The 283,204-nt window shown below is 47.6% G+C and overlaps 11 protein-coding genes and 4 long non-coding RNA genes across 53 annotated transcripts; 3 read left to right on the top strand and 12 right to left on the bottom strand.

Annotated features, from left to right (window-relative positions):
- Positions 1–3,117: 3,117 nt before the first annotated feature.
- AIRIM (AFG2 interacting ribosome maturation factor) lies at positions 3,118–33,603 on the bottom strand. Of its 19 annotated transcripts, XR_014935315.1 has the most exons (7): positions 33,326–33,603; positions 32,828–33,007; positions 32,635–32,753; positions 9,229–9,451; positions 8,688–8,974; positions 4,975–8,591; positions 3,118–4,388 (listed from the first exon to the last, which is right to left on the bottom strand). XR_014935315.1 is itself a non-coding variant. In XM_085518503.1 (5 exons), the coding sequence occupies exons 1-4, from the start codon at positions 33,586–33,588 to the stop codon at positions 31,423–31,425; spliced, it is 600 nt and encodes a 199-aa protein (XP_085374629.1). In that variant the 5' UTR covers positions 33,589–33,603; the 3' UTR covers positions 22,554–28,928; positions 31,387–31,422. The 19 variants fall into 19 exon arrangements, 8 of the variants coding, with proteins under 8 accessions (XP_085374629.1, XP_085374630.1, XP_085374625.1 ...); XR_014935316.1 differs by adding an exon at positions 31,387–31,460 and having other exon boundaries at positions 3,118–8,591; positions 8,688–9,451; XR_014935317.1 differs by lacking the exon at positions 8,688–8,974 and adding an exon at positions 31,387–31,460 and having other exon boundaries at positions 3,118–8,591.
- LOC107324018 (uncharacterized) lies at positions 19,200–30,578 on the top strand. 4 transcript variants are annotated; one of them, XR_014935325.1, is made up of 3 exons: positions 19,200–19,253; positions 19,340–19,506; positions 20,440–30,578. It is a non-coding gene; the product is annotated as an uncharacterized LOC107324018 (long non-coding RNA). The 4 variants fall into 4 exon arrangements; XR_014935326.1 differs by having other exon boundaries at positions 19,340–21,320; positions 21,550–30,578; XR_014935324.1 differs by having other exon boundaries at positions 19,918–22,035.
- On the bottom strand, positions 24,639–26,926 carry LOC116654347 (uncharacterized). The gene is made up of 3 exons (XR_014935321.1): positions 26,797–26,926; positions 25,833–25,923; positions 24,639–25,479 (listed from the first exon to the last, which is right to left on the bottom strand). It is a non-coding gene; the product is annotated as an uncharacterized LOC116654347 (long non-coding RNA).
- Positions 33,604–49,159: 15,556 nt separating the features above from the next.
- EPHA10 (EPH receptor A10) lies at positions 49,160–88,140 on the bottom strand. 6 transcript variants are annotated; one of them, XM_085518494.1, is made up of 18 exons: positions 79,444–83,606; positions 78,953–79,017; positions 77,488–78,157; positions 67,888–68,043; positions 67,155–67,493; positions 62,082–62,203; positions 60,397–60,559; positions 59,277–59,385; positions 59,083–59,138; positions 58,845–58,970; positions 57,213–57,398; positions 55,944–56,005; positions 55,620–55,823; positions 54,450–54,599; positions 54,157–54,335; positions 53,922–54,083; positions 53,397–53,542; positions 49,160–52,692 (listed from the first exon to the last, which is right to left on the bottom strand). In XM_085518494.1, the coding sequence occupies exons 1-17, from the start codon at positions 79,730–79,732 to the stop codon at positions 53,428–53,430; spliced, it is 3,153 nt and encodes a 1,050-aa protein (XP_085374620.1). In that variant the 5' UTR covers positions 79,733–83,606; the 3' UTR covers positions 49,160–52,692; positions 53,397–53,427. The 6 variants fall into 6 exon arrangements, 4 of the variants coding, with proteins under 4 accessions (XP_085374620.1, XP_015739215.2, XP_085374622.1 ...); XM_015883729.3 differs by having other exon boundaries at positions 49,160–53,542; positions 79,444–83,605; XR_014935310.1 differs by lacking the exons at positions 49,160–52,692; positions 53,397–53,542 and having other exon boundaries at positions 53,948–54,083; positions 54,485–54,599; positions 79,444–83,610.
- A 12,108-nt stretch (positions 88,141–100,248) lies between these two features.
- MANEAL (mannosidase endo-alpha like) lies at positions 100,249–103,799 on the top strand. Its single transcript, XM_015883600.3, has 4 exons — positions 100,249–101,032; positions 101,324–101,433; positions 101,865–101,941; positions 102,383–103,799. Exons 1-4 carry the CDS (start codon positions 100,606–100,608, stop codon positions 103,017–103,019), a joined length of 1,251 nt encoding a protein of 416 aa, XP_015739086.2. The 5' UTR covers positions 100,249–100,605; the 3' UTR covers positions 103,020–103,799.
- A 621-nt stretch (positions 103,800–104,420) lies between these two features.
- YRDC (yrdC N6-threonylcarbamoyltransferase domain containing) lies at positions 104,421–107,273 on the bottom strand. 3 transcript variants are annotated; one of them, XM_085518492.1, is made up of 7 exons: positions 107,202–107,273; positions 107,013–107,171; positions 106,731–106,926; positions 106,099–106,213; positions 105,700–105,819; positions 104,889–105,031; positions 104,421–104,755 (listed from the first exon to the last, which is right to left on the bottom strand). In XM_085518492.1, the coding sequence occupies exons 1-7, from the start codon at positions 107,263–107,265 to the stop codon at positions 104,692–104,694; spliced, it is 861 nt and encodes a 286-aa protein (XP_085374618.1). In that variant the 5' UTR covers positions 107,266–107,273; the 3' UTR covers positions 104,421–104,691. The 3 variants fall into 3 exon arrangements, with proteins under 3 accessions (XP_085374618.1, XP_085374619.1, XP_015739087.2); XM_085518493.1 differs by having other exon boundaries at positions 107,013–107,167; positions 107,228–107,273; XM_015883601.3 differs by having other exon boundaries at positions 107,013–107,273.
- Positions 107,274–107,496: 223 nt separating this feature from the next.
- MTF1 (metal regulatory transcription factor 1) lies at positions 107,497–125,619 on the bottom strand. Of its 4 annotated transcripts, XR_014935309.1 has the most exons (12): positions 125,534–125,598; positions 124,521–124,982; positions 120,281–120,519; positions 119,881–120,012; positions 119,542–119,615; positions 118,396–118,529; positions 117,902–117,979; positions 117,207–117,312; positions 116,304–116,406; positions 115,181–115,737; positions 114,716–114,782; positions 113,784–114,342 (listed from the first exon to the last, which is right to left on the bottom strand). XR_014935309.1 is itself a non-coding variant. In XM_085518490.1 (11 exons), exons 2-11 carry the CDS (start codon positions 124,929–124,931, stop codon positions 113,948–113,950), a joined length of 2,190 nt encoding a protein of 729 aa, XP_085374616.1. In that variant the 5' UTR covers positions 124,932–124,982; positions 125,601–125,619; the 3' UTR covers positions 107,497–113,947. The 4 variants fall into 4 exon arrangements, 3 of the variants coding, with proteins under 3 accessions (XP_085374616.1, XP_015739085.1, XP_085374617.1); XM_085518490.1 differs by lacking the exons at positions 117,207–117,312; positions 125,534–125,598 and adding an exon at positions 125,601–125,619 and having other exon boundaries at positions 107,497–114,342; XM_015883599.3 differs by lacking the exon at positions 117,207–117,312 and having other exon boundaries at positions 107,497–114,342.
- Positions 125,620–126,456: 837 nt separating this feature from the next.
- On the bottom strand, positions 126,457–139,986 carry INPP5B (inositol polyphosphate-5-phosphatase B). Of its 5 annotated transcripts, none has more exons than XR_014935307.1 (22): positions 139,702–139,893; positions 139,511–139,591; positions 139,303–139,400; positions 138,945–138,974; positions 138,297–138,407; positions 135,657–135,744; positions 133,913–134,083; positions 133,437–133,538; positions 132,953–133,067; positions 132,220–132,336; positions 131,252–131,439; positions 130,649–130,760; positions 130,388–130,497; positions 130,070–130,205; positions 129,714–129,824; positions 128,902–129,064; positions 128,513–128,748; positions 128,219–128,361; positions 127,773–127,857; positions 127,534–127,661; positions 127,193–127,304; positions 126,457–126,867 (listed from the first exon to the last, which is right to left on the bottom strand). XR_014935307.1 is itself a non-coding variant. In XM_085518487.1 (22 exons), the coding sequence occupies exons 1-22, from the start codon at positions 139,755–139,757 to the stop codon at positions 126,743–126,745; spliced, it is 2,589 nt and encodes an 862-aa protein (XP_085374613.1). In that variant the 5' UTR covers positions 139,758–139,986; the 3' UTR covers positions 126,457–126,742. The 5 variants fall into 5 exon arrangements, 3 of the variants coding, with proteins under 3 accessions (XP_085374613.1, XP_085374612.1, XP_015739136.2); XM_085518487.1 differs by having other exon boundaries at positions 128,248–128,361; positions 139,702–139,986; XR_014935308.1 differs by lacking the exons at positions 138,297–138,407; positions 138,945–138,974; positions 139,303–139,400; positions 139,511–139,591; positions 139,702–139,893 and adding an exon at positions 137,799–137,868.
- Positions 139,987–140,692: 706 nt separating this feature from the next.
- Positions 140,693–145,167, bottom strand: LOC107324007 (uncharacterized). Its single transcript, XM_085518488.1, has 11 exons — positions 145,066–145,167; positions 144,901–144,936; positions 143,971–144,032; positions 143,778–143,837; positions 142,944–143,419; positions 142,768–142,866; positions 142,470–142,623; positions 142,256–142,323; positions 141,691–141,786; positions 141,324–141,580; positions 140,693–141,239 (listed from the first exon to the last, which is right to left on the bottom strand). Exons 3-11 carry the CDS (start codon positions 144,005–144,007, stop codon positions 141,215–141,217), a joined length of 1,272 nt encoding a protein of 423 aa, XP_085374614.1. The 5' UTR covers positions 144,008–144,032; positions 144,901–144,936; positions 145,066–145,167; the 3' UTR covers positions 140,693–141,214.
- A 478-nt stretch (positions 145,168–145,645) lies between these two features.
- On the bottom strand, positions 145,646–152,650 carry SF3A3 (splicing factor 3a subunit 3). The gene is made up of 17 exons (XM_015883652.3): positions 152,547–152,650; positions 152,379–152,426; positions 152,200–152,252; positions 151,298–151,403; positions 150,820–150,892; positions 150,336–150,427; positions 149,968–150,050; positions 149,517–149,655; positions 149,180–149,248; positions 148,814–148,881; positions 148,363–148,470; positions 148,006–148,075; positions 147,549–147,713; positions 147,312–147,422; positions 146,902–146,992; positions 146,269–146,324; positions 145,646–145,944 (listed from the first exon to the last, which is right to left on the bottom strand). The coding sequence occupies exons 1-17, from the start codon at positions 152,640–152,642 to the stop codon at positions 145,867–145,869; spliced, it is 1,506 nt and encodes a 501-aa protein (XP_015739138.1). The 5' UTR covers positions 152,643–152,650; the 3' UTR covers positions 145,646–145,866.
- A 2,504-nt stretch (positions 152,651–155,154) lies between these two features.
- Positions 155,155–179,332, bottom strand: FHL3 (four and a half LIM domains 3). 4 transcript variants are annotated; one of them, XM_015883660.3, is made up of 6 exons: positions 179,266–179,332; positions 158,071–158,255; positions 157,827–158,001; positions 157,076–157,245; positions 156,612–156,798; positions 155,155–156,470 (listed from the first exon to the last, which is right to left on the bottom strand). In XM_015883660.3, exons 2-6 carry the CDS (start codon positions 158,224–158,226, stop codon positions 156,319–156,321), a joined length of 840 nt encoding a protein of 279 aa, XP_015739146.1. In that variant the 5' UTR covers positions 158,227–158,255; positions 179,266–179,332; the 3' UTR covers positions 155,155–156,318. The 4 variants fall into 4 exon arrangements, with proteins under 4 accessions (XP_015739146.1, XP_015739147.1, XP_015739145.1 ...); XM_015883661.3 differs by having other exon boundaries at positions 158,071–158,252; XM_015883659.3 differs by lacking the exon at positions 179,266–179,332 and adding an exon at positions 166,988–167,139.
- Positions 179,333–179,486: 154 nt separating this feature from the next.
- Positions 179,487–184,265, top strand: UTP11 (UTP11 small subunit processome component). The gene is made up of 8 exons (XM_015883662.3): positions 179,487–179,599; positions 179,699–179,760; positions 180,542–180,644; positions 180,891–181,004; positions 181,436–181,529; positions 181,819–181,949; positions 183,298–183,408; positions 183,986–184,265. The coding sequence occupies exons 1-8, from the start codon at positions 179,537–179,539 to the stop codon at positions 184,067–184,069; spliced, it is 762 nt and encodes a 253-aa protein (XP_015739148.2). The 5' UTR covers positions 179,487–179,536; the 3' UTR covers positions 184,070–184,265.
- A 17,901-nt stretch (positions 184,266–202,166) lies between these two features.
- On the bottom strand, positions 202,167–203,851 carry POU3F1 (POU class 3 homeobox 1). The gene has a single exon (XM_015883283.3). It carries the CDS (start codon positions 203,794–203,796, stop codon positions 202,672–202,674), a length of 1,125 nt encoding a protein of 374 aa, XP_015738769.1. The 5' UTR covers positions 203,797–203,851; the 3' UTR covers positions 202,167–202,671.
- Positions 203,852–206,080: 2,229 nt separating this feature from the next.
- On the bottom strand, positions 206,081–245,931 carry LOC107324084 (uncharacterized). The gene is made up of 4 exons (XR_001559400.3): positions 245,588–245,931; positions 216,298–216,415; positions 210,200–215,072; positions 206,081–209,423 (listed from the first exon to the last, which is right to left on the bottom strand). It is a non-coding gene; the product is annotated as an uncharacterized LOC107324084 (long non-coding RNA).
- An 11,337-nt stretch (positions 245,932–257,268) lies between these two features.
- LOC107323952 (uncharacterized) lies at positions 257,269–274,313 on the bottom strand. Its single transcript, XR_001559375.3, has 4 exons — positions 274,174–274,313; positions 263,036–263,201; positions 260,151–260,265; positions 257,269–258,464 (listed from the first exon to the last, which is right to left on the bottom strand). It is a non-coding gene; the product is annotated as an uncharacterized LOC107323952 (long non-coding RNA).
- Between the last annotated feature and the right edge of the window lie 8,891 nt (positions 274,314–283,204).

Genomic DNA, 283,204 nt, shown 5'->3' with positions numbered 1-283,204 from the left:
TGGAAAAAATCTATTTAATTTTGTGGTCTGTTAGCAATTGAAGTTGAAGAAGTGGTGTTTGGTTCTATTGTTCTCAGCCTGAGACGTTCGTGTGAAAGATTTCTTTGATTCGGGATGCTGCAATATACAGAGGAAACTGTACACACTATACAGTAACAGCACATTTGTGACAGTGCAGATAATTGACCAGGAGATGATTGGAAGCGAGATACCAGTGTTGTTGTTTGCTTAAAGGGATGTTATTGACTTGTAAGTCACTTCACATGCTAAGATTGGCAAGACCTTGGAGCAGTCCTCCAGTGACTAAACGAATGAGGTCAGAAATTGCTCTTTTCCTCTATTTCACCAACTTCTGTTGGGTTTTTGGTGTCTTGCCCATCCCCTGCATTCCCCCTTGCTGCAAGCTTGCACACATAGAGCAAAGCCTGGCTGTAGTGAAACCAAACTCATGTGTACAGCCTGACCAGAGTGGAGCTGTGTGATCAAAGAAGTTCTCCCTCACCTCCAACCCTGCACCTGAGGCAGAAGATGCTCACTTGCCATGGGGCTCCCACCCTTCCCAGGGGCTCCCACCCCCCCTAGGAGGCTCCAGCAGGGCTCACGGTTTAATCCCATCCCTGCCTCCTATTTGTTCAGCTCCGAATCTGGTTTGCATTAATCAGCCCCATTGTTTTAATTAGAATATCTCAAAGATGAGCAGCAGTCCTTGCAGTGATTTCTTCCGAGCTGCTCTCTCTGTGTGGGAAGATGTAGATGTAGGGAGGAGGTTGCTGTGCCCATCTTCCTGTGATGGCACAACAAATGTGGGGCTGTGGGGGGGCTGTGGGGAAGCAGTGGGTAGCACCAGGGAGGCAGGAGGGGCTGTGAGATGGCAGGTGGAAGGAGGAAGCACCCCAAGGGTTGGGGTTCTTATCCTCTGCACCATGATCCCACTGCATTTAACTGGGGATGCCACATTTCCATCCTCTCTGCAGTCGTGTATTTGAGGGCTCCCATTGTGTCTGTGCAGCCCCAGACTGAACATGGGCAGTTCTGCTGAGCCCTCAGGGTGGTTTCCAGACCCTGTCAACCCCCCAGCAGAGTCCATCTCAAGCCCCTGAGCAGTGCAGGGTGGGACCTGTGGGTTTGAGCAAGGCAGCGGGCAGCTGAGCCTGATTCCCAGGCTGCAATTGTGGCCGCAGCAATGAGCTCTGCTCCGTGCTCTGCTTTTATGAATTTGATTGAAGCAGAGAAAGATCTCACTTCATTCAGCCCCCAGCTGAATTACGAGCAGCAGTCCTGGGGCTCTGCTCTCATAAATGAAATACATGCTGCGATGACTGCTCCACTTGCCAAGAGCTGTTAATCGGTGACCAAGCGCCTTGCTCGTAATCTGGCATTTTCCTGATTTCACCAACATCTTCCGGCAGTTTATGAGCACTGAGCTGTATCAGAAGAGCACAGAGACAGGGATAACCTCACCGCTTCCATGGGGTAAGGCAGAAAGAGGCTTCTTTATGTGGGCAAGTCCCACCGAGCCAGCCAAGGAGGCAGAGAATCCTGAACAAGCAGGAAATGGCCAAAAAGTAGAAATGGGATTAGGCCAAATCAACCTGGCTGCAATGTTACCTGCTCTAACAGCATCACATCTGCTGCATTCAGTACCACTGGTGATTATTGTGCTTTAAGTATCAGCATAGATGCTGATCTAGCACATAAGTCAATCCAAACTTGGCTTACTAACTCCACAGTGACATTAAGCAAATCTGCTTTCTATTATTATTTATTTTATCCGTTTAATGAAGCAGCAGGGACGGCTCCGTAATTAAGATCAAACTGGATTTTACACTCAAAGTAAAACTCTCATTGCAAAGAATGCTGCTGCTATGGTTTTACAGGCACATCTCCCAGGTCAGTCATTGCAGTGGGAATGTCTCTGAAGGAGAAGATCCCCCAGGTGGGGATGTCTCATGCACCCAGTGCTCAGGGCCACTGTCTCCACAAGGTCCCTATGCTGCTCCTGTCAGCATGTAGCAATGAAGCAAGGCCCCCATAAAAGCAGCACTTCTGCTGCTTCTTGGAATTCAGATGAGCTGTACTCGGTAGAGACGATGAGGCTCAACACAATGTAGTTTTGTAATTTTAGTGAACTACAAAGATCTACAAAGAGTCTGGAAATGGATACCCAGAAAGCAAGGCTCCCTGCAGACGCCAGCCCCCACTGTGCCACCCGGCTCCCAGGCAGGCAGCAGTGCCAGCAAACAAATTGCACTGTGGCTTCAGATGGGATTCATCCTCATCTGCTTGCATTGGCCTTAAGTTCTTTGGGGAAGCTGTAGCTGAAAATGCAAGGCATCAGCCCAAAACCTGGCTCCAAATTTAGGTCATGGCACTTGGCAGCTATTGGATAATGCCAATCATGAGAGCAGAGGGACAGATAAAGGTGATGCTGAATGATCCTGATCGAGCCTGGGGTTATTGCATTTCTCTATGCTGTGTTCTTTTTAGGATTTAATGTTGCCAAAGCCAGGCCGTGCAAACCCTTCCAGATGAAATCCCACTCTTACTTGGGGAAAGCAGCTTCATTCACCAAAGGACAATGGAAGATGTTTCCCATTAACACCTCTAACACCCCCATCAGAACATTCCTGGTTGTGCTGAAGTGCTAATGAGATTTCACTCTTATACTATAGGAGGAGAGACATAATTGGGGCACATTTCATTTTCACAGCTGGAGAGGCTGTCTTAATTGACTGAGATTAACCCTTCTGCTTGAGACAGCAGCTCTCCTGGATGGTAGCAAGGAAGAAATGGGCGAACACCAGAGCAATGATCGGATGAAGGATGGCAGGTGCAAAAGCAGGTGAAAATGAGCAGTGTGTCCATCCCCAAGTGGGTGCAGAGCTGTGTGCAGACATGTAAAAACGATTTAATTTCATGCTTTAATTCTCCAAAGCTTCTACATTCCCTGTGCCATACAGGCAATGGGATCTGCACCCTCAGCTCTTGTGATGCACCCTATGGATTGAACCCCATGCCCCTGCTTAGGGCTGCACTGTGAAGCTCCCCCACTTGGATGCAGCTATACATAGAGATGTCCCAGCAAATGAGTAAAGGGAGAAATAAGGTGAGCAAACGTTTCATGTAACGGATGGTTTAATTGCTGACATCTGTGATAAAAGTTCTGATGTTGTTGGTTTGGGTTGTTTTTTCTTCTTTCCAAACTTATCTCAGGATGAAGCAGAGATGTAAGGGCAAATTCTTCCTGCAGTCCCTTTGAGTCTCATCCAAGGAGGATAGGGAATAAAATGTGGCGCATGTTAAACATGTAAATGAGGTACTGATTTATCTGTTTCTTGCATGAGATCTTCTTTGGCTGCATCGGAATTACTGTGTTATTTATAAGCCTTAAACATTTAAAATTAGATGTGCGGTTTGAAAACAAAGCATCAAAACCTTCGTACAAACCACATTGTTTCAATAGTAAATTAGCTTTTTGTTTGTTTGTTTGTTTGTTTAATAAAAGAGCAAATTCAGAATGTTTCTGTGCAGGATCAGACCTGCACTTCATGTGGTTCGCATCCACATCGGATCCACTCTGCAGGACTGGGTTCTTCTTGCAATGATTTGCAACGGTGAAGTCAAAATAAACAGATCTGGTTTCGTTCAGGACTATTTCCTTGTTATTGAAAAGCATCATTTTCTACACCGTCCCTTGATGTACTGTGGGGAAATACTGCATGGATGCTCATACGCACAAGCAGGCAGCTGGACATCTACATCATGGCTGAAATGATACCCACATAGCAAGTCTGCCCTGGAAGGAGGAACTGCATGCTGGAACGTAAACGTGCAACCTCCTGGCCTCTTTGTAAGCTGTAGGTCCAGGGAAGACAGGTGGATGCCTGCACTCCAGCTCAATCCTCATCACAGACCCAGCATTCACCCCTCCCTTTCCAAACACAAGACAAAGTAGGACTACCACAGGCACCCTGATGCTTTGATCTCTTTTAAAGGATGGATAATTGCATACATTTCTGAAGCCAGGATGGAGATGCACCTCGGTGATCAGAGGAAGAGGTCTGGGGCTGCCATGGCCTCAGACCTTTGTGTGAGGCTGTGAGAATCGCGCCTTGGAGCATTGCAGGCTCCTGCATTCAGTCATACCACAACTTTCAGCTTCTGGCTATTCTTGCAACTTGTGCGTTCTTCAAACAGGGGGAAGAAATGCTGATGTCTCTCGTTTACCATCACAGGCCGTCGCCCCACCATCATCACCCCATAAACATGTCAACAGCGAAACGCAAACCAAATTGCAGCGAAGAAGCTCAACCATAAGTCGGTCCCATTAGCGTGTAATTGAGATGGCAACGAGAAGATGGCTGAGAGTCGATGAAGGGCTCCATGTGCTGGGGTGAGACATAACCATGGGGAGTGTCAAGGCTGTGCTGCAGCTCTATACGTGTTTGGGTCCCATCACAGTGGTTAACATCCCCAAAATTGGTGGTTTTCTCCCAAAAGAAATGACCAACATCCCCAACCGCGAGGCCAAACTGCCTGACACAGGCACGGGACCGGCCCCGTAGGCAGTTAGAAACAGCAAGATGAATTACCCATCCAGAAAACACAAATCAGAGAGCATGGCTGCTCTCCAGGCCGTGCGTGTCACTGCCTATTGTTGTCTTGGGGTCTCCTGTCATCCTTTCCACACTGACCCTGATGTATCTCTTTCACCCCAAGCCGTGCATTGGCAGCAGTGTGAGTCAGCACTGCCCCCCAGGTCCCCTCCATCCCACTCAGCACCCACTGCATGCTAGGAAAACCAGAAATCTTACTGGAGGACAGGAAGCTTTTGCTAATACCCCATTTAATGCACTTTTCTTTCTTCCTTCTTTTTTTTTTTCCTAATAGCAACAGAGGAGTCGAGGGGGGAAAAGCAAGAATTGCAGGAATTGCTCATTCCATTTCCTGTGGTTTCATAATTTTGCTGCTTACCAATGTTGAATTTCACGAAGCTTGTGGTTTCCCAACAGCCTTCATCTGTGGGGAGGATACATTTCAGTAGCGAACTGAACTGACACAGAATTCCCAACGAAAATAATGTGACAGCAATTGGCATTCTGAACTATGTGAGAAAGAAACACAAATACCCCCACTGACTGAGCGGCCCAGGAGAAGAAGCAAAGCACAACATCCCCATTATCAGCAGGTCGCTTCCGAGCTGTCACAAACAGAGATCACTGCAGATCTTCCATCTCCATCCATGTGCAAAGTGCAGCCAAGTGTGGGCTGGGGGCTGCACGACTGAACTCTGGCTCTTGTGAATGGAAAACGCCCAATTGCGTGTTGGAAAACCATGGTGTGTTCCTCCTGTCTGCGGGTACTGGCAAGCAGGCAGGTTGCAGTGGGTGGCAGGAAGGAAGCGGAGGGGGCTTTGGTGGGGTTTTTGACTGGAAAAATCAGAGGTTTTGCATGTGGCCCCCTCTGGCTGCGTTCCTGTGCCCCCAAGCCTGGTGCATCACCACGTTGCTCTACATGCTGGTCTGCTTTACATCACAGGGGTAAAAAGGAGAGTGGGAAAGAGAAGAACATCCTGCTGGTTGAGCAGTTGAGCAGAAGCACACTGTGATGGTGTTTTGCATCTGCATGAACACGGGCAGGGACACTGCTGATGTACCTGGTTGGGGATGCTCTGTGCTGGGAGCATGATGGTGGGTGGTGCTGCAGTGGGGGTCATCCTGGGACCCTCCTGAGAGCTCAGTAGAGCCACCAGAGGGAGTCCCACTGCCCTCAATGGGTCAGGTCTGCAATTTACAGGCCCCATTGTGATGCCCCCCGCCCTTTAAGGCACACAGCACTGGGCCAGCACTAGGCTCTGCTTCTGAGCATCTTCTGGTGCACTTCATGGGTCTCTATTGATTAGATACAGTAATAGCTGCTAACATCCTCCTCTGCAAACTGCTGGGGGTTTCACTTGTGTTTATTGAGAATAAACTCTCAGAGGTGAAGAGGAGCCTGTTAGTGACACGGACTCACAGCACAGAAAATACATTTGTAAGCTCAGAATTTATAGCCTGCCTCCATAAAGCTGTCCAGAATCTGCGGATCTTTGCTTTAGATACTCATGTTAAAATAATTTTCATTCTGTTAAATGAAAAGTGCTTTAAGTTTGGCAGGCCTGCGCTGCTCATGCTCTCACCACTTCATAAATAATACTTCATAATAACAGCTCAGAATAAAACAAAAAAAAAAAGAAAGAAAAAGGAGAGGGGGCTGAGGTCCACCCCAAGCCCTCCGTGTTGGCTGTAAATACCTCTTGCTATGATGTCAGCGTCGCTCTGACAGCATATCTGCTCAAATCACTACCACATGTGCAGCCAGGGGATGTGCTTTACCTGGACTTTCCACTGATTGAGTAATGCAGCTCAGAGTCCTGGCAGAGCCCTGGCCTGGCTCATGGGTTCAGTCCCCTCTGTGTTTTCCTGTTCATCAGTTCCTAACGTTGGCCAACGCCATCCCATTGAATTGTCCTCTTTCTGCTCTCCCAACACTTTCATCCTCTAAATAAATATTGCTTCACACTTTCCTGAGTGCCTTAGATATGATTTAATTCAAAACACGCTGTCGCAGGAATGGGAAGAGGATGAACTCTTTGTTTGGACAGAAACCAGATCCCACGTAAGGACAGAGAGTAAAACAGTCCCACCTCTATGAGCTCCAAGAAACAAACTCCTCCTTGCTGCAAGAGATGCATCCAAAATTAGGAGGCTTTGCCACAATCTCATGTGGCCTGAACCACCTCGTTCATGCCCCACGGGCTGCAGCTTGGGAAGGCTGGGGATACTTGTTCCTTGTACCTATGGGCCAGCATCCTCCCATCTTCCTGAAATGCTCCAGGAGGTGCAAAAAGACACAAAGGAAGCTGCAGCCTCTCTCTGTATTCCCCCCATGTCCCGCCCTGCCACGTGCCCTGGCTCCTACTGGCAGCAGCTTGTTGCTCCTACAGCAGCACAGGGGTTTTAGGTCCAATAACGCTTCTAATGACCCTTGAAAATTGTTTACCAGCCCTCGAAGGGGCTGAATTAATGAAATCTGCCTGGATTTCAAATGGGTGTGACTGAGAGGAGGGAGGAACCCACCGGTCACCCTGCAGAGGAGCCTGTGGGCTGAACGTGATCCCCTCACTCTTTGGATCCCTTCAAGAGGGTTTTTTCTCCCTGCATGGCTTTGTACCCATGATTTTAATTAGTCCGCTCTGTGAAGTGGTTTGGGGATGCAGTTCGTATGAAAGGCACAGTAAAAAAAAAGAGCACAGTCTGGTACTAAATAGCAGGAGGACGTGTCCACATGTGGCAGCTGTTAGTCACATTGCTGAGCCATTGTCTGGGAGGGCTCGGTCGCACTGCCTGGCTCTGAGAACAGGAGAGGGCAGGGTATGGCTTGGAAATGGAGCAGGAGCTGAGAAATACGTGCATAAAAACCCTCTGCTAACGTGTAAATGCAGCAAAGCATTTCTAGCACATACTTGCCTGGAAGCTCTATGTTGTCCCTTCCCATCCCAGCAGAGAAGATGCTCCAGGCCTGCAAACTCCAGCTGGGTTTCTGCAGCAATATTATGGGTGTTTCCCAGGGCAGGGGTACTGGGGGGATGCTCAGGGCAGTCTGACCCCAACCACGGCTGCGTTATCCTGCCCAGCCACGTCCTTTGTGTTAGCAGGAGGGAGATCTCTGAGGATTTGGCTCAGAGCAGACAATGATGCCATGAGCACAGAGTTCTTCTCTGTGCCAATTCGTCTAACCTAATAAAAGGGGGAAATTTCCACTGACCCCAGGGGAGCTGGATGGTTGAGACAGAAAAAAGAGGTGGAAAATTATTTATGACAGTGTAATTGCATTTGAGACAACTTGTGTCCAGCCAAGATTCCACAAGAAATTTAGGAAAGAACAACTTTAGGTCAAGCTGATTTGTTGTCCTGTGTGTGGAGGGGCAGATTTCCCCTGTGAAAATTGGGCTTTGTAACCATGTAAGGACTCATAATCAAAATTAATGTGGAAAATAAATCGCTGGCTGCCATCCCTGACAGCAACGGACACTCACTTAACTCTGCTGTCCTGAGACTGCTACATGTCCCAGCCTACCCGGCCCCGCAGAGATGACATTCTCCTTTGGTCCCTTTAAAATCTTGTTTTATTGTCCCTGGGGCAGGAGGGAGGAACAAAAGGATGCCAGCACTCAGGGCAGGGTGGCAGGAGCTGTGTAATCCTGGCTGGGACAGGAGGGGATGGCTTGCAGCCCTGTCTGACGGCAAAGCATCAGTGCTCTGGGCTGTCTACATGGCACTGTGGTGAGTGATGTGAGCGCAATGTGGGTGCACAGAGCCTCCAGGCACAGCTGATCCCAACCCCTTTTACCTGACCATGCTGCAGTGCTGCTTGGTTTCTTCATAATGGTGCTCCCCATGCAATGCTCAGAAGTCCAGGTTTAACACACTGATGGAGATGTGCTCCTCCTTAGTTTCAGCTGTATTCTCAGTCTTTAAGAGTGGCACATTTTCAAGCATTTTTCTTCCTTTTCCAAGGAATCTGGATGCCTTCTCTTTTCTCAGATAAAGCTGTGCAATCAATAAGTAAACAGAGGTTAAACAGCTGTTTGGTTCAGTAAAATTATTGTGATGGAGAGGTAATCAATGATAAATGGAAACGCTCACTGATGTTAAAGGCTCACAGTAAAACACCACAAAGGAGCAGTCTCCAGAAAGAGATGTTTCTTCAGTGGCAGTCAGTTCTTAAGTGGGGTCTAGGAGAGGTGCAGCCAAGCTCCATCCCTTCTGGTAGCACAGGTGAATTGCCTTTGCCTGCTCTCCCATGACTGACTCATTGCTTGCCTCAGGTGGTCAGTCAGAGGTACAGACTAGTTCCCATACAAAAGGTGAGAGTCTCCCTCTCTCTGATGCTTTCAATTAAGTCCGAAATTTGGAGCTTTAGGGAAAAAAATCTATGCAAAGAAACAGAATCATAGAATTACAAGTGCTGGAAAAGATCCCTAAGGCTGAACCCAACCACCAACCCATCCCCACCATGCCACTAAATTGCATCTTCATAAGGACAAAGGCTGTTTGCTCTCCCACCCAACCCAAGAGTGATAATGCAGGGAGAGGCCCAGTCCATGCACAGGGATGCGATTCACAAGCCCTGAAGATGCAGAACCTGCAGAAAGAGGTCATGAGGATGTGACCCAAGGATCTTAACCTGTCTCCATTAAAGAATGCGCTGCTAATTCCAGTGGTTAACTTGATGATGTGTCATTTCCCTCCGTTGTTTGGTTCAAAAGATGAAGACTGAACGTCGATCTTAACGTTGCCCAGCTTTCAGATATCGCCCTTGGGAAAGCTTCAATCTCATCTTTTGTTTTCGTTTCTTTTTCTTTCTTTCTTTTTGCAGGTCCACAAATGTGTTTGTTTTAATAACGCAGCTGCAGGACAGATTAAAAAAAGCAAGTATCACTGGCATTTAATATCTCTAATCCAGCAGTAAGACAAGCCTGCCGACTGTTTGCTTAATGTTCAACATCCCTTTCTGATTAAGCAAAAGGTTTGAAGTGATTATAGTTTATTTACAACAAAAGTGGGCTTAAATGAGAGTTAATTCCTCCCCCTCCTCCCTCATCGGGCCCTTTGCCAGTTGCCATGTGTCTGCTCAGCTCCCTTTAGCAGAGCACCCGCAGAAGCCAGGGCAGGTGTTCCCATTGGGAAGGGCTTCTCCCCAAGTGATGCCCATCTGGGGGTCCCAGTTCTGACTCTCCCCCCCACCCCCAAGTACCTGCATGTACAAAAGGAAATGCTGCAGCTGAATAAAAACAAAACAGTAAAAATCCAGAGGAGCAGCATTTAGGGGCTGATTTCCCATCCCACACCTGGGACTGCCTGACATTGCCTGGATCTGGAGGAACAGCAGCTCCCTCCCAGGGGTGAAATAAGAGAATTATCCCGATCTGTAATGGCACACAGGTCTTTGCAGCCTCCAGCCAGCTCGGTGTGAGCAGGTGATGCTGTGAGGAAGAGGAGGCAGGGAAGCAGCACAGGGGACCTTGATGCTTTCCTCCCCAAGGGGCAGGTTGGGAATCTGTTGCTTTGGGGACAATCTGCAGAGCAGAGGGGTCAGGGCAGAGGACAGCAGTGCTGCCCATGGACTGCAGCTCTGCACAAGAGCAGCTGGAGACCTTTGCTGTCCCAATCAGATAACTCATCATTCCGGGTGCCAAGAGCCATCTGTGCCACTTGCAAGGCATCATCTCTCTGTTAATTGGAAGTAATTTTCCTATAAAAATATAAAATTGCTTCTGCAAACAAAACGTTAGGCACGCGCTGCACGCTGAAGTGGTGAAATACTGTGAGGGGTCGGGAGCTGGAGGCAGAGCTCTGCTCTGGACAGGGATTCACTTCCCAGCAGTGTGGGCAGCTCAGTGCACACAATGCAGCTGGCGGGAGCCCGAGGGGAAGCTCGCCGACATTGCCCATATTACTACCTACGGGATCAATGGAGGCCCCAGCTCTCACCGGCAGGGAGTGCAAGAAAGAAAGGCACAAAAGCTGTGGAGAGTGAATAAACTCAATTAGATCGCTGTAATTGCAACAAGAATTAGTGTGGGGGTCGGGCACATGTGCCGTCTCGGAGCAGTAATTAAAAGTGCAGTGTTTGCCATGCTGGGGAGGTGGCCTGCTGGGTCCCAGCAGTGCCCTTTGAAAAGCTCCACGATGGAGCTTCGGGGCTGGATAAATACAAATGTCAGTGCCTCGCAGCCCATGGGGGGACTCTCAATCCACAGCCCAGTGGGAGAATCCCCTGCTTTACATTCCCAACAGTTGGGCTAATTTCAGAGTCAGGCTTTGATGTGCTTTGGGGAGCCCTGTGTGCTACACACTTTCCCAGCGAGGCACCCCCTCCCTTTCTCAAATGCTTTATTAATTTTCTCCTGTGGTTTTTTTTATCCTCCCTTTCTCTTGGGCCTGCCTGCAACTTCTCTTTTGTGCTCAAACAGCGGGGCTCGTAGCCGAGAATTTATATCATTCTGAAATATATATAAAGAGGGGATAAAAGAGAAGATGTAGGAACCTGCGGAGATTTCTGCAATTATCCACCCTGGGAGCCGGGGTCTTCTTCCTCCTGCAGCTCACTGTGCAGCCTTCCCTTGTCCTCCCTCATCTCCCCCATCAGCAGGGAACTGGGGCTGGCTGGTACCCAGGAGACAGCAATGGTAACATAGGGTTGTTAGAGCCTCATGAAGGGCTGGTGACCACCCCTAAGGGGAGCAGAGCCAACAAGGTGGGTGCAGCATCCTTAGGCTGCTGACAGTGCAGGTAGTGGGCATTTAGGGAGCAGCACAGCTGATGCACCAAGGCATTGCATGCCCAACACTGCACCCTGCCCACATCAGTCCACTGTGGTCCTCTTCCCACAGCTGGTGCTCCCCAGGAGCAGCTCATGCATACAAGATGCTACAGCTGTAAGGAGCATTGCTGCAGCCTCACGATGCTCAACAGACTTGGGGCTGAAGCTCCCCAGGATGCCCCAGCCTTCTTCTCTCTTTCCCCCACATCCCACCCCGCTGCTGGGCAATGGCGACATCCACATGCCGCAGCGAACAGCCCAATGCTGCTCGGCTTTTGCTAAGCTGGCATTCAGCTCCTTTCCTGTTTCTTATTATCAACTGAATTTGGCATGGAGGGGATTCTCTCCCCACATCCCGTTGGCACACAAAAGGCTCAAAAACCAGCAAAACCATTGTTTGTACTTGAAGGGCGGGGACCAGGGTGAAAAGAACAGCATGTTTTAGAGCCCAGAGCTAGGAACCATTAGAGCATCTGGAACAGTTAGTGGGACAGGGGCGTTACAATTAAATAAAAATGGGTGATTACAGAGCTGTTCCCTCGTTCTGACATACACAAGGGAAGCAGCGGCACATGCCTGAGCATGCAGTTAAGGGGATTCCTCTCCTACAGACCCGGAATAAATGGGGTTTTCATCAGGGAAGTTTGAGGTCGGTATGAGAGCCTTATGAGGGATTGAGGACCGCTGCTGCTTATTGCCAGGACACCATGTAGAGGCGTTTCTCACTGCAGGAGATGAGCGGGTGCAGAGAAAGGAGCCACATTCCTCACAGCCGGGGCCCCCAGCAGCACGTGGGAGCTTTGCTTTGTGGCTGCCGGGTTCCCCAACCCCTCAGAGAGCACAGGGTGCTCAGCCTGGTTGTCAGCTTGCAGCTGGGATGGAGCTTCCCCACCAGAACTTTAGCTTTCTCTTTTAACAAGTCCCTTAGGAGCTCTCATGCCCCATCCCTCCAGTTCCTGCTATTCAGAGGATTGGACAGCTCAGCTTTCACAAAGATATACATGTCCTGCAGAAAGAAATCCTACTGTTTGAGGACCTCAGTCCCGTCCCTTAAAATGTGCTGTTTTCATTAAAGCGGTGAAATCGGATTTCAAAAACAAAACAACAAAAAAACAACCAACCAACACACACAAAAAAAAGCCAGGATTTGGATAGCGGCCCTTGATTTGGGCCTGATGAACAAGATCCAGAAGCAAAACAAAGGCTGTTTCCACAATGGTTGGAGGGAAAGGGAATCGGTCCAATTGCAAAACTTGGATCCTGGCACCGAGGGAGTCTTTGTGTGCAAGACCTGTGGCAATGGATGGCAATGACTTCGGGAAATTCAATACTCACCCAGCTCATAAACAGAAAACAAGGAAAATAAACTTGGGCAGATGGGAGGAAGCGGAGAGCCAAAGCCATGGATTTCTGCTAGATTGGATATGGGCCACTCCATCCTGGTCAGTGGGATGGGGCTGTAGAACACTGAATGGGGCCGCAGTCACAGTGAGCTGTTATGGGGGGTCACGGCCATCCCCCATCTATAGAGTGCCTGCAGGTGGAAGGTTGGTCCTCTTTATGTTCAGTTCCTCACCGTATTCACTGCATGGGGGAAGACCTGCCATCACAGCACACACTGAACGTAGGTGATGGCTGAGGATGTGACGTGAGCTGCGATGAGATGGAGGCAGCAATGAAAGGTTCAGTGAACAGAATGACTTTGGAAAGGAAGGTTTTGAGAAACAGAAAGGATGACTCCATAAAGCCTCAAAGCCACTGCCTGATGGCGCTGCCTCACTCTGAAACATAAGAACTGACTGTTCTCTTCTGGCCACAGACAAGAGGAATCAGTATTTAGACCATTTATGGGCCAGAGCGGGTCAGCGGAGATATGAAATCTGTGGGATCATTGAATTCCCTCATTGCCACAGCCCTACATTTGCAATAGCAGAATGATGAAACTCCGCACATCCCACCAGCCGCTGGGCACTGCCTGCAAGCACGTGGCAAGGGCAGAACTACCCACCTTCCTGAGCCACACCAGGCATTGGGACACCAGGAACCAACCCAGATCCGGGGCTGGAAGCCACAATCATTGCAGAGCCTGAATGTGCACCTCCCCCCAGTGAGCTGCCACAGAAGCATTTTGCGTGTAGGGAAAGCCTATGGTATTTTTATGTCCTGACAGATTTTCATTCTTTTGGCACAGAAAGAGAAACAGCGTCCTCCCCTCAAATTAGGCAACTATCATTGTTTATTTCAAAGTTTAGAACTACTGGCTCATAAAAACAAAGCAATTGAGAGCGGGGAGTGCTGCGAGATGACATGGTTGCTGCTGGTAGCAGTAAGGAGCTGGGACTGATGCCATCCAGTGCCCATCATGGGGTCCCTCCACTCATGAATGTCCCAAACTGGGGTCTGCATGGCCACCTCCTGCATGGCAGCAAGGACTGCTGCCATGTCCATGACCAAGGATGTAATATGGACTTCCTTCTCCATTGCAATAAGCAAAGCTCACCCCAGCTCAGCTTCCTTGGTGTTCTGCTCACCCTTAGCCATCTGGATAGGACCCCCAGAGCTCTGCCCTCCAGCAGCCACACAGGAGATGCCCAATTTCTGTTCATGATCACCGTGAGTGTGCAACCCCACCATCTTCAGCACTTGGCTGGCCCTAGAATGAAGGCATGATGCCACGATGAAGCCTTTGCCTGTTCGAACCAGGCAAATTAGACTAAAGAAATCCAAGCCAGCCACCTACTGCTCCTCCTAGGAAATTCATAGAAGCATCTTTGGTCTGACCTTCATTTCTGACCAAAAGAAAAAAAGAAAAAGGCATAAGAAATACTAGTAATAAAATACAGTGGATACTTTGTTGGAGGAAAAATCATCAATCAGCATGAGAAGCACACTCGAAGCGGTATTTTAGAAGAATATGTCAGATACACTGGCCAACCATTAAATTTCACAGGTTCAGTTTAAGAACTTCAGGAGATTGCTGGCATTGCCTGAAAGGGAGAGGAAAATTACAAACACATGCTTGGGGCTCCGAGCGAGATGCAGAAATCTGGAGGATAATCCTTATTGCTATTTGAGATAGAGCCCACGAGCCACAATAAAGAATTCCATTCACCTGCCTGCAGAGCGGCTAACTAGAATCCTTAATGCCAGCCAGATTAAAAACATTTCTTTCGGGTGAGCAGACCTGATGGTTTATGAGGACTGTGGGTTTCTCCGACCTCAGCTGGCCTTCTGCAGCCCGCCAGCCGCTCTCCTCTTGCACCACTAGTCTGCAATGTTGCATTATCGATCCGAGGGATGGCTGTGGGGAGAGGTGTGCTGAGGGCGGACATCTCCCACTGCTGGGGAGGGGGATGCTCGGGGGGAACAGCAGTGATGCTCTGTGCTGTGGGATGAGGAGATGGAAGCGTGGTGCTTTTGGAAAACAATGGGCAGAGGGATGTGGGACCCTGTGTGGATGGGGGCATGCAGACAACACAGCTCCCACCCACCACAATAGTGGGGTTGCAGGGTCAAAATCTGCCTCCAAAACCCTCTGAGTGCCCAGGCTGTGATGCACAGCCACAATGCGCTCAGAGCCCAGCGGGGCTGTGTAGACACAGTGGAAAAGCCAAGGAGCTCCGTCTGCACGGGCTGCAGAGCTGGGAGCCTGAGGATCCAAAAAGATTGTTACTATACTTCAGATTATATAAATAACTCCCTGAATAAAACCACATGTGACCACATTCTGTTCTCCATCCCTCAGTGCTCTGCCGACAGCGCACAGACTTTTGCAACACTTGTTTACTAGGGAGACTGTATATAAAGTGAAAATAATTTGCTCGGTCTTATGTTTCCACTTTAATTCTCAGTGTATAAAAAAAACCTGTGAATTTGCTAATGGGCTTTGAAAATGTATTTTTAAAGCTAGGGCAGCTCGAGTCGGTGAGTTGTTACGAAGGATTACAGAAGGAACAAGGTTTCTAGAGAAATGATTCCCTTGAGGCAATCCGTAGCAGCTGAAGGGCCTGATTCTTTCCAAGAAAATAAACACACTTCTGCATCCAAAACGAAGCCCTGTTTCAGGTATGAAGCAAGCTTGTTTGTTCTCTAGCATTTATGTGCTCCCCATCGGCGCTGGTGTTTAGTTTAATGTGTTTGGAGGCCAAACACACACTCACAAACTCACTCTACAAAGGAAGATTCCTTTTGCATCTTTAAAGCACACTTTTGGACGGAGATAAATGGTTGTGAGCTTCGGGAACGTTAGAGCCAGATGGTCAATTGAGATCGCTTTGTGCATTTCTGTATTTCACTCCAGAGCTGATCTCGCATAAAAAATATTTTGGTAGCTTTTGCTATGAGTTGCAGACCTGGGAGAACCTCCTGGAGCAGAAGGATTGGTGAACATACCACGCTGAGGGGTCACAAATGCCCCTATTCCCTTTACCTGGTCATTAAAGTCAATGTGTTTTGGGGTTTCTCCAACTTGGAGGTAACTCAGAGCTTTGGATTTGGGGTATTTTTAGTTAAACTCCGCAGAGTTTATCTCTATTTTGTGTTGATGAACGCAGGCTGAAAATCTCTGCAAACGTTTGGGATCTTTTCACCCAGCAAACAGGAACAAGGGTTTGGGAGGCAATGAATGATGATCCGAATCGTACTTTTACAAGTTGCTTTTACAAGGTCTGCTGGGGAAATACCACTTCTGCCTTCTGCCCCGTGCAGCTATGTGGGATCACGTCGGAGGGATTCCCCCCAGATGTTTCCCTTTCCCAACACTTCCTCTGGTCTGTGAAAGGCTGAGTCCTTCCCTTGGATGGCACTGCCTGAGGCCAAACACAAGGCAGACTCCCAGCTCAGGAAGTGAGCACTGCTGTTTCTACACTGGCTTTCCTCTTTCAGTGGTCACTTCTGTTCTGATGTAGGGAAGGTGCATGATTTTCTGTCGTTGCTTTGATGAGAAAAGGTGATTTGCCTATCCATTCACCTTGAGTGAATGGGAAAAAAGGATTTCACTGGTTCTATGGGAGGGAGGCTGTGGCTGGGACCAATCATGCCAATGGTTAATGGGTTTTAAAGACTGCTGACTGAATGGATGCAGTGAAGAACCAGCAACCAGCCCTGACTTCTAATAACCAGCAGCCGATGGTGGGAGGACATATGGAGTCAGTGTGGCTCAGCTGGATATAAACCCCGGAGGTGTCAGGGCAGAGGGATAAGGAATTGTGCTGGCAGAGGGAAGGTGGAAAAGATGAAATTCTGGATGCTGGAGAAACAAACAATGCTGCCAGCCTGGACGTGCGTGTGAGCTTCGCGTCTCTGTTCCAGCCTAAGGACCCTAAAACACTGCATGCTCGTTGACTCACAGCTGCTGGCGTGTTTTGAAAAGGCTGTCCTGTATTGCTGCAAAACAGCTGCTGGCTGCATGGCTCCCAGGAGGGGCGCAGCTCCAGCAGGGAGCCAGGCTCTGAACCTTGCTTCAGGAGTGAGGGTGAGAAACAGAGGACACCAGAAACACAGAATTTGGCTCCCATTGGACTACGGCATCCTTTGGGATCCTGAAGGAGGGGAGAGACCCTGAGGGATGTTCCGGGCAGTGCAAATTTCCCAGGGAACATGGTTTATAAAACACATCCCACAAGGCTGCGTGGTGTCCTGGCCAGACCCAGGCTGCTCCTATGGCTGTGCCTCCTCCTGTCCCATTTGCAATAGATGGTTTCCCCCCACCTCCATATCCTCTGCACCACCGCCTTGTCCCCACCAGCTCCTGTGGCACAGGAGACACGTGGCAGCTCCACCTCTGGGCAAATTTTGGCCACCTGAGCAGCAGTGGGCACATATAAACCATGGGAAATTACATTGCAAATGGTTCCACTGAGCATAGGCAGTGGCTCTCGTATGGAGGAGCAATGGAGAAGTTTAAACATCTGGTTCTGTGAATTCCTATATTGTAATAAAATAAGTCTTCCCACAGCTTTCACGTCATCCTTGTCTGGGCATCACTGAACTGTGAAGGGAGAAACTCTTTTTTTTGTGTGTGTGGTTTTCAGAGGAACAAAGAGACAATATGCATCTGGTGAGGTGTCTTGGCAGCCTCCTGCACCCAGCCTGAATCTTGTGCTGGCAGCGTGGCCCCATGTCATGGGATGGTAACTGCTGACCCACAGCACCAAAACAGCAGAGCCTGGAGGGGACATGGGGTCTGTGAGGGCTGGGGAGAGCCGGGCTGCAGCCTATGGATACTGGGAGCAGCAGCACAGTGCAGTGCATCAAGGCAATGCCTGCAGCCCAATTTTTGCCCTTGTTCAAATGCAAGGGCAACAGGTCCAGAAAGAACCATCGGCTCCTGCTCGCCCCTGCCTATGTCTGCCTGGCTGTGCCCCGTCTGCAGGCATTTCTGCCTTATCAGTATTACTGATTTTTCACCCAAATGCTCTCCAGGTTTGCTCTTTGGCACCAGAGCAGCTTGGAGCATCTTTCAGAGGAGGGGTGGATGGGCTGATTCAGATGTGATGCTCAGCCCCATCACCAATTCTTTCTTTCACGTGTGGGAGGACAGCTGCTGATTCTCCCCTAAGCTGCCATGCAGCAGCTGCCCACAGGCTTTGTCCAGATGTTTGCCTTGTTTGAAGAGCTTTCCTACAAGATGGGAATCTCCTGGAAAAGGTGGCTCAGCAGAAGAGGGCACAGAAACCTGCTGGGAAATGGGCAGCACAGAGCTCAAGCAAGCAGGATAGCACCAGCTTTCCATTGAGCCCAGGGCTGCTGTCCTTCCATGGGAGCAGACCTTGAGCTGTGCAGTGCCAGACCTGGGCTCAGCTCACACACGCTCTGGGCTGTTCCCTGTACTGATCCAATGCTGTTTGCCTTCAGTTATCACCTTGAGACCTTCCATGCTGTCTGAGCAAGCTGGCTGGTGGCAGCCTGTCCTCCTTTGCCGACAGGTGACTTTCCAGCACCAACAAAATGCACAGAGTCCCCCCTTGCTCCTCAGCTGGACAGTTTGCAGCAGTACAGCCTGTAACACATCATACTGCTTTGTTTATTCAGAGGCAGGCGTGTTTAAGAGGCCCTGGGCTTATTTTAAGTCTACCACTTACAAGCAGAAGGAAGGCCCCAATCTGCTGAAGGCCAGCAGGGATGTTTGGCTGCAGCTACCCCTCGCAGGTGATTAATGCCGATAGGGGAACATGATTATAAATGCAATGAACTCAGCATTTTGAGGAGGGGAATGTGACCCCATTCCTCAGCCTCACCCTTCCCAAAGCCCCCCTGCTCCCTTAGCCTGGTAAATGCCACTGATGAGAGCAGAGAGATCATAACCATCCATCTCCAGAAGCCATTTTTCAGTGGGACTAGATTCCACTTAGTCCTTGGACTTACCAGTCTGTCTGGCAAAAGGGATTTCATTCCTTTGCTTCTTTTTGTCAGGATGGATTTACTGATCCCAAACACGTTCCTCACACTTTATTTAGGGCTTAAAACGCATCGTTTACATTGCGGAGCTGTCACCAGCCTGTCTGAGCTGCAGAGGCAGACAGGCAATGCTTTTCTCTCACCCCACTGTTCTCCCTGCCAGATGTGAGGATAACACATCAAGGAGATCTCTCAATAGACACAATTTGCCCTTTGGGGAACTGTTGCCTGTTCCCCACCATGTTGGGGCAGCGGGCTCAGAGTGGATGGATGTTGTATGGGAAACTGGTAATCACAGCCTGAACCTCTGATTAATCAGCTGAGGCAAGTGTCGGGTCAGCTGTGGGAGCACAGGTGAGGGTAATTCAGGTGGAGCTTGACTCCACCTCTTCTAGGCCTCATTTAAGGGCTGACCACCACTAAAGCAGCATGTCTTGGAGATTGCTCCTCTGTGGAGGTTGCCTCAGCAGTTTCCAGCCAGATTGAAGGTGAGTTTTTCCTATAGTTAACCTTTTGGATATTTATCGCTATCCTTCCTGTATTATTACATCTTTGTATTATTTTCACCTTACAGTGTTCTCCTCCAGCTGCATTCCCGTGTATGAATGAACCTGCAGAGAATTCCATGCTCTCACTAAGTGACACCAGGCAATGACTGCTGAGTATACCAGAAGCCCCCCTCACCTTTACCACCAGGACCTGCTCTTCTGTCTCTCCAGAGCTGGATGAAGGAGGCAGATGGTAAAGTGCTCCATGGCCATGCATTTCTATGCAGGTGCTTGACACCTGTTTTGCTTTATGAAAAAAGCAATCTGTTTTCTAACCTGATCTCAATTGGATTTCTAATTTTAGCCAAGCAGCTGAAGGGACTCTAACTTTGGAGCTGATTGCAATTGGTTTGAGGCATGGCAGCAAAGCCAGCTGCTCGTTGTTAGCTGGCCTGCACCTCACCCCCTAATGGTATAGATCTGCCAATGAGACAGATGCAGGGCAGCACCCTGCTGCTGGCACAGCCACCTCCCCAGGGCTGGCAGAAGAAACACAACTTGTTGGTTGTTTCCTTCTTCAGGATTCAGGTCCTGCTCAGGACTTCTCTGCTCTTGCCCACTGTCCCTATAGCAGCCACTTCAGGTTAAGTTTCTCTCTTTGCAGCCACAAGCCATGCTCTGCACTTTACATCCCTGGTCCATGGTTACACACCCTATGCACAGCATGGTGAAAGGAGCTCCCAACCTCTCCATCCTTACGGAACCTGAAGCTTCTCACAGGCCTTCCAAATGGAGCTGTGACCTCTGGAAGCACAAGGAACTAGCAGTGTTAGCATGATCGATCCCTGATGATAGCACAGAAGGGAGAACAGGCAGGATTTACATTCTGTCCCTTACGAATGGTTTGGCTGACATATTAAAAGCCGGATGGAACATAAAAATGGAATTTATTCCAATTAAATGGTTGCAAATGTCATCTTACATTGAGCCAGAAAGCCTTCCTACACGCAACAAACCAAATCCATGCTTCTAGAAAGCATGCAATTTTACCTGCTTCTTCCTCCAAACAATGTCCTCATCTTGGTTTTCTGATTCAAACCCAAAGAATGAACAGCCAGGATCTATCCAGAAAGCCACCATATACTACTCTGATTAATTGAACGAGCTCTGTTTTGTTTCTTTCCAGGTGAACAGCAAAACGATCTGCAGATGTGACTTTACCAGCAGTTGTTAACATTTAACATTTGCCCTGCAAATCCAAATCACTAACTCGTGAAGCAAAAGGGAAGCCATGCAGGCTTGGAAGGGCTGTGGGTGCTGACACTGGCATCCCTCAGCAGGAGCAGATTAAAACATGGGGGATCTCCTTACTTGTGTATGGTCCTCGAGTAAGAGAAACCTCTGGGTGTGCAGAAGAGGCACTGTGCCCTCTGTTACCATCAGCCCTCCTGGTCTAAGGATGCTCTGTGCATTCTCCTTCCATTTGAATGATTCAAATTGCTTCAGAGTGCACCAGAGCTGTGAATTATGTGTTCATAGGGCAGGTGTGAGCTGCAAATTGCCACTAGATGACAAAACCACAAAGATCAAACAAGCAAGACCTGAGGATGCCGTTACACATCCACGTGGCAATGACAGGATGGAACACAACCCCTGGCACTCTCTTGCCTGCTTCTTCAGACAGCATCACACAGACATGGAGCTGCTCAGCAGCAGCCAGCTCGTATTTCTAGGGATTTCCAGTGCAAAAAGCAGAGCTTAGCACCCAAGCCCTGCTCAGGCCCTGCTGGGGTGATGGCTCCTCTCCAAGATGGACTTATTTTAAGCACATGACTGTTCTGACTTGAGAGAACCGGCTTTGCTTTTTGCCTGCTGCTCAATGTGTGTTTACCATTTGGCTTCTGGGGTCAGAGCTCAGTGCTCAGCACCTTGCGGTGCTGCTGGGGTTCAGGGGGACAGTGCACCTTGCCTTGATGCTCAGCCTGCTTCCATCAGTGCTTTGTAAATACAAAGCTCCAGCTCTCATTACCGCTCCTCTGAGTCAGACCGTCCCCCTCTCTACATGAGGTATGTTTTGAATGATAGCATTTGTCTTTAATAAATGGTCACTCCATAAACCGCCTCCTATGGGAAACCTGGGCTTTGTAAGTAAAACCTGATGTTTCCATTTTGTTATAATGCATTTGCTATTAGGGATGAATACCAACTCATCCCCTGTTTAATATCAACCTAAGGTGTGCACTGGTTTAGTATTACTATTTATGAAATTCATATAGCTGGCCTTAATCTGTTTCAGATCCCACAGCTGCACCCCTATCAGCATCAACTTGACCTGAAATTGGGACATTCACCTTTGCTGGAGTCCACGACATCAGTAACATTCCAAGATAAGGAGCAAAGCCCACTACAACCCCACAGAAAGTCCAACTGTAGGATTAAAGACCTTTATCTGGTAGCCAGCATATCCACATACTTCTTTGGCTTAAACAAATGTAAAGTCTGTGCAGAGCTATCCTTTGGATCCATGCTTCATATTTCACAGCCATCCATCACCTCCCTGCGCTGCATCCCTCAGATACTTCCAGCAAAAGCAATGAGATAATCTCAGTCCCATGGGAACAGCCTTGCTGGTATCTCTTGCAACTTAAAAGGGGAAGCAGGACCTGGCTTAATCCCCTGCCTGTCTGTACAGAGATGGCTTTTCTGACTCAGTCTCACCGGGGTCCAAAGATCCCTCAAATAATCCTGAAAGGTTGAGAAATGAGGTTCAGGATACGCTGCAGATCCGTGTCGCTGCTGGAGAAAGAAGAGAAGGTATTACCTGAAGTTGTACAGAGCTGTAAACAAGTGGATGAGAAGAGACGTATATTTTAGCTGGATTGATTTGCTTCCCTTTTTCCAGGGCTGTACAGACAAGTGTCACCACGGCAGAGCAAATGAATGAAACCACAGAGCCATTAGCTGAATTTTCCAGCCCGGTTGATGTCCAGCTTGGGCTCAGGCCAGATGTAACCAGACCTCAGATCCAGCAGCAGACTGGTGGCTCTGGGGCTGACCCTGCTGTGCTGAGCCCCCAGCACTGGGCTCCCATCCCCATAGCAGCACTGGGCAGAGCTGCTGCCAGCAGGTGAAGGTGCTGCACTGCATTTCCTCAGCAAGGAAGGTTGTTTGAAGTGACCGCTCTGATGTGTTTACTCATAGAACTGGCTTGTTCACAAAGCTGTGATTGGAACCTATAGTTTATAAGTTCATAGCAAATGCCCTCTGGGGATGGAAAAAAAAAAGACTGACCCATTCGAGTTCCATCTGTTGGGGTTTATAACTGTTCTCCTTATAATTGTCAACAGACAATGTGAATTGCAATTAGCTAATTGCTTGCTAACTTTCCGTTCTAATAATAGTCATGTTCCAGAGTTATACAAGCTTGGAGGCTGCTGCTGTTCCCTTGCAACTGGCAATAATAAATAATACCGTATTCCCTCAGCATTGCCCTCTCTTCCAAGTTTCATCCCCATGCAAATTGCTCCAGCATGTACTAATCCCTGACGGGATGGCAAAGGCATCAACAGCATTTATTTGTAGTTTGCTGTGCTGGGAGCGTTCTGCACTTGTACGATGATGTGGCACCGGGACACAGCCGCTCCCTTGCTCCACTTGTCCCTTCCTTGCAGTGACTGCAGCAGGTTGGGGAGCTGCCACCCCGTGTCCCTGGAAACCCACTTTGCTTGTCAATACGTGTTTGCTTTCCATTTTTGGTTGGTTCCTTTTGTTTTGTTTTCCTTTTACAGGATCAGATGTGGCTCTGGCCCCTGTATTGACATGTTTTATTACCAGTAGCTTCAATAATGTCAGCACAGACCTAAACTGGAGCTTTGGAGATCACACGCTCCCCAGCAACAGACTAAGCTGTGCAATGTCACTGCTGTGTGCTGCAGCGATAAGGAGGGGCTGGAATCCCCATAGGGCTTCAGACAGTGACAGCGTCAGGTTGGGTGCAGAGCCTGAACCTTCCTGGGGGGGGTTGATGCAAGGAACTCCCTTCTGAGTGGCAGAACTATTTTGCACCCTTCTCCAGGCTTTCTGCTCTCCAGCCTGTTACTGCTGTGCAGATGCGACTAATTGGGAAGCGAAGCAACAGGCTGATCCAGTGAAATCAAGGCAAGCCAATGAAATGAGCAATAACATTCCCTGGCGCTCGAGAAACTACTGAACGCGAACCTGCCAGCGAGCTGACATCTCCAGAGCTTACAGCCTAATCTTATTAAACTCGACCAAAAAGCCTTTTAGAGTTGGGGGAGCAGTGTCCAGCAAAAGCTGGTCTGGATTATTCCTCAGGCGCCTCAGGGCTTTGTGTTCACTGTTGGATCCCCACACCTGCAGTGGGGCACGCAGGACGCCCCGTGCCCACGTGGAAATGGGCACCCAAAGGCAGGGGGCTCTGCCCACTCAAGGCTGCGAGTGATGCAGAGCAATGGGTGCATGGCAGCAGGTTGAGAATCCCCCTCAGCACAACAGCTCCATCTCCATCTTCAATGGTTTCCCAGCCTCTGGCTCCAGGCAGAGCAGGAACTGGAGGTTCCTCAGTTTCGGAGCTGCTCCAGATTCCTCATCCTTCATGCACAGTTTTTCCACCCCTTCCTTCTCTCCTCCCCTGCTTCTGACATTTGACTCATGGATAGATTTATTAAGTTTAAAAGCACTCCTTGTACAAGCCTCAAGAGCATGTTCCCCACTCCACAGCCTCATCCGCTTCTTTTCCACTTGCACAACCTGCTTTAACCCTCTTTCCCAGGGTTTTGGTGGGGAGGTATCAAAATCGTGCCATAAAGCAGAATTCTCCTAGCAAAACCACGCCAGGAGATATCCCCTTTCTTTTGCATAACAACTCAGTGATCTCTTGAGGAAGGAGAGCTCTGTGTCCTGGCCTGGACAACCCAAGAATCTTCTTTCAACCACGTTCCACTTTCTCAGCAGCTTCATGGGCTTTCCCAGGTTCCCTGCATGCCGTACCTGCAGACACACAGCCATATGTATCCTTCATCTCCCACACCTTCACTCCTTTTCTCAATGATAAAACCCTTCTGTCCCCCATACCCGAGACCTCTGAGAATCACTACTAAGCAGAAGCTGATTTAAAATACCCCCTGATTACCAAAAACCTCCATATTCCTTAATCAGGAAACATCACAGAAAAGCCAACTACCTGTTTCAGTATGGCAGAGGGATAACCAAACAAGCTGATGCCAATCAATGAGGCCTGAACAAGTCCTGATGGGCTGGTCCCCAAATCTGTTTTCTTTTCATCTCAGCATAAATTCCTTTGTCATTTCAGCTTCTCCATGAGAAGAGGAAGTCAGGTAGTACATAAGGAAAGGAAATCAATGGTGTGTTATCTCTCAGGCACCAAAAAGAACAAAAATCATAGGATTTATTCCAGAATTCCAATCCCTCCTGCACTGTGATGGATCCCAAAATAGAGATGCAGCATTCTCTGCCAATGGCAGCGAGGAAGAGCACTGTTGCCATCTCTGCCTTCCCCCTACATTCAGGTGCACAAAGCAGAAGTGCCTGTTGTGACTCAATCTGAATAGCGGGACACAACGAGCCGGAGGAATTCAGCCAACAGAACAGCTTTGCTTACTTCTGCTTTGGCTTCCCCTTCGTATGTTTTTTCTCAACGCTGGTTGATGGATTTCAGACCTAGGGAACATTAAGAAATGAAATGGAGAAGGCTGTGACACGCTCTGCATGGTGCCAAGGAATGGCGGTGACGCACAGCAGCTGGCGGCTCAGAGTGCACCTCACCCTGGGACCCTGAACTGCCCCGAGCCACCCCTGGGTGCAGCTCATGGAGCACAGCACCAGCAGAATGGCCACCTGCTGCTTCACACCTCCTGCAGACATCAAGAAGGCTCCAGCAGAGCTTGGGGCATCTTCAGCAATCTCCCCCTTGGAAGTCATGAGAGGGGAATCAACAGGAAGACGGCCGGGACCTTGCTGCTGCACAGCACAGTTTGTTCCCAGAGCTGGCTGTGCTTCGTGGAGCAGCACTGCTTTTGGAGCACAGAGTCAGGAAAGAATGGGGCGTTTTATCGGAGCACGCCGAGGTCTTGCAGACTGCATCCGTTCCACTGTGCCATGACTGCCACATGGGTTACTCCCAACAATCGCTGCCAGGCACTCTTAGAAACGAGACCATAAGGTCTGACCAGCTTGAATTCATCTCCTAAGCTCAGGAGAGAAAAGGTCCTATTAAGCTTGGTGCAAAGCTGACTCTGGTCTCTGGCTGACAAGTGGCTATGGACTATACACAAAAATGCTCTAAAGCTGACTGCACCAAATGTTTCTTCTCCACCTAACGCAGTTGTTTGGGATTCGGTTAGAAACAAAACTGCATCTTGTAGTTTTTAATAAAGCTCTTGGCGAGCAGTTCAAACACTGGAGAGGGGGAGCGGGAGAGAGAGGTTGAATTTATGGGAGCGGGAGGAGATCATTTGCTTTCTTAGGACTGAAAAGATTAATCGTCTGCAAAGGCTCTTGGATTCATTCCTCACATAGCAGAATGGTTAGGAGACTTACCGGCTTGATATTCTTCATTCTCCTTCCCCAGGTGGCCCAGAGACTGTCTGGACTGCAGGAAAAAGGACTGGGAGCCGTCCTGTGTCAGCTCCTGGGGAGGAAGGTGCAGTGGTGCAGCAGGAGGAGGAGCACCAAACCCCACATAGCTCACTGTGCTGTCAGATTAAAGATCTATGTACTATCCTGTAGGATTCTGTAAGCTCTGATTGCATGGAAAGGTGATGGTGAATGCAGGAAGCACAGAACAAAACAGGTTCATCCTACCAGCTCTTACCCTTTTTTTGCTGGATCACCAATGGCACCAACCACCTCATAGCAAGTCTGCAGGTCAATGGAAACCCTCTCTCCTAACACCAGTATTCTGCAGTCAGCTCATAACACGCCATGATGAACCCCAAAGTAAGGACAAACGGAAGGAAAAAGACAGCAATTTCCCAAGGCGGCCAAACAGCCCAAAGGTTTCTAATATCCCAAGCAAGGTGAACAGCACGAAGAACAGATGAAAAGCAGAGTGGAAAAGGGAGGAGAACCAAGGGATGTCCAAGGGGAAGCATGGGACACATCTCCAAGGCAAGCCAGGGGTTGAGCTGATGGATGGCAAACTGACCCATTCATTACTTCCAGCCTCACAGACCTCATCATGCCCTGGGACAACAGACTGTCCTTTCCCTTCAGAAGCTCATGCTGAACAGTACAGGCAAAGAGGCTGCATGCAGCTTGAAAATAGGAGATGCGAGCAAAGGGAGCCATCAGGACTATCCCAGTCTGAAGGAACAGCTGCTTCCCCAAAACCAAACTCATTCAGGGAACAGGATGAGAGGATAAGCCAGGAAACATGGTTTCCACTCTTGTCCAATGATATCTTAACAGATCTCCTAATGCTGATGCTACCGGGAGGTTGCAAGCCAACAGCCCTGCCCCTGAGTTGAGTGGAAGTGCAACACTGAGTGCTTTTAGAACTTACCAGCCAGACATGGAGCAGAGTCATACGTGGAAAAAATAAGCTCACAGCACTATTTAGGGATGCTCACCGTGCTCCAGTTTGAGTGCAGAGGGCTGCAGCAGTGCTCATAATATGCCATATTTTGAAGTTGTTTCGCAGAAGGCCAAGATCAGCCTTATTTTTCAAATAATTTTAGGAAATATAATGTTTGCTCCATCTGAGAATGAATGAGGAACTCGAGCAGAACTGCTAAACATAAAAGTTCCTGGACATCTGGAAAGGATTAGTCAGGAAGGTGCTTGGGACAAGGAGTTCAGGCAAGTTCAAGAGACACCTACTGTACATTTGTTCCCACAGAAAGAGGGAGGAGGAGAGAAAGGGTTGAGGGGAAAAGCAGGAAGGGAGGATTGAAATAAAAGCTACGCAGGAATGGCAGATAAGGTGGGAGAGATGAGAGCAGTCTGCACTCTGCCGACTGCCACAGAGGGTCTGCTAAGCAGAGAGGGCAGGGTGCAGCATCAGGGGATGGAGCACAGAGGCAAAGAACAGACCAAAGAGATTTTTGTGTCCATCTTTGCAAAGCCAGACAATGGGCCCTGAGCTGAGCACTTCCTCACCACAGGAAAGCACTTCCTTGCTTTGTAGCCAGATGCGTTCCCATTCAACTCACGTCTATAGGATTAGCAGATTCTGTTCCCCTTGGAGCTCACCAGGGCAAATGCTGTGATAAAGTCAAGAGCACTCGAGAAACATTAAAGCGTAGACAGCTGAGTGCTAGGAATGAGAGCTGTGCATTCAATTAATGTAGGTGGGAGAATGTTTGTTTTATTTCTGAGTGGATAAGCACTTGAGCAGGCCCTGCAAAATCACAAAGGAGAGTTGCTCCAGGCCAAGATGAAAGTCTCAAAGAATAAGCGTGGAAACCGCAGGGACTTGTGAAACTCATGCTTTGGTTTATTAAATGACTCACAAGGCTTTTTGTCACATATTTCTGCCTCCAACTAAACTTAAACTTGGGTGCCAAATTCTATACCTTTTTTTCCTTGTTATGGAAATTTGATTCTGAAATCTGCTTTTGGAAGGAAAGCTTTTGTTGTTTCCTATGGAGGTCTGGATCCGACTCTCCAAATCCATGGATTCCCAGATGGACACTGGGCAAAGATGTTGAGACAGTGGTATATATCCACATGCATGAGATGCTACCACTGCCTGGAGAATTGGGAGGGATATGATGCATAAGAACATGTATGTTTTCAATACAATGGCAGGAGGGTCAGAAAGCACACCTATACTCTATTGTACAGTGGGAGAATAGAGGATAGAGTGGGAGAATAGAGGGGAGGTGATACAACTGTGTCTAAAATAAGATTACCCATAGACGGCCCCATTTCCAAAGCAGAACTGTGTACAGAAGCTAACTTTCACCCTACACAGAGAAACAAACCAACCAGATAGAAGTCAGATGCTCCCTATAAATGTTTGTGGGTATTTAAATTTAGTAACTGATCTTAGTTTGGGCTTTCCCCATAAGTGAAGAATAACTATTTTCAAATTAAGTTAGTAGGAGGCAAAGCTGAAAATCAAAGCATGAGCTCTGCGTTTCCTGAAAACTTCATTTTAACAAGGTAGCTCCAGCTGCTAACTTGGTTTTATTGCATTCCTAAGAGACAGGTCTTCATGCAAGAACACTTTAAGAGCTCTGTTCCAAAAATAAAGGCACTCAGAGTTATTTTTACGGCTAGGTGTGTTATATCAGTCTCAGAACAAGCAATGCCTTCAGTGCTGCTGTTACCTCCTGACCTCACTGGGCTGGAGCCCCTGTCCCCACACATCTATCTGTTCTTGCTTCCTGGAGCTGCGTGCTGGGGCAGCACTGAAACAACAGCCTCCAGTCTGCCTGGCTGCAGGTATCTGGCTCAGCAGTGCAGACTCCAAGGGATGGAAAGAGGAGGAGTGGCCTTCTCACCTGAGTGCTCTGAAGTTCAGCCCGTGGAGGCTAAACGCCCACCCTGTCTGTCTCCACTGTGGGATGCTTTGAACCTGCAGATTCTCCAGCAAACACAGGCTGAAGGGAGTCTCGCATCTACGAGGAATGACATCCTTGTTAACAACTGGGGATCTTGGCAGCCTTCCTGAGCTGCAACATACAGATCCTGAAACCAAACAAAACCCACAGTTGTATCCAATTAGAGCCCTCTGATGCAGAGGTTCATTTGTGCCATTCCAGAAGAGTGCAGACAAATGCAACTGATGACATGGCCTATCAGCCATAAGCCATTCCTGGAAATAAATTGCACCAAAACTCCAACGAGAACTTCTTTCACCCCATTTCAGTAAGAGCCAGAGCTGGATCATGGCTTCCATCAGTTCAGAAACCCCTCTCAGCACTCCCACTGCACTGTCATTAACCCAAAATACAGATAATAGAGAGCCGGGCTTTCAGGAGAGGCAGAAAGGCCACCACTGAACTGTTCTGAAGACCTTCCAAAATTTAAACCCATTTGTTCCTTATGCAGCTGTAAGACAGGCTGCCAGAGGACTACAGAAGGGCTGTATAACATCTGCACGTGTAAACACAATTTTGCAGCCACAAACACTGTGATTTACTGTTTTCTAATGGTAAGATGAAACCTCAAGGCCCAAGCAAAGATGGCACCCCAAGAAACACCTTACAGTCATCTTGTCTTTACTCACTTTGTGCCATATGTGACGAGCATAAGATCATACAGCTGTTCCCTATCAGGTTGTCTGCCCTCCCCTCTGGCTTTACGCTGCCATTTTATAGCAGAGAGGTTTCTTGTACCCTCTACATTGAAGTATAGCAGCTCAGGATCTAGCTCAAGCCATGGCAAAGGGACTGAATTCAGATTATGTCACTGTGCTTCAGAAGTGACAGTAACAAAGACTTGAGCACACATTCATTGAGAGGTCAGAACATTTTGGCCCATTCTTGTGTCACTGAAAGACTCAAGATGTTCATGGGAAGCAGTCATAAGCTCAGAGCACCCTCAGACAGCAAACCAAAGACAGACTATCAAGAGTGGTGACAATTACAGTACACACCAGCCAGCTGTGCGTGCAGTCAGGCAGTAAGCAGAAGCAAGCAGAAAAATGCAGCAGCTCACACTGAAGGAATGTCAACAGACATAAAAACTGAAGTCTCTTCCCTCCCATCAAAATGCTTCCTATAAAGCTGCAAGTCAAACAGCTTGGCAGCACACTCCGAACACAAGCAATACATCTTCACTTCTGCCACAGGCTCTTAGCTATCAGAAAAGGGACAGGTAGATGGATGAGAGCTTGCTATTATCTTTGTTCTTTGCTGCATCCCAACATACAACCTTGTTTGTCAGATGGATTTAGAGCTACAGCCTCCCCAGACACCAACAGTCAGCTGTCACAAAAGAGCTGGGAGGTAATCCAAGTAAATCTATCTAGACTCTGTCATCCCACAGCAGACACTCATCCTTTCCTTCAAATCAGAACTCAGTTATGCCTCTAGGGAAGGTGCAAGGGCTGAACACTCAGAGCAGGTGATAGCTAATAAAGTTCATCTAGGGTATTTCACTGGCCAGAACCTAAATACTGGGGATGTTTGAATTTAAATAAGCCAAATGTAAAAAGCAAATCTGGAGCTGAAAGAGGAGTTTATGGACTAGAAACAAAGTTTTGGAATTCAGATGAAATTTTGCACTGTGCTGTGCAAAGGAAAATAGACGCCTTATTCTGAAACAATACTGTGATGCAACCAACTGCACCAGAAGCACACTGACAAAACAAGCCAGTGACAGGTCATGGTGAGACAGAGCTGCTCGAGGATGGGAAATACTTTGCACGCAGAAGCATCTGTATCGAGACTGCTACTCAACCATTAGCTAAATAGACTTCATTCCTGGCTAGTCTGCCAAACCAGTATCTTCACTGCATCATCTGCTTTATCTTAAGCTGAAGCAGTTGGAGGAGGAGCCCTTTTCTCACTTTCCTGGGAATGAGATGGCCAAGCAAAAAGCTCCCCAGCAGCAGAAATTTGACTCAGCAGTTAAACTGCACTCTTGCACAAGGTCTATAGGGGATGCACAGAGCAGAAGCCACAAGAGCTCCTTTCAGAGCAGGCTGGAAGACAGGATCAGCACCAGCAAGCATTCCAGGGCCCTGAAGCAACGTTGGGCTTACAGACACAAAGAAGAATTGCCTCCCAGTCCCCACGGCCAGCAGATGCCTGAAACACCTGCCCTGTATGTGCTCAGAGCAGAAACTGCCTTGCTTTTCATTTGACAAACACTGATTTCATCAGTCACGACGCCCTGAAGCCATACCAAAGCCAAGTGGGTGACGTTATTTTTCATTTCAATTAAAACTGCATATTAAGTACCATTCCACAAAGAACTGCCAGCTGATGGGGAAGCACTGGCAGCAGCAGCAGCCCTGCACAATCAGCAGTCTTCAAAGGCTGCCGAACAGAGCTCTCTGCAGGTCGAGCAGTGCCCTCAGGTGGTCGAATGCATTCCTCGGGTTTGAAGCTTATTTTGTGCCCTCATCCTCCCCTCCAAGAAAAAAAGGGGGGGGGGGGGGAGAGAAAGACAGAGACAGCAAACCACAGCTGTAACTTACTGCTGGAGTCACATATCCCATCACTTCTTTGGAGCATTACAGAGCATCATTTTCACTGCCAACATAAGATGAACCTAAAACAGACAGTAGATGCTGGTGTAGAACAGGAGGTTTAACACACAATCTTAAAATACACCCTTATAGAAAGATTTCTTTTCGGCAACTGATTTTAACTTACACAGACACGTCTTTCTTATAAAGATACAATGCACTTCAAACTGTCCACATCAGAACTCAAGTATTTATGTACTTATTTAGGTACATATAACCTTCATAACCACACTTGCAAGCCAAATTTGTTCCTTGTTCCAGGAGGGATGAAAGCAAACACATTGCTAAGAAGGACAACATACAAACTACGTTTAATTCCTGATTGGACATCTTTTATTTAAAGGATGTTATCTAAAAATCTTTCCTATCAACCTGTTGTGCCTCACGTTACATTTATTTGCAGTGCACTTCACCATTTGTTTGCAAGTCAGTCAGTTACAACATTCCTCTCAGCATACAAAACATCAGTGGGGGGGGAAAAGGAATGACAGCTCCCATAGTTAAAGACAGTTTCTTTCTATTGTCATGACCTGCTGAGCTCAACCTCCTCCTCAAACACTGTCCACCTCCACTTGAAAATGGAACGGTCCAAGCACTTCCTATAGAGGTCACCTCATCCAGCCTCTAAACGCTGCCTCAAGTAATGTTCCTCTTAGTGGTTATCTCAGGATACACCACACGTTCATAGAAGCTGGTCAACATCAGTCCTGCCTGTTCTCCATTTGAAGCCTTGCCAGCAGTGCAGCTGTCACTAGTTGCCCAAAAACAGTGAGATCTTAAGAAAAGCATCTGAGTTGGGGGGGAAAAAAAACAAGAAACTATTAATACATTTTATCTGTAATCTGTCTCAGCAATAAATTATTTCTAAAATCACATGTATATAAGCATATATAAAATTAACTTCATAGACCAAGTGAAGCAGACTATCAAGTCCCTTATAAAACAGCAAGAAAGAAAGCTGCTCCCAGCTGATACTGGAGTGCAACAGCTGGCATTTACCACCAAACTATGTACAAGATCTGTGAGCAGGTTGGTTGCAAAGAGCAAAGGCAGAGAGCATGGTCAGCCATTGCTACTGAGCCCAACAGAACAAGCAACACGGGATGTAGGTGATAGGCAGAGGTTTTGTTTCCAGGGACGAGATATCAGCACAGGGTTCAAAGATACATTCTCTAGGTTCAACATGTGGAGATTTACCTTGAATAGTGTCTTCCCCATAACGCTCCAAAATCCCCTCCCATGTCTGTGGGAGAGCTTCCATATCTGCCAGGCTATCACAGCTGATGAGCAGGAGGAACTGTTTGATCTCCAGGTACCTTCAAACCTCATAAGGACAACACAGACAAAAAGAGCAGCCAACAGGAGGAAGGATATCCACGAGGAAGGATACATATACCGATAGTAACGCTCCACATCCTGCAGTCCCTCCAGAACATCAGCCAACGATGGGCGGCTCGGTTCACGTCTCAGCACCTCGGTTAGGCCCAGCTTCGCCGCCTGCTCTTCGTACAACCGCATCACAGCAGCTAAGCCGGCCCCAACCGCGTCCCTCACAGCGTGCAGCTCCTCCCTGCATGGCAGAACTCAGCTACACCCCACATCTCACACAGCAGCATGTCCAGCAGGTCGAAGGAGGTGATTTTCCCCCTCTACTCTGCCCTGGTGAGGCCTCATCTGGAATATTGTGTCCAGTTCTGGGCTCCCCAGTATAAAAAAGGCAGGGATCTCTTGGAAAGAGTCCAGCACTAAGATGGTGAAGGGCCTGGGGCATCTCCCCTATGAGGAGAGACTTAGGGAACCGGGTCTGTTTAGCAGATCCAGACCCTTATAACCCCTATAATTCTGTGATTCCTCATCTCCACACCCGGCCCGGCCGCCCCCCCCTCACCTCCTCTCGTTCATCTCCTCCATCAGCGCCTCGGCCGCTCCGCGTTGTTTCCTCCACAGCCTCTCCTTCAGCTCACTGTAGGCCCCTAACGGCGTTCCTCCCCACTCTAAACGCTGCGTCGCCCTCATCTGAGCCGCCAGCCCGGCCAGCGAGGCCAACAGCGGATTAAAAGCGGCTATAGAAGCCCTCCAGGCCGCGTCCCATCGCCGAGCTGAGGCCGCCCACTCCCGCAGCTCAGCCGCCATTGCTACCATGGCCGCCATGTTGGCCGCTAAGCCGGAAGCTGTCGCTGTTTTATGCGTCATCACAACGCGCCGCGCTCTGATTGGCCTCATTGCTCTCATCTATCTATATATTCAATATATATCTATATATTCTGCCTTATATAATAATTCAAAGGCATCTTCCAGCCTTAACTGCAAGGGCAGCTTCCAGGTCTTAACTGCAGGTGGCAATAGTGTGAACTACTGAGCTGCCAGGACACCTGCTTTGCTATCTAAGATCCCCTGCTTTGCTATCTAAGATCCCCAGCTTTGCTATCTAAGATCCCCTGCTTTGCTATCTAAGATCCCCAGCTTTGCTATCTAAGATCCCCTGCTTTGCTATCTAAGATCACCTGCTTTGCTATCTAAGATCACCTGCTTTGCTATCTAAGATCACCTGTTTTGCTATCTGCTGAATTCAGTGAGCATTCATTCATTTATTCAATCAAACAAACAGTTTAGCTGTAAATAAAGCCATGAAACACTTGGGTACAGATACACAACCCTACATTCTGCTTTAAACATCGACTGGATTTAGATACAAATGCTTGGCTTGCCAAGAGAATTCTTCTCTTAATACCATTTTCTTTTAAAGGTTCCAATTATGATCCTTATGGCCAAGAATTAAATACTTGTCAGCCAATTCATCCTTCTATTTAATACCAAGATTTAACATAGTTACTAAGTAAATCCATGCATTAATGTTTTTCCTACTAAGAGTGGTAGTACTCTAGATTAGCATAGGATTTGTTCTGAACAATAAGGAGGCTTAATTGCTTCCTGAGATGTGAAGGTCTTGCACCTCTGCAAACTGACTGCCCAGCTCCTTGCCAGCAGATGGATACCTTTGGTTCCATGCTAAATACACGCTGTAATTTCAGTTACTGTGAATGCCACCCAGGGCTGAGAGCTGTGACTTTCTTGTAGGAGGAGTGGTTTGGGGAGTAATGGCCATGGTTTGCTTTTTAGCAAACTGAATGCTGCTGAATGCTGGTGTTCTTTAGATCAAGCCCATTGGCACGAACTAGAGTTCTTTCAGAAATAAGTCTTCTCTGTGACAAAGCAAGCTGAAGAAAGATGAGCTTGTGGTACTTCCAGCAGCACAGACCCTGCGGGGAGCAAGCAAGTAGCAGGGTGTGCCTGTTTCACCAGGCTGAAGTAGTGAATTACTACAGTCCTGCAGGGGAAATAACATTTGTTTTCCCTGGCTGGCTGAGCTCATGGAGTCTTCCAGCCAGGAGTTCCTGCATGCACCAAGTGGGTGCAGCAGCAAGCTGTGTGTGTGAGTCTGCCCGTGAGCCTCTGCTCGCACTGGGCATGAGAACTCCAAAGTTGAGCCTAAATTCATAATGAAAATGTGAAACTATTAATCTAGCGAAATAATGAGCAGAATAGGTGCCCAGCAAGGCACCTTCTCTGGGATGTGCTGACATTGAACTCCCTGTTCAATGGGACTGTGTTTGATAATGATCCTAATAGGTGGCTCTTCCAGGCAATTTGATAGATGTGCACTATCGAGCATTGTCAGAAATAGCTCCGTATACAAAGCAAGCATTTATCATCACGGACACCTTGCAGGTGGTCACTGATTCAATGACATTGTAAGAAATAAATAGATAACAATTCCCTGCTTGCCGATGGGAGAGATAATAGTTTAGAACAAATTAGAGTTGTCTCTAGGCAATGTTTTCATGGAGGAGTGTTTAGATTTCAAGGTGCAGGACAGCACGTGCAGCTCCTCCAGCCAACCTGTACGATGCCACTAAAACCCCCATGTTTGCTTTGGCATTGCTAAAAGAACAGAGGGGCCTTTATTACCTTTATTATTATGACCCTTTATTAGGGTGTCCATGTGGTGATGGGTTTGCTTTCCTCTCCCACCCCAGTGTGCTTTCCTATGCAGCTGACTTGCAGCGGGGATGTTACACCAGCTCTGATCTAACTTCCAGCAGAGTTCACAGCAGTTTTTAATGAGGCACAAAGATCTTTTCCATTAAGATGTCTAGTCCATGGGCTGTCCTGACAGTTGTTCCTGGATCCCAGGCCCTGTGCTGCAACCCTGCTGCAGCAGGCTCCAGCCGGCACCGCTTGTCTGCTCATTGTGTTTGCTCTCTGCCTGCTTCCAGCCAAAGCTCTCTTCACTTTGGGCAGAGCCCTCCTGGAAGGGCCCAGCTGGTGTCCAGGGTCAGCTTCCAGCAGCTCACTGGGACTACTGAAATGCTCACATATTCAATTGTGTTGGATTGCTTTACAGTGCAAAGTGGTGGTAGTCCAAGGATGAAGCATTAATCCAGATGTTCCCCCTTGATAAGGGGGCTGGCTGCTGAGTCTTAAGTTTGGCATTTAGTGTTAAGATGTGGGTGGTGGAGGGTGGGAGGTGAAAACAATTACTCAAATTAACAGGCTTGTAAGTGTTTTGCAATATAAGCTTCTGTAACTTTGCTCCTTTTTCTTTTTCTTTTTTCTACTTAACTGGGAAAGATTTAACATTTAATTAACCTGACTGATATCATTTAGCAGTTGGGCACTCAATTAGGTAAAATATATTAATTAGAAGACTTAACTGATGGTGGCTTTCCCAGGCTGGCATCTGGCTGCATGGAAGCTGTGCTGTTCAATGATGAGCTGTGTCCCCTCTGCTCCGGACAGCATCTGCTGCAACGTGACATTCCCAGTGGGACCTTACAGCCTTTTATCTGATCCTGTGTCATGTGCCACAGGATACAGGGACTCAAAACAAATCAAACAACGTTGTTTGTCATGGATTTAACAGCAGCTTTCTTTTTCTCTAATTGATTTTACCGCAGGGTTCTGGATGAATGTTGGAGGTATCTGCAGAGAAGAGCTTTGCTGTAATGCCTGCTCATCTCCTGTATGTGTGTGTGCTCAGGGGCAGGGTTGTTGCTCATGTACAGGAGCCCCTTTGCAGAAGCATGTTCAGGAGAGATGCCTATTTCCCTCTTAACTGATGGCAAAGCCATGTTCCTCCTGTAGGTTCCTCTTATGGGTGACCAAAAGTGGCTTGGCAGGTGCTTCTTCTCCACCTGCGATTACAGAAACCAACAGCCTGATGGTACAGATGCACCTCTAGAATGCTGCATTGCTCTGTGTGAGGTCCTGAGGTGTGCTGCACTCTGTCCCATCACTGTTATACTCCCACACAAGGAGGATGGCAGCTGGTCATAGCCCATCTCTCTGGGTGATGCTGCCTGCAGCTGGCTGGCAGAACAACAAGAGCTTCGCCCTGCCTGGCTCCAAAGTGTCAAAACACTTCAAAGGAGAAAGGGAGAGGCCAACTGCCCAAATAGACTAAGTTCTCTGAAAAGGGAATTGTGAGCATAGATTCTCTCCAGCTTCAAAACTGTCCTTGTGGGGCAAGGAGAGAGCTGGGTGCTCGAGCTGGGTGTGCTGAGCCCCCTCCAGCAAGACACACACTTGTGATGCTATATTGCAAATCCATTCTTGGAACATAAATCAAGTATTTCCTTCTGTGTAGGAAGAGAGGCAATCATGAGACAGGCTGGGTTTGTGCTTTTATAACCTCACAACAGCAAGTTTGAGCTGTCAAGAGTTCCAAATAAGTATATCCAATTTATTCATAGATGGTAGCCTTCTTAAAGGCAGGACTTCTTTCACAGCTGTGCTGCAAATCAGATCCACATTGTCCAGTGAATCTCATTTACTGTAAGATAATACGAAAAGCTGATGTGGCTGGACCTCACTGTGGAATTGCAGGGTGCCACTGCTCTGCTGTCACATCTGAGCTGGGGGAAAGCATTAATGTCCTCTTAAAATACAGTGGTGGAAAAGAGAGCTTACGGGGTGCGGACTTCAGTGCAATTTTGTTCCTGGCTCTGATGAGAGTGGGGATGAAATTCTCTCTATACCAGAAAGCCGGTGCCCATAAGCCATGTAGCTTCACCCATCCCTCGCCCAGAAGCATTATTACACTGAAAAATGGGATTAGGCAGAATCACTAATTTGAACATCACACAAAGGCACCAAAATCTCAGGCACCCTCCCCGCCTCTCCAGGGAAAGATTTACTGCCTGCAACAGTGTAATTCATCTAATTTCCATTAATAAGGATGAGACGGTTAATAGGAAAGTCATGTCCTCAAAGTTGGTTGCCGCCTGTAAGCCTGGCTGGACCCAGGAAAGCAGCCAGGACAGAGCTGTGCCCATCTGCATGGATGGAGAAGATGCTCTCACAGCGTCGTTGTCTGTTGTATTGCCTGTGTTGTACTGCCTCGCAGCAACTGGCTGAGAGCAGCTTTCCAGGGAAAAATCAATATTTACTAGTTATGGGTCAATCTTCCTTATAAAGTACAAAGCCTGCTGATTTTGCACAGTTCAGGGCTGCACTGAGCTGGGAAGCTGGCGTTTTTTTGTACACAATTTGAACTTAATTCCTTTGCTGTGAAGTAGCAAGTGGAAACGTTAATAAGATCTCAGCTGCTGTTGTAGCCCTGCTCTGCCTGTGGGCTCAGTGCTATGAACACAGCTGTGTCCCAGCACTGGTCGTGGGAGGTGGGGGGGATGCAGTTGTGTCCAGGCACAAGGATGATGGAAAAGGATAATTTGTCCTTGTCCTGCATCACTCCTGTAAATAGCATCCGGGGGTTTGTGCCTCTCCTGCCCACCATCCCTCTGTTGTCTCTGCCTCCCCTCTGCATCCAGCTCCCGTGTCATTCAGCCACTGCAGGGCTGTCCCCTTCTGCAAGGGGCCTCAATTCACCTTCGACAAGAACACTAAGAGAGTTTCAGTGTGATGAACATCAGCTAATGATAACGTCTGCGAGCAGCGAGTGGATTTCTTCCCATTGCTACAGCACACATTAAAGCTGGAGGCGTACCTCATTCTGTTCCATCATCCTCAGTGTGCAAACAACCAGGGAAGATCTGGTTTGCTACCATCCCTTTTTGCCTCTCCCTGCTGTCAGGTGGCTTTGACTCATCTGTGCACTGAAGGCTGGAGCTGGAACTAGAGTAGGGTTCGTGTTTCCTGAGTGCTGGGGCTCTCTGAGAAAGCACATGGCTTATGGGAAACAGAATGGGAGAATGGCTGAAGCAGGAGATGAGAAGCTGCTGGGCACTGGGAAGGACTTAATTTAGCTGTCCTGCTTTTTCCTTTGCTCTATACATGTAGGAAAAGCTGGTGGATGTCCCTGTGTGCTACGGCACAATGTCCTGACAAAACATCATGAGTTTTCTTCCCAGTTCCCCACAGATTGTTCCATGTAAGAACCCAGCAGCGGGATGTGGGGGACAGTGAGTGATGACTGTCAGTGTGCAGCTCAGTCTCCCTCTGCTGCCACGCACCGCAGTGAGTGGACTGTGGGAGAAAGGCATGGGGAGGGCTCTGCTTCAGAAGGAAAGCTTATTTCCCACTGAGGGTGACCTTGTGGCCCAGGAGCCTGGGAAGCCGAATCCTGATGGCACTTGATTGATGGGATCTGAGGAGTCGTTCTCCCTCAATGTCAGTCAGCCTGCCTCTGCTGACTGCAAATGAAGGCACGAGAAATTGGACGGTAATCAATGCCAGATGGAAAGTGCAATTGAAAATGCCTTCTGTCTGGAGCTTGTGGCCCTGGAGGAGAGCTCGGCCAGGGCAGCGCTCAGCACTCAGCTCATGTACACTCAAAAAAGCTCCTGCTTTCCCTTTCCCTTTTTGTTGTTCAATTATCACACACGAAGACGACAAGAGATGCATCTCCATAGGAACCCACTGGGCCAAGAAACTGCTTGCCCAGCACTGCCAGCCCTGAGTCCTGCCAGCTCCGAGCAGCTCTTGCAGATAAGGAAGGAGATGCTGTTATCCCACCAGGCAGCACAGGGCTGAAAAGCAATAGCTTTGCACTTTGCAGAGAACAGAGAGAAACCCTCCCAGGAGCAATCAGTGACCACAGGGAGCAGAGCTGCTCAGGGAAGCACCTGAGTGCTGAGCGTCCCAAGGGGACAGGACAGAGGAAGGGATTTCTGTGCAATGAATTGCAACAGAACATCACCTGCATGTGGTATGGGATTGTGCTTCTTTCTGGGATCAGGGCTTCAGACATGGGGGAAAACCCATGGAAAGCTGTTGCTCTTAAAGAAACCCACAGGAATCTGTGTTTCCTAGGGAAAACAGGGCATTTTTTCAGAGGAATTTAGCGATTTAACTTGTCTCAGAGAGAAAGAGACAGGGGTGTAGCCTGTGTCAGCAGAAAAATAGGGCTGTAAGTGATGCTATTCAAGCACTGCATTTGAAATGCTTGTTAAAATTAAAGGCCCACATTAGTTTGTTATAGGGAATTGCCTCGGGCACGTTCAAATGCATTAGCTCCTGGAGCTCTGCTGATGGAAAAGGCCATCAGAGAGTGTCAGCACCATGAAATGCATTAGAGGTGCCTGATGGGATGGGGACTGGGGCTGTCAGGAGCAGGGCTCCTCCCAGAGAGCCCTTTGCATGGCAGGGATGTAAGAAGCTTCCAGAGAAGGAAAACCTGCAAGATAACAGGAGCACAACCCCTCCATCATGGCCAGCATATGGTAAAGCCAAAAAATACACTAAGGGAATATCGGGTAGGAAGGAGAAGCCAAGAAGAGGCAGCAAAATGGGGCTGCAGGAGGATTATCCCATAGATGAGTGGAGCCATTTGGCTGCAGCTGGGTTCTTCCAGTTCAGCATTTCATCATTAGAAGAGCTGAACCATAAATTGCTTTGGAATATATGAGTTTCCTTTCCCAGCATGTGGATTAGTTCGATCCCAGGGGCAGAGGCAGCTCAGTCCATACAGGGCAGTGCTGGCAGTCACAGGGTCTACTTGCACCAATGAACCCATGTACCAGTCGGGCAGCAAACCTCTTGTAGGGTGGAATTAATGCTGAAAAGCAGCAAGAGGGGTTCTGGTATGTGGTAAACAAAGTTGTTTAATGGTGTGATTAGGAAATAGTGTGATTAACAGGAACACAACACCCACCAGTGCTGGGAATACCCCATGTATGTGCAGCCCTGCTCAGGAGCAGCAAGAGCAGAAGGGAGGATGGAGGATGCTTCCCACTGGGGCCACCTCATTGCCCCTGGAAGGACACATCCCAGCCCCACACCAGCACACAGCAACAAGGCTCTGCTTATTTGCTATAAATAAAAGCCCTTGCAAGATAGAACCAATTTCCTTTTCCCCTTGGGACAATGCCAACCGATAGCAATCCCATTATTTTTGGCAAATAACACCCCTGGCGGTTTCTTGCATGTTTGAGGAAGCAGGCGTCTTGCTGAGAATGAATTACAGGTTCACTTTCTCATCAGATATCCTGCTCACCTTAGAAACAAGGAGACCAATGGCAAAGGGAGGAAACTTCGGAGACAAAGTGCTTTGCTAATGGCCCACGTTAATTGCCGATTCTTTGGAGCCGGGCTCATTGGAGCCTACAGCTCGCTCCACATAATAACATCTCCCTCCTTCGTCCTCACCCATCTGGCACTTGCCATCTGCTCTCCACAACACTCCCTGCCTTAACCAAAGCCTTGCATGGAGGAAGTTTCTTAGTGCAGAATGTTGGAGCCTCAGGCAGGGCACTGCTGGCTGCAGGGGTAGGGCAGCATGGGCAGGACAAGCACTGCAATCAGTGCAGGAGGTGCTGTGGCCCCAGCTGAGGGTTTCATGAACTGATTGTTGTAAGGCTACAGGGAAGGTCTCAGCTTCTCTCCCCCAGCTCCATTTGCTAATGACCTGGCTTTACCTTCTCACCCCTTCTTCTGGCTGAGCCTTGATACTGGAGTCAGAATGTTCTTGCTCTTTGTATCTATTATGGCCCTAAAAAAATAAACAACAGTTTTCTTCGGTTACAAGTAGAAATACTGTTTCAAACACAGAACCACTGCATTTCTTCTGCTTCCCAAAACCTCCTCACGCAGACAATATTCTCTCCCTCTTTGGAGGCTGAAATTATTTGCTACAGTCATAATTTCCTTTCAGCTCCAGAGATTACATATGACTATTTCTCTGTGGGTATTCAGTAGCAACACTCCCGTGACCACAGCAGAGCTTTGAGGTGTTTCCTTTCCTGGTGGAGCAGCTATAATCCATTCTGGGCCAACTCCTGCGTGACCGTGGGCTGTGGCAGGGCTCCCTCCTTGTGGCTTAAAGCAGTGCCCGAAGGCACAGCTCTGCAGCTCAGCAGCAATGAGATGCTCAGTGGAGAACCACTGGGGCTTGGGACACGGCCACGCACAGAAGGGAAGGGATGTGAATGCAAACAGCAGGGACGGACCCAGCCCTGCCATCCAGCCCTACCCCTCCACGGGAGCCCTCCGAGCCCCAACAAGCAGAGAAGCGGCTCGTGATGGTTTTAATCAGCCCGTGCAGTAAAAGGAAATCAGTCATGTTAAAGGAGAATCGTAAAACAGCTTTGAAAACCACAGAGCCGTGCAGAAGTGTTCAGCTTTGTTTGTTTAGGGCCCAGCCATTTTACAGTGCAATAAACCTCCCCGCACATAGGCTGGGAGCATAAATCCTGCTCCAGCTCTCCTTGGTGTGCTGCCTAAAGGCATGGCAATGGAGCTGACACCAGGAGCTGGGGCACTGTGTCTTTATGTCCTTGGGTTCTCCCAGCCAGCCTGCCTGGATTTATTTTAGCCCAGCAGACAACTCCACGCTCCTGGGACGTGACAGATGTTACGAGCGTCACACTCCCTGCAACACTCATTTTAATGCTCAGCTTCTCCAGCTTTGGTGATTTTCCACTTTGTCACCATTCTCCAGGTTATGTAGCTTCCTTTTCTTGCTCTCAACTCAGGCCTAAAAAGAGCATCGTGGCTCCTCAGCTGCTCTGATGATCATCCACTGCTTCCAGCAAGGCTTCCTGCACTGCTGTAAGCTCTGCACCCATGGGTCCTTGCCCTGAGCTGAGGGCTCAGAGCTCTCCATCTCCTCATGGTGGATGACAAATGGCACGTGAGGATGTTGTGGGGAACGTGTTCACGCAGTGATAGAGATGTAGTGAATTAAAGGCTGGCAAAATGGATGTGGGGCTGCTGTAATGAATGCGTGCGTGTTGTGAGGATTAGGACACGGGTGTGATGAATGTTGTCTATCAGCTGTGATAAAAAGCCCATCATCCTCAATACGTATTTTGGAAAACTAATTTAAGGCTGAGAGAGATTATTAAAAATGAGGAGAGGAAATTGTCTAGGATAAATTTCGAGTCCCTTGGTGGGTGTGAAGTGAAAATAGTGCCTGTGGGGTGAAGGGGATGGCTGTGGGCTGCACCATGCACTATAAGAGGATGGGGCTGAGTGGGGCAGAGGGTCCTGGCATTACATGCAGGGACTGTGCCCACCACCAACCTGCCCAACACTGACCTCAGCATCCCAAAGTTCCCATCCTGAATCTTGGAATGTTTTGTAGCTGAACAAAGCAGATGTGAAGTGCTGTGAATATTGTTCCCTTTGGAGAAGTCTCCTGCAAAGGGAGGGCTATGCTAGAGGCACTGAGGAGTGGAGCCCCCACTGGGTTTCTGAAGCCAGGGCTGTCCCACATACCCCTTGGTAGGAGCTCCTGCCCCATTGAGCAGCACCAACCTGCGGTTCCGTCCATCTGAAGGGCTGAGTTTTGCTCTTGACTCTTCCCGGTCTTTCATTTAATCTCGCTGTGGTGTTCACTATGACAAGATCATTAGAAACCAAGTTAATGTTGCAGAGCTCTTCCTCCCGAGCAGTGTGTAACCACGCAGACGATGCCTGCAAGACAAGAGACTTAATTGTGTTCTGTCGGTATCCAGGGGGATGTCAGCCCGTCGAATTTAAAGCCAGGCAGGATGGGGGTGGGAAACACACCTCCATTACTCACCCAGGTTGAATGAGGTTTCAGTTTTATTATCTCCTGAAATAGCCAGTGCCTGGGAGGTGCTGATTGAAGCCATTTGAAAACATGACAACATCCTTGGGACAATAGGTGTCTAATCTAATGAAGCCAGAATGCATTAGCTAAGAGCTGCGTAAAGCGAAGAAAATGCAATTAAAGCATTCCTGAGGACAGATGTCGACCTACGTAGGGGACACTGATATGAGGACGTCGGCAGAAGTCTAATGAAAATAAATGATCTGTTTGAAGCATTCCTCAAATCAATAATGGAGCCTGAGGCACCATCGCTCTGCCCCATTCCCCTCCGGTGATGCCTGCCCTGGTTGAGGTCGGGTTGGGGACAGTGCACTGGGTGACAGGGGCTGTGGGCAGGGCTCCCCAGTACCCTGTTCCCCTCCTCCCCCCTCTCCCCACCTGAACCTTTCCATCAAAACATCCATTTGTTTCCCAGCTCTGCCTGCAGGATCCCCCCTTAAGGACCAAACCAGAGAGGAGCACACAGCCATCTCCCAGTGCAGACGTCCATGCACCAAGCTGCAGTTCCACCATCAGTAGCATCGACTTCTTGTTGTGCTTTGTATTTTAGGCTCCCAGACTGTCTCTGACTGATTTCCTTTCAGCCTCAGCTCTTCGCTGACAAGGGAACCCTGACAACATTTTGATGTGAGCCCATCCATCTCACTGTCTGTCTCCGTACCGGTGTAAAACCACCATGCACCTGCTGCAGTCTCTCCCATGTTGTCTGCTGCCAGCAGAGCCCAGCAGTGCCTCACACCCACTGTGATCCTGCACCCCTCCACCAAGTGGGACTCTTGAATGAAGGTTTGTTTTCTCCTTTTCTCATCACTCATGTTGAGCTTTGGGCAAAAGAAAATAGGCAGAAAGCAGGAGTAGAGACTGCCAGGCTTTGCAGCATTTCTACAACAGGATTCCAGGCTCTGTGCAGGAGCAGACTGTGGAAGGACCATCTGCTGTCACCTCCTAATCCCACCATCCGGCACCCTGCCCGCTCCCTGCCTGCACCCTAACCCTAGCCCTGCCTGCTCCCTTCTGCTCTGGGGCTGCAGGGGACGATGCTCAGTGCCTGAAGAGGCACAGGGAGTGCTGCTACCACCACCCCGAGTGTTTCAATAAATGGGAAGGGAGGAAATGTTCCTTCCCCCCATTATTCAACATGGGTTGTGTTTCACTCCCTCTCTCTCTGCTATACTGGAGCTGTGTCAAGGATGTGGGTTTTCCCGTTGTACTTCTATCACGCACTTAGATAGAGACACCTTCCTCTCCAGACTCCTACCCCTGTTATAAATAGTAATTAAAAACACCCACTTCTGTAGCTCTCATCAAATCACGATCCCTTGGCAAGAGTTTTAACTGACAGCCACGAGTTTATTTCGAGGCCCAAGTTGTATTTTTGGGAGCTTGATTCATTGTGCCACACCACCTCTGGCTGCAGTGCTGTGCTCCCTTACACTCATGTTCCCTGCAGGATGAACTGATGGGAGGACTATAAGGAACCACATTGCACAGCACTGGGGGGCAACATGCAAGGAGATGTGTCTGCCTGAAGAGAGCAAAGCCAGAATGGCTGCATCAGGACCCCTGGTTATGAAGTGATGGAGATGGAATAACCCCGAGATGCTGTTCCAATCACAAGAACCACTGTAATAATTCTGTTTCTCCTGCAAAGCTGCCTTACGTCTTCACTTCATTTGACTTTGCCCAGAAGCAGTTTGAGACCCCAAGTCTGCTCCTCCCCACAGACACACAGCATCACCCATTTCCATACCACTCACCCAGGGAGCTCCTATTTACAGTCTCAAACAGCATCCAATTGCCATCACCCCAGAGCACCTACCTCTCACAAAAAGCATTTTCATTGCCCTGTTCCTCTTTTCCTCTCCTGTTGGTTAATAGAATTCACTTTAAAATATTTAACAGCATAAACCCCCACTGCTGAATGCCATTCCTGTGGCTGCCGCGTCTCAGTGTGTGTTCCCATAGCTCTGCCCTGGCTCCTGGCTGCACACTTTTGCTTTGTTGCAGGCCAGCATTGCCCTGGGGTGGTGCTCAATGCCCTGCAAATGCAAAAGCCCCAGTGATGCCCCAGCACTGCCCTGTACACCCAGCCCACAGACACAGCATTCCCCCAGGGAGAGCATCAACCAGAACAGACCTCATTACAGAGAACATGCTCACAGAATAACCTGAATTGCACAGTTCTAAATCCTTACCCAAATGCGCGAGGTTTCTCCGAAGCAGGTCTTTGTAACAGATGATCTAGGGCTCTAGAGGGGATAAGATGCTGCTGCTTTATTTCAGCTCCATTATGGAATTTAAATACTGTGCAAGTTAATGGAGATGTTTATGCCTGCACATAAAGCAGCGAGCTGTGCTCCATCCTGCTGTGCAGTGACAGCAGCTCACTCCCTGCTGCCAGGGCTGGGGGGAGCAGAGCCATGCAGCCCCAGGCACGGGGGGGTGAGTTGGGGGCCTCTCCTTGCAAAGCTCCATGTCTGGGGGAAAATATTAAATTCACCATTTGCAAAGTATGAATTAATGACCATCCGTGCTTAGCAGCACCCGCAAGCCTCGGGTGGAAGCATCACTAATGAATGCCTTTGCTCAGCTGTCACCAATTCCTCGCTCTTCGTGCAGCTTCCCTCGTCTAATGAACATTTGATTCGGTGTGATACACACATGCATGCACCCACAAGGGTCCCTCCAGGATGGCTCAGTTCTTCTGCAGATAGGTTTGAAACAGGAACTCCCTGGGCTGTCCCAGGAGGTGCCAGCACTGGTGCCCTTCGTGGTCCCAGTTGGTCCCTTGCCCTCAGAGGACGGCTGTGTCTGAGAGAGCCAGTGATGCTGTGGCACCACTGCTGGCATAGGGAGCTGCTGTAAAGATACTGCAAACCTCCCTGAGCCCATGCAGAGCAACCAGGTGCACCCACCTCGATGGCATTTAATTTCCACAGAAGCAACCGAGCCCTCCTTACCCCACATTTTGTTCCTCTTCTTCCTCTATTTACCATCTGATATGTCCCCCCAGCTTGCAGCAAGCAGTTGGAGGAGGACATATGTCCTGTGTAGCCCCCACCGCACATGTGCTGTGCTTCCAAACACTGCACCAAGCTGAAAGGCCACGCTGGGGACACGACTGCTGGCATCCCATGGGCTCCTGTTTTCAGGGCTCGTTGAGTGGCAGATAGTTGGAACGCAGCAAAGAGCAAGGCAGGCAAAGGGCCAGTGCTGATCCCTGAGGTGCAGCCATGCAGCAGAGCCCAGGGATGGAGCTGCACCCCCTGACCCCGTTCTGCTGCTTTTGTTTGTGCCCATCAGCTGTGGGACCCGCAACCCCTGCGCCGAGCGATAACGGCTTCGCTTTGTCTGATGCTGAAGGTGCTTGTCAACCTCAGCGAGATAAAAAGGCCAAACACATTTATAATTGTGTAATTAAATGGCTCCTGTGCCTTCCAGGCGTCTCGCGCAGCTGGGCAGATGGTTCAGCGCCAGCACTGACAGGCTGATGGCAATTCACTGGGATGCATGGCCAGCTCCTGCTGTGGCTCAGCCGGGTGGCACCACTGTCCCCATGGGGTCACATCTCTTTGCTGTGTCCCTGATCAAGCCCCAAAATGAGGGAGAGGAGCTGTGGGTCCCTGCAGGTTCTGATCTATGCTGTGTGGCTCAAGCACTGTGCTTTCATCCCATGGCTTCAGTCAGTGTCACTAAGTGGGCTTTGCTAGGAAACAGGGAGGAAAAGGCTGGGGCTGATGCTAAACGAAGTCCTGAGCAGCTGAACAGAACATTAACAGTTCTCTCTTAGACTTGCTTAACAAGACTCCACCAACTGTGAGGTTAATACATTAACAGTGCATTTTCTATGTTTGCAATTAGCAGAACAGAGCACGGGAGCTGGAAGTGCTGCAGGGAGGAGGTGGGCACAGGGAGCTCCTGCTTAAAGCAAACCCCAGAGCTGTGGGATATGCATCCCATGTTCAGGCAATGCCCAGAGCTGCTCCCTTGTTCTCAAGGCCCAGGCTCCAGCCATGGCACACAGCAGCCCCAGAGCCTAGGAGTTATCACAAGGAGGGATGGTGCATCCGTTCCTGAGACACTTCAAGTGACAGATCACTGATTATGATGATAGATGGCACCGGTTCTTCCTGATAATTAGCAGTTGTTCATATTTAAATTAAACTCTCCCTCCAGAGCCAGGTCTTTTCAAATGTCACCTAGGCATGGCTCTCCCCTGCCTTCCCCAGCCCCTTTCTAAGGCTGCTTTGCCACCCTCAGGAGGGAGCAGAAGGTAATGGTGGTCCAAAGGGAGGCAGGACACAAGGCAGACAGCAAGGTGACAGATGCTGCTGTCCTTGGAGAGCAGGGACATGATGTTCCAGATGTTTTCCAGAGCTTCCTCAAAGACACTGTGTGTGTCAGAGGCTGATACATGCATTGCTGGATACACAGACACATGCACAGCTGCAGCCCAGGCTGGAAACTCCCCCTCAAACCTCCAAGGACTGGGATTAGATCATGAGACGTTTGCTTGGGTCTGTAGTGCAGAAAATATTCAGCCCACTCAGCTCCACCAGCAGAGAATGGGGGGAGGAGAGGGGAAGAAAGGAGCAGAAGCTTCAATGTCAGCCTGTGCAATCCATCATTGCAGCAGGGCAGGCATAAAGCAGGTAGCAATAAGTCATGCAGACAGAGCTTCCAGCTCAGAGCAGGACATGCTGACACCACGCACTGCAAATGTGTGACCCAATAAGCCCAGAAGTCTGCCTCCTTCCATAGGCAACACATAGACCTGGCACTGGAGGTGCCTCAGGGGGTGATGAAGTCCCCTAGCCCTGCTGTACATCCCTACTGGAAGCATCCTACCCCACCCCAGCAGCATGATGGCACCCAAACCCCATCCCTACCAGGAAAGTCACCAATAAAAGGGGAAAACAACACACACGGAGCCCCAAGGAGGCAGCACTACAGGTAAAGCCTGAGCAAAAAGCACCTCTGATGGCTGCGTTGTGATCCACTCTTCATAGCCCTGCTTCAGAGCTCTAATTATTTCTTTATAGTGCCAATATAGCCCTGGCCGGGCTCCTAGTGAAGACTGGCTGAATTAATTGATCGACAGAAGGCAAATAGACTTCACCCGGTTTAAGCACCCATTCAGTTCCCTTTTTGGAGCAGCTGTCACTGCTGTCAGCGCACTGCAACGAGGCTTTGTACACACTCCTCAGCATTAAGCAGCCTAAGAAAAAGAGAAGGAATGGGAACTGCAGAATTAGACACACTGAATTATTTCACAATGTTACTATTTGTGCAGTGTTTGCATTTAACACGCTGGCCATACACTGCTTGCCTTTCCCTAATTAAACAATTTATCACATGCCTTGAGTGCAGGAACTCAGTGGTGCTTTCCCTTTGCTCCCTGGGGTGTGTGGAGGGGGGATCCCTACCAGCCCTAAGGCCTCTCCCTCCTCAAAACACACCAGCTGCACTCATGAAACATGATTTTTCCCCTTATGGAAATAGAAAAAGCAAGAAAGCACCAATGCACTTCTTCACCCCCTGCAGAACAAGCAGGAGCTCACTTGCTATTTAATAAAACAGGGCATCATTTTACACTTGGCTATTGCTTAAGCTCTGCATGACCTGGCACCCCTGCTGGCACTACCTTTAACATCAGGATACCTGAAATAACCCACACAGACAAACCAGGACAGAATTAGTATTGTTTTTACTTCAGTATTTAGGCATCTCATTATTGCAATCTTCAAACATAGTTCAATAAATACAAAATTAACAAAAAATGTCAATAGATCTTTATTACCATCTATTATTGTTATTATTATTCCAAACCAACAGTGATTCCCTGGAGATGTCTGACTATAGCTCAAACATTGAATGTACACAGTGTCCCTTATGATCTTATATATCACATTTGTTTCAAGCTTATAAAAATATATATCGACTTCTCAAGTATGTATTTACAGTATATAACACGTGGTTAATGACTATCAAAAAGCAGCTGGAGGTGAACCAACGTGATCTGGACTGACTCTGAGTCCCATAGGGGAGCACTGCTGGGAGCTGCCCTTATGCCCAGGGGGAAGGCAGAGCTCAGCATGGGAGGGGAGAATTTGGAAAGAGGAATTTCTCCATGATGTGAAGAGAACTCCCAAGGAGAGGCTGTGCTGTGCCTCTTCTCCCTGGCCAAGAGGAACATCTAGTGGAGACACCCTCCTTAGGAGTACAGGGAACAGTGCAGCAATAGGAGGCTGCATGAGAACAGAACGTGCTGGGAACAAGGAAGGGAACACAACCCCAAGAGCCATGAGTGCATGTGGGGCTGATGCTGCTCAGGGTCCAGGGATGCCAAACCTGGTGACCTGCTGTATGAGTTCAGCAGAAACATAAAGATACAAACCCAAAACACGCATCAGCTCAGGCAGGTCACCAAGTGCTGCTTTCTAACCCTTCTCCAGCCCAGTCACCTGGTGCAAATGGTGGGCTGAGCTCTGCCCTGTGCCCTCCTGAGCACCAGCATGATGTGTTAGGGCAGCTCTGCCCACTCTGCATGGATGGGCTGAGAGCATCTCCTCCCGAAGCATTTCCCTTGGTTGAGCAGCTGCACAACAGCATTGCTAATTAATTTAATTATAAGGCATTGAATGCTTCCCCAAAGAGGAGGTAGGGAGAGGGCACGAGTTAATTTTAAAATCGTAGCAACAATTTATAACTTAATCTGCTCAACTGATTATCTTCAGGGCTGAGAGAGCTTAGTCCCAGGTGTGTGCCATGAAGCACACTAGGGACCACAATGGCAAGCACCTGCCCTGGCCACAGCATGATGCTGTCAGGGAGAAACAGCTCCAAAACACCACATCCCTCAACCACAGGAAGCCAGGACAGTAATTAAACATGGAATTTCTATGGGGAACAGTCAGAGAATGCAGCACAGGAGCTGGATTCTGCAGGGGAAATGCTCAAGAAGTGATTGAAAAATGGTCTCATTTTTAATTGGAGTACTCCAGCACAGAGCCAGAATGCAAGTGCTCAGCCATGTGGATTAAGGGGCTTTGTGAACTCACTGCTGGGGAAGGACGAGGACAAGGACTTCCACTTCCTCACCCCAACATCCCCCTCTGCCTCTGCAGGGAATTCAGTCAGTGCACCGGAGCTCACTAAGTCTGACTGTCGCTTTTGTCAGCATTGCCTTTGGTTGTAGGTTCTTAAACGACAAATAAAACCCAGGAGCATTCCCAAGGAATCACATTTAATCTGTCAGAAAGGGAACTTCGCTCTCTCATCCACTTTTTGCCAAGAATTCATCGCTCTCAGGCACTTCTGTGCATGCATCCCTATACCTGACCTTGCTCACCAGGCACACAGGGACCTACGATGTCATTGCACAGACATGGGGACACTTGTGCAGGAGCACCCAGCTGCTCCAAGGAGATGTGAGCACCCATAGACTCCATGCACAGCTGTGGGCAGAACCTTCAGCTCCTCAGCCTCCATCAGTGGGTCAAATGGGTGTTAAAACAATCAGGGCACCTCTCCACTCACTTCTCTGGTTGCTGATTGCTGTTCATATTGCCATAGTTCCATTCCTTTTTGCTAGCCTCACTTCCTCACCATTGCACTTGAGATGCTCAAAGCCCTCAGCACCTTCATAGAATCATACAATTGTTAAGGGTCAAAAAGACCACTAAGATCATGTCAGTCTTCCTGCACATCACTGACTGCAGATAAAACCTTCTGTGTGCTCATAGCCAGCAGTTTTCCAGACCATGGTGCCCACCATAGCACCCCCATCACCCTGCAGCCACCCCCCCACACAGGAGAGACAGGAGAGGGAGATGCAGGATCAGAAATCACGTTGGTTCAGCTCCCTGCCCGGAGAACCCTTAATATACTTTCTCTATAGATAAAATGTAAACATAACGAGCATACAAATTGCACTTGATCCTCGGGATCTGGCATTTCTACCAAATGAAGGTTTCGGTTCACAATTATTACTCTCCTGGGTGTGACAATGCAGGATGCTGGACCCAACAACGGCAAAACCTAAAGGCAAATTAATACAGTAAACAAAAACAAACCGGACCAAATGATATCAAGGAATGCTGTCCAAACTGCAGGAGGAGAGCACGGAGAGCTGGTGGCAGCTCACTGCAGCTCTGCCTGCAAATGGCAAGGCAATAAAAAAAGAAGTATACTTAGGCAGCACCTTCTTGACTCTGCTTGTTGGTGTTCAGCCAAAGAGCTTTGATCTTCAATGCAATCACATTGAAACAGCTGAACAATGTTAAATGTAGTCCTGAGCACTCACAGCCCTGGTCTGAGCAGCCAGGCCAGAAGGCTCTGAGGGCACAGCACTGAAGGAACCCACCAGGAATGGGGCTTTGCTGGATCCTTAGATCAACTGTGAAGCCTGTGGGGCCAGAACAGATGTGACCACATCCTGGGCAGGTAGATGCCCTGCAGTTTACTGCCTTTTAAATGCACCCCCTCAACACAGGTTAGCTGCAGAAGATCTGAATCCTATGCATACAGATTCCCAACTGCACTGTGAACACCTTCCATGGCATGTATTCCTTTTGTAAATCTTTGTCTTTCATCATTAATAATTCACTCGCAATACGTACAGATGATAATAAAAGGCCTACAAAGCTCTGTGTGAGGCTACAAAGACCCATTTAATTAACTAACTTCAAAGAAACCTCGTATTGTTAAGCAGATGCTATTTATGCCTTCTGTCACAGATCGGGCCTGTAGCAGAAATGCCAGTGCTCTGTTTCTATCTGCAGGATGGGTACCACATCCAGCTGTACCCATCCTCTTTCCCAATGGTTATTTCCATACCACTGCCCTGAGCCATTGTAACAGCACTGGGACTGCAAAGCAAGTGTAGCTGCTGGCAGACCTCACAGGGTCTGTGTTAGTGCTGGGAGTGATCAGACCCCTCCACTTTTTCAGACTCCTAAAGGTGTTTCCTACCTGCAACCATGGGCACACCTCGCTCCCATTACCCTCCTGGATCTCCCAGTGCCATCATGCTCCCCCACTTCCAGCAAGGATACAGGATACCTGCAAGACTTTGTGCAGGGCGAGATGCAGGGAAAAGGGGCTAAAGGAGCACCAGCTGATTTACCATCAGCCCTACAAGGAGCAACAGGTTCCTGCCCACTGCTGCTCTGCAATTCCATCCCTTGGTGGACTCATAAGGAGAAACGATGGACCAGGACCTGCACAAAAGGCAGCAAAGGGTGAAAGCATCAGCAAGGCAACCCAAGGCTTCTCCGCTTGCCCCCTCTTGGCTGTAGCTCTCTTCATCAAAGCCTTCCATTCTCTCCTCTGAAACTGCCTTGTCAAGAGCACCTTCCAAACACTCAGCACTGCACTTTGGCGGGGAACATTTGTTTCCATTCACTGACAGTGGTGTCAGGATTCAGCAAGGTGACTCTGAGCGGAAGGGACGTGGCTGGGACAGAGCTTCCCTTCCAGCGTGCCAGATGGGCAAAGTCACCTTCCTGAAGCTGGGCGTGAGCCTCTAAAAATAAAAGCAATAAAAGCTCCTGGTGGGGTTGGTAGAAAGATGTCAGCCTGTATAAAAATACATGTGGATTTCATCAGTAGGATGCTAGATAGGAAAAATGCTGTCAGCTCTGGATGAAGACAGCACAGAAATGGTCATCCACCCTGTTAACCTAGTTACCATGTGAAATGGTGTCGTTGCAGTTTGACTCAACTTACAGAGCAGCAATAGGGAGAACCACAGCCACCCAAGCACAATCTGCCTGGGAACGTGACTTCCCCAGCACAGGGGATGGCACACCCTGCCCTCTTGCCATGTGGAATGACCCATCTGGCAGCACAGCAGCCCACCAGACCCCATATCCCACCCAAAAACTGCAAGGCTTCTGAGATTTGGTCCAACATGGGCCAGCACCTCCTTCTGCTCCGCTGGTTCATGCTCCACATCACACCTGCACACCCCGGCCATGCATCTGGATCACCTGGGCCCGTAGGGTCTGGATGCCACTCAGGATGGTCTTCTGGTGCTCCACCTGAGTGATCCCCAGGCTCAGGACGTCTCTGTAAAATACACCCCATGTTCAGGGGAACGACCTTAACCTCAGCCTCCTGTCCTGGCTGCTCTCCATCAATTGGCAGAATGAATTTCATTGTATTTTTTCATTTCATTTCATTGAATTTCATTGAATGTGTATGGACCAGGTAACACGCTACTCCTGCCAGAAATTATGGGTTAAAATCCCAAACCACAGCTCCAAAATGTAGCAGCTGAACTGCACACCACAAGCAACCAAAGCCATACCAGTGAGTTTTCTGCAGACACACTTGGAAAGATCTACCTCCTCCATTCACCCCACGTGGCTGTAACTCAGAAACCCTACAAAGCTCTGCTTAAACTGAACCCAGTAACACCAGGCTGCAGCCTGACCCTCTCACTTACTGTGCTGTCATCCTGGCCACGGACTCCAGGTAGCAGCAGCCTGCAGCAGTGAAGTTATCCCGGTATCTGCCCATCCCTATGGCTTCCAGCCACTCTCCCACGGAGCTGAATGACGGGAAAGCTGTGAAGGAGCGCTCAGTGAGGGGCACAGTGCTGCGGGACCTGCGGGCAGAAGGGAGGTAAGGAGCAGTGGGGACTACGGTAGGGGCCCAGCCCCATAGGAACAGGCAGGCACCTGGTGCATGGAGGCGGCTCTGGGCTCTGCAGCATCTTGCTGAGGACATCATGAATATGGGAGAATTTGGGGCGCTGGCTACGCTCCTTCTGCCAGCAGTCCAGCATCAGTTGGTGCAGTGGTGGCTGGCAGTGAGCTGGGGCAGGCAGGCGGAAGCCATCCTCCACTGCCTTCATCACCTGCACAAAGAGGCAGAGAGGTGAGGGGATGGTGAATACAGACTGCACCAAACACTGTGAGCCACCGTGAAGGCAAACTGCCCACTGACCCTACAGTGACATCAGGGCACTCACATCCTGGTGGGACATGTCCCAGTAGGGTCTCTCACCGTAGGACATCACCTCCCACATAACGATGCCAAAGCTCCACACGTCACTGGCTGGGCTGAAGTGGTGGTACTGGATGGCTTCGGGGGCTGACCACAGCACCAGGCTCTTCCCATGCTGCCAGGCAGAAAAAGGGGGTAAATAAGGTTGTCACATAGGACAGGGCATGACATAGTGATGCCCGTGGCCATCCTGTGCATCCTCTACCCCTACATACAACATGCAGCTCTAATACTGACAACTCGTGCCTCCATTTATTTTAAAGTGGTCGTGCAATGGTATGCTGCATGGGAAGGCGAGTCCTGAAATATTAATGGCAGGGAGAATGGCCCTAGGAAGAGCTGATGGCATTTTATACATTAATATTTAATGAAAGCCATCTCAGAGCTGCACAAACACACAGTTCCTCCACCCCGGCTGCTCTCCTGTAATTAGCAACCCTGTCCTCCACCTCTGCACAACCCTCTGGATGCACCAGGGGAAGCAGGTGACAGACACCACAGCTAATTGTAATTAGCAGCATTGAGACCTCAACCCCCAAGCTACCAGCTGGGCTCCCCGTGCCATTAAAAGGCTTCTCCTGAGCTCCACGTGTTGCCCAGTGCTCGGTCCCATTTCCCCACGTTCTCTCTGGGATGGGGATGCTTTCCCCAATGTCTCCTTAGACCTCATGATAAAGGCTGAAAAAACTACTTCTCTAAGACTCTCATTGCTATCAGCCAGCTCAGAGCTGGCAGCAAATTGCAGCTCCTGACAGAAGGTGGGCTGAACCCCACACCCAGGTCTATCTCTCCCTGGGACAGCAGTGCCCAGCATTGGGACACAGCACTGCAGCCACACACACCTTGGCACTGCCTGCACACTCCCTGCAAACAATAAGGGCTCAGCTGAGTGCACAATCAGGGCTTTTTAAAACCCTCTGTGCCTGGTTAATGGGATGCACTAGTAGGTTCAGCTGCGACAGGGTGAGCTGATGAGGTGTGAGCACAAAGCAAGCAGGACTTACTTTCTTAATTGAAAACAATGAACTTCATTATGAATGACAAATTAGATCTAATGAAGCCCAAGGCTGCTCGCCATGCAGATCCTCAGCCAAACACATTCCATGTCCAAATCCCATTGTGAAAGACATCTTACCATGGTGGAGAAGATGGTCTCCATCTTATCTTCCTGCAGCCGTCTGAAGCCTGTGATTTTGCAAGCCAGGCTGCTGTTCACCAGGACTTTGTGGGCAGCCAGATTTTTATGTATGTAACCCATCTCTGCCAGGTACTTCATGCCAGCAGCGATCCCCTGCAACATGCTGAGGAGCTGGCTGGCTGTGAGCTGGCCCTCGTGTTTCTGCAAATAAAAGCAAAAAGGAGGCAAGAAAAAAAGAGAGGAAGAGGAAAAGCTGGAGCTGAGCTATGCCTGCTGAAGCTGGAGCAGGTGATGGAGCCCAGCAGTTATCACAGCACTCACCCTAAGGAAAGAGTCCAGCACTCCGTTCCCCATGTACTCCATCACTATCATCATGGTGTTCCCTGCACAGATAGAAAAGGAGAGCCAAATGAATGCTGCTGCAGGGGGAATGGAAACGCAGAGCACAACTCCCAACCCCCCAAGCCTCCCCCACCTGCAAATAAAGGTTGTATGATAGATTTTCCACATGGGATTTTTGGTTATTAACTCCACCAGTGAGGTGATGTATGCGACCAATACAGATAGGTGAGTGAAGCTTGCTGATGGAAAGCAACAGTGCTTTGGCACTGCTGAACTAGGACTTGTGCAGCATCACTGAAGGAGGAGCTCACACTGGAAGGTGCTTCACAGCAAAGATGTGATTTTCTCATTCTGAATTATCATAACCAAGAGATACACAAAGCTCCAGCACAGCAATGGGCTTCCTGCACCCCAACAGCATGGCTACAGAATAAGCCCTGCCAGCATTAATGAAACTCAAAGGGAAGAGCTGGCTAAAAGGGCTGGAAACACAACTGCCAAGAGGAAATTCTCATTAGCTGAAGGGTTTGTTCTCATTTCTCCAGCTATTCTGGAAAGTATGATAGAAAGTCAAGCATTTTCTTTAAAGATTGTGACACAGGCACAGACTCACATATCACAGGCTTATCCAAGAGCAGGACGAGATGCTCCTGTGGAGTCTGTGCCTCTTGACAAGATGACATCATTTCAAATAAATATGTTACTTACAGAATTACACAAAAGCAGCCAGTTCAGCCCCAGACTCAGGGCAGAGATACTTCTTCACGTAGTGAAGGGCTCCTTCAAGTCACCACATGTGCTCACATGCCTTTAGATTTACACCAATACCCACTTAACACAGCACTGCAGAGCAGCTCAGTACACAGTCCCATGAGGGCTGGGAGCAGTTGGCCTCATCTGTTTCACCAACACCACCTCCCTCCAATTTGCTTTTATTAAAAGCACTCTGTTGTGCTGCTAAGCCAATCCTACTCCTCGGATTTATTAATCTAGCTGTAAGTGTTTTATTAATCATCAGAGTGCTAAAATAACTAACGCTTGATTTCCAGAGAACAACAGCATCGTGCTCACAGCACCAGGGCATCACTCTGCAAAGCATCAGCTTTAGCACACTGCCCAAAATCTGAGGTGCATCACCAACATCAGCATCCTTGCACTTTGTCAGAGGGCAATCAGGCTTCCATTGCCCCCCTGATACAACAGTGCTGCTGTGAAAGGTTCCACCACCACCCCACGCAGCCCCTTTACCTCTGGTGATGACCCCCTCCAGCCGGATGACGTTGGCATGGTCAAACTGGCCCATGGTACAAGCCTTGGCCAGGAAGCAGCGCTGCTGCTTGGCAGAACAGCCAGCCCGCAGTGTCTGAATGGCCACTGGCAGCTCTCGCTTGCTTGGCAGCTTCAGCCAACCTCGACAGATCTCACCAAACTCTCCTGTAAGGCACAAAGAGAGGGTAAGCAGGATCCCCACTGGGACATCCCCACGCTCCCAGAGGGCCCCTTGCTATAGCTTGCACATCGCTGCACCAGACCTCTGTTATTTGCTGACTGTGAAGGAAGGAGCAGCGCTGCAAAAGGGCAATGCTGTCACAGCGTGCTCTAAGGACAGTCTACAACACCCACTGCAAAACAGGCAGCAGTTCTGAAGGATTTCCCTGCAGGAGTTGCCTCTTTTGTTTCAGTTACACACAGTGCAGCTCTCCAGCACAAGCCAGGAGTCTCACTGTGTACACAAAACAGACCTTCCCATCATTAACAAGAGGATTTGCCAGACCTCAACCATGCATGGAGCCCCTGCCTGGACACAGCTTTACCCCCACCGTCCTCTGTGCTGCCTTCCCTGACCCAACATCAGTTCTGCATCATCATATCACACTAAAACACAAACACAACGCCTCTTCTTTCTCAGTCTCCAAGCTTTGTTCTCTGCTCAAGGGCATATTGGACATTTCTCCATGAGAAGATCAACCCTCAGCCACCACACTCAAGCTCTCTTGGTCCATCCCCTTCTGTTTCCAAGCACAGCTCTGCTTTGCACAGCAGGACCTGAAGCATCCGAGCAGCACCTGGGGCTGAGCACCCTGCTCCTCACAGCCACGTGCTCAGTAACAGGAGCAACACAACTCATAGCAAAAGGCCAATATTGGCTTTACAGCAAAAAAAAAGGCATAGGTCTCAACAGCTTTATTGATCTGAAAGCCAGGTGCTTGTTAGGTCAGCAGCGAGACTAATGCACTCTTAAATTCTCTATATTTAAACATCTCCAAGACTAATTTCTTTCATCATCTCTCCAACACTGACCTGCTTCTGGGTCTGCAGGTCCAGCAGCACCCCAGTTACTTCTCCCACCCCATCCACCACTACCAGAGGGCAACCCCCCCACCTCACCCCTCACCCTCCCCACCAGCTCTTCTTCTTTCTACAGCTGAATTTATCTTTAGGAAAACAAAATGACAAAGAATAATCGTGTTTCCCGTGTTCTGGTGCACATTAGTGGTTAAAGCTCTAGGGCCCAGCGTGTGGATTTTAATTTGCTTTTAAGTTTTAGGCGCTGAGGTTGATGAAAATCAATAAATCATTAAGTTCACATATTTATAAATAGCTCCTGTGCTGCTGTCAGCCTGCCCAGATGCAGATCGCTGCTGATGCCTCTGGTGCACGCCTCACTCTGTTGGCTGTGCACATTGCCATGGTAAAACAAAGCAGAAGGGTAAATCCAACTGCAGGACAATGTGCCAACCCCATGCCCAGAGCTGTAAGAAGGGATGATGGGGAGATGGGGATAGAGAGTGAGGAGCTGCCCAGGGCAGCATTGGCAGGCAGTGGCTGAGCAGGGGATGATGCACACAGACAGTGCTGGAGGTCATGGGGGAAACCTGCCTGTCCCGATGATCCTCTCAATTTTAATACTGGCGTTATCCAGCTCTTTGGCAAAGAGGTGCACAGCCTGCATGGGATCTTCACAAGTGTCTGGGTCAATGTATGTCCTCCTGGTCGGTATTTTAACTGCAGTAAAAGAGGCAAATTCACAGTGGCTCACAAAACAGAATGACACCGTGCTCCCCTGGCTCTGCTCAGAACCACCCCCACAGGCAGCATCAACTTATCATCCACTTACAGTGGAAGTAGAGCTCCTCATCTCCATCCTGGCTGGCCTTGCTATATCCACATTGCCTGCAATGAGAATTAGGATACGTGTCATTGCCTCCCATAGGGCACAAAAGCCAACGGAGCTCAGTGCCCATGCTTAGAGCCACTCTATGAATCTGTGGTTCAAGGAATAACTTTGGACAGCCTCCACAACCTTCTCACCTCCTCCAGACCATCATGCCGACCACCATGGACACCAGCACCGTCAGCCCTGCGATGGCCACCACTATGATGATAAGGACAGGATTCTGCTCATTTGAGGCCACTGTCACTGTCAGGAGGGAAGCAGAACCATCACCATCATGCTTGGGGCACATCCCATGACCCACACCTCTCCATGCCAAGCTGTGTCCTCCAGCAAGGCTGGGAATGACCCACCTGCAATGCCAGCCTGCTTCTCCCCATCTTCAATTCACACTCTGGGTTAGTCTGTGACACCACTTAACCCTGAGCAAAGGATCCAGCTTATTGGGGGGGAGGGGATGATTTAAAATTGATGACTAAGCCACTGTTTTCCATTCATCCTTCCCCCTTCCTGCTTTTGCAAGCAGGGGTATTAGAAAGCTACACTCTATATAAAATTTTCATTGGCTTCAATTCATTCCAAAAATGTCTTCTGTGTGGTAAATGGATGCAATTTAAAGCCCTGTTAAACACAATCTGTGCGAGTCGTACTGAGCCAGCCATCTCAGGGCTTTCATTTCCAGCCAGGGTGGGTTATTAAACTGAAACCCTACCATCTCTCCAAGCCCTCTTTTAGTCAGTGAAATAAGATGCTTCTGGACTATAGTTATGAATGGAAACTGTGAAAAGTAAAACCCAGCAAATAACACTGATGCTGGCTGACTCGATCCAGCCACAGGATGAAGAAGTGCCTGAGAGTCATGGGGCAGCAGGTGGAGGCAGCTGCCCCATGTGTTGGGCAGGCACCCAGGGTCTGAGCTGTCTCTGAGCTGTTCCTGACCCCTGAGACAGCTGTCCCTATGGATCATTGTCCCCTCTGCCACTACACCATGCTCCCTTCCAGTGCCTTAAAAATAAGCCTGGAAGAGGCTGCCCAGAGAGACTGTGGATGCCCTGTCCCTAGAGGTGTTCAAGGCCATATTGGATGGGCATCTGGGCAGCCCGGTCCAGTATTAAATGTGGAAGTTGGCAGCCCTGCATGCAGCAGGGGGTTGGAGCTTCGTAATCCTTGTGGTCCCTTCCAACCCAAGCCACTCCATGATTCTAAAGTCCTGGAAAGAACCTGCTCTGAGATACAGCCTTCACATGCAAGACTCACACTCAGCCAATGTCTCCACTTCAATGCTGGGGCTGTAGTTGCCGTAGTCCTGCGAGGAAGATGTTCGGATTTGGAAAATATAGAGGGTGCCAGGCTTCAGGTTATTGACTGTCACAGTTGTTGAGGTGGTTTTCACAGTTGAGTAACTTCGATCTCTTTGATCCTGTGAAATAAAGAGTTGCTTGAAGTCAAAAGGGACCAATGGCTGCACCACAGAGTCCCACCATCACAGCTGTGTCTCCACCCTCCCACCAGCTCAACCCTACAAACACATGGCCTTCAAGAAAGGAAACACTTACCCGATCTTGTGGTCATGGGTCACATGAAATGGCAGCCAGAACAAGACAATGAAGACAAGCAGAGGGCAGAGTGATGGGGAAGACCCCAGAGTGGCTCCTCAGGATTCTATCCACCTGACCAACAACCTACAGATACCTCTATGTGACAAAGGGAGGTGGCATCAAGCACAGCACCCACAGCTCAGCGTGCATTCAGGTCTGTGGATGTCACCAGCAAAAGGATTTGCTGTTGGATGCACTCCTCCCCTTAAATCTCCATAGGTAAAGTATGGCTTTAAAAGTGCAGATTAGGAACCAAGTTGATTTTCCTGTCAGCATCAAGAGCCTCATTCCAGTGAGTAATTGCTAAACTGTAGTTTAAATTCTCCACCCAAGCAGGATGTCTCCTCGTTGCACGTACCCTGAGTATCTTGTTGCTGCAGCCCATTTGCAAAGGAATTACCGTATTACTCTCAGCATTCGCCCTCCCCCACAGTTTCCTCCTTTCAAATCTATCAGATGCTGAAAATCACATTAATATGAATCAGCTTCAAGGTAGCTTGTTTCTAAATACAGAATGCCAACGTGTCACCTGCACAGTTTGCTTGACATGCAATCAGTTTCATAACGAGCCTGAGCACACGCAGATAAGGTAATTTGCGGAACTGTGTCATAAAATGCATTTATTTTGATTTAGAGCTTTGTCTCTGCTCTCTGCCCACTGGTATCTCTTCTAAAATTCACATCCTGCTGTGTCTGTCAAATCACAGCTATTTTTTGAATTAAGAGGCTGTCACAGAAATGTTTGCTGGTGGGTCCTCCAGTGTGTGAGGCCACTCACAGCTCACTGAAGTCTGGGGCTGGTAGCACTTGGTCCTATAGCAAAGACCACTGGTCTAAAACTTCCCAAAAGAACAGGCTATGAATGTAGGTGTCACCTCATCACAGCTCAGGAAGCATTACATGGTTTACAGTTCCTGTCTGGCTGGGTGATGGCAAGCACCCAAACCTCAGATTTCTACTATTCTTGAAAAAAAAATTCATCTAAAGAATGAATGAATGGAAATTACTGGCTTTACTCTTCCTCCCAGGGAGATGTCAACGTTAGGACTGGAAGAAATCTCGCTGAACAGATGGGAACAGAAAAAAATAAACACCCAAACCCTAATTAAAATAAATCCTCCAAACAACCCAAATTTCCCAAAACTTACATAAGCAGATTTCATAAGGCTGGTGGAGAGGAATAGCCTTTACCAGCACCCACTGGAAGCCCTTCTGCCACTCTCAGGTGCCAATAAAACCCTCACTGAGCCACTGTGTATTCACATCCCTTATTTTCCACTACGGAGCCATGGGGTGATGAGGAACAGAGCCTCATATGTGCTAGTTCCATCCCCAGAGCCATACCTTCTCGTAGTACTTGACCTCGTATTCGGTGCTGTTGGTTGGGAATCCTGGCTCCTGCCATGACAAGGAGATGCTCTTCTGCTCCACTTTATCAGTGCGGATGTCGGTGACAGGAGTTGGCACTGGAAGGGTAGAAGGGAAAGCAGGGGGTGATGGCTGAGGCAAAGCATCTCTCTAAGCCCCCAGCAGCCACCCCACAGCAGAGCCTGCCCATCTGGGGACCCTGCCAGCAAGCCTGGGGCACTGCAGTTACACACAGCCACATTAATAGCTAAGAGAGCGTGAGTTAGAGGGGATTTTACCACTGTCCTCACATTCGTGGTCACTCTGTTTCTGCTTTTGTCCTCTGATGCCAAAGTAAAAGCTTTTAATAATCTGAATGGCTGAAGAGCATTCATCTTGTGCTGTTTGTGGTTTCCTCTCTTTGAATCAGGACTGAAACAGGACAAACTCCAAGCTGGTGATCATCCAAAATACAACTGCTTTGTGATCTGGTCAGCTAGCAAGGCTCTGTCCTAAAAGAAGCAAAAAGCCCTGATCGCACCCTTTGCCACAGGGGTCAGGTGTTCCACACCTGCTGCTAATGGCACATGGGAGTTGCAGGACACATTGAGCCCCCCAGTGCTGTTTTCACCATGCCCAGAACAGCTGCAGTTCATTTGAATGCCCAGACTAACAAATGCACTGCAGGTGCTCCAGCTGCATCACAGGAGCTCACCAAGAAAGCAATGCTCCCCTTGAGCCAGGAGCAGCACTGCTGCGATGCTCAGCCCACAGGCAGCACCCATCACTCGCTGGGCAGAAGCAGGGAGGAGGTGGGAGATGCTATGCCAGCAGTAGCTCTGATGCTCTTTAAGACAGATAAGAAATATTTGAGTTGGGAAAATAGAATGTGAAAAATGCTTCTGCTGGATCATTTTGGATTGATCAGAAAGCCCAACTTCCCCAGACCAAGGAATACAGCATAGCAAAGGGTCTGCAGTGACCAATTCAACACCTGCACTTGGCAGCACAGGGAAAGCTGTGCAGGGAATTGGCTGTTCCCAGCCCGTGCTGCTCCTCCATCAAACCAGGACAGGCACTGAGCCCTGACTGCTCCACCAGGACTCCTGCAGAGAGGAACAAGTCCCTGGAAAGTAAACTTAAGTATCTGTGAAATTCTGTATTTATGACTTAGCTCATTAATCTCCACTGCAGAAAAACGTCCTGCTGATGTTTTATTCATGATGATTTGCTCCTTGATTCCAAGTCCTCTCAGCTTCTTCTGAGAGCAAGACGATGCAGAATACAGCTGGGCACTCCGAGGGCATCAGGCTCAGCCCCTGCCCACACCACAGTGCCTAAATGTGGGTTCACATTTTAAAGAATAACCCTCTGAATCCACACACACTGACCCCAGAGCTGACCTTTAAGGGCATATGGAATTGTTCATGAGTAAAGGAGGAGCACAAAGCAAGACAAGAAGGTTGGCAGCAGCCCTGCCAGTGCATGCTCCCAAAGCCAGCCTGGGTTTTGCTCCTGTAAATGGAGCTAAGCGCTCCTTGCTGTGTTATATGATTCCCATCAATAAGATATCACACAGATGTCTCCCTGCATCTCCGAATACAGCAAACAGGCTGAGAAAACACGAACAAGCTCTCCTGACTGTTAACAAAGCCATCAGGAGAAATCATGCCCGCTGAGTGCCTCGCTGGAGAGCAGCACACATAGAGCATGCCAGCAAAGCGAGCACCAGCCTTCACCATGCTTAAAAGGGATTAAAGGAAATCACACAGACTATAAAGCATTTCACACTGTGGGAAAAGAAGAAGAAGAAAAAAGGAACACAGCTATGTCTCCCATCAATATTTTAAGCTTCCTTAACGTCGTCTCTATTTTGAAAAAGCAAACTTTAAATTATTCAGTGCTCTGCCTGGTTTTATAACTCCACTTCATTGCACGTGGGTGAGCTCCTCTCTATTAACTAGTGGGGCAGCAATGATGGCACAAAGGCGCTGTGCCCTGAGCAGCCCTGGTTGTCCAAGCATCCAGAAGGGAGAAGGATGCTTTAAGGACAGATGGACTATGGGTTTGCAGCCCATTGACTGATCTTAGCACTAAAAAATGAGCTTGAATTCCTCGGTTTAAGCATCCATTCCGTACCAATTACACAGTAATTCAGCATCACTCCCTGCGAGCAGATTGGGCTCAGGAGATGAGTGCTGCCAAACCCACAGCTGCAGCACAGGTGAAGGTGATGCCCAGAGTCAGAGCCAGTGAGGAGAGATGGAGTCAGAGCACAGCAGTGGGAGATATCTACCTGGGCAGAGCTCGAGGCACAGAGAGATGCTACAGCTGATGGGGAGCAGCTCTGCTGCAAGCCACTTCTCTCCTCCACTCCACAGTGCAATCATTCACCCCAGGGCCCTGATTAGCACAATCAGCTGCTGTGATAGAGCCAAGGCAAAGCCCAACCGACTGCAGGGTCACTCAGCAGAGCAGAAGCAGCAATTTGCACCTGTTAATTCCTGTGAACTGGCAGCAAAGAGCTGCTGGCTGCACCATGAGCTGCAGATCCAGCATCTGAGGTGCCTGGGCAGCTCAAGCACATGGTGAAGCACAGAGAATCTAAGGGAGCAGAGAGCTTCCAAAGCAGCCCATACTAAAGCTGCTGCATGGCTCCAATGCCACCACTGCAAGCAGCAAAGTGGGGGAAAGCCAAGGGAGCAGCAGCAATGTGCACACAGAGCAGCTGCTTCAAAGCACCTCATTCAGCAAAAAGCACTTCCCAGCCTCAGAGAGCAGAATGCATTCCAGCACCGGCTGCATTATTAATCTGCAACAGATTTAAAAGCCCTTTAAGACAGGAGCTGATCCCTGCCGGGAATATAAATGTCATTGTCCCACACTGTACATTTACATAGCTGATGCTGATCTGCTCCTGCAGGTAAACAGCTCCGTTCACTCCTCAAACACTTTTGTTTAGTCTCATGCTGGGGCCAGATTAGAAAAAAACACGGTATTAATTTTGCCCCCTGCAGACTAAACAGCATCTTCTCTTTTTCCCTCACAAACACAATGAGCAACTGTTAATTCCCTCTTGTGAATGCTGAAGGGGAAGGATAGTGTGAAAGATGTACTTAGAGCTATATTTAGAGGAGCTGGAATCTGACAGCTAAATAGGGTCTTGTTTCTTTGTTTAATTTTGCCTCTGAATCTGCATATCTCCAGCCAGAGCTTTCCTGATGCTGCCAAAGACATCCCCAAGACCATCATATCGCAGCCACGAAAGGAGCTGCCTCTGCTCCAGGCATCCCTGAGGCCTCACTCTCTGCTTATCTCTGGCCCCACTCAGCACTTGGGTGATGGATTTGAACAAAGGAGCCCCGGGACATGGGGAGCAGCTCCAGCCCATGCAGGGACACCTTCAGAAACAAAACACTCGAGGGTTTCAAGCAGCTTCCTGAACCTCAGCTGTTCAGCTAAATCTGTGCCACCATCTGCATCCGGAGGCTTGACAGCTCGACAAAAGACATTGATTTTGAGCAGATTACAAGATTAATTATGCCATATTCTTTATGCATACTTCAATTCCTTCAAGAGTATACAGTGTGGAGTAAGGGGGTGAGACTCCCACTTAGCCAGATGAAAACTTACATTGAACAGACTTAAGATTTGGCACAGGCTGGCACCACAGACTTGTTGCTGTGTTCCCTATGGAGCACAGGGACCTCCTGCCTCAGGCTCTGCCCCACCACCCACATAGGAACCTCAGCAGCAACCTCTCATTATCAGATATCATTAAACTCCCACCCTCCCCAGCACATGTGCCACTGGCTCAGGACTAACCTGAGCTCTAGAATGGCTCTTTTCAGCACTAAATTCCTCCTTGAATGGCCACTGCCCTAATGAGGAGTGACACCTCTGCTGAGGGTGGTCTGTGGCACAGCATCCACTGAGCTGATCCACAGAAATTAGGATAGGAAAGAGAGCACCAACACAGGCAAAACCATTTGATCAAGTGGTGGGGAAATTATTCATAACAAGATCAAAGTTTAATCCCTTCAGATGAAATTGTTGGCCAATTCCTGCCAAGAGGTACACGAGGATCATCTGTCTCCATTAACCGTGGCTTGGCAAAGGGCTTTTATACAAATTAATAACATAGCCACAAAGGAGCAGACAAGGACACAACAAGGCAGTGCTGAACGGCCAACAGCTGAGCATAGAATGGCCCCAGGACAAGGAACAGCAGCTTCCTCTCGTGCTAAGGGAACTCAAACTCAAAGCAGAGCTGCTGTAGTGGGTCCAGAGGAGACCATGAGGATGCACAGAGTGTCAAGAGTTGTGAAGCCCCATCCCTGGAGGCACCTGTAATGGGATGGTGATAACAGGGTGGCAAAGTCTTTGGCTACAGTGAATGAGAACAAGCCCAAATGCAGCAGCCACAGATACAGAAATGAAAGAAAAGAGCTGCTTACCTTTGGAAGACCTCAAGCAGGCAGGGATCTCCAACAAGAGACACCCTCACCTCCACTGCCAACCCTTAAATGAGGTCTCCCAGTCACTCAGGTACATTGCATGCACCTGAGCTCCCCTGGGCTGGCTCAGCCTTCCCACCAGGTGCTCCATCACTGTTTCAGGTCGTGACTTAGCATTTCAACTACAGTGCTCAAGGCCACAGATGGGACCCTGAGGGGGCAGCCAGCCCAGGACAGCACTTGGAACTAGATAGCCTTTATGGTCCCTTCCAATACAAGCCATTCTGTGAATGCATTCTATGATTCTATTCTATGATAAAGTAGATGCTTACAGACAAAAATGTTTCTGTGGACCAGCACAGAAAAGAGATAAAATAATTTTTGCTTCCAAAGGATGACCAATATTTGAAGAGTCCTTTTATAAGTGGCTTCAATAAGTACATCCCTTTGAATATGCTTTCCATGAGCTGCAAACACAACCTATAGCTGCTCAAAGGACTCCCAGCCCAGGTTGTCCCCAGCCACTGAGTGGCTTTGGGATCAAGGAGAGCAGCAGGTGCCACAAATGAGCAAGGAACCCAGAGCACACATCACATCCCCACCCCACCTGTACCTGCGAGCCCAGTGGAGACGTTGACCTCAGCATAGGGCTGTCCTGCCAGCGGGCTGCCAGCCGAGACGCCATTGAGGGCCACCACGCGGATGGTGTAGTTGGCATGGGGCAGGAGGTTGATCAGCGTGACAGTGCGCTCCACCAGTCCCGTCTGCTGTGGCACGAAGCCCACACCATTGCCACACTGCTCACAGCCACCCCGTGGCGCCGGGCATCGACTGCACCATAAGCTGTAGGTCAGATCATTGCGGCCACCCGCATCGGCAGGAGCACTCCAGCGTAGCACCAAGGAGGAACGACGCAGGCTGTACACCAGGTCCCTTGGGGCAGATGGTGGGCCTAGGAGGAGAAGGGTAGCCATGTGCCTGAGGTTGCTCAGGGCTCCCATTGGTAGGGCTTGGGGATGTTGGTAGGGATGGAGGTGGTGGCGGAACAAGGGCTGTGCTCAGGCAGCAGCCCCATGGCAGCTCATAGGATGGGAATGCAGGACATGCAGGTACTTCTACCCCATCCATCACTGAAGGAGCTGAGGTCCAATCCAATTAACTAGAGGCCAACTAATTAAAATCTGCAAACTACATTGAACAACTAACTGCCACCAGTGAGTGCCTGCATGCATGACCGCATATGGATATACTGAACTTCACACCCCCATGGAACAAGGAGAGCCCATCTCCTTCCCCAGGCCCAGCCCTCTTTGGTGCTAGAAAGCTGCTGTTCCAATGAGACATACGCGTGCAGGAGGCAGACAGAGGGTCCGACGAGGACCTGGAGTAGTTCTTCTGGCAGGAGCAGAAGGTGGAGGCTTCCTCATGCGTGAAGCTGTGCTCAGGGCAAGGAGAGCAGAGAGGGAGGCGGAGGGAGAGCTTGTAAAATCCTGGAAGGCATGCTGGAAAGAGAGAAAGGGAGTTATTGAAAGAACAGCACAAGCTGAACAGGGCCATAGCTGGTGATTGCAGAATCCTGCTCCCTCGGCATCCTTTGCCTGCTGCTGGCCAGAGGACATCACCCTCCAAGCTCATTGCTGGGATCCTGGCACCAAGAGAGATTTCCATTTGATCTGACCTAGAATGGACAAGCTGTCGCTTGGTGCAGGCCCCCAGGGCTGCAGGACCCTTTCAGTGGGCTATAGAGGCACTGAAAGAATGATGGCTGTTGGCAGGACATCAGCCGGAGTGATGCTGGAAGCTACAGAGGGATTTGGAGGAAGAGGTGGCTGCAGAAAGATGTGGGATACAGAAAACACGCAGCTTAGTGGCCAGAGCCAGGTGAGCAGAGCAAAAGGACATAGGAACCACAGCAAAACTGAGTACCAACCCGAAAAGGGCAGATTGAGAAGCTGGAGAACTCACTGGCCACCAGAGCTTCCTGCACTAAGCTGAGCACAAGGCTGTGTGCTGGCAGCCATGGTGCCATCACTGCAGATTGACAGCAGTCACCGCAGGCAGTGGGGTATGTACTGAAGTCAAACAGCAGCAGCAGCAATTTGCTTTTACAGGCCACACACAGGCTGCCTTTACCCTTTGGAAAGCATCTTTGATATTCAAACAAGAAAGTGGTTCATCCTCTGGTCGAGGAATTGCTTGATCCTGACCAGAGTCAGCACAGTGTACAAACTTACCCCCCCCAGCAGGACACCTAGGAGCTACTTCTGCATGAAAGACACATTACTTCACACACAAAACAACAAAAACCAGGCTGTAAAACCCCACAGAGCAGTTCGCAACAGCTTCACTTTGGCCCTCAAACAACATCTGAAAAAGGAGCAGCCTGCAAACAAATGCATTCCGCTCAGCTTCGCCTTCTTGATGTGGGGCTGCTGCCCCTCCATCAGCTCCCTGAGCTTGCAGCCTTGTGAAGTCCCCACACAAGCAGCTCCCTGAGCGCAGCCCCCTCTCTCATCACTTTTAAGGAGTTGGCTGCTGAGACTGTTCCTTTTAATGAAGATTATTCCAGTGCATTCCGGTTCATTAGTTTTTTGTATGACACAAAACTGGCAGCTCTGGCTGTGATCTGAGGACAAAGCACCAGGCAAGGCACCGGGGCAGAGAAAACTTGCATGGGATGCTGAAAATGGGTGAGTGTTTAAAGGGGGCATTAAATAAATCCATCTTTGCTGTGGTTGTGGGTAGGTGGGATGGTTTTGTCCTGGCACATGGACAGCCAGGCAGAGCAGCAGCACAGGGAGATTTCTGCTTTTTATGTCATAGAAGCAGCCTTTCATGAGTCACCTGAAAGCTTTGCTCCTTTTAACACAGTGCAAGCAGATAGAAAAAGCAAGCACACGCAAAGCAAGTCTACTGTTACATCGATACATGTGGCAATGCATCCAGCTTGCATTTCCCTTAGTACTGCCTGTAGTGCAGGGCAGCAGGACTGCCATTGGCACCCAGTGCTTGTAGGCACACCCTGAGCTCCTATGGGCTCCTCTCCTGTTCAGCCACCCCAGCCCAGTGCACATCCTGCTCTGCAGGGGGAAGCTTCTCATTATGGCATCAAAGCCCCAACGCTGGCACCAGGTTCCTGCTCGTAGCCTCTGTCAGGCAGAACAGAAAAATCAATCTTGTTTACAAACTTGATGGGACTCGAGCAGTAAAACTAGGGAATATACTGCTGTCATCCCCCGGAGCTAAAGGCGAGCCCAACAGTCACATAAATTTGACATCTCATGGTAGGAAATTGAGCGTTTTCAATTAGAAGCATCTTTCAGGCGTTTCCTCCCCGTTTCTAATAGCCAGGAGAAGGAAGTTGACAAAACAACATTTAGACGTTGCCTAATTCTTCACTGAAATCACAGCCAATAACAGCAGTGCTGCGGCCTCCTTGTTTTCTACATGTTGGGACAGCTTTAATTCCCCTTCCTCAGCAGCATCCACCTTGCAGCACCACAATGCTGCCACTGCTCCTCCTGCTGCAGCCCAGGGGCTGCAGAAGCCTCTCTGTCACCAACAGAGATCTCAGCATTCCCCAGGCAGTACCAAGCTGGACATTGAGGTTTCACCTTAAAAAATAGCAAGGGATCCCTGGCTGAAACCTTGATTTATCAGCAGCAGAGCACCAACATCCGAGCAGCTTTATCTTGTTAATTGATGAGCAGTGATTAGAGGCGACTCGCTAAGTGCACCGAGCAGGACAACTGACTGCAGCTCTGCAGCTTTGGAGTTGATTGCATCTCTTTTCAAGTGAAGCATGGCCAGGATTTTGCATGCAGCAGTAAAATGAAGTTATTAATCACCCCGGCTCTATTTACCAGCTGGCCAGTAGCCTGTGTGATGTTGACATCCATCGCTGCAACAGCTGATTACCTCAAACAATTCACTTAACCTTTGTTTTCTTTTGGAAGCATGGAAACATTGACCACACTCAAGCAGGGAAGATGGGACGGGTGGGTTCGAACAGACAAATCCAAGTAAGGAGATGTTCCCTAACATTGCCCCAGCCACTCAGCAGGGCCTGAGGAATCCAAAAATCCATTTCCTGCAGCTTATCGGTGCCTAATTAAACAGAGCTCATCATTTTGCAGAGAGGATGGGGCTGAGACCTCAGCAAATACTGAAGCTTAGCATAAAATATTGAGGGGATGAGCACAGATAGAAGATTAAATACGAGGTGGAAATTGCACTGTATCACAGATTTAGGACTAAAGCTACTTAACCCACACAGCTTCCAGGTAGCATCAGTACCGAAATCAAACACCTCCACCACTAGGAAACACATGGGCACCCCTGTGCCTGTGGCTTCACCTCTCCAATCACACTGAGCTGTGCCAGACCACAAGGAAAGTTCCTTTGCACTCCAGCAGCATCTCTGTCCCCTACTTGGAAGCCTCTGCTGAGTTCTACCTTATGGTTTTCCATAAGTCTCACACCAGCTTGGTGACCCACACACCTCATGGATCACTGAGAACAAAGGGAAAACAGAGAGGACGTTGTGTGCACGAGCACTGCCGAACTTATTCATGCTGCTGAATTCCTGCAGACGGCGGAAGAGCCGAGTGCTTGCCAGCAGGAATCAATAACGCCTGCAGATTCACCCAAAACGCCTATACAGTCATTTGTAATTAACACTACAACTCGGTTGTCTTCCAAAATCAATTCCTTTTTTTTTTTTTTTGGTTATAAAATTGTATTTGACAAAGTCCATTCTCTTTTAATGCGCGTTAATTTTCTCTGCTGGAACTGCCAAATGGATGGGCTGTGCGTGGATCACAGTGTTGGGCTCCAGAGCCTCTCTGCATCCTCTATTCCCTGCAGACCTTCACCAGGATACACACTTAGACCATTTCCAGGAGCACCAAGAAGAAGCACATTCATCCCTATGGCTAATGCAATCTGAGGTATGAAGGAGCCCTTCTGAGCACAGCCACCAGCTCAACACATGCCCAGCCTGCACCATATCAGCCCCTGCTGCCTCACTTTCTATGTCTGCACTGTTCCCATCCCTGGGGCTGACCTCAGGCTCTCACACCATCCTCCCAGTTCCAAAGAAGAGGCACAGAGAACCTTCTCCAGGAGGGTAAAGGGACAGCAAGCAGCAGCCTGAGCTCAGCCTGCACAGAGCTGGGTTTTCTGCTCATGTAAGCACATCATTTCTCCTGTTTTTCTTTATCAGATGATCTATCTGTGTGGGCGGGTGGGATGATGCCTGCCTGCACCCTGCCTGCCCCAGGGAGCCTCTGGGCAGCAGACCTCCAAAAAGAGAACCCTAAAACCCTCATGTTTTGCCAGAAGAAGGGAATGGGGCCCCAACAGAGCAGGGCTGCTCAGCTTGGAAGAGATTCCCGAAAAGACACAGCACTGAACTCCATCCCATCACTAAAAGCATGGAGAAGAGAGCATTGTTACTTGCTATTTCACAACACACAAGGCTGCGGGTGCAGCTAATGAAATTATCAAGCAGCAGGCTTAAAGCAAACAAACAAAAATATTCTCTTCATATAGCATGTAATTAAATTAAAGCCCAGACACAGACTTCAGAGCTTCTCCTAGCTCAGACCCAGCTTCTCCAAGCGCTGCATCATTCCCCAGAGCTCTGCAATTGCTTTTTTTTCCCATCAGAAAGCTCAGCATCGTGCCAGTGCCCTGGAAGGACAGCTGCCACCAAACAAAAACAGATGAGGACAGGTAGCCCCAAACCAGACAGGGCACCTTGTGCAAAACACAGTATCAGAGTAAAGTTCCAGGAGTATATTGAGCTGGTGAAAGAGCCTTGTCAACAAATGTCCTCGGGTAATAGAGAGGCTCCTGCCTTCCCGTGCACGCTGGGTTTGCAATCTTGCCTTGTCTTATTGCAAAAGCTGTAATCAATACCTTGCAGGCAGCGAGCGATACCGTCACTGAGCCCTGCTGGGAGGAAGGGAAAGAGACCTTCTGCAATCTCTGTGCCCGTGCAGGAGGGACAAAGTCAGCAGGAGGGAGAGATCAATGCAGCACTGGATCAGGTCTCCTCTCCTCTGGGCTCAGTGCTGCACACCAGGTTGGGCATCTTAGACCATGTCAGCTCAAGGAAAACTCAAAGGCAGTTTTTCTCCTGAAAACTTCTTTTTTTAATCACCATTTTTGCAGTAATACTTTCCAACAGCCCACAGTCGTTTCCAGCATCCTTGAAACCTTCAGGACAACGCTACTCAATGATTTCAGTCCTTGCTAAATAATTGGAGAAGTACTGAAATGAAAACCTGTGTCCAGAGGGGAGATCTTTGTGCATCTCCAACAATGAGCTCTTAATAGCTGAAATTAAATTCTGTGCTTTAGTCTAGAGGAAAATTAAATACCCCAGTATATTTAGTAAGGCAGTCCTGAAATATCAAAATCCATTCAGCACCAAGAATACATTCACTTGAATTCAGTGCTACAGAACTGAGCAGAAACTCGTTGCTGTTCATGCAGGAATTTTCCTCAAGGACACTCTAATGCAGGCACATCCATAGAGCCAACTGCCACTCACTGCTGTCCCTTACAGTTCCCTAATACAGCCAGCCAATTCCTCCCATGCTCAGAGCTCCACACCTCCAGCTCACCCTGCTTAAGGCTTTGTAATGCCCCCTGAGCTGGGGGCAACGTGGGTTTCCCTTCGTATTTCAACAGCATAACCACCACGTCCATCTATAACCTTAGGCCTGACGAGAACACTGCAAGCCAACTGTGATGCTTGCAATTTTCTGAGTAGTTTGGTCTAAAATTAAGTGTCATAGAGTAATTTGTGTCTGGCTCTGCCACAATTTCCACAGCCATAATTATTTCAGACACACTATAATACAGCAATATAACATGCAATCCAGAATAATAAATATCTCCGAGCTTGATCATTACTCTAAAAAGAGACCAAAGAGAAAGCATATTTTATATGGGTGGTCTGTCTGCAGGACTTAAGGAGAGCAGCATCTACCAGAAGTCACTGCGGGTTCCCCAGGGGCTGCTGATGGGCAGATATCCAGAATTCATTCAGTGCCACATTCCCCAATGCCTTTAAAACAGCCGCTTTGCTCAGGTCAAAAAGGTGCTCCAGCCATGCAAGAGCACAATCCCCAGGAGGAAAAAGCCAATAATTCAGAGAGGAGACCCAAATCTAAAGTTCCTCACCAACAACTCCTCCAAAGGCAGCACTGATTGACTCCCTCAGCCCCTCTCAGTGTGTTGTCCTCGTTTCACACCACTAAGGCATGCCCAGCTCCAGCCAAAAAGCTGAGCATCCCCCAGGCAGCATAGGATGCTCTGAGGATGAAAGGAAAGCCTGGCTCTCGGTGCAGAGTCCCAGGAGAAAAAACAGATTTATTATGCATAATTCCCTGGCATCAGTCAGGAGATAAAATAAACTCCAGGAGTGCACACAGGTTTGTAAGCTAATGTATAAAAGATGAAACAAATCAGGAGCCCCGAGCGCTGTGCATTTGGATCCATCTTCTTTGTACTTAAATGGAAAAGCAGACCTTAGGCTCCAGGGGGTATCTTCGTAATAACCCACAGAATATTGCAACTTCTTATTTGAGGTTCTTTTAATTCCCACTCAAAGTCTTTATTTCTCAACTACGGTAGGGATACGACATTCTGATGGGGGCAGGAGCCACAGAGGAAGGGATCTTCCCTCCGCCTCCAGTCACACATAAGCACTGCACCACATCTGAGGGGGGGTTCAGAACGCATAAGCCAGCCAAGAAAAGGATGCACTGACACCACAGCTTGCAGAGAATGGCAGTGAACAGCTGAGCAGTGGCAACATTCCAGTGCACTGCCATCACAAGATGCTGCAGTGGCTCTCAGGGTCACTAACTTTGATTTTTACCTTCAGCACAGCCCCTATCTCAGCATCTCCATCCTGCATTGGACACAGGGACTGGATGGTTTCATTCCCTTCTCCCAGAGAAGAGGAGAGATGAGTGCTGCCATCCAGCGCGAGCAGCTGGCCAACAAAAAGCTCTTTGTGGCAGTCCCAGGAGATGCGTGCACAGCAAACAGGGCTGAGGGCAGAGCTGGCATCTCTCCACCCTCAGCACTCAGCAGCACAAGGAGCAGAGGGGAGGTCTGGTGGGACAAGAGGGGGAAGGCTGCTATTCTAGAACATCAAACACTTCCTCTACTGCAGCGCTCCCCTTTGGAAAACCAAAATCAAGGACTATTTCTGCAATCTTGCTTTTTGCAAGGTAAGTTTGGTTCTCATCAAAACTGGCTCAAAAAGGACCTGTCTTGGGGTAGAGGCAATGCTTTGCTGGTGGATCCAGGAGGAGACCCCGATGGGCAGATCCTGATGGATCCAAGAAGAGATCACTTATTGCTGACCGCACAGCATCCAACATGAGTTAGGTTTTGTAGCACTAGTATCTGCCATCAAATTCGCTTGAGAATGGATTCTAAGAACCCAGACAAAGCACTAGAAACTGTTTTCTCCCTAAAATCAGCATCAGCAATATACGACCCCCGCACAGAAGGGACACAACCACCCGACCTGATTGTCACACCCACTGAGCCCCATGCAGGTGACAGCAGCACTGCTGTCCCAGCAGCTCCACGCCAGCTCCCAGCACTCCTGTCAAAACCAGAGGGAAACAAATGGATGAGACTTAACTACAGCACAAATATACAGTTCTGTCAAAGAAGAGTGGCTGACAGCTATTTTTGGAAGCGGATCTCCGTCATATTAATTCAACGCCTGCTTGAAGTTGTCTCATTTGCAACAAAACTGGCTGGTAAATATTAACCTTGGGCTTTGTGGAAATTCTCCTTGCGGGTATTACAAGGAATTGGATGGGAAAGATGAAGCACAAAAGACAACCTCACTGCAAACATTAGGCAGATCCCTTGCATCGCTGTTTCATTTGCACCCAAGCTGTTGCATTACGCTGCAAAGCGAATGGTGTGGAGGGGCTGCAGCTCACACCCAGCAAAATTAAGGGCAAAAAGACATCAGAGCTAAGATGCCAACTGAAAACAAGATAGGGATGGACAGGAGATGGCCCACAGCGCTGCAGCACCTTCCACCTGCCCACCGTGCATCTGCTGGAAATAGGTTTTATGATCAGGGTAAGCACAGGCCAGCAGCTGGCTGGAGGTGTATATTAGACAAGAAAAGCAGTTTAAATGTATTTACGGTGACAGAACCTCTCCTCTTGTTTGCAGGATGATGTTAAGCAGATGCTAAAGCTGCTCACTTCCACCCCAGAGATGGCTGCGTTTCAATGATCACCAAAATGATTCATCAGAAATGTGCAAACCCAGGAAAGCTGTCGGGTGCTCTGGGATTTCTTCAGAGGAACGGTGCGATGTGGGAAGATGGACAGCAAAAAGGCTTTATCGCAGCACTAATTAGCAGCGCTGTAAATCCTATTAGTCTTTTCTCATCTCTACTAATTTCAGTGTGAGGATACAAATGTTCTCGCAGCAGCAGGGTGATTTCAGCACCTAAATCACCAGAGCAAGGAGGGCTTTGTGATTCAACTCAAACCCACATTCAGGAGGAAATAAAGCTAATTTCCCTAAGCAGAGACACCCTGCCTTTCCCTCACCTCTAAGCTCTGCCCTGCATCACTTCTGCCATCCCATTGCCACTATATGGGCATATGGGACAGGGGCAGCACCAAGCTGGTGTCCAGCAACCTGGCTGCACCACTAAGCATGGAGCATCCTCACACAGCCCTTCCCTTTATCCACTTCCAATTCAAAAGGCTCCTGTCCTTGCACAGCAGTTTCTGCAGCCTGGAAAGGCTTTCATTAGAAACCTTCTAAAGTTATTCACAGAGCTTAAAAAGAAAAAGAAAGGAAGAAGAAAATAAGACACAAACACACCAAAACTTTCAACTCTTAAAGCTACTTTCTGATATTTGACCAGACATAAGATGCTGCTCCGCTGAGAGTGACTAATGACCTGCTTTCTGTGCGAGGAGGGAAAAACTTAATTACGTCCATTAAATTACTTGAGATATTTTTCCTTAGAGAACATGAATTATTTAAACTCAACACAGAGAAACCTGAAACATTAGCAAAAGCCTTCTGGGACTCGCTATGTAAATTCCCACTCCAAACAGATGGGGAAAGCATGGCGAGCTGCCACGCAGCCACTGAAGCAGTCAACAATGCTGAGATTTCAACCCCATAGTTATAATAAGGTCTTCTAGAGGAGGGAAGCGCATGAAGGGTCACTGCTGGGGCACCACAAAAACCCCTCTGGGTTCAGGAGAAAGTAATAACCATTAACATCCATAAAGCTTCAAGCGGTCCCATAGAAGCAGACCTGCTCCCACTGGAAAACCTAACTCTCCTACTGCAGAGCTGAAGCACTCAGGACCTGGCAACCACCTGGACTTGGTGCTTCTTTGCCTGCTTTCCAGCAACCCCAGGCTGTGCTGCTCTGAAGGCTGCAGGCTCCATGCTGCAGACCGAGCACTGATGCTACCCAACACATGACAACAAGAGCTTTTTCACACCAAAACCCATTCACAACAGGACAGCTCAAGCTGCTCCACTCACACAAGCCCATGACACTCCCCAGGGATGTGCAGATAGATGCCCACATTGGCCTCCTACAGGCTGCCAGTCATCCCCTGTACCCACAGCCATCTCTGCTCCTGCTCCGAAATGGTCCCAGCGCTGGGTTCATTAAGGAGACCCCAGGGAAGGTCGGGGTTATATCCATTTTTACAGCTGTCATTAAAAGCAACCTTGAGAGCTGTAAAGTCACCAAATTATTAACTTGCATCTAAAGCACGGCGGTGGGGATATTAATGGCAGAGGGTAATTTTACAGCTCCAAATAAAGCTGGGGGGAAATGCTGGCAGTATTCAGAGCTCCGGCACATCCACCCAGCACTCCCACAGCCAAAAGGATGCAAACAGCCCCATTACCTCTGCACCTCCCGTCCCTCTCTTCGAAGCCGGGGCTGCAGAGGCACTTCCCGACGGGCACCAACCACTCTCCCTCAGCACTGCAGTGCATCCGGGGGGGGTTATCCACATCCACCCTGGCGTGCTCGACACACGTGCCTTTCACCTCCACCAAGGTGGCAAAAGCCGTCTCTGCCACCGTGTCCGGAAAAACAGCCAAGTTCTGTACAGTGCTGAGGCACTTCTTGTAATAAACCCTCACGGAGACCAAGGCCACGCAGGCACCCACGTCCTGGAAGCCCAGGTGGAAGCCTCGCTTGCTCAGATGCCCAATCTCCCGCAGCTCTGTGTTCAGCTTCATCTTCCTCTCACCCAGGTCCCCCTGAGTGAAGCTCTCATCAGCAGCAATGGTGTCAATCTTGGTGTGCTTGCTCTCGCGGATGCTGTGGCCCAGATCGGCATCGGACTCAGCATAGTAGAGGTTGAAGGTCTCCTTGCAGGTGCCCGTCACACCTGGGATGCTGTTGCAGTCCCTCAGGGTGAATTTCAGCTCGATGAAGATCCGCTGACCATCACGCCGGGCGATCCAACCCGTCTGCAGCCAATTGTTCTGGTTGGGCTCCATGACGTTGCACACCTGGTAGGTGCGGATGGGTTTGTACTCCTCGTCCACGCCGCTGATTTCCTCCCACTGTGGAAAGAACACAGAGGCTGAGAGAGCTCAGGAACTGTGGGCAGCTGGAGCCAGAGCCTGAGCAGAACAAGCCACTGCTATAAATGCCTCCCCCAGCTGCCTCTCCACCTACAGACCTGCACAGCACAGACCCTGAGCATCCCTCAACCACATGCTGTGGAACCACTCCACACCAGAGCTCCCAGAGCCACCAGTAGAAGGCACAGATGGCTCAGGACACACAAAGCCATCGTACAGTGACAACATCTCAACCATCTCAACATCTCTGCTTGGAGGAGTTAGAGCTGGGACAGGATGAGTCCTCCACCTGCAAGTGCAATGGTTTCCCCCAAAGTCACCAGCACAGATTCTGAGCAAGCTGATGATTCAAGCCTTAAGGATGACCTGACACTTCCCAAAGCAATTCTTTTTTGGGGGTATATTTACGCCAGCTTGCCAAATGCACCCAAAACACCGTTCCTTCTGCAGACTGACAGCTGGGAAAGGTAGACAACTGTAGGATGCTTCATTTCCCCCCCTAAACACTCTGTTTGCCTTCTGGGAAACAAACCTGAAGCAGCGAGGAACACAAACTTTGACTTTGCTGCCATACTCAGACAACAGCAGCCCCTGCAGCTGGGAAGGGACCAGAGCTCACCCCTGTAACACTCAGACTGCTGACATTTCGCTCTATAGGAGCACAAGGTGCATTTGGGGGAAGTGTCCTCCTTTGCCACGCCACCCCCACGGCCATGCCCGGCTCTTTCAGCCCCACACAACCGGGGGTTCCCACACAAAGGGGCCGTCCCTTACCCCGTTGGTCGGGTGTGAGGTCCAGCCCAGCTCCGCTTGGGATTCTTTCGAGTCCAGCAGGACGACTGCGGGGAGGAACACACGTTAACGAGCCCACTGCCTCCCGATGGACCCCGCAAAGATCTCATCCCGAATTCCCTTTAATTAACACATCCCAGCTTTCTAAGTCACTCTTTTCGCACAGAACAGCCCGTTTCTTTAGGCAGGACGGGATATTTCCCCACGTTCCCAGTTCCAGGAGTCAAATAGAGCCGAGCCGTGCCCGCACTGCGCCCCGCACCACCACCCGTTCCGCCCGTACCCTCATCCCAGCCCTCTCCTCCCTGCAGCACAGCGGTGCCCCGCGCCCTCCCACCCCATCCCACTCCTTCTAACGGGCTCACGGCGGATCCCCGCGGGTTGCACCGGGAGGAAAAGGGGAAACCAACGGAGCTGCACCGCACCGGAGGCGAAGCGCTCAACCCGACATGCGGTGCCGGGGAATCGCTCACCCTGCTCGGCGGCGGCGCGGGGCAGCACCGGTAGCACCGGTAGCATCAGCAGCAGCAGCGGCAGCACCCGGGGGAACCCACCGCCGCCGCTCGCCGTCTCCATGACGCCGCCGACTCCGTGCGCCCCGCACCGCCGCCGCGCTCCGACCGCCGCGCACCGCCCCGCTCCTTCCACCTCCAACCAACCCCCGCCGAGGGGGAGGGGATTAGAGAGGCTAAGAGCCAATGGGGAGAAGGGGCAGGGAGAGCTGTGTTCACTCTGAAGCGGACTGACGGCTTGGTTGTGCATTGAGGGGTTCGAATGGGACGGGGGTACATGAATATGCTGCAGGCTTTCCCGTTAGGTGATGTTCGCCTCCTGCTGTCGTGCTCCCATTATTCAGGAGGGCTGAGGGGTCAGCTTCAGTCTGCACCATGCAATGGGCAGCCCCAGAGCTGTACAACAAAGAGAGTAGAGGGCCTCAGTGGGCAGCAATGCACCCTCCTGCAGCCTAACTGGACAGATAGGGAATGAATGGGGTTCCTGTCCCAACACTGCCACTGTTCTGCCATGCTGGGGTGGCTGCACAGCCTTCTGCCCCTGCAAACTGCAGGAGAAATGAGAGGTGTCTGGCAGACCCCTCTGTGATGACCTCCTGCCCCAGCACCACAGTCCCATGTTGCTCCTGAATGTGCAAAGTCTGTGCTCTGCACAAACACCTGCAGGTCTCGTTACTTCATCACCTAAGAGTCATGTCTGGTTGTGCCGAGTTCACATCAAACCTCAAGCTCTGCCTCTCCAGGTTGGAATTGGATTCTCAGCTGCATTTCATGGTCCTGTAGATGCCATACATTTCAGATTGGCCAAAAGGAAATACCAGGAAAGCACAGCCATGCATGTACAGATGCCTGTGCCAAGGAGGAAGGCAGCGTGCTTCAGTTCCTGCTAGCTGTAGGTGTTGCAGGTCCCTGCAAAATCTCAACAGGCTGAACACCCGTCAGCCTCCCATCTGATGGCTGTACAACCCATTGCTGAAGTCTGCTTATGTAGCAACACTTATTCCTGTGGGTTGTTCCCCACGCCGTAATTATGTGCTGTCAAATGTAAAACATTGAAAGTCTGGAATAAAAACATTGAGTCTGCAGCTACAGCAGCCAGCACTGGGGGCTGGGTTGGGCATGAAGTGAGAGGTGTGGGGATGTCTGTTGGAGCAGGAACACAGCAATGATGCCTGTAGGAAAGGGGGCAGAGTGCTGCAGGAAGAGCAGTGGTTTGTACCCACACACACTGCACTGAGACATCTCCAAATGCAAGATGCCAAAACATCAGTTCTGCAGTGCTTCATACACACATAAGTTTACTGGAGCAAGTATCCCACTGAAGCCTGCTGCCAATCAGATTTGCACGCTGCTTAATTAGATTAATTGGATATGGTGATTGTGGTTCATTTGCCTTGTGCTCCAGCTTCCAAGTATGCCCTTCCTGAAGTCAATAAGACCACCTATGTGAGTAACTTCAAGCAATCCCTGCAGGATTGGGAATCCTCAGCAACCCCAAGGACCAGCCCAAAACCCTGAGGGCAACGTTTCTTTCATCTCATCTTTCTGAGCATTTTATTTGAAACACCTAAGGCACAATTGCTCCAGACCCAGGGATGGGGATTTGAACTGCTACAGACACCCCCCACTGAGTGCTCAAAGCATTTCCAGCCCTCCCCATTTCTCAGCCCACACCAGGAACACATCCACTGCCTTTCCTCAGTCCTGCAGTCAGGTTACAAGTTCACCTGATTAAAATAACCCCCCCTCCATCACTTTACAAGGCAGGGAAGCAAAGGACAGGGTTTATTTCTAATCTTCCTCGAGTAGAAACCAGAAGAACCGTCCCATTATTACTAGAGGTTTTGCCAGCCGCTCAGGAAGGAAAGTGATATTTAGTTGTCGTTAAAGACTCATAACTGCATAACAATTTCATGCTATGTTAACTTCTAGGTTTTCTTTCGCATATAAATTTTTAAGGAGGAAAATAGAAAAACCCAAGCACTTGACCTTTAATCACAGTTATTTGTGTGATCAGTCAAGTGTGAGAAAAAGCTAGTTTGTGCCTGAAAGATGCCCTTTAAAACTAGATTGCTCTAATATGACACACGACTCACATGGTGTAATGTATGGGATCTTGCTTACCCATCTCTAGGGAGCAGCAGCCGCCCGCTTAGCATTCATGGCCCGGATCTTGCTGCTGGTACATTGGAAGGTATTAATGTCATCTACTGAATCAATATGGACCCTTGGGACAGCTCTATTCACCACTGAGAGCCCCAGGGAGGTGTAGGCTCTCCCTTCATAGAGGAAGCCAACAGCGAAGGGTATTCTCCACATATACAGAGGATTTGATGCTCGAGATATTTCACTGGGAGAAGGGCATGTCATGTTAATAGAGTACAAAACTCTCCCATTTCCCTGAAATGTTATTCCAAGCACTTATAAAAGCTTCATATTAGAACAGCCAGAGGTATTTTAATTATGGGTTTGAAGCATCATGTTGTTGTAGGGGAATGATCTCATGAATTTCTCTTTGGCAAGACAGGATGACTGAAAAGCATCGTCGGGGTGAGGAGATGGAACAGCTTCTTTGAATCCAGACTGGGATTTATTCATTATTGGGCACAGACACGGAATGGGGAGAGTTCCCTGAGCCCTCATGGGCTGCACTGAGGGGACACAGCCCCACAAGGCACAGGGATGAGCCCCAATGATAATATGGGGACAGCAGACCCGGCTTCAGGCCGCCCCAGGAGCTTCTGCAAAGAGCTGGGACCAACACAGCCCAGCAAACAGGTAATTCTCTGAGCTGAGCTATTACCAACTGTAAGTGGAGACAGAAGGATGGCTCTGAAACCACGGTGAAAATAACACTCCTGGAAAAAAAAAAAAATCAATACAAACACCAAGGAAAGAGGATCAGAACCCGAGACCATCAATTCCTGAGATAAAGAGTTGAAAGTCTCAGTGGGAGGACAGCCAGATCCAGACTGAAAAACAAAACTTTGCTTCTTTTGCTGACAAATGACTTTCTATTCTAAAGGACAAAGGAGCAGGAGGACGCCGGCCTCCATGTGCGGCTGCCGGAGCTGCCCTTGAAGGAAGAAGGAGCAGCAAAAAGCTCACTGATGTTTTTCTACACCTTCTCTTCCTCTTCCATACTTGAAAGGATTTTCCTACAGCTGAAAACAAGAGATATGTGTGATTTGGTGCCGTGTGGGGCACTGCCATAGGAATACACTCCAGCACAGGTCCTGCTGTCCTGCTCCTCCAGGGCTGCCCCCAAGCAGGGAGCTTGGATTGCAAAGGGGAGCACGCCTGCTACTCATTGTGCTCACTGCCTTCACCTTCCATGTTGTTTGTCTGGAAGTCAAAGCGTTTGTTTTTGAACAGCTTAATTTTTCTGTCAGATGCGCCCTCCTCGCTTCAGAATCTCTGCGTTACAAATGTTTTGCAGCAGCTCTTTAGCTTTTAAGGTAATCATATAAAAGATCCTTGACTACATAAAGGCAGCTAATCCGGGTAAATGCCTCTAAGCATCTTTACATTCCATACTAATGGATTTCTAGGCAGCCCACAGGGATCCGCGCTCTAGAAAATAATGTAAAATATAGTAAGCGTCTTGTTTTTTTAAATGCCTCAAATTTGTCATATATTGAGAAAATCCAGAGCTCCAGGCACTGTAAATCATCACACTTATATAAGTAATACCCTGTGCTGTCATAATCAGCATGGAGCCCAGCCTCTTCATGGGGGCAAGCATCCATTTAGCATTCGATTCCAACTCAACCGGAGACAAATTATCATCTGCCATTAATCTGAGCTGGAGAGGAGGGACCTGAGCTCTGCAATCAGTTGACAGAACCAACCTGAGCACATAGAGGGAGATGTCACTGCAGGGTCTTGCTATGGGAAGGTCAGAGGGAACACACTGTGTATTTTTAGGAGCAGCACCTCCCCAGGACTCAGCCCTGAGCCACCCCCAGGAGGCACAGCACCCTATTTTAAGAGCTGTCTGATGCAATTAACTCTGCGGAGGAAGAACCCGGAGGATGCACGAGTGCAGCGGGCCATCTCTTTCTGCAGATTCATTACATGCCTTAATTAGGCTCCCAGCTCCTGGGGATGGCTCTGTTCTGGTGGCACAAAAGCAGCACCAGCACAGTCCCAGCAGCAACACAGTTCCCCCCACATCCAGACTTTAGGATCAGAAACACCAAACCCCTGAGCTGAGATTTGCTGCCCCACATTCTGGGTGCAGGGAGCAGCATCCTCCTTCCCCCAGCGCCAAGCCCAATAGGAACAGCTCAGAGCACAGACCCGCAGCCCACCCTGGGGTAGAGCCCAGTCCTGCCCTGCAGAGATGCTTTGCTGGTGGTGCTGAGCATGGGATAGGACTCAGCCCCCCCTCTGCACAGAGAGCCTTCTCTGGAGGCAAGCAGACCCTCTGCTTTTCCTCACCCTGGTTGAAACACAGCATATTTCAGGTGTCTGAGCCTCTGAGAGCTCAGCTCTGCAGTAGAAATGATGATACACCTCAGGTATAATGGTGCAAACAGCCATTATCATAATTTTGATACCAATTACACGTAATTTGAACAAAGGAGTTGTCCTAGCTTTGATTTGCTCTCCTTGTATTCCTGGCTGGTTTCATTAAAATCACTTACAGAGATTTGCAGCAGTTCTGTTTGAAGTGCTGTTATTAGGGTTTTCATTTCTGAGGCATCAGGAATAATTTCCCACTGGGCTGTTTATGCCTCACAAAGGGCTCCACAGACTGTGGGCCACCATCACCGGTCAGATGCATTTAAGATTGGATGGGGCACAGAGCAGACAGTGAGCTCCAGGATGGCTGTACTCAATGTTGAACTTAAAAGGTGATGGACCAGGCTGCACTGTGCCCATTTCCAACCTGTGTCTTTATCTGCACCAGCCTCATTAATTACCCCCCAATCACAGCTCAAGGGTGGCAGGGAGGGTGTGCAGAGCGAATCCTTTTCATTTGGCCATTAGAAAAAAAAAAAGAGGGTAATACACTTTGCAAATGACAATTAGCAATTTACTGCAGCTGGGGCTAATTCCTAGATGCATTTTACTCTCCAGGACTCAGCGCTTGGGCAGACTCTAAATCAGGCACGGGCACGCTATGTCCAGCTCCATTAAAGCTCGTTGCTAATTGCAGAGCTCTGGGTGTGCAGTGAGGAACTGGAATCCTTCCTGAGCCCCCAACAGCTGCTCTGCTGCCAAAGCTCTGGGCTGGATCTGACCCTTGGGCAGGGACCCCCCTTAATTGGTCCCCACTGTACGAGTCCAGCCGGCTGCATCCCACTGATGGAGCCACGCAGCTCCCCAGCCCTGGGATAAGGATGCAAAGCGATGCCAGCAGCCCTGGAAAGCAACAAATCCTAATTCACTTTGATAATAAGGTTGCATTCGTGTCCCAGAATGAGATTGCCACGTAGGTTTGCAAAAACTACTGCTTAAATAAACAGAAAGGGAGGAAACGCAACAGAGAGTGTCCAATCTGCATTATAATTAAGGGAAAGAATGACAAATAGGAGAAACAACCTGTTCCCAATCTGCAGCTGCAGTTTGTTTCTGGTGCATCTGAAGGGCCACGCACCGGGAGCCTTCGCTGGGAACGTGTGAATGCTCCATTCAGAACGAGGAGGAAAAAAAGAACAGCTTTCTGCCTGTGTGGCAGTTTCTCCTATAATGAAGCATCAGAGGGAATTTTGTCATCCCAGACACTTACCGCTATGCTCGATGCCCAGAGGCAGGAGCAGAGGTCTGGATCCCACCAAGGGTCACAAGAAGGAGAAACCACAGAGTAGTTAACAATGGGGCAAGGCTCACCTTGGTCCCCACAGCACTGCAGCTCAGAGCCACCAAGGTCACTATTGGGGTCCCTCTTGGGGTCACCCCCTGGGCACCCCCAGCCCAGGGCTCAGCAGATGCTCTTGGACTTCTTTTTCAACCCTACCCTCATTTATCTGTAAATCATTCTAATGAGGCCGATAGCGTCAGGATGGCGAGGAAGTGGCATTATTATCTGTAAGCAGCAGAGACTGACAGCATGTTTAATCACGGGCTGCGCAATGGCAACATCAGTAGAGGACGAGATTAGACACTTCTCCAATTAGTCAGACATCAGAGGCACAGCCTGAGGGTCACTGAACCCAGCAATAGAGGAGCACAAATCCTGGGGGCCGGCAGGGCTGGATCCTCCCCCCCAGGCACACTGTTTCCTCCCTTCTCTGCCAGCTCCTAACAGGATTTTGCAGCCTGTAGTGGATGTGCTAATGGGATCGAGAGGTAAAGAGTTCATCCTTCTCCTTTTTCTCTGCTGCTTTCCTTTTTTCCCCTCGGCATCTCTCTTGTCCTGGCTCACCTCTCCATGCCTGCATGCTCCTGAGGTCCGCAGATTAAAAGCATGAATAAAAGCCAGAAATTATTCCAGCAGTCCTATTTATCACCAAGCAAATTGTATCCAACAGCCTGGAGCAGCCGCTTGTCTCCAAGGAACACCATCACGGCAGTGGGGCTTTTCCTTCCCCACCCCATGGGGATGTAATGGGGTGAGCAAGCAGACACTGACCTGACCTGGGGGTAACGGGGCTGTGGCATTCCAGCTGTCAGATGTGCCTCCATGCAGCACTCAGCACTCAGCCCTTCCTCATGCCAGTATCTTGGGGAAACCTCTCCGCAGCAGAGCCCAGGTGTTCTGATTTATCTGAGACATCTCATTATCAGCCTCTGCCACAGAGGCTCTGACCTCTCACGTCGGGGCCTCTTTGAATTTACTCCCTGCCCCGAGCTACAAAAGCAACCATGAGAAATCCATTTGCTTTCCTCAGTACCTCCTGGTTCTCAGAGAACTTCCAAAGGGCAGAGGAGCCGCCTGTGGGACATCTCAGACCGTGGCCAAGGTTCTCCATCACATCACATGCTGATTAATCAGCTCTCAGTTCTCCCTTCCCTTCTGTTGGGACCTCTGGTGCCCCCTCCAGCCCCATGCAGGCATCCATCCCCATGGAGGGACCCATCCTAAGGGCATACCCAGCACCAGGCACACCACTGCCACACAGATCTCACATGTAATATTCATTTAGGAGCATCTGAGCCACAGTAATAAAGCAGCCATTATGACAATACAGATCAATATGTCCAGAGAGGATCCTTTGCTGAAACACGCCGCAATTGTTCAAACCAAGTCTTAATTGTGACAGGAATTGATTTCCTTTTTCTAATATCTCTGACTTTTAATTAAAAGGTAGTTAAGCGGGCGATACATTTCCAGGATCATTTAGAAGCAGAACAACACTGGGGAGCACACACTTAACATGCACAAATACTGCCTTGTCCATAGGCACTGTGGGTGTAGGAGCTGCCCCATCCCATCTCTGCTGCACTCCAGGGACGGGGACATAGGGGACACTGGGTTCCCTATGCCATCCCCATGTCCCTGCCCTCTGCAAGTCTGTAGATGGTCCCAGAGTGCCCACAGCATTGGAAGGGGGATGATAGTGATGGGAGGAGCCCCTCCAGCCTATGCTTGTTTTAATTTCCAGGAAGCTCTCACTGGGCAGGGCAGCACAGCACAGCCAGACGCTCCCCATCAGCCCTGATTAGACTGAAACAGGCCAAAGCAACTTCGTCTGAGTGGAGAGAGGCCATTAACATCACAGACTCCATTAAAAGAAGAAATGGTCCTTTTATCTACTCATCAAGAACCATAAAAGAAAAGAAAAGCTTGGAGCCACTCATAAATCCTCCAGGAAACCCCATCCTAGGGTATGGTGCAAGGGCTCTAGTGCTATCCAACCAGCATTTCTGTGGTACCGAGGTATGGCACAATCTCTGATACCCATATGGCAAGGCAACAGCTTCACCCTGGGTACCTGAGCTGCCCTAGGGGTGTCTGGGTGGTCCTCCATTGGGGCAGGGTCCTGGGACAGCCCACAACCCCATGTCCCTGCCTGCAGCAGCCCCAGCCCAGAGGCAGAAGCCCACCCTCCTGCCCTAAGCTGGAGCTTTGCCATGGGCAGCACTGCCTGGATGTACAGCAACATTATCTCCCATAACATGAGCTTTAACAGCAAAGCATTATCAGGACTAATCAAATCTCCCTTGCATTACCATCTAGGCTGGTTTCTGCCCGACAAACGTGTGATGCAGGCAGCAGAGCAGCATTAGGACCAGGTTTACTCACAGCCCCCAGCCCTCATCTGCCCTTTTGCCCAACACAATTGCAAACACAGAGCAGTCCATTCATTTATACTATTTGGTCCAGCAAGTTTGCCTTCCCCTAAAGCCTCCTGCCTAGAAAGAGGGGACCCAGGCCATGAGCTCTCCTTCAGGGCAGTGCTGCTGCCTGACAGTGACACCAGGCAATAAATTCAGGGCCTTCAGCAATTAATCCAAACTCATCAGCAAACTGACACTGTGCCCTGGGAAGGCTGCTCATCCTAGGTTAGGTGAGCAGGATGTATGGAGCCTAAAAGCCATCTCAACAACACACAAGCCATAAGGAGGTGCACTGCACCCTTCCAGGGTGATAATGTTGGCACCATAGCAAAAGCAAAGTGCTAATTAGAAACTTATCAACAGCCAAGCCTTTTTGTAGGTGATTTCCTGACCAAATAAGGGACCTGGCCTATGTGACAGCAGGTCCCCTCTGGGACCTCACAACCACCAAAACCCATTGCAAAAACCCTAACACAGCACATTAGATTTTAACACATAGAGAACTTCCAGGAATAGACAGGCACTCCATGGAAGATGTATGAACATTCACATGTTCAAATGGATACAATCCATGTACTTTAGCTCTTGAGGGTGCCTGTTTGGAGGAGCGATGCTCCACACACCCAGTGCTGCAATAACATCCTGTCTGCAGAAGCAGAACAGCCCAGACAGCTCCAGAAGAGCCAGGACTATGCTATAATACCTCCTCATGCTGCTAAGCTTTTAATTCATCTGGCTTTGTTACCTTGGATATTTTGTTCTCTAAATCAATGCAGCCCCCAGAATGATAAAACCCTTCATTAATACTGCTGGGTTATTGCCTAAAACAACAGCACATGATCTGGCACTTTTTAGTTTGATTTTGCTGTCACTTGGGACGGGATTAGAGGGAAATATATCTCCTAATTCTTCCAATATCCTTCAGCAAGCATCAGTTCAGACCAAAGAGGACATGAGATGCCAGTGTCAGTAATTGGAAAGAAGCTCTTCACTTGCAGATGGTTGGAGACCCTTGATGGCACCCCAGGCTTTGACATAATTATCACAGCCACAGAACAGCTGCCAAACAGTGCAGCACTTGGATGAAAAGGAGGAGAGCTGCTTAATCACACGGCCTCTCCTCCTAACACCCTCCTCACTGTGGGTGCTGCATGAGCCACAAAATGAACATCAAGGATGGAGAGTTGTGTGCAAGTCCATCTTCTAAGGCCAGAGTAAGCACTGGGGACACCATGGAGAACCACCAACAGCCTCAGGTCTGTCTCCAGCACAGCAGGTTCTGGCCAACAAACTCCATTTGCAACAAAAATTGGTCACCAGGCCTGAAGTGTGGCATTGCACTTTATAGATCTCATCCTATTTCCCTCACTCCTGCTTTTTTTCTCCCAAGCCACCAGCACCGCCCAGCCCCATCTCTGCAGGTCTTCCCCAATCAGCTCTTGCTGCTCTCACCTTTCTCATTCCAGTCTCACTTTGCTTAGTTTTACCCATTCATTTCTCTCTCATTTGCCAGAAATGCATTCAGTTTGCATCTCCTCTTCTCCTGTTTAGCAACTTGCTGCTTCCACACCTGCCCTGCCCTGCTGTGCACAGGACAGGCTGCCCAGACTGCGTGCTGAGGAACCCGCAGTACATTTTATCCCACTTTCCATTTACTGCTATTTTTTAATAGCTGTTTATAACTCAACCAGCTCAAGCGTTGCATTGGCCTTTCTCAGAGCAGCCAACATTTTCTGGCCGGACACCCCTGGCATTATGACAAGCTCTGTTTTTCCAGCCAGCAGCTCCCACTGCCTCCACTCATTAGAGCTCACAGCATTGCCTGTCCCTCCAAAGAAGCACAGGACACCCCTTGGAGCTGTGGGACCCCCACTGGAAGGCTTGGCCTCACAACATGGGAGTGTGGAAATCAAGTCCAGGATGGCTGTCCATCCATCCATCCCCTCCTTATAGGAAGGCAGAAGGAGCACTGCCTCTGTACCATTACTATATGAGCATCACCAATACAGAGCATCCCACACTCTGCATCCCTCATCCTGCATCCCTCATCCCACTCCATTGCAGCACATGGAGCACCATCCTCACCCCAACGCTCGCCTGAGGACCATGCTTCATATTTCATTTTCTCTTGCAGCTCTCTCTGTTTCCAACCTTGAGGCTGTTAACTCTCAAATCCTGACCTTAAGCCTCGCTAACAAGATTTCTCCTCTCTGTTACCGTAAGGGCTGCGCAGTGCTGGGAATGATGCTCCATCAAGGCAAGCCGCAGCAGCAAGGGGCACTCAGGGCACTACTGCTGTGGTTTTTGCTTTGCCAGCACAGCCCAGCACCTGGCAGAACCTGAACTTGGGCACATTGGGCCCCAAAACACAACGACAGGGAAAAACAGAGCCATGGGGACATAGGGATAAGGGGAAATAGGGACATGGGGATATCAGGAGGGAGTGTGAGCAGCTCACAAGCACACAGACTTCAGAGAGGAGTAATTAAATATTGACTGAGAACGTCCTAAGTGAGCCCCGGATGCACATTACGTCCTGCTTAACTCAATAATTACCGTATATATTATCCCTTTCCGCTCTCTATCTTTATTAAGCTAAAAGGTCTGTAATTAGCTACTTGGTTTAAGTGTAAGATTTCAATTAATCCACATTATGAAATATAATTGCTCATTAGAGGTAATGTTGCGCATTCTATCACGCCAGTATCTCTTTGTAGCTTTTTAACCAAAATACAATCGTTTATGTCACAGTGGGCGAGCGGTGGTTTCACTCATCAGGCAGAGGGATGCCAAACAGCCTCTCTGAAGCCAAAACAAAGCAAGAAATCAGCACACAAAAGCCAGGCTTGCATCTGTCGACCCGCTCCCGGCACCTCCACCCACCCCAAATCCTCCCTTGGCCAAGGTCTGTAACACCACATGCTTTCACAGACACCACCATAGCCTTGCAGTGTTGGGAGCTTTCTTGGTGATGCTTTTAGGAACAAGCAGGGCTGAAAACACTATAAAAAGATATGGGATGTTCTCAGAGCACAGCACCAACTGCAGAGGTTCCTCATAGCAATCAAGGAACATAAAAGGGGAGCTGTGATGTTGGCTGAGACTTGTTAGCACAGCCTGAGCTCATTCCTGAAGTTCTGTTCTCTTACTGTGTTTAAAGGGATTCAGCCCAGGGTGCAACAGCGACCATTGGACATCCTGGGTTGGGAAGGTCCCATCAGGATCCCACCACCCTGTCCTTAAACCAATGACTTAAGCTTTGATCCCATTCGATTTACACATTAGAATAGCTTCATTATTGGTCTTTATATCATATCAGTGAAGGCGGGTATGTCCAACATAGCACAGCCAGCAAGCAGATGTTGCTGCTTTGGGATGAGGCGCCGTGTAGGACAGGACAATCTGTCTCACTGTATAAAGTCAATTCTGCAGCACTTACACAAATGTAAAATCACTACAACATTAGAAGAAGGAGGGGAAAAAAAAACCAACAACAACACAACAGCCACACTAGAGAGACTGAGAGAAATACCTTGTAAAGCACGCAATGAATTATTGAATTTACAGCGTTTGGTGCTGAATTAAAATGATAAACCGAAGTTTTTATCCCCTGAAAGCTGTTTCCATGGTGTTGAAGCAGCAGATGGCCCTTCCTGGAGATAAAGGATTTCACAGCTTTGCCAGCGCTGAGGACTGGAGCTCTAACATATGTATTGGGGAATGGGAGAGGAGAGCACCTGATGGCACAGCCCCAGTGTGGGCAGAGGGCTGCACGCCCCATCACTGCTCCTCAGGGCCCCTATGGATATATTTAAGAGGGAATGGCCACCAGCCACCCCTTCATCCACACCAAGCGCCTGCTCTGGCCCTGTGTTACGAGTCATTAATTCCTAATAAGTAGAAAACCACACGATGGGTTTTGGGTACGAATAGTTTACCGTATCAGAGACAATTCGCCATCTAAATTACCGGCTATAAATCAATTTTGGAATGTTGACATATCTTTAATAATGATAAATGGAGAATTTATGGGTGCCGCTAAAGTTCACGGCGAGATTTTGATTTATGAGAGCACAGAGCTCAGGTGGAACCACCAAACTCCTGGCCCAGCACCGTGCCCCACTGCGGTCACCTCTGTGCCCCCCACTTGCCCTATGGTGGCCATCAGCCCCTGTTCTACTGTGCTGCTGTCCCTATGGGCAGCATTGATGTGGCCTCATCCTTCAATAGCACTACACAAAGCCAAGGTTGGAGCTCCTCTCTGAGCTGCAAAGCAAGCAAATATAGATGTGGGCACTGCACCCCTCTGCCTGCTGGCTCTGTTTGTCCCTTCGTGCCAACCTGATGCCCCAGGACAGCACCCCCATTAACCCCCCCCCACAACTTCAAGGGCTGCTGCTCTGCACTTGTGCCAGGAAAGCAGCTTTTTCATTTGATTTCAATTTACTGGTGGAATTAAGCTGGTGTAAAACAGAGTGTGGAGGGAAAAAATTACCATGTCTGTTTAGAGAGCGTAAAATAAGTGCTTGACTGTTTGACCACTCGGATGGAGGGGTCCAAAGTAATTCTCACCCAGCTCACGTCCTACCACCTTTATTAAGCTGAAAATGATGCCTGTTAGGAACAAACAGTAAGCAACAACAAGCTGCAGTGCTGTCCCTCCTTCAAGGCTGCCTTCCTCCCACCACATCAACCATCCACCCACCCCAATCCCACCACTTACCACCCCTGGGGCTCCCCCAGCCCCACGTCAACCAGCCAGAGCCATGACATCTCCCCTAACAGCCACAGAAACATTAATTGCTAAGCGAGTCATTAGTGCCTACAAAATGTGACCAATATAATTACACTGAGGTGGCTTTTTTCCCCCACTCTCTCCCTGTCCAAAGCCGTGGCACTGAACGGTCTTATAATGAGATGACAAAACTGACAGGCAGCTCTGGTGAAACAGCCCATCCTTGCCTTTTGCAGAGGCTCCCCAAGTGTTCTGCACCAATAATCACTAATCAAGTTATTCCTCGCAGTATTAAAAAGACATTCAGCACAAACTGCCATAACAGCAGGGCCTGGTGCTTGCATGCAACCATTGACCCACACAATCCAGAGGCTTTGGGATGGCTTCAGCCCACTCCATCCCTCCCTGCACCAAAGAAGCCCTAAGAGCAGCTCAGATTGACTGTTCTTATCTCAGACCCAAAGCAGACTCCTGCACCCAGATGCTGGAGGTAATTTAAACATCAAGGTGACCCTCGCTTGGGTAAATGGACCCCAAAGCCATCACCCACTGCTGCAGGGTCAGTTTGCACTGCAGCCTTCAGATGGTTTGAGTTGCTGTGATCTACAGCCACATCAATGAGCAAATTCCATCCCAGGTCCTCAACTGCTGGACTCAAAGAGGCTGAAAAAGTTTTCTAACACAGCCGAGTGCCTTAATCTCACTCCATCCTGCTCAGAGAACAAAAATCATAGGTTTGGGATGCAGAAAGGAAGCCCAGCAGTGATGGTTAACAACAGCCTACAGCCACAGTCCCAGTGCCCCAGCTCTGCTCCCTCACACCCTGGCTCAGTAGCACACAGCGGTGCCATCCAGCCCTGTTTTCTAAGACCACTTGGGAAAACAAACAACCAAATCTGTAATTTGCCATTAAAACACAGACCTGGAAAGAGCTGAACAAGCCGCTAATATCGAACAAACAAACCAAGCAACAAACAATGCAGCGCTCCGATCGAGCACAGCTCCAGAGCTGATGGATGACCTGCAGCAGCACAGGAGAACTATTTGTGAGGGGTTATTGATTTCCAAAATCCAAACGTAAATGCAGCCTCAGCTCTGGGGGAAGTTTTTCTTTGAGAATTTCCTTTGGTTTTATTCCTCCTTGTGACTTTTCCTGGGGAGGAAGCTCCATGCCATGCAGACAGAGCCGGCTGGAAACCTCTCTCCTTCTTCACAGTGCAGAAGAACCACAGCGAGATCCTGCCCAGTGCTGCAGCCCACAGCATTTCCCACATCAGCAAATGCTCCTGTTGGCTGACATCAGTGCATCCCTGCTCTGCTTCCAGCATTCGCCTCCATCCACAGCCTTTTATCATTATCTAACCCATGACAAACCTATTACGATGCTCAAGATTGGAATTACTGTGAACCCAGCAGATGCCCAGGAACCAGCCCTGAGACGCAGCAGCCGCTTTGCAAGAGGCAGTAATAAATTACTGAAGGTCACCTACGATTTATCACTGCTTTGGATTCCAGACAGTGACACCGGGAAGCAGCCTTATGGGTGCCAGAGCATCTGCTCAGGTTGAGCCTCGAACAGCGATGCTTTTGCTTCCTTTATTGGATTGGAAGCATCCCCAACAGCACTACATGTGTGGTTGAGGAGTTCCCACAAACTCCTGCTTGCTGCCCCCTATACCTGCCCAGCACACACAGTGCTAACAGTGGGACACCCCCTCTGCCTGGCCGTGCAGTTCTCCATCCCTTCCATCTCCTCGGGGGCTGCTGCACTCAATTCCCCACACTTTGGTACAAAGATCGGGTCCCTTCCAGAAAGCAATTTGTGTTTCCCAGAGCAGGCAGTCGTAACATTTCCCATTAAAATGTAAATGCAGCCAAGTTTTCTGGCATCTCTTTTCCCTTCCTTAAGGTAAAAGAAAAAGAGAATATGAACTCCTATTATTCGTTCCATCAACGTTATCTTCCTGTTTTGTGCTAAGTTAAAAAGCTGCCCAATATACACCTTCTGCAAATTAAATTTGAATCGAGTCTGACAGCACAACAGGGATCCGGATTTCAGAGCTGCGCCTAATTGGCACCATTTCGAGGAGGTTATTTGCAGAAGCACTGAGCAGAGATGCTGCACCGTGCTGGGCAATTGCATTGCCTGAGTTGCTGAGGATCACTCAGGTGCTGGGGGTGAGCAGGAGGAAGGTTTGGAGAGTGCACCTCTATGGACCACTCAGCATTAAAGCAACCACCTTGCTGACGCTTTAGGTGAGCTTCATTCATTAAGGCTGAGCATCCCCATTGCTGCCTCATCTCCTTTCCAGTACCTGGAGCAGGGAGCTGCTCTCTGCACCTCGGGGAACCTGCCAGGATCTGAAGGGTGTTTAAAAGGGTAGGACTGCAGAGCAAGGGAAAAAGGCACTGAGCATCACCTGCTGGCAGGAGCTATGCAGGAGGCACCAGGCCCTGTGGACACTTGCATTCAGCCCAGGGCTCAGCCTGGCACAGCTCAGCCACAGTGAGAGACTGTGGAATTAATTAAGGGAGCACGGTGAATTAATTACCATCTCCAGCGACATTTCTAGTGGGGATAATTTCAGGTGCAACCGTTTGAATGACATCTTTTCAAAGAAGAGCTTCCCATTCTCCTGCCTAATTTGAGGTTAACTAAATTTGCATCTCACCAGGAGACAGCTCAGCCCACTGCAGAGATGGCTGTGCAGGCTTCTGTAAGTCCCTGGGCTTGAGGCTTTGAAGGCAGCAGGAGGAAGCAGTGCTCCCATAGCCCCATACCCAGGTGCTGCCTCACCACCCCCTGCATCATCCCAGGCACCACCACCACTTTCTTCTTACACACATACCACGCTGTTCAAGATGCACAGCTCCTCCTGCCCCAGACATCTCCTCCCTCCTTGTGCTGGTGACAGTTTGCATCACGCTGTATCGAAGTAATCACGCTTGACAGAGGTACAGCCAGCCCACTTCCCAGCACAAAGACAGAGAAGAGCATCATTACGTACCCAGGGGATGGATGGCACGTGGATAAGAACTGAGAACTGATTGCAAACAGGGGGCTGAGCCCCTGCCTTGGAGCCCCCCCTTGTCCTGAAGGCAATGGCGGGGGATCAGGTGCTGCCTCCAGCCCCCTGTGTCCACAGCAGCAAGGAGAGAATTAGCAACATGAGCCAGCATTAATTATGCAGAGAATCATTAGCTGGTGAAATTAAAAAGAAAAAAAAAAAAAAAAAAAAGAAGAAGGAAAGAAAGAGAGAGAGAGAGAGGACCTAATTTAATCAAAATATAATTAAATGAATAGTTAATTTAACAATTCCGCAGTGGAAACCCCCTGACCTCCGGAGCCATCCTGCCTGCAGGCACAGCTCTGCATGCAGCCCTCATCCCCAGGCACATCCCTGTGCTCTATGAGCACCACAGCACCTCATAGCATCTTATACTGGGGAAACAAAAGCAGAACTGCAGCTCAGCATCCCTCCCTATGTGCCAAAATGGCCTAAATGGACAGGATCGACCATTGCAGCTGCAGCCATCAGTGACAAATCCTCATCTCCAGCTCTAAGCATCTGGCGAGGTGGGCCGTGCTCCATCTGGAACCATTTCCCCACACACTGGGTTATCTCCTACACGAGGCATTATGAGGAAAATAAATCAGAAGGAGATTAACATAAATATTGTTTGAAAGATTTAATCAGCTACAAATTGTAACATTACGTTTCCATCTTAATTAGCCCAAGCCTGGTTGTCTTTGCTCTGTATTGTGGAGCGAGGGTGCTGAGAAGCAGCATTTCAGAGCTTGGTTGGTAAAGGAGGAGCAGAACTTCTCCATGGGCAGCGCTGGCAGCTGGCTGGGACAGCAGGACCCAGTCAAGGCTGCTTCCTTCTGGTGCCACTGAGCACTGGTGACAACGACACTGGGCAATAAATTCGGGGCTTTAAGCAATTAACCCAAACTCATCAGCAAACTGACACTGTGCCCTGGGAAGGCTGCTCCTCCTAGGTTAGGTGAGCAGGATGTATGGAGCCATCTCAACAACACACAAGCCATAAGGAGCTGCACTGCGCCCTGCCAGGGTGATAATGTTGGCACCGTAGCAAAAGCAAAGTGCTAATTAGAAACTTATCAACAGCCTAGTTATTTGTAAATGATTTCTTGACCGAATAAGGGACCTGGCCTATATCACAGCAGGTCCCCTCTGGGATCCCACAACCAAAGACCCCTTGCAAGACCCCCCATATTAACACAGCACAGCATGTTCTGCCTTGGGTGGAATTGGGGCTTCGCAGAGCTGCAAAGTGAAGCCATTCTCCCCCATGCTGCAGTAGTACCTTACACCCCCCAACTCTGCCATCAGCGTGGCCGGAGCTCAGCACATCTCCTGGGATCACTGCTGGATGAGTCTGAAGCTGCTCTGCTAACGAGGTTCCAAAGATGTGTTTTTATTTGGAGGTCAAGTGCTCATTAAAATGCAAGCTGAGCACTTCCTGCTCTGAGTGCTCATGCCAGTGTGATTTCAACAAGGGTTGCAAACACAAGAGTCACCCTGACTCCACGTAGCTCCTATGAATTGGCTCAGGGAGATGTTTATAGTTCCACCTACAAGATCTAAATAGGCAGCTCCCCCAGCTCCAGCAGAAGCTGTTTGTCTGATCAGTGTGCCCTAACCACGAGGAGAGCGTTTGCACAACACATCTCATCACCTGCAGCTCTCTGATCACCATCATCCCACGTCCCCACCATGGTTTGGCTGGATATGAGCCTGCCCAACAGCAGGTCCCTGCTCAGGGATGTACCAACACCACCAAATAAGCATCAAAATCAATGATTTCATGCTGCCCAGGAGCAAAACAAGGGCTGCTCCTGGGGAAGCTCGGCTCAATGCAGAGCCATTCTGTGATGGGAACCCCCAGATCTGGGGCTCAATCCTGCACAACCTCATGCTGAGACCCTGCAGCTCTTTGCACTGCCCCAGCTGCATGCATGCTCTGCACAGCACCTCCACCTCACACACAGCCCTACAGATGCAGCACTGCCCAACCATGGGCTCTGAGCTCTGTTACATCTCCTGCAATTACAAAATATCATCTGATTTCACAGGAAACCGCTGAGCCATTCCCAGCCAGCAGCAGCTCCTGCTCACATCCACCCCCCCCCCCCCCCTTCCTTTATCCCCGCCCCAAATCTGTCTGGGTTCACTCTGTGCTGCTGACAGCACCCAAATGCTTTCACAAGGGCCGGCTGCCTTAGCTGGTGCTGAGTACATCATTGTGACAGCCACAATGGCCTGCAGACACCCAGAAGCCAGGGGGGGAAAGCAGTAATTGATAGCGCCTGCATCTCCTGCGAAGGAGAGGGGTCACCAACCATCCCACCCTCCTGACACGCAGCTCATCCTCCCGCTGCCGGCGGCACAAATAAAGCTGTCACTTGCAGGGATGCTGAGCGCCAGCAGCTTGGGATGAGCTACAAACAGACTGACAACAATACATTTCCCTTCAGCCCTCGCGGTGGTCAGGACAGAGGGACGAGGTTTTGGGCACCCCAGAGCAGACAGCAAAGGAATGATTTCTCTAAAGGTTGCTCTGTCTCATGGCTTTTCTACGGCTCCTCTAAGACCTCCAGCCTTTTGGTCCTGGCACCCACCCTGTACCCAAAGGATGTGGCTCTGTTGGTCCTCACAGCTCAGCTGCTCCATGGCAGCCCCGGTGCGGAGGTCAGAGCGCTGCTACACCCGGGTTATTGATGGCACGAGATTAGTTTGTCTGAGCAGGGAAATACATCACCAGAAAAATAGGAAACATTTGGAAAGTGGATGGCGGGTGCAAGAGTGATGAATGAGAGCTGGAGGAGGCTGGCAAGGATCAATGAATAGCTGAGGAGGTGAGGAATGAGATTGGGGGGGGGGGTTGGGGCTCCCTATGCAAATACAGAAAGCAGAAGAATTAGTAGAGAAGAGGAGAGGGTCCTGAGCAAGCAAAGCAAAGGGAAGCGATCCCTCTCTTTTCCTTCTGCTGCAGGTTTCCTGCAGTGATCTGATTTGGGAAGACAAGGCAGGAGGAAAGGCTCAGAGGAGGGGACCCCTCACGCACACACTCAGCAGATGACAGCCCCTCACAGCCCTCTGCTCCCTGACTCCTCCAACAGCAGCTCAGCAGACAGCAATTTCTCTGCAGCCATCATTTGAGGGTCAGCTCTGTGTGTATTACAGTCCATTAGCAGCAACAGAGACAGCTGCTCAAGAGCAATAAAGATACATAACCACAGCACTCAGGCACCAGGAAAAATCATCGCAGCGTGAGCTCAGCATGCACCAAGCAGAGCTGCTGCCTTGCACCCCGCTCAGTGCCCACTGCTCGATGCTCTGAAACACAAACCACGCTGCCCGGCTGCTCCAGCATTCCCTCGGTAGCCGAGCACTATCTAGTGGTCAGACAGAGAGCTCCAGGGAGCAGAAGGCTACACAGATCCATCTACAGATGGAAGGCATTGGGTGAAGCCTGCAGGAGAGCCAGCCACAACAAGTATCATCACAGCACAGTAGTGATGAGTGCCCTGGTGAGATCATTTGGGAACTGAAACCCACTGGGATCACATTGCTGCCATGCCACCCCAGCATGGGGAGCAGTGGTGGGACCTGAGCACCCCGACTGGCACATCACACCTTCCTGCTCACTGCTTCCATATCCTTTTGTCTCTAGATGGTTCTGCCCCACCTTCAGCTCCTCCAGCAATTAAACGTCACCCTTTCAAAAGGCAATGAACTCACGGATGGAGAAGAGTGATGGCAGATTCCCTGGTCTGCAGATTTCTTATCCAGAGTCTTTGTCCTTGGCACCAGACACAGAAAGAAAAAACTCTTCTTGCCTCCCTGGAGCATCTTTCTCTGCAGCCTGACCTCTGCGATAGCCTGAAGGTGGTGATTTGGAAGAAAATTATGGCAGCTACTTTGTGAGATGATGGGCTGAACGGAGCTGGTTTATACAGCCCATCCAGAAGCAGCCACGCAGCCCCACTGCCTCCTGCACATGGTAGCTCAGTGTTTGTTTGCCAGCATCAACCCCAAGCTGAGCCTGGCCTCCCAAATCACAACACAAAGGGTCCTAGAGGGATCTGAGAACTAAATGGGGGGAAGCAGGTCAGGCTTCTATTCACCTTAGAGTCTTGAAGCCATTATTAAAGTACACTCAGCCATTAAAGTACACTCAGCCCATGGCTTCTAATCTCTCCCTGGAACCAGGAGGTTTTCACTTAGGAAAACACAGCTGCATTTCTGTTCTAACTGAGTCAGTGCAAGAGAGGTTTGAGCCAGGCCCCTCTCAGCCCCGCTGAGTGACACACAGCATCCTGCACATCCAGCTCTGCAGTGAGTCCATACTCCTACCTGACCCAGCCAAAACCCATATCCAGCTTTGAAGGCCAAACTTGTGCTGCTGCAGCTCAAGTGCAGCCCCATGCAGGGATGGATGGAGGTAGGAACCGCTACCAGAAGCTTTCAGTGAGTGAAATAATGGAAGGCCCAACCCTGCTAGGGAGCCTAAGAAGCCCATTTGTGGTTTACAGGCAATTTGTTCCCTCGACAGGTTTACCTCGTTACCGGGTTCCCATTTAGCAGGAATTTTATGACCTGTAACGTTTGAGTGTAACAGATTCACGCAATTAAAACGTTATTTCCTTTAGCAAGCTGGATAATCACATCGCAGCATTTGCTGGGTCGCGTTGGCCTTTCCTCGAGTAAGTTTAATCCTTCACCAACCATTCGTTTCAAGTGTTATACTCGGGGAACGAGAGCAGATGGAAGCTGCGTCCTCCCGCAGTGCCCGGCAGCTGCTTCCCCCTCTCAAACTGCGATCGGGGCGCTGCATTCGGTGCTGGGACACCCACCACACCGAACGGGGATCCAGGAGCTCCCGGCTCCACGCAGGGAAGCACCGACGTGCGGTTCCGACGGCTCAGCCCTACTAAGGGCGGCCGAACCGGGGCTGCGAGCGGGGCGGAGGCGCTGCAGTCTCGGCCGGCACCAGCAGGGGACCCAAAGGAGCACGCAGCCACCGAGCGGGGCCGGGAGCCGAGAAGCAGAACGGCCGCAGCATCCTCAACGGGGCCGGGCCTGAGCAGCATCCTCCGGGCCGGGCACCCGGCTGCGGGAGCTCAGGGGATGCGGAGACGGCGGCGGCGAGGGGGGTTGGCGCTGGTGCTGTCCGCTCTCTTCGTTTTCGGTACGGTGCTGGCGCTGCGCATTCTCCGAGCTGCCGATGCTCTCCCTGCTGGAGCTCCGGGCTTGGCAGAGCCGCCCGCTCCGCCCGGACCCCGCGAACCGGCAACGGGGAGCGACCCATCCTACGACCTGCACGCCTTCTACTACGCCTGGTACGGCAGTCCGCGCTTCGAGGGCCGCTACCTGCATTGGGATCACGCCCTGGTGCCGCATTGGGACCCCAAGGTATCGGCCAGTTACCCCCGGGGTCGCCACCGCCCGCCCGACGACATCGGCTCCAGCTTCTACCCCGCGCTCGGACCCTACAGCTCCCGGGATCCCGCCGTGGTGGACGAGCACATGGGTCAGCTCCGAGCTGCTGCCATCGGTAAGCACCGGCACCACCGCAGCCCGGTCCCGCAGCACCCGGGATGCGGAGTTCGGCCCCCCCTCCCCGCACAGGGTGGGCTCAGCATCCTACACGGCCGCTACCACGGCCATCCCATAGCCAACAACACAGAGCAGCCTCTAAGAACACTTAGAGGCTCTTCCAGCCAGACCACGCACAGCACAGAGCACTTAAAGCATGACAGTGCCATGAGATAGTTAACTCGCTGCCATTGCATGAGAAAAGTTTAGAAGCAAAACACCCGAGCAACCCATAACTGTGTTCCTACAGGAGTGCTGGTTTTATCCTGGTACCCACCCGGCCTCGCAGATGACAATGGGGAACCATCAGACAACCTGGTGCCGTTCATACTGGATGCTGCACAACGGTATGCCATCAAGGTAATGCTTTTATCTGCTGGTGGAGGCCACTGAACTCACTGCTCAGCTCCAGCATGAAGCTGATGCGATGCCTGGGCAAAGGTCCCACTCCTCTGCTTCAGTTAGTAAAGTAAATGAGTACTTCCATGTAAGAGCTCTCCTTATTTAAAGGGAACTAATACTAAGGGTGGTTGGGTTTTTTGCCCTTTAATAATTAGGTTTCTCGGTTTACTTCCCACTAACTTCAGTGAAAAGCAGTGAAAGCTCTGACTAATCTCTAAGCAGGCTGCTTAGCTTCCTATATGAGACACACAGGGGTCCCCTCAGTCTATTCCCTTGCAGGGGATAGAAGGTCCTCTGCAACAGCTCTGCAGCCATCAGGGAGGTCAATAGGAGAGGGAGCAATAGGGTTGTGCTGCAAATAACCCATTCTACCACCTCCTCTTTTGAAGGTCGCCTTCCACATCCAGCCGTACAAAGGGCGCGATGACCACACAGTGCACGAGAATATCAAGTACATCATGGACAAGTAAGTCTCTCACATAGGCAGAGATGTGGAATGCTGCTTTAAGCAAAAACAGCGTGCTTTGAATTAAATGCACCAGAACAGTAGCCAAAAAACAGTGTGCAATGAGAACTGCCTACAGCCAGCCAACAAAGCAGTGCTGAGCAGCAGGAGCTGTAATCAAATCCCACTTTCTCCAGCACATCAGCTTCTAGAACCCAAAGCTGCTTTCTTCTGTTCAGGTTTCTATGCCTATCGCTTCTATTCTTTCCTTCTGAAGGGATGGAAATAAACACCACAGGTATAAAGCACTCCCAGAAAGGAGATAAAGGTTCCAGAGAAAGGTTGTGAGCATAGAGGCCCCTATGGCAAACCAAGTCTCACATCACACTTTCCTTATAACAGCGATACCTGCTGAGGGCTTATCACTCAATACTCTGAAAAAGCTTTCTGCTCTCTCTGTAGATACGGATCACACGCTGCTTTTTATAAGTACAAGACCAGCACCGGCAGGAGCCTCCCGCTGTTTTATATCTATGATTCCTACCTGACACCAGCTGAATCCTGGGCCAACCTCCTCACACCATCAGGTTCCCATTCTCTCCGCAATACAGCCTATGATGCTGTGTTCATAGCACTGCTAGTGGAAGAAGGGCACAAGAAGGAGATCCTGTCTGCAGGATATGATGGCATGTACACGTACTTTGCATCCAATGGTTTCTCTTTTGGCTCATCCCACCAGAACTGGAAAGCCATCAAAACCTTCTGTGACTCCAACAACCTGATGTTCATCCCCAGTGTTGGGCCAGGCTACATTGACACCAGCATTCGCCCTTGGAACAACCACAACACTCGGAACAGAGTCAATGGGAAGTACTATGAAACAGCCCTGCAGGCTGCTCTCATGGTCAGGCCAGAGATTGTTTCCATCACATCCTTCAACGAATGGCACGAAGGCACCCAGATTGAGAAAGCTATTCCCAAGAAGACTCTGACACGCCTCTATCTGGACTACCTTCCCCATCAGCCCAACATGTACCTGGAGCTGACCCGCAGGTGGGCAGAACACTTTAGCAAAGAGAAAGAGCAGTGGTTGATGTGACTTCAGCATCTGCCTTACTCAGAGCCATCCCACGGACAGAGCTGCAGCACTTCAGAAACAAGAACAGCTGCAGAACCTTCAACCCAGGCAGGTCGCTGAGCCTGCAAGCACTGCAAGGACTGCAAGAGTCTCAGCTCTGAACTCACAGGAGGAAATATTACAAGGAGCAGAAAATCTCTAAGCAGCAGCTAAGTCTTAACTTCCTGCAGATGTAGCAGAAATGACCTTTTCAGAGCTCTTCTACAATGCATGGAGGTGCCAGTTCCAGGCCCAAAGATCCATTTTTTCTTATGGTGTGTATGTTCTGTGATGTTTGACATAGTTAGCTGGGTTCCAGCATGCATTTTACCTTAAGCCTTTGGTCTGCTGCCACCACAGATCCCTCACTCCACTAACAACTTCAAAAACCATTTCCTTACCAGTTGGCTGCAAAAAAGAAATAAGAGCTCCTCTAAATTGTTTACTGTAGATGAAACTAAACCATGTGGTTATATACCCTCTAGTTTATCCAAGCTCTTCTATACCAAAAAGTTCTGTGCTAGGTGTCGTTACTATGGCTCACTGTATCCAAATAACTAAAGATAATTACAGCAGAAACGCTAGTGACTATTTACCCCTATTACTCTATATGTTGGAAACCAAGGAAATACAACCATATCTACACTAAAAGCTCCTCAGTGGTTGTTTACTGCTCCAAGTTTTGAAAATTCAGACCTGAAGTTGCTTTATTTCCTTTAGAATGAAGGGAAAAATGCAATAAAAATGCTGCTGAAAACACCATTCATTTGTTTTTTGGAAGAAGTTCAGCTCACAGTAGCTTTCCTTCTTGTAACACGATGGAAAGCACAGCAATGACTGCACTAAAGCAAGGTCACAGGCTGTAGCAAGTGAGGATGTACTCAAACGCAACAGATGTAGGCACAGAAATAAAGGAAAGAAGCTGCTTACCTTCAGAAGGCCTCAGATATGCAGGGATGTCCAGCAAGATGCCCCCTACCTCCATTGCCAACCCTTAAATGAGGGCTGGGAAGGGGTGTAACCTGGTTCCACCCCCTACTGGTGCCTCAGCTTCATTGCTCACAGGTGAGCTCCTCTGTGTTGGCCCTGCCTTCCCACCAGGTGCTCCATCAGTGCTCCAAGCTGTGACCCAGCATTTCCACTACACCTCTGAGGTTTAAAATATGCTGGGACCCTTCTAAATGAGTCATAAATTAGTTTTTACTTGTATCAATAAAATAAGAAGCAGCAGCTCAGGATGTGAAACAGAGTTCTATTCATGATGACTCCGTACACACTCTTAACTAAGCACCTGAGTGTTGTAGGTGATGCAATAAACGGACACATGGAACGAGTTTTATGGGCAGGGAGGATCAGTGACATCATGCCATCCTGGAAACAGTCTAATACTCCGATTGTTTTATTTTAGATCACGTTACTAAAACAGACAGGTATCTGGAAATTGTACAGCAGCATAAAGAGTTTAGCATAGTTTCTCAGGATTCAGTAGGTGTAAGACTAATTAACAGACACCCATCGTTTCTCTCATTACCTTTGTTTACTGACCTGACACAACTCATCAACCTCATTAAACAAGGCCATTAACACCGTCTGCTGAATGCACAGGCACATAGTGTCCAGCTTTACCAGCTCCGCAGAGCCTGAGTCCGAAGTCTTAAGATGATCCTGGGATCAAGCCATACTTCTGCCTCAGGATCTCAACTGTAGATGTCAGTGCGCTGGGGGGGGGGTGAAACACAACTGTTAGAAAACAGTTTTTTCCAAGGATTAAATTGCTTTTTTTCTTTGTGAAAGAGCAACCAGCTCAAAAACACAGTCATTGCTTATGTATATACAACAAAGAGTGCTTACCAGCCAGGACGAATGATGGTGAATTTTCCTGACACAGATAAGTCAACCACAGTTGACCCCAAACGACATTCTGGGCTCTGGACATCCCCTATTGGGCCTCCATCAATAACTAAGGACAGTTGAGGCCAAAGGTCTTGGAATTCCTGGAGAAATAAGAGATCTGGCTTACAGGTGGTTTGTGACCACGTCCCAGCTACTCCTGTTGAACAGTCTCTTGTCAGGGAAACGATCTCTTCACTGTCAGTCTCTTTTCTCTGTCACAAACATTTCCCAGTTTGACATCTGAGAACAGATTTACCTTACATCTATATCTTCTCAGCTTCAAATCTGCGTGGTGGCAGCACTGTTTATTTAAGAGCACATACACAAAAGCTAACAACATATTTGGTACAAAAAAGTGTCTGTTTGGTACCGTGCTCAACTATATCCCCACCAGGGTCTACAGCTTAGCAAGAAGACATCTTGAGCTAGTTCTCAAGAGCTGCAATGAGCTGTATAGATAGCAGTCATCTCATTCCACATCCAGCCCTCCTACAGCAATTTCCTCCCTTTCAGATTTGGCACCCACTTCAAAAGGAAGTATAGGCATGTAAATATTACTTTTAAGCCTCACCTTTCACACTTTTAAAGGTGAAGATCACAGACAGCTACCCCACAACACAGTTCTGTTTTAACTACAGATTGACATTTAAATAAATAAGTAAAAGGAAACAGCAGCAGAGAAAACCTTGTTTTACTGCTAATGCCAGATCCCAGTTATGAGCAACTGGGGCTCTGACAACCTGCCATGAAAGGCAAATAAAAGCCTTACCGAAACAGTCAGTGTGCTCGCCTGACTGCTGATGTTAGCACTTGTTAAAGCCAATGGTCCAGGGCAAGCTCGTGCCAGCTCCCTAATAAAAGGGTGGTTTGGAATGCGAACACCAACCAACTAGGAGGAAAAAGAGAACATGTTTTACATGTAGTAACTGCAGACCTTATTATTCTTGCTTTGCCTAAAGCCTTTGACCGAAAGCTGACATTACAGAGAATGAATACGCCAACGCCTGCCACACTAGCAATAATACAAGAAATAATCACTGCTAAGTACTCTAACTATGAATCAGAATTAAAGCTACTACTAATTTAATTCTACTAATTAAAGCAGAACCAGCACAACTGCATCTCCTCCACAGTTAATACTGAGAAACATGCCAAGGCAAAGACTTACCGATGTAAAAGGGTTCAAGTCTTTGTTTAGTTCTTCTGATCGTTTTAAGACCAGGGTCACAGGTCCCGGGAGCAAGTCCTGCAGCAGTTCATCCGGCACGTTCACATGGCAGTACCTATAGAGTAAAAGAGGTGAAGGACAAGGGGCAGCCAGCTGCATAAGCCCTACTCTATGGGTCACAGAATGACTCGGGTTGGAAGGGACCTCAAGGATCATGTAGTTCCAACCCCCCTGCCTAGCAGGGCCACCAAACATACACATTTACTAGATCAGGTTGCCCAGGAGACCCCATAGATCCCCATAGAGACCCCATAGATCCCCATAGAGACCCCACAGACCCCATAGATCCCCATAGAGACCCCATAGATCAGGTTGCCCATGGCCCCGTCCAACCTGGCCTTGAACACCTCCAAGGACGGGGCATCCACAACCTCCCTGTGCAGCCTGTTCCAGTTCCTAACCACTCTCCTAGTGAAGAACTTCCCCCTAACATCCAACCTAAATCTTCCCTCTTTTAAGTTCAAACCATTTCCCTGTGTGTCCTGCTAAACCTGGAGTGTCCCACAAGCTGATAAGCACAGACCCTCCCTGCCAGGCTGCATGCACCTACATCCCCCCATAAGGAATCTCACCTATAGATATGCTCCACATCCCCTATACAGATGGCCAGCGGCTTCATCCCATTCCTCCCCTTCAGGCTGTAGATGCTCCTCACAGCACTCGAGTCCTGAGCCAGGCAGGCCACACCATACACCGTATCCGTGGGCACAGCCACCAACCCTCCCTCTCGCAGAGCACTTAGGGCAGCTCCCACCGCCTCCCTCCATCCTGCGGACACAACCCGAACCCTATTAGTACCTCCATGCTTAGAACCTCCCACCCTATATAGGCCGCACTCCCCCCTTCACTCAGACCTCGCGGCTCCGGCCGGGCCTTGCTGTCGGGTAGAGGCAGCAAGAAGGAAGAACGGGAGGGAACTGGGTCCTGTAGGCCATCCACGGACCGAACCGAGCCCTGCAGCCCATCCACGGCCCGAACCGGGCCCTGCAGCCCATCCACGGCCCGAACCGGGCCTTGCAGCCCATCCACGGCCCGAACCGGGCCCTGCAGCCCATCCACGGCCCGAACCAACCCCGCCAGCGCCGCCGTTCCCTTCACCCTCAGCATATGAAAGAACCCACTTCCCCTTCCGGCTACAGGAAGGAAGTGCCGCTCTCTAGTTCCGTCTCGTTCTCTATGGTGAATAAAATAATGTTATATTATAAATCATTAAGTTGAAGGATAAAGGGGTTTTTAAAGTCTATCAGCGCTTTCTAAGCTTCAAATCAACGTCCCTCTTGCTTCTCACCCACGTAACTTGCCAGCCCCCCCCTGAGTAAAGACTATGGGAACGCAGCGTTTAAATAAGCATTTAATTAGGATTCCATTAGTATTAATATTGCTTTCAATTCCAAAAGAAAACACCAAAAAAAAAAAAAAAAGTTAATTCCCACTTCTTTCGTAGATATCTCAAAGTACAATATTTTAATAAAAAAAAAAAAAAGGAGCAAAAATTAAGCAAACACCGTTATTTTCACATTATTTTTCTTTACATTCTTCATAAAAATACAAATTCATATTTAATTAACTCTATTTTGGGGTTAAGGGGGGGTTGTTTTGGAGATGCTCTTCCTTTGGAAGTACTGTACCTGTAACTAACATCTTTCACATTGCTCAATGTAAGCACATTTGTTCCCGTGTTTCTTTAGTTCGATCGATTCCTTTTTCATACCATAAAACACATAAAAATAGGGGGGTTTTTTCTTGTTTTGCTCCATCTCCAACACCATATTTTGCCCGGCTCCCCTTATGTGTCAAACACAACCAAAGCAGTAAATACACACAGCCTATATTCTCCTGGATAGTTTGGCCTCTATGCTGTTATCAATGCCAACGTGGGTAACTAACCAGGCCTGAGGTTCACACATCCCTGCCTGCCTTATTGATGCTAGTTGGTGTGAAACACGACTACCACACTCACAAGGGTTCGGACACTGTTTCTAAAGCAAGTGGAAGGACACGAAAGCGACACAGCAAGAAAACACTAACTACTGTAACTACTTTAACTGCAGAAACATACCCTTGATTTGGCTGAAAAAAGATCAATATGAAAAGAATTCCTTTTTTTTGTAAGAAAAAAGTAGAAACTGCATTTAGTTGAGAGAAAGCTGCATAAAATGAACCAAATTTTGGCCAGCTTGCACACCACCAAAAGCATGGTGTGGGATTGTTAAACTAGTTCCAAGAACACACATACACACTTAGACTATGTACACTACTACATAAATATCCAGTTTAATTTGCATTTCTCAGTGCAGACACAGAATCCAACTCCTAAAACATCTGATATATATCAAGACGAGACGCAAAAAAAAAGAGATTCAAAGTTCAGCCCTGTCTGTGAGGATCAGCTACAGGTAACACGTATAAAAACATGGACGTCGTTTCCAAAATACGCTAAGGAGAAAATAGTCTAACAATTAAAAAACTATGCAACCAGAAATCCACAAGGGTTTATTAAAGACATGCTTCATTCTTTGCCTTACAGACCAAATTGACTCTTGTATTTCTGCCCACCTAACTCAGATCACTGATGCAAAGGACTTCACGCTCTGATCTCAGTGTGTTATAACCAAGATGGGTTTCAATATCTTCCTTTTAAAGGGAGGAAACTGAGGCTTGGAGAGGCTGAGCAATGTGCATGAGGTTACACAGCCAGCAGCACAACACCAAGCTGCAGCACAGCCCTTCATCTCTAATTAACTTCAAGGTCAATTACAGCCTAACTAATTTCCCCCCACAGCAGTTCCACAACCAGCACGCCAATCATTAGTTCATTCTCTGTGTATTAATTATAGTCATGGGGGGGGGGAAAGTACTGTAAACAGTTTAACAATGTTGGTGCAGTTGCAAACGCAATATCTCGGATGACTGAGAAGTGCCACCCTCCGCAGTAAGGCAGATAACAGGACCATCAAAATGAGCTGGAAAAGACAAACTTTAAAAGGTGCAACATGCCTGTTTGGGAACAGCTTGTCACTTCTGTTCACACTGCTGGGATGGGAGGGGAAAGGAGAAGGGATGAGGATGGGATCGATGCTGGAAGAAGGTATTGATTTCCAACACAAGTGACAAGCAGCTCATCAGAAAGCATTGAGAGAAAAGGCCTGCTAAAGCACAGTGCTCTCAGTGAAGTATTTGCATAGATTGGACATTTGCTAACGATGCATAATTTCTCTTGGGTATAGACAAGGTAGGGCAATATGTCACTGAGCTAGTAGTTACTATATATATTCAATTAGACAGACACAGACAGACCGACCACGTGGGACAATGATCTTTAGCTACAAGTATTGCACCGAGTTAAGTGCTCATCTTTGCACACCCCTGTTAACTTTTACTCAGAGCGAAAATAAACTTTGTGAAAGTATATACAAAAAGAAATTGCAGCAATTGGGTTAAAGATAAAATAACCTAAAGTGCATTTTAGATACCAGTATGAGGTTCTGCGAACTAGTCTTTCTGGACACAGTCAGCATTATATGAGTGCCCAATTCGTACTTTGTTCTATGTAATTCAGTACCAGCATTTCAACAGTGCTGATTTTCCATTCCTCTACCAACTAGAAGCGTGAAAAGCAACTTTCACAGCCTTCAATTGCATGCCAAGTCTGCTTGCTTGGGTCGCTGGCCACTAGAGCCACTGATGCTGGTAACCAGCCCCATTCTACATAGTGAAGCTTCTGCACCCATACAGAAAACATAAATAACCAAATAAATCCCCACGAGCCACAAAACAGCAAATCCTTTAACACAGAATGACCTAGAGCAGCTCTGCTCTCTGATTGATGACGATAACTCAAGGAATTCATGACACACAAATATTGCAGAGGGAGGACACATTGCTCTCAGAGGCTCCAGCACAATAACAAACATGCCCCTTTCCAGGAATCCTCTGTCTTACCAAATCTACAGTGACAGAAGCTCCAAGTCTTCTTAATAAAAATGTTATGGATATGCTAAATGCTGGGGCAACAAGTGCTTGTCCCTTGGGGTCAGTACTGGGGTGGAGGCTCTTTAACATCTTCATCAGTGCCACTGATAGTGGGGTGCACTCTCAGCACTTTGCAGATGACACCAAGCTGCTGAAGAGGATTTGGGGGTAAAGGTTCTGAGCCAGCACTGTGCCCTCAAAGTCCAGAGAGCCAACAGCATCCTGGGCTGCATTCAAAGCAATGTGGTCAGCAGGGCAAAGGAGGTGATCCTGCCCCTCTGCTCTGTGCTGGTGAGACCTCACGTGGAGTGCTGTGTCCAGATGTGGAGCCCTCAGTACAGGAGAGACACAGACCTGTTGGAACACCTCCAGAGAAGGGCCATAGAAATGATCTCAAGGATGAAACACTGCCCTGCAAGAACAGGCTGTGCCTGGAGGAGAGAAGGCTCCAGGGAGACCTGGTATCAGCCTATCAGTATTTAAAGAGGGGCTATAAGAAATAAGTTATTTTTTTACAATAAGGGTGCTGAGGCACTGGCACAGGTTGCCCAGAGAGATGGGGGATGTCCCATCCCCAGAGACATTCAAGGTCAGGCTGGACCAGGCTCTGAGCATCTGCTGGAGCTGTAGATGTCCACTCACTGCAAGGGCATTGGGCTAGATGGCCTTTAAGAGTCTATTTCAACTGTACAATACTATGATAAGCTCCCTGGTACCAACACAGGGCTTTGCTGTGATTGACTGCCCTCTCATGCCAGCTGCTCACACACCTCCTCCCCCTTTCCAAGCATGTTCACAACCACCCAGCAGCACAACGTTTGATCACACAGCATTGGGGACGATGCAAGTGTTCACCGTGAAACATATCAGATACATGATGCATGGAAAACAGACCAACAGTGAAAGAACAAAAGCAAGTACTGTACGATGCAATGACTGGGATGCACAGCTCACAGCCCGTGCACTCCAAATCACACTCATCTTCCCTCATTACAAGCTCTAATTAATTTCACCTAAATCAACACCCGTCTGACACACATATAAAGAGGAGAACTGCAAACCCAAGGCGCCTAAAAGTCAGTATAAACCTCGAAAGCATTGCTTTGCCTAAAACATCAATATGAAACAGTAGCTGTGAAGAGAAAGCAGCAGAGGGGTTAACCTCTAATCTCCACTCAGAAAGGATGTATGCAGCATCTTGCTGCTGCCAATCACCGCACCTCCAAATTAACTTGTAATTTCAAAGCCTTTGGCGGGTTCTTTTTCCACTCATTTCTACCACAAGGGAGTTTCTGAAGATGCTACCTGGTCTAATCACAAGCATGTTTTACGTGAACTGCCACAAGTAGCCAGACCATAAAAAAACACTTCCCTGAAGGATGGAAAGGCTCAGAAGAGGTTGCCAAACCCCTCAGCTGTCACATTTCAGGGCACATCTTGTCCCCATTGGAGAAAACCCCACAACTCAAGGGGAATCTACATGCTCCAGCATTAGAAATTCTCACATGTGTACACACAAGTCCATCCACACACCCTCACGTACCACTGCCATGCTATGCCAAAGAAAGGGGCAAGGAGACTCACTCAAGGGGGGACAGTTCCACTCACACAGACTTGAGGCTGATTCTTCTGCGTTGAAAGCAGTTCTTGCTGTCACACAACCAGACTGCATCACAAAACGATACTGCAGGGAAAAGAAAAACAAAGGGGACCACACCACCACACTGTCCTCAAGGGATTGCCATTACAAGGACAAAACATCAGCTGCTTTGTTAGTCTACATTTCATGGATGCAAACCTTATTGCTGCAGGACCCACATCCCCATTGGAATAGACTGCATAGCACTGCAATGTGAGCCAGTGCTCCCAGACAGGAAACATTAGCAGCATGTTTCGTGTTCAGGTGATGCCTCCAAACTCATCACTGCAATTAGCACGAGTGTTCTGCCCCAGCAGAGTGACACAACACTTTCCATAGTCTCTCCTCCCTCACACTCACCTTAATGGACAACCCTTGTTTTACCCTTCTGCATTTAACAACTGGAAGCAAGTTGACAGAGAGGTGAAAAGCCAGTTCCCTTAAGCTCATTTCCAGCTATGCCATGGCAGTGCATTTGCAAGACAGTGAGATAGCTTAAACCACCGCCTCAGCTAAGACTGACAGTGGTGTGGTAAGGCTGCACAGAGAATGTCACAAGAGGGTTAAAAAGCCTTCAAATCAGGTTATATCAGGGAGTTCTGGCTGCATTCACATCACTTTCCCCCCCCCCCCCCCCACCCCAATAGGTGCAGACAGCAGATCAGATAGGAGCAAAGAAGAGTGAAAGATCTCTACCCACTAAGAGTTTGCTTTCCTAAACTTAGTGCGCAGAGACAGTCCACGTTAATTGGCTTATAGTCGTTATCTTTGTATCTCACTAATGACAACACTGTAAACTGAATAAAGACTATTTAATATTCTTTCCTTTAACACAAAAAGACTGACAGCCAAAGCCAGAAAGATGGATAAAATACTACAAAATTACATCTTTTAAAATAATGCAGCATAAATAAACCATTTAGAATGAGACTGCATTTATTGCAACATTACAGGCTTTTTGGTGGAAGGGGGGGTTTGTGTTTTATTTACCCTGAGTAGGTTAGAATATAGTTTGATATGAAAAACTACTATGTCGTGTAATATCTTTTAGTCAAGATATAGCCCCGTGCACAAAAAGCTGGCATTGCATTAGGTTGGAGGCAGATTCAGGCAAAAACTATATAGCTTAAAGAGAAAAGAGGAAGCATTTCTGGGCAGCTGAAGGATAAACTCACTGAACCCAAACTGAAGTTACATCAAATCATCCTGAAAGTTTTCCTAGAGTTCTTCTCGACAAAAGATGAGAGCAATCAGCAAAGGCACCGTGCTCCTGATTAAACGATTGGAGAGCTCGTTTAAGAGGGTGACTCGTTTCTGAACAAAGCCAAATGAATCATAAGAGCAGGAGGCACCAATCTGACCATACCTGGAACTCACTGCATCCTTCAAAGACAGGCAAACAGACTCTCAAGCCTGAGTGAGCAGGGGCTCCCACAATGTTTCCATACATCTGCCACCACATTTCAAGTCCTAGTTTAAATTAAATGAACCGGTCCATTAGGAGCACAAGTACCTCGTGCTCTCCTGCACTAAGTTCCCCAAACGCTTCTGTAGGCTTCAGTAATGGCCACAGCACAATGCAAACCCAGGCACCAACTCCCAGCTCAGTGACGTGACAATCACATTCCAATAATATTGCAGATAAATCACCTTCAACTACAATGAAACCATTTTCTGTTACAGCAAATTCCTGTCCTGGGCTCCTCTTATAGTGCATGGTTAGTATATAAGAGACAAAAGAAAAATCATAGACCCAAAGAGTTGTAACAAAGACTCGCTCGCTGCCAGTACCTTAAACCCAAACGTAAGCGATGTGCAATTGGAGACAAACTAACCCCCCTTTTTCTTTTAAAAATCTTTTTGCACACGAGTAACCTTAACTTCCGTGTTCACATATGACAAGCAAAAGTGACAGACAGTGCAGCCAAAACAGTTCATATATAACTTAGCTTTTTTTCTTTTTTTTTTCTTTTTCTTTTTTTTTTGCCTTTTCTATTTTTAGATAGATTTCTTAAAGATGGATGTACCTGGGACGTGACTAAGATGACATCTGTGAAGCAGAAATAAGCCACAAAACTTCCAAAGAGGAAGGAAAAAAAAAAAAGAATCGATCCTTCAGTTTCTGCTTCTAAGAGGAGGGTTTTACCCTCCAGGTGCAAAAGAAAATCCAGAACATCTTCATTTAGAGAAGCTGCTATTCAGACCAATTTCTTCCTCACCCTGCAGTAGTGCTTCGATTGGAATTATATTAGATGGGGTTTCAGGACTTTGGAGGGACAGGAAGTCCGATACATCCATGGCACTTAATGTTTCAGTCTGTAAGTCTGAAGGGTTAACTATTTGACTGCTCTGCCCACGTGAGGGAGAAGGGGAAGAGGAAGAGGAAGGAAAGGTCTGAGGCTGAAGCTGAGGAGCTGGCTGCTCCGAAGCTTTCGGTTCAGGTGAGGAACTCTCCTTCTTAACGGTGACTTTGTCCTTGGCAGAGTCTCGGCAGGCACACTGACACTGGCAGGCTTCCTCCTGCTTTATAATGATGACAGGAACGCTGAGACCAATCTGCTGAACAGGGTTTCCTGAAGGTGAAACAAAGTGAAAACACACGTAACTAAACAGCATAACGCCACCACAGGAGAGACAAATCATAACTGTTAGACACCTTAAAGCACAGATTACTTATTTTTTTCCAAGCACAATGAATGCCCTCAGCAGAAGGTAAGCAAGGAAAAAATACAGATAGCTCCTCTCTACTGATGACCAACCCACACAGGCTGAGCCAAGATTTTAGAGGTCTGGTCTAAACTCTTACACAGAACTGTGCATCACCTTTCTGACAGGCAGACTGCTTGTGGAAGCAATCGAAATCATCACAGATCAAGGTTAAGCTAGCACTACTACAAGCAAACAGGGAAAGGGAAGAAAAGAAGGTTTGGAATCAAACGTGCTTACCTGTGTTGCCAGCTACTGGTAATGCAGTGGTAAAAAAGACCTTTTCTACTACTTTTGGAACTTGTGGCTTAAAGGAAAGAAAAAAAAAAAAAGAATAAGAAAAAGAAAAAGAGTAAGAGTCGATTCCAAACAAATTTCTGCCTTTCAAACACTAAATACCTGCATGCAAGAGAAGTAGATACTCCAAAGAGAACACATAGGAAAACATTACATTAATTAACATTTTATTTGGTTCTGGGCTATGCTCTGGCTATTCCAAAACTAAGCATATTATTTCAGTAGTCCTGAAGGTGATGAGTCATCTCCCTCTGCACCACATGTCTGTCAACACAGCTTGTGGTTTTTGACAACTGAATTAATGAATTGTTAAGAAGCTGCCATGCTTGATCCTATTACTTGCAGCCATTCATTCACTCTAGGAGGGAATGGTGCAAGCTGTTTCAAAGCTACACTGAGTATACTAACCATTTGTTCTTGGCTTTGTGGAGAACCAGTGGCACCATTTAATATCCATTGCAAGTTTTGCTCTCCCATGACGATGCTGGACTGTAGAATAGCCGTGCTCTGAGAAGGAGTAATTGTTATGGTTGGATTGCTCGTCAGAACAGAGTTCGCACCAACAGGCACAGTCTGAACTACAGCTGGCAGGGGCTCAGTGGCACTTGATGCTGTTGGGGCAGATGCCCCAGCAACCACTGAAAGTCCTTGTACAATGGGCTGCGGTGGTGTCTGAGTGTGCTGCAGGAAGTCTTGGTGACTGGCTGCAAACTGTGTGCTGTGAGGAACAGGCACTTCTGGGGATTGTAAAACAGTTGCAGGGTTTCCAAATGCAGCTTGCTGTGAGCTGGTTCCTATGGAGGAGGGAGCAGCAGGTGCTGCTGAGGCTTGTAGTGCTGAATGTGAAGGCTCAGAGATGCCAAGCTGCAGTACAAGTGGAAGTGACAAGGATGCTGAATCTCCTGCAGAAGGCGGAACAGCAGTGACTGAGTCTGCATGACCATTAAAAGCTTCAATCAAGGCAGCTGTCAAAGGAAACAAAGAAAAAGTAAACGTACATCAGTTCTCATCATATCTGAATAAACAACTCTTTCAATAGTCACCAGCTAGCTAACAGGTTTTTGCTAAGTAAAGCACCAGCATTTTTCATGCCTTCAGACTAGTGCTCAAGAACATGGAGCACTAGACAGTGGAACCTGAAAGCAGGTCCAAATTCAGGAAGCTGATAACACTGAACACTACACATGAACAGACTGGCCCCATAGGCTCTCCCTAAAAAGCATGATGAAAAATCAGCATGTTTGTGCTTGCAAGAGAGAAAGTTCAAAGATGAGACATCAGTGTTGGGACTGAATAAGGGCATGCTGTAAATTCATGCTCTGCTCCCTTGCCACTGCACAACTGCTTCACCATCTGTGAATATGTTTCAACACCAAAACCAGCTTCCAATCTGTAAGCTGAAATTGTCTTTTTGCAGCTTAAACTTATGTAGGGCAGCAGACTTCAGTTCGAGCTGCTGAACCAAGCACATGCATGGAGGGAGGGAAAACTGTTAGAAAATTCCTTAAAATATCACAGATACAATTTGTACCTGTCTGCTTAGAGTCTTCCTGATTTGCGGTGTGATCTGTGCTCTGAAACATAGACTCAAAGATGCTTGCTGGTGAGATTGTGCTAAGATCTTGTCCATGTGTCTGGTAAACAAGAAGAAAAGAAGAAGACGTTGTATCTTGGGTCTCTATAAACAGCACAAATCCCAGCCAGGCAACATATCAACACAGAAACCTCCACCCAATTAACCAGCCAACTTCAGGAAATAGAACATCACGTCATAATATTAACAATAATAACCTGGACTATGCACTATTGTCACTCACATTACTGAAGTAATAAAATATATTAAAAACCTACATGCTGCTTCCTTATTGAAGTACATAATAAGGACACCATCTTATCAGTATATAATTTTCATCTGCGTAAAATTTAACCTCAGTCAATGGTTATCAATAAGAAAAGAACATAATTACGGTAAAATCATATGCTGAGCTTTTTTTAACCATTTTAAAAATGGTTTCATTTAATCACTTTGTATTTTAGAAGAAAATCCTTCTCTTTCACTTGGTTATTCTGCTATACTTTGGAGTCATTTATATCAGCTCTGAGTTAAAAGAGCCAATAAAGTGTAATTACTTCCTGAACAGGCTCTTCAAGCACTTACAGCTTTATTCATTGATGGACTTGCAAAAAGATGTAATCTGTTTAAAGGGCACCTGAAAGCTAATCTTCAATAACCTAATTAAGAGACTGTGTCATACAACTAATTATTCTATAGAAGTGACCCAACTAATACCTAAAACCCAAATTTAAACAGAAAAGGCTATGAAAAATATCCTAAAAGTTTAAATATGTAATACTTGCTCTGCCTCAAATCAGGTTTCTCCCAGTAGCAGATTTAACGAAGAGCTCATAAAGCTATTCAAAACCAAATGCTTACCTGAATATTTGCTTGTCTGTATTCCTGTCTGATCTCTTTGAGAGGTGAACTCATCATGCTTAGTCCAGACACGTACAAAACTCCCCACCCAGGCAGATGAAACATGCTGGACAGTACATCAGCTGCTTGCTCCTTGATTTACTGCTCAGCCTGCTCTAATCCTACATCTGAGAGCTTATCATAGCTGCACCTCTGACATACATTAGGTACTAATGCAATATGTCATTAGCATATACTCTTCACTCCAACCTTATTCCCTCTAACCAACCCAATTTTGTTTTTGCAGTGAAAAAATAATGTTAGAATGTGTTGTTGGCTTTCTTTTTCTTAAGGGAAAAAAAAAAACCAAAAAAAAAACCACGACTCCCCAACCATTAAAAGAAAGAACAGCACCAATCACTGCAAGTGGAATTCATACACTCCACTTCATATATGCTAGTACACACCAAAAAGGCAGTTATTTAGCACACCTAAAGCAACCCTTTACAATTATTCTATGGCAGAGTACATTTCTTCTAGTAGCTGAAGGAAAGCTTAAAGGAGAGCATGCTGCAGGCTGGACTAAGTGAAACAGAAGCAACCAGTCATACGTATCTCATCTACCATATTCCATTCAACAGGTCAAGCACATTGTTAAGGGAAACAAAACACCCAACTCAAATTACAAGTGAAGCAATTCAGAGACAGTAACTCACTAGATTAGAGTTCTCCCGCAGTTCTGAATCTGTTGATATGAGGCTTAAGTCGCTCAGACAAAGTGAGTGGCTTGTATCCTGTAAAGAACAGAAAGTGAGTTAAATATTAAAAATACTATGAGATAGAAGTGTTTTAAATCCTCTAAAGGAGTCCATACAACATCAGCACAACTGTAATGTCTACATAGAAGTGCTTTTGGTTTGTTTTTTCATACCCATATCTGACTGAAGCCTCAAATCAAAGGAATATTACTAACCAAAACGATATTTAGCATTTATCCAGGATCTTAACATTTCTCTCAGGTTGCTTTCCAAAATGTTAAGTAACAAAGAATTTTAAATGAGCACAAGCAAAGCAGCCTGTAGAAAACAAAAGTCCCAGTCATTCAGCCTTTGTTTTACTTCAAACATGTATTTATGTAGCATTGACTGAAACACAGTGTTCACAGGGAATACATGACCATCTATAGAGTTGCCGACAGACTAGTACTAACCTCAGACACGTTGTTATTGGGAAGTGCATTGTAGGTATGTCCTTTCTCATGGCCTTTCATGTGACTCTTGAGACTATACTGTGTACTAAAAGTCTTCTCGCAGCCGTTACTGGGACAGAAGAAGGGTTTCTCCCCTAAAGGCAGCACAACACACATGGCAAACTTATATAACACATTTTTAATCTACATGGGATAATAACAGTATTTTATACATATAAGCACGTTTTTCTCCAAAACACAACTTTTGTTAGCATAAAAGGCAAAAAAACTTAACATAGGTCAGGTATCTCAAAGCCTTTCTGCACTAGTGCACATACTGGTAAGAAAAAGAAGGACCTTTCTTCTATATAAATTGCTACTTACAGCCAAGCCAGCAGCAGTAAGAGCTAACAAACAGTTCCTTAACCTGCCATCACAGAGCCCTATTCAAAAGGCTGGGTCCCATCCTGCAAATGGTTTTAATGATACTCTGGAAAACAGTAAGTAATTACTACCTGGCACGTTGGAACTTGTATGAATAGGTCTAAGAGTCATTGTAATGCCACTTCATACACTCAGTGTTCTTGGAAAGATCCTTGCAAACAAAAGCTCCCATTTTATCAAGTGAATTGACACACGAACACAGTATTTAACTCGTATGCGTCATTACTGACACATTTGTGAAACGTGATGATGAAATTCAAGACCTGCGAGGCATAAATGGAGGTGACTTTTCTCCATGGTTCTGTTTCTTTGTTCTCATCTGAAATATGAGCTGATTTTTTGACTGCCCACCTACGTTTGCACGTTACCAGTTTGCTCAACACATGTTGTAAGATACATCCCCAGAGATATCTAGGAAATAAATGATTCACAGCAGATTCACTGAGTTACATCTATTTAAATAGCTGTGTTTAGCAATCCTGAATGTATTGTGTAACTTAAAGAATAAAAGCAATTGTGCCAGGGCTGCTATAAAACAATTCTTGTTTTTATGAACTACATTTAAGCATAAAAAGAAAACACAGTAATCTTGTCTGATAGTAAAACATCTAATTAAATGTCCTTGCTAGATTATTTTACAAGCAAGTATAAACACATATTAGGATTCTAATAGTATGAACTAAATGGACTCAATTAAAGCAAACCCAAACCCTCAGGACTCACCAGTATGTGTCCTAACATGTGTTTTGAGGTGGTGGCTTGCAGCAAAAGCCTTTCCACAGCCGTCATGTTCACATCTGAATGAAGGATCAGGGAAGAGTTAGCATCAGGATTCTTTCACACGTGTTACCATCTCTTGTCATGCTCTGCAATAGTCACAGGACTCCAAAGGGCTGGCCTGATACTAATCTCTGCTAGTCATTTACATCTCCCAGCTACTGCTAAGCAGGCTATGCAGGCAGGATAATAAGTTCCCATTAATGACAGCAATAGTAGTCTCTTGGCACAGGCAATCCACTACAGAAGTTCCAGAGCAGTAAAAATTACCATCCAGTAACTTACCGAAATGGCTTTTCTCCTGTGTGTGTTCGAATGTGCTTCCTCAGATCACTGTGTGTTGTGAAGTATTTACTGCAGCCTTCTGATTCACAGTTAAATGTTTTCCCTGTGTGAAGTCTCTGATGTGCTTTCAACCTAAAATTGAGTTAAAAACAAATCCCTCTTGTGGTTTGTCACACAAGCCAGCCTCTCTCCAAGGCAAGCAAGCCATCCATTTCAATGTATAAGACAGGATCAAATGTTTAAAGCATGTAATTGATATCACTTCTAAAGTCCTCACAGAAACTACCATAAAATAAATAAGTTAAGTACATTATTACAAGTTCTGTCATCCTGGACATCTATACCATCTTGGTATCGATCCCCCACATTTCTCCAAGAGAAATACACAGAGAATTCCTACCTGTACAGTGTATTGAATGCTTTTTCACAGCCCTGCACATCACATTCAAACGGCTTCTCCTTAGTGTGCACTCGAACGTGGATCTTGAGGCTGTAAGAGGTAAGAAAGGCTTTGCCACAGCCTTCTTGATTGCAGACAAAAGTGTATTCCCCACGATGTGTCTTTTGGTGAGTGCGCAGGTTTCCAGCAGTGCTATAAGTTCGTGGACAGCCCTCAAAAGTGCACTGGTATCTTTTAACCTATGGGATATAAATGTTGTACGATTGATTTTTAATTGTTCCTGGAATCCAGAGACGATGTTACAGATTCTGGTGTCAAAGGAAAGAAAAAACAAACAGTTTAATGATCAGACTATGTAATAGATCTGCTGCACCATGTAAAGAGTGGCACTCACTGGAAAATAGGCTGGCTTTACAGAACAGAAAACTAATTGAAAAGGGAAAAAGGGGAATAAAAAGTTATATATGTATGTATAGCTAGAAATCAAATGGAAAGGATCCCCAAGATTATATCAAACCAATGCACTATTCCCACCCAGAACACCTCTGTTGCTTATAGCAAAGTTATTTACAGAGGGGGAACACAAGGAAGGATGCACTTTCACAAGCTGACCCTCAAAAGCACCAGCCTGTGTGCTGAATTAACACCCTGAAGGAATCTACAGTTTTTAGTCTCCTACAGCATCACTTAATTTATCTCAAGAGCAGCCTTGGTTGTGCTGTGTTCTTCTCATGTGTTCACTCAAACAACACATGCCTGAAGCACAGTGAATCAAACAGGGTACTTCACATCATAGGTACCACAGATTTCAAAGCAGGAAACAGTTCTGTATGAAATAGATTTGACAGCCTTCCCACCTCCTGCAACAGGCAGGAAGAGACCACGTCAGGAAACTTCCAGCATGCAAGTCATAACACTTAATTAAATCTCATTCTCTCTTGTGAAGAAAAGGGAGTAGGCCACCTGATATGCTTGAATAATCTCCCTCCAACATTAATTATCAGACTGACTGCTTTCGTTTGACTGTTTCAGCTGAGAATCCTTAACATCTCAAAGTAATTATACAGCCCAGGAGAGAACGTGATGCTTGACAGGCAAGAAGAAGAAGCATTCCAGAAGATGTTAATTTTGGTATCTTTAGAAAGGTGATGCAAAGGAAGAGAAACCTTCGGATTTAGTATCCTAACAACCAGACAGAAAAATAATCTAGCAAATCTGTTCAGCAATCTTCCTCTTTACCAAGGTACTCAACACCTATCCCACAGTACACAACATTATTGCTTAGAAAACACTTAAGGCTGTCTTCAAAAAGAAAACTTAAACAAAAAACCCACTGAGTTGTGGTTTGGTACCACAGTAGAGGTAGATGAACCTATAGATGGCCAGCATGTAACACTTACGGGTCTCAACAATTGTTCTTATGTATATATCCATCAGAAAACTTGAAGCTTATTGCTCTTTAATTACCACAGCTTGGGGGCTGAAAACACAACATGGGATTCTCTGACCTGTGCTTGTGTAGTAAGCTGCCACTGATGTGATACAGCAACACAAGGATAATTAATGGGATCTGGAATGTATATATTACACTAATAGTTACCAACAAATATATGGGCATTACAATACAGTTAAAAGATAATTAATAAGCTTAGTTGTGTGTTGAGCCTACCAAAACACAAAGAAAAGCACTGACTTGTAAAACACAAGGTCAGAAAGCACATTTTATTAGAAGAAAACATGTATATTATCTCCACCAGAGATCTTCAGATTCAGTACAGTTTATATCAGTTTGGAAGTCAACTCTTAGCACACGAAATGATGTAGATAATGACCATTAATGACTGGCAGGTAGAGCAGCAAGTACTCAGGACCAGTGAGCAAGCAACACAACAAACAGGGCAGCTACAGGAAAAGCCACAGATGTCTGGATACAATGTGAACAGAAACAACTAGCTTTGAAAGACAAAGGCTACAGCTGTATCACATCAGCTATTTGCAGAAGATAATACGCTCCTCACACACCAGAGGGAAGATACAAGTCTTCATTAAGTGTTTACCCGAGAAGTAGCTGTTCAATCACCAACATGACTCACAAAAGCCGAGCCAAAGGCCACTTCAATTGCTCAGTTTGCCTTTAAGTTGTCATTAGTTTAGGACTGTCCCCTTAGGTTTACATTTTGTCTACCACCACTGAGTAAAACAACATCAATGGAGCTGAAATAGAAGACTGCAATTGCATTTATTCTCACTCAGACAATTACAGTGAGAGAAGTTTATTACAACACAAGGAAGTTAAAGGGACTTAAAGGAGCATAAAACTTTCCTTCACGACTGTCTAAGGTTGACCTGAAAGTATGAGACTTTAAAACATTTATCTTCACTATTAGAACTTCCTCAGATGTTCCAGAAATACCAAAGGATTGGACTGCTATCACTGAGAGATGACCCAGGAATTTAGAGATCTTAAAATCCCTTTTTCCCCCCCTTTAAAAACTTAACAAGCATCTGAAATCACTGAATAAAGGAAGAGCCCTGTTTGTTCAGCATTCAATTCCACTGCACCCAAATTACAGCGCAATTCCTCCCCTCCCACCTTCAAAATCAAGCCAAGAAATGGGAAACAAATTCAGACAAAGAACTGAATCAGGCAGTTCCAGGTCTTACAAGTGTTGTTCTAGAAGGCAGCATAGAAAAACAAATCAGTTTAACAGCATGTGTAAAGCCATCAACACCAACGTAACCAGTACACACTGTTCTCACACACTGCAGACTGCAAGCTGATTGTTCTACTAAAAGAAAACACTGGCATGACTGACATACCAAAATTAAACATTTTAGAAGCCAAGGGAGGACTCAGCTGCTACTAATACGAATAATATTTGAGCAAACAGAATCCACTGGATGAACCCATTGCACAAACCTGCTCCAGAAGTTTCATAACTTACTGTAATGCTGACCTCCTCCAGCCCCACATCATTACTGCTGAGTGAGCGATAACCGAGGCTGCTTGCTAACTTAAATTATTCAGAGCATTCAAACTGAGCTTCCTTCCTCAGTAGGGGCTCATTTCTGCAATTCTCACTCACACTGAATATCAGTTACACGAGCAGCTGATACTACCGCCACTGATACCCGCTAAGGCACCAGGAGTTTAACACAGCAGGGCCAAGAAAGTAGGGCAAAGTTGTTAGAAACATATCAGCGTATCAATCCACTTTGCTTTGCACCTAAGAAGGAGGAATCCTACAAGCAATCACCACTTTGCACGCAGGTAGAATTCATCAGGGAAACAGAATTAGAAGTAGCCTCCATTTTAACACATAAGCTAACTTAAGCTTTTAAGACAGCAGATGGTACTCTGAGATTTCTCTTGCTTTCTTCTCAGTTTCCCTCTGAGTGAGGCAATAAAGCTAAAAAGGAGCTTTAAGTTTGGCATCTTGAGCTCCATATCTCAGCTAATTCCATGAGGGTAGATTTTAACCTGCAATTTAGATGGGCTTTTCTGTGATTCACAGAATCACAGAATGACCCGGGTTGGAAGGGACCTCAAGGATCATGTAGTTACAACCCCCCTGCCTAGCAGAGCCACCAAACACACACATTTATTAGATCAGGTTGCCCAGGAGACCCCATAGATCCCCAAAGAGACCCCACAGACCCCATAGAGACCCATTAGAGACCCCATAGATCCCCCATAGATCAGGTTGCCCATGGCCCCGTCCAACCTGGACTTGAACACCTCCAAGGACGGGGCATCCACAACCTCCCTGTGCAGCCTGTTCCAGGGCCTAACCACTCTCCTAGTGAAGAACTTCCCCCTAACATCCAACCTAAATCTTCCCTCTTTTAACTTCAAACCATTTCCCCGTGTCCTGCTATTGTCAGCCCTTTCCAAGAGTTTACTCCCCTCCTGGTTGTAGGTTCCCTTCAGGTATTGAAAGGCTGCAGTGAGGTCACCCCGCAACCTTCTCTTCTCCAGGCTGAACAAACCCAACTCCCTCAGCCTGTCCTCATAGGGGAGGTGCTCCAGCCCCCTGATCATCTTCCTGTCCCTCCTCTGAACCCTTTCCAAAATCTCCATGTCTTTAGATAGATCGTCATGATCCTTAAGAACAGGAAAAGCTGCTGCCTGCCTTTTGGCACAGACTTTTAACCATAGTATTTTTCAAAGCATTTGAGATCGCCAGACGAATACTAAGCACAACAAGCACAAACATAAAACATATATTTAACTACTTACTTCTTTAAGCTTGGTTTCTGGGCATTCAGACTGCAAAGTGAGTGTTGCGCCTTCAATGTTTCTCGGCATAGGAGTTGAACCAGGATTTATTGTTAAGTGAATCTGATCCGGAGAAATAATATGTTGCACGTAACCCTGGGACATTCCTTCATGATCTGCTATTAAATGAAATCCTTCTTCATGACCCTCCGGTAAAAAAGGCAAATGATCACCACATTGTCCTTCATCCTCATCATCTTCCAACACACTGTCTTGCTCTATAAGCACAGTCGTCCTGTCATACACGGTCCCGGATGATGAAGTAACCAAGCCGTTTTGATCAGCGAACCTCATCATATTGTCCTCATGGGTTAATTCCTCATCGTCCACTTCATAGTAGATAACGTCGCCTTCAGGACTGTTCTCCCCCATGGCTCAAAGCAGCTCACTGTGCTATCCTGGAGCGGGACCGTAACACCCCATCTATAACACAGGGACGGGAAGGAGGAAGGTCATGAAACGAGCCCCGTTTTATGTATAGACAAACCACAGAATCACAGAATGACCCGGGTTGGAAGGGACCTCAAGGATCATGTAGTTCCAACCCCCCTGCCTGGCAGGGCCACGAAACATACACCTTTACTAGATCAGGTTGCCCAGGAGACCCCATAGACCCCCATAGAGACCCCATAGACCCCCATAGAGACCCCATAGAGACCCCATAGATCATGTTGCCCATGGCCCCGTCCAACCTGGCCTTGAACACCTCCAAGGACGGGGCATCCACAACCTCCCTGTGCAGCCTGCTCCATGGCCTCACCACTCAACCTCCCTAACCACCGTTATCACCACATCTCCCCTTAGATCTCTAATACTCCCTCAGCTCCCACAGGCCGCACAGGCCTTTCCCTCCACCCTCAAGCTTGGCTTGGCTTCAGTCCGTCCTGCTCCTCACCCACCCGTCTCCAGGCCCCACCCCAACCCAGCACACAGGCCTCAGGTGCCGCCTGGTCTCGTTTCCCCCCCGCTCTCACCGAGCTCCCGGGAACGGCGGCTCCCCCTTCCCCACCCCAGCGGCACCATGATGAACGCAGCACTCACTTCCGCTTCCGGTTACGCTCGGTACGACGGGAAGGCCGCGCCCGTCGAGGGGGTTGATGGGGAGAGGCTGTGGGGCGCATGCGCACTAGGCCCCGGGGGGGGGGGGGGGCAATATGGGTCCAACTGGGTATAGGGCCATGATGGGCAGCAAGGGGGAACCCAGCTACTGATAAGATAATCCCATAGGGAGCATTGCCTGGGTATAGGGCAGCAAGGGAGAACCCAGCTCCTGATAAGATAAACCCATGGGGAGCATTGCTATAAGGTTATAAGGTGCAGGGGAAGGCATAGCATCACCATAGTGTTATAAGGTGCAGAGGGAGGCATAGCATTGCTATAGGGTTATAAGGTGCAGGGGAAGGCATAGCGTTGCTATAGGGTTATAAGGTGCAGGGGAAGGCATAGCGTTGCTATAGGGTTACAAGGTGCAGGGGAAGGCATAGCAGTGCTATAGGGTTATAAGGTGCAGAGGGAGGCATAGCAGTGCCATAGGGTTATAAGGTGCAGGGGAAGGCACAGCATTGCTATAGGGTTATAAGGTGCAGGGGAAGGCACAGCAGTGCTATAGGGTTATAAGGTGCAGGGGAAGGCACAGCAGTGCTATAGGGTTATAAGGTGCAGGGTAGGCATAGCATTGCCATAGGGTTATAAGGTGCAGGGGAAGGCATAGCAGTGCCATAGGGTTATAAGGTGCAGGGGAAGGCATAGCGTTGCTATAGGGTTATAAGGTGCAGGGGAAGGCATAGCGTTGCTATAGGGTTATAAGGTGCAGGGGAAGGCATGGAAATACATCCTTGCTGCTATGGAGAGGGCTGCTCCTTGTTTGTGACCACACTTAAAGCAAACAGGCTGGAAATGCACTGAGATGTTTTTATTATTTAAATAATAAGGACTTAAAAATCCGGTGCTTTAATACAAGTTAAATATAAATGTAAATATCATCTCTTCTATTCTCGCTTTGTCTACAGCTTATGGAGGAGTTCAATATACAGCTTATTTAACAGTGACACCTGATTCTAAACGCCTGAGCTGCATTGAATAGCAAAGAGATTGTATAAAATACTGTGATTAAAAATAAACTGATACACTGTACATTGTTTTCTTTACAGCAGTTTAAAAAGCAGATGAGCCGCATCTGAAATTCACAACGGGCTGCTGTCTCTCAGGAGGAACTGATGGATAAATTGCTGAGCTTTCCTCTTTTCTGTTATATCAGGCATTGGATGTCCAGGAGGAGGTCTGAGTAACAAGCCACCAAATATACTAGCTGTGTTTTAAAAGAGAAAGAGAAAAGAGCACCAGTCAACAGCAAGCTATGAAGGGTAATCCCATCAATCTCAATTAGTTGGAATGAGAGACAACCTGGTTTCAGAAGGAGTTAGATAAAGCTGATGACAGGCTGAACTCTCTGTGACACTGCAGGACTTTTTCCAAGCTATTTTGCATCCTTGCAATCCATTTTTCTATGGACTTTGCTAACGACATACTTCAAATCAATAGACACCACGACTGCAATTCACTATGGAGAAACACCTTCTGTCCTACTAACTGAAAAACCCCATTGAATAGAATGGTTACTTTGCTCCCCTTACCTAAAATATTCACATCCAAATTGTTCTTTCCTGAATTTTTCAGTAGTTCTCGTAGAAATGCCATTAGATATTCAAACACGTTTCTATGGCACTCCGGCAGGTTAGAGATAATCTGGGTGGAGAAAGAACAACATACCTTGAAAGAAACAACAGTCACTTGGAAGCTTTGTCTACTACCAACATCACACTGTCTGTATATGGGAACAGCTCTTAATAACCCAAGCTGTGGATCATTTCTTTTACGAGAATATTAGGTTTCTCATAGCAAAACGCTGTTATTTGTCTAGGATAAACCAGTCTATCTCCTTCCATTAATGGTCTCCCAGTGAAGCTGGCATTACCTGGCTGCTCAGCAGGTAGTTGTTGGCACACTCCAAACAGCTGCTGTAGAACTTATAGCAGATGACTGGCTCTGGCAGGCTTTCCAGGAAGAGCAGCAATGCCTCTGCTACCGAGTGGTTGCTGCCAACTGGTCCAGAGGTGGTTAAGGAAGATGTAAGAACAGTTTAAAAACCTTTCTCAGCTTTGATCTCTTGCTTGGGCGTAGTGAGCCTGATCAGACATCAGTCTAAAAGGATACGGAGGGTATCATGCATTCCTTTGTCCAAACAATCTCGGATTTGCTCAAATTCAGACCTAAGGCCTGGTTGCTGAAACAGGTCCTCCTGCAAAGGCCACCGTTAATCAATCTCAATGGAAAATAGAAGTTATTTGGGTAACTGAAGCATTGCCGTTATAAACAGGCAGGAAAAAAATCTCTCCAGGTTGGTTGTTATCAGCACAAACCTCACTATGAGCAGTTTAGGAAGGCTGTGGGACTGCAGTACAGAGCAATACAAAAGGACAGCTGCTGGTGCATACCATACACAGCATCACCTTCACAAAACTTTATAACCCAGGGTAATAGGATCTCTTATCTCAAAAAGATCCATTTTCACCCTTTACAATTAGCCAAACATCCACATTTAGCAATGGTTGACATTACTAACATCTTCTCTATAACTCAACCTAATAGAAGCAAATTACTTTGCAGCTCCAGCACAAGCACTGCCAACCTGCTGGGAAGCATTGCGGTATAAGTGATCCACCATCATCCACAGCTCTTTGGGAATCTCCAAAGGCTTTTCAGCTTGAGTAGCATTATTGCTCGCTTCCAGTGGCATCAGGGTCTGAGAGAGAGGTAAGGAGGAAGAAACACAGAACAAAGTGAGCTTAGCTAGTCAGCTTCTTGTTCAACTCTGCAAGTTCACAGAGTAAGATTTAATCACCTAGTTTTAATGGTGTCTGTGGGTTCAGTAGGGAAGCTAATCTTTAACTCACAAGATTCCGAATGGATTCTGCAGACATGTCTTGGATCGGTTCCCTCATGTAACACAGCGTATGAATGGGAGACCCAAAGCAACTGGGCAAGTAGTTTCCTGTTACAGACAGAAAATAATCCTTCCCCCTGGTGAGATGCAAGACTAAAATGTCCTCAAGTTTTTCTTCTCCAGAGTTCAACCGTGTAGCTGTTGATTTATTAACAAACAGTTCCAACTCAATTGTGATCTCAGAACCTGACAGAAGATAAGAAAAGCATACTGAGTTTAAAAAGGCATTAAACCAATAAGCCTGTAGACAAGCAGAGCACTCTCGAATTAGCAGAAAGAGCAAAGCCAACACATGACAATATTAGCTCATTAACATGAAATGAACAATGAGGAGCTCACCTGGCAGCAGAAAGCCCTTACTAGGATTAGCAATCAGCCACTCCTTGCAATAGGTATCTTCATCTGGTTTGCTGATAAATTCAAACTGGCAGGGCACTTGTCCATTGCGGATTGTAAACTTCTCTACCTGCAGCTGCATGTATTTGACATCCTCAAAATGGAACTAGAAACAAACGTCAGGCAACATCATCAGCCAATCCCCCTTCGCCAAGCACCAGCAGCAATTCCTCACATTGCTGTCCCATAGTTTAATCATTAAGCAGCAAGATATCCAGATTAACCCTCTTGCTCCCACATCCCGCCTCTTCCAGGATTAAAAAGGATTACACTTATTTACACTCTATGCAGCAGTGTGCCCTTTAAAACAAATTCTCCCCTCAAATAACCTCAGAGGAACTTGAGAACAAGGTATCTGTAAGCCTCTCAGTTGCTTATCTTTTATAGCCCCCAACACACAAAGCAAATGCTGGTCTTGTGACCTTCTCTAAATCCCTCAGAATTTGACATTTTATGTTTCCAAGAACAAGTAACAGAAAGAGATGCTTGCTGTTTTTACTCTCCACCTCATAACACAGCTGTATATTTCAGCTTGGTACCCTGAATGAATTTTTCTTGCATTTAAAACAGAAACAAAGAAGGTATTTCTAGGGTTTGTAGACAGAAAACAGTTGAAAGTCACTGTGCTCTACTTGACTGGAACCAGACCAGGTGGTCCAGCATCCATCTAATGTATTGCTACCATGAGAAAACATATCTAGGGCCTGGGAATGCTTGTTTTGTCCAGCAGCTCATAACAGATCAACAGATCCTACCTCTCTCTGGGAGAGGGTCACAGAGGGAATGTTGGCGTTCTCCATCTTATCCAGGGAACGCACGATTTCCTCAAAGACCTTTCGGTAGAGCTCCTCATTCACAACTTTCACCTGAAAAGGACACATGTGGCACCAACTTGTATTTACTGTGCCTCCACAGCAGAGCTATAATACATGGGTCCAAAACGTGAGGTGACTCCATTTTAATAGTACAATGCATTATCAGCCAACCTTACAAGCCATTGCTCCACGTGGATGCCATAAAAGTGGGGATAATCAGCAGGAAAGCCTCCCTCCTCCACCCACACAGAGGACAAGGTCAGCAGAGCTATTTCCTTCAGCACTGACACACTTACCCCAATATCAAACACAGAGCTAACTGGCTTATGGTCGCTGATCTTCAGAGCCATATGGCTGCGGTAGCTCAGCTGAGTAACGTTCTGGCCTTTCCAAAGTATCCGATCACACCAAGCTGGAACACGGCACTTCTCACTAGGACAGAGAGGTGAGAATTACAGCTTCCAGGTGCAGTTCAGGTGGAGTAATAAAGCAGAACACTGCTCTCCCCAGGAACCACATGTTTTAAACAAGGCCCACTTCTGTAATTCATTCTCACTTTATTTTTATTGCCTTTGTGAATAACATCAGTGTCACCTATGAAGCCATCACTGTACCTTGTGTCCCACTCATCACAGCCAGCATCGTATTTATATGTCGGCTGGAAAGAAATCTCTCCCTCTGTAAAGCCTTCAAAGACTGCTTTTGCATTCATTTGCCTCTTTAGCTACAGGAGAAGAACAGAAGAAAAATGGAATGAGCTCAAGCACAATTCCCATATAAGCTAACAGGTTCAGCACTGAGAAGGCTGAGGAGCACATGAGCAGCCCCTAATTAGCACCCTCAGCTCCACCTGCAGGTGGGTGAGGCATCAGTACCTGGTCGTATTTGCAAAGCTCTGGAAATGCTTTCTCATCTACAAGCTGCTTCACTTTCATCACATCCAGTTCTTCCAGCCGATAGTTGAGGTCACCCAACCACAAGATCACGCTGCAAGAGAACACAGAGCAGAAGTCTGCACAAAGGTGCCCATGTGAGCTCTCCCCGTTATCAGGTGGATGTTGTGTCTGTCTTTCTGCACCACAACACGCAAGCAAGAGTTGGAACTTGAAAGTGAAGCCACTTGTGCCTTTGCTGTTTTTAATTCCCACCCTGCATGTTTGTCACCACATTTCCATATCTTTTTATATTCCTCACTAAATGCCACAACACACTGAGGAGACCAATGTGTATTATTGCCCCCAACCTGCTTTGTGTGAGAACTAAAACAAGGCTTGCTAGAGCATAAGTGACTTGCCATAAGAACCATATAGGTGACCACTATCAAAACCAGAGTGATAGTGAAGTGTTTCTGGCTTTGCCAGGCTAGCAATTAAAGCATTAGCCACCCTCCTCACATCCCTGCCTAGAGAATAGCCCACCACATTCATAATGCTGTCTTGCTTCCTGCAGTGATCCACACAATCAAAGCAGACACATACTCGTGTTTGCTGATAGTGAGAGGTGGCAAATTTGGATCTGACTGGCAGAATTGCATCCGAGAGCAGATGTCTTTGAAGTCCTGGTTCCTCCTCTCATATTCCTCCGTGTGAGCAGCAAGGTGAGAATTCACAACGCACACACTAGTGTTATGGAATTTAAACCTTATGGCAACACCACCTTTGTTACCCTGAAAGAGGAAATACAGCGGTCAGAAACTCTTCTGTATACAACAGATAAATCCAGAAATGAGTTAACAGCAATGGATAACCCAGAAGGTGCTGGGGGAGACCATGAATTCCCAAAGAAGGAAAAGGCTGTAAACCCAATTGATAACTGCAAGTGATAATTGCCTTGTGGATCTTAGCTCATCTGCGGATCACACACAGAAACAGAAGGTGGCAGAGCCCAGTTTGTAACTTAGGATCTAGCTAACACAAAAGGAAGTTTGAATCAATAAGAGACCTGGTCAGTTGCTTCAGTGAGTCCTGAAACCTGTTTAGCAACAAACTAGACCTTTCAGCATAGAAAATCAAGATTTGAAAGTGGAGAGGGAAGCTCAGCTGGTCCAAAATACTTCTGCCAATTTACAACTGCAGAAACGACATTGAAAGGACACAGACTTCATTCCAATGGAGCAGAATGGCAAGAGGCCACTAAGTTCCCCTCAGGAAAACTATAATCTGGATGGACAGGTTTCTTGTGTTTCATCACATTAATTGCCATAGGCAAAACCACAGCCATCATCAAACCTCATGGCCCCATACAGCCCAACACATGCAGTCAGGAAGAAGCTTTCAAGGTCTGCAAGGCTTTGAGGGCAGATGGTGGCTCCCTCCAGCAACACCCTGAGCCATCACATGCATTTCTAAAGGCAGCTGCATCTTTTAGCTGGAAGAATAACCTCTACATCTAAGGAGAGGGGATCCCAGGGCTCTCCAAAGTCTCAAGCACTGCTGTCAATTCTTACCATCCTCCCCATGATGCCAGTTCCCACAGTCTCAATTTCCACCTCCGAGATGTTCAAAGCAAGATCTGCCTTCACATACAATAGAAGCATTATTCCCACAAGTCGCACAAGCTTCACCTGGAAAACAGATCCTGTTGTATTAAATACCAGAACAGGAGAAGGCAATCTGCCTCCCAGCCCAGAACACGGGTCAAAGCACACACAAAGGAGAGCTCATCCAACAGACCACCTCAATACACCCTTACAGGTACTATAGCAGCATAGCACAGGAGGGAGCCAGGGAGCAATGCTGCAAGTAAAGGAAGCAGAAGCCCAAAGCAAAGCTCGAGGCACAGGCAGCCCATAGAAGGAGCTTCCCTTAGACATCTAACAAGAGACAAAGCAGAAGTAAGGAGCAGGAGCCAAAACACAAGCAGAATCCCTTCCAAAATGCCTTGACGGCTCATTCAAGCATGCATACCAGGAGACAGACAGGGCAAACAACCAGATGCTTCCTATTCTCTACCCCCAAACAGGAGGGGCTCCACTAACAGCACGGCGCCCAGCTGTCCTGCCTGCCCTCTGCATTGGCACCCTGCACAGTAACACTGCCTACGTCACCTTCTGACTGAGCAAAAGCCTGCAGACAATGCCCCTCTGAAAGACACAGCGACTGAAAACAGGAGAACAAGGTGAAAAGGAGCCCGACTGGAAAACGATTCCACACTCAAACCTCCCCAGAAGTCCCATTTACCTTTGCATACTTGGCATCTGGGTGAAGGCTATCGGTTACAGCTTTAAACCATTCTTCTTCCTTCGGTGTGTCATTGAAAAAGAAGGCTTCTTTACTCAGATCGAGCTCCTGGAAACTGCATTAGAGGGAGGAACCCGTGGATGCACGCACTTGTTTATAACTCTCCAGCTCTTTCCTCCAGGAAAGAACTAAAACAGTTTGTGCTCTAAAGTAGAACTGAATTTGAATGCTCATTTCAGAGGTATGTTAAATGTAAAGCTCAGTTATATTGAACTGCATTAAAGATGCTGTAAAACCGCAGTGCTAGAGAGTCCAAACACCACCAGAACATCATCCCTTCCAGGCTGTGCAGACACACAAACTGAAGCTATGCAGCACAATAAAGCAATGCAAACATTCCTCTGCTGTTCCTGGCTGAACAACTCCATGCTACGGCTTCATAAGCAAAGCAACCCAGGGCTGAGGTTTGGAGGGAGGCACTCACCCCACACAGTAAATATCTGGAGGTGCAGAGTCACATCTCAGCCAAGGCTGGAGGCTTTCCCTGGGGGACTGACCATTCACATTGTAAGTCCCGACAAAAAACCTGCAAAGAAAATTCACTTTTGCTAAATGCCCAATCTGTAAACATCATTATTAGTAACCCACTAATTATAGCTTGTTTCCAGAGGGAGTTAAGACAACGTGGCAAAGCTTAAATTCCTATGGTGATTTAATTACATTAAGGACAAACTCATCACATCACCAGCACAAATGGACTTTAAGCACAGAAAAGTTTTTGCAATATAATTATTGCAATAATTACAATATCCCTCCTAAGCTCTTAGGAGCTCATTAGAATGGCAGCAAGGTGAAAGAGTGACCTGAAGCAGTGAGAATGAAGGCAGGGTTGTATGGAACCAACTCACCTTCAAGCACCGAAAACCTCATCCCACCTTCAAGATAAGGATTGATCATTACCTGAAGTTCTGGATGTACGTGTAGGAATCCTCCCTTTGCACGAGCTCAGATTTGACAATAGTATCTCGCAACTCAAACTTTGGTTCTAATAAGATCGAAGCCACGTTTGAGACCATCACGCTGGAGGACCGCACCATTTCTGTTGTCACCTCTGGTTTGAGTTTGCTTTGCCTGGAAGTAAATACAGAACTGTGAGATGAAGCACAGGATGAGCACACACACACCCTGACCAGCTTCATTCTGCTGCTGAGGATACAACCACAGAATCACAGAATGACCCGGGTTGGAAGGGACCTCAAGGATCATGTAGTTCCAACCCCCCTGCCTGGGAGGGCCACCAAACATACACCTTTACTAGATCAGGTTGCCCAGGAGACCCCATAGATCCCCATAGACCCCCAGAGAGACCCCATAGATCCCCATAGAGACCCCATAGATCAGGTTGCCCATGGCCCCATCCAACCTGGCCTTGAACACCTCCAAGGACGGGGCATCCACAACCTCCCTGTGCAGCCTGTTCCAGGGCCTGACCAGTCTCCTAGAGAAGAGCTTCCCCCTAACATCCAACCTAAATCTTCCCTCTTTTAACTTAAAACCATTTCCCCGTGTCCTGCTATTGTCAGCCCTTTCCAAGAGTTTACTCCCCTCCTGGGAGTAAGTTCCCTTCAGGTATTGAAAGGCTGCAGTGAGGTCACCCCGCAACCTTCTCTTCTCCAGGCTGAACAAACCCAAATCTTCCGGCCTGTTTCACCAATCGACGTTCAGAACAAGCAATGAGAGTGAAACCAGCACTTCTTATGACAGCTCAGACCTTCTCCAATTAAAACCAGTTGAACCAACTGAGAGAACAAACCCTTCTGGCTCACCCGGTGCAGCCTGTCAGATGGGGGCTGACCTGTCTCACCTGGATGTCGATATAAAACCACACACATTTCCTGCTCCTTGGATTAGCTGGATGCCAATGCCATCACCCTCTGCTCAACCCTTCAGATGACGGCAGTAGGATGAAAAACTGTTTTTTGTAGCAGAAAAGTCCCATTTCTGTCCAATAAGGAGACAGCAAGGGGTGGATGTGGGTTTTATTTAGTATCTTGTGGCTCTGTGAGTTAATGCAAACTCCTTTTGCCACAGCTCAGGAGTTCCCTCAAGTACATGATCTAAATGTAAGGTCAACAACCTGCATGTGAGTGCCAAGGATGGCACAGAGAAACACTTTGAAGTATACAGCAGGGTCCACAAAGTCCTGGGAACTGAAAAATGAAACTCTAACGTTCTAGGAGTGGATCTATGAGACGTGGTGGCCCTAAGCCAAAGCTTTCTGAACTCAAAACAAACAACAGCAGCCAGCCCTGACCCAACACACAGCAAAATATGCCCAAATAGGGGGGACTGGAGGGACTGGATCCAAGAGGCAGCACAGAAATTCCCCCTCCAGTTTTGATAGCTGATGTTGGACTTTATTTTTCCTTTCCCAAATAGAATCTTAGGGTTCTCTTCTCAAAAAGCAGCCAGCTCCTGGTACATGGGTGAGTGTTAGGAGATAGATAGTGCAGCAGCCACATACGCTGCACAAACACACTGGGACCACAGAAACCAAGTTCCCCCTGTTGCTTTCCAGCTGAAAACCAGACAGAAATCTATTTGACATTTCTCTTTCTTCCTCTCGATACCAAAACACCACCAGCTGAACACCATCCCACATCAGCACACACAAGTTTTGGTGCTATACAGAGATAAACCATACCTGGAAGCATTGCTGTCACTGCTGTCCTGGCTCCAGCCTGGACTGACCACAAGCTTCTTTCCATTCTGCTTGATGCCTTCAGAACCTTCTGAAAAGGCAACAAAAGCTTCGCGTGAAACACAAAGTGATGTTTAACTCACCAACCACAGGGAAACAGAAGGGAAACCAACACAGCTTAGGGCTGTATAGAGAACCAAAGCACCCCTGGTTATCTCGGGATCTGTCACTTATCTGATGTGCTGGCAGGGTACAGGGATAGGCAAGAGGGGCACACTTGTGTCCTTCTGCCCCCCAAGTCCATTCAGCTCATTCTGCCCCCCAAGTCCAGCCCCATAGGCCACCATTAAACCCCACAGAGACCCCATAGTGACCCATAGACATCCCATAGTGACCCATAATGACTTGTACAGCCCCATAGAGACCCCATAGAGCCTCATAGAGCCCCATAGACCCCCCATAGAGACCCCACAGATCCCCACAGAGACCCCATAGAGACCCAAGTCAATGCATCTCCTTCTGCCCCCCAAGTTCCCCTATTCCATTCTGCCCCCCAACTCCAATCAACTCGTTCTGCCCCCCAAGTCAATGCAGCTCTGTCTGTCCCCCAAGTCCATTCAATTCAGTCTACCCCCCAAGTCCAAGTCCAGTCTTACTCTGCCCCCCAACTCCTATATAGGACTCTCCTAAGGAAGAAATTAGCCCTGGAAATGGGCTGTTTCCTTCAGATAAGTTTGTATCCAACCAGCTGTTGCTCAAGCCAAAGGGGTCCATAATTTGGCAGCCAAAAACAGAATATTTTAGCAATGCACAACCTCATGTCAGCCCTGAGAGGGGCACAGAGCTTTGTGCAGGGATAAGAGAGCAGCAGAACAGGCCTGAACCAGGATTTGCAGTTAGAAGGGACTTCTGCAGCAACAAAGACTTGCTATGAACAGCGTGCAACTGAAACTGGAAACATTGACCACAGAAATAAAAGCCCATTAGAATCCCTTCCCAAATTCCCTGATGCATTCACCAGCCTTAATCCACAGGAGGCACCAATAGTGTTCTAGCAGCAAACGGCAGCATTTGCACACTATGTAAATGTGCTTTGGTTTGCATATGGGAGTCGCTCCCTCTGGGCTCACGATCAGGTAATGACAGAGAGGAAGATATTATGGAAACCAGCAGACAAACCCTCACTCTGTATGAATTTCTGACCCAAAAGACCCAGCGTGACGGTGCTTTCTTCTAAGAGAGACTATAAGAGAGATCCCTGAACAACTCAGACTGAAGAAACACACAACAAAACCTTGAGAAGGCAATTTTGTCACAGCTCAGAGGCCGGGTTTGATAGCGGAGCTGCTTCCCAATGCAATGCTCCAGATACAACAAAAACATCGCAGCACAGCACCCGGCTCCGGTGCTTTTCCTCCTTAGCACACGTTGCATTGAAGCCCCGTGTTTAACAGCACAGCTGGACAGATGTTCCCCCATCCTCAGCTCAGTGCATTCTGTGCCCCCGTCTCATGTTTGAATTACAGAATAGAGAGGAGGAATGACAGCAGCACCCCAGGCAAAGGCAGGTAAAGCAGAGATGGATTAACCTCGATTTTGAGCTCAGCTCTCCGCACTTTCTCAAGCTCTCCCTTCGCACAGCAGCAGCTCCTGGGAGCAGGAGAAGAGTCGGACGGCACAGCACGGTAATACACGGCAATACACGGCACAGCACGGTAATACACGGCAATACACGGCAATACACGGGGCGGACCCGTAACAACCGGGCAGAGAACAGCTGAAAGGTCGCAGCCACAGCACATGAAAACCGACACCGGAATCGCCATCGAAGAAAGCGCAGCCCGGAACCGCAGCCAGCAAACAGCCCTGGGGGTCCCAGCAGGGTCCCTCAAAGCACGACCAAGCACTGAGCAAGCAACCGAACTCCCCCCACGCCCCCCAAACTGCGGCCAGGGTTTCCCTCAACCCATCAGGTTCCGGAGCTCAAGTCGCTGTGGGGCGGGTATCGCGATCGGCCCGAGCTCAGCGGCTCCGACGGGACGGGCAGGCTGCTCCGAGGGTTGGGACGGACCTCGCCCCCCACCTATGGGACCTCCCGGCCCCATAAGCTCCCTGCTGTCCCCCCCCCCCCCCCGATGCACTCACCTCGGCGGGGCCGCCCGCCCGCCGACATCGCGGCACCCGGCCCGGCCCCGTTCCGACCCGGCCCCGTTCCGCCTCGCTCCGCCCGCCGGGGGGCGGCTATCAGCCCCTCCCGCCCCACGCAAGAGCCGGGGCCGGCCCAGAGGCCCTGATTGCAGTACAAAGTCCTTCAGACTGCTGCAGCATGCAGCGTACTTCAATCCCCCCCCTAAACTCAAAGGGAGCCGTGATGGAAAGAACACCGGGCTGCGAGCTGCCGGTACCGAGGAAATGAGAGCACAAAGTGTGGGAGGAGACAGCTTTCTCCTTGTTGTTTCCCGGAGTACACAGAGCAAATCTCTGTTTGGCTTCCTGACTGCACTGCCTCCAAGTGCTGCTCCCCCCTGTTGAGCCACCTGATGTGGTGACACAAAGCATCGCTGCTCTGCAAGAGGTTCAGCAATGAGTATAAATGCAGCCTGGGCTCCTGCATCCCTATATTATATATATATATAAGTGTACCTGTGCTGCACTTGCTGACCTCCTGCAGGAAGGTGCGTGTGTGTGAACCAAAGGGCAGCTGCACTGTGAGCACATCATCTTCTGACCGGATCCGAATGGTCACATCCGAACCTGTGACACCAAGAGGAGGAGAGGAGCATGCATTAATACTGCCCAGTGCTCAGGAACAGCCCCTTCTTTGCTCTCTGTGGGCCTTCATCAGTGTGTTTCCCCAGGTGTTACCATTTCAATCACTGTTTGTAATATGTTTTGTTCTCCTCGTTCAGTAATAGGGGATTTAATAGAAGTAGGGACAGGTGCTGGGAGGAGCATAGGATGCTGCCAGGCTGCAAAGGGATGGGGTCAGGAAAGCCAAGGCCAGGCTGGAACTGGACATGGCAAGGGGTACAAAGAAGGATAAGAAACGCTTCTATAGGTACAGCAACTGGGAAAGGAAAGTCCAGGAGGGTATAAAGCCCCTTAATGAGAAATAAAGCCAGGCTGGTAACAACAGACCAGGATAAGGCTGGCTGGGCTGGGGGTGTCCCCAGTCTCTGCAGGGGAGTTGGACCAGATGGGCCTTTAAGGATCCCATTTAATTCAAAGCATTCTGTGATTCTATGATTCATCCAGTGGCAGCACAGGCATAACAGCAATATCCAAACTCACCGATGACATGAAGGTCACCATCAGGTATCACTGCAAACAGAAAAGAAAGTTCAGTTACAAGGCTGAGTAACAGGAATGTAGCATTTGATTTAACACTTTGAGGTTGGATTACTGATGCTACAGGCACAGGGGTGGGTAATGCAGCCCTGCAGGAGCTCAGGGTGCTGCTCTGGATTGCAGGAGGATTGATAAGGCAGAGCCTTTCAGCTGTGTTATAAGGTGCATTAACTTCACCGAGGATTACATGATGGGCTGAGTAGATCCCAATACACAGCAGCTATAACAACAAAATACAGACCCCAGATCCCTCCACCCCTTCCTTTGGAGGTGAGCACTAAACCCTAAAGTGCGTGGGTACCTTCTTCCACTGCAAACCCCTCTGTGATGGGGATAACCTTCTCCAGCCAGACATCCTCAGCTGTGATGGCCATCCGCCGGTGTGTGTACACGTAGATCCTACAAGCACAGAGCAGAGGGGGAGGGAAAGCCTCGGTGTGGGCAGACCCCACCCCACACAAACCCCACCCCACAAGCACAAGCCCGGCTTGCCCCATCTTATCACCCACGCGTGTTGCCCATCGCGCTCCACCAGGCCCAGCAGTCGGCTCTCCACGCTCTGCCCCGCAGCCACGGCTCCCTGCACGGCGTGCGGTGTGGGGTCAAGGAACGGCAAACCGAGATGGGACTCGAGGGGGTCGGAAGGGAAAGAGGGAACTCGGCATCACTCCCCTTGGACTCTCAAAGGGCAAAGGATATGATTCGACACGTCGCCCCATCGAGAAGCGTCTCCTGGATGGCCACCGACTGGTCCATCCTCCGTGCCCGCGGGGTCGGCGAGCAGCTCGGGGGGGACCGGGATTGGGGTCGGGATGGGGACCGGGACGGGGACGGGGATCGGGACCGCGATGCGGCCGCGCTCGGTACCGCCGTAGCCGGGAGCCGCCGCCCCGTCGCCCCTCTCCCCGCCCCACGCTCCCGGCTGCCCCAGGGCTCCGTTAACCCTTCGTTAAGGGATGGGGATGTCCCGGTTCGGCCCCACGGAGCTTTCCGAGCTCCGGCCGCCGCTGTCGGGGCTCGTCACAGCGGCCGGAACCGCCGCCCTCCTCCCGGACAGAGGCTCGTAAAGAGCCAGGAAGCGGCTGAGCATCATTTCCCGCTCCGCTGGACGGGACCGGGAGGGATTTTTAAACGGGATGATGCTGGTTAATGGGGCGGAGAGCCGGGAGAGCTGCGTAGAAGCGGATTACAGCCGGTGGGGGGGTACGGAGCATCCCCAAGCTGAGGGTACTGCATGCATAGAGCCGGGGGGGGGCCGGGCCTGCGGCAATGCAGAGCCGCTAACTTCCTACTGCCATTAAATGGGGCTCTTTTTGCGGTAGCACCCGGAGCGTTTTGTTCCATGTCGTGACCCGGCTGATTTCCGAGCTTTAATGATACAAATAACCGCTGCGGAGGGTGTAAGCAGGTGCTGGGAAATGTCAGCAGACGTTGACGTGCCGAGCTCGGTGTGAGTCAGCTCTTCCACTGCTATAGAAGTAACAGCAAAGTCGAGCAGATATAGAAACAGCAGCAGCCCGTGTTTGCTGCTCCATTCTCGGCAGCGATGCAGAGCAGATAAAAGGCTACAAAGAGGAAACGAAAGGAGAACAGCGAGAAATATCTGCTTCCAACTCCAGAGTGCTGCTCTTACAAGAAACGTGGCGCTGTGAATCACTTCTGGAACAGAAATAGCTTTAAGTTCCATCCCGTTGTTTCCTTATTATTGTTTTATTGTTTTCTTAAAGGAGAGCAGGAAGAGGACAGTACGTGTTTGCACAGTGGCACCACAGAACCAATACCAGCTGTGATGATACAGGAGCAGGCTGGGAGGCAGCTTGTGTTACAGGCTCACACTCATATCTCTGCTCTACCCATAGAGAATCATAGATAAGAAACAGGATGGTCTAACACAACATTTTAGCTCAGACCCATTTCCTTGCCTAAGACCTAGAGACAAAACAGTAGAGCCTACTGGGACAGGAGGCATTATTAAGAAACTAAGTGGATGTTCAGACAGCTGTACTGCAAACACTTGTAACTACATTGTATAAGCTGTGCCTTGGGTCAAGGCAGAGGTTCCTGGGTTCCAAGCTGGCTCAGCACCCTCTCACTCCTACACTTGAGGTCTCTCCTTCCATCTGCCATCCCTGCAGTGCAGAGGTGCAGTGTTGCAGCTCACAGCTCCTGGGGATGATGTGTAGCACAGAGCAGCTGGGGAGAGAAGCCGCCGTCTACGAGCTCCAGGGCACCTTGCTCCTGGCATGGGGATGCAACAGAGGGTGTTTGATAGTGATCTCAGCCGAAATCAAGGACAGGAAAGGCTGCAGGGCTGCTGTTTACCCATGGAGGGGAGTGGAGGCCCTGAGGCTCAAGAGGAGGGCTGTCCCACACGCCAGGAGCTGCAGCAGTGGGGACACAGCCACCAGCCCAGCACCACTCATGTGAACTTTGCCATCCAGCTTCAGGCAGCTGCCCTTGGGGGTGGCAGGGCAGCACTCCTGGAAACAGGCAGCTTTCACCCCATGGGCACAGACAGGCTTGGCAGACTTGCAGGCTTTGCTGCATCCTGCCACGTAATTGGAGCCCGTCTTCTTCACCTGGAAGGAGGAGAGAGGTTGACCTGCTGATCCTGCCCAGCCTCTGGCATTTGCATTGAGGGGATGCACACAGACTCCAGCACATCCCACTTGTCCCATCCCAACCATACCTCACAGAAATCATGCCCAACAAAGCATCTTGCTGTGCTCTTCTTGCCTTTGAAACATCCATCCCCGTGGCAGGAGAATGCTGCACAGATCTTGCCCTGCAAAACAAGACCAGAGGAGACCTATGCAGGTGTGGTGCAGGCAGCAGGATGCCCAGGGCCAGATCTGGACCTTGGGCAGCCCTTCCTCCCACAGTGCCCTCTCAAACCCCCACTGTATCTCAACATTTGACATCATCTGCCTCCGGCTTTTCATACACAGAGATAAGAGACAGAAAGCTCCCATCTGCCACTGCAGGAAACCTCACTGCAACACCACCATGAAGTTTCAAACCTCCTTTTCCTTCCTCTCAGTGAGGCTGTGCAGAGATAAAGCTCCATCCAACCCATCACTTGGGTGCCCCAGCATCACTCTACCCCCTCTGTGGCTCAATTAGGCTTTGTCCCACAGCCAGCTTGGGGCAATGCAGGTGGTTTGTACCCTTATATCTCTGTCCTTGCAAAGCTCGTTAAGGGTTTGTTCCCCTTTCAAGGCAGCTTTGGCACAAAGATCACATTGGGTACCTACGTTTCTTGGGGGAAGCCGTGGGGTGGTGATGGTGGTTGTGGGTGGCACAGTGGTGGAAGGAAGATCACCTATGGGCAGAGAGAACACAGCCCATGTGCAGCCTTCATATCCACACACCAGGGCAGAGGAACTGCAGCGATGCAGCCAGCCCTGCATGATGGGTCTGCAAACCCATTGCTCTCACATGCAGTGGGATAAACCAGGGAGCAGTTACCATAGGAGCTTGCATTGAGCTGCAGGCAGAGTGAGGTGTTGCAGCACTCCATGGTGCACTGCTGTAGGGTCACGCTGCCATTGGTCCTGCACAGCTCTGCACTGCACATACTGCTGCACCTGGCTGTGTAATTCGTGCTGGAGAAGCGATAAAGCTGCAATAGTAGAGCCAAAGGGGAAAAAAAACACCATTAGAAGTGCATTATGGAGGAGCAAAGATAATGGACAGACTGTGGGAGAGGCAAAGGAAAAGCAGGTGTTGTGCTCACAGCCCCCAGCAGCCAATGTAAGCTCCGTACCTCGCAGAAGGTCTCATTGTGGCAGGTAGCCGTCATGTTGCTGTGGGTTTCATCCTGGTAACACCTCTCCCTGGAGCACTGGAAGCTCTGACAGCTGAGCTGGGGGGGAGGAGATGCCAGGAGTCACAGCGCAGCAGAGCTTCTGCATGGCCAGCATCCCCCTTCCCTCTCCTTACCGGGGTTTGTTCTGTATGGTTCATGGAGGTGTTAGCAGCCATTGAAGCCTGGCTGGTATCCACCGAGGTGGTGATGGTCATTGAGCTGTGGTTAGAGGCAGCTATTGAGGCACTGGTGGTGGCCACTGAAGCCTGGTTTGTGGCCACCAATGCCTGGTTGGAGGTGGCCATTGAGGCTTTGGTGGTGGCCACTGAAGCCTGGCTGGTAGCCACCAATGCCTGGTTGGAAGTGGCCATTGATGCCTGGCTGGTAGCCACCAGTGCCTGGTTGGTGGCCACTAGTGCCTGGTTGGTGGCCATCAATGCCTGGTTAGAGATGGCCATTGAGGCACTGGTGGTGGCCACTGATGCTTGCTTGGAGGTGGCCATCAAGGCTCTGGTGGTGGCCACTGAGGTCTGCTTGGTGGCCACTGAAGCTTTGGTGGCAGCCACTGAAGTGTGGTTGGTGGCTGTGGACATGTTGACCACTTTGTGCCCTGAAAAAAAACACAGAGTTCCCCCTTGGTGAAGGAAATAACATCCATGTGCTTAACGAGCTCTGTGGTTCCCTATCCCAAACAAGAATAAAGATCCGTTTGCAGCCAGCAGTGAGGAGCCTGCCCAGTAGATCAGAGATAATGGCTGACTATGGAAACATTACAGCAACTTCTCCCTTGCCCTTCAAGGCACATTGTATGGGAGATAAGAGCCATTTCTGGGGTGAAAACGTCAAGAAAAGTTCCCTGAGCACAGCTCTGTCCAATAGCTTACAGCCAAGAGGGGACAGGGACATTGTGCCATCGCACCAAGTTGCCTTTGCCCCATTCCCAAGAAGATCCTCTGCTGTGCACTCACCTGCTATAACAAGAGAGCCCTGGGTGCAGAAGTGCAGAGCCAAGACACAGAGCAGCAGGCCTGAAACAGAGCAGAGACAACTGGGACCATCAAGGACCAATATCAGCCCTGGCTGCCTCCCTTAGAGAGCAGGGATCTGTGCAAGCTGTGGGGTACCAGCTCTGGGGTAGACACTGCTCAGAGCCCCCATTACCTTGAGCAGGGAGGAGCTGCCGGTAAGCTGCCATCATCTCTACCAGCAACCTCAGCTGGGACCTGGCAGAGAGATGCAATCAGGACTGGGCAATCAGAACCAGCTCATCACCCAGAGGTTATCCTTGTGTGGCACTGTGGACCAAAAACCAGGCCCTTCCAGCCTTAGTTGCAGCAGAAGGCTGAACAAACACCAAGGGGGACCCTGGGAGCACTTCTCCCCATGGGCTCAGCCCAGCCCTGCTGAACAGGAGCCCCCTGGGAGGCCATGAGCTGCTGTTGGTGTGGTAACTCCTTGTGTAACACAGAGCTGTGAGCAATGCCAGCTTGGCACCACACACAGCAAACTGCTGATGCTGCTGTGAATGAAGAAGCTGCCCAGCTCAGGATGGTGGCACGTACATCCCCCCATTGCATGGAATTCTGAATCCAGTTGTCTGCACTGCTTCCCAACACCGACCCCCTGCACTGCTCACACCATGGATGGGGAAGTTTCTACCTCCTTCGGTGTTTCCTGAGATAATTTGCTCTCCATTGAATGAAACCAGACATTTTCCTTGCCAAATCTTTGCCAGTTGAAATAAGGAAACAGTAGAGATAACGCCAAACATGCTCCAAGGCTGTTTTCCAAATACTCCCCCCTTCTGCCTTAGGATTTAAGCTCAGACAGCATTGCCAGGGCACTCTTTCAGAACGACAGAGAACAATACAGGCTGGATTGGGAGGGAGTTTCTTACCTCCCAGAGCAGGGCAGCCCCCCAACCCACAGCAGGTTAGAACAGCCCTTATTGAGGAGGATACAGCTCCAGCACAGCCAGACCCACCTCCAGGACAAGCTAAGAACAAACCAGAAAAGGCTCAACCCTGAGACAAGCAGGGAACCAACCTGCTCAACCCCCAAGCAGGGAAAGGAATCTGCTCACAAACTCACCCTGTGTGTCCGTGCCCCAAAAGAAGCCTGCAGCTGCTGCAAGAGATGGAGAGCCTCTGAGCACCAAGCAGCTGCAGCACAGCTCATACCCTGGTGCCAGCAAGCAGCCCCACCCTGCCAACCAGCAGCTGCGCAAACCATCACCCAGGGAGAAGGGTTTGTTACCTGCAGCTCTGCTGGATTTGGAGATGCAAATGTCTGTGTGCAGCAAAAGACAGAGAAAGGGCTGCCACAAAGCACAAGTCCTCTGCCCAATGCCTATTTTCTCCTCACAGGGTATTAATTCACATGGCAGTACTGTGATTCAAGAGAACCAAAGGAAGGATCTGTGCTACCAGGTCATCAAGTCAATGCCCAGTGCTGGACAAACTAACATAGACTACCCACACGGCAGCCCATCCTATACAAAGCTCATTTATTTGTTCCCTGAACAAAATCCCAATAGCCAAAGCCTCACAGAAAGCCAGACTTGAAACCAAAGCAGCAATGCAGGCCAAGTATCTGATCTGCAAAGGAGCACAAAGAAAGACATTAAACTGTTATACAGTACAAGACTACTACGTATTGTCAGCATGTTCATATGTGCTTTAAAGAAGGCAATCCTCATCATAAAAACTCTTATTCTAGTGCTGATGGAAGAACTGATTGTTTCTAACAATTCAAACCATGTAGAAAGTGTCTAAAAACACCATCATCAAACCTCCTCCTTCCAGCATACAAAAGGAGACACATTATAAGCACTCCCTAAGTTAAAAATCCATTTATTTTTAAGGTTTGTTGTTTTGTTTTTTAATATAAAATAACATCACAAGACTGCTTTTCACAAAGGGCTTACTAGAAAGCGATCCTATAAAGTATCCTATGGTCATGCAAATAAAAAAGGAAATTGATAAAATGGAGAAGAACTGGAGCTGGTGACGCTCCTCTGTTATTTTTCCTGATGTGAAATCCTTCACCTGGGAAACGTTACAGCAGCCCTTGACGTTTCAAGTCTTCGTAGGTCTTTTTATTCACCACATTCCCGCTGGAGTCCTCATATTCCTCCTAAAGTGGAATGAACAGTTTAGAGGCATGCAGCCTGACTCAGGTTGTGCTACAACATTCACAGTTAAACTCTGCTTGTATGTGAGCACAACCACTCTGCCAAGAGCCTCTCTATATGAAGACATGCAGTGGATCTAGAAGTGAGCTCAGGAAGATCTTATCTAGATTCAGAATAATTACAGAAGGCTCTGAAGTGCACTGCAGACCTCAGCCTGCGATACAGCTTGTGTTAGAAACTCTCCATCCAGAGCCACTTCATGCAAGATAGATGAAGGCCCCCAAATACATTGGACTAGAAACATCCCAGTGCCTTTATCATCTTACCTCCGTATCAGGCTGCCACCTCTCTGAAGCCTTCTGTAGCTTCAGCTTTGCCCACACTGTAAATACAAAGTCATTCACAATATGAGAACCGTTTCCCTTCAAATACTGGGTTTTAAATGACTAAAATCCATCAGCTTTTAAAATAAATAAATACAATAAACCCCAAACACTGCCACTCCTGTGCCTTTCCCCATGTACTGCAGGCTTTCAAAATCTCCCTAGAGGCTCCATCATTTCTGAATGTTTTGCTGGCTTCCCCATGGAGACTGTGATGAGTAACAATTAAGTACCAGTTGCATGGGATCACGCAGTCGTGCTCTGAATTAATGGTGTCCCGCTACACTTGGCTGAGATTTCATACATAAAGCAATGCAGACAAAACAGCTGGCAACAAAAAGACACTTGGCTGGTATTCCTAGCAAACATCTACTTCTGTAGGCATTCAGCAAGAAAACAAAAGAACTGGGAGAGATGTTCCAATGAAGGGTAATCCCAGCAGCATCATGCTTCTTACACTCCTTCCTTAAATAAGCCACCAATCATGGGGTAATACGTTTTTGGCCAGAGTTAGTAAATACCAATTGTCCTTGTAGTATTCCCAGTGGTGTGTAAAGAAATGCCATCAAGACTTACGTGAGACAGCATCCTCAATCTGTGTGACATTGGCAAAATGTGCAGTGTTGGGGATGCCCAGGCATCTCATTCCATGAGCATGACGCCACTCCTGGGAACGAGAGGCAAAAGTCTCTGAGAGGAAACACCAACTCACCCACAGTGCCTATTAGAAGACATATTGCAATCTAAACAGTGTAAAACAAATACTAACAAAACACAGATCTCCCAAACACCTTTTTTTTTTGATGGTAACAAGACACTGACTGTGCTCTGCATCAATCAGGCCTGGATATCAGTGTTCAAACAACAGGAGAGCAGACAGAAATTGGCAGAACCCATAAGCTCCTTAAGCTCTCTTCATAAGCTCTGGATATATAAACATTATCTGAATGTGGCACTGATGGCTCCTGTGACAAAACATTACTTACAGCAAAATGGCGTTGAAAAGCTTTGGGCCCTCGGTAGGTGTAGTTACCACAAATCTCACAGTTGTAGTTGATGTTTAATCCATGTAATTTATATAACCAGTACGGTATTGGCTGAGAAGGAATACAAAGAAAGATTAGGCCAAGTGACAAAGGAGGTTCAAATAGAAGAGAAGCACTGAGTTAAGCAGAATCTCCCACTTGTTCAGAGCTAAATCCAGACCTAACAGTCTCGGTTACCTTGCCATCCCAACCAAGAGGCAGATTTTTAGGATTATAAATGATTTCATTTTCTTCATCTTCACTCTCGCTCTCACTGATCTGCTCTTCTTCCTCCTCCTCCCTCTCTTCCCCTGTCCGTGCTTGTTTACGTTGCACATTCTCATGAGTAAGGTGTCTCTGTTCCTAGAGAGTAAGAAAACAGAAGGAACTGTTCACACAACACAACAGCAATAAAATAAGATGGCAAGCCAATGGCAGCTGCCACCATACTCCAAATTGAAGCAAGAATTAAAGGCAAGCATTAAGGAGGAACAAGAAAGAAATAAAGGCAGGCAGGCTTCCATGTAAACTTGTGGAAAGAAAACCAACTCCTCTGGACACATAGTCTATGAAGACACTGGGTAAAGACAAAATGATCTGGTCATTGCTGGACAGGTCTGTAACCAAAAGCTCAAGGACAAAATAAAGTCCTTACCCCAAGAACTTCTACGTATTCATATATCTGAGCTTCCAGGAATGCAAGGTCTTTATTTCTTTCGGTGTCTCTAGAAACAGATAAGGAAATTTCACTAAGTCCATTCCAGAACTGCAATCACCAAACATATGTGGAACTCTTAAGGATGTGTTTGACTCATGTGCAGCAAGAGAAGAGAAACAGTTGGCATGAACTAAACTGCATGCAAACTATTCAGCTCTGATATCCTACATTTGGTTCAGGACCAACATAAAAGGATTCCAACACTCTGGGAATCTAACATAACTACATAGTGGTGATGCTTACATCCCACTGATGGGATGAGTGCCAACTTGAGAATGACCTCTAAGAACTCACCTTTTGATTCCCTTTGTCTTTGGATTCTTAGCAAACAAGGAAGGATCAAGTGCTTCCAGGGACTTGCCTTTAGTACTAAAAAGTCTCTGAGCACGTTCTTCCAGAGTCCTGCAGGGAAACAGGGAAAAGATGAATTCAGATCACTGTTTTTTTCTATTTCCAGAATGCTATTTGAATTCATGGAACAACATTAAGAAATTCAGCCTTTAAGAGACGAAAAGAATTTCTATAATCCTTTGTCTTTGCTCTTTAGAGCAAATTCTTCTCTATAAGAGACTTCAGTACAACCAAACTGTTGATCACAGAATCCCCTGATTGGTTTTTAATGTGTTGACCATCATTAAAGTAATTATTGTACAGTAGAGAAGCCAAATAAACATCCCATGAAGGAATGCAAAGTGGGAAGACCTGAAAAACTGAAAGGGAATTGGGTAAAGAGAGTGCATCTTACCCGCCACATTTCAGTCCCAGAGCCAATAACGCTGATTTTAGTCTGTCCAGTCCTAGGGAGGCCAATTCCTATTCAATGCAGAAAACCACGGTAAGATAAGAGCTATTAAAAATATACGTAAATGGCTGTCAAGTGTGCGCCGCTCCTTACTGAAAATAAAGGAGGAGTGTGACAAATCTCAACAGACCTTTCAAGTTGCAGCCCTCTAGTGGCAGAAATTAAATCAGCAGCATAACCAAAGTCTCATCCAGAGAACACAGAGCCAAAACCAAAAGCTCAAGAAGCAAAAATGATGGAAAGAAACCAGATGGTTAAGCTCCCATCTGCTTCACGTTTAGAACCAGATACGCAGAACTGAATACTTACTTCCCAAGAGGAAAATGCTGAGAGATCCAGGTGGGCTCCAGCATGAGTGAGGGCACTGCTGGTCTCTTTCTGCCAAGAGAAGACAGTTCATTTCACACACACAGAAGCATTCTATTCTATCACTGAATCATGTAGTGAAATAACAGAAAAGATTAAAAGCAAGCAAACCTTTAAAAAGACTACTTCCAAATAAGAGTTCTCTTCAAACTCCACCTTTGTGACATGCAGCTACGCATCTTGCTATTAAGCTTAACCTCAACAATGATTTAACACAGACAACTCAAGGGAAATCCAGCACAAATACAAATGCATTGACACTGAATTCACAGCTGCTCACCGGCCAGCCAGGGAACGTCCCATTTTCCCACTTCTTCTCAAACTCGGTCTGAATTTTCCCAAAGAGCTCATTCTGGTCCAGTAATGGTTTCACTCGATCTGTGTACTCCTGTAGGTACTCCAGAAGCATTTCAAGATACCTGGCAAAGTAATTATCAGCACAGACAATTCCATACCAAAGTACTGATATAACAAAGTTACCAAGATTAGAACAGCTTTCAATACAGCAAACTAAAGTACTGCCACAAAATTAGAAGCCCAACGGCTTCCCACGTTTTGTTGTGCTTCATGTCCTCTCAGGGCTCAAGGGATTTATGACCGAGTTAATACAGCTCAGTGACCCAATCTCTGTCACCTCTGCTTGATTGCTAGCTCTGCTCCTGGACACTTGAGAAGCAAATTCCTTCTCATCAACTACTTTCATGAATGAAGCAGGCAGGAAAAAGACTCACCTCTTATATTCAGCGTTTTTTCTCTCTTTGGGGATGTCAAAGAGTTGGTCAAATGTAGACAGATAAGTGATGTAATCCAGTTTCTAAGAATGAAAGGAAGTTTGATTCAGACTTTAGATACACACAGCATATCAGCAACCAATTTCCAGTTACCAGACTAGAAGAAAAGCTCAAAGCTCATGCCTTTATTCTGCATGGTCTGCACAGGGCTGGGGTTTACGGTGTGCTTTCTAACACAATGCAAAACAAGCACCATGAAATAGCTATTTGGAAATAAATGACATTTAAAACAAACAAAGGATGAAAGAAAGAGCCTTCAGCACTGAAGTGTAACACAACTGAGTGCCCACAGTACTGTAACCACTTACCTCTGATGATTTCAGATTAATGTATTTGAGATAGCAATCATGCAGATCCAAGTATCTCCCATACCCTTCTTCATCTGTGAACTCCACCAGGTCTGCAGGAAAGAGCATGCAGGGCTTTGTTACAAACTCAACATCCTCTGCTTGTTCTATGCATGCTTTAGAAGCTGAAAATAATTAACTGCAGACTAGTTTATCTTTCTTAAGCATGTTTATAATGCAAATGGATACTCATTGACTAGATGGCCACCAGCTTCCTAGTGTTATATCAGACCATCCCCCAAAAGAACCATCACAACAGTGGAATATTTCAGGGTGGCTGCAGCTCAGAAGAATTTAAATGACATTAAAACAGTTGTTATGGTTAATGTAGGGAAAGGGAGGTGGAAATCAAAGCAGAACAGACAGGTCACTAAATCACAGCAAGCAATGTATTCTCACCTAAACAAACCTCAAACAAGAAACAAACAAAACCCTGAAGACTTACTTTGAGCTTCTTCACTTGGGTTGTCTCTGGCCTTCAACAGTTCCTCAAACTCCACTGACATTGGAACACAAATCTTCAGGAACAGAAGAAGTTATAGAAAAGGGGATTAGTTCAGCTAATGCCCAGGAGTAATTCATACATACTGCAAACAGTAAAACAAGTAACTGAAAAGATGTTTCAAGCACTTCTTTATGATTATATTTGCACTGAAGAAAAAAATTTCAACCCAGTGACTTTAGATAGCATTAGGCAGGCAAGAATGGATGCTAGCTCAGAAGCAGAATGCTCTTAAACTAATAGAGAGTGTGGAGGACATGGTGAGCATCCTGCATTTTCTCCTACTCAGACAGAGGCTCATATAAAGTCTCAAAGCACCACCTATTTCTGAACACTTTGTTTTCCCGAATGACATTTTAATACAGCAAAGATGAAGCCCAACACACCACAAACCAGTTATCCTTATGGAGCTGCTGCTTACCTCATTGGGATGCTTGCGGTGGAACTCTTTAATTTGTTTCAGTCTGTTGTAGAATTCAGCAAATTCATTTGGCCCTGAAATGGCACTGAGCTCCTCCTTCCGTAAGCTACAGGTTCATAAAAAGAAGACAGGTTGCATATAGAAAGCATGTTTATGTTGGTTTATATTGGTATAATGTTTGGAAGTCTAACATTGCATTCTGCTCCCACAAAACACAAGTGAGACTGAAAGCACAGCCCCACCATATGGGGACAATAATGGAAAGATGGTAGTAAATAACCAAAAGGTTATTTACAGGTTAAGCTCACCCATATGGAAGCCTTAAATCTGCTGGGAACCACTGAAGCAATCACTACCAAGCAGCAATCACCAAGAGATGCTGCATTAGTGGTGGTCAGCCCTTCAATGAGGTCTAGCACAGCTAAATTACTCTCACCTGTGCTCCCACAGCTGACCCAACACTTGGCTCAGCTGATTAATCAGAGGTTCAGGCTGTGATTACCAATCTCCCATACACCCACTGATGTTCCACAGGCAGCCAGGATTGTGCTTTGAGGATCAGGGTCACATCTCTATTGCAAACGCTGCAGTCTCAGTTAGAGACCGTCTTCCTCAATGATTCAATACCAGAGGGTCTGGTACAGCTGGTGGGGTTGGGTGAGAGGAGGTAGGAGTGTGGTGGGGGATCAGCTTCACCCCCATATGGGGATAGGAATGGGGACAGGGCTGTAGTACTGCTCTGTGCTTTCTGCTTGAGAAGTGTTTGTGTTGCATGTTTCATGTGAAATCTGGGTCCTCCTCTTTAGGGCAGACCCCCAGCTTTGCATTGCAGCATCATGTCTGTGGTGTATACAGCAGATCCAAGGCAGCCTCATGTCCATTCCAGCCCGCTATACACTCACCCATCCTTATCGTCATACAGGTCCCTCAGGTTGCTGCTCACTTCCATGTACCTCTAAAACACAACACAAACCTCACGTTGACACAAAGAACCTCAACCAAACCGGGGCCGATCCGGGCCCTGCACCTCCACAGCCACCCGAGTTGCCCCCAGCCCCACTCCCACCCCGGCCCCACTCACATCCTGCATAGCCCGAGTCCTGTGGTCGGAGTTGATCTGATCGCGGAGCTGCATAGAAATAAACGGCGTTAATAATGAAGGCCTGAGCACGGCCTACCCCACACCCCCCCCCCCCCCCTCCCCGGGCACACACCCCCTGTGTCCCCCCACTCCCATCCCCGAGCTCACCGTGGATTTCTTAGTGAGCATCTCCTTCACCATGACGTCCATCAGCCGCTCTCGTTCCTCATGGTAGCGCCGCTGCTGCTCCAGGATCGTCTCCATCTTCCCCCGTCCAGCCCGGAACCAGAAGCTCGCTGTGTAACACCGGAAGGGTCCGACCCCTTCCTTGAGCCGCTTGATCCGGATTGAATGTGGTTCCGCGTTGATTTTAGCCCATGTGAAGGTGTAGAGCAGTGAGAAACCACTCCGGTATCGAGAGCACTTTCTTCTGGACCTCCAGAGCCTGCAGTCCAGCTGTGAGACAATACAGGGAATAAACAGAACTTTTCTGACACCTCTCGCTTCAAACCCATAAAGTCGGAAGGATTGAGAGCACTGCAGGTGCCCCCAGGCTGGGGTGAAAGCCTCCAGCTTCAATGTGGCTGTGGGCAGCGTTATACAGCCATGAATCACAGCCCAAACAGAATAAAACATGTTCAGTCCGGTGCTGCCTCCTTCCTGCCTGCCTTGGGGTTACAGTTGTTGCTCCTGGGATGAACAGACGTTGTGCTTAATGGGCTTTGGACATCACGGCTGAAGGATGTCAGGACTTAGGGGAAATGGTTTGAAGTTAAAAGAGGGAAGATTTAGGTTGGATGTTAGGGGGAAGTTCTTCACTAGGAGAGTGGTTAGGTCCTGGAACAGGCTGCCCAGGGAGGTTGTGGATGCCCCGTCCTTGGAGGTGTTCAAGGCCAGGTTGGACGGGGCCATGGGCAACCTAATCTATGGGGTCTCTATGGGGATCTATGGGGATCCATGGGGTCTATGGGGTCTCTATGGGAATCTATGGGGTCTATGGGGTCTCTATGTGGTCTATGGAGTCTTTATGGGGTCTCTATGGGGGTCTATGGGGTCTCTATGGGGATCTATGGGGTCTCCTGGGCAACCTGAACTAGTAAATGTGTATGTTTGGTGGCCCTGCTAGGCAGGGGGGTTGGAACTACATGATCCTTGAGTATATTGAGGAATAAAGCTGTCTCTGTGAGTTCTGCTGCCTCCCCACCTTTTTGGACCTTAGCTGAGGGTCTGGAAGAAGGGATAACAACAGGAGGAGCATTCAGGATGCCTGCAGGGCTCAGCCACATCCCTAACCTCACGTAACAGAGGCAAAGGAGAAAGCTCACCTTCAGCTCTGGTTCCCCACTACCCCAGGCAGGATGGACAGTGGTGGACCTGGGCTTGTTACCACACACAGGTCCAAGCCCAAGCCTTCAGCTGCACCTGGTCTCCAGACCCATCCCTGCAGGGCTGCAGGAGCTGCTGGGGCAGGTCCATGTTGGGTTTAAGAGCTCAGAAGAGGCTGTGCTGGAGCCATGACCTGACGCTGCATGTAGATGCCTGCAGCTGGGAAATGGGTGACCTCCAGCAGGGAGCTGAAAAGTCAGTCTGGAAAGAGAGAGCCCTCAACCACAGGGCAGAGAGGGATGCCCACAGTGAGCCCCAAAAGCATGTGGCAGGAGCCACCGTGTCCCTCTGTAAGGTGGCTTTTCAAGCTCAGTGTGTGGTTAATGCTGGGCTCACAGTGAAGGCTCTGCTCGCCTGGCTGCGTGCTGAGGAGTATTTCCGTGCCTGCTTCAGACCATGCTCTGAGAACCCAGGGGAGGTTTTTGCATGACATCACCCTCCCCCTCCCGTAAATCAGGCCCGGGGCCGCTCGCAGCCATGACCCATTCATGACAGGGATAAAATCCAGATGTTCCAGCTCTACGTGCAGCTGGGTCATTTCCTTTTTTGGCTAAAAACGTGAGGCTCTTGAGGCTGAGCAAAAGAGGAACCCAGGGGCCCTTTGGACAGAAACCTTTTGTGGTTAATCCCTGGAAACAGCACTGCAGAAACAAGGGCTCGTGGCGCTGCTGCTGCTGCAGGACAAGCTCAGCCAAAAACCTCCAGGGCCTGAGTTGCTCGTTCCTTGTTTGAGGCCAAACAGCAGTAAAAAGCAGAGCCTGGCACAGGTCACGAGCAGCAAAAGTCTTATATGCAAAAAAAAAGAAGAAAAAAGCAACAAAACCATCGTTTTTGCAGGAGCTGATCCAGGAGTGTTGCAGGCACAGAGCCAGCGCCGTGGTCCTGCTGCAGCAGCACCCGCGGGGTGCGGGGGCTGGCGAGCCTGCAGGAAGCCGTGGCAGCTGTTAGTAAATGTAAAGGAATCCACGGAAAACAGTTTCAGATGTTAGGGGAACAACTGGCTCCCCAGCTGATAAAAGCGAGTAACAAAGCGCTCAGTGCTGTGGGGCAGGCTGCCAGGAGGAGCCTCCAGCCACATCTCCAGCAAAGCTCCCCCCAGCTCAGAGCGTGGGGCGCAAGATGGGGAAGCTGCTGTGTGCAATGGGGTGCGAGGCAATACCCAGAGCGGTGGTAGGGGCTGTGAGCAGCCACAAAGCATCACTGCTCTGGAGCTGCAGAGTGGGCACAGAGACATGGGGTCTGGTACAGCTGGTGGGGTTGGGTAAGAGGAGGTAGGAGTGTGGTGGGGGATCAGCTCCACCCCCATATGGGGATAGAAAGGGGGACAGGGCTGAGCATGGAGCTGTAGTACTGCTCTGTGCTTTCTGCTTGAGAAACACACGGGAACGAGTGTCACTAAAATGGTTTATTATATAAAGCCTTAGGAAACATACAAGAGGCTGACATTCAGGACACTTCCTTCTAGAGACTGCTCCAAGCGCCTCAGAATAGCAAACACACCAACTCTCATTTGCCTGTTCCAAACAGAAATTAACTCTGAACACGGAGTTAATAACACTTTAACATGCATAACTTCTTCTGCTTCTACTGAATCCTGGGCAGGGGGGAGAGTCCCTTCATCCCACAGCTGGTTAATAACAGATAATCATGACAAAAGAATACAAAAAGAGGGGGAAAAGAACCAAAAAAACGAATAAACATCACAAGAAGATGACTTCAAGAGAAGCAAGGGTTAAGCAGGAAAGCAGGGCTGGGGGAAGTGCCCCATGCAGGGCAGAGCAGGGGGGATGCAGACTAAGCAGACAGCACAAGCTCCCCCTGCAGAGGAGCACTGGGGGGGGGGGGGCAAGGCTGGCTCAAACCCTCATGTGAGCCTTGAGACACCTTGTTTTTAACAGTTAAGGATAGTCAGGGGTTTGGTGCTCCAGCCCTGTGAGCTCTAATGCAGAGCCACGCTGAGCAAAGGGTGCAGCACATAGGTGGCAGAGTGGCTACAGGAATCCCATAGTGGTGACATGTGCTCACGCTCCAGCTGGGTGTCCCCAAGCCTCCCAAACAGGGCAGACAGCCCCGCATGCGTAGGTTGTGCAACTCTGGGCTGCAAAGCCATCCACTGTGCACACACCGCCAAGACCAGAGTGGGAGTTGCTGCCCTGCAGCACACAGGGCAGGGAATAAAGAAGAATGAGTGCCGTGCTCAGGGGAGCAAATGCATGCTGCCAGCGTGCAGATCCAGCAGCCCTACATTGAAGCTGCTGCTGCTGCCCTTTGCTCAGCTCATGCCCAGTCAGACAGGAAGCAAAAAGAAAGAGTAAATAATGGGGATCTCAAAGCTCCTTTTCAATTTTATTTAGCTTTGGCTCTGCACAGAGCCACAGTGTAGCATACTCTAGCCTTCAAGGAGGGGCACAGGAACCTCCTGAACACACCATGGTTCGGGGTCAGCCCTCATCTCCTATGCTTTGTGCCTTGCCCCTGCATTGCTGTGAGGGGTAACTGGCACAAAGACTCTGAAGAATAGAGAAAGCCCCTGCACCACGGTGTCCTCCAAGGCTCATAGGTCGTTGCTGCAGTCGCGGCACAGGATCTCATCGTTGTCAGGGATAAAGCCTTTCCCCACCAGCGAGGTGTCACAGCGGGCACAGTTAAAGCAGTTATGGTGCCAGTGACGATCCTCAAAGGAGATATATTTACCACCACCGAAGCCTGTGGGAGGGACAGAGCACAGCGTTAAGACCGTTGGGGAGCAATTTGGACAAGCTGTCTGCACAGCTAGATGTCTTGGTTCATCTCTGAGCCATGGCCAGCCAGGTGGAAGTGCACTGTCCCTAGGGCCATCCTGCTCACCTGTGATGGGCTTTGTGCAGGCAGTGCACTTCTTGGCATAGAGGTTCCCAAAGCACTTGATGCAGTAGGGGTTGTCATCCTGGGAGGTGAATTGCTGGCCAGCCAGGGGGGTCATGCAGCCTGTGCAGACAAAACACTCCTTGTGCCACGGCTCGTCCCGGTAGGTCACTCCTCCCTTGGTCAGGGTCTATGGGAAGAAAGCACATGTGTCATCAGGGGCACTACCACAACCTGAGCAGCCATCAGCCAGGGTGCTGACACCTCAACCATTCTCTGATAGGGTGTGGAGAGAGCTGGTACACAGCCTGCCCATCCCTGGCACTGCTAGAGTGGAGCAGCCTCTGACTGTGGCAGGGTTGTGTTATGCAAGGGCACCCTGTCCTCTCAACCAGCAGATCCCCCTGCTTTGGGAACACGAACCCCCCAGAACAGGAGCGTGGCTCAGCCTGCCATGCCAGACGTACCTTTTTGCAGCGAGTGCAGCGTGGAGCAAACTTGCTCTCGTAACAGGGGACACAGTAATAATCCTTCTTGTCTGGGATGAAGGATCGTGATCCGATGGGCTGCTGGCAGCTGCTGCATATGAAGCAGTGCTCATGCCAGGTTTGTCCGTTGTATTCCAGCTTGCGGGATCCTGCAAGAAGAGCTGTGCTCAGAGAGGCATTGGGGGACACTTATGCTCACACAGGACACAGAGGCTTTGCAGGACAATGCAGGGTCCTGCTCATCATGACAGAGTGGTGTGGGCACGTAGGGCCATGCAGGCAGATGGGGGAGAGACCCAGGAGCAGCAGTAGCTACAAGTGGGGGCTGTAGCAACATTCCCCTGGCACCAATATGGCCACAGCAGAGCAGCCTGTTGTAACCCATATCTGCAGAATGCCAGAATGGCCAAGCAAAGGCACTCCTTTGCCTCGGGCTATCTCCAGAGTTACTCACACGCCTTCAACCATTCCTTCCCTTTTTGTCAGCACATACCAGAAAATGCCCAGGAAACCCTTTGTTATCTCCTCCTCAGCTCACTTCCCCACAAGAAAGGGAAACAGACAGACAGTCAGGGCTGTGCTGATCACAGCTTGTTGTCCCACCGGACTGTGCCCAGTCCACTCGCAGTGAAGGAGAAGTGGGAGGGCAGAAATTCAGCTCTCCACTCACTGCCCTGGTGTTGGACCCTGCAGCCCCATGGAGCAAACCACAGTGCCTGCCCACTCCTACCTGGCATGACTGTCTTCTCACAGGCGATGCACTTGGAGGAGAACTCATTGCAGTAGCAGTCATTGCACAGCAGCTCCTCATCCTGGCAGGTGAAGGGTTCATCAGCCAGCGAGCGGTCACAGCGGAAGCAGCGGAAGCAGTGCTCATGGTAATGGCGATCCTCATAGTACAGCTCCTGGAGAGGACAGTAGGATGAGATGGGGACGGACACCTACGGACTGCGCTGCCTTGTTCCTGTACTCACCCTGCAGTCGTGACCGATCAGCTCCTTGCACTCATCACAGGTATTGGCGAAGTGGGCATCGTAGCAGGGGATGCAGTATGGGCCGTTGTCCATCTGGATGTACTTGCGCCCATACAAGGACTCCTTGCAGTTGTCGCAGTCAAAGCACTCGGTCATGGTGCCGGTCTGAGGGCTGCCTTCACCTGCTAAGAGAGCAGCAGAGTGCTTGCTCAGAGTTGCTTTGCACTGCCTGGGATGTGCCTGCAGTGCCCCATGTCCCCGAGACACAAGAACAGGACAGGGAACTGAGTTCTTGCAGCTGAACACTCTCCCCAAATCTGTTTGTGGACAGCTGGGATGGATCTAACCACATGAGCACACTCAGAGAAATCCAGATGCGTGCACACAGGGAGCTCTGCACTGTTTGGCTCTTTGCTGGGAAACAAAGGGTAAACGAGGATCAAAAAAAGAAAGAATTGTTTTCCACATGCGACAGCCACCACAAGCCTCCTTCAGAGACCCCCACTGAGCCCCCCAAGGGCAGGACCCCTGCGGATGGCCCCAGGCTGCTGCTGCCTGATAGAGCTGCAGCATTCAGAGCTGGAACAGCTCCAGGACTTTAAAGCAGCTGCTCAGCAGGGGAGCTGGAATTGGGCACCCCACGCTGCACCCGGCTGCAGTCATATCCCACCAAACCTCCTTGCACGTGTTGCTCCACGCATTATGTTGCTCCATCTACAAATTCTTTTCAGGGAGCAAGCAGAGGGGAGGGCATTTACTTTACAAGCAAGAGAGGTGTTTGGGGTTTGCATGCAGATCTGAATCTGACATCGCTCCTTGTCCCCTTCTTCGTACAGAACTCGGGTGCTTTCTTTGGAACATTAATTCCAGAACGAGAGTATCTTCCTGCTGTTTGGTTGAACCTGGTTATTCCTAAATATGGAATTCTCCGCTTGCAAATTCACACCCTAATGTAATACCAGCTTGCTGTCAAGTGCAGACAAGCCCATGGAATTACATCTGAGCAGTCATGGCACAGCCACACGCTGCAGCTCCCTCCAGGATCCCACTTGCTCCAAGAGGAGCCTTGCAGCTCCATCCCCAACCCAGTGCCTGGGGGGGGCCGGGAGCCCCCCACTTCATGCCTGCTGCCCTGAAGTTCCCCCCTGGGGCAGCAACAATCCATTGGCGCAAGGCAGGATCTGCTTCAGACAGCTCTGAGTCAGGCAATGAGTTCCCCAGAGCTATTCTTGGTCAAGCTTCATGGCTCCCAGCTGTTGTGAAGCCTGGTATGTGCTGATAGCACTACTGGGGAATAAATCCAGCGTTCCCACATGGCTACGTGACCAGCGGACAGGGAAAAAAAGTCCCCATTCAGATGCTCATTATCCAGCTGCTGCCTGCCCCAGGGGACAGCTTCATCCCCACTGGCAGCTTGGGGCTACTGCTCTGCCTCACAGCTCCCAGCCCAGCACTGGGATGGGGCTTTATTCAAAAGAGCCAGTTAGATGCTTGTGCCAGTGCTCCCCTTGCTGCCACAGATCTGTCCCCAAGCACCTTCTCCCTTTGTGGCACCCACACCCCCCCAATGCTCCCCCCTGCCACCCTGCTTGCCTTCAACTGCTGCAGATACCTGGGACCTTTCTCTCTGGTGAAGAAAGAAAATGAAATTACCACTCTTCTCCTCCCAGCCTTGCTGAAGAGAAGAACTTTCCAAGGTGTGTCTGTAATAAAAGGGCCTCTAATAAGCACTCCTGCCCTGGGAACCATGATACCGCCAGGGCTTGGAGCTACTGTGTTTGCTTAATGGGCTGTGCTATCTCTGAGGTCCTAAAACATGGGGTCAGAGAACATCAGGAAACATGAAGGAAGGGGAAAAAAGCTTGATGGGAGAAGCCTTGGCTTCTGTTGGTGAGATGCACTCAGTCCCTGAGTGCTGCTGGCCCGGGGCTGTCCCTCCTTGTGTCCCCAGCAACAAAGCAAGGACAGTTAGATGGGTGGTGCTGCTGCAGGAGCGCATGGAACAGGGAGCAAAACCCATAGAAACCCTTTGAAAATGGTATTTCAAGTTCTGCTCAAAAGCAATGGCCCGAATGGTACTATGCCAGAACAATACCCACCCTGCTCACAAGGGGCTTGCACTGTGCTGGTGTGCCAAAGACTGGGAGAAATGGGTGCACTGGAAGCAAAGCGCTGCTTCCTTTCTGCTTCGAGCAGATCTGGTTCTGTTGGTCCTAGCTGTAGGGTTTAGGGTTGGCAGAACGAAGCATCACACGGCTGAGGCTGCTGCAAGAGCACACAGGATCAGACCCTGTGCTGCAGAGAATAAAACCCAGGCCCAGGAAGTTTACTCAGAGTTATTTGTCTTAGATAAGCTGCAAGGAAATGATCTGTTTGCTCTCTTTGTTCTGGTCATGCACACAGCGTTGTGCAGCAGTGACAAATCCTGCACGACACCACAGCAAACTCCACATCTTCACCCACGGATGTGGTCACCAAAGCACAGAGAAAGGTGAGAGAAAAGAAACACAACAAAGGAATAGGTCAAAAGTCCCAATTTCTTACTGTGATTGTAACGAGGATCTGAGAAACTGTTTTAGTTTGTGAAGACAAGAAGTGGAGTTTTAAAATGCATTAAAAATCTGTCCTGGCTTCAGGACCCTTTAAATTGATGCTGAGACTTTAGGGCTGTCATCATGCGTGCTAATCAGCATGTGCTGATACTCTGCAGTCTGCACCACCCTGTAAACACCAGTTGTGAGCTAGGCTGGTGTCAGCAACGCCTCCAGACACCAACCAAGGTGTTGCACCAACCTGATAGGATTCCAAAGAGCGTTCACCCACTCACCCATCTCAGGACAAGGGCTGCCAGACCTGGGGCACTCCTACAGCTGTCCGAGGGCAGAAATAACATCTCTCTGCCTGCCAGCTGCCCACCCAATCCTTCTGCCTGACAGAGCTGTGCTCATAGAGGAAAGGAAGCTCAGTTTCTCGCCTGTGCCCAAGAACAAACAGCTTTGGCAACGAGAGCTCCCCTCGCAAACAATATTTAAAGTGTTCCGGGATGCAAACCTGATCAGGCTGGAACAGAGCTCAGAATAGCTGCACGTATGGGAAAGGTCAGCGGTTCGCCAAGGACGCACAGCAGAGGCTGCTTTCTAATTAGAGAGTACCAGGCACGTAACACCACGCCGGTGTCATTGTGCACAGCAACACCTCAGAGGGCTTAGCAACAGCCCCAGGAGATCGTTACATTCATTTTAGTGTCTTGAACTATCATGCAAAGAATAGATCCGGGGCCAGACTTTCTGCTGCATACAATCACTTTAGAGTTTAAGCACTTTTGGAGTGAATTCAGGCTACCACGAGGTCTCACACACAACATGAACCTACAGTCCTGTGTAACTCCATATGCGTTTGTTGTTCGTTGTTAGGTCACAACCAGCTGCTCCACCAGGCGACCCCAGAGCAACCCAACAAGGCTATTCCCAGGGAAGCACTTAATCTTCCCAGGACACAGGAATAGAGCTGCCTTTATGTGTCGGGTTCCTGCCTCTCTCCTCACTCTGCCTGCTGCCCTGGCGCTCGCGCTTCACACCTACAGGCACGCGGTGGGCACAGTGCAGTGCTGCAGGACAGGCTCCCATGTAAGGATGAAACCTCCTGGCGAGGCAGCTTTGGAAGATGGTCCTCAACGTGCTTTGAGGTCAACAGAGGAGAACGCTCTTTGTTCCCCTTGGCTTTCCAGAAACATTATGGGTGCTGGAATCCGCGTGACATTGTTTCTGTCTCTCGTCCAACCCTAAAAGGGAAACCAGCTGCTCACTCATGGGAGCAGCGCTGGCCCCTGCACGAGGCTGGGGATTGAAAGGCGTCCCCCTTCCCACCTCTGGGAACCACATGGGGACGGCTTTTTCCCCTCTGCCCCTAAACTTGTGAGCTGTAGGCCTGGGCCAGCAGTCCAGCATCTGTGCTGCTGCAAGATGCTGCCTCCAGGTGAGAGCTGGGGGAGGCAAGAGGCTGCCAGGCATTTCACCAGCTGGATCCTGCCTGCACAGAGCCCCGCCTGCTCCGAGCATCCCTGAGTCACATCCTGCTCACAGCTGCACCTCCCAGCTCCACGGGTGGCCCATAAGAGGACATCAGGAGCAGCAGAGTGTGAGCACAGCTCACCTGCACCACTGGGGTACTGTGCCCTGGTTTGCAGGCATCCAAAAACCTGCAGTATCGTTGCTATTCCAAGCACAAGGAGATCAACTGCTGGCCTGGAACTCTGCAATGCATCCATCGAGATGGCTGCCACAGCTGTGAGGAAACACCCTGCACTGTACATAAGATCTGTGATCTGGATTCTCCTTTTATGCCTTCTTGCATCAGAATCAATGGTGCTAATTCCGGAAGCAAAACGCATAACTTAAGTACCCACTGAATTGTGCTAGACCAGACACACTTCAGAAGATCTGGAAAACAAATTGTTTCCTAGTTAAGATTAATTTCATGAACTACTATAAACAGTGAGTCAGATTTCCCAGGAAAGTCAACACACTTTGAGAGACTGTATGCAGAATCTGCACTTTGCACATGGGAATAACCTCACCCTTGATGTGCTTAAAGACTTTCCAGCAGACCTGGGCAGGCTGGCAGAAGTCCTCCCTGCTCCAGAAGCTGCTTTGCCCATATGGACATAGTAGAACTGTCAGGATGTGCAGGGTTCTGAGGCACTCCAAGATGCCGTTCTGGTTTCAGAGCACTACTGAGTTCATAGACCTTCATCCCCTGGTAATAAATTCCTCATTCTTTCTCTGAAGATAAGGAAACATAAAACTTTACTAACATGAATGGAAAACCTGCTGCTACTAAGTCAGGTTCTCACAAAGCAGCATCCCCATACAAGGTAATGGCACAGAGTTCTGAGCCAGTGTTTGTACACACTGTGACATTTGTCCTTTACAGAAAGAACCTCTTTTTAATGAGGCCACTCTGCAAGGGAATCCAACTTTCCACACTGCTGCGGAAAAGAGGGTGGGATGGACTGAGATTCAACAAACCCTGCCTTGGGTGGAAGGCAGAGCTGCAAGGACCCACTTGGAACAAGCACCCTGTGTCATTCTGCTGGCATGGAAACTCAACATTTCTTCAAGAGATCAGCTGTTAATCTTATTAAAAATGTATACAAAGTAAGCAAATTCTGTGCATGCAACAGGAAGTCAGGAATTGAAACCACTTGACCCCCATGATTCAAACCCACCACTTAACTCAAGGAGGAAGTCCAAAAAGCAGAGCAGTTAAATACAAACACATCAGAAACTTCTCCTGAGCAAAACAAAGTCTCATTTACCAGATGGTCAAGAAACATGGGGCTTCAAAACGTGCCTAAGGAGATTTCTGCTGGTCTATGAAGAGGTTTAGGAGAGAGTATGGCCCAAGTACCTGACCCTGTGCCACACCAACTGAGCCAAGGGAGGCCCCACTGGCAGCAGCTTGCAATGAGCACTGCTGCTGGAGGTGGTACTGGCTGCAGGGTAGCAGCTGCAGACATGGCCAGGGTGACCATAATAGGAAGAAAGACACTGGAGCCAAGTTTCAAGGAGCGTGACCGAGCACGGGAGCTTCAATCAGAGGAGATTCACTGCTTGGGACAGTGACGGCTGGATGCATAAAAAAAGCCTGAAAAAGGAGTAAGAATCAAGTGGGCAACTGCTTTCTGAATGCCATTTGAAAGAAGGGTATTCTCCTATTCGATTATGGGAACAGGGATACCAAAAACATGCATGCTGAGAGCACACACGGTCTTTAGACTTGCCTCACTGAAGGCACCATGCTTAGGGAGTCTTGGCCTCAACAGCATCAGCTGCAGTGCTATTAGGATAGATGGGCCTGGCCATTCCCATTTGGAGAACCTGCTAGTAGCAAATCCACACATTTCTTTAGTTTCCCCTTGTTTTCCTTTTTCAACTAGAAAATCAGGCAAGAATAAGGAATATATTTATTACGCAGGGTTGAATAAACCTTTCAGATGCCCTGAGCAGACCGTATGCTTACCACTGTCCTATTTGCAAGAGAACACAAACAAACCCTAAAGATAGTCATCAAAACAAATTAACGGGCAGCAGCTGGCCTCCAGCCCCTAGGTTTCATACCAGGTCCAGGCAGGAGCTAATCTGGAAAGTGCCTGTTGCTTAGAGGTGGATTAATCTATCAGTAAGCCTCCTTTGCCCTTGTCGTTACAAAGTGATGGACAAGAAAAGGTGGTGGGAGATCGTAACTGGATGAGGGTTCAACTAGAAAGTCATAAAGAGGGTATATATATAAATGCAGATGAAACCTCAAACTGGTGTTTGTGGGCCTCGTGTTACCTCGTTGTTGTAGCATTGCTTTTCTTGCTCTGTGTGCTGTAGCCCCATCCCAACCTATCAGGATCACAATGGGGCACCTGTGTGGAGGCAGAGTTCGCCACCAAACAAATGTATATCAAATGTACGTCCACAATAAGACCAACAAACCAACCAGCCCCACATTGATGACCATAAAACCCAGCTGACTTGGTCCATGGCCACACAGACGCCTAACTGCTTATCCAACTGCAGGATGAAGGCTCCAGAAACAATGTCTCAAAACCTCTTTGCCCCAAGAAATAAAGGTCAAAACAAATACACTACAACTCAAACATGAAAGCATGACAGGAAATGACTAACTGCACACTGAGGCCAACTTACCTTCGTCTTAGATCTACCCACTACACAAGGATCCTGCAATACAAACAGACACCACAGCTTCCATGCAGAAAAAAAGAATCAGGCTGCTCAAGGTGCTTGCTACGGGGTCTGTGCATCTCAGTGCAGACATCACTGCAAAACCAAGGCATTCTGCTTTATTTCCCTAATGTTCTCTTACAATTCCAGCTCTGTGCTGTAGTTTTTGTTTCCTCTAGCTGTTTTGAGGATGAAGCCATTCTTAGTTCAGAAGCAATGAATAATTTAAATTTCTTTTTACAAAGCGTTTTGTAGTCCCTGAATAAAAGGTTACGTCTGTGTTTTGCACAGGAGCCTCAAGCTTGTCTCTAAGCATGCATGAAAATCAACCCATGGACAGGCTGCAAGGGGTAGATGCAGCCATGTGCATGCGTTGTGCATCTATGCTGAAAAGCAATCTTGCATGGTCTGAGCCCAACCCTTATTAATCACCTTCACTTGAGAGCCTGGCAGCCCTTTGGTTGATTAAGGATCCACTCAACTTCAGTTTTCGTTGCTGATGTTTTTTTAATACACAAAGTAACTTTGATCTACAGGAGCAGGAAAAGACATCTAGAACACACATCTTATTTAACAATTGCCTATTGCTTCAAGGGCAAAAGGATTTTCTTTTTCCCTCAGACCAAATATTCTCTTTCTGAGTCAATTCCCTGCCTCCCAAGCTGTAGCATTCATAGTCTCCTGCATATAACAGTGATGCTGAGGAAGGTGGATGGCACTGCATCTGCATACAAAACCAGCAGAGTAAAGCAGAAGCCAAGGTGATAGGGGAGACACTGCACTGCCACTTGCATGCTATGCAGCTGCCTTCTTGCTGTCTGATCACCAGCCAGGGACCTCTTTGCCTCTGCCCTCACTTCTTGTGCAACAGCCTGCAGTCCTGCCTACCACACTTCTTACAGCTGCTGTGCCCCTCGCAAGCAAAGGCAATTACAGCTTTGTAACCCGCAGCATGTGAGCACTTCTAATTCTAGGGAAGGACTGAATCCTGGCAAAGGCAAAACTGTCTCAGGTTACCATCCCAAGAACCACTCGCCTGTGGTCCGAAACACAACTAAGATCTTCTGTTGCCTGGGAGATGCTGCATGTGCCAGCTGCAGCCGTCCCTAAAAAGGCAGCACTCCCAAGGACAGCGAGCCAAGCTAAGAAGGACATGGCACGGGAAGAGGGAGGTCTCCCAGAGCCATTCTCCTGCCAATGTAGACATAAAGTAAGTTTCAACCTTCTAGAGTTAATCATCTCTCTGCTGGGTGATCTGCTCATCAACAGTCTCCTTGGTAAAGCACTTCTCACTTAGACCCTTAGTGCTGCACGCTTTAAGCTGCAGAAGTTGTGATTATTGTGTATTCTACATAAAACCTCGAAGAAATAACCCACTGCAAGCACTAAAAATAAATGTGCAGAAACCCACATGCTTTCCAGTTCCTGCCATACTTTGAGATGCAGTCTTTGGTGGTACTTCTGAGAGGGAAGACTTGCCACATTCAAAACATACATTGAAAGCAGCTATTATAAATGGGCACAAGCACTCACAAAATAAAGTGTAAATGCCTCTACATCACTAACACACTAAACATTGAGTTTCCTGTGTGTGGAGGAGCCACAGCCCCAAGCCCTGCTGCTGGCAGGTGCCACTGCAAAGCACTTTTGCTGACTGCCCAGAAACTCAAGAACAGCTGAAAAGTGCTCCTCTGCAGAACAAACACACAGAGATAAGAAAGAGTAACACTAACCAGCCTTTGATCCAGGCCTGTGGCTCATTCGCAGAACCTCATAATCATGCTTAAATCTGAGATATACAAGGAGACCCACATAAAAAGGGATAGATCCAAAACTGGACTCTTCAAAACTTCTACATGAAGACTTCCACACAAAGAAGAGCTGATGTCTCAGCCCATGAAGCAGAGGTTGCAAAAGTACGTCCCATTTCTTTGCAGCGGAGGAGATGCTCCACACTCTTTCCCTGAAGGAAGAAGCAATAGCAAGCTGCTCTCTACCAAGAGTTGCAGAGTTCTCAGGGCTGTCTGCATGCTCCTGCACTCCGGCTTCACTACAGCAAGAAAACACCAGCACCCAACAAACCTCCCTCTGCTCTCCTCGTAGGTTAGACCAAAAACCAATCTACTCACAGACAGTGTGACCCAAGCTGGCAGAGATTGGAACCCAAACCTCCAGGCTGTTGTTACCTTGCATTGTGGCAGTGAAGGATCTGTGCAGAGCCTGGGGATGTGCTGGGGCAGCTCCCACTGACTCACAGTGCAGGCACTATCAGCAGGTGCAGTGCAAGGGACTCTGTCCTGTAAGCACCTCACTTGTAGAACGCTCGAGTGCTCGCCCAGGAACAAAAGCAGCCACATCATAAACCAGATGGTGACATCAGCACTGGGATTTTATTTCCTGCACAGGTTCAGATTTCATTACTTGTGACATGAAATTGGACTCTTACAATTCGAGTTACTCTATATTTTCATAAAGGGCGCAGGAATCCCTGATTCCAATTCGTTGGATATAAATTGCTTCTCAACCTCCTGAAGACAGCAGCGCTCACTGATTTCCACTGGAAAGGGTCAGTGCAATTTGTACAGCACCATCCACTTGGGGCCCAGCTGTTCAAAATCCCTGGACTGCTCTTATCCCTTCTTATTCCAAGTTCTGCTCTGCATCTCCTTCTGAAATTAAAGCTCAGAGTTATCAAGGATCTGACAGCACGTATTTCATCACTCCTGGGTTGAGTCATTGTTTCGGAGCACAGAGCATGATGCAGTGTGTGCTTATGGTCCAACACCTCTGCCAACATGAAATGCATTTCTGATTTTCCACATACAGCTGCTCAGGCTCTCCAAAAGCAACACATCCAAGACTTCTATACAAGCCCAACAGGCCAGAATTAATCTTCCTGTGCATTACATGATGTTTGCACAGGGTTGAGAAATACTAGAAATAAAAGTTCTCTTGGCTGAGTTACATGCAACACAGTGTACTTTCTGCTATTAATGACTTCAATAAGTACCTCTGACACTTCACATATTCCAGAAACCTCTTGTTTAGGCATCACAGCAGTTTTCTTAGTAGAAAAGTGTTCACTGAGTTAAAGGTAGCCACTGAAATGTCTTAGATTTTAATTACTGCCTTTTCTATTTGAAGTTTAATGTGCTTGGAAAAGAGGCAGGTAGTAACTAACCCTCACCCAGGACACAAACTGAAGATTAGTTTGCTTGGAAGGTGGTTTAGCTCCCTAGCATCCCGTCACAAACAACACAAGTACATATGGTGACCCAGTGCAAGACCATAAACACCAGAGTGCTCAGTTTCCACAGACCCGACATCCCATTCCTCTCACAGGATTCTTGCTTGGTCAGTTCCCCAGCAGCTGTCACCAGCAGGAGCACTACTTACCCTTACAACACCTGCAGGGCACGGAGCTATTTTATCTCCCTCCTGGGATTTGCACCTCAAAGGTTTTTGGCTCAAGGCAAGCTTGGCAGGGCTAAAAAAGGAACTAAGATCCATGTTGCTGGCCAGCAACGGAACCAGAAAGCTTCCTTCTCCTCCTGAGATGCAGCAGCATGGAAAACATGACGTCCGCTCATGCATGCTACAGATCTATATCCAAACAGAGCCCACAAACTGTTCTATGTGAGAAGCAGGGGGGAAAGAAAGGTTGAGGTGAGCAGACCCAGCACTGTGCCTGAATTTGTGCTCCAGACCTTTCACCTGAGCAATGAGGAGTCTTTGTGTGCAGCTCCCAGCACTGGAACTTTGGGCTTTCAAAGCAAGAAGCTGGAATACAGCACCGCAGCAATGTGGCACACAGAGCTACACCTCAGTTCAGGCTGTGTTAAGTCTTAAGACCCATTAAAACCATTTCTTCCTTAACCGAGGGCAGTGGAATTCCAAGGTGAGGTCAAAAGCCCAACAAAAGCAGCTTGGGGCAGTGCCTGGGAGCTCCACTCTGACAATAGAGCTCAGAGACAGCTCGGGGTCTCCTCCCTGTTGTTTTTTCACCACCCTTGTATCCTAAGTGCTACGTAGGAATCCTGCCATCAGCTGTGGACCTCAAAGAGGAATTTCTGTCCTTTCAGATAGACATTTACATTGTTATTTCCTTTCTTTTGGTTCATTAGAAGAGCCTAAAAGAAGCCCCCTGAAACAGACATTTCTCCCCCGTAGCACTGAGCTATTGATACACTGTTCTGGTAGGAAATAGCACGATGTTTAGGCACCATCCAAACTGCAAGAGAAAATACTGAACCTCAAGCATACATAAGGGAAATCCTGTGGGCTTGGATCATTTGAGAAATAAGGTTGCTTTAAAACTACAGGAACAACACATGTCCACAATGGGCTCTGCACTGCAAAGATAGAGTCTGAAAAATCAACTGCCAGTTGCTTTTGCTATTTGCATTTTGCATTAAGAAATCCCCCAAAGACTTGAGGAGCCAGAGCTCAGCCTGGAAAGGATTTTTATGGTTGCATTGCAAACACACAGAAAGCATGGATCTCAAATGGAAAGAGGCCATTACAGCAGACATCACTCCCTGGCTCTGCTTGGAGCAGCTGGGATGATCTCTCCAGGTAACCAAATTACTGCTACTAAAACCCATGTTGATATTGAAAGAAATCTGGAGGAGACGCCAAGTCATCACTCTTCTTCCCACGTAACAAGATAAGAACCACGTTAATTGAAGAGTTTCTAAGTAAGCACTTGAAATTTGAGTAAACAGATTTTAAATATCGAGAGACCCTATTTACATTCCAGTGCAATAATTAAATATTTAATATCTCGTGGTTCCAGCATTCTAGGTTTTTCTAAGCACTGAAATATTCCGTCATGTAAAAAACATCTGTAGCAGCTGGAAGGCATCAATTTGGCTTACGAAGATTTGTTAGTTTAAATGCACATAAATAAAACGCTCATTTTTATTTCCTAAAAGCTAACACTGCTTTGTTTAGTTTTAATAGGGTGCTTAGTGAATAATGTTTAATACTGGCAGGGTATATCAGATCCTACAGTGGCACAAATGCACACAGTTATCTGTTAACTAAAACAAGCCTTGTGTTTAGTTAGAGCTTGTTTGTATTGACTCACCCGAATCATGCAGAGCAATAGGAAAACCAGCCTGCTTATAGTTGAATCCCTACTTGTGTTCTTCCCCAGCACTGAAATCTATCTTATAAAAACACTGGCAAGATGAAACTTCTCTTCTGAGCTGGGATTCAGATACCCGTGGTACAGAACACCAGTGTCTGTGCGTGCCTTTTCTCCCCTAAGAAGCTCCTGCCTAATCTTAGTGCAGAGCTTTAAAAATAAATCAAGTAAACAAGGGGCACTGCTGAGATCATAAAAGGAAGTTGAATTTGGCTTCATACGCACATGGATCACCTTTCTGGGCAACAGTTTGCAAAGGGTTATTTATTAGCAGCTCATTTTACTTCTGCTGGAAGATGCTGAGGCTTTAGCGAAGTTCCTGCAGAGCATGCAGCAGCATTCAGCGTTCGCTCAGCTAATAGTTAAATCACTGCAGCTCTCCGATGACTTGAAGATTATGGGTGTAGGAAAAGGGAATGCTCAGCAAGGGGAACTTTCAGCAGCCACCACCAAACTGTGGTTAAAACAGACACCAATGACTCCATTCAGTTCCCAAACCTCAGACAGTTTCCATTTTCTCAATAACAAAGCATTTTTGTGGGGTGAGGTAACAGGCCTCCATCTGCCAGGTCTAACTCTGCTATGATTCCTTCCGAATGCGGCTGAGTGAGGCCCTGGGGCCAGCAAGCACAAGGCTGGAGTCCCACACACCCAGGGACAAAGGGACAGACGTTGAGAAGAGCCTCCTGGGACTGTCCCACTGGTTCTGCTGGGAGATGGTTGCAATAAGAGCCTCAGATGGGCCCCAAGCAAAGCACAGCTGGAGGGCTCCAGGGACTGAGGAAGGAGCAAGACGGAGTCTGGGCTGGAGCAGAAGGCAGACGGATGCTGGGGGTTCAGCAGTCAGCCATCCATCACACGCAGTCAGACACATGGAGCATGGGGGTTTGGAAGCGATGCGGGTCTCTGAGCACACATTATAAGACAAAGCACAAACAGGGATGTAGCCTCCCAATAATTAAATGCTTAAGGGACCACTGCGCAGGCAGGGCTGTTCCTTCCACACCAAACTGCTGAGCCTCAAAACAGAGGGAAGGAAGGATTTTGGTTCTGCTCTTAATTTCTTTCTGCATTTGGCACAGCTTGTATCCCAGCATCTCAGTTCCAGGAGCACCAAGCACCTTTTGTTTCACATCAGCTCAGCTCTTCCTATAAACAGACACTTCATGTAGAACCACGAAGCCTCCCATCATGACCTCCATGCCCAATTCTTTCCCATCCCTTGAAGCTTGGCCATCCACCCTGCATAAGGATGGAAAACACACAGCTCCAGGCTCCCTTGTGCAAAGGTAAAACCCTCATGGCAACGGGTATGGCTGAGCTTGAAGGGAGAGCTGGCTCCACAGCATGCAACATCAGGAAAGGAACTTTATGGAGTATGTCAATCTTCTCATCTTCTGTTATGTTCTTTACCTTTTCCCCCCTGTCCCTGCATACAGAAGCCTTTAAAAAGCAATGCAGGAAATTGTGCCAGACACAGCAGCAGCTGGTACAAGTGGATGAGCAGCAACTTGGGCAGGTCAGAACATCCCGAACCCAGCTCAACTCCAACTTGTGTAAATAGCACCGCCAAGGGCTCTTATTTGCCCCACTCAGAGCCCTCATTCTGCCTGTGCGACAGATGGCAGCTGAGCCCAAGTTTTAAGAATGACAATTGAGAGGGATTAAGAAATATTTACAGAAAATCCATCCTGATTGCATTATTTGAGTCTGGTACGTCAGGTTTGATATTTACAAGGACAACAACAAAGATTCCCAAGCTGAAACTGCCCCGAAGCCATTTTGCACAAATTTAATTGAAATACACAACCTTCAGATCTCTGACATTACTGCAATACAAAGAATCAATGAGGACAGAAATAACCAACAAGCCCGTAAAAACACAAGGAGCAGCTCCAACTTTCAACTCACCTGCAACCCAAATTGAGCAACGTGCTAATTAGAGAAACTTCACTCCCAGAGACACCAATTTGCTTAACCTTAACCCTTATTTCTGCAGGTCAGACAACCTCCATTTCATGCACTGATGCAAGCCAAGGAGGAGCATCCTAATGTCAGGAAACACAGAACATACTTCCAGCTCTGCTGTTGCTTTCCTGACTGGTCGTGCCACCTATATGCCCAAGTCTTCCAACTATGGAAAGCAAAGGCAATTCATCAGTTGGTTTAATGAGAGCTTTTGCATTGCTGCAGCTGTTTGTCATGAAGTTTTGAAGATGTTAACAGTGATCTCATTGCTGCCTGGTTCAATAGAAGGTACCCAACTGGATACCTGGAGAACTCAGCCAGCAAGCAGCTCACTGGTCTTTCCCAGCCATGACACCTCCCAAGTCTTCCTATGAAGAACGTTGCTGTCACATCTCAGAAATCCACACTGCTAATACAAGCCTGAGCACAAGGGCAGCCAAAGAAGACTTCCATCAGAGATGGGTTCTGCTGGAGAAGGCTCCCCGGAGACAGTAAGAATAGCACACTTGATCCCAGATGGCAACAATACGCAGTGCACATTTCCAGCAAATCCAGGGATGGGGCAGAGGACTGTGCAAACTGACCAAAGGCCGCCCTGCTCTCTGCCATCTGCTCTCTACATGCAGGATCCTCAGCTGAAGCCTTTGGGAAAGGTCAGCAGAGGCTTAAAGACTCTCAAGATATTGCTTTTGTTCTCACTGTTAGCTTCTCGATTCCTTTGTTAAAAGATACGGATCTCTCTGTAAGGCAGCTATTTGGAGCCAAGAGTTTAGATATGATTGCAAAACATATGCTTAAAAGAGACTGGAAATGATGTTGGCAGTGTTACAGAGGGGAGCGAAGCGCAGCTTTGGGTCAAAACAAAAAAAAATAAACCTAAGCTAGTAAGCAATTCCCATGTGATGGCTTAGAAGAGCCAGCAAAAGCTTCTTCTAGAAAGAAAACAATACTGTGAGAACGAAGCTAACAAGAGCTGGCTCTTGGAAAAATAAAACGGCCAGTAATAAGCCAGAGTATTGCCAACAGCACATATCCAAGAGAATCTTTCTGGGAAACCAGCTCAAGTCGTTGCACTGGAGAGCCCTGAGGGACTAGGGACCTCGAGGCTAAATGCTGGCAAATTGCTTCATCAGTTAAACTTGGTTTCAGTGTTTTCTACCGCGTAAGAATAATTTGTTTTAGCCTACAGGTCTCTACAGAGCAACGGGTGAATTCAGGCTGCTTCCTCTGGGAAGGGAAACGAGGAGCTCAGCAAAGTCCTGCCCACATGGGACATCTTTAGGAGGCTTCCCACCACCACCACCAGCACTTCAGCCCACCCTGTCAGCTTTGCTCTGCATTACCCCTCATGCCCCTCTGGGCCACTCACCTACTGGGAACCCCCCTCCAGCTTGTGCCAACAAGAGTTGTCACAAAAACAGGATTGCTGTGCTTCCATAAAAGCATCTTCTCGACACTCATTCACCCCAAATGGACGTAGTCAGAGCAATTATTCTGATGAAGCTTGTTTTCCAGAGGAACGAAGAGGAGACCTTGCTCTGTGTATCTCTGAGAGAGATTAGCTAATCCATCAGGAAAGAGACATACTGATGCAAAGAGATAACGGCAAAGCTTTCGTCTGAAGTCTTCTCTTTCATTTCCAGTCCACTTACTCAGACACGGGAGTATGCAGAGTACAGAAGACAACAAACGGGATCTCTAAATGTTCTTCTGCACTAGCAGAGAAAAATCCTACGCTGGCAGGGGATGGCAAGGCACTACCTAATGACCTTCCTCCTCTTCCAACCCCTTCTCTGATTCATGTTGCCATCTTCCTTCCAATTGACCTAAATAACATGTTCAGGCAGCCCTGGAAGTATTTCCGCCCCATACTTCAATAGCAGCAAGATCTCCACATCTGGAAAGGGGATTGCTCAGGGAAGTCACACCACAGGTGGCTTAAGAGTGCCTTCCTTTCCCAAGAAAGGAAGAGAATCACCCTGTCTTGTCTCATTGCACCAGTAAGGCTTCCTGGCTGCAGGGGAACAAAAGTTGCCCAGAAGCACAGAAAACAATTGCGCTGCTTGCGCCCAAACCCCAGCTAATCTGAACAATGTGGGCAGAGTATTCAATTACCTCATTTCCAGGTGTGCTGTCAGCCTGAGCCACAACTGGCTTGGGATGAAAGAGGAAAAGCTGCTTCTAGATCTGGACTTGTCTGCATCATTTATGGTAATTATTGCCCAGCAGCCTGTAATCTTTTCATGTCAAATCGCACCCTCAGCCCTTGGTCTCTCTACAAAGTTTTGATGCCAGAAGAGGCTGAAGACCAGAATGTAGGACCCACTAGAACAGCAGGCACGTCATCCTGAGCCACAGAAAGGAAAGCAAAGCAACCTACACTACAAGGACTTGGGCAGTTCAGTCAGCTTCAGACACAAAGCGATTACGTGTGCTAGCAACATCCAAGTACTTGAAGCAGATGCGTGTCCAAACACTTATTCTACCTGCCCAGCTATTCACTTCAACTCCTGTAAAAGAACGTAGCATTCCATGGGAATCACAGGAATACAGGGAGAATCCAACCCCTATTCTACATGGTTGTTTCACACTGAGTTTTTTTTGACCCTCTCCAAAACTCTTTACCGTGAGTTCAAGTATTTGTGATAACCCTGTAGGTATCCCACCTCTTTGCAGCACCCCAGACTTCTGGTCAACGTGTTAACTTGCAGCAATGGCCTTCACACTGCATTGAGTAAAAGAAAAGGTAAAAAAATCCATTGACAATGCATTTCTTGTCTACAAGGAAATGTATTGTTGGAGAATACAGGAAAGGCTTCCAGAGACGACACATGGATCCTGGAAGATCAATTTCTTCTTCAAAGTTCTCCTATACAGGAGAAAGGAAGTATACTTGATCTGTACCACCTCATTTTCAGGTAAACTGAGCTTCAAAAACTAAAGGAGAAAACAAGCAAGCAAAACCCACACATCTTTGTGCTGCAGCATGACTGTTTAGTCCATAACAGCTAGACTGTATCTGTTATCTCTCCATTTTTTTTTATTAGCTCCTGTTTACTTTGGCTGCACATCCAAGCAGTCATTTAACCAGGGTGAGAGAGGAAAATCTTGGACTCTTAACAATGGCCAAGCAGTTTAATCTGCCACTGGGGACAATGACTTGCCTCCTATTGGTGTTTAGTACTGGCAGGGTCAAGTGTAACATGTGGTGAAGGAAGCACTAGGGAAACAGATCTGCAGCCATTCCATCAACACTGAGCATTTCCTTGAGCTATTCAGAGGTCCCTTTCCTCCTTGTGAGCAGAGAATGGCTCCAGCTGTCCAGTCACCTGCACTGGCTTCTCTGCTCACAGGATTTATGAGCTTAGGGGCTGCTAACAGCTCAGGTTGGATGCAGCTCATTCCTCTGGCTTACAGCTTAGATGCTCAGAACCCAGCTAGGAAGCAGTTAAGATGATGTCCTTGGATGGAAGCTGACTTATGCTCCTGAACTTGAATGGCACTGGGCATAAGCATCACCCAGCTTTTGTCCAGCAATGACCCTAATCAGAAGTGGCTGATTTAAGGATTGTTTTTAATCAGAAAATTTCTAAGTACTTTATATAAAATAAGTCTCAAACTCGCAAGCTTGTTACTATACACAGTGATACATCCAGAGCCAAATCAGAAAGCCAAAGAGATGCTACACTAAGAGCAAGAACATGAATTTAGGATCACTATTGCACTGCTATTTAGATCCCACGCTTAATTGTTTCCAATAACTCTCAATTAAGAATTTTAAGACTATTAGCTTACTCCTAATGCCCTTGTCCTGTTTCATCCCAGAGTAACACTATCCCTTCAGCGTGTTCCTATTGACTAAGGGCAGAATCATTTGTTAAAGCTGTCCTCCGTTTAGCAAACACCAACAGACACCAAGTGACTCACACAGCAGAGGCAATTCTGCAAGGATGAAATACAGGAAGGTGGAAGCCATGTGGCATTCTTCAGTTTCCCTTCTTTTTTGCAATCAGACCCTTGGTATTTTCTTCGACAGGAAAAACTGACACTCCCCCTTCCCTGTAAACTGCTGACAATTGTATTTTACACCTGGCAAAGCCAGAGCAAAACGGAAGGAAAAGAAGAAACAAAGAACAAGGACTTTTCTCAGCAACTACATCTCCCTAGAACAGAACATTTTTCTTTCTGACTGCTGCTGAATTCACGTTACTTATTAATGGATAAAGCCCAGTAACTATGCATTAGTCATTACAATAAATGCCACTTCTCTACTGAGCACCTAAAGTACAAAGCATGAGCCACCAAATCCAGCATCCCCACCAGAACCTGCAGTGCTGAACCCCTTCACTTGCAAACTCCCAACCCTTGCCCCTGACCATTGTAAGCTTCATAAGCAAGCCTAAGCTCTCAATAGTAACCAGAAGATTAAATAATACCGATAAAGTTTCCCTGCCCTCTGACAATTGCTTTCCCTTTCCTTCTTATTTTCTCATCCATTTACATTTATTCTGATGGTACCAACACACAAAACATTGCTGTCTCTAGATTTTTTCCAGCCAGGGTCACAAAATTGCAGCTGTATCAGCAGGAAGAGTCAAAACCCTATAAGGAATGAGGAGCCATGAGTGGGAAGCTGAGCAGAAGCGGCAGTGCCAGAGCAAGCTGGTATCTGCAGTGGGCACAGGCAGAGGGTGTCAACCAGGGATACCAAACAGCAGGGGAGAAATGACTTCCTTATATGAGCAATTACCAGAAATTATGAAGCTGTTTGTCCAGTAAAAAAGCTTGGCTTCCATTCAGACCAAGCAGCCAGTCAGTCCCCAGTTTTCTGTAAATATATATATTTGTCTATGGAAACTTTCTGACACGAAAGGTGAAGCAGAGGAAAAAAAGGTTTATACTCATGTCTCTCCTGAGGCTACTGATGCAATTAGGGTTCTTCAAGCATGACCTCATGCAAGCTAAGCACAGCGAAAATCCCACAGACACGAGCAAGAACCCCAGCAGGCCACTATGAAAACCTTGTGTGTCACTGCTGTGATTACCATAAAAGTCCCTTTCCTGGGAGAGGGGGAGCAGGAATCATTTGAGCACTAAGAATAACCAATTTGTTCCATTTTCCTGCTAGTACTGCAGAAAACAGCAGGTCATGTAACAGCATCAGCCAGGCTACAACTGGGAACGCAGCAGAAAGCATCTTGCCTCATAGCACAAGCAATAGAGCGAATCCTGGCTGTGAACTACACCGATTGCTTCCAAAAGTGGTGCACTGGGAATTCCAGTAACCTGCCCACAGAGGAGTTCTTCCTGAGTCTGATGTTTAAAGGTTCATTGCTGACTTGAAGCTGCCACGTCCAAAACATGATCACTGAGTTTCTACCCCACAGAAACCTACTGCCCTACAGCCACAGGAGGCTCATGCTCTATAGGAAAGAAAAACACGTGTGAGGAGAGCAATTGCCTTCCTTCCCCATGGGGACCTTGGAGCTCCAAGCCCCCAGCTGGAGCCATATCCTCAATCCATGTGGCTGCTCCAGAGCCTGTTCTCAAACCAACTGCAGCATAAACAGGAAGCTGAGCTGACAGCAGACGTGCTACAGATGGCTGCAAATCCTGCATAGGGAACAGCAATGACCTCCCACCCTCCTACAGACCCAGCAACCAGCCTGGCCTTCAGGACACAAGCTCTACAGATGCTGTTTTAAAGGCAGGGGAGATGCTCAGGTTTTCCACTAAGACACCCAACATGGAGCAATGGTGGTGCCCCAGAAGCTGGGACTGTGGAACTGTTCCCAGGGCATCATGCTGGGGAACTGGAGATATTTCCAAGCACCACCCTGCCTTTAGTTAGTTGTGGCAGGGCTGTGTCACCAGCCTTAAAAGTAGACCAAATTACAGTCCTAGCTGGTAAGAATGAAACCAGAACTCTCCACTCTGAGCTATTAAAACTTCTAAGGAAGAAGGGAGAAAGAGAAGGAGGAAACCATATGGTTTCCATCCCAGGAAAAGAATGGCACAGAAAATAAGATGGGGGAACTGTCAGACTTCCCTTTCTTTGCCACCCTGCTGATGGCGCATCAGGAAGTAAAACCACATTTTGACCAAGCAAATTAGGGAAATAAATTAGGCAGTTTTCAACACCTTTGTGAAAAGCAGGAAAATATGAGTTGTTTCAAAGGCAGGCTTTTAAAAACTGGATGCTCCTGAGGAAATGCATAAGAAAAGGCTTCTCAAAAGGGAACAGAAGGGGAATATTTGACAGTTGCATATTCATAGCAGCTAAAAGAGCCATAGGTTGTTAGAGACACCCTGGACAGGATATTACCTGTGCTCCTATGGAAGGTCTGATTTGGAAACTTCAAAACAGGGAAACAATGAATGTCTGAAACCCCAATTAAGCAGAGAAACACCAGCAGCAACACCTGCACTATGAAGATGCGAAACCACCACCAGGTGCCATCAACTTCAACTAACGTGCTCCATCCAGGCTAACTGTAAGTTACATCCAACATTCCCATCAATTCTCATAACAGAGAGAAATTCATTAACGGAACCATGAGTACAAGACACATACAAAGCTGGAAACCAAACCAGAAAACCTTACCTGTAAGGAAACAACGAGCTGAAACCAAACCATGATGGGTATAAAGGCGTTTAGCAACAAGGAGCCGTCTGACAAAGCAGCGACTGCCAGCTGTGATTGCTGGAGGTTTTGTTTAACAGAACGAAGCGGAGCTTTACCCCGAGACTCCCTACACACATAACATTCCTCTATACCGAGTCTGAGCGTTTCCTTTTGCTTTGCTTTAGAGTTTATCAGCCGGGTAAAGTTTCAGCGCTTTCTTAACGAGCCGCAGCTTAAGCGCTGCATCCTTATAACCGAGCAAAGGGACGCAACGGGAAGACTTCAGTTGTGCTTTCAAGACAACAAAACCCACCGAGTTGATCCGAGAGGGCTCCCTATGGGGTGATACAAACCCCATATAGATGCTCACCCCTCATAGACATACTGAGGACCCCCAGACCTACCTGCTCACCATCCCACTGCTGGGATTTCAGTTGTGCTTTCAAGAGAACAAAACCCACCAAGTTGATCCGAGAGGGCTCCCTATGGGGCTATGCAAACCCCATATAGATGCTCACCCCCCATAGCCGTACTGGGGACCCCCAGACCTACCTACTCACCGTCCCACTGCTCACCCCAGCACTAGGACTTCAGTTGTGCTTTCAAGAGAATAAAACCCACCGACTTGATCCGAGGGGGCTCCCTATGGGGTGATACAAACCCCATATAGATGCTCACCTCACATCACCCCCCATAGCCGTACTGGGGACCCCCAGACCTACCTGCTCACCGTCCCACTGCTCACCCCAGCGCTGGGCACAGCTCTACTTCGCTTTACTCCTTAGCACTGAGTGAGGCCCCGCCCGGCCCGGGGCGGAACGCTGATGAGGGGCGGTGGGTTGAGCCGGGCCTGGGGGCGGTGGGCACAGCAACACGGATCCGCCCCGAGCTGGGAGGGTCGTTGGGAGGCAGGGCAGTCCATAGGCACGCCCCGCTGCGGCCTAGTGGTGTCGGTGATCCACACGCGGTGCTGTAAAGGAGCGGGCCGTCATCATGTCGGCCGCCTTTAGGAAGGCCGCTAAGTCGAGGCAGCGGCAGCACCGAGAGCGGGGACAGGTGGGTGAGGGGCAGCGGGGTCTCACGGGGGGATTGAGGGTCTTCACTGCGAGTTTGGGGCCTTGGCCTCATTAACATCTTCCTTGCCTGTCCCCACAGCCTGCCTCTAGGAAGAAGCTGGGGCTGCTGGAGAAGAAGCAGGATTATCGGCTGAGGGCACAGTGAGTCGGGCTAAACGGCTTTATTAATGTGGGAGAGATGATGGAGGGGAGCGTGGGTATGAGAAGAAGGTTGGAACACCCCTACCCTGCAAGGATAGACTGAGGGAGCTGGGTTTGTTCAGCCTGGAAGCTGCAGGGAGACCCCATTGCAGCCTGCAAGTAGTTAAAAGGGGGTTATGAAAGTCTACTTTTAGCTTGGGTAGACGGTGATAGGATAAGGGGGAGTGGTTTTAAGTTTGAGGAGGGAAAGGTTTAAATTGGATGTTCTTTACAGTGGGAGTGGGGAGGTGCTGGAACAGGAAGCCTTAGAGGGGATGTGGATGTCCCATCCCTGCGGGTGCTCAAGACCAGGTTGGATGGAGCCCTGGGTGACCTGTTATAGTGCCACATTTAGAGGCTGGTGGTCCTGACTATGGCAGGGAGTTGGAACTTGGTGGTCCTTGGGGTCCTTTCCAGCCTAAGCCATTCTGTGATCACTCAGATTGGTACCAAACTAAGCAGAATCACACAGAATTATCAAGGTTGGAAAAGACCTACAAGATCATCTAGTCCAACCATTCTCAAATACTTCCCAGCTAAATCATATTCATCAACACAACATCCAGACGTTTCTTGAACACTCCCATGGTCAGTGACTCCACCACCTCCCTGGGCAGTGCATTATAATGCCTAACTACCCTTTCCGAGAAGCAGTCCAGCACATGGCAGCTCTGCATCATTGTGCCTTCCATAAGGGAATGTGGGCTCAAGGGAACTTCATTCTGCTCTACCTTCCTCCCAGGGACTATCACAAGAAGCAGAATGCCCTCCGAGCTCTTCAGAAGAAAGCTCTGGACAAGAACCCTGATGAGTTCTACTTCAAAATGATCCGTACACAGCTCAAGGTGAGGAAGCAGATTGCCTTAAAGTAGGATGACAGTGCTACACCAAGTCACACTTATTTAAAGTTAGTTCATGTTTCTTACTTAAGAATTAGTTAATAAACCAACAGACTGGACTTGGTGCCCATTGCAGTCTTTGAAGAAAATGAGATGTAACAGACAAAGAGGTTCTGCCTTTATTTAATTTAAATCAGGCCCCATAGAACTCTGTACCAAGAGCTGCATCTGCACACTGCACTCTGTTTTTAGGATGGAGTTCACGTAATTAAGCAGCCAAAGGATGAAGTGACCCCTGAGCAGATGAAACTGATGAAGACACAGGATCTTAAGTATGTGGAAATGAAAAGAGTGGCAGAAGCCAAGGTAATGCACTTCATTTTCTTGTTACTGTTTCCCCCTTTGCCTAGAATTGTTCTGTTTACATCTTCAATATCGTCTGTATTTAGTGAAACCTGATTAAAGATGGAAGCGTCAGCTGAATTCTTTATATGGGGCCTACATAAAGCTGCTAAAGACAATGTTGTACATTGTCAGAAAGCACAGCAAACCTTTATGTACATTTCAGATGTTAAACACATACGTGTTAACAATATTAACACTGGTACTGAAGTGGGTTACCTTGACTTGAAAAGGACTTGAAGATAGGACACAAACTAGATGCATTTTATAATGTTAAAAAGGAAGAGTTCAGATACTCATAAGCTCAAGGCGCAAACAGGAATTCCCTTCAAAGAAGCATCACTCCCCCTTGTTAGAGATGTTTGGCAAAACTACTAACCTGATCTTTCCTGCAGAAAATTGAAAGGCTGAAGTCAGAGCTCCATCTGCTGGATGTTGAGGGGAAGCAGCCCAACAAGCACACGTTCTTTTTTGATACTAAGAAAGAAGGTAAGATTTAAATAGGTTTTGCCAGACATGTTTTCCCTGTGTAAAATCCATAAGGCAGTATTGTGCTTGCTTTATGCTGCTACTGTAAAAGAAGGTTTTATTTCAGGAGCTCTGGAAATCTGTTTTGATTAACAGATAAGACCTCAGTTCTACAGGAGCTATTTAGCTGGGTCTCTCTGCTGCTGGCTGTACATAAGCTACATGTTTGAAAGGTTTGCTGGATGTAAGTTTAAGAAGTCTGCATGAGTTTATTCCTAAAATCTTTTCAATTCTTTTTGTTAATTTATAGTTCGAGAGTTTGATATAGCAACTCATCTGAATACTGTTCCAGAGTTAGTAGACAGAGTCTACAACCGACCAACCATTGCAACGCTGCAGAAAGAGACACTGAAAGGAGCTACTGATCCTGCCCATTTAAAGGTAGCTTGTTTTTAATGTTTTACTTTTTAAATAGATATAGCAAGCAATGAGAAGTGTTCATTGGACCGTTGTATAGGAGAACTAAGTTGTTCTGTTGTCTTGGAATTTTTCTTGATGACACAAGGCAGTAGTGGATGTCACTTAGTCATCACTTACCTGGAGACTGCAGTCAAATCTTCTGGACCAATGTGAAGAACTTGTTTGGTTGTGTCTCAGTCCACTGTGGATTATAAACCAAGAGCTGTGAAGTTTGGGTAATAAAGAAGTGGTACATACCTGATGAGGATGATTCCTTGACTTCTGTAAGGAAACTCTGCATCCCTGAACCAAATGTTTCTATTAAAGTCATTTATAAAGTTTGCTTGTCCTGTATTTACCAACAGTAACAGCACTCTAGCAGAAGTAAGAATTCTTCAGGACAAGTTACTTGCACAACAGACTTTGATGCTGATGTTTTAATATTACAGCACTCTGTCCTAAAAGTAGCTAAACTTGGCTTTAATACTGGAAACACCTCGTAATTAGTTTAGATATTGGGCAGTTCTATAAGCTAAAGCCAGTATGTGTAAGGTAAAAATAAACTTGTCTTAAACTGCCATGTGGTAAATTTGTAACCTGTTGTTTTCTGAACCAGATGTCAGATAACAAACACCCTCCGGTCTCTTCCATCTTGCCAGCTTTTGGTTTGGCTTGTCAGTAAAGCAGTTGGACGAGTTTTCTCTCTCTAAATGTCTGAGTCACATTATAAGCATGTTTGGATCTGTTCTCCTTAATTTAATTACTTCTCTCACACCTGCACTAACACCTTTTTATGCTGGGAAAACCATCAGCTCCTGATGGGTAAACATGACCAAACAAGTTACGTTTTGGGAAGGCTCTATGCAGTTTTTGCTGCACTTCAGGAATTGATCTCTTGTTTATCCAAAGTGGGAAAAAAAGGCATTTCTGAGTTTTCCTTACAAAGTTCAATTTTCTTTTACACTCGACATTCAAATTAATAGGAGCTGTAAAACTGAAACTCCGACTGCTTACAAAATGAGGTCGCACAGCAGCTCATCTAAAAAACATATGGTGGTTTTTATTTGCTTCCTTTTCTTCCTTTAGTTTTAATCTCCTTAGTCTTCATACTTGCTTAGATTTAAGACCTAACTGGAAAACTAGTCTGAAAATAAATCAAGATATTAAACGGTTCTCTGGAATCCAACCACAATACTGAAGCAGCATTCTTTAATATGATTGAAATGTCAGAAATGTTTGTGAGGTCCAAGTAGCTCGGAATAGGTCAGCTGGGAACTGTAGTGTCTTGTTCCTCGCTCTTAAAAATGCTTCTTTTCTTTTCCCCTTCCAGAAATTAGACCAGCAAAGGAAGAATCAGTACGACCTCCTGAAGCAGCGCATTGAGCGAGAAAAGAGCATGTTTGTTATTGCACAGAAAATCCAGACACGTAAAGATCTTTTGGTGAGAGCTCTGACTCTTGTTTCTCTGGAGCTGTTTTGTTAAGGTTGTTAAGGTCTGGTTGTCTGTGTATGAGTTTCTTTGCTCTTGTTTTAACCTGACTTGTTTTCAGGAGTTACCTGGGAACGTAATCTTTAACATGGAGAAAGCAAGATGATACTGGGAAGCATTCGGACTGTGACATGACTGAATTTATATCTGCTAATCCAACTCTATCATGTCAACAACAACAAAGACTCAACTGTTGAGCCCACGATCATATATAAAATGTTGTCATCCCTCTCCAATACTAAAACATAACAGAGGGAAGGAAATGGTTCTGTTGGTTCCAAGTTCTTAACCCAGTGACCAAAAGAGAACTCTCTCAATGGGCGTTTGCACTCACTGGTGCTTTTGAACACAGCAGATTCTGCCTGACAAACTAAAGACAGAAAGAACAGATGGAAATGTAATTCCAATCTAAAGTGACCATTTTTTCACTATTGCTTTGTCACCTCCAGAGTGGGGCTTCATAATGTATGTTTTTTTAACCTTAAATGACTGCAGATCAAATTGTTTCTCTTTTTCTCCCCTTCTTCAGGACAAAACTCATAAAGTGAAGGTGAAGAAGGAGACTGTAAACAACCCAGCTATTTACAGATTCAAGTTTCAGCGGAAACGTTGACTGTTCCATTGAATAACTACAGCTACAGCCTTTGTTTAGAAAGAGGATTTTCCTTATGGCAAAGGATCCATTTGCTTTTCATCACAGTCTAACACTTGGTTAAAACAAATTACCACGAGCCTGCAGGAGCCATAAATATATTTTTATCTAATTAATTGATTAATAAATCAAAGAGTTTGTTCTCTTGGTATTTACAGTGGGAAGCCACAAGAGGTGCCTGTCTGTCCTAGTAATACACACCATAAACCATCCTTGTGAAGTCAAGGTCAGAATAAAGACTGGGAGATGCACACAGCACACAAAGTAACAAATGCTGGAACAGTTTCTGTCTTAAGATCTTGGACTGCCACAGCACCCAAACCATCAAACTTCAGAGCAGTTCTTAGCTAAGTTTCAAGCAGGTTAAAGTTGAATTACGATCTTTCTGATCCCTATTTTTGCCCTGCAGAGGAAACTCTTCTGCTTTATCCACTTGCACAAAGTATTTTGCTTTGACATTTGGAAGGTGAAAGACATCAGCTAACGATGGCACCTGAATTTTACAATGCAGCCTTAGCAAAGACTCTTCTGGAATGGCACTGGAAGCAGAGGAATGTTTCACTCTACAGAACAGAGAAAACACTTTCTATAGCAGAGAAGAGCACACATGTAGGTGTAGCTGTGCTTATTTTACCCCAGTGCCTTACAACACAGCAGTGCCCACGTAACCAAATTGCCAGCGTGACTATCAGGTGCGAACAGAGAGGCAATAACAGATTCACATACACGGACAGGCGATCCAAAAGCCAAATGTAGGACAAAAGTTTGTGCTGTTTATGTTTTGCTGCTTGCAATGTTGGTAGCTGGGAGGGGGTTTCAACTGAGAACAATAAAGACATATTGCTGAGTATCCTGGAGCAGTTCAGGCAAGTAGGAGAGCCTGGGCGTAAACATTCCTTTTCTTATCTCTTTGCTTGGAATAAATCTGCCAATAGTAAGCATATGCTTATGCCAAGATGGTTAAAAAAAAATAATAGGAAAAAAAGATGCTCTTCCTAAACCCATCCCACTCAGTTTTCCCATATAGGCCCAAACACGACTTGTTTAAGGTGCTGAAGTGCAGCTTTGGCTCTTATTTCTGCCATTGCAAAAGTTCCAAATCTAGCATGAACTCAGCAGTATTTCTTTTTCTCCTCTGGGAAACGTGAAGGGAAGGGTCGTGCTTCGCCCTTAAAAGCAGCTAAGACTTTTCCACGTGAAACAAGAAGTTTCGCTGATTCACTATTAACAGCCTAACGGAAATCTCCCATCGAAAGAACGGGTGGAAGAATAAAGCTCTGAAATCTCTCTTTCCCGATAGGAAACACGCGTCCCCATCGCTGGGGGGGTCGGGGCCGGCAGAGGGCAGCAGCAGCGCACGGCCGGACTGCGGGGGGAGCAGCAGAACAGCCCTTCTCTTATAGCAAGGTTTCTCGTCTTCAAGGCTGCAGTAAGTGCAGGCTTAGCTTATTCGACAGAGATCTTTAACTGAACCTGAGGATGTAATATCTGGACTTTGAAAGCTTAACAGAGACGTGTAAAAAGGGGGATGAAAAGCACGCTAGAAAAAAAAGCAAGCTGTAAATGACACTTAGGTTTCTAGAAGCTTTTAATTGTGTTGGAGAAGCACATCAAGGTCCCAACACACTGTCTGGACTCACATAAGTATTTTACCTACATTGAGAGTTGCTGAAGAGGATGGGGAAGACAGGAAGGAGCTGAGGGCAACAACCTTAACAAGAGCCCATGGGTTGGTGCTCAGTGCCTCTCACCCCTCTGCTAGATCGAATGCTGCAATGGATGCAAATGACCGATCCCTGGAAGAGAGTCTGCTCTCTGGTTAAGGGGTGAGATATTATGGGATGCAGTGGGTCGCTGTGAGGCTTTGAACTGTCAGTGCTGCTCACTGTGGAAGATCGTAAGGTGGGTGCAGTAGATGCATCCCTCCTGGTGCTGCCCTCAGCCTGCATATAAGTGTTAGGAGCTTTTGAAGGGGACAACAGCCCTGTGCTCTCTGTATGGGACTCACAGAGTAAAAGCAGTACCTCTTCTCAGCTACTTTCTGCTGGGAGACCAGGGAGGTCTCACCAAAGACAAACAGGTCATCCAGACTTAAGTAAGATGAATTCCCAGTGGGATAGATGAAAGAACTGCTCAGATGCAGAAAGGCAGCAGGGAGCCTTACAGACAGAACTGAGGCCCTGCTCCTTCAGCCGAGCGAGATAAAGGCAGCACAAGTGCCTTGGGAAGCAAGCAGCATGTATGTGTTGATGGCAGGGAGAAGAGCTGGCGCTAACAAAAGTGCACAGGAGCTGCCCAGGAACAAATCTGGGCTAGAAATCAAGTTTTCTAGGAGGTTCTGGAAAACCCTCTTTGAGAGATTGAAGCAAAAACATCCTTTGTGATGAGGGTTGCAGGACAGCTATGCATGCCAGCAGGCAGCCCTATCCCTACAAGGAACCAAACCCCTCCCTGCAGCTCATCCCCCAGACCTCGCCCTTGTTGATGCCTCAAGCCCTCACCCCAAGCAATGAAATCCTTCTGCAAGAGCCTGGGGGGAGCCAACCCCAGACACGAACCCACTGCCCACCCAACCACAGTGTGAGATCTGAAGGGCCCCACTGGTGGGATCCCCACAGGACCAGGACTGCCTGCAGCAATTTTCTGTCTGCAATAATTACAGTATCAAAGGCTGAACCAACAGGTTCTTTAGCAAGGAGATTCCCTGCAGCTTGCAAGATACAGATATCAAAATACCCCACAGATTCAGCTCAGGTTTCAGGTGACTCAGAGTAATATTGTGCCATTTAATAATTTCATGTAATTCCTTGTTCAAGCTGAAGAACTCAATTGGTAATGGCTGTCTATAAAAGTTAATAGCAGGCTACATTAAAACACTTGTAGGATTATCTCTAGGCAACTGTAACGGTTTGTTAGCAGCAGGAGGGCCACCATCAACCAGCCCTTCAGCTTTGAGAACTGCTTCTTCCAGACCTTGTTTTTGGGTTCCAAACCGGCCTGGAAAGCAGCAGAGCAGGACACCTTGCCCCACTCAGAACCAGAAGCCAGCATACCTGGATCTGTTTGGATCAGATCCTGGTATCCTCACACTGTGTGTGCCATCAGCAAGGAGATCCCACCCCAGCACCCACCAGTCAGCACAGCATCACCTACCTCATACCCAGGTGCTGGGGGAGCTCTTCTCCAGGGTCCCATTGCTCCCCGTGGTTGTGATGTAAGGACACAGCCATCTTCCAGATCCCATTGTCTTCACATGGGGTTCAGCCAAGGTGAGCAGCCCAAGGGCACTGAAGAGAAAAGGGTGGCAGAGCTCCTCACTTCTCAGCACAGCAGGGAGTTGAAAGAGCAGGATGTAAATCAGGAGGCACTAATTGCTGCTCTGCACAGCTGGCCTCCAGCTCTCCTCCACAGACTCCCAGCCCACCAGGACACGACTGCTCCTCCCCCCCCAAGCATGAGGATTATCCCCAACACCTGCATACATTTCCCCCCCAAATTCAGTTACAGAGGGTTTTGGCCAAATAAATACCTGCTGCTGCCTCTGCTGGGAGATGAGCATCATCAGAACAGGCCAAGTTGAAAACAGCAAATATTTGCTGGGCTTCTATCCCAGCAGCTTTATGGTGCCTCGAGAGCAGGAAGGTGAGCTCTGGGGAAGGAGCCCATTATTTGGTGAAAGCATATTCCCAGACATCCCTAGCTTGGCATACCAAGGACTGAAACAGTAAGTTAGTGCATATAGATCATCATTTACCGAAGCACAAGCCCTGGTGCACCTTTCTAGGGAAGCTCTAATTTATTATGCATTGTCATTAGCTGCAGCAGGGCCATCATTAGAGCTAGAGTTAAGGTCTGTTTTGGCTGCCTCATCAGCATCAGTGAACTGCGTCCCTGCGAGGTTTGATACAATTTAATTAACCTAATTAAAAGCTCTGATTGCAGAGATGATTGGGGTAGAGCCAGCAGCAACTGCATATTTATAACGAGCTGGAAGGTGTGGGACTGGAGCCAAATGATATGCATCTCTAATGAGCTGGTGCTATTGAAGTGTGGATTTGGAACACTAACATTTATTTTTGGCAACAATGGCCAGTTTATCTTCATGATAGAAGTGATCACAGCTTGATCTCATGTAGCAGGGAGCTCAACACTGCTCTCCCTGGGCCTCTGCAGATGAGAAGGGAAGAGACTCACACCCACACCCCCAGCCCTCAGTGCATTGCAAGCTGCCCCTTGGTACACACACAGTCCTAACCATGGTCTGGCATCCCTGGTAAGCCAGGTGGGAGAGCCCTGGCCCCAAACAGCAAGCTGTCTGCTGTAGCACCCATGGCATGGTCTCACAGGTTTCTGCAGCCCTGATTGGGCTGGCAGATACCAACACCCGGCCTCACTCCACCTAATGCTACAGGGAGGGATGTGAACGTCTTTTCTTCTCCCATTTAAAGACAGAAATGGGAATTCCTGCAGTTCTGAGTTGCCTCGTTGCCCTGGTGCAACTCTGTGTGTCCTGGTGGGGGTCACCCTGTAGATTACCCCTGTCCCTGCCATGGGGTCAGGGTGTGCAGAAGGTGGGTGACAGCTGCAGGACATTCCTTCACTTGGAAAACTTGATCTGCACTAATTGTGCTGAAAGGAGCCCTTTTGATAACGAGTACGGAATGGAAGCGTAGATAATACAGATCTCTGAGTGCCATTAATCTTTAAAACTGGAACAATAAGTGAAAACACTGCAGGGCATATGAAGCAAGGTGTGATTCACATCTGCTCCTCCGTGGCCGCCGCCTGATTTATTGGCGCGGGGTGACTTTTCTTGTGTGGTTTCAACAGAGCCGTGTTACATAACACTGCACACTGTTTGCTCACCTCCATCAATCACAGCTTCTCCTCTGACCCCCCTCTTCCCACCCACTGCAGGAGCACCCAGGAGACCCCAAGCCCAGCACGGAGCTCAGCTCATCCCCAGTACATCTCACACTGCTGAAGCCCTCCTGCAGTGATAGGATGATGCTCTTGCTCTCCCCACATCCCCTGCCCCCAGCCATGCCACATCCATCTTCCCGTTTGATGCCTTTCATTCTCAAGCAGTTCTCTTTGGGATCCGTTTTCTTTTATTGAAGTGGTGGGTTTGCTGCAGTGACCTTTCTGCTGGCTCCGAGGGGAGGTGGGCAGCAGCAGTCCCAGGAAGGCACTGACCTGTGGCTTTGAACGAGTTCAAAGCATTGCTTCCCTCTGTCTTTTGGCCATGCCCCTCAATAGAGCCCTCAGACAGATTTTCTCCCCCCATGCCTGAGGAAGACATCACCAGAGACATTTCCCCTTGCAGCCTCTTTAATATTTACGCTGACTTTGTGAGTGGATAATATATTCCATTTTCTTTAAGCCCTCTGAAAGCTGGCATTCCTCCTTGCAGTGCAGTTGGAGTTAGCATCGTGTATAGGACTAAACCCATGCAGGGGATGCAGCTGGTCCTGGACCACATGAAACTGTCCTGGGATATTCCTGATACGGTCCTGCCCAGTCCTCATCCCCTCTGCACAGATGGTCCATGAGGCTGTGCACTGAGCTTCACCACTCTGAGCTGCAGTGATGGCAGAGAAGCACAGAGGGAATGATGCCACCAGTAAAATCATGTCACGGAAGGACCTCTCCAGTCCTTACCATTCTCACTTGGGCATAAACATCCTCCCTGGCCTGGTGAACACCCAAACTCCAGCCAGGAGCATCAGCTGCAGGGTGCCATGAGTGTCCTGTGCCTGGCTCCACATGGCATGGAAAGCCTGCAGGCAAGGTGCAATGTCCTGCCCCTACAAATGCCACCAGGCCAAGTTCTCAGTGGGACAAAAATCCACCCCTACCTCCTGAGAGGACAGAACTGAGCCCCAGAGCACCAGCTGTGGTTACTTCACAGGCATAGGGCAGAGCTCTTTGCTTCCTTGCAGAGGTGCTGTGGGTCCAGGCCAGGTGTTCCCACTGGGGACGTGGATCTGGCCTGATGTGGCCTTTAGGTACCCACTGTGAGACCAGCATGGTGAGGCACACAGCTGCATGGGGTCACATATTTTCAGCCCCGTGTTGCCCCAGCAAACAAATGTCCCAGGATGCAGACAATAATGTTTTTATGAGCCTCTAAATTCTAGTCTCAAACGCTCTTTGTAGTGGACTAATAGCCAACACGTGGCCCTTCGTCTCATGCTGAACTTTCGTGGTCCTGCAGGGGAAGAAAAGGCCCTGGTGAGCATTTACACTGAGCACTTTGTTCTCACAGATTTGTAGAGCAGAGAGAATAATGTATTGAGACTCTCAGCCCGTGCCAGTTTGGCTTCATTCGTCCTTCTGAACTTGCCCTGAGAGATAATGTTTCCTTCTAATCTGCTGCCGTCCACCTACAGCAGGGACCCAGTGAATAATTCTCCCAAACAAGCCTTTATTCTTAAGGCTCTATCTGGCCCTAACCCTTTCTCCCCCTTACAGAGTAATTGTTGTGTTCATTACATGATAATGGCCCGAGCTGTATTCCAGCCCACACTTGCCATGGCCATACAAACAAGGTTCAGGCTGCTCTGCTCTCAGGATAATGCTGCTCATTTGGCATTATCTGAAGGAATGTGCCAGGCATCCAGCAGCAGGCAGGCTGCCTTGTCCTGCGTCAGCACCACCGTCAGATGCAACACATTGCGAGAAACCAACACATCCTCCAAGAGCTGGGGGCTTGATTTTACTGCACATGCTAAGAAATGGCTGCTGTACTCCTATGGGTAATAGGCACAAGGAAGAGGAAACAGGACTCAAAAGTCTCTGGTTAATAGAACCAATCTTTTCTGCTCAGGTACTGATGTCAACCTTTCATGATGATATTTTATAAGTCTATGGAAGCCTCACAAATTGCTCTTACCATCTGTAGGAGATGGGGAGCTCCTAGGGATGAGTGATGCACACTGCTGTCCAGGAAGGCACTCTGTCACTAGTGCCCCTCTGAGCACATGTGGGTGTCAGGAGTGCAGAGATGGGTGCTGGCTCTGTACAGGTCTGGTCAGTGCTTGCCAAGGAGGGGGGGGTTCATATCCAGGCAATGACAAAAAGCCCTGGTTGTGTGGCTTCATGCACTCACATACACAGAACATGCAGGTATGTGATATTTGCAGCCATGGTCAAGATTTTCTACATTACAAAACAATGGTGGAAAAAGGCCAGAAAGGCACTGGCAGAAGCTGGATGTCCTCAGCTTATCCTGCAGCCCCTGCAAACCTCCTCCTCCCCAAACACAGCCACTGCCCCATCCCAAGGGTGAGATCCTGCCACAGGCAGAGCCACCACCCCGCGTGGGACAGCCTGTTCCCAGGGTGCTCCAAAAACCTGAGCGGGATCAGCAGTGTCCTTTGTGCATTTCAGGGCTGGGCTGCAGCCAAATTCCTCTGCACCCACTGCTCCATTCCATGCGTCAATCATTTCTTGGCGAGAAGGGAAGAGTCAGAAGGCAACTTCAGACAGTTGGGTTGCTTTCATTTAAAGGTGAAAAACACACAGTGCACAAGCAGGGGCTGCTCTGCCTGCACAGCAAGCAAGGCTGCTGAACCTTCCTGTTACAAAGGGGAAAGCAGCAGCAAGAGGCAGAGCTGCGTGTTATGGGAGCCTGCAGCATCCCAGTGCTGGCAGTGGAGCCCTTGGGAACAGAACAGGAAAGTCTGGGTGACTCAGAGCTCCCTGGCATGGGCACAGTGGTTCCAGGTGAGCACAGCCAGGGATGTGCTCCCAGGCAGGGACCTGAAGCAGTGTGTTAAGGCTGGGAGTGCCTATGGGGATGTAAGGGGCTGTGGGGCACGGCCACCAGCAACAGGTGCACAGGGGGAGAGAGCAAAAGATATTGCTGCTCCAAAAAGGCAAGAGGAACGGACATGAGAACAGAGGAACTTTAATGGCCCAGCTGTGCATGCAGCCCTGCATGGCCAGTGCACTGCAGGTGGGCTCAGCGAGTGAACAGCCCTGGGACATTGTGCTCTGCCCTGGGGTCAGGAGCACCAGTCGAGGTCAGCAAACTGCCCCACGGGTTTCCCAGGGCTGAATGCTCCCCATGGCTCTCTGCCTTATTTCTTCTCTTCGCCTCTTCCTCTTGCACAATGACTTTGATCTGCACTGCGGGGGCTCGCTGTCAAAGATTCACGTTCCATGGACGCTGAGCAGCGGCAACTCCTGCAACCCCCAGGGACCCTCCTGTGTGAGACAGAAGCACAGCTCCTCACACTTCGGTTCAGGATGGGCTGGGAGTGGTACCTGCGTGTTGCAGCTGATGGGGAAGCTGTGACAGTGTCCTACCCATCCCAAGAGCATCGGGCAGGAGCAGACTGGGAACTGTCACCTCTCTGTGCCGCCGGGCATTGGGAGGGAAGGGAAGGGATGCAGCCCGGGGCGGGCACAGCAGGAAGTTGGGCTTGCTGAGCTGGGTGTGGAGCATGTGGGGATGCTTGTCTGGGCTCCTGGAGCATTTTCCAAACACTTTAATTACAGTGATTTATAAGGTAAAAGTGTGGGGGCGAGAGCTTGGGAAAGGCATTAGCAGGTTTGTTCCGAGGCTCTAATCAGGTGAAGGTGATGTGGGGTGGTGGGGGGAGGCTGCAGAACCTCTCTGTTATGCCAGGGTTGTTCTCACAGCATCCCTGAGACCTCAGTGCAGGATATGCTCTGGAAGGGAGCAGCAGCAGGAGTGGCACCAGCACCCATCCCCTGCATTGCAGAACCTTTTTTGAGCCTCCATCACATTACACACATCCACACACTAACACCCCATTCCTGCAGCTTTCTGCCCTCAGAACCAACAGCTCCCAGAGCCACGCTGAGTGCTGTGGGGCAGCAGCTCTTGCTTTGAATCCTCCATCCCCCCACCCCCAAGTCTGGTTTGCTCCAAGGAGTCTGTCACTCCTCCAGCACCCCGATTACACCGGAGGAAGTAAGAGAAACATCAGGCTGCTGTCCTGGCTGGTGGCACAGCACACAGCCCAGCCCCAGGAGAGCCATAGGGATGCAGAGTGCTGGGCTGGCGGCTCTGACCCCGAGCTGCCACCGGACATGGGCCCAGCGGGGTGGCCAGAGCCCACATCACCCCTGCTGCATTCCTGTTCCTTGGCCTGCTTTGTGATAAATAACCTTTTCCTGTCCTTTTTGACACTGATGTTTATTGATGGCTGAGATCCCTTGCAGCACCGCGCATCCCGCGGCCGTGGAGCCGGCTCTGCTCAGGCAGGCTGCCCGCAGCCCCTCTAACACGTTGAGCCCAGATGTGTCGGGGTGGCCGTTGGCAGCATCTCCCACTGAAAAACACCACAAGGGACAGGGTAAAAAAGAGAGTGCTTTAAATAAACCCACCCCTGCCTCCCAAAGCAAAGCCATCTCTGCAGGCAGTACTGAGCATCCCCAGCTGGGCAGAGCACTGCTGCTGCTGGGCAACAGCCCAACAGCAAAGAGTCCATCCTCAGCCCCAAAGCAGGGTTGCAAATGTCCTCAGGATGCCCCATGGTCACAGCTACAGGCCAATGCTCTCCCAACTGGAGCACATCTGCACCAAACCCACACTGCGTTGGGTGCACACCACCCTGCCCCACCCGGGCAGGATTTGCTGATTAAGGGATAAGTAATCACTCTCCAACCCAAAGCTCACGTTATCACTTTAATTGAATGCAATTGATTGAGAAGCTAAAAGCAACCCTGGCTTAGAGTGTTGCAGATGGTGCCTGGGAGTAGGGCAGCACACTGAACCCTTAAAAGCATTGGCATCAAGGGCAGACGCAGACTTGCTCTCCTAAACTGTCTCACATGTCATTATTATGAACGGGAACCAGCAGCAGCAGGGCAGCTCCAGGGGAACGTTACTTATCGTGCCTGAAGCCTGCACAAACAACCTCTTATTCTTGCCCCCTTTGCCCCCAGTGGGTGGGGTGTGCTCCCACGGAGAGTTCAAGGGAAGGAAGTGTGCATCTGTGGGGTGATGTGGGGGCAGCTGGCTCTGAAGTGCTCTGTGCACGAGCCCAGAGTGCAGGCATGGAGCCCAGCACTGCCCCAGCACCAGGGAGATGTGGGATCAGCCCCATCAGAGCCAGCCCCTGCTGGGTTGCTCAAACCATGGGGAGCTGAGATGCAGGAGTGGGGCATTTCTGCATTGTAAGCAGTGTCTCTGCTTGTGCAAATGAGTGTGCGTGCACTGAGCCTGGTGGCAGAACACCACAGGACATCTCACCTGATGTTGCTTTCACCACTGCTGCCCAGGTGTGGTCAAGCTTCTTGCTCACCATCTTTCCCCTTCGGTTGTGTTTCTCATGCAGTCAGTGCTAGCAGCTCTGCAGAAGGAGGCGCATACTTTATTAACTCAGCTACTTTCTTCCCCGCTAATTAAAATCAAACTTCAGCTGCATACTTTGCAGCTATAAAGCAACCTGCCTTCCTGCTCTGCTCTGTGAAACCTCCATCAGAAGCAATTTTATCCACCTGCTGAGCTAAGCATGATGCAGCCCTGTGGGAAATGGAGGTGTCCGAGGACCCATCTGACCAGAGACCCTGAACCCAAAGCTCAAGGCTCCAACCTTAGGTCTGTGCCAGGTTGGGGTCAGGTTCTGCAGGCTGAGAGGAAGAGCATCAGGACACCATCCACACAACTCATTGTGCTGCTGGCTTGGAACAGCATGAGCCTCACTATACAGGGCCTGGGGAGCAGGGGGTGCCACTGGCAACCTTCACATCCCCGAATGAAACCATTGCATGGGGGTTTTCTTCCTTAGGAAGGGATGGAGGGTCACTTCCCCCATGACCCTCGTGCTGGTGCTGGCAGGCGCCATGTTGGAAGCAGTACATCATCAATGGAAGGTACCTAATGATATATTGCCCTAATACATCACCATAGCAACAGGGCTCTAATCATGTATTATTCTAATGTGTTACCCAAGCACATGTTCCTCCCAATGATGTATGGCCGGGATCACCGCACACCGCCAAGTCCAGATGCAGTCGTTTGCTCCTCCAGCCCCATCCAAGGTAGCACGGCCTTGGGCTCTCTCCTTCACAAGGAAAATGCCAGCTGGAATTCTCCTGCCACCCCTCACAGTGACAGCATTGTTCCCAATTCACACTATCTTTTTTGACCATTCAAATGCCATTCATTCAGCCACCCCGATGCGTAGGACAGTTATCCGAAATGTTTTCCCAAACAGCGTAGTGACTATAGAGCAACAATTCATGGAATTGCTTGGGGACATCTGCACAGAGCAGGGCTGAATGCACTCTGTGTGGAGCCCGGATTCCACTGCTATGGCTGAATGAAGGACAGGAGGAACTGCTTCAGCAGAGCTGTTCCACACTGAGCTCCCAGCAGAACCATCTGATCAACACAAGGAAGGCTGCATCGTGCTCCCTCTGCTCTGCTCGCTGTGCTGGGACTGAGGGCGAAGCCCTTGCAGAAGCCCCTGGAGAGTGAAAGCTAATTAGCGGCTTAACGCTAATTACAGCTACGGCTTATTCATCCTCGGTCATAAAAGGAGCAGCAGCGCTGCCTGCAGCAAGCAGAGTAAGGATGCTCTGGGGATACAGAGAGCCCCACACAGGGCTGTGTGTCCCCCTACCAGCCCCATGGATGGGAAGAAGAAGGGAAAACATGGCCCAAGAGCAGCAAGGGGACAACGTGCTCCAAGGTGCCGTTCCACATGGTGCGAGGCAGATGTGGGGTCAGCCAAAGCCAGACTGGGACATGGGAACAGCACAGAAATGGGCACTTTGGACACCCTGACCTGGGGTGCCCTGAGCATCCCACCCAGGAGCCATCTCACCCAGCATAGGGCAGCAGTATCCCTACCTGGCCAGCACAGGCCATGGGGGGACTCCTGGCTGTTCCTTGCTGAGGGTGCAGGAGCTCTCCCTGTTTCATGGAGTGCCTGCACAGCCTCCAGCATTTCAGAGGGACGGCAGTAACAAATTGCAGCATCTGCAGCACAGAAAAAGGGAAACAGAGGGACCAAAGGGGAAATGATTGCATTATCGATAGAGCTTCCAGTAGCTGATGGATGAGAACACCCAAATGACAGCTTAAGGTTTCGGGAGAAGCCTTACAGTGAGGGCAAAGCTGGGATTAATCAGAGCTCCTGAGGGAGTCCTGCAGGGATATGCACTCACTGTGCCGCACTGCACTTCTTCTCCTTGTCCTCATGGGGTCAGGAAGAACCCCTGGAGATGCACACAGTGACACATGGCCAAATTTCTGACACTTTCACCACTCGAATCTACTCTGAATGGTTTCCAGACTCACTAGAAATACAAATAGAGAACATCACCTTCTAATCTGGTGAGCTGGGTTTACAGAGCACCAGCCAGCCCTGCTCTAAGGAAATGGGAATATTCCCTATGCACGGCAGTAGGGGCGGCAACCAGCCCTACAGTGCCATATGTTGGGCACAGCCCTGAAAGTCAGCAGGCAGCTCTATGCTGGGATCTGGCACAGCTCCAGTCTGGGGTTCCAAGGGAGAATTTGTAGATTGAATGTTAATGAATATTAGTGCTGTTATCTGGAAAGGCTGTGCTGACTTTACTCTGCTGCCAATTGCAAACTGTGACTGATAGCAATTCCAGCACAGATGATGATTTCAGAGAGGCAACCAAAGCTGGATAGGAACAAGTGACCTCCATCACATCCAGCCCTAACACTTCCAATAACACTCGCTCTGAGATCTTCATTGCCTGGATCCCATCTGCCTTTCTTTTTGCAAACTCATTGTGCCCCATAACCACCCCCCAGCCCTGCTACCATGGAGGGTCAGGAGCATCAATAGGATATCTAACTGCATTAATGACGCTGTAGCTATGAGAGGAAAGAGGCAAGCAGGGACTGCTATGAATGCAGAAGTGCCATAAAGCCATGCCCAGTGCATGGGATGGGGCTCTGCTGGCAGAGCAGCAGGGAGGAAGGGTGCTGCAGCCACCCCAAGGGGACCCCCAACCTCCCCCACCACAGCCTCCCACTGTGATTTATGTGGCACTTGTGCAATTGATGTGCTTTGTGCCTGGGGGACAGCTAAATGGTAGCTCTGTCATTAGTTTAAGCAGAGGTTAAAGGTGATCAATAACAAGGGTTTCATGCCCAATTGATCACCCCTTTCTATTTATTTCTGGCTTTTGCTTTCCATCCCGTTCTGCTTTTAGAAATAGTAATTAAAGACATAAGAAGCGTTCCGCTAAGCGGAATATCAAACACTCCTGGTATCGATCCCATTCTCTCCCTCTCAGTGCTGTTGCCTCACACCCATCCCTGGCAGCAGCTGGGGGTTATGGGCACTGAGATGGGCTGCATTCCATGGAGCTTGTCCAGCCACCAGGTCCCTGCAGCACCCAGATGCAGCCCCATGCTGCATCCCAGCAGCGAAATACAGCATTCAGAGGCAACCTGAGCACATAGGATCTGCTATCCACACTGGAAAGAAACAGCTGAGATTGTAATGCAGCATTGGATCAGCAAAAGCAACTCGGTGATGTTGGGAAGGGTTTTGTGCTCCTGGGGTGCAGCTGACAGACCTGGTGAGGAGATGCTGGGTTGTGGGACCTGAGCCCTGCAGCCAGAGCAACCCCATAACCTGAAGGAGCAATGGAGCGAGAGCCAACAATGGGATACTTCCAGAGCTGGGAAGCACATTTCTTCAGCTCACCAAGTTATGAGCCAAGTTCTCATTGGAAAAGTAAATTGCACGCTGCTGCTGAGTCAATGAAGTCGTGTTAGGAAAAACAAAATGCTAAGAGTCTATCAGGAGCAAAGCCCCTTTGTGCTGTAACGCCAGTGAATGAGAACACAGCACTCCCACCTACCTCTGCTCCACACAGGGCAGAAGGGACCAAGGGGACCCAGCACTGTGGCCACCTGAAGTGGATGCAGGAGATGCTCCCTGGGAGGGCAGAAGGATTCCTCGGTGCAGCACTGTGCAGTGATTCCAGCTCTGCAATTATGTTTCAAGAAAGACAAAGCAGAAATCCCCCACTCTACGGGAATGCAAAGCCCCAACAGCTCCCCCGGCTCTGCAGCAACTCAGGCCCTTTGGACTACAGAGAGCTCACCTTTGTGACTTAACATTTATGACACCACGGAGATTAATATCACCAGAAGAAAGCATTTCTTCACAGGGAAACAAGCAGGAGAACCAGGAATAAAGCCCCACAGCTCCAGTGTGGTCTGGAGGAAAGTGTGCTGCTGCCACCACCGTACCACTGCCCTCACTATGGCAGTTCCCAGTCTGAAATGCCATCCCATCCCTGCCTTGGTTTGTCTTAAAATTAACCATGAAACCCTTCTCCATTTCCAAACCAGACACATACGCAATTAAAGACAGCTGATGCATCAGTCAGACTCTGTGAAACCAATGTGTTTGCAGCAAATGTGGGAAGGAAAACTCCGCTCTGATCTCCTGGAGTTGCTGCCAGCTGCAGATTTACAGCTCAGCATCATCTGAAAGCTGAGAGGTACAACATGCAGGGCTGGAAATGAGAGAAAACCACCGGATGAATTTCCATACAAAGAAATACACGAAGAAATGAACAAGGGAATGGGTTGCAAGGCTTCAGTCCCCAGCAGCCTTCCTAAGGATGGGGATGGAGCAGCCAGACTGGAAACACCACACCATGTGAGCACTGACTGCAGTTCTTCTGGGCCTTGTGGGGAATAAAAAGCAAAGAGAGCTGGAGATCAGATGTGGGACGGTGATAAGGAATGGGCTGATCTGCTCCAAAAAGAGCAACAATAAGAAGATTTAATAAAAATACTTTGGAAGTTTCGCACTCCCCTCTATATCAGGTGCTAACAGGTGTAAGGTCAGGGCTTAACAGCCCTTCCTTGCACAGCTGTAAGCAAGCAGCCCAACCAACAGCAGCAGCATGGCATACCCACGAGCTCTGTGCCATTGCATCACCACCCGCCTTCACAGCCCCCATCTCCCACTGCCAAGAGACACCGGGGCTCATTAGCCCTAATTAAAAGCAATGCAAACTTTCATGGGTGAGTTTACTTGGACCCCAAAAGCAGATGCCCGCTGTGGGTGTGCTGTGTGCATCACTGCGGCGGATGAGAGCTGCATGCAGCAGCTCTGCAGCGCTCCGTGGGGTTTGCATGAAGGATTTAACGAGCTCTGCATTTTTCCCACTTAAACACATACATAAAACAGGTGATGCTGAGCAGCTCCAGCCAAACAACAGCAGCACTCAATTAAAACACATGCAAACAACGGCGGCGTTAGCATAGAATTAACATATCTGCTCAACCGGACGGTGCTGTGCTGAATCTCCTTGCAGGAGAGCAAGGTTGGGAGGGCTGGGAATGGGCAAGGTGCTAACAGCAATGCTTCCAACTTGCATGCAAATCAATTGCAGTTTCTGCTGCTGTGTTCGGCAGTGAAGGGCTGCGGGCACAGCGGGTGCTGGGCAGGGTGAGCACAAGACCTGGCTCTGCTGGAAGGATGGAGGGACACAGCATCAGTGGCTCCATGTAACCCTGCCTGGAGAGGCACATTGCTGCAGGACAAGCACACCTTGGTGCTATCCCAGTGGTAGCAGTCGTGTTCTAAGGTTGGAAATCATAGAAGTGAGTTGGATATTGGCACCACACAGCCTTATCCCGCGCACAGAGAAAGCTGAGCAGCACCCGTCTGCCTTTACCTATTAAAAAATAAAGATTATTTGGAAAAGAAAGAAAACCAAATGATGGCTTGCCAAATATTGCTCACCTTAGAGAAGCAATTCCTTCCTATTGCCAACAGCCAGCATAAAACAGAGCCGTGCATGGACAGGGCAGCCACACTGCCCAGCCCTGTTCCATGCACCAAGAGCTCCTTGCCATGCAGTGCTGTGCTCAGAGCAGCCCCAGCCCTGGGATGCACAGAACTGCCCCCTTCCCATATCTGCACTCCATACACTCAATGTTCTGCTGTGTTTGTTGGCGTATTGCTCAGTGCTTCTGCTTCTCCTTCAAGTACCAACACCATCCCACACTCCTGCGCCGAACTCTGATACAACCACATCAGCTCACGCTCCCACTTGAGGAAAACAAACAAATGGAAGAAAGTCAAACAAAACAACGCAATAACCATCCCTGCAGTAATCGCCATTTAATCCCTGACCAAGAAGACAACAAAACCTCGGCCAGGCGACCCTCGGGGTAGGGGAGGGGGGCACTGCTTTGCAACACAGCTGAGCGCCGCAGAAATCAGATGCACCGAACGGGGTTTCTCTTTGCACAGGGGGGCTCACACAGCAGCGCTGCCGGCGCCTGATCCAAGCTGACACCACACAACCCAGGGCCACGCATCCTGCCAGTGCATCTCATCCATTCCAGCAATGCAATGTGAGCGCTGGCCCCCTTCTTCCCCAGCAAAGGGGCTGCTTGCCAGCCGCGCTGCCTCAGAGGGCAGAAGATGCTGCAGTGGCTCCTGGTATGGGAAAGCGGCGCAGTTAAGCGCTCAGTGCAAACAAGAGTTGCTGTTTGAAGTAGTAAAAACCCTCTTCTTTCGCCGGTTCGTTTCCCCTTTGTTTCCTCCTCCCTGGAGAGCCCTGAGGAAGGCAGCAGAGCCGCAGCGGAGCACAATGCTACGTGTGTGCGAGACACACAAAAGAACAGGGAGAGTGAGGAGTTGATCATCAGTTTCAACTCTATGACACATTGACTCGAACTCCTGTTTCCAATAATTCACCATCACACTCTTCTACTTTTCTTAAAGCACAACACGCAATCTGAACCAACATATATTTCCTCATTTCTAAACTGCAGCGCGCATTCAGCTAATACAGAACAATTCGTAAGCACAGCAAAACTGCTGGAATCCAGGATGTTATTGCCCCACCACTCTGTGCTTTGAGATCAAGTCCTGCCTGCAAGAGAAGGCACCTCAACCCACATCACACCTGAAAACACACAGCCCCACACCTGAGCCCAGATGCTTTCCATATGGGGGAAGCCAACACTGCCCCATGCTGCTCTCCCAGCCCAGCAACACATTGAGAGCCGCTCCAATGTGCAGCAAAACCACCTTTCCAAGTGACTTTATTTTCCAGTCTCAGAAAACCACTTGCTGGAATTCGGGATGAGCAACGCCGTGATATTATTGTACATGCAAACACAGGGATGTTGGGGATGGGGTAATTTATAATCTGATGGGATAATTTATAATCTGATGGGGTAATTTATAATCTGAATATTGCCAACGTGTTGTTGCTTTGGGAAGCACTGCACGCATACACGGCCCAAAGGCGCAACAAAAACATCAAGCTGCAATAAATGCAAGAGTTTTCATGCACGAGTTTCCGATCATAAGTTATATTTAATATACAAAAATACATGTACCAAATTTACCTGGCTACCCCCAGAATATCCCCTCCTTATCCCTAGAAAACCCCATCTAAAGCTGCTGGGTCATGAGATGGAATTGATGCCCAGGCTCCAGCAGTGCCACGCCAGGAGCTGAGACCACGGGAAGTCCTGAGCCAAATTAAAAGGAAATCGGATGCTTTACCCCCAGCTCTCAACCGTGCATCCCAGCAGTGGATCTGAGCAGTGCAGGCACACGTGGCACAGTTCACTCCGCACAAAACACCGCAGGACCCGAAGGACACACGGCGGCAGCTTCAGTCCCCGCGGTGCTGGAAGAGAAGAGAGTTAGGAGATAGGGTCGGTCCTTCTCTAAAGAACGGCAGAACTCAGTTTGCAGCCTTCCCTGCGGCAACGGCGACCCAACGGGGGCACGAAGCCGTGAGAAACGGGGGACAGCAGAACAACCTCGGAGCGATAACTCCATATATATAATAATATATATAACCAAACAACGCGGCGTCTTGAGCTCTGCCGACCGACGTCCTCTTTGCTACTCACGCTGCAAAGCAGAAGTTCGGCGCAATGTTAACGAACTCGCGGCACAGAGGGACGCTCCTCCGATGCTCCCGGGATGGATGGAGCTCGGGGTGAGATCAAACAGCCGAGGGGGGGCACAGAGGAATGGGATGCACGATGGACCCCGGCCCGGGGCCGCCCCGCTCCCGAAAGACGACACGAGACCGGTTCCTGGGTAAATGGTTTATGTAAGTAATAAAATATTTACTATAACATAAATAGAAACGTACCCTCGCAGTCTACATTGGTTTTGCAATAAAGATACAAACGAAAAACAAAAAAAACAAAACAAAAAACAACAAAAACCGAAACCAAAGGGGAAAGGGGGGGAGGTATGGGGGGGGGGGGGTGAACCGAACCGAACCTACCAACGGGAGGGAGAGAGCTCCGCGCACGGTTAGAAAATAAATAGAAAGGGGCCGGGACGGGCATTGCCGCATCCTACGGCCGGGCCGGAGCCGGGGGCCCCGCGGGAGGGAATAAATTAGAGATCGCAAACCTTTGGCTACTTCTGCTGCGGCCCCGAGCGGCTCCGGCGCCCGAATAAATAGGGCTGGGGAGGGCGGCCGGGCCGGGCCAGTCCGAGGAAGAAAGGAAGGAAGGAACCGGAGCGAGTCCCGCCGCCCGCGCCCGCTCCGCCGCCGCCGTCGGGGCCCAGCGGCGGGGCCGGCGGTCACGGCACGGAACCGGGCAGCGCGTGGTGCAGCGGCGAAGTGTCCGCCTGTGAGTAAACGTCCTCCATGGGCGGGTGAGGGAGCCCGGCCGGCGTCATTCGCTTCTCCTTCTGCCGTCGGTTGCAGAACCAGACCCGCACAACCTCCTTCTCCAGCTGCAGGGAGTCCGCCAGGGAGGTGATCTCGTGCGCCGAGGGCTTGGGGCACTTGAGGAAGTGGTTCTCCAGGGCGCCCTTGACGCCCACCTCGATGGAGGTGCGCTTCTTGCGCTTCCTGCCCTGCGCCGCGATCTTGTCCAGGTTGGTGGGGCTGCCCGTGCTGGAGTCCGTCTCCTCCAGCCACTTGTTGAGCAGAGGCTTCAGCTTGCACATGTTCTTGAAGCTCAGCTGCAGCGCCTCGAAGCGGCAGATAGTGGTCTGCGAGAAGACGTTCCCGTACAGGGTACCGAGCGCCAGCCCCACGTCGGCCTGAGTGAAGCCCAGCTTGATCCGCCGCTGCTTGAACTGCTTGGCGAACTGCTCCAGGTCGTCGGAGCTCGGCGCGTCCTCATCCGACGGTTCGGGTGGCCCCAGCGGCGGCGGCGGAGAAGCCGCCAGCTCGTGTCCCGCCGCCTCCTCGGCTCCCAGCGGGTCTCGCAGCCCGTGCCCGTGGTGCAGCGCGGGGCCGGGCGGTCCCAGCATCCCATTGATGCCGCCGTACGGCTGCCCGTAAAGCAGCGGCTGCCCCGACGGCGGCGACATCGGGGGCAGGTGAGGGGGCGGCCCCGCTCCCTGCGCCCACCCGCCGGGCTGCGGCACCAAGTGCGGCCGCGGGTGGAAGGCAGCGGCGGGGGGCAGCTCCTCGCGGGGTCCTCCCGGGCCGCCCTTCCCGTGCTCGGCAGCCGGTTGAAGGTGCGCACCGCCTCCTCCTCCACCACCACTACCCCAATCCGTACCGGCGCTGGGCAACCACTGATGGTGCGCCAACCCGACGGCGTGCCCGGCGGCGGCAGGAGCCAAACCCTGCAGGTACTCGTGGTGCATCATCTTCTGCACCTCGCGGTACGTGGTGCCCTGATGCAGCCGGTCACCGTCCGGGTGCAGCAGCGCGGCGGAGCGCGGTAGATACTGCGCGGCGGCGGCCATGGCCGTCTGCGGGACGCGGAGCCGCGCCGTCCTTTAGAGCCCCGCGCCCCGGTGTCGCGCCGGCGCGCTCCCGACACGCCCCCGTACCTCATTGGTCCGCCAGCCTCCACCGCCAACCCGCGCCGCTTTGTGATTGGACGCCGCCGGGTTGGGGCGCCGCCCAGCGCTCGGTTTTGCTATTGGTTGAGGGTTGGCCGCCGGTGCAATGTGATTGGTTCGGGGTGCGCTCGGAGGGCGCTGATTGGAGGAGGGAGGTTCATTCATGCCGGGCGGCGGGCGGCCACGTGGGCAGGGCGCGGGCGAGGGGCGCGGGACGGGGCGGTGGCGGGAATGGGGCACGTGGGCGGGACGTTGAGGCGGGACGGTGTGGGGGTATATGGGACAGTGCGGGGTGATATGGGGCTATATGGCACGGTATGGTGCTCTATGGTACAGTATGGCGCTATATGGTATGGTATGGTGCTGTATGGCATGGTGCTATATGGCATGGCATGGTGCTATATGGTATGGTGCTATATGGTATGGTATGATGCTATATGGTACAGTATGGCGCTATATGGTGTGGTATGGTGCTATATGGCACGGTATGGTTATTTGGCATGATGCTATATGGCACAGTATGGTGCTATATGGCATGGTGCTATGTGGTATGGTATGGTGCTATATGGCATGGTATGGTGCTATATGACATGGTATGGTGCTATATGGCACGGTATGGTGCTATATGGTATGGTGCTATATGGTAAGGTATGGCTCTATATGGCAAGGTATGGTGCTATATGGCATGCTGCTATATGGTATGGTATGGTGCTATATGGCACGGTATGGTGCTATATGGCATGGTGCTATATGGCACGGTATGGTGCTATATGGCATGGTGCTATATGGTATTGTATGGTGCTATATGGCATGGTATGGTGCTATATGGTACGGTATGGTGCTATATGGCACGGTATGATGCTATATGGCACGGCATGGTGCTATATGGTATGGCACTATATGGCACGCTATGGCGCTATATGGCATGGTGCTATATGGTATGGTATGGCGCTATATGGTACGGTATGGTGCTATATGGTGTGGTATGGTGCTATGGCATGGTATGGTGCTATATGGCATGGTATAGCGCTATATGGCACGGCATAGCGCAGTGCAGAATGGCATGGTGTGGTTCTGGCACCGTACAGCCCAATAAAGCACAGCATGGTCCTGTACAGCACAGTGTGTGTGGCACAATATGGCTCTGTATGGCTTCAAGGGCACCAAGAGCTGCAGTCACTGCTTTCAGCACTGCCAGACATTAGCAGCGCACACCTGTCTGTTGTCTACATTACATCCCACTTCCCCAAACCCTTTTTTGCAGCTCTCAGGGTTGGAAGGGTCTCTTTTTACTGGAGATACGCTTGGCTGCTCTCGCTCTTGTCAGAAAGCGTTTTTGTTCTGATGCTGCACTCAAACAAAGTGCAGTTTGGCTCTATAACAGTTATTTGGTGCTGGGAGAAACTTCCCCTGCAGCTGCTTTGTCTGATTGTTGTTTAACGATGCTCTGCCCATGGTCAAGCGGAGGTGAAGGGCAACAGCTGCCCTGAACCGTGGGGAGGTGGGAGCTCTGTCTGAGACATCGGACAAAGCATGGAGAGGATGTGAGTTTTTGGGCATCACGGGATATGTGAGGCCTAGAAGGAGAGGGAGCAGCCCTGGGGGAGTCCCTGAGCCGGTTTGAGGGCTGGCACGGGATGAAGGGTGGAGGAGTTTGTGGGAAAAGGCAACACGACAGTGAGCAACGGCCGTGTCTGGCGGGGCTGGGAGAGGGGCAGGGGACACCTTAATTAACCCAGCTCCAGACTTCACTGGGGCTCGAGGCCCAGCGTGAATGAGGATGGGCACCGGGAACATTAATCACTTCTGAAAATTAATCTCTTCGCCTCCTTGCTCCCATTTGTAACATGGGAACAGAGACAGTGACCTTTGCCAAGGGCTCGGGCGGCCGCCGAAGCAGCAGATCAATACAGGGACGAGTGCAACATGTCAATGGCCGTGTGCTGGTGCCCTCCTGCTCTCCTGGTGGATGTGGACACCAGGAGCCACCTCCCAGAGACTTTTCCTTCCTTCCAAGGTGTGCAGCCCTTTGCTCTCTGTTGGCTGCATCCAAACCCAACGTGTGCCACCCCATGCAGACCCCTCTACCCATCCATTCCCTCTGTGCCAGCAATGAACCATCCCATGGTGCAGGTGTTCCAGCCTTGCAAAGAACTCAGGCTTTAGGAGAAATGGATTCCATAGATCACAGAGCACATTTCAGTAGGAAAATAATGCTCTTTTATTTTCTTTATTTCTTTTTCTTCCCAAGGAATCCTTTGCAACCCCTGCATACGTTTGTAATGAATGTAACCCTTTCCGATGGTTCGGTGACATGCTGTAAAGTATCACTCTTGGATAAGCATTTTCTGTGTATTTTTTTTCTCACCCGACTCATATTCATGTCAGCTCCCCCATGATACAGTGCCATAATATTCAAATCTTTGGTAGCCAATTGCTCTTGATATTTATATCCATTTTTTAAGGGATTCATAATGAATAAATGTGCCCAGCTCTAACTTTATGCAAAATAAGCTGTGTGTACATCAGTGAATCATTAGTAGAAATTCATCATTTCCAAAGGCTGAGGATGAGATCTCCTTTCAAACTCCTATTTATGTGTTTGAGAATTCACCGAAGGAGAAAACGTATTATGTGAGAACTCGATCCCCATCACAGCTGAATTAGAAAGTAATATTGGTTTACACTTGAGGAAACGATCTTCTCAAAGCAAGGTATCGTGCATGGATTGTGCTCTGGGCTTGCTTAGCTTGGTAGAGGTTGAATTTAAAGACTGGAAATAACATAATAATGGAGGAAGATGAGAAATTCCCATTTAATGCCTTCCAAAGTAGCTCCACCTGCAGAACTGAGTGGCAAAATCACTCCTGTAAAACAGCTGAAGGGAGCAGTGACCCAAAGAAGAGCTTTGCTCATCCACACTTTAAGAATTCTTAATTTAGGGAGGGATAACCAACAAGCCAGCAGCTGAGACAATGGATTTAATCACTAAAGTAGCAAGGAAGGGAAATGGAGAACGGTCAATATGGACATGCAAGGTATGGTGCCTGCAATGGGCAGTAGGTGTAGGTGTTCATGTAATTATCTGAAAACTGCCCCAAAGATGTTCTCACGAGGCCAAGATGAATGCAAAAAGTGCTGCTCTCATCTTTTATTGAGCCAATGAAACTTAGACTAAGCAGCCACTAAATTCCTATTTACACAACAGACCTTAATCGCTGCGAAGGAAGCACTCGAAAGTATTCAACAAATAATCCCTGTTTATGAAAGCACCATAATGTGCATTTACATAATCCCCACTTTAAAAAGCTCTATCAGCTCTCAAGTCCTTCAGCTGGAGATGCACGCGGGGGCTGAAAGGCACTGAACACAGCAAAAGCAATGCACAGCTCCCAGTTGGACACTGGGGTGACCACTGCAGAGGGCTCAGCATGCATTGGGTGCTGCTGCATCCAGTCCCTCTCTGCTCTATCTCAGCCCGTTTCCTACATATCACACTGCTTCATCACGTGTGCCTGCTACCAAAAGGAAACAACTCATCTGCAGTGGTTCCTATTGGTGTTCAATGCTGGGAAAGCAGAATTGAGTTCAGTTGGGCTAAGGAAGGGAAAATACACACTGTCCAATTCATTTCCAGTCTCTGATTGATGCGTGCATCCATAACCACATGTATGTATCTTCTGCTGTCAACTCTGCCATGAGCACTTAGAATACAAATGAGAACAGGGACCCACAAAAACACTGGGATTTACTTGGCCAGCATTCCAGTGATGGGGAGTTTTAGCTGTAAATTCTCATCCCCTTCCACAGCTCCATATCAGCCAGCCTTGAGCCTGGAGCTTCAGCCCAAGTCAGCCTCACTGCTGCTCCATCCTCCTCCAGAATCCAAAGGGTCCAGTGCTGGGCTGCTGGGGCAGGGCAGGTCCCACTTTGATCTGCAGGGGCTTCTCCTTGGGAGCTTCATGCACACAGTGCCCATTGCAGTACCTCATCCCAGAGCTGAGCATGCTCCTGAATGGGGGGAACAGGTGGGCTTAGCCCCAGACTGCCAGCATTGAGCATTCCTTCCCCAGTTAACACCAAAGCTCAGGGATTTTGCTCAATGCATTTCAAGTGCCGTTCCACCTTAATAATGAAGCTCGTGAGGGAAGGTTTCCATTTAATGAGGCTCTTTGCAGTTTACATAAAACAACCACATGAATAAATACCCAGTTTAGAAAAGATAAGACCTGGGGATGAGTTTGGAGTGAGTTCAGCACCAAGGATTATGCACACAGCAGATGAAGGTGCCTATAGTTGTGCTGTGTTGTCAGTCTGCAGTCACCTCTGATGCAGCAGCATCTGCATCCAAACAGCACAACAGCACTGGGGCATCTGCAGCTGGACTTGCAGCTCTGTGCATGCAGCACCATGCAGCCTGGCTGCTGCAAAAGAAGTGTTGCATGGGAACAGTTTTCTCCTCTCCAAACAGATCCAGCATTGAACACTGTGTCCTTTTCTTGTCCCCACCCCACAGTGATTGATCTGACAACTCACAGCTCCAGACAGCGGTGTTCCACCCAACAAGCCATGCTTTCCAGGCTGGCTGCCCCAACGGGATGTTTAGGACAGATGTAGGAGAATGGGGAGGCAGCTGTTTTCCTTGCGGCGAGGTTGAGGTGTGAGGGTTGGGAGCTGAAGTGATGAAATCCTGCAATTTTGTTGTTGCTACAAATTACGACTTGTTTGAGCCCTCCTCCTCGGGTTTTGATCTGTTGCGTTGGTGCTAATCCATATGTTTATGCTATGCCAGTCTGGGTTCAAAGCGGTGTAGTTCTGCTCATTGCCAGGACCACACGTCCTGCCCTGCTCTGCTGCACTGCTGCTGCCATCATGTTGGTGCTTTGTGGGACCCCTTGTTGAGCCATTGGGCAGGGACAAGGGGCTGAGGAGAAGGAAAGCATCTATTTTATGCAAAACTATTAACATGCACCTGGGGCAGAGGATTGTGTGTCGCTGAGCATGGGCTGCTTTGTGACATTGCCATCAAATCTCATTGCTCCACGCTTCTTTTTGAGCCAGGCACATTGGTGAAAATGCCCAATGTGGTCATGCTCTGGTCAAACCTTTGAATAACTCACCCAATCTGCCTGTTCCTGTCCTCCCTTTGGCCTTTTCCTTACTCTTGTAAATCATCCTGTTAACCTTTTTCTGTCCTGTAGAGAGCCCCAATGACATTACCAAGGGTTGTGCACCGCCGACCAACATGATACAGCCAGATGTGCAAGGTCCTACCCACAGACTGTGAGGTAAGGAGTTTCTTACGCAAGCCATGAGTGTGGAGCTGAGTGGGAAGAGCAGGTGCTGTATGGGACAAACCCTCCTAGCCACGATGCTGGACACATTCACACTGCTGTGCTGGGAGAGGAGGAGCTGAGGATGAGGAGACTGCCCTGTGCTCTGGCAGGATGCTCCATCTCTGAGTCACGGCTCTCCTGGAGCCACACCAGCCCCTTGGCCAGACAAGCTTTGCCTTCATTAACTCTTTCCTGCAGGAGAAGCAGAAGCTGATTAATTACAACTTAGACTATTTTTTTTCCTCCATTAAACTCCTCTGAGCTCCAGGGGAAGAGCCTTAAGACTCGACTCTGATCCTGCTGCCACTGACGCCAGTAAAAAGCTCCACACAGACGTGGATGGGAGGAGGAGGTGATTCCAAGCCTCAGTTCAGCCTGGAGCACGGCCACACTGGGTGCTGGTGTCCCTCTCTCCCAATACCGTCCCTTAAGCAGTTCCTCCTGGTCCCAGCCCACCACCCATCCCATCACAACCAGCCCTTGCTTCTGGATCTCATCGTTCTTCTTCTCCTCATAAAGAAAGACTCAACACCTCTCATCTTCCAAGCCTAATGGACTTCATTAATTGGACTTTGAAAAAGTGATGACCAGATCTGCAGTGATAGAATTTGGCTATCCAACACCAACGAAAGCAGTGCATTATTTACCCAGCATGCAACCAATGCAACCATTCTGGATATAGGGCAGCATAGTTCAAAGTCGAGTTTTGCTTTGTTTCTTGTGCTGCAAGTCGCTGGCTGGCAGAGGCCCAGCACTGCTCGGGCTGCTGACAGAACTGTCTACCATGGCTGTGAGCTGTGCTGCAGCTTGTCACTCCTGTAATTGAGCCACGCTGTGGGCAGCAAACACCCACTGCACTCACCAGGCCCTCAGGGCTCTGACTTTCTCCTTAGTCACAGCACGGTGATGTGTCACCTCCTCTTCCCATCCCGCTTACTGGGGGCAGCACATCCCAGCACCCCACAAACCTGGTGTTGAGGCTGCAGGAGGAGCCGTGCAGCTGCAGGTCTGCCCACTGACATGCACAGTTGTCTGTCTGTCTGTCTCTCTGTCCTTCCAGGGGTGGGAAGGGGGCTCAATGGTGGCCAGCTATCTGGGTACCTGGGGATACAAAAGTGGAAGAGCTCCCATTAACATGGAGGTTAAAGAAGCCAGGATAGGAAGGGGTGGAAGTGAGGAAAAAAAGGGTTCGGCAGACATCACATTTCATCTTTATTCCTTTTCCTGTCAATCCATTCCTTATTGCCTGGTAAATTCTCTTTCAGGGGACTGCGATTCGGCAATTCAGAACTGCTTCAATCCCCCAGCTGAGCGCGACCTCGCAGGCAGGTTGTTTAATATTCAGGGTCAGATTTCCAACGGCCTCAGTGCCTCAGCTCAGCTTCAGTTGCTTCTGCAAAGCTATAAAAGTTCACAGGAAAAAGAAAAAACCCCATATAACCGCCCCGACCTACACTCAGTTTGCAGCTTTGCCATCGGTAGGGGCTCGTAGAAGGGCTGACCATTTTTGCACAAGTGCTTGAGAGCAGATTTCCACATGAACAAAGAGGAGCCACGGTTTGCAAATGTATCTCAGCAGAGCAGATTCCTACAGAACAGAGTTGATACCTGCACTAACCCAAGTGGCTCCTGCACTGCATCTCCATCTCTTTATTGAGGCCTCCCAACTCATTCCCCTACAACCACACGAATACAAGCAGCGTTTCTCCATTTCGGCTGCCACAAACAGATGCTCCATGCTTTAGAACAAAGGATGTGGGTGATGGTTGAGTGCTTCTTCTCCATGTGCACGGCCCCTTCTAACCATACGCAGCAGAGAAAACACAACAACTTATTTAGAGTGGGCAAATCATGTGGTTAAGATTCATCGCCCGCTGCAGTCATCAAGGAGAAGCACTGGGAAAGGGAAGACCAGAAGCACTGATGACTTTAACAAGAATACTTTCGTTGCCATAAACAATCTTTTGCCACATATTCTTCTCACTACTGATACTTCTCCAAATTCCCATCCCTGTAGTGCTCACAAACAGGGTAGAAGAGCTCTAGAAGTGGTGCCAGCTCAAAGTCATGCCCCCCCCAGTCCCCAACTGCACTGTTCCCTATCTGCACCCTCTCCCCCCACACTAGGTATCATTAGATACCCAACCTCTGGTTCTGATTAAATAACTTGTATAATTAGATTGAGACATCTGCTCATCCCTGGGGGAAGAAATCCTTTTCAGCACTGGACCAAGTCTGATTTGGTTAATTACCTTTGCAGTTCTGTATTAATGCAGTTTCTTGATGGCAAGATGCTGTGGTATCAGGCTTATTCCTCCTGGCTTTCACAGCACTACAGTGAGACAGTTCAGGGATTAGGAACCAGGCACCAAGCCCAGGATTTCCCTCCTTTCTTCACTCATCTCAACACTCTTCTCTGTTTTTCGCTGATTAAAATATTTGGCTTTACTCGCCTGTTGAATACAGTTTCCAGGCTCTCTGATGTGCAAGGATAACAGACTCCTAGTGACTGTCACAGAGCAACGCATCCTGGGATGCTTTGGAATAATCACATTTCTCAGGGCTCTTTGGCGATGCAAATATTTATCAGTGAGCAAATCATAGGATGGCTTGGGTTGGAAGGGTCCCTAAAGCCCATCTGCTTCCAAATGCATTGCTGTTGGCACTGCTGGCTCCTCAGTTCAGCCCTCAGAGGTGCAGCATCCACACACAGACTGGCAAAGCGCAACGGGCACGAAGGGGAGGAACACGGCGACCTGCTCAGCTCTGCCCACGCTGCTCCTTTCCTTTGGTGTCTGCAGGTGGCAGCTCTTACAGCCAGCTGTGTGCTGAACTCCAGCTGTGTGCTACATTCCAGCTGTGCAATGAGCTCCAGCTGCAGTACAGACAGAGGCTGTGTGTCAGACGAGCATCACCAAAGCTGCATAAAGCTGCGTGGACAGATAAAGCAGTGGAGATTTGCATGAAGGCTTGGAAAAGTGCATTGGGAGAAGTGGGTGGCAGCATCCTGGTGGGTGCCAGCCCTGTGGGTTCTGTATAGCTGTGAGCAGACACTGCTCCAAGTGAAGTTGGGTCTGTATACAGCTCCAGCAGCCCAGTACCCCCAGCTTTAGGTATTTCAGCATGCTGCTCTGGCCCCAGTGCTGCTGGGAATGGTGAAGACCCAAATCAGGAGCAAAACAAATGTTATGCAATCGGGCATTTTTCTATCAACAGATGGAAACACCTAATAAGATGTAATCAGCTGTTTGATAATCAGGCTGTAACATAAGGGTAGACTGAGGCTTCCCAGGGAAACATCCACTCACAGAGGCACCTACTTACAGTATATGTGACATGCCAGCCTGTCTCAGGGCTGTCTGAGGAGCTCTCCTGGGCAGCCAGAAGGCACCTTCACATAGAATCGTCCCAGCTCTTCTCAAAGCAAAAAATATATTCAGTGCAGGAATTAATTGTAACACAGATCTGTGAGTTTTATTTTAAAGAGTGCTAGGGAATGGAAGGATGGGGAGGAGAGGCAGAGGGCAGAAGAGCAGACAGATGCCCACAGGAGCTGTGTCCGGCACTGGGCTGTCAGCAGCACCGAGCTCCCAGCAATGCCGCCTTGCAGCTCTGCGCTGCTCTGACAGGTTGCAGAGATTTCCCGTGGCAGAAGTGATGTTTGTTATTCAATAGCTGTTAGGGTGTTTTGTTTGTTTGATTTTCTTCCCGCAGCTTCGGCCAGTTTGTCTGTTTGAAATTCATGGAAGCCTTCAACAGCCGCAGTGTTATGCAGCAGATAAGCAAACTGTTGTGCAGAGGGCCGCCTCCTGGTGTTTGGTGTTTGGGGAAGCAGAGATAATCAGTGCATCACCTCTGGGTGGCTTCTTCATGCTGCTCACCATTGCAGAGACCGTTGTCCTTTCATCCCACACCTCTCTGAGGAGTCAGTCTGTAGAGCTGTCCCTTGCGTGGATGAGTTGTTATAGCCTGGGCCAACTTCATTTGCCAGGTCTATAGATGCGTTGATGGCAATACTAGATGACCTTCAGTCTGGCTGCAGACTGAGAGAGTATGAATTCTGCCATAAAACAGAGCCTGTTGGGTGCTAGAGCAAATCTCATTACTCCACTGAACTGCTGGTGAACACAGTATGTGCTTAGCAGAGACTTACATGGATGGTAGATCCAAAGTGGATCCCATGGCAGCAGATGGGTGCAGCAGCTCCCAGGCTTCAGCCCAGCCCTGAAACCAAAGTCCAGGTGCCAGAAGGATAAGACAACAAGAAGGTGTGATGCACCCCTGGCAGAAGGCGTCCCAGTAGCCACACAAAGCTGGCAGCTCACCAGGAGCAGTCAGTGGCTTTTCTTCAGCGAGCCTCTGTAAAGGGAATTGCTGGATCATGAGGAGCCAGTGGGAGGGATGGGAAAGACAAAGCATCGTGTCTTAGCATCCCTCCTGTGCAAGCCCGATCCCCAGAGCACCTGCAGGGCTCCTCCATCACAGCCCACCCGCAAAGAGAGGCCCAAGCAAAGCCGGATCCAATTGCACAAAGCTGGATCATGGATACTAAAGACAGCTTTGCTTAGTTAATCCTCTGATTGATTTTAAGGCCTCGCAGAGACTCAAAGACTATTAAGAGATTTGTGTTGGCAATGCTTCCAACACAGGCACTGTTTCTGCTGTGGCTCACCCAATGCTTAATCAGTTTTGGCCTCAGCTTTTCCTGAGGAAAGAGCAACCTTCATTTACATTATAAACCTCTTTCTAACCATTTGGTGAAACACCCTCTGGAGGAGCAGTGCCCATGCATGAGCAAAGCTCCATTGGGCTTCAAACCCTAAAGCTGTTGCTGCCGTGCTCCTGGGACTCCCAGGACCTGGTCTGGGGTTCTCTTTGCATTGAAGCATGATGCCATGGTGCAACATGCTGCCCTGCCACACGTCCTCCAGTCTCACTGAACCCACTGCCCACGCACTCGCCTTGCTGTGCTCTCCATTTGGCAGCAGCCTTGCGACGCATCCCCAGCTGCTCCCTGTCTCACTTCCCAACTCCAGCTCTGCTGGGACGGGATGCAATGTGCTGAGTGTGCAGACCTGGGGTGCTTGCTCTTGCTTTGACTGCAGCTGCTCATGTGCCTGCCTGTTTGCTGCAGCACCTGTCTCCTCATGTCCAGATTCAAACTGTAGATAATATAACCCTGCTAGCCTCCTGGGCAGGGTTGTGTGTGCTGGGAGAAACGCTGCCCTTGAACATTGGGTGTGAGTCTGTGGGATTCTTCAGATAGTTTCTGCTTCTGGCTTGTCTGGAAGAGGCTGAAGCCTGACCCTCAGCCCCAGCTTGCTGCTCTTTGCCAGGAACCATGCCCAGGTGACAGCCAGCAGGTGTGGCTGCTTTTCCCATCTCCAGCATCCTGGATTATTTGTGTCAAACCATAAGATGAGCAGTTCTGTTTCCTCCCGTCAGTTGGGCGCTTTGCTACAGCATAAAGGAGCTTACCACAGAGATGGTTTTTAAGCAGCAGCCCAAATGGTTTTTTTGGCTTTTCAGAGCACTGGCAGCCTCCTGAGTGGAACCCAGTGGACACCTCTGGGCAGGAAGGAGCTGCTCAGCACAGACTGTTGTTGGCACAAACTGTGCTCTCGAGCTTTGCTGAATGGTTTGTTTCACTGCAGGCAGATACCAGGTGTTGCACAGAGCCCTCACGTCAGCAGGAGGGCACGTTGCATACATGACACAGCTCTCAGGGTTGGGCTGCTGCTGCCAGATGCACATGGGGCAGCACAAGGTAGGATCAGGATGCTCAGTCCAGGCCTCAGGGCACGCGTGTGTGCAGAGCAGGAGACCCACCACAGACAGCACCTATGGAGCCAAATGAAAGAGAGGTTCATGGGTTTATTGCAGCAGCTTGAAAGAGGATGAAAAACTCAGGGGAGGGCTCTTCACGTGCCAGAAGCCTTCAAACAGAAAGATCTGAAACCAACAAGAGCTGGTTTGAAAGCACCTTTACTTGGCACTGCCACTGCTGTGTGTCCCCAGTGTGGGGCTGAGGAGGGTCCCTGAGCTGATCTCTCTGTCTGTGGGACCAGAAGAGCAGCCAGAGAGGATGGTGTAGTGAGAGGGGGGTCAGCACAGGATCATCCAGTACCTGTGTGAGAACCACTGGCAGTGAATGCACAAAGCAATTTCACTGCTCATTGGGATGGCCAGGAAAGGGAGAAGCCTGCAACTATGAACCATTCAACCAGACAGCACAGAGGAGTAAAGAGCGCGAAGCCCCTGAGAATAAGGCCTAACAGCAGGCAAGGAACAAGGGTTTCTTAAAAATAAGTTGAGCCTAATGAGCCCAAACGACCCCTTTGTTCAAGATGCTGATGGTTCCAATGATAGAACTCGTTTCTGTTCCTCAGCAGAGCTGACCTATGGACACCCAGCTCCCTCGTGCAGCAGAGATGGGCAGTGGGTTGTCACAAACCAGTGCCTTCAGATCGGAGACCACAGCAGGACAGGGAGCTGCAGGAGCTGCCTCGTTTCTGCCTTTTTTAATAGGGCGAGAATTCTGAAGCTGTGAGACAAGAATGCGGGCAGAGACCTGGCAGCTCCATGGTGCTCAGCTGAGCAAAGAAAGCTCTGTTAATAACCTGCAACCCCCAGAGGGAGGGAGGGAGGGAGGGCCGGTTCTGTTTTTGCTTAACCAGGGTCTCCTGCCATTCCTGCATTATAATATCAAAGACCTGTGTGCTGAGAACTAGATAGAAAAGCAGGAGCAGCACCAAATGGACATGTGCCAAACCTGCGGATCTCAGTGGGGTTTGCTGCGGGAGGGCAGGACTGGAGACACAGTCTGGGGAAGCAAAGGCTCAGGGGACAGGATCAGTCTCTAATTATCGTGCAGTTAATGCGAAGGAGCAGCAGGGTGAGGAGAGGGAGGGACAGCAGACACCAGATGAGAAGCACTGACCTGAAGCTAAGGAAGGAGAAGTTTACACCAGACACAGAAAAAAATGATCATAGCATAAAGAACAACTGGCATAGAGCAGAATCCTGCAGGGAGAGGCTGGAAAACTCAATTTCAGGATGCACTTACGAGGAAACCAGGTGCAGTGTGAGCAGGAGAGCTGCGATGATGACAGCAGAAGGACCCAGTTGTCTCACAGTCTTGCTGCACATGCATTGATTGCGTAGTGATTTCAATACAGATCCTTCTGCGTAATTAGAACAAACCCTGTTAAGACTTTGAGTATTGTCCAATGAATTGTCAGCCTGGCTGAGCATCTTCAAACAGCTGAGAATTAGAACTTGGCTGCACTTGCTACAGTTCGAGCCAGACAGAAAAACAAGTAACCAAATGGTAACGTAAACTTCAATGGAAAAGTAATTTTGCTCTGTTGGTTGACTAATGATTTTGGCTGAAAATGTACATTCACCAAACTGCCCCTTTGGATTGTAATGAGTCAGATCCAATTTCCTATCGTCAAACTTTGTAGATGGCAGCCAAGAAAATCGTGGTTAATTGAGGTGAATTATGACACTGAGTTTGGAGCTCTGCTGGATGGGGTTGTCTCTGTCCAGGTTACTCAGCCAAGCTGAGGTTTCACTTCTGCATTTCAGATTCTAACAAACAGGTTCTTTCCAGTGAGAAATACCTGAAGGAATTTGGACCCAGCATAACATCTTTGGAGACTGGAGCCCCTTGGTCCCAAAAGGACACAGGAGGCAGAGCTTCCACATTTAATGAGGGAACCCACAAGCTTCATGTTCAAAGACATGGAAGCCCTGTTAATCCCCAGGTTACAGCACAGCTGTGGCAGACCATAGTGCCTCTTGTGGGAGATGAACAGTGGTTATAGCCACAGCTGTCTGACAAAAGCCTCGCTAGCAATAAATCCTTTATCTTTGCACCTGAACTCATGCTTGGCTATGCCCTATCTCAGGTCAGGAGGAGGACTCTTGCCCTGGATGCCCATCTCGCCCTTTGAGTTTCAGGAATAAGCCTGTCCACAGCTGAGGAGTTCTCTGGTTTCTTCCCACCAAGAACTTGTTTGCTGCAGCCTCAGATGAATCCTTCCTACAACTGTGGTTAACCTCTTCCTATGGTTAGGCTCCTTATGATTCACCTATGCTAAACATTTTGCAATTAAACTCCCCCAGAGAGCAAAACAAGCCTTTATGAGAGCTGCAGAAGTCCTCTGTCTCTGGATGAACCGGGTCTTCTGCTTTTGTTCCCATGGCTTTTTCATAAGTGCTTTGCTAGTTCTCATCCTTGGGTTGCAACGCTTATGGTATGACCATAAGCTTTCATGAGATGGTCTAAAACTACAGACAGAAAGAGTGCTGGTGCTGGTAGGGTCTTTCAGTGTACTTTGTATAGGCTGCTATTCCTTGAAACTAATCTTTTTGATTGATTTTGATTCAGAGAGCGCTCACAGCTCAGCAACAATCCTTCAGCATCCTCCAGCACTTCTGTATGAAGGTTTAAAAGCTTTTCTATGATTTCAAGGGGAAAAAAAAAGGAAGGTTCAGCCCCAACTCTGAGCCAAAGTTTGCTGTGCAGTTAAAAAGTAAATGATCTTGTGGGTTTGACTCCTGTGTTTCCTTCTCACAGTGCCTTCTACACTCCGACAACAGAGCACACAGCCTGAACACGGAGGCTTCATGTTTTATTAATGGTGTCCAATTCATTTCCTGTTTTCATGCTGATAACCTACCGAGGTAGAGGAAGGAATTCAGGTGGCAAGACCTCAGATCCATTTTTCTTCTACCCATGAACGGTTCTCAAGTGGGTATTTCACCAGCAAAATCTCCGCACTGAATGTATTAATGCATTCCCTCCCCAGCAGAACCTGGGCTGCCTTCATTGCTGCGCCTTGGAGAGCCTCTGTGTTCTGCTCAAGGCGAGAGCCTGTAGGTTCTGATCTGATAGATACTCATCTGCTATTCCCATTAATGCATCCAAACCCTACCCCAGCAGAAGTCCCCTTGTCAAACCGAGCCTGCATTAGCAAATCCATTCCCTGTTTGTAGAAATGCCAATTCCTGGTTAAAGACAAATCATTACAGCAATCAACTCAGTAGCTATTCAAAGAGATCTCACTTTTGCCCAAAACAGTGTTACCACTCAAATGAAATGGGGCAGTTTTAAGAAGGCCAATGCTTTGTGCATTCTTTTCCAAGCAGAGCTCTCACATCCCATTCCAAGTGAGCTCTCCACACTTAAAGTACTCCATCAGACACAGCTACAACACAATGGCAATACTGGGAGGGTTCTGCCCATGTGGGAGGTAAAATACATTAGGTTCTGAAGATAAGCAGTAATCCTGGCACCTGGGGAAGCTGGAGCTGGTGCACTACCTGCCAAGCTCTGTCTGCCATATGTGCTATGGGTGTTTGAAATGCAGGCTTTGCTCGGGCACCTCCTGGGAAAGCAGACAGCTCTGCTTTGGCCCAGCAGCAGTTCTAAGCACCTCATTAGCTGCTTTCTTTCAGAGCCATCAGCCAGGAAAGTTGACCATGCTAACAAGCACCTTGTCCCAGAGCTGTGCCTCTTATAGGGAGCAGCAGAGCTGCACCATGTTGGCTCTGCCCAGCAGCAGCTCTTCCATTAGGTGCAACTCTGCCCTGTGCCACTTCACACCAACCTTCACAGAGGCCCACTTTGCAGTTCCTTGGGCTTGAGACATAATACAGAGGTGAGTCTGACAAAACACTCCTGCAAACAGCATAAAACTCCCTTCTGAAAGATAAGAAACAATATTTCCCCCATGATTCCCATACTGGCCAGAGATGCCCATCCTGCTCCAATCCTTCACTTTTCCTTTAAGCAGGAAACACATTAACAACAATTACTCTCCTCTAGCTTCTTCTTCCTAGGAAAGCTTCTCCTTGAGCTAATAGCAGTTCCCTGAGCAGTACAGCCCTGCTCTGTGGTGCAGGAGGAGCTGTGCCACTGAACTCCCAGGGTTTCTTTCAGGATCTTTTCCTTTGAAAGATAACCAGCCCTGTGATGGGATCAGTAACCTCCTCTGTGCTGGCAGCGGACGTGCACGCCTGGAGGTGCAAGTGTGTGGTCTTTGGGTGTGGGGAATGAGGGAGGGGGGTGACCTGAATGCTGGAGTTCAGAGCAGACTATTTCACTTTGCCTTCTCTTGCATCGGGAACCCCGAGCACTTAAAGGAGTTCCCTTTCCCACCTGTGATGGAATAAAAGCGTTGCAGAGCTGAGCTGCCTCTTGTCAAGCAGAATCATTAATGGGATGAGGCTGGAAGGGACCTTGGGGAGCTCACACAGCACCACATCTGCCTTCTGAGCCTCTATTCCACACCTTCAATGCCATTCTCATGGTTTCAGTGGAGAAGAAATACCATTATTATACAAATGGGAGCGGAGATTCACAGGTCAGCCAGGACATTTGCACCTAGGGCACACAGGAATACCCACACACCATAACCTTAGTTCAGAAATGAGACAACTGGCCACCTCACACCACCTCAACATATTCTACACAAACATTGAGCAGATACACACAGATCCACGTGTGCCATAGGAGTCTCAGTGCCCAGCTTCCTCCTGTCTCAATGATTTAGCCCCGGACTGGTGGAAAGACAGGACCACAGGACTCTGCAATTCTTCCCTTACAGACAATTTTTGTTTGACTTGTTGTTAATCTGCGGTGACAGAAACTCCACAGCCCCCCAGCAATCTGCTCCAGCAGTGACCTACCTCTACCATCAGAAGGATTTCCTATTTTTTTCCCCTGACTCTCCAGGGCCCAGTTTAAGCTATTATAAGAGTAGTGTGGGAGAACGGAGCTCTCTCTTTCCTCGCTGCACCATTTTGCTTGTGTGGCAGCAGCTCCGTTGTAGCCTATTTGCCTCCTCTGGACTGAACAAAACACAAACACACTTTAGTCAGTCCCTCTTCACAAACTGTGCTTTCTAACTTTCTATTTAGACATCCTTACTGTGCACTTCCAGACGTGCATCAGCTGGAGAACGTCTCTTGTGAATTCCACTTCAGGCTTTGCTGCCGTTCAGTAGCATGGAAGAATGACTGCACGTCTTCCAGCAACACGTTCATATACATCAGCACAGTGTTGGACTGGTTTTGTATATAAAAAAAGAGAGCTTAGATTGCATTTTCGAGCACCAAAGTGTGACGCAATGCCAGGCACTAAAGTACCTTCAGCCCTGTAGGTCTGATGGGGCACAAAAGAGGAGAAGAGCCCATGTTCCCATCTCCACGCCCAGTATGATCTGTATTGCTGATAACATCACAAAGCATTTGATCACATGGCCCAGCTGGCATTGCTGACGGATCCTAGCATCTGCTTTTTTTTCTTCTAAAGAAATAAGTTATCTAACGATCAGTGTGCCCATAGGGGTGTATGGAACCTTGCTTGAATACTCTGCAGATCAGAAAACTGCGAAGACATTTTTGTAATACTTTTTAAATTGTCATCGCAATAATCAGACCACAAACGTTTCTGACTGCAGGCAAAATAAATGAGTTTTAAACCACTGGACACTCTTTATGGTCATTGGCCACTTTGAAAGCTGGCTGTTCTGGTGCTGGAGGGATACAGGTGAAAGCAACTGCTTGGGATCACCCAGCTCTGCTGACGGGCACTGTCACAGGGTGGCAAGTTATGTAAGCACTCCTGCTCTGCATTCTTGGCAGCAGACCACATGAAAATTCCCTTCAGATGTTGATGGGATAAAGGAAAAAAAAAAAAATCATATGTATGAAAATCACCTTATCATTTACAATGCAAATCTTGGAAGGAAAGTTGGTAAATTAAGTTAGAGAATCGCCTAAATTAAGCTGGCATTCTATTCTAGTGCTTCAAACTCTGAAAACATTGCTGGCTGACAAAACAAGCCCTGGAATGATTAGCAAAAACCCTCCTTCAGAGGCAGCAGACGAGCAATCCCTTTGAACCTTCGCAGCACATCATAAACGCTCAGCAGACTTACAGTGTGGCAGTCCCAGTGCTATCAATTATTTACCCTTTTTCTGTTTACCTTCAGGCAGCAAGTAATTATTTTTAAATATTAATTTAGTTGTGTCATGTACAGTTTGTGGTTTAGCTCTGAGATCTGAGATACAGAAAAGCAAACTGCATCTCAAATCACATTTAGCTGGTGACGCACTGATAGTTGGATCCCCACTCCAGCTAGTCAGCAGCTGCACTCAACTTCTTCTATCATTAGAAACAATACTCTGTTCATTGCAGGAATGTGAAAGCAATTTTCTTAATAGGAAAAGACACTTATTTTTTTAGTCTGGAAGTCCCAGAAATTGGAAAATCTGAATAGGAGAATATATTGTTCTAAAAAGTTTCAGGTTTATTCAGCTGGATTTTTTTTCCCTCTTATTTTTCCCTTCAAAATTTCCCCTCAGTGTTTTATTCTCTCCATCTTCAGCTAATTTAGGCTGGGAAGAAGTCGGCTGTTGTTCCTATAGCCCTGAGAGAAAGAGATCCTGGGGGACAGGAGCTGCCTTCCTGCACTGAAAACACCACTTCTTAGAACCTCAAAGGAGAAGATGGCTCCTGTCAGCTCACATGAACGTCTTTCCTCCTTTTTTAAAGTTCCTGCCAGGAAAACAAACATTCGTTCTAATTCATTTGTACTGAGATACAGACACCTGCCCACAGAGAGGCGGAAGCAATAGCAAGATATCAAGTTCAGGGTGAACTACTGGCTCCAGTGAGAGCAGCAGGACTGACATCTTCCTGAACCAAACTGCTTCTGACTATCAGAGAAACCTACTGATAACATGAAACATGAGCAGCATCATATGGTTGCATGATCCAGCTAAGGTACTGTTCCAGCAAAGGAATATCTATAAAATGACCCATTGAAGAGCAGTGTTTCACAATGGGAAAAAACAACAATGATATATGATCAAATCGTATTCTTCCTGCCTTCCCCTCCCCCCAAGCTTTGCCTCCTTAAGTCATGCCTACCTGTCAATCCTGCCCCATTATTGCTGCTGCTACAACCTCGCTAATGTGCACTCATGTTTTCCAAGAGAGGGGCCATGTCAAGCATCTTTTTTTAATCTAAGTAGGAAATTGCAACCTCTGGTTCACCTCCAGTTCATCTCCCACCTCCCCCACCACTGTAAATACAGATGGAAGGGCCAGAAACAGCAGTTAAGATCACGCATGGTGTAAAGGGAATGCCACCATGGACATGAACTTCTTGTAGTCTGCAAGAAATGTGCTCCAGCTAAATAGATCCCAGAAAGCCAGATGCCTTGCTTTCATTCTAATCCATAGAACTGCACATCATGCATTAGCTCAGAGGTTTAAGATTAGCTGTATATAGGTGAAGTCTTCTGTACATTTTGTATTTTAAAACAAAATTTTCAATTATAAAAGACTTATGGAACAGAAGCATTCTGGACTCCTACTTGACTTTAGGGTCAGACACTGGTACACTGGTGCACATATTCTGCATTCTCAAGCCATAAAGCTCCTTGCTTGGAAAGACTAAAGGCACATGCTTAACTCCAGTCCTAACATGGGAAGAAAGGACAATGCCATCTAAGAGGAGGTCCAGTAAAGTACAAGGCACAAACTAGAGCAACCAAATGGGCCTGTTGTCAGTCAGCAAACTCCTAAAACTTCTACCTGATCTATAGGCCTTTTATCTGGTATTAACAAACAACTCTGAGGCTGGAAATCATCTCTGTTTTTGCTGGCTTGGCTCCCATTTACCTTGGTAGCAACATTGACCAAATGCTGCCTGGACAAATGCCAAGTTTCTCTTAACCTTGGCCAGCAGATTTAGATCCTGTCCTTTTGTGAAGTCATTTTATCCAAGGTGAATGAGGATAATGTCTGAAGAACCAACTCAAGTGTTAAGGGTAACGGCAGTGACTCTTCTCTTCCCACCAGGAGCCATGCAAGTAGGCAGAGGGCCATAGACCCCAAAGGTGAATCAGTTCCTTCAAAAGTGCAAATGGAATACATAAAGACACCACTGAGCTTATATATATTCCACCCTACAGGGCCAATAATTTCTTTTTTTCAGGTTAAATCTGCCTCACTTTCTGATATAGATTTCTACAGCTGTGTATAGGTCAGCCCTATCTTCAGCCTTCCATGAGGTGGCACGGTGGATGTGTGATGATGGCTTCAAGCTGAATGTGGAGACACAGGGGAACAGAATGAATCACAGAGTGATAGAGAAGATACCTCAGTTTTAATAAGGATGGGAAGATAAAGGTTTCTCCTTCTTACAATTTCACATTAATTCAGTGTATTAATGAGCAGCACGCTGGTATGACACAGCTTTTCATTCAGGGCTCCTGGTTCCTATGGAAAATAACTATTGACAGAGAAGCAAACAGAACCAGTGGGGCAAGAGTAACTGGAATATAGTATTCATTAGCTTTGGTCACTGTGAGTTACAGATGAATCTGAAGTCTAAAGCCTTATCTACAATAGCACTGAAAAGCAGGTCCCTGTCAATATAAATCAGAGATCACTTCAAGAGTAGTAGTTCCACACCCACATATTTGAGCATCTATGCCATAATGTTGCTAAGATTGACTCTGTAAATGCATCACACAAGTAAAACTGAAACCTGTATTGTCCAGAAGCTTAAGAAAATAGGTGTAGAAAAGCTGAGAAGTTTTTTAAATGCTATTTCTGGTAATCTATACTATCTCCTGTTAAAATTAACTGATTCTGTGAGCTTTGTGTATCATAGAGATCCACATACCCAGGAGCATCCTGTCTAACCACTAGTCATGACTGATAATGAATGAAGAAATAAAAGTTGTGGCAACTGGACCTGTAGGTGACTCATACTGATACAAACTGTTTTTATCAATTATGGCTTTTTTAAGCAGGAGAGCAGGCAGTGCTTCTGAATCTCATACTGTGGGTTTCACAACAGCAGGTTTGTCAGGCAGAATTTAAATGAGGAAAAGTGTAATGCAAAGAGCCAGAAAGAATTCTACCTCACAGACTGAAGGCAGGAGATGCAATGATACAGATAGCTCCAAGTCAAATGCTAACTGTTTGCTCCTACTGGAAAGCAGCATCTGAAATGGTAAAGCAAACCTTAAAAAATCCAGTAAAGACAGCTATTCTGCCTTCAGCAACTGCACACTGTATTGTTTTAAGCTTCCAGAAAGTTAGTTGCTTTATACCATATATATGTACATAGATATCTAAGTGTAGAGATATAAAACACCATTGCTCTACAAGAAAAAAGCTGAAAACGCCGTGGACTTCTAATCCCTACACAATGATTGCTGTGATTTGGTAATCACCCCATCAGTCTTAGCTGATGAGAAACATTGTTGTGGATCTATTGTTTGTGCTGCTATAGACAGGAGTGAAGCTAAAGCACTATGGACCAGGTCTGGAATCAGCAAGAAGCATGAAATTCCACCTGTGTGTCATCCCTGAGTGTAACATGCCACGCTACACTGCTTGTAGTATGAGTGCAGCAGACAGATGCTCTGTGTTTTCAGGTGGAAAACAGCCTGTTATCAATTCAAGTCCTACAACAGCCTGACAAGTCCCAGACACCACTAGCAGCTGACTCCAGGCTTCAGTTTAGCTCTTGATACTCTTTGCAGACACCAATCTTGCAATTAGTGTTGTCATTACGAAGAGAATGGGAACGTATGATGTCTTATAAATGTTATAGGGTCACCTGTTATTTTTGACAACATTTTTCTAAGAACAATGCTAGCACATATTTCACAGAATCACAGAATGGCTTGTGCTGGAAGGGATCTTAAAGGCCCTCAACCCTACCCCTGCCATGGGCTGGCTGCTCCCCATCAGCTCACGCTGCCCAGAGCCTAGGAGCACCTGCAGGGCAGCCATGCTTCTCTGTACAGCAGCATAAAGAATTGGGTACAGAATATATTCTTGATAAAAAAATCTAATCTCTTTTAGCCATCCCCTGTCCTATTGCTACACTGGTTGATAAAGTCCCGCCCCAATATACCTGTAGCCCTCCTCCCACTAACGCACGGCTGCTATGAAGTCTCCCTGGAGCCTCCTGTGGGCTGAACCATGGCTCAAGGAGGGAAGGTTTAGATTAGATGTCAGTAGAAGTTCTTCACAGAAAGTGATGAGGAGCTGGAACAGGCTGCCCAGAGAGGCTGAGGATGCCCCATTCCTGGAGGTGCTCAAGACTAGGTTGGATGGGGCCCTGGGCAACCTGTTCTCGTACTGGATGTGGAGGTGTGTGGTTCTGCCTGTTGTAGGGGGTTGGAACTTGGTGATCCTTGGGGTCCCTTCCAACCCAATCCATTCTATGATCCTTCTCAGCATCACCCCACAGGACTGAGTGTCGGGGAGCTGTCCGTGGTGCTGAACGGCCGCACCAGGAGGGAACAGAGCACGAGGGAGCCCGCTGGACATCAGTCCAGATCATTAACTAAAAGGAACCCACCAGCTAAGGGGAGCAAGCACTGTCTGTCCTGCCTTCCGATTCTCACAGACTGTTTTCAGGGACAATCAGGGCAGCCAAGAAAACAGTGACATGCAGAAATGGCTGATAAAATTGCAATGAAACGTCTGTTGACATTGATTTTGAGCCCGCGGCCAGAGATGAATGATTGAAACACTAGGCTTGTTAAAGCTAGAATGCTTTTGATTTCTCTTCTCTGCACTGAACAAGATTTAGCTGGAGGGAAGTTAACAATCAGCTAATTGACATTGAATTAACCATGAAATGCAGTATAACTACTTTTCTTCTGAAGCACTCTTCAGCAATGCTTTAACAAGGCTTTTAATTAATGATTATTGCTTATAACACACAGTAGATCTCCCTTTATTTGTTTTAAAATCTGGTGTCCTTCAAGGGTGTCAACCTAAGTACTCTCTACATTCACCTGTCTGCTAATGGAATCCAAACAAATGATTGAAATAAAAGCAATTCCTTCTCCCTCTTGCAAAGCTTAACAACCCGTCACTTTCTCCACTTTCCAGATTGGGTTAAGAAAGAAATAGTCCATAAAAATGAGGTTAGAAAATCCACTGCATCCTTTGGCAAAGGTGAAGAAACTGAGAGAGAACTATGGTACATTTTCAGATAATCCACTGAATTCCCTGTTGCCTTTGGGACAATAAAAGCATTTGAAGAACTGTCACCTGCATGAGCAAAAAAACAAAGAAAATGCTTGTTTGCTGCACATCTGAGAACATGGAATGGCACTGACAGCAGTGGGCACAATTATCATCAGTGCAGCTGCATATGATGTGGAGATGGCAAAATCTGTGTTGCTAATGGCTGCAGCAAACCTGTGAGTGGAATGCTGCTCAGAGAATAAAGCTGAACACATTAGAAAAACGACCAGGAGTATACAGCTAAAAATCAAATACAGGACAGACTTCTGCATGTTAAGAAGTGATTACTATAGCAGCAGCGGGCATCACACTTTAAGGTAACTTCCCTCTCACCTGTGAGATATTTTCCTTTATTTTATGGAAGCACAGGACACAAAGGGAACCTGGAGCTTTTTTCCTACTTCTTCTGAGAGAACTCTACTCTTTAGGTAATTGTTCCCTCAATTTCTGATGTTCCTGATCTCATTTTCTCCAATAGTACTGCATCAACCATGAGAAATCTCCCTGATCAAGTGTTTGTCACTGTAGGAGAGTGCTCATCACCACTATCAACACAAAAAACTTTTTGCAAAGGAAAACAATCCTAAGAGCTTTCAAGATGACAGCAAGGCAAGCACAAGCTGCCTGGAAGGAGAGGGCTGCATGCCAGCAGGGCCGAGCCAGATGGGGCACTGTGGGATAAATCTGTTGCATTGAGCCCATGAAGGTGTGGTGTGCACGAGGCAGCAGGTAGAAAGCTGGTGAGAATTTCACTCCCAACTCCCTAGAAATTGGGCAATGAAAATTGCAATATCTAACAGACGGCGCTGCCTACAGACTTTAACCCTACAAGTAGCAGTTTACTGACTGCATTCCCTTTCTCTTCCCCAGCACTGCAGCACTTTCCTTCCACCCTCATTAATAGCCAGGAAATCAAGGTAAGTTTTAAGCGTTTGGGTTTTTCTTTTTGTCTTGAAAAATTAAAATATATATATATAAAATAAAAAGTTGTAAAGCTCAATTTATCAAGCGAGCAACTCTGCTGGAGGGAGTAAAGTGCTGAAAAAGGGAGAGATACAGTATCGCTTAAAGCTTTGAGCTCACACAAAGCATTCCCATTCAGCAGGTGTAGACATCAAAATAAATAGCCCTCTGGCAATCTTCCAGACGGCCTAAATCTCCAGGCATATTCAGCCTGATTACCTTAGATTTTTTTTCAGGCTTGCTGTCTCTGCATTTACTTGTTCGACATCCCTTGCCAGCTACAGGGAAACATCTGTGTCTGGCCTAGGGTGTGAACATCTGGTTCTGTCATATCCAGCTGTGAGTCTTCTGCAACACAACTCCACTACATACTAGTATAGACAAGTGCAAGCAATGAACACTGAAGGAAACAATTTCAAACTACTCATTCACAGGAGAGGGGCCTATGTAACTTGCAGCTTCTCAGAAAGAGAACCCAGTATAAGTGAACTGAGAATGGAGATCTAGCAAGTACTCCAGAGTGCAGAGGCCAGCAAATTTGTCTATACCTAAAGGAGAGTAGCTATTATTCCTTCATCAAACAACTGTAATCTTCAACCTGTTTCAGCCTATATTGCCAGATGCTGTGCAAGTGTATGTCCTAGGTTTTAGTCACTGCTATCAATAATATCAGTCCCCTAAAAGAAGAACTTTAGTACCGTTACTATTCAATTTCTCCTCTGCTGAGTGGTCAGCACAGAAGCTCCAGACAACTTAATATCAGCTGCTGAGCCTGGTACAGCCAGCATAGGCTGCATCTTCCTCAGGGCATAGCCTTGGAATTGGCAGAACTTTTCTTGTACCTCCTATGAAAGCCAGACCAGTGAGCGATGCTGCCTGTTACCTTCTCCTCTCACTCTTCAGATGAACACACACAATCACGCACATCATGGTGATGCTCAACCTCCATGTTCCCACACAAGACCTGCAGGATGCTCAGACAGAGCTAGAGGCAGTACTGCTTTACCCCAACCTTCCAGCCACAGCACTATGTCTCTCCCGGGGGAAAATTACAGGTTCTTCTCAAAGAGGACAGTTTCTCATTTCCCAGACATTTCTTGGCTAGTCATTCAGACTGCCAGTCTACTGGAAAAAGCGTTCCCAACACAACACTCCTCCATGTAAAGCTTGGCTGGTGGAGATGTGGGTTCCACAGGTTCCTCCATCCCCCATCCTCTGATTCTGGATGCATTGACTTGTCAAAAAACAAGGAGTGTAATTAGAGGGAACAGGTCCCAGGATGCCTCTTCCACTTTTGGCAGCTGACAGAAGATGTGAGCTCAGCTCTGCTGAATTCCACACCTCAGTCACACCCTGCAGCACATCAATCACACTGATAGATCACAATGCCACCTGTGATGGCCACCTACCATACTGGGTCACAGAGCTGAAAAAACAGCAGTTCCTTCTTTATCACCATCAGAGATGAGTCTCTGTCACCACAAGCACTGGCATTTCCATTTCCTCCCTGACTACTACTTTGTCCATGAGCATTCCTCTCATATTCTCCTGGGTATTTTCCTTTAGGTGAGTGGGTGCTGGGACACGCTTGGCCAGCTGAAGGCTTTCTTAGCCTTGCTTTTATGGCCAGCTCTCCTTATTTCTCTCAGGACCATGCGGAAATTATCTCCTTTGCTAACCATTCTTGTTAGCCCATCAGATCCCAATTAAATTAGAATATCTCAGTGGTAATAGATGTAGAGTTATATTTCATGCAGAGAAAAATGGTTAGATAGATTTGAGAGTTTAATATATATTTCAGTAGGTTACAATGCTGTCAGTCGCTTTTGCTTTCATAGATTTTCTGCCAAATGGGAATTTTCCCTCAAGGAAGCTCCAAAAACCTCCTCAGCCGCTCAAAAACTATTTGTTTAGCTCAGTTAACTCAGGATCTCTTAAAATTTTGTCAAACACATCAAACCAAATGGCCCCAGGCAAAGATCTTGCACAGCAAGTTCCAACCCACACAAACTTCTAGCACTAGCTTGTGAACCCCTGGAAGCACAGGCTTACAAAGGACACTTTGTATATAGAGGAGGACCTCCAAAAGGTTTTGATCCTCTGTAGTAAAATGAACACGAGCAGTTTCACCACTTTCACCAGATCTGGTGCTTTGGTTGTATATTGCATATTCCTGTTTTCTATGTAACCATAAGGGTCCAAGAGGTAGTTTAGGATGTAAAGTCCCTCATGGAACAGGAACCCAATGCAGGCTAGAAACAGCTTTAATACTGTTAATCACCATGACCATCCTCAAAGCTTAGATGTCTGTCATTTTCTCTCTCTTCCTTCACAATAGGATAAGCAATCTTTCTTGCATTCACCTTTCCAGAACTCAACCTTGCTGCACAGTGCTTGCATGTTGCATCCAATGCTCTCAATGGCATCTTGTGAGAAGCTCTGAACAGAGAATGCCCAACACTTTGCCTTGTGCACTTGCAGCTCTGCATGTCTTATTTACAGTGCAGTGTGAGCTCAGGTAAACTGAAGGACAAGAGTCATACAGAGATGAGCACCATGTCACAGCCTCTCTGACGCTCACATTTGTCTTTTCTGACAATAACTAATAAAGCTCAAATGACAAAAGGTGACATACTGTATGTGTTTTATCTCATTAATAATTAAGCATATTTATCTCTTAAATCAGATGTGACTTGCACCACAACATCAGTAATTAAATTAAATATTGATGTGTGATGGTTGTGTGCCGAGGCTGCATGGGTAAGTGGAATTGCCATATCTAATTAACATCCTGAAGAAGTAGCCCCATTAGGGTTGTTAGTTAAACCTCCAAATCATAACAGTACCAGAAGCACTACCAGTATTTAACAACCCTAATTAATAGGAACTTCATCAGATTTGATGAATATCTTCACCCATTTTGGAGGCCAATTGGACTTTTGTTGAATTACCACAAAACTGCAACCTGTTTAGAACCACTAACCATGCCATGCTTTATCTTCACATCCACGAGGCAAGGCTGATAACCTGCTCTTCTGAAGAAACACATTGCAACAGCACAAGGAAAAAGTAGAAAAACACTGGAGATGACTCTGCCATTCTTTCAGTGGTGGCTCAGATCTCATATCATCTCATATCACATGCAATAGAAAACTGCATCTGCCCAGAGAACCTGCCTGCCTTCTGCAAGCTTGGCCAGTGCCCCCAGTTTTGAGTGCTCCCTTCTGCCTTACTATATACAGCATTTCTCCTTGAAGAAGGCTACAAGGATATATTTTTTTTCTGAAATGCTCATTAATTTCTAGTGTTCTATAAGCACTTCGGTGATGCTACTGCAATCCTGATTGCTGTTCTCCTGTGTGCTGAGCTGAGAATACAAAATCACTTTGCTTGGGATCAGATACAGATTCCAGCCAGAATTTCAGGATGAAATCAACTGTATCGCTCCTCACTAAATACAATTCAAATAATATTTGTTACGTGGTCTGAGTACATTGCATCATTTGAAGTGATTAATGCTCATGTTCATTTAACTACAACGTATTACTCTCTGCTGCCACTGAATGAATGAAAACCAAGTGTGTTACAAAGCAGTACCCCAATTTATGCTTTAGGTGCAGTTCCAAAGCCAACCAGCCACCCCTCCCAAGAGTCAAGAAATAATTCTCCACTGAAAAGATTCCTCCTGCAACTCCTAAAAGTAAATGACAACGGAGGGAATTGTGCCCAACCAAGTGCCTCAGGGCTGTGGCAACTGCACCCGGAGGTTCTGGACATAACAAGAGAGTCTGATACTGATTTTCTTCCTCTCTTTCTCATTACAGCTGATCTGGGCTGTGCTGAGGTTATTTATTTATTATTTATCTACGCAGCAAGAAATTTCAAATGCTATTTTTTATTCCATTACCACCGTGTCTCACTGCCCTTCTTCCTTCCACTCAGCTCCATCCCTGCACAGCTGCTACATTTCTTGCTTACTGTATCAAAACACAGACCCAGCCAGGCATAGAACACACAGCTGCATCAAGACTTTGCCTTGCATAGGAACGACATGTGCTACTAAATAAAACCTTGTAGAGAATCGAGGCTAAAGACTTCAGGTCACTCCAAAGCTGCAGTCACACAAACTCATGCCACAGTGCCACCCATTTCCCTACCTCCACACAGAAGGTGCCATCACTGCACCTCTCACAGGTAGCACCTGCCAGCACGACTTGGCCTAATTACTCAATTAATCAAGGCCAGGCAGCTTTAGCCCTTAAAAAACAGTGTGGCTGCATACAAAAGACTTCACGTCCTTCCTAGAGCCTTGTTAGCAAGAAGAGTTTGAAAGCAGCTGAAAGTGCTGGCCGTCATTTCAGCTCTGCTCTGCATGGAGCACAGTATCTAGCCAGGGGGAAGAGACTTCTTTTGGTCAGACACAAACGCTACCTGTGCCTGTTTGACAGGTAGGAGCAGGCTCAGAAACTCTCACCATGCAGATACTGAATGCAAATGTTAACTGTGACATGTGCAAACATATTGCTTGTGCTTTAGCAAAGCAGCAGAGCGAGCTCATTCTTTTTTCTACAAGGCAAAAAAATCACGCATGCTTATGGGATGGATCTCCCTGAGCATTTTGGGATGCAGCATTGGTAGCTCTATTCCTAATATACTCAGGGCCAAGTGAGTTACCCCCTGTGCTAAACAAGAAGGCTGCCTGTCAGATTTACTGACTTTCCAAGCAATGTATCAAACATAATTCTAGAAACACGTGCAGCAGCTGAGTGTTTAGCAAACTTTGCCATCCTTTAAGTGTCAGCTTACATTGCTTGAGGAGCCTGACTGTATCATTTTGCATTTAGGATTTTTTTTCTTCTTCCCTACTGAGCAGTCACATTCTTGGTTGAATAGGCAGTATTAAGACATTACAGCATTTGAAAGCTACTGACAGTTTTGTGGCTACTTCTCCTTGAGGGATGTAATTTCCTTTATTAAGACTCAGACAAATTACAACACAGATAAAGGTGCATCCATTTGAAATAGTCAGTTCCAAGCCAAATCTTAAAACACATGAAGTGAAAGAACCTTCACCATGCATTTATGAAATCACATTATTGTTCACTGCTCCTCTCTCATCTTTCACCCAGGTTGTATGTTTATTAACAAGAAGCAGATACTTAACATTAATTAGATATGTTCTTCAATGTGTTCTGAGTTAACGTTGTTACCTCCCTCACCCAAATCTTTGCTTCCTGGGAAAAGTCACAATGCTAACTCAACCAAGAGAGTTGGGCAAACAAATAGCTATTTCCCACTTGGAAATGCAGTCTGCAGAGCTCTCATTTTATGATTGACTTTGCCATGTGCAATGCAGAACTGATGCAGTTACAGGCCTGTGCTAACCTTGACTGTCTTCTTAGCCCTATGGCCAGATGCTCAAGTTAATTGTGCCATACACTAAGAGAAGGGCCCCCTTTGGGCACACCCACATGATTGTTCTGCATATTGTATATGGAATATAAGTTTATCTTTCTGTAATGCCACTGGTCACAGTTGATGGTATTACTCGGAACAAAAAAAAGCAATCCAAAAAGCAGAAGAGCTAAAAACCAAGTATGGTACATAAAAGAGGGGATCTCAGGGCAGACATGCAGAGGAGCAGCAAGAATGAAAGAAATGACTCCATGAGCTCACCCACATTTCAGGGCAGTTTGGGACCTGGCTTGCTGCTAATCTGAGAGCCTGCTCTGTAACATCATGGCAGCCTGCAGCTGCATCATTCTGCAGGTGATGGCCAAGTGCTCTTTGGTCTCCCCCTCCCTATGTGCATCATCGCTCATTCCAGCAGTGCTGAGCTCCCTCTCCTTTCTCCAAGCCATGAGAACTTTGATGGCAGTGGAACTATCCAGATTTCATGCTTTTAAATAGCACATGCTGTATTCAATGAATTTCAAAGACACGCTAAGCCCAAATTACTGCTATCCATGGATCTTGAGAAGCTTTTATAAATGGCTGCATTACAGTGCAGTACAAAGCAGTGATTTCCATAATGCTTGTCTAATGTATAGAGCATTTTACATAGAACAGGCCCCGTTTCATCTTGAAATGCTTTTTAATTAATTCAATTCATTAATACTGCTTGTCATGGCTAAACTCTTGAGACTTAACAAAAACTTTACTTCAGCAGTTGTCAACACATTTCATTAAAACATATGTTTTTGAATGCTTTCTGATAACATCACTATTCTTCATATGTAGAGTGCAGTACTTAAATGTATTAAATAGAGAAGAAGAGGGTGAGCAGAAACCTTTTCTCTGTATTGACAATGCTGCATTTAGAGATTAGAAAGGGGTGTGCCCTTTAGGTTTACTAAAGCTAAAGGTTACTAAAGCTAAAACTCACGCAGTGCTCAGGAGGGGTTCTTTGCTCCCCCAGCACCTTGGGAGCTTTCCAAGAGGTCCACAGTCCCTCTGTCCCCATCACACTCATGGAAGGAAGGCAGAGATAGAGTACAGGCAGAGCTGGTGGCTGGAGAGGCCATCTAGGCTATCCAGGTGACATTGGACAAAGGGTGAGTTGGATTTTGTACTCTTTTCTGACAGGGAAAAACTATGAGAATCACTGAGGAGCTTCAAAACTGACAGCAAAGTAGAAATCTATGTAAGCAGATTGAGGAGGAGATGAGTGAATGACCTAAGGGTGACGTACCAGGTCGGTATGAAGAATACAGTGAGCTTGGAGTAAATTATTAAGAAAGGCTCTTGAATTTCCATAGATGAATCCCAACTGCCCTTCTCAGATTTGCAGCAATCCATAATTGTGGAGTGCATTTGGCCTGACCTAGTGATGCCTTAATCACTGAGAAGTGTCCCCCCACAACCCCACAAGGCAGCCCAACTGCTTTCAAGCCCTCTTTCCACCTGAAAGCACACCATCCTCTCCTTTTATCACCTCTGAGGTGCATGCACACAGCTGGGGCAGCAGCACTGGGAGCGAAGTGCTCTTTTCCTCAGTGCAACCAAAGCCTTCTAAAGCTTGCCACATATTACATAAAATTGCCCAGGACAGGTGACAGACATCTACATTAATATTCAAGAGTTCAGAACACTTGACCTCTAAATCACGTACTCGAGCAGAATGATGCCTTGTAGCTCTGCTTCTCATTGACCAGAGCACAGTGCTGACCCCTGGATCCAGGGATATCCCACCCAAAAAGTACAGCTCCAGGGTTATACATAATTCCTCCTTCCAATGCATCAAACTGCTCGCGGGTAAAGACAAAGCTGCCATCTGACCCCCATCAGAGCTCTGCTCTGAGCGACCCCACGTGGGTACAGGGCTGGGAAATGCTCCTTTCCAAACCACAAACCCCAATTATCTTAAACAATAGGAAAGAATCGTTTGTCTGGATGCCACTGAATTATTATTTTTTAAAGGCAAAACACTGTCCCAGGAGATTTGCTAAAGAGCTGAAGAAGGTAAAACATCAAAAACATTTCCTATGATTATTAGTGTGTCCTGCCTGTATCTCAAGCCACTCTGCCCATCTGTATTGTAAGCCACCTTTCTGTCTTGCAGGCTATGGGCTCTAATGTTTTTTAATGTTGTCTCCTGTGTGTGTTTTGTGTAGTGGAATACTTTACAAATCAAAATGTTATTGGGGAATAAGCCCAGGATCTCCAGCGTAACATTTCCTGGCTCTACTGCACACACATCTATTGTTCAAGATTGAATTGGTCCCAAGAAGCACCAGAGCATGAGAAAGCCGCTATGAATTTTGCAAAGTGGCTTCAGGGCAGTAAAACACGTCAGAAGAATAAGGTGCAAAATCTGAAAGTCCAAATTTAGGAATCCCAGTCAATATTAGAGACTGGGAAAAAAAGTAAGTCAATGCCCTTGGTTATAAACTGATGCACTTTCACCTTGTGATATTCCTAATAGAGCTGAAAACAGCACACGTAGCCAGGAAACAAAATAAACCCAATTATTAATAGGTTATGTGCAATTAAACCTTCACTTAATACACTGTGTGAGTGACAAGACTGATTTTGTTAGCTTTTTTTCCTCTTTTCTGGGTAGCTGCTGCATTCCTCTTATTCAGTTCATTGTAAAAACCAAAACAAAGAACCTCTTGCAATGCTACTTCTACTTAGTTCCCACAGAAGAATGGTCTTCTCCTCAAGCTTGCTGCACTGAAATCACTCCTATTCAACCTCATGCAGCCTTTCTCCATACAGGTATCAAAATAAGGACTGCCAAAAACCAGAGTTGCCTTCTTCTGAAAGGAGATGGGGAGGACACGCCTCGGCACAACTAACCTACACCATTCCCCATGCTGATTCCAAAAGAGCTTCTGATGAGTCCCCCATTCAGAGCTCCAACAGAGGCCCTTCTGGTCATTGGGTCCTCAAGGCAACCAATGGAACAGGCTTGTCACAGCTCTCAGCATCACCTGCCTTTGTTACGGATGGGATTCCATTCCCTCTGCTGGAAGCAGTAGGATCCTTTGCTACATACAACTGCTTTTTCACCTTTTGTTTTCTTTTCCCAAAGCTGCGGTGTACAATGAGATTAAACTGAATGTTTTATTAAGGTGAATTAATTGCATAGTTGCAATAATGGCTATATTTTTTTTCCCTCCTTCTATAGTTTTTAAATATATGCCTTTAAACACATGAAACTCATTTGTGTTGATCAAATCACGTGTATCAGCCCAATTTACTCATTGAAGGCCCGTGCAAAACAGTCACAAAACCAAAAAGTAACAAAATAAAGAGGAATATCAATCTTCAGAATTCCCTGAAATGAACAAAAGTTTCCATGTTTACTGAGACTGAATTCCTCAAGGACACGGTTCAGAGATTTACCCTGATAAAGCAGAAATGAATTACAGAGAGAAGCATATGCAACGGGGTATGGGGGGGGTTGGAATATTTTATGTATAACTAAGCACAAGGAATGGTAAAAAATAAAAACTAGTAACAAGGAACTATTTCCAAATTTGCTATGCATACGACACACAGCCTAATGCAAAGTTATACGCTGCAGTTATTTAATATCTTTCTTCAAAGGTTTTGCTAATAAGTCAATGACTGAACATCTAAAGGGGAAAAATATTTCTCTTTATAGTTTTAGATAATTGTCTCCGAAGAAAAAAACACACACAAAACAACAAACCTTTAATTACAACTCAGATGAAGAAAGCTTGATTTGTGTGCTGTGCCCAAATGCTGAGGAGTCTGATGTAAAATATTTGTAATATTTAGGGAACCCTGAGTTTTACATAAAAGTAAACAGCATTGCCTGAAGGCACAATTTCCAGCAACACAATAAAATGTGCAGTGAATTTATGGTGGCCATCCATTAGCTCTTACCAAGGCAACGTCGCCCATATCTGTCGTCCATCATTATAATAGAGGGTTAATGCACCGAATTTACATAAAAAAGTCATATTGTCTGCATGAATTATTTACACTCTCAGCTGTTTTTACAGCTTGGTTTCAAGCTGGATTCTGGGAGAGATTCTGCCAGTAAATTACTCTGTGGAGACCTGACTGTATAACTACAAACTGAGCTTGCAATGGAAAGAAAAGAAAGAGATGGGAACACGCAAGGCATGAGTTGGAGAAGGGGCTGATCCATGGGCACAGGTGGATGGGGCAGGGCAGGGAAGTGCTGGAGGAACTCACCCACCTCATTCAGTACACAGAAATAATCTCTATTCACAGTCCCATGTGGTTACAAGTCAGTGAGGTGCAGAAATTGAGGGCAGCTACAAGGCACCAACACAGGGCAACCTGCACACTGACTGTGATCAGTGCCTACTTCTCTCCATTAAGGAGTGAAATACAAAACTGTTAGGAAATAACATTTTCTCCTAACATAGAATACTGAAGGTAAGGACACCGAGTGCTCCTCCATCCCAGAGACAGACCTCCTGTTGAAACAAAGCACCCCCAGGGGTTTCAGTGGCATTCAGTGTCTTCATGGACAGGAAGGCTGAGCAACCTCAAGTCTCTCAGCTGAAGAGCTGTGTCCATGCTGTAAGCCCTATGTCTAAGTCTGGAGTGCTGACATCTCAGTGAGGATTTCAATATGTATAAAGAGGTTCTTCTTGGTTTGATCAGATTTTAATACCATGGAATCACCAAGGTTGGAAAAGATCTCCAAGATCATCCAGTCCAACCATCCACCTACCACCAATACTTCCCACTAAATCACATCCCTCAGGACAACATCTGAACATTCCTTGAACACCCGCTGACTTCACCACCTGCCTGGGAACTTAGCTCATACACACAGCCTTAAGAGAAGGCTGCATTAAAAAAAGACACCTAAAACTCAAAAACAAACTATTTGAAAGCACTTAGAAAACACATATAGCAGCCAAGCTGTGACACTCTGCATGCTCTGGGCCACAGCAATTTGACATCAGTAGGTGAATGCCATCAGCACCCACAAAAAGCTTCAACATCATAGAGGGTTTGCTGCTGAGTCCCACTTTCTCCTTCAAAAAGGCAATTTCAGAAGTTGTTTCAAGATTTGGACTAGTTTGTTTCCTACTTGTTATTACGGTCAGTCAAAGCTGGGATCACCCAACCCAGGTTTACTAAGAATTTCCATAAGCTGTACCTGGCTTCTTGGTCCGCTATTCCATAATAATCAAGCACTGTAGTTACCATAGCAACTGACATTTACTGATGTAAGGGATATTAACCATATTTCTTCTATTTCCTCTACAATACATTGCCCATTTCATATGGGTTTGAGACTCTAGATCCTGCTGCTCCAGGCTGGGAGTCACACTCCATCACCTGTAAGATAAAGCTCAGCATCCTGCATGTTCCAGCCACATCCCCAGTGGAGCTTCCCCTTCTACACCAACCTCATAGCTCCAAAAGCCATTCTTCCCCCTACATCAAGGGGCAGGACCAGTGGCCCAGCCATGCTGTGAAAGGGCTCCATACAACCACTGCATGTGGCCTCACCAAACTCCCAACAGACCATACCAGCAGTGGTAATTCTTTCTCCTGATTGTTTGCACCCCTTAAATATTTGCAGACTTACCATGTACCATCCTCAGCTGCAGGTAAGCCAAGCTATACATATTTATCTCACTTAATCTTCCCTCATAAATCAATCTCTCAAGTCAATCTCTCCACTCCCTAATTATTTTTGTTGCTCTTCTCTGAACTCCCTCCAACGTGTCAATCAATATCTTCCTGGTAATGAAGTGCTCTGCAAGGAGCACAGTATTCTAGGGGCAGCTGTTCTGAAGCGGTATACAGTGCAACGATGCAACCAATATGGATTTTCAGTCTTCACAGGAAGGATGATCTAATGGTAAGGACACAAGCCTGGGGCTTTGGAGACCTGTGCTCAAGTTCCTGCTCTGACAGACTCTTTGTGTGACCTTGGTCAAGTCACTTAGTTTGCCTGTACTTTACTTGATCATCTGTAAACACCTCTCTGGTATACACAGAGGGAAATATGATGTTCACAGGGCAGGATAAGGACTGGCTGTGTAGATGGGAAATGCTGATGCTCAGTCAACCAGTAGCTTTCTAGAGCATCTCACCAGCCACTTGTATGGAGATGCATGTGTTCCTTAGTACAGCATTTTTAAAGAGCCTTGTTGATTGTATATTTGACTTGTTGGCTACATTGGGATCACATTCTTTTGTCTTTCTTTTAAATAGTCTCATGTATTTAATACTGGTTCCAGCATCAGCTGCATCTGCCAAGGGTGTCCTCTGAAATCTCAGGACTTCAGTTTTCTGACAGTTAGGGCTGTAGATTTCCCTCTCACATTACAGAGGGATGAAAGCACAAAGAGCCAAGGCTTCATGCAGTCCTGAGCACATTGCTGTACCCTAGTACCAGGTGCACAGTGGGCTCTGGGGGGCTCATCTGCTGCCCCAAGGGAGCTCATGGGAGCAAGAAAGTGCATCTACTATATGCAGAGGGGTCTCATTCCCCACACTTACAGAAACACCCACAAAGGTCTGCCTGATTGGGTCACTCAGGTCTTACAACAGAACACAAGCATAGTAGACTGCATGGAGTGTCTTACACTGTTACTTGTTCACAAACCACATAAACATTTTGTACCATGAAGTATATCCAGAGATTTGAAATTAATGCTTGCTTCAAACTTCTCTAACTTAGTGCAAGTTTTTGTTTTAAGCGCATCTTGCTCTCTTCCATTCTCTTTTAAAAAGGAAGGTGGGGAATACCAAAGTAACTAAAGAAAGCAAAGAAATCTGAGGATTGCAGTTATTATTCATCAGGCTCCCAGAAATGCATTATAATGTACTATAGGCTGTAAGACTAAAAATTATTCCCCACTGAAATGGTATTCACACAGCTTCTGCTGTACCGAGGCGTACATCGTAATATAATCATAATAACTAAAGTAAGTTTCCCTTGGGGATTATACCTCTGTGTGATTTAATCCTTAAATTTGTTTTGCTTTCATCCCCAGGAGAAGAGAGATTTCAGTTATAAAGTATTCTTCCTAGAAATATCAGACACCGCACATGCATTCATAATCTGCACTTACATTTACAAAGCCCAGGCCAGGGGGTACACTGGATGGGAAGCCTAAGTGCTACCTTCATGTCTGAAGAAGCATCGTTTGTGTTTCCAGAATAGAAAGGCAGGGCAGCAGGAGCAGTCCTGCTCATGGGGAAAACCACTGAGTTGTTCTATGCTCACACCATGGGGAAAATGATTTACCTTCAAGAGAGCGATGGCGCACAGAATGGTGGAACAGGAGAGGTCAGAGAGAAAGGGATTTGATTTGTAACCAAGAATGGAACAAAATGGAAACTTGATGTAAGAGCTGTCCTGGATGGCACAAACAGAGGGGCAGCAATACCCAGAGGATGAGCAGCCACTGAATCTGTGAGTGATCAACTGTTCTTCGCTTTATGCTTGCTGAATTGTTTAACAAGATACTCCCAGTTCTACTGTATGCACCGCAGAAGGATAGATGAAGCAGCCAGACCAGCCCAGGCAAAGCCACTCTCATCATCCCTGAGATCAGGACCATAAGGGACTTCCCCTTGACTTTCACCACTTTTTCCCTTGTAAATTAGCCTGGTTGCAGAACAGCAGCAACCTGGGCAAACTGACAGCAGTCTGTGCCACTCATTGGAGTGTTCCAGCTCTTCAGGGTGGGTGTCAAAGCCACGCAGTGCCAGCACAACGCCAAAAGAAAGAGGTCATGGCAGGAAAATGGGTTACCTGTGAAGCAGGTAATCAGACCATATTGCAGGAATATCAAACCAAGCACATGCTTCTTCTTCATTATAAGCACAGTTAGGGCAGATGGGATGGGAGGAACCTTTCAACATGAAAGTCTCCAGACAGAAGTCAGAGCAGGGCACAACATTCTATGAGCTACCCAGACCATGCCTTGGGGTGCAGAGTGGTGCAGGTTTGGCCACCAGCACAGCTCAAGAGCTCAGATACATGGAGCTCCATGGGACCTGCCTCCCCAGGGGCAAAGCAAAGGACTAACGCCTTCCCTTGGAGCAAGCAGCTTACATGGGTCACTCACTGGAGCCACAGGAAGGCAGCTGTATGCCTGCATCCACTGTCCTCTCCTGGTTTGGGTATGGCAGTCTGGGGCTACACTGCCCAACCACGCCTGGGATCCAGCATCACTGTGAGAACTCAACACTAGTTGCATGACAAGCCTTTGCAGAAGAGATGCATCTCCCATTCCTATACAGTACACACTCACAGGACCACACTGAGACCCTGACAGCTTTGCCTACTGTGCAGTATTCAGAGCTGTATGAAACAGAATCCTCCAGAAAACTCATGGCAGCCAATTGGACAGAAGTACTATGGAGCAGTGTTGCTGAGGAAGAGCAGACACCTGTGTTTCTATGTTTGTCTAATTCATCCTCAAGTTCACTGCTCAGAGATGTCATTTTGCAGTATTGTCTTAGGGTACATATGTTTAATGACAGATACAACATCACACTGGAACAGCCTTTGTTAGTCTGCAAGAAACAACCCTAGGATGATACCATGTCAGGGCTATACTGCACCAGCGGCAGTGACAGGCTGCCCAAAAGCACTGAGCTGCTGTGGGATGCTCTTGGCAGCCCAGCTCCTCTCCCAGCCTCTGTTGGCAGGTGACAGCACAACCTGCAGGACCCTCTGTCCCCATGAGGAAAACAGCCACCCTGCCTGCACACCAAATCCAGGGTAGGATTCAGCTCTGCAGGTGCTTGAAGAACATCACCTGAGCAGGACATGCCATCCTGATCTTGCACATTGGAGTAGTTGCATGTTTGCCGGTAGTCTTACTATTTACTTAGAGCTGGTCAACACAGAAGTAATAAAGATGAATCACAATTCAAACAGAGAAAATGAGAAAAAAATTAAATTGTGATGCTACCTCATTGGCCTGCAGTGGTTGGGAACAGGGATCCGAGGCACAGCAAAGTTCTCATGGAGAACTCAAATCCAGCTCTGGTTCCAGTTGTGAGGATATTACCCTTTCTCCTACAGGCTTCAGGGCCAGTCTAAGCTGATGCACAGTACCAAGTTACCATACTGTAGCTGTTATTAATAGCACAGCTGTATTGATCCCATAAGGCTGCATTTAAAAATAGGATGATTTGAATTAATAGCTTTTACCTCGTTGAGCTGGGGGCCATGCAGACACGCTGCAAATCAGACGGTCCCTGCCCCAAAGTGCTCCCAAACCAGATCAGAACAAGCAGCAGCAGGTGAAGGAGACGGACTGCAGGGGAGGGAGGAGGAGGAAGTGGAAAGCAAGCAACGCTGTGTGCAGCAAGCAGAACTCTGCTCAGCAACAGCCCAGCACTGCCAGCTGGCAGGGAATCGCAAGCATCAAAGATGAGTCTTCAGAAGGCCTGAGAGGAGGTTAAGGAAGTGGCTGTTTAAAGGGAGTTCCCCTTCTGTCTGTATAAGAGCCCGCAGGAGGAGCGCACAGGGCAGCAGACAGCTCTATCTTCATAAAGGCTGGGTGATGCTACATGGGTCAGAACTGTCCCATGAGGTGTGCCTGCTTCTCTGCCATCTGGTCAGATACGATCCTGACTTGGAATCTCTACCCAGAATGTTTTAAATAGATCGTGGAACAGACTTTAAAGGTGCTAATGATGTAATTATAAAGACGCACAAAAGACATCTCAGCATTTCGAGACAAATTCAAACCAAGTGCACTGCCAACATGCCACACTCTGTGCTTCCCCTTTGAAAAAAAAAGGCTTTCTGCACTTCAAAGAGGGCTTTGCTTCACTTGTTTAGCACGAGATGCAAATACATTGTCAGATAGAGCAGGAGAAAAAACGCATCTTGCACCACAGGGAGCAAAAATACCCATCAGCCACTCAGATGGGAATGAGCTCAGGTTTGGGAGGCACAGCAGGCATTAGGGGTTGGGGGAGGCCTTCTTCTATGCAGTTTATTCCATTTTTAATTAAACAATTAAAACATCTATCAGATCTCCGTGCAGCAAGAGGAGCAAGCAAATTTTAACAGACCAAAGCCAGGGTAGAAGTGAATGGAGAAAGCAAAGCATAACCACGACACAATCCCCCACCTAACTGTATGTGAGCTCCATTCAGTTTTTTCCCCCTCCCCTTCATCCCCACCATGGGGGAGATAAAACACTACATTCTGCCCAGCTGACACACAGCAGAGAATCTGCTCGTGCTCCCTGGGAGAAGCACACCAGCTGCTTTCCCTATTAGATGGTGTTGGCTACTGAGCAGAGCAGGGAAGCTTCAAAGTAGAGACCCTTGGGAAAGTGATTCAGCTTTCCAGTAGGAAACCCAACATGGGGGAGTTCGGGAACATAGGAGCAGACATTGGCAGCACAGTGGGGCTTTGCTCCCCATAGCACCTAAGGGGAGCCCCACACTGCTGCAGTCAGCTCACTCTGTCTGTGTCCTGCTCCCACCCTCTACCACTGTTCGCATTCCGGCACTGTGTTGCAGGTATGCAAAGCTGTGTTCCTCCCCTCAGCAAAGCAGAGCAGCTCACAGGATTCCAAGAAGTTTCATCCAGGGCTGTCTGCAGAGAGGCTGGAAGAGGATTGAGTTCTTTCATCTTCAATTTAATAAGGCAGCGGTGAAGGTTGGCACCGCCTGCCCTCCCTGTGCTCTCCAGGCATTTCACTCCACACCTACAATTTACTGGAGCCTTTCCACAAGCTCTGCTGTTCCCAGGCACACAGGTGGTAGAGCACAGGACAACAGCTAAGAGCTCAGTGTTGTTTTGGACTCTCTCCCAGCCTGAGCCCCAGTTTCACTCCCCAGCTGCCCTCCGCATGATGCAATGCCCACTGCATGGGCATAGTGGCTGCACCCTGAGCTCAGCCCCAGGAATGTTTGCCCCACCAGGAACTGCCCTGACGTGGCCCCTGCTGCCCCATGGAATGGCAGGGAGTTCCCCAGCAATGCCAGAGCCAACTACAGCTTCCTTATGAAATATGGGAACTGTTCAAGCTTCCTGCTCCAACTGTAATTTGCACCTTAGAGCTGCTGCAAGAACTCAATTTATCCTAATAGAGGACCTTATTTATTAGTTCATCCAAAAATAAAGTTAGGAAAACAGATTTAAGGAGGAAAAATGTGTTTAAGAAGGAGAAGCACCACTGCAGTGGCACATAACAGAAGCTCAGTGCTGAGCTTTGGTACAGCTGCTACAGAGAATAGAGTCAGGAATAGAGCAGAACCTCAGTGTTAAACCCTGTTTCTTCCAGCCAAAATCTTCCTTCATGTAGTCCCACATGGCAGGTAAATGCTCCAAATCAAGTTCCTGAACCTATAACAGGAGACTTACAAAGAACCCACAGAAAATCCCACTTCCTATGCACTGCATCCAGACAGCATGTTCCAAGCTGAGGGGCCTGATCTGAGCCCTTTACTTCTGTAACTTCTGAAATTGTTTCTCAAGAGGAAAAGCAAGAATGAAGAAAGCTACCCTTTCTTTCTTTACTTAGGACAGCTTGGCCCTCCCTCCTTCCCCACATCACTGCAGGCTCAGCCATAGCCCAGCAGCTGAGGGACTCTGCAGAAGGGAGAGCACAGATCCAGCACCTACAGAGTCCTTACTTAGCTATTGGTAAGTGTGACCCTATCACCAGTAATGTATGAATTCTTTTGGCTCCCTGATCTGTGTTCCTGAATAACCTGGGTTGCTGGGAACGAGAGGGAAGGTTCCTGTTGTATGATATTCTGGAATACAACACAACCTTGAGGACAATTTATTTCAAGGGGAAAAAGCACAGCAAGCCTTCTGTCAGAGCTCTCAGAGAAGCAGACCCTGCTCATTTCCCAAATATATTCAGAGGAGAGGCAAATGCCTTGCACTGCAATTCAAGGCTGTCTGAGTTCTCACCTGTAGATACGCAGATAAACTTATATCATCAGCTTCCAGGTTTCTGTGGGCTGGATGTCAGCAACAGCTACTGTGATTTAGTGCAACAGCTCCGAATGAATTAAATCACACAGGCATTTGAATTTTACCCAGGCTTGTCCCACAAATCTCAGAAACCACTGCCTTGCATAAAAGCTTCCTCTCAATACCCCTGAGGAATCATAGCAAAAACCCAAAAATTAGGTTGGAAATAAGAAACAACAATTTTTAAGCACAGAGGCAGCACAAACAGCAGGCTCAAAATAATCTTAATTGCATTAAGGTAGAAACTCTTTCCATCTGCTTTAGCACACTTTGCCCGTTTTTGATGCCCTATCATCCACCTTAGCTCTTCAGTGAAGCCAGTTTCCAGTTGATCTCCATAACACATACCCTTCACAAGGAGTAACGCTGTATTTTCACTTCTAGATCACTTTAATGAGCACAGTACCACTGAAACATTGCCCACATGGCACACTGCACAATGGCATTTCCTAATTCACAGCCTCCTCAAGGAGTGGAATAGCAAAAAGAAACTTCCTATCAACTACACTGAAGTTGGATTCCACTTTCTATCTTTAACAACAGAAGCGATTTCTGAGTTGATGGTCTCCAGAATTTGCTCTTATCTTGCATTTATTTCAGCATTGCTACTGCAAGGAGACCTGAACCAAGGCAGCAAGAACAGGATTGAAGGCAGCTCTCCAAGAACCAACTAGAAGGATGCATCTGATGCTTACACTTTTCTTCACCAATGTTTGTAGTGTTTAGACTGAGAAACATCCACCACCAAACCACCAGTTCTTCTATTCATGTTCTGACTCCCTGTGGGTATTGCATCTACTTTTTGGTCTGCAGAGCTGCCATTCGGATCCCAGGAGCTGTATAACATTATAACATCTAGATTGGTCAACTCACCATTGTATTGCAGGCTTTCCTTGTGATCCTTATCACACATCCCAAAAGGAGTAGAGCTCACTAAACAGCTCAACCCATCTCAGGATGAAACACAGAGTTGCTACATGCTGCTGCTTTTATTCCAGCCAGGCCAATGCAGGAGAATCACAGCTGTGAGCAACCTGATGTAATTTCACAGGGAGGACAAGTCCTCTGAGAAATGATGCTCAGGTGTGAGTGTTTCCCCATTGTCACACCTCTCAGGTCATTCAAAGGCTCTTCACACTCAGACTGAGTTCAGAAGATTAGCAGCACATGAGATCAGATAGCAGCTGATAGTGCACGTACATCAGCATAATCGTGTAATCTCTTCTCTTTGGTTTTTGAGGCAGATACAACTGTGCCTAAAGAAGATACCGATCTGTCTACCTAATAATCACAAATACCTTATAAAATATGTCTGAAATGAATAAATTGTGAAGGTAAGAAGGGAAAACATAAATATCCTCATTAATTCATACATACATACATACATACACAAAACTTTACATAACATACGGAGCAGTTGGAAAGATGCCCGCGGACGTAATTGCATTTCTGTGCGAAGAGCATTTACACCCTCTCATCTCTGCTTTCCCCATTCATTTTAGTAATTACATGGAGAGAAGCAGCTAACATGCTTGTAATTAAAACCAGCAGCAAAGGATTTTGAGGTGTTTTGATACAGAACTGACAAGGAATCCAAGCAAAGTGGGCAGGAGGGGATTGCTGCAGCCATCCAAAAGGAGGCAGAAGGAAAGGTTGGTGCTGGATGATCCACATGGTGCCCTGGAGGATGGGACATAGCAGCAAGTGAAGGGAATAGAAGTCCCAGCCATCAGTACCCTCCATGCTCAGTGTTTGCTGAAGGATACAGGGTCATACAACCCAGAGCCTCTTTGCTGCTGCTGGAGACCTCTTGTTTGTGTCTGCTTGGCACAACCTGCAGTGCTCCATCTTCCATTCACTTCCCTTGGCGGTTTACTGGCAAAAAGCTGTAACAGTTATTTCAGTTGGGTGGGTGGAGCTGCGATGAAAACTCCAGTCTCCTCATTTCAGTGATGAATATTCATGATTGAAGCAATCTGTACCAGGTAGACTTTATTGCCCTTTCTCTTTCTTCCTGGCTACCTTTATGGGAAACTGGTAATCAAAGCCTGAACCTCTGATTAATCAGCTGAGTCAAGTGTTGGATCAGGTGAAGGTAATTCAGCTGGACAGATGGCAAACAGCAGGAGTGGGTGTTGAGTGTTGAGTCCCTTTCCCTGGGAGCTTCTGCCTTGGCACAGTCCAGAAAATGGCTTCTGAAAGTTCTCTCTCCTGGGCAATTTTTGCAGACAGAGAAAGATGTAACTCAGCACTGCAACTTCTATCTGCAGCAATGGAAGCATTCATCCCATAAGAGATGCCCTCACCCAAAACAAGCTGTCAGCAGCACCAAGCAAGTGACAACAGAAGTATTATGGTGTGGTAAGTCACGACCAGAGGATGAATCTCCTTCTAGAAGAGTTATTCCCCGAGGTGTGGATCAGCAGTTACGTGCCAGGATGGAGACACTGAGAAGATTATCAAAACAGTTATGTGAAGATGGATCTTCTGAAAGCCTAAACTGTAATTAACTCTTACTGTTGACCTCAATGTCTTTGGAGCTCCAGCTTGGTCAGACGCTGTGCTGGCTCAGGGCTGTCATCAGCTGTCTGGATGGCACCCATCCAGATGGCCCCAGTGCCAACCACCCTGGCTGCACTGCTGCTCCCTGGCACACTGCTCCAAATGGCACATTCCTCCTTTACAGATATGCAAATTTGTTTCTAATACACACACACACAGAGAAATTACAAACAGCTAATTAGGGTCAAAGGAACGCTTCATAGCAATTAGTGAAACCAAGACCCTTTCATTTGGAATAGTCATGCTCTCTCGGTGCAGAGACAGTTCAGTCAAGCTGCCTTCATTTCAACACAACAATAATTCAACAGCATTCATTTGCTTATTCTTTCAGTGAGGTGCAAGTTCTGCCTTCGTGTGACTATTGGAAGCCACGGAGGAATAGATAATAGGGTTGTTGATGCCATAAATTTTTCAGAGGACGTTTGTCAGGAGGGAAATATTGAAGATAGTGACCAAATCCTTGCCTCAAAGAGAAGATGATAAATGCATATGGTTCTGATCAGCTCAGAGCAGAGCAGAGGGCTTGTGTGGGTTTCTTCCCCACAAAGCTTGGTCAGAATCCCAAATTCTTGCTCTTTCTGCCAGCTCAGGACAAACCCTACAGCACTTTTTCCCTGGCTGCAGAGCAGGGCACTACTGAGGAGCCCAGAGCAGAGGCACTCTGCAATTATTTCTTAGAGAGCAACTAAAGAGGTGCGTTAGAAGGCCTGGACTGATGAGAGGAACAAATTGAAGGCAGGATAAGAATGAGGGAATTCCCACAGCTGCAGTAGGTATAGAAAACCCACAGAAAGGCCTGTACACACCAGAGGGAGATAACAAAGGGCAAGGCAGTATGTGCTTTAGCAAATGTGGCTTTGCTAACCGTTTTCCTCCACCAGATTTGCGGGTTGTTTACCTCCAGTTCTTTCACTAAAACATATAATTGGCAGTTCAATTAAAAAGACAAGGAAAGTGTACACTGCGGCACAGCCTCGGGGTACTCCAGCCTGTGCACTAACAAGGTCAGCGAGCACATTTGTTGTGCTATTCAACAGAGAAAAAGAGAGGGGCAGCTCCCCTGCTCCTCACAGCTCACTGCACAGGGAAGTGCTCCCTTCCTCACCTATCTGCCAGTTCCCATTTTGGAAAGGGCAGTGCCCTGGGACACCTACAGAGCCCTGCCAGCTTCCTAGCTTGGCTTTTCTGAAGGAACTCTGAAAGCATTCCCCAGACAAGGGATTTCTATGCTTTGATGTTCTTTTAGTGCTCTGCCTACCTAGCACAGAGTAGGTATTTCTGGTGATGGGCCTGGGAAAACAACCAGCCCCTGGTCAGCCTGGCTACAATGAGGCAGATACACCATATCCCAAATAAAGAATACTACTTTCTCTCTGCAGGATACATTCAGTAATACTTTGACATCAGTTGCATCCGCTGCTTTGCTTCAAATCAAACATGCCACAAGATTCACGTTATGCTCAAATGCTGCTTTCAGAAACATTGATAAGAATAGCCACAGCGAGCACCAAGTGCCTTCAGAGCATCCTCAATCTCCCTACAGAGTGGAAAGGACAGGGTGGAAAAAGCATCATGCCTTCAGCTGCCAGGGCAGCCAGCAGCAGGAATGGCCTCAGTTGCTTCTCCAGCAACCTTCCCTTGCTCAGCTCCAGGATCATCTCCCCTTGCACAGAGCAGGAAACCTCCACACATCCCAGGACTCATCACTTTGCCCAGTACGTGTTTCCCTTCAGCAGAAGGGCAGATGATCCCTATTGCAGCTCTGCGGTATGTTTTGCAGCCAGACCTCCAAGGAAGGGAGGTCAAATCAGCTCACCTCCAAGAAGTGCAATGTTTGGAGTCCTAATCCTGCTGCATAGAGTTACCATGCTAATTTCCTTGGCAAACGCCAGAGTCAGGATGCTACAAGCTTGTTTTGGCCTCATGCCATTGCAAAGTGTGAAAGAGCAGCTGAAACAAGCAGCACGTAACTCAAGTGTGGGAAACATGGGATGGAGAGAAATCCTGGTTGTGTCCGAGGCTGATGAACAGGCAGAAGGAAAAGACAAATCTTGAAGAAAGAGATGCTCAGGGACCACTTCTCTCCCCCCCCCCAGATACACACATACAGCACATATACCCACAAACTCATCTGAGAACAGAGAACCGTACCCCCAAAACACTTCTGCTTCACATTGTGCTGCCAACTTGAGTGTCCCGTCATGGAACAGGAACATCCCCCAGAAATTCAATAATTAATTAATACAAAGTAAATCTCCAACCTTCCCATAAAATTTTTACTACAAAGCATTCACAAAACTGCTTTTACAATACAGAAATATCAAGTGGGAATCTCATGAATAAATCTAAATAATGAAGGCATTCGAAATCCAACATTTACTTGGCTTTATCCTTGAAAAAAAAATAAGAGTGAGACAGAAAATATGGCATAAAGTGACGAGCTGTGATGGGTTCTTTGGAGCAGGGAAGGGGATGGGGAGCACTGCACACTGCTGCAGCCCGGCGCCTGCTCTGTGCACACACACTAATACACGTAGAGGCAGGCATCAACATTGTTCAAAGCTCATTAATTCCCTGGTGTCAGCAGCCCGCTTTCTCTCCAGCAGATCCCCTGATAGCAAAGGGGAAATGCACGCACTGAGGAGGACTTTGCTGTGTCCCCATCCCTGTGCCAGGCCTTACCATGGGTTTGCTTGGTGCCCAAGGGACAGCTGGAGGTTCTCAAAGGGTGCAAGGGTGCTCGGTGCCTATGGAAGGCATCAATTGCTGCCATTTCTGATGGCTCTTGGGACACAGGTGCTATGCCAGCAATGCAGCACATGGGCCTTAGGCTCCATGCTTACAAACTTGTGCTGTATTATGGCAATAGAGTTGCAGCTAAAGGAGAAATAATGTGAGAGAAGGGGATAGAGAAGAGCTCTGCCCAAGGCAGCATGAAAATAAGCCATAGCAGGTCTCTCTGATGAGCTTCTCCAGCATGCCCTGCCCCTCTCAGGAGACACATCAAAGGGGGACGGGGAAATCAGCGCACGGCAGAAAAGCCGCTGGAGCCCGCTTGCTCAGCACAGGAAAATTAATTAAGAGAGAGGGAGAGAAAGAGCCAATATGAGTCTGATTCTGTCAGAGAGCAAAGAACTGACAAACAGCAAATGCTAATTCAGGAGTTTTCCGTATTTGTTCCCACTTGTCCGTGGAAAAAAAGGACTGCAATTCAGATTTGAAATGGAGTGGATTCGGATAGCTTTGATGCAGCACATCTACTGCTGCTTCCTGCAAGCTCATAGGAACTAAAGGGAGCTCAAGAGAACCCCAGCCCCTTCAAGGCAGGGTTTTGGGATAACACATTGATATGTTGCTTCTGCTGTTGCAGAAAACAGGGTGAGGCCACAAACAATAGGAGAATCCATAGAGACATTCACCCTGATGTTAGTGAGCATCTTATCAGAATGAGACTGCCAAAGCCAACAAAAAATCAGAAGAAATTATTCTATTTGGCCTAATAATCTGTAACACGTTAGTATTACTCTTACGCATTCTGAATGCTACAGGTTTTGAAACACGTTAGCAGGAAGGAAGGAACAAAATGTCCAACAGAAATCTCTTACAATGTGGGATTTCCAGGCATTCGGGTGCTGCAGGAGGAAGTCCCTTGGAAATGCTCATAAATTAATTAGATTAAAGATGTAAAGCCATCAGTCCAGGGGCATCATTGCTCTGCTATTTTTCCTCGCTCATAATTCAGGAAGGAGACGAAGCATCTGAGCCCAGTTTGGGACTAATAATTTCTAAATAAAAGATAAATATGTCAAGGCTTCATAAATAGAAAGGAGAGCACAGAGCTATAAATAAGCTTTAATATTTGTTTTATTCTAAAGTAAATCTGGTTGAGCTCCTGCCTTTTGCAGAATGCTCCTATTACTATTATGCATCTGGGTGCATTAAAAAATTCCTCGGGAAAGGAGACTTGCTTTATACCCCAAAGAACTCCTGCAGCACCATGATGCAGCTCGGCCGAGCTGATCACCCATAAGAATTCAACAAACAGCCACAGCACTGCGCCTGCTCCAAGCAGGATCCAAATGCATGGCAGGTGCACTATTGGTGCATACCACTTCTTTTGTCTTCCTGTTTAGAAACATTACAAGCCTGCTCCTCGAATATACACAGTGCAATTAGTTTGAAGAGCTGCCACAGTGCCTTCTAACTCATGTGTGAGTAGGGAGATCCCAGCACCTCAGCCCAAGAAACCAGTCTACTCACACCATGCTTTCTAGGGGCAGTATAAAGGCTATCAGGCCACCATCTGCCCAGCAGTCAACCAAGGTAAGGCTTGCTTCATCTGGGGTGTGAAAGGCTCTTTGTTTGAGTCAAATAGAATCCTATATCAGCAACATATATTAATAACTGATAACACATAAAATATTCAGTGCATTTAATACTATCAAGCTAATTAGGTGTTGGTTTGCCAGGAATAAAGGCGAGGTTTAAAAATCCAAGATGACACGATTACCACTGAGTAAGACATTCTTGCTCATCCTGAACGCAGGCTAAAAGCAGAGGTGACTTAGACAAGTCACCAGGCTGGAAGCCAAACTTATTTCATGCACTAAATTTGCAATGAAAATTCTAATGAAGTCATGCTGCCAAGCTAAAACAGTGCTCTGAAGGCCAGAGGTCCCCAGCCAGCTCCTCTAAGGCAGGTGGGGAAGCATTACCTTGCAGGAGGGTCACTGGGTGCATGGAACACATGTTACTGCTAAAGCCAGCATTGCAAAGCTGTCAAGACTGCCATGAAAACTTGGCCATCCGGATGAAAGAAGAAGAAAAGTCACTTGCCACCCTGTAATGTAACCATACTGGAGAAAGTGCTTATTATAGACATGTACCTGCTCCACTGAGGCAGGGAAGAAGGACTTGCAAAGCTGTTCCACGAGCTTGAAATGCTGTGCGTACCAATCTCTCATTCTGTGTGAGAGCACCGGTGTTAAATCGGGTCAGAACTACACTTGCTCTGGGGAGAAGAAAGGCTCACTTTGAAGACAGGCTGGTTACCCTGTTTTTCTTCCTACACCACAGCTTTCAGATTGCAGCTAGAACTTGAAGGGAGTTGTTCCCACAAGCTCTCCAGCCCAATGTCTCCACCCGAGAGGCTTGAGTAAATAGCAGGAGCTCTGGATATGAATCAGATGGAAAAGATTCAGCCCTCTCTGCTAGGTCTGAGTTCAAAGGCATCCGTGGCTGAACAGCTAAATTGAGATCAGTATCTGCATGTGAGGGCAGAATGGAGTGCTCAGTAATAATGAACTGCTCACCCCTGCGTGCTCCTGTCTAGATGTGGTGGAGCAGGTTGGAAGAGAAGTCTGCACTACTGTGCATCACATGGAGGCTGGTGGAGAGGCCTGATCATTTCTAGAGATGTTTTTTCCTTTGTTTTGCTGTTCCTCAGCTGCCCCTATTTGAATCCCAAGCCTGAGTTGAATCTCAGCTCTGTGGACAGACTCTTCCTGCCCCATGCTATGGGCAGAGCAGCTGCTGGCATGGTTAGCACCACCCATTCCCCACACACACCATAGACAAGCTTTGCTACATCAGATCATCCTGCAGTGCATGGGTTATACCTGCACAGCTGCTTGCACTAGGGCAGGTACACTCAAGCAAGACTAAGTTAATATAACCATAAGCTTCTGTATAAATGGACAGAAATCAGGGCCAAAGAGGAATCAAGGAGGGAAGAATGTGTCCAAGGACAGGAAAGCAGTTCTGCATCAGTGCTGAGAACACAGGTGCCTCTGGAGACCAGGTGCTCAGTGACAAAACTGTTCACACCTCTGCAGATCACAGCCCAAACTCCTCAGCAGCACGAGTTCCTCACTTGGAGCTGATGCTGGAATACAGCCTGAGCCCACAGCTAGGGTGTGCCTGTACCTCCCTCTGCGAAGCTGCCTGCTTCATTATCTGCAAAGCAGCACACCTGGGAAGACGAGCCAAATAAATATTAGATATAATCAAATATTTTCTGTCTTCAGCTGCCACCCATGTGCACACCTTCCCTACAAGCTGTGGAGTGAACCTGCTAACAATTCTATTAATAACGAGCAGCGTGTGTAGGTGAACTGGATGAACTTGTGTGAAAGCAAAACCCCAAAGGTACATCAGTTGCTCTGTTCAAAGTGAGCAGATAACTATCCCAGGCTGCAGGCAACTCCCCCCTCCCCTTTCCCACCTCCTCCTTTGGGACATCTCCAGGCTTGTCCAGGGTGGTGCAGCCTGGCAAGCAGACCTGCAGTCAGTGATGCACACAACTGAAAAATAAGAGAATCACAAAGCCAATGGTGGCAATGGGAAACACTGAGTGCCAGGAGGTCCTATGGTGCACTGGGGAGTCAAGGAGTCTGGTCTGGGCATTGCTGTGAGCAGCAGAACACTGAGGCTCCAGGATAATGCTGGGGAAGCAACTCAGCACAGCCCAAGGTCCCATGAGCTCCTAGCGTGCATCAGGTGCACATACCTTGCCTACCTCCTCCCTTCTTCACATCTAAGGACAAAACTCAAAGAGAGAGCTCAAGGGGAAAATAGAAAGTAAAATGTCTCTATGCAAAACAATAGGCTGTGTTAATGAAGGTGTAAATAAGTAGTGCTCTCTCATAGCTCAGGTGTACCAAGAGCCTTCTTCCAATCCTTCCACGGATCAGCCCTGTCTTCACCTCCTCCTGTTGTGGTGGGCACTGTAAGCAGTTTGTACAAGCATGTGCACAGTTCTGTAGGCACAGAGGAAGGGCAGGCAGCCTGAACGACTATTAACAATGCCACAGGCAGTAACCCTTTCCAAATGATGGGAACATTTTTCTTCCCAAGCAGGAGACAGAAACTGCCGCAAAACCCAGAGCTGAGGTTGGGGGGCTGGAATAAGTGAGGAGAAACAAAGAGTATATATGTATAGTATCAGAGATACTGCTCTATTAAAAGATGCCTTCATTCTCCAGAATGGTGCAGTGTATTAAAATTCCAGATTCACCTGGTAATAAATTCTGTTGTTTAAAGACAAGCATTAGACCTTCTGCAAACTGGGAAGGGAAAAGAAGTGGGGCTGGACAGGCAGACCCCTGCTGAGTGCTGCTCTGGCTCTGTGCCATTCCCTGACTGACAGCTGATAATTATCTTTGATTTAATGTCACTTAATGTTCTCTCCCCCTATCCCAAGCACCTTGATTTTTCTCTTCCTGCACAGACATATGCTAGGAAAAGGAAGGTCTGGAAAGAAAAGGCAAAAAGGAACATACTGCTTCGGTAAGCAACAGAGAAACTGCCAACTTTATGTATTTTCTCAAAACTTTAAATGTTCTGTCAGCTAGGAAAACTATAATTAAAGCTCTAAAGAAGAGCATAAGGCATAGGGTAAATAACTAGCCTTAGACATAAATGGATTTAGGCAGTTGGGGGGGGTTTGTTGTTGTTGTTTTCTAATACCTGCAGAGCAGCAGCACTGAGCATTCCTGCACATCAGTTCTGGAATGTGGATGCCAACACAGGACACAATACAAGAAATATTATTCTTTCTGCTGAATATACAAGTGCCGTTGTCTCTGCCAGGAGAATGAGGAGCTCTGGTAAGGCTGACTGGCATCAGGCCTGACCCACCCCACTACGGGCAGTTGGTGACAGCACTCAGCACTTGCTCAACCTGTACTAAACTCTTTAAACCCATGTTTCTTCACTTATTTGTGTGCCAGGAAATGAGAGCTTCTGGCTTTCCAGCTAATGCTCTCCAATCTCATTGTTACACCTCAGTTTGGGCTCCTTATACCACAGCCCCTGACATGCTGCCCTGCTGCACTAACTCCCATTCACCTCTTGTAGTGTTGCAGAAAGTCTCCAGAAAAATCAAATTTTGCATCTGTGCATCAAAGAAAGTGGAAGGCACAATTCTCCCTTTGCATGAGGATCTGTATTCACCGACGGCATCTTTTATAAGCACATCATGTATTCCACCTAAAGGTGCTGTGTGCTCAGAAAGAGCCAAATACATTAGCATTCTTCAACCATAACTTTTGAAGTCGGCATTTGACTATTTTTGCATTTCTTCCAGGTTGTAGTTAGACAACTCCTAATTCTATGGGGAAAGCAAAGACTATAAAATGCCAGAGCTTCACTCTGCTGAAATAACATTAGCGAAATATCAAGTCCTTTATGATGTCATGAGGGATTCCTTAATGTGACTATAGCCTCCTAATGACATCATAAAAAACAACTGCAACATCAGAAAACAGCCAAGGGTCATCAATCAGCCCATCCTCTCTCCTACCCACCAGGGGCAGCAGTCCAACTTGCTCCTATCTGCTTTTTATGAGCAGTGCTGTCCGCTGAATAGCACGCAGAGAAGAGACTAATAATCATACAAATATCAGGGAGAGCGGTCAATCATCACCTGAAATGTTCAGTACACCTGAGGGAAATGCGGGTGCTGCAGCCCAAAGAGTCTGCAAGGTTAGCATGTAGAGGAGACAACATTTCTGCCTTCGAGGTGACCCGCCGTTCTCTGGGCAACAGGCAACACCAGTCAGCAATGCAGTCATTTTTAAAACTCCGGGAGAATGGGACTAAAAATGAATCTTTTTTTGCTCTCTTCATTCCCCAGCCCTCGGCAAAAGCTTTTTTCCCCTTCTGCCCAGACACCCATCTGCACATCCCATAGTACAAAGCCTTTGCTGAAAGCAGCCTTTGTGCCGTAGAGCTGAAATGGGTGGTAGTCCCATCGAGATGCGCTGACTGCCAATTCCTCTGGCAAGAATGGAAACTGCCTTCTCCATTTGAAAACGTAATGTCTCAAAGACTTATTATACACTCTTAGGGGGGGCTGGAAGTCTTCCAGGGTTGGGAACATCTTGAGGAGCTCCCTGGACTCTCAGAAGAAAGAAAAAAAGAAATAATATGAAAGAAATTGCAGCCTCTAGAAGTTTCACAGTCCCTGTTGGAAGGTGTTGAAAACTGTGCTTCTGCCAGCATGGTGCTGCCCAGCACAGAGGGATTTCTTTGGCAGCTAAGCTTACCATGTTCCTCATATTTTGCAAGTGTTTATGCAGTGTGCACTTAAGCAGTGGCTATAGGAAGTCCTGCTTTGCCATCCTCATGTACAACCACTTTTACAGGTACAAATCTCTCCGTCAATTAAGTCAAGAAGACTTGAAACTCACTCAATTACCAGGTGAGGGAGCGGCTCCTCCACTGCCTTCTTCCAGATGCCAGTACATCTCCTTGCAGCTACCTGCCCCTTGATGGGTCCCTGGCCATGCAAATTCCCCACTCCTGACACTTGCTAGGCCGGTCACGTCTGTTTGCCCATTAGCTAACAGATATTAGGCCATGTGTTTATCTCCCAATCTCAGGCAATTTGTATATTCCTTCAACCCAAGCCAATTCTCTGCTCAGAAGGCCCCATCGTCTCCCAGAAATGGTGGTCACAGTGGAACCAACTCACAAAGCTGAGGTCTCACACTCTCAGCACTGATGCTGCACTAAATCCTTTCATCGGGGTTTCTCTCAGTTGCTTTGGTTCCAAGCAGCAACCCTGTGCTGAGCCACGCTCTCAGGCAGTGCCTTAATTTAAGGAAAGCAGAGCCCATGCAGATCACTTACACATCAGCATAAAGAACAGAGGAATGGAGGAGGCAGTGCTGCCGGCGTTTTGGATAAGCAAGATATTCAATAATTTTAATCTCAGGGTAACTCTGCTATTTCCAGATTATGTAATCCCACCCTGGAAGAGGGTTATTCAAGCAGACTGTCACATTAAATACACGCATTTGCCGCGTATGTTAATTGCAGTAGAAAGCTGTTAAGCAAATAAGCGTGTTGCTACAAAACGTTATTCTTTTAGCAGGTCTGCTCCTTCCATGGATCTCCAGTTCACAGGCCATGCTCCTTCAGAATGCACATTTCAGTTTGAGGCACAGAAACGCCTTCACTGAACTGATCGATTTTTTTATCGTCTTGACTCCCAGTTACATTTTCAGGCGTGCTGTGCCACAGCAGTCAATTCTTTTTAACAGGTTTATTTCCACAGCAAGATTTCAATGGAAAGATTTAGAATCGCATGTGCGGAAGGGCTAACAAAAATCTATTTTCTTAACAGATAGAAGCAGTAATAAATGGTGCGGCTTTTTGTCTGGCGCATCCCACGCTGATACTTTCCACTTATTGAGTCCTTTTTATCACTTTAGAGTCGGTTTCTGTGCAAAGGCATTCCCCATCTAAGCACTGATAATAGTTACTGTTTATTATGTAATAACAACCATTAGCTGAGTGTTATTCTTAGAAAGCAAAAATGACCAAAAGAAAACTGAATTCTTAATCGTGTACTTCTGATTCAGTGAAAGCAGGAGTGTATATTGCACGCAGGGAAGAAATAGTGCTACCATGGTGATCCCACATTCACACGGTTTGGTTTCCTTAGGCTGAAATGAAGGAGGAGCCTCCACAAATCTGAATACATACACACCATCTTCTGACACTCAATCACCGAGTCCGCTCTTTCTTTTGTGAAATCGAGGAACAGCTGGTTCATTTCACATGCAAGATAGGAGGATCGGTGGTGGAAGTAGAGCAGATTGTCAATGGACTGGTTTTGAAATGGTCGTTGGCCTCCCTTCCTCCAGAGAGGTACAGAATCTCTGCTTTTCATGTGCAAAGCTGAACACTAATTAAGGATTCTAGTCGTGAGCGTCCCAGCCAAGAGCCACACCAGGGTAGCTGAGGGCAGTTTTCAAGGGGGAAAAGGAAGTTTCTCTGCTCATCTCTGACTTGGTAAAAAGACAAATCTCATCTTTGTAAGCCTGAATTTGCACATTCCAACCTATGCCCAAAGTTTTAAAAATAAGGTAGAAATGTGGCCCGAGGCGTGCCCCTGGGATTATTCTTCATGGGATCAGAAAAAAAACAGGAGGTGTACGTGCACTGTGCATTCAGATACATAAGGAATAACACGGTATTCTTACCTGTAATAGGCACCAAAACATCCTCCATCCATATTCACGAAAGTTTTGTTCCATCTGTCATTCCAGCAAAATTCTGTTCTTTCTGGTTTTGGTAAACTTATGCATCCATATCATTTCTCTCGCTTATCAGGAGCTCAGTCACATTTGTGCAGTGCTGTCAGCCATATCCTGAAGGCACGGGAGAACTTGAGGTATTCCTTCAATTAGAATTTGCAGTTGAAAAAAAAAAAATCTACTGATGATGCATAAAAATCCCAAATTTATTTCACCCCCTCAGAGAACGGCCAGGGAAACCATTCTGACAACAGCAGCCACCCCTCTCCTGCCAGCAGACCTGATTTCAGGGGAGAAAGATGAGCAAAGCGAGGTCAAATTCACACTATTACTTTTCAGTTTAAATTTCTCCCTTTGACCGTCTTTCTCGTATTATCAATATACAGCTGCACTTCTAATAAAGTCAAGATAAACTGAATATAAAACTAACCAACACAGCCTCCTTCCATGAGCAACGTGCAGGAAGGCACACCCTTGAAGTGCCTATAAATGAGCAATATCTACCAAATAAAATCTATATCCCATGGGAGCTGAGTGCTGGCCAGCCTTGGTCTGCTGCAGCACTGCACTCGTACAAAGGAACAGTAAGGAGCAGCCCAATATAGGCAGTGCCAGAAACACGGTTGAGGGAAGGAAATGGACTGAACTTGCAAGTGATGGAAGTAGAGAGTTGGGAAGGCATGTGAAATTCCAAAATTCAGCCAGGCCTCTCCACAGGGAGCTCAGTGCAGGCAACATGTATGATAACAGCCAGAAAGCAAACTGAACCAAGACTCAGTTCTGTCGAGTGAGTCTCTCTGAAGCTGATCTTATCTCAGCTAGAAGTCTTCCTCTTACCGAAAACTTGGCACATTAATCAGCTAATCCCACTAACGTAGCATGAGAAAGACTGGGAGATTGTTATCCACGATGAGCACTATCTACCTCAGGCTACAGAGCTTCATTTAAGTTCATCTTCTCACAGCTCCACGCCTGGTCTCTGCATCAGAATCACGGTCAGCTGCTCTGCCCTGGCATCCTTCTGCAATGCCACGAGCAACCTACAGCCTTCAGCTTGCTCTGAGTGGGGGTTAGGTCAAATGCTTTTGGAGGTCCCTCCAAGTGCAATGAAGCTGATGTTCCAGAGATGCAAGGTGGCTGAACAGATGCTCTGTAAGAAGGGACGTGCCACTCTGTGAAGCCAGTTTGCTCCCTACTCAAGGTTTCACTATGATCCAAGCTAATTGTCAACCTAAAGCCAAAGGGGATTTGAACGTTAATGCAATTTAATAGTTTCACAGATTCAATTAGATGGGTGACTAACATACAACCTCCTCAGAGCCTCTGCTGCTCCCATATTATCCCGTCTTCTCCATACAACCCCACAGCTGCCCTCGCGCTCAGCATCAATTGACTACAGGATGGCATTGCACAACCCTCTCCCTCTGCCTCAGGGGATGTGCTCAGATGTGTACTGAAGCCACATCCTGCTCTGCCAACCACGGTGCCAGCAGGGAACCATCCTCACACAGAGCACTAGGGCCTGCACTTCAAGCAGAGAGCCTTCATCCCTTACGTGCCACTAACAACACATTCAGGAAGCTGCCTGCATCTCACCATGGAGCATCCAACCTGACCATGTGGAGCTCCACTTCAACTGGAGGTGAGTGTGCTGTGGTAAGGGATACCCAGGTACTGAGATGTCATTTTCTTCCTGGCAAGCTCTTGGGGACGTCTCTCTGGCTATCCTTATCTGTCTTCCTTTAGCTGTGCTGGATGCTATTCCAGAAAGCTCTATGAATTAAGTTACCGAAACTTTTCCTTCTTTCAACAATCAGAACTCAAAATACCTTTCTCTGCATACATAGGAGTGCAGAGGGTGCACCAGGTGAGCAGAATGGAAGCTGAGCTGCAAAGTCCCTCAGAGTTCCTTCTCTCAGGGTGTGCTGGCTGCTTCTGGTCTACCTGAAAGCAAAAAAGCACAATTCTCCACTGCACCAGAGATCAGAGAAACACAGCTGTATGTGGTTAGACAGGATTTAAGGTCTACAAGTGTATGTTAGTGAAATATGTATTTCAGGGAATTTTTCTCTCTGCTGCCACAAAAGATTATTGCTGACAGCTGTATGTGAGAAATCACAGTGTGTGTAGCAATCTTAAGGACAGCACATGAAATTGCATTACAGCTGTGATGGCAAAAAAAGGGACTGTTTCTTTGATAGGGGCCATTACACAGGACTTCAAGTCGCGTTACAAAATACTGTCTGTCTCGGATGTTCCTATTGCTTGAACTGGCAAAAATCTAACCAAACTGAAGGAACAATGATGACAACTGCAGTAATCCTGAAAGTCTGTTCTCAGAGGACAAGCTGCGTGCTCATGTAATGCCCATTCATGTGCCCCAAACCCTCAGTTCAGCTTCTACAGCAGGCAAAGAAAACAGGGTACATGATGGGCTCTGCTTTCCTTGCCTTTGGGAAGTCAGACTCTTGCGACTTGTTAACAGAACTGAATGATGTGGTCAGGAGGTAACACTCCTTACCCCTCAACTGGGAATGCCTTATTGTTGGGAAAACTCATTGCAATTAGAGAGAAAAGTGTATGTTGTGGGTCAAAAGACGGGCTGTGCTCAGATGATCCATGTTTGTTTCCAGCTCACATGCACAATGTCAAATAAGTCATTTGAACTTCAGGTGTCTCAATTCCCATCCTTTGCTCCCTGCATCGAGCCCTCACTTTGGACAAACACAGAACCCACTTGCCTCTGCCTGAAGGCACTACTGCAATAAAAAGTAAACATTAATAACAATTAAGAGCTCTTGGACATGCAAGGTTAACTGTGGTCCGCCTCTGGCTGTCATGAATGTGAGCTTTGCAAATCAGAAACAGCAGTCCCATAAAGCCATCATAACCACGACAAGCATGGACTGAAGACATGCAGCCCAGGCAGCAGCATTGCCTTTCTGTACTCAAAGCTGCTGGGTCCGCTCTGCAAGGTGATTTCCTCCGCACGCACTTTGTTTTGTTTGTTAAAAAACTGGCCAACACTAAGGTATAAAAGCTGATGGGAATGTCTCTGTCAACATAGCAGTTTATGCCAGACAAAGCACTCTGAATTCATGCCAAATATAAAGTCAAGTGTCTTAATGGAGATATTCATAACCTGTGAATAGAAGTAAAAGCTAATGCCGTTTTGCCTTTTACCGGTGTCAGTGATCTGCGCTCTCTGTATGCAGATGGCAAAAACCTGATAAGCCTTTATTTGATTATTGGTAAATCTAGATTGCATATGGGCATCACATTCAAAGAAGTGTATAAAATTGTTGGTACTGCCTGCCCTTTTCTCCCCATAAACATTTGTCAGTTCACTCCCCATCTGCTGCTCTGTGTATACACATGCCCAGACGAATGTTAGCTGAGGCTGCAATACAGCTATGTTAAATAATTTTATCTGATTTGTTGGATGATGGTATTTCTAATGGAAAACAACATGGTAATTTCAGAATGTTACTGATTAGATGAAAATGATATTGCATCAAAGTTACTTCCTTAATTTATTCTGAAAAAAACAAGAAGGATTTCTCTATTAAGATGCTTAATTAAAATCTATCTCTCTCCATACAAAATCTATACTTCAGGTCCTGCATGTCATGTCTGAAAAGAACAAAGGCTGATTAGCATCTCTTACACTCTGCTTTTCTTTATGTCACTTATACATTCATTACAGCAATTCTAGCCAGGTTTGGAAGGGCTGAGAGAAAGGACGCTATTGTATGGACTGGCTGAGCCCAGGCAGAAGAACAAAAGAATGCAGCAGAGCTTTTTAGGCTCACAGAGAAAATGGGAGGAGTGGCTGGAGTCCAGATGGGGCTGGGGGTTGGGTGTGGTGGGGAGGTTTTAGGGCACTTGCTGCTTCCAGGGAGCCTGAGAAGAACACTTTGCATAAATAACATCACAGGAACTCATGCCAAACTCAGACTGCTCCGTCACTAGGAGTTTCAGGATTCCATCCCAAACTTAGGAATGAAATAGGAAAGAGGTAGTCTGAGCATCAATGGTGTGGCACACTTGAACATGCACCTATACACACATCTTTTCCAGCCCTAAAGGTTCTGTGCTCACACAGAGATGCACACATGTACTCACGCTCACAACCAGGTTGGTAGGAGCAAGGGAAAAAAATGAAATCATATTTTCTTCAATGAAGCGCTGAACTATGTGTTGCTGTGTTGCCAAAGAACCATTTCTGGCCTTTAGTGACACCTTCTTTAACATAGTATATACAGTGAACTCTCAGATCTCCAAATAGGAGAACTTTCCAAACTGAAGTTTGCATCAACCCAAACATCCACCTCATCTGTTGGGCATTTGCATCTGTCAGCTGCAAGCCAAGGTGTTGTTCAACACAGGAAAGGCATACAAAATCATTGAAACACTATTTAATGTCATATCCAAAACAAGAGGAGGAAGTCCTTACAGTTGTGTGTACTGCCAATGTCATTTAGACCCAGAACTGCCACTAACAGCCCAGCTATTCAGACACACATCCAGCCTCCTGTTAGGAGCTTCCCAAATGAGTGGTAATGAGGTGGGTAACCAAGTCTGGGCTCAACACAGCTTGTCCTTAGCCTTCATCAACACACTTTGTTAAGCAACAGCATCAGACAACAGACTTCAATTCCCTTTTTAGATCAGACTGAAATACACATATGAGACTCTTCATTTAATGTGTTACCTTCAGTCCTTCCCACTTAGTGCCTGGGAGATGTGTGAAGAAGAGCCAAGCAGGTGGTGGAGCCCCTGCTGGGTCCTGGGCTGTGCATGGAACTTAATGACACATTCCGTCAGGTATTCCTTCAATAAGAATATTCCCTGTCATTTCCATCTCAGGTAGGCAGGTCCTATAAGGTATAGAAATACAACAGTTCACTCAGGACATAGAGCACAGGGAGGGAAGAAGCCATTAGAGACGGCAAGGATGCAGCCACCACTTTTAGTACCACTTTGCCTTTTTTACTTCTCCAACACCCTCACAAGGAGGCTGACTCCCAGACCTTACATGTCTAACTCAAAATCAGGGAAGTCAGGCCAACATACATAGCACAAAGACAGGCTGTTGAATATTTCTTCCCTCATCACTGAAGGATCCCTGCTGGTTGTAATCAAGATCCATAAACTTGCAACTTGAGTCAGTGTGAACACTGAGATCCCAGCTTCCTTTATTGCTGCTTAATTCAACCATATGTACATGTTGTGTTTTGATCTGTGGCATGAGCCCAAGGATTAGGTGAGATTCACTGCATTAACTTTCCACCATCATGATGGGACAAAGCTGGACATCAACACGAGACACAAAAATGAGACTGGACAAAGCACTGCACTGTGAACACTGACCCTGGGCTGGTCAGCATGGAGTAAAATGAATCACTTAATAGATCTCTTTTCTTTCTACCTGCATGATGAAACCTTCACTTATTGTTTCAGCAAAGCATGATAGTGGTCAGAATCTTACTCTGACAAACATGCTCAATAATAGATGAAATTCATGCAGTGATGTAAATGCCACTTAATGTTCCATTTTTGAAAGAGAAAAGTGAAAACAAATGTCTTCTAACTTAAGTAAATACAGCACCAAATTTATCTGACTGCACAGTCGTTTACAGGCAATAAATTAGTTTACCTTGCAGACAATGATTTAGTTCAGTAAGGGGTAATGGCTGGTATTGCTGTGCTCCTTTTTTTGATGCAAATATATGTGAAGATCAGAACGCTGCCTGCTGTCCAACACTTGGATCGTTTGTGGTTAGGAAAGTGATTATTTCTCATGGCAAACTAACAACATGCCAGTTATGAATCTCACAGAACAACCCGGGTTGGAAGGGACCTCAAGGATCATGAATCTCCAACCACCCCACCACAGGCAGGGCCATCAACCTCCATATTTAACACCAGCCCAGGCTGCTCAGCACCCCATCCAACCTGGCCTTGAACACCTCCAGGGATGGACGGGGCATCCACAGTCTCTCTGGGCAGCCAGTTCCAACTTGAACAACTGAGCAATGAACTTGATGTTAAACCAATTGTTAGCTAGCAGTATTAAATCACCTGTAAAAGATCCTAACTTCACTGTAAGTTCCTGGGTGTAAATACGCAGGTGAATCTGCCTTAAAATCATTTCCGATCTGGGAGCAAGCAAAGTTAATCACACACACACACACACACCTCTGAGTAGAGGGTTGTAAATCAAATGTGCTTCCCAGCTGTAACCAGTGCAAATACCCAAAATTATACACACAATACATCACAGAACAAAAAGGAGTGTAAGGTAGGAATACAGCAGGCCAAGTTTTCTTACCTAGGGAAGAAAAATATGCAAGATCTGGCCTCTGCAGTAACAGTGTGATGAAGAGTCAGACCTCAGGATATTTCTTCCCTCATCACGGAGGACAGGTGCCCTGCTGGGCGCAATCACCACCCAACCTCCGGGCTGCAGGACGGCTGTGTTCTGCAGTGCTGATTTCAGGCCGTGTGTCATTCTGCCTATTGATTCACCCTTCTAGTTCATTTCTTAGTTTCATTTCCTTCACATCGGTATGAAGTAGTGAAGCACTCACTTAAATGTAAGCCATTTCCATTCAATTTCGGTAAATATGGAGTGGATGGGTTAAATCTGCAAGGCCAAAGAGCTGCACAGCCAGGCACAGCTCTCAGCTTTTGTTGCTCCTCACCTGACTCGAGGGCACCATCAGAAACAAAGCTTGTCTGATAGAATTCTGTAGCATCCAAAAGACTTTTCCTCCTTATAAGCCATCAAGCTTATAACATTCCCTCTTGTTTTACAGTCCTTTATCTGACTTTGATGGTTATATGTACATCAAAATGTCATTGAACACCAGGGTGGGTATAACAAGATAGCTGTGTGTACTCTGAGTCATTAATACCCAATAGAATCATGTTCATAATCTAATTGACTGTTACTTTACCTCTAAGTTATTACAAATGGTCTGAATATTTTCACTTCAAATTAACCTGAAGATGTCACACTACTTGCTCACTTCTATTATAAGCCTGTCACTGCCACCAGTGGCGTCTAGTCCATAAAAGATCTGTCTGTATAAAGAAAATTCCCCCAAACAGTTAATATATTTTAGTTGAATCATAGAATCATACAATGGCCTGGGTTGAAAAGGACCCCAATGCTCATCCGGTTGCAACCCGCTGCTATGTGCAGGGTTGCCAGCCAGCAGCCCAGGCTGCCCAGAGCCACATCCAGCCTGGCCTTGAATGCCTGCAGGGATGGGGCATCCACAGCCTCCTTGGGCAACTTGTTCCAGTGCATCACCACCCTCTGCTGCATTCAGGATGCTTACCCATAAGCTTCCAAATGTGGGACTCCCTCTGAAATCATTCCCAAAAATTAAAGATAAGAATAGCTAAAAATAATATTCTTTCTTCTTTTCTTTTCGTGGAGATATTACATGAATTAATTCTGCTCTGCTACCGGATTGAAAAGAAAACAAGGACTGCAGTTATGACACGGAGTTCCTATGCCCTCCGAAGTCTTTCTCAAAGTTCACGTCATTTATATGAGTTTGTAGTCTGTGAAGTTGTGTTTAACAACAAAGAAAGAAAAACCCACACCAAAACCCAGAATGTATCCACCACTGGGACCTCTTCAGCTAGCACAGCCCGGCTCTCCAAGATCATAACTCTTATGCTTTTGATTCCCTTAGTCCTGAAACTATAAAACCCTTATTTCTATAAGGTCTTTTATTGTCATCCACATAGTCAATAGTGTCATTTTCATTCATATCATTCTGTGGGGAAGTTAGAGGAAATGAACCAGACGGAACAGAGCTATAAATAAGATGCTGCTACTCTGTTCCCAGTGCAGATTCAACAGCATTCTTGTAAAGCCACAAAAATACAGATTGGGAATGATGGGAAGTTTTCTTCTCGCTCGACTTCTGAGATTGCTTTCATGCAGTGGCCAGTCTTTATTATTGACTTCTGTGGATAAAAGATGCATTTGCTTAAAACCAGCTCTGTGAGTACAAACAACACAGCAGGCACCCGCTGCATGTGCACATTAGCTCGTGCTTATGAGAAAAATACAAGAATCACAGAACTCTTAAATACAAAGGATTCCACTTAGAATTCTCTCTTAATGAAAAGAATCTTTAGGGTGAAGAGGGAAATCTCACAGCAAGTGGATCGCCACTGGTTTTCTTATGGGCTTGGCATGAAATATTGCTTGCTTTGCAGCACGACCAGGATGGGTAACACTGGGTATCTTTTTGTTAGGGAAAGAAGTGCAAAAATCCAAAGGTAATTTTGCTGTGCTGACAAAACGCTGCAGATACCGGCTTCGCATAAATCTTTAGGAATGAAACAGGACTACTGGTGCTCCTACAGATGCCTCACACAAGAGCAGGTTTCATCCACGCTCAGCTGGGTGCCACCCATCCTTTGCGGTGCGGTAACTGAGCTGACTTTTAAGTTCCAAGGAAAACGTTTGCACAGAAATAAAGCATTAATAAAGCAAAAGGGAATTTAATGACCTAGAGAGAAACCTGTCAGTACGGCTAAAACCACTCCAGAGTGACAACATTAACTCTGAGCGTCTCACCTGTAATTAAAGTGCTGAGAAGCTCAGGTGTCACTGCTCATTAATATTCACCTGTAAAACAGAAGGCAGAGAGGCAATCCTAGCATGCTAATGGTGGATCCTCTCTGCACATTCAGGCCATACATTCCTTGTGGGTCAGGGGCACCTCAAGGCTCCACCACACCAGTCACAATGCAGCCAATGGCTGCAGGAAAGCCAAGGTAGCGGCACGCTGGGGAAGTTTAAGGGGAACTTTCTGCTCTCTTTAATTTATGCTGGGCTACAAGCTCAGTATCTAAGGATGAGTCTCTTTGTCATATCATGCATGGCTGAGAGATACTCCAGAGATGAATGATATATAAAAACATAGAAAACGCTGCTTGTTGCCCAAGGCATTTGTTAGTTTGTTGCTGGTTTATGTTTCACTCAGGATGGCTCCATTAGCTCCAACAACCTCAAAAATAAAGCAGTGAAGCACAATGTTGGTACCTTTGGGACCATCATGATGCCCCAGAAAGGGAGAGCCTTCCTGAGATCCAAGCCTTACCTCCAGACACCACCACAAACTGCTGCTCCGGGCCAATGAGCAAAGATATTCCTATTTCCATGCTTTGTGCAGAATAGTTTAGGAGAAAAGGATCTGAAGAATATGACTGTGCACATTCATCCGCTTCTGATTACTGAATGAATGCTTATCTTAACATTAAAACTTACTCAGTTTTGGCCAAACCTGCAAGCAATAAGCAATACGTGTGAAGAGGGAAGGCTGATGCAAAGTAGGCAGGCAGGAGGGACAGGAGTCTGAATTTTAGCATTTCTCCTGTTGCCTCTTTTATGGCAACTATTAGCTGTAATTTAAGCCCCAAATGTTAGAAGTGGTACACAGATTTAAGGATTCTTTCATGCCAATTAGAAATCATTTCTAGCTGCACTTCAATGAATAGGCTTTTATCCTCTGTTGTAGTGGAAAAATCACTTATCCACTGTAGCGCAGGGCATCTGCATAGATTTATTTCTTCTTATCTTTAATGGCATTGGCAAATACAGAGTTAACACATTTCTGCAGCCGTTGGAACACCAGGCTTCTAAGAAAATCACAAGCTTAAGTATTCAGTTAAACCCAAGTTACAATTTAATTAACGTAGCAGTGGAATATTGGAGGATGATGTCACTTCATTGCTCCCGCTGCACTTGGAGGCATATGGGAGGACCCCTGACCTCACCCAAGAGCAGCACCATGCAATCCCTAACTTGCTGGAAAATGCTGACATATGAAAAGCTAATACGTGCTATTAAAATCCTGTTTCTACGTAATCATTAAGCTTTATTTTCGCTCCTTTCCTGACTGTAAAACTGCACATAAACTGAAAGAAAAAAACCCAACCACCCCCATCGCTGATAAAGGAGACTGAATTATTTAATACCCGTTTTTAGCTGCCTGTACAGGAATCACGAAGAACAATGTGGAGTATTCACTGTCACGCTGGCTCCTTGGTGGTCTCTGTCAAACACCAAGGTTAACCCAAAGCGGAGAGTTACACGATACATTTTGGCCCTGTGATGTCCCTGTGATGCCCCCCCCAAACAGTCCAGGCATGTCACTCTGTGTGGGCTCTGACCTCCCCAATCTCTGCAGGCCACGAGATCGTGACCTTAGGAAAACTGTTTCTCTTTCCTCTGTCACTGTGAATCATTCTCTTAGGTTAAGGGAGAAGAGATTTGAAAGAGAGCGATCACCGTTTTCAGATAACCAATTCAGCTATCAGATCATAACAGGAGCAGCAATTTGCTTTGCGTTAGCTTGTACGTATATATTGTCAAGATCTTCTGCTCTAGCTGGCAAATTAAAGGGCTAAATAGCATCGTGCCTTACCGGACATTTCTGCACAGTGCCTCACATAGCCAGAGGTGACAGAGGAGAGCCAGCAGCAGCTTTGCATGCAGCATTCTGCTTACACAGAAGGTGAAATCATTGGGAAAAGTGCTTTTAGCAAGTAGGAAACTTGGGGCTATCAGCACCTGCTCAGTGTCAGCTGCTCTCCTGGGACCCTCCTGGCACTGAATCCTGCAATGACCAGACTGTGGGTCCCACTGCTTTTCCTCCTTCTCCTATCAGTAGAAATCTAATAATAATAATAATAATAATCACAACAATAATGTCTTACACTCAGAAGTTCTTTGAAAAAACAAACTAAGCAAACCAAAACCTTGGGAACTTCAATTAACACCAATACAGCTATAATTAACAGGATTCTCCCCAAAACCTTTGGCTATATTTTGAAGGGAAAACTTGCATCAAGCGCTGTCTTTATTCTCATTAGCTTTTCTACCTTTCTTTATTAGCTCTACACTCTTCTTTTTTTTCTCCAGCTCCACTTCAATGACTACATATAATCACAGAAATTTATTTGACGTTCATCCTTTATATTGTTCCCTGGCCATCCCTTTGGGCTGCCTCTGCTATCTCCCTACTTGCTGCAGCAGAATATATTACAGAAGCAATTCTGGCCAACTGCTCCCACAAGAACAGGCTCTTGTCAATGCATTGATCCAATGGAACGAAGGAAGGGGACTCAGCTCACATCTCCCTCATGCCTGCTGCATGATGCCACCTCTGAGAAATTACTTTCAAGTGCCTTATTTTGACCACAGCAACACAACTTTTGGCTTCTTTGCTGGAAGATTAAAACACAAAGTCTGAAAGAACTGAGCAGAGCTGGATCTCAGATGATCTGGTCAGGGCTGCCTTAAAGCAACATGCAGTCATTGTGCCATCACAGCTCTCACAATGCATAGAGCAGCATTATATGCACTCCTATATGCACCATGCACAAGTTCTACCAGCACAACACACACACATACCAGGACTGTAACACTTCTGCACAACTTCAAGCCAGTTGGGCTCATCCACACTGATGAGGATGGCACCAGCTGAGCTTGGTTTGCTCACTGTTGCAGGCAGAACAAGGATTGATATTAATATCAATAATGAAGATGGGGCCTTAATGCCACTACTTCCACCTGCAAGAGATCACGTACCTTCCTCTCATTCCTCAGAGTGCCATAATAACAAACTGCATAAAAAGCAGGCTCCTATCAAAACTGGATTGTAAAATGTAATGCAGACAGGTTAGAAACACACAGTTTGTAGTTACATGCACTGTAGTAGTTCACAGTAGATACTGTGGAATACACAGAAGTCATTGATAACTATCAGGTTATTATCCTCATATGGGAAATGTTGCATGGATCCTTCTCTGTCCTCCAAACTATTTTGAGCTGAAAATGTTAGGTGGCCTTAGAGTGTGTTATCATGAGTGGGTGCAGAAACCTCATCGTTTTGTTTCTCATTTTCACTTAAAAATGCTCAGTGCTAGTTTCCATTCTGGCTCTACTTTCTCCATTCTGGCGTGCCAAGTGATGACAAATCTCATCACTTCAGGGCCAACTGGATATTACGGCTGCACAGAAGACACAAGTACTTTCAGACATATACAAGCTGTCACACCTCTCTGCTGTCTCATCTCTGAGAAGAGCAGAGGCGAGCCCTCAGCACAGGACTCAGGCAGGACATTGCCTCTGGCACATCCAGCAGTAACACAGAGGAAGGATGACTCTGGCAGGACAGACTAGTCTGGCTCTCTTCAATATTATAAATAAAACAGTGAGACTGCATTCTGAGTTTTGCATTGCTCTTAAAGAACTCCCTGCAAGAGGCCAATGAAACTGAGAAATGCTACCATCAAGTTTTTACACGAGGACCTCTGTGGCAGGGGATTGTGGTTTGGGTAAGGCACAAAAGAAGCCAATGGGGATTTCCTCTTAAACAAGAGCAGGGCTGCAGCATTCAGAATACAATGCTGCTTCAAGCACCATCTGGGCTTTGCCATGCTTCTTTGCCCCCTCTTTTAGCACTGGGAAGTAGGAGCTAGGAAGGCAGATTGGCCTTCAGGTGCCTGCAGAAGGATTGTGGGGAGGAAACATAAATACTTGTCCTGGGATAACTCCTCAGAGCTCCATTTTTCTCTTCAATAACAACAAGGGAATTTTTTCTTATTGATTGCTTTTTGCAATCGAGCTTACCAAATAGAGCTTCCCTCAAATGATTCTTCCAGCTAACCTGATAGAAAACTAACCTTGTTATATTTATTGACAGAACATTGAAATAAATATTATAGGTCTAGAGGGAACGTTTCAGTCCATTGATTATTTTTTTTTTCTTTAAGGATAATAGAAATGCACCATATTCCCCTTGGCATATTATGCTGGGAATAATCTGAAAAAATGCTTAGCCTGCTCAAAATATGGCTCAGAAATTTCTTGCAGTCTCCAAGACTGGGAACCCTTTGGAATAAATCTCATCTTGAGCAAACAAGCAATTTGCCATTTTAATTGGTTTGCAAAATTCTCCCCCCGTGATTTCTGGAGATGAGAAAGAAATCAATTCATCCCTCTACGTGTAGCAGTGAGAAGATGTGAAATTTTGGTCAGCCTCAATGGCTGGAGCATCAAAAAGAGTGAGTTGAATGGTGAACCAGCCAAGAGAGTCTGGGGAGGACAAAGAGGAGAAGGGCGCAATGAAAAAGCACTGAGGGCTCTTGAAGGAAGGGGAAGAAACTTGGAAAATCTATAAAAGAGCTCAAGGTCTGAAGAAAAATACATGAAGCTGAGCAGAATTTGGCTTGTAAGTATTGTACTTGGTATGAAAAAGCCATTGAGAGATGATGCAACACTCAGATGCTTAGTGAGACTGTCTCACTTCAGCTGCGTGAACCAAAGAGCCAACACACAAGCAGCCAAATGGTCTTTTTCTGAGTGATCTGTGGGCAGCACACATGGATTTGGTCACAAAAACTCCCAGGGCAGGGGACCTGACTTCCTAAAGACAAACATCTGAAATAATCTGAGCTGATAAATGCAAATATATCACAGTACAATGCCACAAAGCTCCCCCAAACGCTGTCACTTTCATTATCCGTGCAGCCTGATGTTACCTGTTTCACTCTTAAGAACCAAAAAAAGACACTAATCTTCTTAGAGGTTTCAAAACATGAAACTAGACCTTGGAACGGGGGCAAACAGACAATAAAAAGAACTACAACCAATGCTTGTCCCACACTGTAGAAACGCTACAAGCTGCATCTTGATTTTATTTACCTAGAGGGTCCTTCATGGAGTCGAAAGCATTGCTAACACTGTGAGGAAGGTGTCTGTGATTAGAAGGTCAGTGTCCAGCCCAAGCACAGACAGATTACCATCGTATGCAACCCACAGAGCTGGGTATAAGCCTTGTATGTGTGAGGCTCTGAGTTAAAGAGTGCTGCTCCTGGAGGAACTTGGATCTTTACAAGGATACATGCAGCATCTTGTGCACCAGTGGAATAAAGGAGATATGCAAAGCCTTCTTTATGGCAGCTGTTCATTAAGATACAAGTAGGATTCTCCTGGGCTCTTTTCATGGTTGGAGCTTTGTTTAGGAGTGGCAGAAATGGAGAAGTGTGGGGGCTGCCATTGCTAGAACCTCTTCCTGATCCTTGAAGATAGGATTGCAGTCCTTCCAATGGACAGAACAGCAACTTTGTGCATCAACACTTCTGAGCTCATATTGACCACCGGTATATGTGAGTATAAAGTAGCCTTAGTGAAAACAGAAATGCCATGGCACATTTGCATGACTTTTTAACATGTATTTCCAGGACAAAGTGATAACAAAAGTCTTACAACCTACACATCCTTTGGACCTTGCACAGTGCCACCTCGTGGTAATGCAGACCCACAATATAGAGCTACACCAGCTCTAAACATGAAACATCCTCTTAAAATTTGAATACAAAAAGCCAACAGTATTTCTTGGCATCACCTCCTGGAAACATCAATGAGCCAAAATAAACACGTAAGTTACACAAAACCTGGTGCTGCTTTCTCCTTTAAAGGAGCTGCTCCTGTTGCATAGTAGCACTTGGCTCAAAAGACCAATTTCTGGCTTTCCCAATACACAGCATCTGTTACACTGAGGGCCTGTGAATTCCTACAGCACCATTCACAGCAGAGTCATTACGAGGGCTGTATGCTGAAAGGTAGACCACCATGTAAAATGCCATCTCAGTTAAAGCTAAATTAAAGCAAGGCAGTTAAATGACTATTCCAAACTCCCAGATGCATAGAAATGGAAATGGAAAAAAATGGAGCTGAGTGGTAACAGTTACACAAGCCCAAACCCATATTCATGACTCTATTTGAGATCTTCTCAATGGAGTGGAAGCAAAATGCATGTCAGGCTTGTAGGAACAACAAAAAGGTCTGTCCCAGTGCCAGCAGCCATAAAGTGAAATGGAGAAATACGTGAGAGTGAGCACACCAAGCCAAACCAAAGCTACATGTATTACATGTCTAACAGAGACTAACAGCACCCACTCAAGAAAGCCTGTACAGACCACAAATGCATTGCATCACTCAGATACTTCCTGGTCTCCAGCTATATCCTAATCAGCAGCAGCGTCTTTTTCTCAGTAGCTTCTTCCTCTATGAATTTGTTTAGTTTTGAAAACACATGGACACTGAATTGAGGTAAAGAGAGCACAGGTCTTCAGCTGGGGTGGATTGGCACAATCCCATTGACCCGACTGGAGATATACAGGTGTTAAACAAAGAGAGTTTCCACTTCTTGTCTTAAAGACCAACAGCAATGCAACAGCATCCGTTTTGGCACACATTCAGCCAAGTTTTGTTGTACTGTCTCACCCCTCTGTACCTCAAAGGTGATTCACAAGAGTTCTTCAAATGATACAAAGATAATTATTACTACTTTTTCAATACATACATACATATATATATATATATATATATATATACGATGAGTGTTTTTTGTAACACTTTCATTTGAGGTTGTGTGTATTTCTACTCATGCACGGGCTTAATCATACCGCTGTATATTTTGCTTCCTAGAACCTTGGGTAATTGGCAGCAGAAGGCAACACTCTACAACAGAATGCCTTGTGCTGGGCCACCACAGCACGAGGCCATGGAGCTGATAACTCACCTAACCAGGGGCTGACAGACTACACTGAAAATTGGGAAGGAAAAAAAAAAAAGAAGGAAAAAGAGAAAGAAAGAGGGGGAGGGTGACAGAGAGAGAGAAATACATTTTTAAAGATAACCTGGAGGCAAATATAATATTTATACTTATTTATCCTCACAGCACAATCATAAGCCCCAAAACATGTCTAATGAGGTGGAATTGCAAAATGGCCATGAGTCCTACTTACTTGGCTTCTCAGTGGTCTCTTAGCAGTCACATGGATCCATATTTTTCAACTATGTGACTGCTGCAGGCAAAACTCCTATAAGTAAGAGTGAGAGTCACAGCAAGTCCTGAACTCCCAGTGGTATTCATCCACAAAAATGCCAACCTAGGAAAAAAATGAGTAGACAGAAAAATAAAAGTTGCAGGGGCAATTAAACACAGCAGACTGCTGCACTTAATGCCTGCTTCGTGTTTGTGGTGCATCCTCTGCTCAGATGAACTTTCATTCCCAGCCTTTTGAATGGCCTCAACTCTTCAAGCCTTCAGAAAATACCACAAATATGAAAGAAATGAAAAGATGGCAGAAAGTTCCTCAGTTCGGTCACTGTTGTGTTCTCTACCTGTCAATTAGCAGATTCCAGCTTCATTTCAATCCCTCTTAGAAAGGACACGAAACCTCTTAAGCGCTTTAGATTTTTCCCTTGATGGAACCTAACCTATACATTAAGTCAGTCCTAAGGTGACCAGGTTAACCATCACGGTTTCCAAAACATGCTCCCAGACTCCTAACACGCTCTCTACATTTTCTTTTCTCTTCATGCCCTGATGCTCCTTCTCAGATTCTGTGTGTTCATTTGTTAGAGGTTAATTGTGCAGCACTTTGGAACCAAAAAAACACTGCAAATAATCCATTTTGAGGCACTCCCAAATGCACCTAATGACCTCAAAGCAGGGACTGGGATTGGGGAAGCAGCTCTGTAGGGTTTAGATTTTCCCTTTCTGAGCACCTAAGACATTCTAGAGTATCCTGTCTATTTTTAAATGAGCTTTCAGGTATGTTTTAGCTCTGCAGTTCAGGTACCAGGGTATGATATATGTACATACGTGCAATCCAGACCGAGCTTTTAGTTGGGGAAGCAGCATCAGAAAGAAACAGGGGAAATCTTTCAGAATATGCTGTTGTAATAAACCACTTAAAACCTCCAAAAAGTCCACTCTGCTGTCTGAAATTAGAAGCACAAAGGAAAAATCCCCAGCAAGCAAAGTTCCCGACAGCTTTAGCTGTTACTGTTTTAGTATCTTCAGTACTGATCAAGCCCCATCCTGCTATGACACCTGTGGAGCCCCAGGCTGTGGCTCTGACAGACTGATGGACACATACAGCCCAAGATCAGGCCCAGACCCCAACCCAGGTATAGCCCCAGGCTCAGCCCCAGCCCCATGGCAGTGCCATGGTCACCATGCACAAAGCTCCTCCCTGCCATTGCCATCCTCACTGCAGCCTCCTAGACACATAAAAGGGAGGTGGAATTCAGCACAAAGCTACTTTTTAATGTAATACATGCATGATTGCTTCACACTGACTTGGAAGAGACAGCAGTGAGTCCCCCAGAAGCATCATATCACAGTGCTGAGCACTGGAAAGCTGCATGCTAATCTTCATTTACATTTAGTGTGGCAAGTAAGTTTTGTCATCAGTGAACTTAATATCTTATAAACTCTCTCTGATATTAAAGATTTCTCTTTCTATCCAATTTATGAGTGTTTCATAGGTGTGAGTAAGAATAAATATTATCCTTTCTCTTTGGAAAATAATAAAAATGTTCTATTTCAACTTTATTTATAGGCATTTCTTTAACTAAATAGTAAGTATAACAGAGAGCTTGCATTACTCTGATTCAGAGCTGTTTGGGGCTGGGCTGAGTTCCTGTGTGGGTGCAAGATCACCTCTCTCTCATTCACCAAACCAGCCTGAAAGCTCTGTTTGCTCATATTACTAATTAAACAAGTATCTGTTTGGAGGGATATGATAAACATATCTTCTATGTTTATTTGCAATTTCCTGTAAAAAACAGAGTTTTACGAGGCCGGAGCCAATAACTGGCGTTAATCTTCTTGATTCATTCACTGTGTCTTTCACTTCTAAGACATAATTTCAAATCTAAGACCAGACCAAAGTGACAGGAAATCTTTGTGTTCTGATCACAGGAAAGGTCACCATTAAAGGAATTTCCTAAGCTTTAGTGTGATTTGAACCACAGCATCACAGCCAGCAAAGCTCCTGGTATCCTTGATCTCCCCATGCAACATCACATCACTCCTTGGGATCTGAACACTTCCTAACAAGGAAGGAAATGTGCAGCTCCATGCAGACACCTGCTTGTTCTCAGACCTCCTGATGCCTGGTGCTTTGCAGACTGTGTGTGCTCACCGGCTGCTGCCCATGCACTCCAGAGGCCTTCATGCACTCAGCTCATGACATTGCCACCCGTGCCTGGGGAGCTGACCTTTTCAAGCCAGCCAGGCTGGCAGCTGCGACACAGGTTACACCTCCTTGGTGCAGAGCTGGTGACAGTCACTTGACCCTCCTTAGCGGTGAGCAAACGCATTGTCTGCGGACAGAGGGGAAAATGAAGTCTGCTTTACAGATTCCTCACCCCACACACACCGAGCCATTTATCTTCGCCTGCGTGCCCCGTGTAGAGTCATATTTATGTACCTGTGGGGGCTGTAAGGAGCTTGTTTATTATTTGTTTTCGTTTAATGATCTCTGTCATTCTCCCCTAGGAATACCCATATGCACTATGCAAATCATATTAAGCCCTTGGCAATAGTGAGAATGCCTTGAGCGGTAATATCTTGTACATTAGCTCTTTGAATGTAGGCAACTCGGTTACTGAACCAAGCCCTCCCTGCACTCCCCCCAGCCGGTTCTGTTTGCTGATAGACTCATTCCCCCCAACGTAGCCCTTCCCAGCACCTGCTCCACGCTCTGGGTTCCCAAAGTGTGGTCGTCTGCGGTCCCACCTCTCCAGCAAGCTGGCTGCATTGCATGCTGAGTGCTCACAGGAGGAGAAAAACAAACCGATCGCTTTTTCTAGCAGCTATCTTCATTTCAGGCAATGGATCTGATTGGATGATAGGGATATTATCTGATCACAAATCAGAAGGAAATCGGTCGAAGGAGAGGTCAGCAAATCACAATTAATCCCGATGGTAAAAGTGCATCCATAGTGTGGAGAAAAGGCATTAGAATTGACAAGAATTCCTTTGCTTTAAATGCAGCATTGCAGAAACTTTGGGATTAGCTCATTGACCCTGAGATCAGAAATATGTGTTTCCTGGTAATGACTCCCCTGTAACCTTTGCCAGTCCACTTAACCTTTCTAGACCACATTTTCTTATCTGTGATACAGGGATAAAAATCTTGATTCACCCTCATAGAAATCTGGGAGGTCTAAAATGCAAACAAAAATACGATCAGAGTGAGAATCCCTGCTTTTGTCGAGGGGAAAAAAAAATGATGTTTCTCATAACCCCTTGTCATGAGCTTTACAATCCCCAGAGTCTGAGCTAGACCTTGTCAGGTCTAACAAGTCACACAGTGCTTTCAAATGCATTATTTGGAAAATATATATTACATTTCAACTTATCCTTCATTATCCTTAGCCCTGTCTCCTTTTAGCTCTCCGCATTGCTGCTTTGCTATTCTAGTCCACATGATCTGTGCTTTGATTAATTAATTTATTCTGATTATTTAACTCCTTTTTCATTTTCCCATATTCTTCTTCCCTCTTTTTTTTTTTTCTTTGCTTATCTCCCTGTCAGTCTTTTCTTTGTATCTCTTTCTATTTCTGCCCTCAAGTAATTGTTTTTCTTTTCATCTCCGCTTCTTCCATTTATTATCTTCATATATGGAAAAATATACACTAATACCTCCAGGGAAAATAATCCACAATGCCGACACTCAGCCAGAGAGAGGAGATCCAAAGAAGCTGCAGAGCTGAAAGAGATCTAGCCAAGACAGCAAAGTGAAGATTAGATATGGTTCTGCAAGAAGATACGGCTACAGAAAAGGCTAATGAAATCTTGTCAACAGATGCAGAGGCATCACCTCGTGTTATAGACCAGATAGACTTAAATCCCACCTTATAGGATTTCTTGTTAGCTCATATGGAAGACTGCATTAGTTTGTGCGTGACGTGCTGCCTGAGCAATAAACCTGTCTGTCTAGGTAGGTGTATGGACCAAGTCCCAACACTTACTGTAGAAATGACAAGGGAAGGCAATGTGGGTTAGTAAAATATAAGCTGATGGAGAGTGCACAGTAGAGCTCTTAGCTCAGTCAGGAAGTGGTTAAAGAGCCCACAAAGATGTGGCAAACATAGGACATATCTGATTATCTGGGAGGAGAAATGCATTTTCACACTATGAATAAGGAGATAAAAAGAAAACAGGGTAACCTGGGTTAAATGTAATGAAAAACATGAGACTGTGGAGCTGAGTCTTAGATAAGAGAGCTGTAGGATCCATCACTTGGATCTTTAACTGCAAGATATAGAAATATAATCATTGTTTTACATCATCCCCAACCTGGTTCTGTATGACATGAAATCTTGCCTACCTGTACAAACAGTATAGAGAGGAACTGAGGTGCTCAGTGCCACGGAATGAGCACAGAACACATTTGTTTTCTTGCATGCTTCTATTAGAAACAGCAGTTTTCAGTTTAACGTGCACCCAGATGTTAGAATCTCACCCCAAAATGATCAAGTTGACAAATGTGCCATTCCAGTGAATTTCTTCCAGATTCACTCCCACCAAAATCAATACAGAATGAAACCATGGAAGTTTCAGCATTATTTGCCATTCAGCTGCAGTAACGTCGTGTGAGATGCATGTTCAAACTTGGAACATAATGAGCTTTGTCTGCTCCATGGCCACGCTGCAAGTCAGTGTTAATAAAAATATACTATAAATAATTAACAGTCATTTAAATATTCATATGTTGTTGGGGGCAAGGCCTTTTATCAGGCAGTTGAGGATATATTAGTGAGCCATAATACATTTCACAAGGTTAACTTTATCCCAAAAATGCTACCCTTGTGCATAGCGCAATAAGGCGCCCGAACGGCCATCGGACAGCTTGCTAATATATAACTACAATATTCATACTTGATGAGATACCGCTTCATAAATGGTTGATGCATATGAGTAAGCCTTAAAAAAATATTGGAAGCATTAATTTCATTTGTCTAATGCTGATCCTGTGCCTCCATACCTTTGTTTTATAAAGCGTTTTTTCTTTCTTTTTTAACCAGGGAGGCGATTTTTCTTCCGCAGCATTGGAAATGTCACCTTAAATTGTCACTGGAAGGTAGAATTGCTCCTGAGCCAAATGATACTGTATATAACTGCAAACATCGTCTCCCCCAGGTGAGTTTAGGAGCTATGGTTTCCTGTTTTGTAAGTGTTCAGATATGTGGCTTTGCCTCTGGAGCTGAACAGAAAGCCCGTGTTGAGTGTATGCTCTCCTATCCATATGCACATGTAACTTGATATTAACATGATCCATACCCACACAATGATAAAAGGAAGCAAAAAAGCCTTTGTCTAAATATAGATGTGATGCTGGGAAGCCTCTACGATGCTCTCTCTGCACGTAGCTGTGCTGTGAGACTCCTCTCCCTGGGAAGGGATGCAGTCCTACCAGCACGCTGCATTCAGCAGTGCTGTTAACACCCTGCTATAGCATCCTTAGAGAACGTTCTTAAGCAATTTGGGAAAACAAAACAACCCACAATTTGGTAATTGTTACATATCAAAAAGTCCAAAATAAATGCGAGAAGTCAGTATTCCAATAGCACTGACAGTTCATTTGCATTTCTCATCTCTGACTGCTCAAGCTTTGCCTGTTAAAAGAACGATCTGCTGCTGTTCAGTTTATGTTAAGCTTATTAACTAAAGTATACAGAACAGACTTACTCAGAGGAAGGCAGCATGGTTAGCTGAACCCTGCGATACCACCGAGCTGCTGCTTGGGAATGAACCCAACCAAACACCACCACAGGAAAAACAAATGCAGTTACCAATAGAAATCATTTCACACACTGAAAAAAAACCATATCTTATACACTTTGCAGATATGGGGAGCAGTAATAACTGCAATCAGGTTTCCAACAAGGAAATTAATCTCAAATGCCATCTCTAATTGATTTGGCTGGAGAGGTTCAGCACTGTTTGGCAGCACCGCTCCGGCCCCCTGTTCTCACATCCAAGTCCTGCCAATGAGGACTTGCAGCCAAATTTATAAGTTTGAAGTTCTTTCTTCACCTCTGGAGGGATTTGACTCAAATCCTCACAGCTCCTCCTACTTGCTTGAATAGGAAGTCAGATACTTGCCCTTAACACGAATGGCCACCCAGCATCCAAGAGAAGCTACAATGTGATTTGAATTCATTTCTCTGGCATTCAAAACAAAGGAGTCGAGCTGACCTTTCCAGAACAGCTTGTATCAGGAATACAGATTCAGGAAGCCTCGGATTTCCTTCCCCCTCACATCTCATCCCACGGTAAGACCCCAAGTGCTCTAAACCTCAGCTCAGAACACAAAGCATTGTTTTGGCAGTTCATTTGCAAATGAGCAACGTTGACAAACAGCATACAAAGCATCCTTCAGGAACTGGGTCATTTTTCCCCATTATCCTGTGAGTAAACCAACAGAAGAGCTCACACAGAGCAAGCAGAAGGAAGAGCTCAATGCAGATCAGATGCTCCACGAGTACCTGAGTCCATCTCCACCACTGCTGATCAAGGGCATAGGTCCCTATCCAGGAACACAAATTCCTTTCCATTCTCACTCCTACAACTCAATTGAAATCATTTGTTCTGAATTAATTCACAGCTAATCAACAACTTAACAGAGGAGCAACATGCTAGAGAACAGCTTTTGCACTTACCTTTTCATCCTCATTCTGTGCCCCATTATGTGCAGTAAGCACGTATCCACTCCATGTTTGAAGTGAAATGTTGGTCAATGGTTTGCACAAAAGAGAAAGAGACAGAAAATCTCCATTTCATTCCTGAGTTTGCTACACCATTAAGCAAAGCACTGCCGGACCCAAACAGCCCATCCTTATCACAGGAATAATTAAACTACCAGTAACAAAGTCAACCAAGTAAAGTCATTTTTTTTGTATTAAAAACAAAAGGAAGAAAGGAGGACTATGCCACTTCTCCTACATGGCTGCAAGGTGCCGGCCACAGGGTCACAGCAACCCCTGACATGCCCTTGTCTTCTGGTTGAACTCTAAGATCTTAACAAATAAGTGAGCTCAAGAATCACTTTTTCAGATCCAGGGTGTCAGAGTTCTTCACCTCGACCCAGATACACACCATAAAGTCACCTTCTGGTCCTCAGAGCCTCTGCTCATCCTGCCCTGCTGTAATTACCGGGCAGCCACTGCCTCTAGATAAATCTAATAGACTTTTTGGCTCTGTCAGATTAAAACTTACCTATCAACTCACTGCAGTGCTTTAGCTCTCCCTAAATCTGTGCTTGGGAGAGAATTTATGACCACGAATTGCACTTTGCAAAATGATTAAAGTTACCAAACATCCATAAAAAGTTGCAGCAGTAGATATCATTCTTTTTTTTTTTTCTGAACGGCTGCTTAATTTACGAGAGGTGGAAGGTTTATTGTCATTTAGAGTCCACAGTGATGCAGCAATTCAGCATTTTGCTGAAGCCGTACACAGCTGCTTTCTCACTTATGATTTTTACATGTTTTTAAATGGCCGTGTTTGTAACTGGAGGCGGCTGCGTGCAGGGAAGTGAGAACAGCCTCTTTTCATACCCTGCTCTACATGTGAAGCAGGTTGTGTTGCTCCTCACAGGACTATGGGCCATGCACTGAGCACCAGCACTTTAAAGCCTGCATCTTCCTCTCTCTCCCACACTCTTCTGAGTACAATACAATTAACCAGGCATGTAAGTGCCTCTGCTGCAGGTCCAGGGTTGGACATCATACATGCAAGGACACTGACCTGCCACATTAACACCAGTGGGAAGTATCATGTCAGCCTGCTCCTGCAGCAGAGTTTCTGCACAAGACAGTGAGCACTGCACCAAAACAGAAGCCATCACCCTGCACTGTGGCTCTCACCCGCAAGACAGATTGCTCAGGAGAGGAATCCTTCCACCATCATCAGCTTACAGTCAATTGCCCATCGTTTTAAATGAAATTGTCAGAGTGAAAGCTAGACAAGGAAAATGTATGGAGATGTCTATTATCTCTTTAGAACTCTCACTGCCACTGGCAAACTGAGCCGGTCAGAGCCCTGAGGTTGGACACAAAACTTGATCACCATCCATGCACCCCTGGCTGCTCTCTGTGCAGGTTACAGCTTGCTAACAACTCAGATTCCAACAAACATCTGCACCATGTGCTCATCAAAACTGTGCTGCTGAGATTTCTGAGCTCTGACCAGCACAGTGTACGTATCTCCGAGCTGAGAGCTGTGCAGTGGAGTGTGGGGATGCTTCACCTATCTGCCTACCCCACTGTTATCAGTTATTCCCTTATCTTATGTTCTGTTCTTTTTCTCTCTTTTCACTCCCTTCATGTTATATTTTACAAAGCCAGCCTTCTGTTTATAACTGAAAACTAATTAAAGATATTTTGGTTTATCTTAGTAAGAAACCCAGCCTCTCCCCTTGAGCATTATAATTTCCCTGCTTAATTGAATTCTACATTGTGTTTATAATGTAATTTTAAGAATCACTAAAAACAAACTCGAAAGGCTCTTTTCATTAATTCTGAATTTCTTTTGCAACAGGCGGCGTTTTATCTATGAGAAGGCTGGAGTTCCTGTCAATTGTAATAAAATCCAAATGCTTCTTAATAACTGGAGTGAAGTCAAAAGGAACCACAACAATGAGGAATTAGAGATTAGCAGCTGTAATCATGGACTAATTGAAACAATAGCCTATTAACTGGTGTCTTGGCGGTCCTTGCAGATGCAGGAAGCAATACGTAACTGAAGTTGGCATTGCTAAGCACAGGGACTCATTCTTGGTAATGAAACCCTTCTCTTACCAGGAGGAGACCTCACACTCTCCCTCTCAGTGAGAATATGCAGAGTAATGAGGACTTCCTTAGTGCATATGAAAGTACGAAATGCTAATTGCTGGCATTTAGTTCAGTCCCACAATTAGGAGAACATTTCATGCTAAAGAACTACAAACCCAGCTTAGCTCTGTACCATTAACA

This window comes from Coturnix japonica, chromosome 17, assembly GCF_054131305.1.
Source record: "Coturnix japonica strain WE chromosome 17, WE-NBRP24, whole genome shotgun sequence".
Taxonomy (NCBI): domain Eukaryota; kingdom Metazoa; phylum Chordata; class Aves; order Galliformes; family Phasianidae; genus Coturnix; species Coturnix japonica.
Note: the sequence above shows the minus strand (reverse complement) of the source record. Positions and strands in the feature narration are given on the sequence as shown.

Coding starts and splice junctions, on each gene's coding strand:
- AIRIM (XM_015883671.3), bottom strand. CDS start 33,588: ATGGCGGCCATGGTAGCAATGGCGGCTGAGCTGCGGGAGTGGGCGGCC. Junction 33,008..33,325: donor GAGGAGATGAACGAGAGGAG/GTGAGGGGGGGG, acceptor TCTGCCATGCAG/GGAGGAGCTGCACGCTGTGA. Junction 32,227..32,634: donor TGGGGAAGACACTATTCAAG/GTAAATCTCCAC, acceptor CCCCCAACTCAG/ATGCTTTTCTTAAGATCTCA.
- EPHA10 (XM_085518494.1), bottom strand. CDS start 79,732: ATGCACAACCAAGCCGTCAGTCCGCTTCAGAGTGAACACAGCTCTCCC. Junction 54,084..54,156: donor GAGCCGCCTCCATGCACCAG/GTGCCTGCCTGT, acceptor TTCTGCCCGCAG/GTCCCGCAGCACTGTGCCCC. Junction 53,543..53,921: donor GTGGCCAGGATGACAGCACA/GTAAGTGAGAGG, acceptor TGTATTTTACAG/AGACGTCCTGAGCCTGGGGA.
- MANEAL (XM_015883600.3), top strand. CDS start 100,606: ATGCGGAGACGGCGGCGGCGAGGGGGGTTGGCGCTGGTGCTGTCCGCT. Junction 101,033..101,323: donor GCTCCGAGCTGCTGCCATCG/GTAAGCACCGGC, acceptor GTGTTCCTACAG/GAGTGCTGGTTTTATCCTGG. Junction 101,434..101,864: donor CACAACGGTATGCCATCAAG/GTAATGCTTTTA, acceptor CCTCTTTTGAAG/GTCGCCTTCCACATCCAGCC.
- YRDC (XM_015883601.3), bottom strand. CDS start 107,265: ATGCTGAGGGTGAAGGGAACGGCGGCGCTGGCGGGGTTGGTTCGGGCC. Junction 105,820..106,098: donor ACTTGAACCCTTTTACATCG/GTAAGTCTTTGC, acceptor TTTTCCTCCTAG/TTGGTTGGTGTTCGCATTCC. Junction 104,756..104,888: donor ACCATCATTCGTCCTGGCTG/GTAAGCACTCTT, acceptor CCCCCCCCCCAG/CGCACTGACATCTACAGTTG.
- MTF1 (XM_085518490.1), bottom strand. CDS start 124,931: ATGGGGGAGAACAGTCCTGAAGGCGACGTTATCTACTATGAAGTGGAC. Junction 116,407..117,901: donor TGCGGGAGAACTCTAATCTA/GTGAGTTACTGT, acceptor CTTGTTTACCAG/ACACATGGACAAGATCTTAG. Junction 115,738..116,303: donor GGAAGACTCTAAGCAGACAG/GTACAAATTGTA, acceptor TTCCTTTGACAG/CTGCCTTGATTGAAGCTTTT.
- INPP5B (XM_085518487.1), bottom strand. CDS start 139,757: ATGGACCAGTCGGTGGCCATCCAGGAGACGCTTCTCGATGGGGCGACG. Junction 127,858..128,247: donor ACCGCAATGCTTCCCAGCAG/GTTGGCAGTGCT, acceptor TGGCCTTTGCAG/GAGGACCTGTTTCAGCAACC. Junction 127,662..127,772: donor AGGAATGCATGATACCCTCC/GTATCCTTTTAG, acceptor CCTCTGGACCAG/TTGGCAGCAACCACTCGGTA.
- LOC107324007 (XM_085518488.1), bottom strand. CDS start 144,007: ATGATGGCAGCTTACCGGCAGCTCCTCCCTGCTCAAG. Junction 143,838..143,970: donor GCAGCTCCTCCCTGCTCAAG/GTAATGGGGGCT, acceptor GCTCTGTTTCAG/GCCTGCTGCTCTGTGTCTTG. Junction 141,581..141,690: donor TTGGGCATGATTTCTGTGAG/GTATGGTTGGGA, acceptor TCCTCCTTCCAG/GTGAAGAAGACGGGCTCCAA.
- SF3A3 (XM_015883652.3), bottom strand. CDS start 152,642: ATGGAGACGATCCTGGAGCAGCAGCGGCGCTACCATGAGGAACGAGAG. Junction 149,656..149,967: donor AAAAACGCTGAATATAAGAG/GTGAGTCTTTTT, acceptor TTACTTTGCCAG/GTATCTTGAAATGCTTCTGG. Junction 148,471..148,813: donor CTGGGACTGAAATGTGGCGG/GTAAGATGCACT, acceptor GTTTCCCTGCAG/GACTCTGGAAGAACGTGCTC.
- FHL3 (XM_015883659.3), bottom strand. Junction 158,002..158,070: donor TGATCGGTCACGACTGCAGG/GTGAGTACAGGA, acceptor TGTCCTCTCCAG/GAGCTGTACTATGAGGATCG. Junction 156,799..157,075: donor GCTGCACTCGCTGCAAAAAG/GTACGTCTGGCA, acceptor TTCTTCCCATAG/ACCCTGACCAAGGGAGGAGT.
- UTP11 (XM_015883662.3), top strand. CDS start 179,537: ATGTCGGCCGCCTTTAGGAAGGCCGCTAAGTCGAGGCAGCGGCAGCAC. Junction 180,645..180,890: donor TGATCCGTACACAGCTCAAG/GTGAGGAAGCAG, acceptor CTCTGTTTTTAG/GATGGAGTTCACGTAATTAA. Junction 181,005..181,435: donor AAAGAGTGGCAGAAGCCAAG/GTAATGCACTTC, acceptor TCTTTCCTGCAG/AAAATTGAAAGGCTGAAGTC.
- POU3F1 (XM_015883283.3), bottom strand. CDS start 203,796: ATGGCCGCCGCCGCGCAGTATCTACCGCGCTCCGCCGCGCTGCTGCAC.